Below are 277,825 nucleotides of genomic sequence, written 5' to 3'. Positions count from 1 at the left end.
TACCGGGGGTGTTGAGCCCACAACCCGGGCACGTGCCCTTGGCCAGAATTGAACCTGGGACCTTTTAGTCCGCAGGCCAATGCTCTATCCACTGAACCAAACCGGCTAAGGCCAAATATTCTTTATTCCACAGCTGAAGTTTGTATGAAAGTGATGTAGTGTATAAAGTGCTCAGCACAGGGGCTGAACATAGTCAACATTCAATACATTTTAGCTATTAGCTTTTTAAAGGAAAACATTCTTTTTTAAAAAAATATATGTATTTTTTTATTGATTTCAGAGAGGAAGGAAGAGGGAGAGAGAGATAGAAACATCCATGATGAGAGAGAATCATGGACTGGCCGCCTCCTGCCAGTCCCCCACTGGGGATCGAGCCCACAACCCGGGCACGTGCCCTTGACCGGAATCGAACCTGGGACCCCTCAGTTTGCTGGCCGATGCCCTATCCACTGAGCCAAACCGGCTAGGACAGGAAAACAATATCTTGATAGAAAAACTCGCTCAACAAGTTAAAGGGTGCAGTTACAATAGGTTTATTAGGCAATACATTGACCAGGCCATAAATCTAATCCCCAAAAGGGAGGAGAAAGAATCGCAACGAAAGGAAAATGGCAATGAAGAGGATCGAAGGCATCTGGGTAACAGACCCATATCCCGTTGCACCTGTTTAACCCAGTAAGGTCGTCCCAGGTTCGGAGTAAGATGCTGATCAGAGCGGGTCACGTCTCCTCGCTCACAGCGCCACCTGCAGGCGGGAGAGATGGCATCTTAGTGCAGCTCCTGGTGGAGGGCGCTGGGCCAAGCACCTGAAGATCAGGCATGATCTCCCTCATTTGTGGAATCTAATGAACAACATAGACTGATGGACAGGGACAGATCCAGAGGCAGAGAAGCATCCATCAGACTGCCAGACCTCAGAGGGAAGGTGGGGAGGGTGGGGAAAGGAGGAGAGATCAACCAAAGGACTTGTATGCATGCATATACGCCTAACCAATGGGCATGAACAGCAGGGGGGTGAGGGCATGAGTGGGGGGGGGAGGTTGGGGGGATTAATGGAGGGATGAGGACACATATGTAATATCTTAATCAATAAAGAAATTTAAAAAAAGATCAGGCATGTTCATGTAATTGGTTATCACCCCAATGTCTGCGCTGATTCTTGCCGCCCGCTGCGTTCCGTGCAGAAACCAACGTGTGAGCTTTGAAATTTTGATTAAAAATCAAATTAAAAACTGATTAGAAATGAGTGGTTTCGAACTGAGTTTCCTTTGGAACATCCTCCTTAGAGCCTCACATATAAATTATCCATTTTTATCTCCAAGAGATCGAACAGTCCCTCTTGGTCATTTGTGCCCCTTTAACCCGTCTCATGAGGAAACTTCCCGTTCTGTGGGGTGAAAAGTGGATCCAGCCATCACTTGTTTTTGGTACTTACAATGGTACCCACAGGATGCAGCCTTGGTTAAGGCACCAGCGCAGGTCAGGTGAGGTGACCCGAGGGCGGAGGGGGGCCTCCAGAACGCTAGGATGGGGGCTCCTTGTCCCAGTGGGCGTGCGGCTGGCCGTCGGGAGGGGGTGGGGGTGGCCGGCTGTGAAACCCGCAGCTCCCACCCCTTCTTCCCGCTGAGGCGCTCTGGCTGGCACGTCGCGGCCTGCAGGGTGCGGGTGGGAAGACGTGCTCAGTGCTTTGTCCGTGAGCAGCCGGGGGGGGGGGGGGGGGGGGGGGGAGGGGGGGAGGGGGCCGGCCGCAATCACACTGCCAGGTAAGGGCGGAGCAGGAGGGCCGGGCCTGGAGCGGAACCCACGGCTCGTCCTCCGTTCCGTTCCACTCCAGCTGGCTTCTCCGGGACTCCCCCCCGATTTCGGGGCACAACCTACCGAGCTCAGATCTGGCGCGGGAACCAGGATGCGCTTCGTTTACTTCCCAGACTTAAGCTCAAGTCACAGACAGAAGGTTGGTGGTGAGCACGGACTCTAAACGGGTGCCCTCCAGTGACACCCGTCAGAGGGAGCGGAGCCGCGTGCCCCTCCAGTGACACCCGTCAGAGGGAGCGGAGCCGCGTGCCCTCCAGTGACACCCGTCGGAGGGAGCGGAGCCGCGTGCCCTCCAGTGACACCCGTCAGAGGGAGCGGAGCCACAGCACCCTGCGGCTTGGTCACCTCTGTGGTGGAGGCTGGGTGCAGGCTACAATTCATCCACGCACCTAGTCGTCCACCACCTACTGTGTGTCAGACACCTACTGCGTGCGGGCCTTGGACCGACCCGAGGCTGCTGTCCTCCAGAAGAGCACTTCATAGAGACAGTCATTCAAGTACTTTCAACATCAGCCACGTGGGTGCCATCACTTTATGCCCAAGGAAAGGCTTTGCTTTCGGGGTTCGGGGTTGTATCCTCTCTCCTGGTCCTCATCGGAATGTACGTCCGCTCGGAGGTGCCAGTCATCACAGTTACAGGCCGGGAGCCTGCGCCTTAAAGGGGAGACGTGTTTCACCGCTGACCCGGCCTCGGCGACCAGGTCTCCCGCACCCCAGGGACCTGGCTTCACCACACCTTTCAGGTCACAATAAAAAAATGAGTTGACCACATTCTTTTTTTTAAATCCTCACCTGAGGATATTTTTTATTGAATTTTAGAGAGTGTGGGAGGGAGGGAGGGACGCAGGGAGGAAGAGGGGGAGAGAGAGAGAGAAACGTAGATATGAGAAGAGACACATCCATAGGTTGCCTTCCACACTCCCCAATGGGGCCTGGGAGGGAACCACAGCCCAGGTCTGTGCCCTTGACCATGACCAGGAATCGAACCCTCGGCCTTCAGTGAACAGGCGGGTGCCCCAATCACTGAGCAACACCGTCAGGGCGGTGCGGTCTGCCTTTGGGGCCCTGTGGTCCTGGCTCCATGACTGTGAAGGGTCCTCACCTCCCCCACAGGTCACCCCGCAGATGTTCACTGAAAACCACCGGTGTGTCAGGCCCCCCTCGCCCCTGTGGGGAGAGCACCTGCCCGGCTCCGATGGCTTCTGGGAGCGCTCTGGGAGGGAGCACCGGATGCTGTGGCCCCGGGAGAGGGAAGGTTCCAGGCAGGCAGGTTTGAGGAGCTGGTGGAAAGGGGAGCTGGCATTGCAGGGTCCGAATGCCGGGGAGGTGGGGCGTGGGGGGCCTGGAGGCAGGAAGGGGTGCTGGTGCAGGGCTTGCAGGTGAGCGGGAGACTCTGACCTTATTCTGGGGGTGAGGGAGAGCCTTGCGGGACTGGGGCAGCCGGGAGACACGTGGCGCTCACCACAGCCTGTGGCTGGGGCCGCCCTGCTTCCCCGGAGCCCCACCTGCTGAGCGAACGGACGGTCAGGGGATGGCCCAGGTTGCGCGTGCAGCTGGTCCAGGGGAGGCCGATGCCACCACCTCCGGGGCAGGGCGCCTGGGAGAGCTCGGGGCTGCGGGAGGGTGTCGGGGAACGGGGGAAGCAGGGGTGGCCGGGTTGGGGAGAAGGGGAACCAGACAGTTCTGTGAGGGCGATGCGGGGCGGGGTGGGGGGCGCTAGCGGAAAGGGTGTGGGGCCAGGCGCTCAGTGTCCGTCATTGACAGGTTTGTACTCATTTCAGCGGATGCTCTCACGTCCCCTAACGTGGCGGGAAGGGCCTCTGTTGGCAGCCGGGCAAGAGGGGGGCGGTGCGCCGGAGAAGGTGAGAGCTTGGGGTGCAGGGCCCATCTCACCCTCTAAGCCAGGCCAGCGGGGGGGAGGGGGAGGCACCATCAGGCCTGGCCCTCCCTCGGGGACCGGGCAGAGGGGGTGCGTGTCCGGGAACCCCTCTAACGGAGAAGTGAGCCCCGTGCTCGGAGCGGACGCGCCGCTTTCTCGCCGGCACCCCCACTTAAGGCGCGGCCCGGGGAGCCCGGTGTCTGAGCGAGAGGGACCCACCCCTTCCCTCCCGCGCTCCCACAGCCGTGGGTTCTGGGGAGCAGGCGGCTCCGAGGTCCGAGCCCAGGACGCGGCGGGCCCCCCGCCCCCCGCTCGTGCCTCCCGTGCGCCCCGCCCCGCACTCCGCGCCCAGCTCCCGTCCCCCCCGCGCTGGAGCCCGGCCATCCCGCCGCGCGGCGCCCCCACCGGCTCCTGGCGCCCCCACCGGCTCCTGGCGGGGCGCGTGCAGGGCGACGGTTGAGCCGCCAACGGTCCGTCCGGGCGGCGGGTAGGCGCGCGGGGCGGGCGGGCGGGACGGGGCGCGCGGACGACCGTTGGGGCTCCCGGGGCGCGGAGAGCGCGGGCGGGCGTTTCGGGGAAAGCAGCGGCCGCGCTGAGCAGAGACGGCAGGTCGCCAAGGAGAGCCCGTCAGGGCCGCTTCTGTGGGCGGTTCTGGGGTTCACAGCCAGCCGAGCCCTGTGCGCAGGTTGTAGATGCGGGGGGTGGGGGGAGAGGGGAGGGAGGGGCGGGGAGGCGAGGGCCGGGGCGAGCTCACCTGGAAGGGCGAGGGTCGCAGGGACAGTTACTATTGTATCAGTTCGGTCGTAGGCCCGGGATGGACAGAAAGCTTGCGCGGGGGAAGCCTGGGTGCCCCCTGCGCCCCGTCACTAGCGGGGACCTGCCCGACTCAGCGCCCCCAGGGGAGCCCAGGAGACCTGCCCGCAGCCGCCCTCGCCCTCCCTCCTCGCTGCCGCTCACCCTTCTCAAAATCCCGGGGCGTCACCCCGTCCTCATTCCCAGGCCACCCGCACCCCCTCCTCCAAGGGCAGCCAGTCACTCGCCGCACCCGGACGTGTGAACGCGACCTTGGTTGGTACAAATGAAGATAAAGGGGTTACTGTGTGTTTCCACGTTCTCTCCCACAGTTGTACCTAGTGTCTATGGGACCCCGATGTTAAACGTTTTTAATTGTATGTTTACACCTTGAAACAGTTGGACTTGGGAGAAGGTTACAAACCGGTTACAAAGAATTCCATTGTATACCCAGCTTCCGTCAACAGTAACAAACAGTAACCGCTCACATGCCCAGAGCCACTGACCCTCACTGGGAAATGAGCATCGCTGCTCACGAATCTGCAGGTGTCACTCAGGCGTCTGCGGTTCCCCCGGCAACGTCCCTTTTTCGGGCCCAGGATTCAGCCCAGGGTCCCCACCCAGCGTCTTAGTTTCTCCTGACCTGTGGCCAATATTCATGGCTGACACTTTGGAAGGGTACAGTTGGCCACTTTTTTTTTTAATTCCTTTAATTTGGGTTTGCTTAGTATTTTGTCAATTTTAAACTCAGGTCATGTATTTTTGGCAAAAAGTACCACAAAAATGATGCCTGCATCGTACCCAGGGGCACACAGCCTCAACGTGCCATTTGTGGCGACGGTGCTTGACGCCTTGGTTAAGGGGGCGTGTGCCACGCGTGTGCCGTGAAAAGCTGTGATTTTTCTCTTTGTGTTTAATAGAGGAGGCAAGTGTCCTCACCGCCGGCACACGAATTCCAGCACATTCCCGGTTTCCCACTCCAGCCGTGCTGCGGTGTTTGCCAAATGGCGATTTTTTTTTTCTGATTTCATCATTCTAGTGTTACATTTGATTCTGAATATTTAAACGCACAGTGACATTTTAAATGAAGATATTGGACATTTTTTTCTACTTTACCTTAGGGAAAAGGGCATTTGGAGGTTGTGTGATAGGCTGTGGAGTTAGTAGCTAAATTTGACGTTAGGCATATATTACTTGAATTCTAAATGAGCAATTCACTATTCTTAGTCCTTGTGAAAACTTGGACTCTAAAATAACCCCAATTGACCCGGACGTCTAAGCCCATTAATGGAAGTGGGCTTTATCGGTCCTTTGCTGGTACCTGTTCTTATAATGGGTGAATGTAAAAGGGCATTTAAAAATAGAACTAAGAAAAAAGTCTTCACTACTAGTTCCGATGTATTGCTATTTTTAGCTGTCATTTGCCAGACGGATCTTTGAAATGAACAATAGGGCTGACTCTCATCCAATGACATTTCACTTCATTTCGCCTGAGTGTTTGCTGGAAGGATTTACTGGAAGCTGGAAGGAGGCCTCCCTAGAGCAGCCGCACTGCAGGGAGGGTGGGTTCCTGCGGGTGAAGCAGGTCTTCCATCCGGGCACCTGCCTCGGGCGCTTGGATAAATGGCCTTTGCAGGTGAAGTCAGCCCGGGCCGCACCTTCCCTCCTGGGGTCGCTGAGCGGGAAACTGGTCTCAGACCCTGGAGCCCACGGTTCTCGCCTGCAGTGAGCAGGGCCGTAGTGGGTTTGGGTGGAAACACCCTCTTCTGAGCGTCTGGTCCCCAGGGACGCGCCCCCGGGTGAACGTGCACAGGCCCACGTGTTGCCTTAGAGCCAAAGCCACCCGCAGTCCGGGGGGGGGGGAGGCGCCGGGGAGGGAGGCGCCGCCAGCCCCTCGGGGCCCTCGTCCCTCCCTGCACCCCCCCCCCGCAGCCCCCAGCGTCGGCCTCTCCTGGCCCCTGAGCCCCGGTCGCCCGGCTTCCCCCTGGCTCCGCACTCCCGACCCCGCGCCCCAGCCCAGTGTTTCGGGGGGAGCGGCAGGGGCCGCCCGGGGCTGGGGGAAGGGCCGACGCAAACGTGTTTGCTTCCGGACGTGGAGGAGCGCGAACCCCCAGATCCCGCTTCTCCGCCCGCCAGGCCCGCGTCCCCGCGGCAAAGCTTGGCGCCCGCAGCGCGCCGCTGGGACCCGGTCGCGGGGTGGCGGGAGGGGCGGGCGCCCGCGGGGGAAGCCCTCCCGGCTCTGACGTCACCGCAGCGCCGGCCAATGAGACGCCGCCGAGGGGATTCCCGCGCCGGAGGCCGCCGGGCCGGCTTTTTAAAGGGCGCTGGCGGGCCGGGGCCGGAGCGGGGCGCCGGGCTGGGGGCGAGGCGTGCACACCGCAGACCTGGGGCTCCCGGATGGAGCGCCATCTGCCCGCCCCGCCCCGCCCCGCGGAGGGTCCCGCCGGGGAGAAGCTGTGGGTGAGCCATCCCCGTGATCCCCGCGATCCCCGCCCCCTCAGGGCCCCGGGTCGAAGGCGTCCTGTGATCCCGCGACCCCAGCCCCGCGGAGGGGACAGCCGTGTGCCGGGCGCCTGGCGGCTGGGAGCGGGTCAGAAACGGCCCGACGCCGGGACTTTCCGGAGCCGCTTCCCTGCCCACGTGCTGTCTGTGTTTCCAGGGAGAAGGTCCCGCCCCGGGCACCCGCGGGAGAGGCCGCGGCTCCCGGTGAGTGCGCGGCGTGGCTCTGTCTGCGTGTCCGTGTGTCCGGCTCAGATCGGACCTCGAGCAAACGAGTTCTGGCCGGGGAAGGGGTGGGGAGCACGGGCCGCCCTGCCGGAGGGTCTGAGGCTGCGGGAGCGGCTCTGTGCGAGGCCGCAGGCCCGGCGCACGCGGCACGGCCACCTTTGCAGCCGCGTGGCCCCGGTGTGCGGGCGCCAGGCGGGCAGGGCGTTGCTCGCTGGCTGGGTCCCGCGTCTGAGCGGCCGCGGGGTGCGCTCACCCTCCAAGGAGATGGGAGTGGTGCCACCTGGTGGGCGAGGCGGGCGCCACCCCGGCCTGGTGGGCCCCGCATTCGCTGAACCGCTGATCCAGGGCAGGACGGCCACTGCCTGGAAGTCCACCACCGGCCTGGAGCCCCCTGAGATCGGTGAGAAAACAGCCCGGGGGTTTCCTTGTTCCCCCATGAACAGTCCGCATGCGCTTCAGCCCCCTCGTCACCCTTCCCTGGGCGTCTGTCTGTCTGGGCCAGTGGTTCACACCCTTTAACCTCCACGCACAGGTTATCCTTCCAAACCCATCCCATCGCCTTTTCTTACACATTTTCCTGTGAGCGGTGACACTAAACACTGAACACATAACTGCACCCGCAGAGTGAACGGCCTCTATGATGGGAGTAAACAGCTGCCATGGAAGGTGTTAACCCCCAGTTCTTCACTGTCGCCCCTCCCCCACGAGCTGAGCTGGTCCTGTGTGACCAGGACTCCCGAGTATGACTTTAAATTCATCGGTACTCCAGGAACCCACTCCCATATCCAGGCTTTACTCTGGAAGACCCAAAGTGTAAGCATTTTGGACGCTTTCTAAGTTTTGATAAGATTAAATAAAACATTGGTTTTGTTTCTTGCAGGGGCTGTGGAGGAATACGTTTTCTTCAATGTGACTGCTAAGACGAAAGTTCTGCCCACGTTCCACACGACATTCAGCCTCAGGGACCTCACGGCCGTGAAAAGCAGCGGGACCGAGGCAGCAGGCCCGAGGCGGCGGGCAGTGGCTGGCTAGCGGCTGCGTGGGGCCCCCTCAGCAGCCGTGACGGCCCTGCCACCTGCTCCGGGCGCTGGCCTGCGTGTGATGGGCTGGCAGTGTATTGTTAGCTGGTTGATATGTGGATGACATCAGCTAACATGCAACTGCTATCTCACTGCATGCACACGAGCATCGAGCGTCACTGAGCCTGTAAGACGTGTGTGGGCTCTTGCTCGGCCAGCACATGAGCACAGCGATGGCATTGCTGCCCAGTCACCCTTTGTAACAGGCAGATCCGTGTGGCGGAGAGCGACTCCGGTTACTCACAAACTCGCCAGGTGATGCCGTGGAGGCTCTGATACTTGTAGGCCCCGTTTTGTCCTCATTTCCTGTAAAATCTCAGACTCGTATTTGGAAGTGAGCAGAGACGTGGCTGTGGAGGGCGCGCACGTGGGCAGCGGCTGGTGTTCATAGGACTGACTGGTGGTCTGGGCGATGGTCACCCCCCGGGTGAGAGCCGAGAGATCCATCACATTCTCTGCTGTGCTGGTTGTAAGTTACTGGTGAAATAACCTTTATTCTTATTTACAGTTAACATTCTAGAACCATGGGTTAATAGATAGATGCCTGTAATTTCATTCCTATGCATTCTGCTACTCTAAAATCTCACCCTCTTTTTGTGGCCCAATATCATTCCGTTTGCTGGATCTTTGTGTTTGACTAGCCCTTCCAAATGAGTATTGTTTTCATAAACGTGAAATTGCAGCATGTTATTTGCACAGAAAGTCACTGAGCTGCTGATAAAAAGAAAACCTACTCAATTTAGAAGGCGTGGTCTTTGTGTTTTAATTTTTGTAAAGTGCCAGACAAAATGCCAGCATTTATACTCACTGAAGAGCACGTGTGTTTACAGTTGTTCTTCAGTTCCATATGGAGGTGATGAGAAAGGAGGGAAAGTGGAATCAGATGAAGAGAAATTAGGGAGATGGTGAGTGAGGAGGAGAATGAGGACATGAGTTCCAAAATGAAATGTTTCCCTGTGAGGGAGAGAGAGAGGGAGAGGGAGAGGGAGAGGGAGAGGGAGAGGGAGGGAGAGGGAGAGGGAGGGAGAGGGAGAGGGAGGGAGGGAGGGAGGGGGAGAGGGAGGGAGGGAGAGGGAGAGGGAGGGAGGCCCGCTTGGGACCCTGAAGGAAAAGGAGGAGGTAGCTTAATGGAGGAGGAGGAGGGGGAGGGGGCGGGGGGAGAGGGGTGGGAGGGGGAGAAAGAGGAGGGGGGAGGAGGAGAGGGGGGAGGGTGGAGGGGGGAGGAGGAGGAGGAGGGGGAGGGGAAGGAGGAGGAGAGGGAAGAGGGAGGAGGGGGAGAGGGAGGAGGAGGGGGAGAGGAAGGAGGAGGGGGAGGGGGAGTAGGGGGGAGTAGGGGAAGGAGGAACATGGGGGGAAGGGGGAGAAAGAGAAGGGGGAAGGGGAGGGGTAGGGGGAGGGGAAGGGGGGAAGGAGAGGAGGAGAAGGGGGAGGAAGGGGAGGGGGAGGGGGAGGAGGAGGAGGAGGAGGGCCCTTTGGATGGGGATTGTTTGCTCCGGGGTGTTTTCTCTTTGGGCAGCCCCTGTGCTTTTCACCAGGACCCTCGGGAGGGCTCCCAATTCCTTGCTGCTCTATATTCTCCCCCCAGAGGAAAGCTTCCCTCTGAAGGCGTGGCCTTGCAAGGAGGGGAGGGAGGCGGGGGGAGAGTGGGGACTGTAATCCCAGGGCAAAGAGGAAATCCAGCTGAGGGATCCCCTCGCACAGAGCGTCCCCTGCCAGCCCCGCCCACAGGCGTCAGTTCTTTCGGGGAAACTGGGAGTGTGATCTTCCGTGCAGGGACCACTCGTGCCTTGAGCTTGCGGGGCGGCTTTCAGACGCAGTGAATGTCCTTAAAGAGGGACACACAGGGCAGAGCTTTGTTTATGGGGTCTGTGTCTGTAGCTGACAGGCCAGCCAGGTCCCTGGACCCCAGCGTGACCCAGGGGTGTTGTCAGCAGCTCTTCATAGCCCGGCGCCTGCGTATCTGTCCGTAAACACCCGGTGACTGAGAGTGAAGAGGTCTCTCGCTGTGGAGAGCCTTGTGAAACCCTGTGACGTGTGGTTTCTAGAACGTGGGTGTGCTGGAGCCTGCTGGGAGGCGTGTGAGAACCAGTGGTAAATTTTCAGGAATTTGCAGCCAGTCGGTAACGATTGGTAAACTGAGACTGGCCACGTGGGCGCACGGGCAGCAGGGGAACTGGCAAATGCTGCAAAGTGGGACTCCTCCCCTACAGAGCTGGCATCCAACCTTCGCCGGCCCCACTGGATGCATGTGATATGTGTCACAGTGAGGAAAGGTACACATGTATGTACACAGGCTACAGACACACTCACTCACTCACCAGCCCCCATTGGGTATATGCTGTATGTGCTGCAGTTAAGAAATGTAGCCCGGCCAGTGTGGCTCAGTGGTTGAGCACTGACCTATGAACCAGGAGGTCACGGTTTGATCCCACACTGGGGATCGAGCCCGCAACTCAGGCATGTGCCCTGACCTCCTGGTTCAAAGGTCAACACTCAACCACTGAGCCACGCTGGCTGGGCCTCCTGCTTATTTAATTCTTTCATGAAATGAGTGTTCCATGTGCAACCACGGGCCTTCAGCAACGTGGCAGCTTCCCAGTAACTGAGGCTCACAGAACGGAGGGGCGTGACTTGGGGAGCCCAGCTCCCTGTGACCCTGAGGAGGCAGGGTCGCTGGGACCCTGAGGAGGCCGGGTCGCTCGTGCTAGGACTTGGCGCCTGCAGCCGCTCCCTCTCTACGCAGCGTGCTGGCTCTTGGGGGTGATTCGCACGATGTCCCCCATCAGATGATGTCACATTGAATTCTTCCCAAGTGGCCAGTCTGACCAGATTAGCGACAACATTGACCGAAAAGGATTCAAGTTACATGACCATAAACTCACGGCTTTTTTCTTACACTTGGGGTTTTCAGAAGTCAAGACCGTCTCAAACTGTTAATCTTGTATTTATGGAATTTGAGTGTCTTCTGGAAAATAATAGTGAAATATTGAAAGTGATGAAGACCTTTTCAAACGTTATGATGATAATGTCATTTATGACTATTTGGCCAGATGCAATAAAACATACTCTGTGCTGAAGGCCTGGGGTGGGAGCGGGGCGGGCTGGAAGGGGTCAGTGGGGGAGAAGGGGAACATATGTAACGCTGTCAACAATAAAGAATTAAAAAAATAAAGCAAACTATGAACTGTACATAAAAAAATTCATTAAATGGAAAAGCCCCCAAATATAAGGATTTGAATCTATATGTGTATGACTTTATAATGTTTACTAGAGGCCTGGTGCATGAAATTTGTCCACTGCGGGGGGGGGGGGGTGTCCCTCAGCACAGCCTGCACCCGCTGTAATCTGGGACCCCTCGGACATCCCTCCCACAATCCGGGACTGCTGGCTCCCAACCACTCACCTGCCTGCCAGCCTGATCACCCCCTAACCACTCCCCTGCCAGCCTGATCACCCTCTAACCACTCCCCTGCCAACATGATCGATGCCTAACTGCTCCCCTGCTGGCCTGGTTGCCCCTAACTGCCCTCCCCTGATGGCCCGGTCACCCCTAACTGCCCTCTCCTGTATGCCTGGTCTCCCCCAACTGCCCTCCCCTGTATGCCTGGTCTCCCCCAACTGCCCTCCCCTGTATGCCTGGTCTCCCCCAACTGCCCTCCCCTGTATGCCTGGTCTCCTCCAACTGCCCTCCTCTGCTGGCCTGGTCGCCCACAACTGCCCTCCCCTGCCGGCCATCTTGTGTGAGGGCGTGATGGTCAATTTGCATATCACCTCTTTATTGGATAGGATTTTGTGTTTTATTACATCAAACAGTCATTTACAGTTCGCTGCTCCACACACTTCAGGCACGCGGTGGTCTAGTGTGTGGGCACGTCCAGGAGGGCCGAGGGAGTGTCGAGCTGAGCATCAGGACACGAACATGCGGGGACTGTCCTGTGCGGCTCGGTGTGGCCCCAGGGAGTCCTTGGACGCCCTGTGTTTGCTTTGGGTGCCATCCCTGCTGTGGGACGTCCACCATGGGCAAGGCCGCGTGAAGCCCCCGCAGCGCACGCCTTGCCCGGGTCTGCACACGGGCCGCACCGCTGGCGAGGAGACAGACACTGTCTGACCGTGCGTGGCGGTGACTCGCGGTCTTCTCAGAGGTCCTCCCTCTTTCGAATGATCATCTGCCGGATCAGGTCCGCCACCTCCAGCCGGATGGCGTCCACGGGCTCTTCGGGCCGCCAGGACCTCACCACGCGGCCCTCGGGGCTGACCAGGTACTTCCAGAAGTTCCACCTCGGCTCCTTGTTGGAAGAATCTGAAACGCCAGATGCATCTGCATGAGCGCGGCTTCGTTTCTGTCCAGATTGTCGGTTCTGGTGGGAGCTGCAGAATCAACGCCCGGGACTGCCATCGTCACAAACCAACAGCTGAGCCAGCGCGGGCCAGTGACCAGAGCGCCGCCCGCAGGCCCCCTGAGCTGGTGACCCGTTCGGACCTGCTGACCTGAACGAAACTGCGACCTCGTCACCCGCTCAGGCCTTTCAGTGTCTTAACATCTAAAAGAGAAATGGTGTTCTACAAGGCCTTTGTGAGGGGAACGTGTAGGGCGCTTTTCCTATTGAATATGTTCTTCATATTGTTACTTATTACATAGCTGAAAACGGAAAGACATGTAAAATAATCACATTTTGAGAAATTGTGATACCCTTCTGATGCATCTTAATTTACATGAGAAAGGTAGATTTTTCATTTATATCACCCTGGGTTTATGTGCATTATTATTGGCTGGCATGAGACAAAAATAGAGCTGGGATTTATCAAGTGCCAGCTGTGTGCCTGCTCTGTGCCAGCTGTGTGCCAGCTGTGTGCCTGCTGTGTGCCAGCTGTGTGCCTGCTGTGTGCCTGCTGTGTGCCTGCTGTGTGCCAGCTGTGTGCCTGCTGTGTGCCAGCTGTGTGCCAGCTGTGTGCCAGCTGTGTGCCTGCTGTGTGCCTGCTGTGTGCCAGCTGTGTGCCTGCTGTGTGCCAGCTGTGTGCCAGCTGTGTGCCTGCTGTGTGCCAGCTGTGTGCCTGCTGTGTGCCTGCTGTGTGCCTGCTGTGTGCCAGCTGTGTGCCTGCTGTGTGCCTGCTGTGTGCCAGCTCTGTGCCAGCTGTGTGCCTGCTGTGTGCCAGCTGTGTGCCAGCTGTGTGCCTGCTGTGCGCCTGCTGTGCGCCAGCTGTGTGCCTGCTGTGTGCCAGCTGTGTGCCTGCTGTGTGCCAGCTGTGTGCCAGCTGTGTGCCAGCTGTGTGCCAGCTGTGTGCCTGCTGTGTGCCAGCTGTGTGCCAGCTGTGTGCCAGCTGTGTGCCTGCTGTGTGCCAGCTGTGTGCCTGCTGTGTGCCAGCTGTGTGCCAGCTGTGTGCCTGCTGTGTGCCAGCTGTGTGCCAGCTGTGTGCCAGCTGTGTGCCTGCTGTGTGCCAGCTGTGTGCCTGCTGTGTGCCAGCTGTGTGCCAGCTGTGTGCCTGCTGTGTGCCAGCTGTGTGCCAGCTGTGTGCCAGCTGTGTGCCAGCTGTGTGCCTGCTGTGTGCCAGCTGTGTGCCAGCTGTGTGCCAGCTGTGTGCCTGCTGTGTGCCTGCTGTGTGCCAGCTGTGTGCCAGCTGTGTGCCTGCTGTGTGCCTGCTGTGCGCTTGGCGCTCTGATGGCCCGCGCTGTGTGCTCTCTCCAGCAGCCCTCTCTCCAGGGGGCGTCGTGATTCTCCCCATTTTGCAGACGAGAAAAGTGGGGGTCCACGCGAGGTGTCATGGCCAGGGAGTGGGCAGCCCGGAGCCACAGCTGCACCTCCCCCCGCCCCCCCCCCCCCACACTCAGGCCGGTGTCTGGGGGAGATGACCATTTCTTTCCTGTGTGTGTGGGACTCGGGCGATGGGAGGAGGAGCTGGATCTGAGGCTTCTGGGCTTAGGAGGCAGACCGCACCCAGGACCGGGGCGGAGTAGGAAGAGCCCACGTGATTTCAGGAGAAACCCCAGGATCAGCAGAGTGAGGGTGGGTGGGAAGGAGGACGCTGCAGGGCGGAAAGGGGGGAAAGGGGAGGCGGAGGGGAGCACAGGTACCAGGACCACCTGGTCAGGAGGGGCGTGACAGAGCCAGACGCAGCCAGCCAGGAGGGACTTGGAGAGCCGGAGGCAGAGAAAGGGAGGAGGAGGAGGCGGGAGGAGCAGTTTTCAGAGGCGGAGATGCTGGCTTCGTGTGTGCAGGAGGAGAGCCAGCGAGGGCACCCAGGGGACAGGCGACACAGCGCAGCCCACGGTCACTCCTGCGTGCTTTGCTCTGCACAGGGCCCAGTGACCTGCAGGGAGAATGGCCGGGACACCGGCTGCCTCGTTAGAGGCGGGGACGGCACCTGAAGTCCTGAGTGGGCCGGGCAGGCAGGGGACGCGTCCTTCCCGCTCAGCTCACCGTGAACCCATCTCCCAAACGACCTTAGGGGTGGACACAGGCAGAGAAGGCCAGCGACCTGAGGCCACACAGCAAAGGGCGGGGCCGGGAGACTGGGCCAAAGCCTGTGCCGTGGTCAGCACCCTCACTGCCTTTCTGCTCCCCGACCTGGCAGGTCTCCCCCAGATTCTGCAGCGAGCCCGACTGCAGCCCAGCCCAGCACCGCTTCCTCCAAAAAGCGTTACATTCTGCTGAAACGGGTTTGGCTCAGTGGATAGAGCGTCGGCCTGTGGACTGAAGGGTCCCAGGTTCGATTCCGGTCAAGGGCATGTACCTTAGTTGCGGGCACATCCCCAGTGGGAGGTGTGCAGGAGGCAGCTGATCGATGTTTCTCTCTCATCGATGTTTCTAGCTCTCTATCCCTCTCCCTTCCTCTCTGTAAAATATCAATAAAATATATTAAAAAAAAAAAAGCGTTACATTCTGCTTTGAATTTTAGCAAAAACCCGGTAAACTGAGTGTCATTCCTCCTCGAGGAACACGAAATCCAGCGCGGACGTAAGTGACCGCCAGGGCTCCGCTCTGCTCACGAGAGGAGAGAGCTTTGACCGTGGGAGGGGCCGGCCCCACTCGAAGACGAGGGGACTCCGTGGACTCAGCTGTGGCCACTTCGCAAGCAACGTTTTCAGTAAAACCATCATAAGTTGCCCTAGCTGATTTGGCTCAGTGGATAGAGCATTGGCCTGTGGACTGAAGGGTCCTGGGTTCTATTCCAGTCAAGGGCACGTGCCTGGGTTGCGGGCTCAATCCCCAGTGGGGGGCATGAAGGAGGCAGCCAATCAATGATTCTCTCTCATCACTGATGTTTCTATCTTTCTCTAGCTCTCCCTTCCTCTCTGAAATCAATAAAAATATGTAATTAAAAAAAAAAAGACCATCATAAGGAACACAACACAGTGGAGGGATCTGTTTTGTCATCCAAGACGTCAAAACAGTGATTTCAGGGAAGCATAACTTCCGGAAAGTGCGAAAGGATGGGAACTGGGCTCTCTGATGGTCTTACAAGACGTCCCCCCGAAAGCTTTTCAAAGGAGATAGCAGAGTGCGGTCCCGTTTCAGGAAGGAAAGCAGCGAGCACCTTTCCACGGGCGAGGAAGGGAGATAGTTACCGACGAGAAACCGGAACGCAGGCTCCGCCTCGGGCCCCAGGATCTTAATCTTGTGGAAGATGGGGAAGGTGACCCCGTAGGTGCTTCTCGCAAAGGACACGACCTCCTTGCTGGGGCGCGGCTCGGCCTCCCCGAACTGGTTGCAGGGGAAGGCCAGGACGCTGAAGTGGAAGGGGCCGAACTCGCGGTGCAGCGCCTGCAGCGCCAAGTAGTTGCTGTCGGTGAGCCGGCAGTCGCTGGCCACGTTGGCAACTAGCGTGACCTCCGGGAAGAAGAAAAGAGCCGAACAGAAGGTGAAGCAGGGCAGGGATCAGAAAAGGGCTCTGCCAGCCGCTGAAACCCTCACCCGGGAAGACCCTCCTCCTAACTGGATGGGGGCCATGGCCTGGGTGACCCTGAAGTCGCAGGCGGATCACCCCCGGCCCCCCGCCCCCCCGCTAAGGCATCGGCTGCTCAAGAGGGTGTTTTTAAGAAAGATGGTCATCGATAGATGCGTCTCCTGTTGACGTCTCCGTAGTCACATCACAGTTACAGGAATGTCCTAACAACATCATCGATGCAGCACACAGGGAGAGCGTTTTCAGGAAAACAGTTAAGATGGCGAGTTTATCAACCAGAAGCAAGCGAGCTACGAGGACGCCGATGGCTACGGACGTGCTGGTGACATCCCTTTGTTGTAAATGACAGCTTACGGCCGCCGGACTGAGCAAATGGACTCGGTGAGAGAACACAGAACACGTGGCAAAGCAGAACAGCCGTGGCCACCAGGAGAAGCACTTACTTTGCCTTTAAACTTTTCCAGGGAGACGGGCCTGCCGGTGGCATCCTTCACCTCGAACGCGTAGAAGCTGCCGGCCCGGGGCCTGCGGGCCCTCAGCTGCAGCAGCAGCAGCGTCCCCGCGCACAGCGCCAGCGCCAGCAGCACCGCCAGCACCTTGGCCCTGGGCCCCGAGCAGCGCAGGGGCTGCGCGGCCAGAGGCTCCATCTTGGAGGATCCGGAGGGAGGGCTCAGGGGGACGGCATTCGAGGAGGAGCTGAAACGCGAAACCCCCAAACCCAGTTCGACGGGAAACCCGGAAGGACAGACGCGCTCGTCCCGCCCACCCGAGGGGCAGGCGGCCCTTCTCTGCCCGGGAGGCGGGCGGGAGAGGGCGCCCAGGAACTTCAGGGGCTTTGGAATGCCGTTTGCAGTTTCTGCAGGAAGTCGGGAGCGTTTGGTAGCTCGCTCACACTCCCCCAACGAAGAAATTATTTCCCCAGCAGATGGCGCCCTTGTCACTGGGAAGCGGCGCCCAGCAATCTCTTAGCTCAGGGGCTGGGTACCCAGAGCGCACGTTGTGGGGGGACCCGAAGGGCGTGCGTATGATGTGATGGATGTCACACACGCTCTGGGAGTTCACGGAATTGATAATAAGACATCTGAAAGGCTCCCGACGCTGACCTCGCCCAGCTAAGGTGAATACAGGAGGAACAAATCAACGATAAACAACGATGGCTTAAAAAGCCCTCCTCTATCAGAAAGGACACCACAGTGCTTTTCATATGTCTGGTCATGACTGACAGCAGGACGTGAACATGCCGTCAGCAGATGACCGAGGGTTTCAGGGAGCACCACTTCCCTTTTGAGCATCCATGCCCCCAGGCCAGGTGCACCTACAACACTTAGTTCTGAAGGTGGTTCCCCGTTTCACCAGTGCGCTGCGAGCTATCGATGAAAGCATCGGGCTCTCTAAGGAAGCAGGAGGTAGCAGATGAGATTGCTCCCCGAGAAGGCCCCAGGCCCCAGCTCACGGCTGCGTGGCGCGTCCTTCAGCTGCTTGGTTCTGATCTTGGTTCTGATCTTGGTTCTGATCTTGGTTCTGATCTCCCCCCCTGGCTGCCCCCGCGAGAGGTCTCTCGCTGTGTTGAGCATCTAGCAGGGGTGGGCAAACTTTTTGACTCGAGGGCCACCATGGGTTCTTAAACTGGACCGGAGGGCCGGAACAAAAGCATGGATGGAGTGTTTGTGTGAACTAATATAAATTCAAAGGAAAGGAGCGGAGGGGAGAGCAAGAGAACCCTCCGCTCTTTCGGCTCCGCGGGCCGGATAGAACAGCCGAACGGGCCGGATCCGGCCCACGGGCCGGATCCGGCCCGCGGGCCGTAGTTTGCCCACGGCTGATCTAGGGGCAGCCACGGTGGTGGTGGTGGTGGTGGTGGGGGGGGGACCACATTGCTTGAGCCCCTGGCTCCTGCAGCCTCCAGGACTGGCCAAGGAAGGCCCACAGCACTGTCTCCAACGGAGGGGCTTTGTTCCTCCCTGCCCGGCCTGATGCTGCGTTTCCAGAAAGTGCTGGGAAGTGCAAGGGGTCCCCATTGGACCGCAGGGCGGCTCTGCCTCCGTGGGGGCGCGTGGAGGGTAAAGCCCACAGCACCTGCTTCCTGGCCTGGGAGGAGGGGCTACAACAGAAAAGCATTGTCTCGTGAACACCGTTTCTAGCAAAGAACAAGACTGTATCTGGCACGGATCACCCCGTAACTGGGACAGTTCCACTTGGGGTTCTGGCCGAGTCACTGAGCAAGCAGGGTTCCTGGACCCCTGCTGTGGGAGCCCCGCCTGTCCGGAGCTCGGAGACGTGCAGCCTGGCGGAAGCAAGGCCTTTACTGCACGGGAAGAGCCGGTGTCTGAGGGCGGGACGCGGAGCAGCGATCGATATAATCTGATCTGATCCATCCGCAGGCTGTCATCCTCCTCATCCCTCCCGCTGCCTCTGCCTCGGGGCTGAGACCCCTGCGGCTTACTCGCCCCCCACGCCCAGGTCTTGGCGCCTCCCGCTGGGCTGTTGTTTCAAATGGCCGAGGCCTTTCCTAGCCTCCCCACCCCCTTGTAGGGATCTTCCTGGAAAGTGTGCGGCTGCCCCGCACCCTCTGCCCGCCCCTCCCTGTACCCTCTGCCCCTGGCCACAGGCTGTTTCTTTTCTGTGAGGAAGGGCCCTCCCGGCCAGTCTCCCACGGCCATTCCCGCCTCGCTGCCCCCGGGGCCCTTGGGCCTGGGCACTGCGCGCCTGGCGCTGGGGAGGACCCAGCCCTCGGCCCGCCCCCCGCAACCCCCTGACCCCGACCCCCAGGCCTCACGGGCCCACAGGACAGGTGCACACTGACGCTGAGAAAGGTCAGGCGCGGCTTACTTTGGTTTCCAGAGCGACAGGCTCCTTGGGGTGTGCCCCTGCCTTAGGGGGTAGGTGTGTTCCGTGTCTGGTCCACACGCCGTGTGTCAAACAGCTCCTCACTGCCCACGCACGGGCTCCAGAACCAGATTCCGGTGAATTCACAGGCCCCTGTGGCCATGCTGAGGGAGGAGGAGAGGCTGAGGGAGGAGGAGAGGCTGAGGGAGGAGGAGCGGCTGACTCCCCCTCAGGCAGTGCGGGGGAGGGGGTGAATAAAATCTTTACAATGGATTCCAGGACCTCCCAGGAAGGGGCCCAGAGCCTGGCCTTGGAGGCCAAGATGATGGATGCCGCAGACACTGGCCCGAGGCTCACAGCCCCAGGCTCACAGTCCCAGGCTCACAGCCCCAGGCTCACAGCCCCAGGCTCACAGCCCCAGGCCCACAGCCCCAGGCCCACAGTCCCAGGCTCACATCCCAAGGCTCACAGCCCCAGGCTCACAGTCCCAGGCTCACAGCCCCAGGCTCACAGTCCCAGGCTCACAGCCCCAGGCTCACAGTCCCAGGCTCACAGCCCCAGGCTCACAGCCCCAGGCCCACAGCCCCAGGCCCACAGTCCCAGGCTCACATCCCAAGGCTCACAGTCCCAGGCTCACAGCCCCAGGCTCACATCCCAAGGCTCACAGTCCCAGGCTCACAGCCCCAGGCTCACAGCCCCAGGCTCACATCCCAAGGCTCACAGTCCCAGGCTCACAGCCCCAGGCTCACAGCCCCAGGCTCACAGCCCCAGGCTCACATCCCAAGGCTCACAGTCCCAGGCTCACAGCCCCAGGATCACAGACTGAGGCTCACAGCCCCAGGCTCACATCCCAAGGCTCACAGTCCCAGGCTCACAGTCCCAGGCTCACAGTCCCAGGCTCACAGTCCCAGGCTCACAGCCCCAGGCTCACATCCCAAGGCTCACAGTCCCAGGCTCACAGTCCCAGGCTCACAGTCCCAGGCTCACAGTCCCAGGCTCACAGACAGAGGCTCACAGCCCCAGGCTCACAGCTCCAGGCTCACAGCCCCAGGCTCACAGCTCCAGGCTCACAGCCCCAGGCTCACAGCCCCAGGCTCACATCCCAAGGCTCACAGTCCCAGGCTCACAGCCCCAGGATCACAGACTGAGGCTCACAGCCCCAGGCTCACATCCCAAGGCTCACAGTCCCAGGCTCACAGTCCCAGGCTCACAGCCCCAGGATCACAGACTGAGGCTCACAGCCCCAGGCTCACAGTCCCAGGCTCACAGTCCCAGGCTCACAGTCCCAGGCTCACAGACAGAGGCTCACAGTCCCAGGCTCACAGTCCCAGGCTCACAGCCCCAGGCTCACAGACAGAGGCTCACAGCCCCAGGCTCACATCCCAAGGCTCACAGTCCCAGGCTCACAGTCCCAGGCTCACAGTCCCAGGCTCACAGACAGAGGCTCACAGCCCCAGGCTCACAGCTCCAGGCTCACAGCCCCAGGCTCACAGCCCCAGGCTCACAGCCCCAGGCTCACAGCCCCAGGCTCACAGCCCCAGGCCCACAGCCCCAGGCTCACAGCCCCAGGCTCACAGCCCCAGGCTCACAGCCCCAGGCCCACAGCCCCAGGCTCACAGCCCCAGGCTCACAGACTGAGGCTCACAGCCCCAGGCTCACAGCTCCAGGCTCACAGCCCCAGGCTCACAGCTCCAGGCTCACAGTCCCAGGCTCACAGCCCCAGGCTCACAGCCCCAGGCTCACAGACTGAGGCTCACAGCCCCAGGCTCACAGCCCCAGGCTCACAGCCCCAGGCTCACAGCCCCAGGCTCACAGTCCCAGGCTCACAGCCCCAGGCTCACAGCCCCAGGCTCACAGCCCCAGGCTCACAGCCCCAGGCTCACAGCTCCAGGCTCACAGCCCCAGGCTCACAGTCCCAGGCTCACAGCCCCAGGCTCACAGCCCCAGGATCACAGACTGAGGCTCACAGCCCCAGGCTCACAGCCCCAGGCTCACAGCCCCAGGCTCACAGTCCCAGGCTCACAGACTGAGGCTCACAGCCCCAGGCTCACAGCCCCAGGCTCACAGCCCCAGGCTCACAGCCCCAGGCTCACAGCTCCAGGCTCACAGCCCCAGGCTCACAGCCCCAGGCTCACAGCCCCAGGCTCACAGCCCCAGGCTCACAGCCCCAGGCTCACAGCTCCAGGCTCACAGTCCCAGGCTCACAGCCCCAGGCTCACAGCCCCAGGCTCACAGACTGAGGCTCACAGCCCCAGGCTCACAGCCCCAGGCTCACAGCCCCAGGCTCACAGCCCCAGGCTCACAGTCCCAGGCTCACAGCCCCAGGCTCACAGCCCCAGGCTCACAGCCCCAGGCTCACAGCCCCAGGCTCACAGCTCCAGGCTCACAGCCCCAGGCTCACAGCCCCAGGCTCACAGCCCCAGGCTCACAGCTCCAGGCTCACAGCCCCAGGCTCACAGTCCCAGGCTCACAGCCCCAGGCTCACAGTCCCCAGGATCACAGACTGAGGCTCACAGCCCCAGGCTCACAGCCCCAGGCTCACAGCCCCAGGCTCACAGTCCCAGGCTCACAGACTGAGGCTCACAGCCCCAGGCTCACAGCCCCCAGGCTCACAGCCCCAGGCTCACAGCCCCAGGCTCACAGCCCCAGGCTCACAGTCCCAGGCTCACAGACTGAGGCTCACAGCCCCAGGCTCACAGCCCCAGGCTCACAGTCCCAGGCTCACAGCCCCAGGCTCACAGCCCCAGGCTCACAGCCCCAGGCTCACAGCTCCAGGCTCACAGCCCCAGGCTCACAGCCCCAGGCTCACAGCCCCAGGCTCACAGTCCCAGGCTCACAGCCCCAGGCTCACAGCCCCAGGCTCACAGCCCCAGGCTCACAGCCCCAGGCTCACAGCCCCAGGCTCACAGCCCCAGGCTCACAGCCCCCAGGCTCACAGTCCCAGGCTCACAGCCCCAGGCTCACAGACTGAGGCTCACAGCCCCAGGATCACAGACTGAGGCTCACAGCCCCAGGCTCACAGACTGAGGCTCACAGCCCCAGGCTCACAGACTGAGGCTCACAGCCCCAGGCTCACAGACTAAGGCTCACAGCCCCAGGCTCACAGCCCCAGGCTCACAGCCCCAGGCTCACAGCTCCAGGCTCACAGCCCCAGGCTCACAGTCCCAGGCTCACAGACTGAGGCTCACAGTCCCAGGCTCACAGCCCCAGGCTCACAGCCCCAGGCTCACAGCCCCAGGCTCACAGCCCCAGGCTCACAGCCCCAGGCTCACAGCCCCAGGCTCACAGTCCCAGGCTCACAGCCCCAGGCTCACAGCCCCAGGCTCACAGCCCCAGGCTCACAGCCCCAGGCTCACAGACTGAGGCTCACAGCCCCAGGCTCACAGTCCCAGGCTCACAGCCCCAGGCTCACAGCCCCAGGCTCACAGCCCCAGGCTCACAGCTCCAGGCTCACAGTCCCAGGCTCACAGACTGAGGCTCACAGTCCCAGGCTCACAGCCCCAGGCTCACAGCCCCAGGCTCACAGCCCCAGGCTCACAGCCCCAGGCTCACAGCCCCAGGCTCACAGTCCCAGGCTCACAGCCCCAGGCTCACAGTCCCAGGCTCACAGCCCCAGGCTCACAGCCCCAGGCTCACAGCCCCAGGCTCACAGCCCCAGGCTCACAGCCCCAGGCTCACAGACTGAGGCTCACAGCCCCAGGCTCACAGACTGAGGCTCACAGCCCCAGGCTCACAGACTAAGGCTCACAGCCCCAGGCTCACAGCCCCAGGCTCACAGCCCCAGGCTCACAGCTCCAGGCTCACAGCCCCAGGCTCACAGTCCCAGGCTCACAGACTGAGGCTCACAGTCCCAGGCTCACAGCCCCAGGCTCACAGCCCCAGGCTCACAGCCCCAGGCTCACAGCCCCAGGCTCACAGCCCCAGGCTCACAGCCCCAGGCTCACAGTCCCAGGCTCACAGACTGAGGCTCACAGCCCCAGGCTCACAGACTGAGGCTCACAGCCCCCAGGCTCACAGACTAAGGCTCACAGCCCCAGGCTCACAGCCCCAGGCTCACAGCCCCAGGCTCACAGCCCCAGGCTCACAGCTCCAGGCTCACAGCCCCAGGCTCACAGTCCCAGGCCTCACAGACTGAGGCTCACAGTCCCAGGCTCACAGCCCCAGGCTCACAGCCCCAGGCTCACAGCCCCAGGCTCACAGCCCCAGGCTCACAGTCCCAGGCTCACAGCCCCAGGCTCACAGCCCCAGGCTCACAGCCCCAGGCTCACAGCCCCAGGCTCACAGACTGAGGCTCACAGCCCCAGGCTCACAGACTGAGGCTCACAGCCCCAGGCTCACAGACTAAGGCTCACAGCCCCAGGCTCACAGCCCCAGGCTCACAGCCCCAGGCTCACAGCTCCAGGCTCACAGCCCCAGGCTCACAGTCCCAGGCTCACAGACTGAGGCTCACAGTCCCAGGCTCACAGCCCCAGGCTCACAGCCCCAGGCTCACAGCCCCAGGCTCACAGCCCCAGGCTCACAGCCCCAGGCTCACAGCCCCAGGCTCACAGCCCCAGGCTCACAGTCCCAGGCTCACAGACTGAGGCTCACAGCCCCAGGCTCACAGACTGAGGCTCACAGCCCCAGGCTCACAGACTAAGGCTCACAGCCCCAGGCTCACAGCCCCAGGCTCACAGCCCCAGGCTCACAGCCCCAGGCTCACAGCTCCAGGCTCACAGCCCCAGGCTCACAGTCCCCAGGCTCACAGACTGAGGCTCACAGTCCCAGGCTCACAGCCCCAGGCTCACAGCCCCAGGCTCACAGCCCCAGGCTCACAGCCCCAGGCTCACAGCCCCAGGCTCACAGTCCCAGGCTCACAGCCCCAGGCTCACAGCCCCAGGCTCACAGCCCCAGGCTCACAGCCCCAGGATCACAGACTGAGGCTCACAGCTCCAGGCTCACAGCCCCAGGCTCACAGCCCCAGGCTCACAGCCCCAGGATCACAGACTGAGGCTCACAGCCCCAGGCTCACAGTCCCAGGCTCACAGCCCCAGGCTCACAGACAGAGGCTCACAGCCCCAGGCTCACAGACAGAGGCTCACAGCCCCAGGCTCACAGACTGAGGCTCACAGCCCCAGGCTCACAGCCCCAGGCTCACAGCCTGAGGCAAGGCAGCTGAGCAGCCTGTGTTTCCTACAGGGCAGGTGGCGGGGGCGGGGTGGGGGCAGGCAGCGACTGGGAATTCCCTCCTCGATGTGAAAACTGCTTTGAAAGCTCAGGTAGCCCAGCCAGTGTGGCTCAGGGGTTGAGCGCTGACCTATGAACCATGAGGTCACGGTTCAATTCCCAGTCAGGGCACATGCCTGGGTTGTTGTCTTGATCCCCAGTGTGGGGTGTGTGAGAGGCAGCCGATCCATGATTCTCTCTCATCGTTGATGTTTCTCTCCTTCTCTGAAGTAAATAAAAAATTATATATATATCCTATCTAATAAAGACAGAATATGCAATTTGACCGTCACTCTGCCACAAAGATGGCAGTGCCCACAGCCAATAAGGAGGGAATATGCAAATTGATGCAACAAAGATGGCGGCAGCCAGGCTGGGACGCTTGTGTCGCTGCCATGGCAACGATGCAGGCGTTCTGCCCCACCCCGGCAACTCTGGGCCTCTGGGCAGTGCACGCGTGCAGGCATGGAGTGGCTGGGGCGGGGTGGGACACCTGCTACGGGGCGGGGGTGGGCAGTGGAGGGAGCTACAGGAGGGAGGCAGGGCCGGAGCGAAGGCGGAAGGCGGTGGCCAGAGCGAAGGCCCGGGTCCCGGGTGCCAGAGGGAAGGCCCGGGTCCCGGGTGCCAGAGGGAATCTGGTGCCGGCAGCCAAGGGAAGGAAGGCCTATTCTTGCACGAATCTTCGTGCGTCGGGCCTCTAGTGAATATATATATCACTGGAAGGGGCAGAGAGTGTGCCCTGAAGTGACCCGGAAGGGCCACCGGCCGGCTGCCGAGCCCGCCACGCTGAGAGACGCAGTCCTGTGAAGGCGGCCGTGGCCGTGGCCGTGGCCGTGGCCGTGGCCGTGGCCAGACGGGAGGGAGAGGGACACGGTGGTGGGCCACAGTCTCTGGACCACCTGTCTGAAGGGTCCGCACGCCCGGCAGGAAGAGGAAGCTCTGAGTGTCACACGAGAAGAGGGACTGTCCGTCACGGTCCGTCTGAGTGTTGAGACCTTGGAGTCGATGGCTGGTGACCGGCTGCCGCTGTGTGGGGCTGTGGCCGCGGGCGGGTGGGCAGGGGCTGGGGACACAGGCCTGGGAGCCAGTGGGTCGTTGTTGTTGTTAATCCTCACCTGAGGATCTTTTTCTTTCCTTTCAAATAATTCTTTATTGTTGAAAGTATTACAGATGCCCCCCTCCCCCCCCCATCGACCCCTCTCCAGCCCCTGCCCCTCCCCCCAGGCTCTCACCACCCCACTGTCTGTGCCCATGGGCCATGCAGATGTGCTTACAAGGTCTTTGCTTGGTTACCTCCCACCTGCCCTCCCCTGCCTTCCCGCTGGGATTCTGCTCTCTGTTCCGTGCTTCTAAGGATATTGATTTCAGAGAGAGTGGGAGGTAGAGGGGAAGACAGAGAGAAACATCGATGTGAGAGAAACACATCGACGGCTTGCCTCCTGCACGCGCCCCGACCAGGGCCTGGGCTGGGGAGGAGCCTGTAGCTGAGGTCCGTGCCCTTGACCGGAATCGAATCCAGGACCCTCAGTCCTCAGGCCGATGCTCTATTCACTGAGCCAAACCGGCGAGGGTGCTAATGGGTCATCTTTGCTATTTCTGTCTCCACCTCAAGGTGTCCCTAGGGTCCCTCCTGGGATGTGCAGGGTCCCAACACCGCCCCCCCCCCGAATATTTGCATCAGATTATTTGCTATTAGATATGTGTGTGTTCCTATTGCATTTTGTTACTTCCTGACCTTATTTTATTTATTTATTTTTATTTTTGAATTAAAAAAATATATATATTTTATTGATTTTTTACAGAGAGGAAGGAAGAGGGATAGAGAGTTAGAAACATCGATGAGAGAGAAACATCGATCAGCTGCCTCCTGCACACCCCCCACTGGGGATGTGCCCGCAACCAAGGTACATGCCCTTGACCAGAATCGAACCCGGGACCCTTCAGTCTGCAAGCCGACGCTCCATCCACTGAGCCAAACCGGCCAGGGCCTGGCCTTATTTTAAACTCCCTCAAGGTTCCCGTGCATTCTCTGTGCTCGGAATTCCTCCCGATTCAGTGCCAACACGACGTGCCTCTTGAGGTAAACAAGCCAGACCCATGTGTGTGGAGCGTCGAGTCATTCAATGCCTTTCCCTCCTTTGTCCTGCTTCTTATCTCCCTCTTCCTCTCCGTTAACAAGGGCTCGAGTCACGTAAAACTCTGTGACAGGCATTTCCTGGGCGGGAGGCAGGGCCTGGGACCGCACCGAGGATGAAGCAGCCCGTCCGCAGGGCGCTGCCTGCGCTGCCGCCACGCGCCCGCCACCTCTGGGGCCGCGGCCGTCTGCACCGTGAGCTGCCGGTTATCTGACACAGGAGAAAAAGCATCTGTGCTAACAGGGCGGGGAGAAGGTGCCCATAGTATGTGATACCCTAGGACAGCCGTGGGCAAACTACGGCCCGCGGGCCGGATCCGGCCCGTTCGGCTGTTCTATCCGGCCCGCGGAGCCGAAAGAGCGGAGGGTTCTCTTGCTCTCCCCTCCGCTCCTTCACCAGCAGCAGTGTTAACATGGCAACGTCGGGAAACACGGCCGCAGCTCCTCCTTCTGAGTGGGCGGATGTATATCCCCATTCAGTAGAAGGCACAACCTCTCCATCTTCCAGAGGCTCCTTGGAATGCCCGCGGACGTGTCCCCCGACATCACCCTGGGAATGCGCAGACACGTGATCGTGGTGATGTAGGGAGACACGCCCCTGGAGAGCACAGGATCAGAGCACAGTTTGAAATGAATAAAACTATTGAAATAAAAATAAAAAAAGACCGTACCCTTTTATGTAATGATGTTTACTTTGAATTTATATTAGTTCACACAAACACGCCATCCACGCTTTTGTTCCGGCCCTCCGGTCCAGTTTAAGAACCCATTGTGGCCCTCGAGTCAAAAAGTTTGCCCACCCCTGTCCTAGGAGATTTATCTACCTACCCTCCTACCTACCTGTCTCTCTCTCCGATTCTCAGAGGCGTTTGGGTTCACAGCAAATGAAGGGAAAGTACAGAGAGTTCTCCTACCTCCCCCCCCCCCCGCACCCCCCCCCCCGTCCCCCTTGCCGGCCCAGGGCTCGCTCCCGCGCTGTGCTAAGCACTGAAGTAATACCCCACTGGCCTGGCTGGGTCACGTCTGTGATCCACTCACCTGTTCAGGCACATCCTTGCTGCTTCCGAGTCTGGACGGCTGAGGAACTGGTCTCTTTGTCTATCCCACTGACCCGTTTGCCTCCTCTCTGCCAACCCCACCCCATTGATGCCTACAGTGGCTGGCAAGCCTTAGCGTCGGATGGTGCTGGTCCTTCAACTTGGCTCTTCTCCCTGGGGGCTGTGTTCACTGTCCGGGGACTTGTGCCCTCCAGATAAACTTCAGAGTCTGTTTGTCCATATTAAAAAAAAAGAACTTACTGGGATTGCACTGAATCTTTACACCAACTTGGAAAGAACTGACCTCTTAACAGTATTGAACCTTCTTGTCTCTGCACGTGGACTATCGATTCACTGAATTTTCTTGGATGAGAGCTTTGTAATTTTCCTCGTATAATCATGGCGCACGTTTGGTTAGGTTTCTACCGAAGTGTTTCATTTTGGGGGGCGGTATCAATGAGGACTTTTCAGACCGACTCTCTTTAACAACTTTCAAACGTGCGACACGGTATAGCACACCCTTAGGCCTTTCCATTTCATACCCGGAAGTTTTTTTTTTTAATATATTTTATTGAGTTTTTACAGAGAGGAAGGGAGAGGGATAGAGAGTTAGAAACATCGATGAGAGAGAAACATCCATCAGCTGCCTCCTGCACGCTCCCCACTGGGGATGTGCCCGCCACCAAGGTACATGCCCTTGACCGGAATTGAACCTGGGACCCTTCAGTCCGCAGGCTGACACTCTATCCACTGAGCCACACCCGTTTCGGCCATACCCGGAAGTTTTGTGGAACCGTTGCTGGCGGAGCCTCGCCTCTGCCACGCCCGCAGGTGCCCTGGTGCCGCCGAGGCCGCCCCAGCAGCCGCTCCCGGGGGCGCATGACGGGATGGCGCTTTGCTCAGCTGCGGTGGACGGGACCGCGGGGCGCCTGGGGGGCTCAGTTCCTGTTGATGGTGTCATTCTCAGCTCGAGCGATGAGAAGGCTGTGGCCTGTGGTCTGACTCCGGTGGGGCGTTTTGATGAGAATTGAAACTGAACACCCGATACAGTCCCAACCTCAGAGTCACGGGGGACAGCCGCCGGAGCAGCTGCGTGCTGGGCCAGGAGCAGCGGCCAAAGGGCCAAAGGCCACGAATCCGTGTTTACTGACCGAGTCGGGCTCAGGCCCACGGGTGGTGCTGATGTGACAGCCAGAATCGCACACATGTCTTTGGCTTTACAATCTCATGTGACAGGAGGAATGCTCAGCGCGTGAGGCGGCGTCTCCGTGTCTCCCCACAAGATCCGCCGCTCCCCTCGGCCTGGCACGCGTGTGCGCCGTGTGAGGCGGGCGCCGGCGTTCCTGTGGGCCGGGTGGGTGTGAGCTCACACGCGGGCTTTGCTTCTCCCTCTGCACCGGAACTGGCGTTTCAGCATGACGACTAGTCCCTTCACTTCACGGTTTCCCGTCACCTGTGAGGAGCAGCCGGGCCTCCAGGGCCCCGCAGGTGCGAGATCCCAGTGTCCCCGGCGGCCAGGCGCCAAGACCCCGCGTCCTGGTCTTCCGTGAGCCGGGAGTGACGGTTTAGGCCAGGAACTGGGACGCTGAAATGACACAACGTGTCCTGTGCTCTGGCCTACACGTGCAGCTTGGTGTTGGGAGAACCAGGGGGGCCGTGGCCTCCTGTCCGCACGGTGCTGCCCCCCCCACGGGGCCCATGCCGTCAGCAGCTCCCTGTGCAGTGTGCACGCGCAGGAGGTCTCGGGCTGTTGCTGGGGCAGGAGAAACCCACATCTGTTTTACGCCCAAGAATGCCTGCACGGCGGGCGGCCTGCTTGGATGCACTTACTGTAAACGTGGACAAGTCGAGTCCGTCAAACAAGTGTCCCTGCAGAGACGCGCGGAAGAGGTGTGGCTCCAGGGGCCGACCCGGAGCCTAAGGCCACAGGTCAAGGGCGGCCTGAGCTGCAGGAGCCCAAGGGGCGGGCGCAGGGCCTGGACCCCCGAGGGAGGCCCTGCTGGCCCCTCACACGGACTTCGGGTCCCCAGGACCCGGAGGGGGGACACGCCTGCTGCTGACGCCACGTGGTGTGCGCACGTCGGTGCGACAGCCACGGGACACGGTGTGAGGGGGACAAGCGCCCCCTTGGCGCCTGCCACGTGCCCGGGCCCCCGACGGCTCAGCACCGCGGAGGAGGCCGGCTCTGAAGGCGGCGGTTCCGCAGGGCCCTGGGCGGGACCCGGGGCCACACCCGGCGGCTTCCCAGCCTCAGCACCAGCGGGACAGCGGCCACCAGCTGCCTCCTCTCCCACCTGCCACCGCCACCGTGAGCCCAGACGCCTGCGGGCGCTGCTGCAGAGGACGCCCGGCCTGTGGGGGGCGCTGCTGCCACCCCAGCCCTCAGCGCCCGCGCCCTCGTCCTCGTCTAAGCGACGGTGCTGTGTGGCCTGCCTCCGGCCTGGGGTGCTGAGGGTCAGCTGGACCAGGGGCCTTCCTGAGGGGGTGCGGCTCTGAGCTTCTTGCTCAGGGGAGGCGCTTTGCTTCCTCCGCTGCGTGTGCCACACCCGTCTCTGACCCTCCATCTCCTCTCTCTGCTGCTCCCCCTCCTCCTTCTCCTCCTCCCCGCCTTGTCCTCCTCCCCTCTCCTTCCCCCTCCGTCTCCTCCCTCCCTCCTCCTCATCCTCCTCCCCTCTCCTTCCCCCTCCATCTCCTCCCCCTCCTCCTCATCCTCTTCCCCTCTCCTTCCCCCTCCATCTCCTCCCCCTCCTCCTCATCCTCCTCCCCTCTCCTTCCCCCTCCATCTCCTCCCCCTCCTCCTCATCCTCCTCCCCTCTCCTTCCCCCTCCATCTCCTCCCCCTCCTCCTCATCCTCTTCCCCTCTCCTTCCCCCTCCATCTCCTCCCCCTCCTCCTCATCCTCCTCCCCTCTCCTTCCCCCTCCATCTCCTCCCCCTCCTCCTCATCCTCCTCCCCTCTCCTTCCCCCTCCATATCCTCCCCCCTCCTCCTCATCCTCTTCCCCTCTCCTTCCCCCTCCATCTCCTCCCCCTCCTCCTCATCCTCTTCCCCTCTCCTTCCCCCTCCATCTCCTCCCCCTCCTCCTCATCCTCCTCCCCTCTCCTTCCCCCTCCATCTCCTCCCCCTCCTCCTCATCCCCTCTCCTTCCCCCTCCGTCTCCTCCCCCCTCCTCCTCATCCTCTTCCCCTCTCCTGCCCCCTCCGCCTCCTCCCCCCTTGTCCTCCTCCCCTCTCCTTCCCCCTCCGCCTCCTCTCCCCTTGTCCTCCTCCCCGCTCCCTCCTCATCCTCTTCCCCTGTCCTGCCCCCTCCGTCTCTCCCCCCCCCTCAGCACCCTTCTGAGATTCTAACCTCTGTCTCCGTGGGTTGGTTTTGCCTTGTGCCAACCTTCAGAGAAACGGGGTCCCTCAGGAACTACTCCCGTCCCCGTGCGGCTTCTTTCCCTCAGCAGCACGTTGGTGAGATGGGTTCCGCCGCTGCGGCAGCTACAGCGGGCTCTGCTCTGTCCTGGCACCGCACAGCCGCTCTAGTTTCCGGTGGAGGCCATTCGGGCCATTTGAGTCCTGGCTCTGTGCTTACCACCTGAGACATGGGTGACGCCAGTGATACCGGTCCCCGCCCCGCCCCGGCCCCTCCCCAGGCCACGCTGTGACCCGGCCTCGCCTCGCCTGCGGGGATCGGCCCACGGGAGTGACAAGTGAGACCCCGGGACGGTCGTGCAAGCTGGTTTTATTTACGGCGGGTTGAGGCGCCGCAGCACGTGGGACGCGAGTCCGTGACCTAGGCCGCCCTCCGCGTGGTCTTGGTGATCCAGTTGAGGTATTTCTGGGAGAGCAGCATGTAGACGCCTGGGCCCCGGGGGTCCCCGCACCTGCCTGGCTTCCCGAAGGACGTGATGCCCCTGAAGGTGCCCTCGCAGATCAGGGGGCTCCCGGAATCGCCCTGCGAGAGAAGAGGGGGGAGGGGCTGTGAGCGCCCAGCAAGCCCATTGAGAACATGCCATCGAGAACACGCCCATCGAGAACATGCCATCGAGAACACGCCCATCGAGAACACGCCATCGAGCAGAAGAAACTCCTTTTAATGTGGCGTTAAGACCAACCTTCAGCCGAAACCGGTTTGGCTCAGTGGATAGAGCGTCAGCCTGCAGACTGAAGGGTCCCGGGTTCGATTCCGGTCAAGGGCATGTATCTTGGTTGCAGGCACATCCCCAGTGGGAGGCGTGCAGGAGGCAGCTGATCGGTGTTTCTCTCTCATGGATGTTTCTAGCTCTCTATCCCTCTCCCTTCCTCTCTGTAAAATATCAATAAAATATATTTAAAAAAAATAGAAGACCAACCTTCACTTAATTGAAAGTTAGTGCTTAACAACCCAAACGTTGGGAATATTTTAATATTTTTAAATTGGCTTAACTCAGGAGCCAGTGAAAGTTAAGGGAAACGTGCATTACTGTTCGCTAGCCTGTGCCTTTGAGGTCGATCCTCTGCGTCAGGGAAGGAACTCTCCTGCTTGTCAGTTTCCAAAATGCTGACCAACTCGGGGCCACATCGTCAGACGCAGGTGGGATTTGAGGCAAACGAGAAGCCACGGTTTTCAGTTTCTCCGGCAGACGGTTGTCTTCCCAAAGAAACAAAACCAAAGCCGCTCTCCCGTCTCCCGCTCCTCCCGAGTGAGGGTGCGGACGGAGGCTCCGGCCCCAGGCATGGCACGTCCAGCTCACGCCAGCCCAGCGGGAGGCTCCTGGGGCCCGGAAGCCCCGCTCTCTGCTCCCCACGGGGCCTCCCGTGTGTGCCGTGTGTCCTCCCGGGGAGCCCTGGCGTCACCCCCGTGTACCCAGGAGGCCCGGCGTGTGGGCAGGTGGTGCCAGGAGGGCCAGGCCCGGGAGGCTAGGCTCCAAGGCCCAGCAGGTGCAGCCTGGGGCCTCCCTTTCCTGCCTCACCGGCCGGGAGCCACGTGAGAAGCGGCGTCCTCCCCACAGAGACATGGCGCCCGCCTAACACAGTGCCTGCCTGTTCCAGAAGGAGTCCTGTGGGTGGATTCACCTGCAGCACTGAGAGCGCAGACAAGGGTGGCTAAGCTTGGATGGCAGCGGGTGGCAGGTGACAGGTGCCTGGGGATACTGCATGCGGGTTCTGACAGCGGTGAGGGCAGGAGAGGGCGGGGCGAGGAGGGGGGTGGGGGGGTGGTGGAAGGCTCTGAAGGCAGGTGCCACCCTCCCCTGGGACTGGCCCCGCCTGGTCCTGAAGGCAAGGCTGCCAGCTTCCGCTGACGATCGGATAAGCAGCGGGAAGGGGGCAGACCTCGGGTCTTGGTGTCGATTCCCCAATCCCACACCCCGTTCTCCTCTCTGATGAGGCTCAGGGTCTTTGGAAAGGGTGGGAAGCGAGGAGCCAGCGCTCAGAGCTCAAACACGCAAATGCCTCTCCTCCTGCCTCCCTCCCGTGGGGCCCTGACCCGTCCCTTCTCTGACTCTGACAGGGAGCCGGCCCCTTCCGCGTGGGCCACGCTCAGAAGCTGCTTCCTGGGGACGGAGCTCGGATGCCGGAGGCTGTGGGGGGTCTCTGAGACCCTCAGTTCAGCTTGGGAATGACAGGCCTTTCGGACTCTCCAGGCTAAACAGCAGAGGCGTTTTGGGGGTGTGCTGAGATGTGGGGAGAAGGGCCCAGAAGGGCTCTTCTGAGTGTTACAATCTATAATAAAAGTGTAATATGCTAATTAGACCGGACGTCCTTCAGGATGTCCTTCCGATGACCTTCCGGACAAAGCCAGGGCTGCGAGGGAAGCCCGGGTCCCGGTGCCTGCCAGCGGCTGGAGGGAAGGAAGGCCTACTCCTGCACGGATTTCGTGCACTGGGCCTCTAGTCTATACAGATTTCAGAGAGGAAGGGAGAGGGAGAGATAGGAACACCAATGGTGAGAGACTCATTGATGGGCTCAGTCCCCAGGCTGATGCTCTATCCACTGAGCCAAACCGGCCAGGGCTCCGTTTAGGTGGACATACGTTAATATGAGGGAAAAACCATTGCTGCTCCAGTGGCTTTGACATAAAATCCATAAGATATCACAGTCCACCCAGGTGCTAGCAGCCCACCTGCCCTTTTTGCTGAACAACCCCCTTAGCGGCAGCCACGGCCGTGAGAGCATGGTGAGAGGGCTGAGTGTGATCAGAGGGCTGAGCGTGGTGAGAGGGCTGAGCGTGGTGAGAGGGCTGAGCGTGGTGAGAGGGCTGAGCGTGATCAGAGGGCTGAGCGTGGTGAGAGGGCTGAGCCTGATCAGAGGGCTGAGCGTGGTGAGAGGGCTGAGCGTGGTGAGAGGGCTGAGCGTGGTGAGAGGGCTGAGCGTAGTGAGAGGACAAAGTGTGATCAGAGGGCTGAGCGTGGTGAGAGGACTGAGCGTGATGAGAGGACAAAGTGTGATCAGAGGGCTGAGCGTGGTGAGAGGGCTGAGCGTGGTGAGAGGGCTGAGCGTGATCAGAGGGCTGAGCGTGGTGAGAGGACTGAGCGTGGTGAGAGGGCTGAGCGTGATCAGAGGGCTGAGTGTGGTGAGAGGACTGAGCGTGGTGAGAGGGCTGAGCGTGGTGAGAGGGCTGAGCGTGATCAGAGGGCTGAGCGTGGTGAGAGGGCTGAGCGTGGTGAGAGGGCTGAGCGTGGTGAGAGGGCTGAGCGTGGTGAGAGGGCTGAGCCTGATCAGAGGGCTGAGAGTGGTGAGAGGGCTGAGCGTGGTGAGAGGGCTGAGCGTGATCAGAGGGCTGAGTGTGATCAGAGGGCTGAGCGTGGTGAGAGGGCTGAGCGTGATCAGAGGGCTGAGTGTGATCAGAGGGCTGAGCGTGGTGAGAGGGCTGAGCGTGATCAGAGGGCTGAGCGTGGTGAGAGGGCTGAGCGTGGTGAGAGGGTTGAGTGTGATGAGAGGGCTGAGCCTGATCAGAGGGCTGAGCCTGATCAGAGGGCTGAGCGTGGTGAGAGGGCTGAGCATGATCAGAGGGCTGAGCGTGATCAGAGGGCTGAGCGTGATCAGAGGGCTGAGCGTGGTGAGAGGGCTGAGCGTGATCAGAGGGCTGAGCGTGGTGAGAGGGCTGAGCGTGGTGAGAGGGTTGAGTGTGATGAGAGGGCTGAGCCTGATCAGAGGGCTGAGCCTGATCAGAGGGCTGAGCGTGGTGAGAGGGCTGAGCATGATCAGAGGGCTGAGCGTGATCAGAGGGCTGAGTGTGGTGAGAGGGCTGAGCGTGATGAGAGGGCTGAGCGTGGTGAGAGGGCTGAGTGTGGTGAGAGGGCTGAGCATGGTGAGAGGGCTGAGCCTGATCAGAGGGCTGAGCGTGGTGAGAGGGCTGAGCGTGATGAGAGGGCTGAGCGTGGTGAGAGGGCTGAGCGTGATGAGAGGGCTGAGCATGGTGAGAGGGCTGAGCCTGATCAGAGGGCTGAGCGTGGTGAGAGGGCTGAGCCTGATCAGAGGGCTGAGCGTGGTGAGAGGGCTGAGCGTGATGAGAGGGCTGAGCGTGGTGAGAGGGCTGAGCGTGATGAGAGGGCTGAGCATGGTGAGAGGGCTGAGCCTGATCAGAGGGCTGAGCGTGGTGAGAGGGCTGAGCATGATCAGAGGGCTGAGCGTGATCAGAGGGCTGAGTGTGGTGAGAGGGCTGAGCGTGGTGAGAGGGCTGAGCGTGGTGAGAGGGCTGAGCGTGGTCAGAGGGCTGAGCGTGATCAGAGGGCTGAGTGTGGTGAGAGGGCTGAGCGTGGTGAGAGGGCTGAGAGTGATCAGAGGGCTGAGCGTGATCAGAGGGCTGAGTGTGGTGAGAGGGCTGAGCGTGGTGAGAGGACAGAGTGTGGTGAGAGGGCTGAGAGTGATCAGAGGGCTGAGTGTGATGAGAGGGCTGAGCGTGGTGAGAGGGCTGAGTGTGATCAGAGGGCTGAGTGTGATGAGAGGGCTGAGCGTGGTGAGAGGACAGAGCGTGGTGAGAGGGCTGAGAGTGATCAGAGGGCTGAGCGTGGTGAGAGGACAGAGCGTGGTGAGAGGGCTGAGCGTGGCGTTGCCTTTTCTATTTCTGCACAACTTAACCCAACAGCCCAAGTGTGGGGCCGCCTTTCACCTACGTCGCACGAGTCTTTTCCGCCCTTGGGGTCTCCGGCACAGATCATATCCGCTCCGATCACAGGGTGACGGCCATAGTACTTGGGGCCATTGCAGGTCTTCCGGTCCAGGACGGTGACATTGACTTCTCTCAGCGTATCGGGTTGGGATAGCTTGTTATTGCGAAACAACCCCCAGCCTGCCACTTGGCACCTGGTTCCTGGTTTTACGTCTTCCCCCCTTTTCGGGAGTCTCAGAATAGCCACGTTTTTATTAATTGTTGCTTTCCCCCTCAGCTGTGCGGAGAAAAGCATAAAGAGTTAACAGAATGAGATCATTAAAATATTGGCATGGTCTAACCCTGGGCGCCCCCTCCCGTAGCTACAGTCTGTAGCTACAGGGCACCGAGAAGGCTCACCACGCCGGTGGCCAGACGGTAGGAGGCTCTACGACGCTGAAGTCCATTGAAAGTACGATCAAAGGTACGTGCCTTTAGAAGTTTGAGGTCTCCCTCGTGCCTGTGCTTGTCGTAGTACGGGTAGGGGATCTGCTTCCTCACCGACAGGATCTGCTTCTCCGGCTCCTGCTTGGTCCTGGAGTGGGCCCCCAGGATGACCTGGGACGATCTGTTCCTGAAAAAGACGCAGCCCTGTGAACGGTTTCCGCCTTTTGAATCGTGTGCCGGTCACTTTCATGGCCCATTTCTAAAGGTGCTCGCCATGCAAACGCTTGTCTGCAGCTCAGAACAAAGGGGCACTTGAAAGACAACAAGATGTTTATGAAGTCATCGTCATCTGTAGAGAGCACCTGGGAAGGCACGTGAGCATTTCTTTAATTATTGTCGGCTGAATCCAGAGCCACGTCCTGGAAACACACCTTGCCAGAGGCAGGAGTGTTGTCAGCCTGACCTTCAGCCCAGGTGCCAGGGGGTGGGTTTCATTATCTAAATCCAGCCAAGCACCAGGAATGAATACCACTCGGGCCCACCCAAGAATGCACATAATCTCCTTTGTCTTGACCTTTAGTAAAACTTCCTGGTTTTTGCTGTATAAAATAAACACGCTGTATCGGCTCTGGGTCCCTGTCTCTCCATCAGAGGACAGTGGTCCCACCAGGCCCCCCGCTTTTTCCTTCCATCTCTGTGTCTGTCTCTTTCTTTCATTTTCTCAATCCCCAGCCGCTCCTACTCGGGAACCGGACCGCTCTCTAGCGGCACTGGACGCGGAAAAGAGAGAAATATTCACAATCATCATCGATACCATCGCCAGCGCATTCACAACAAGCCAAGTCTTGGGGTCCCTGTTGGGGTTCAGTGTGGCCCTCGCCCCCTTAGCTGTGAGAGGGCTTTGAGCTATGCTCCCTGGAGAACAAAGCTCCCGGTGGCTTAGAGACCAACCTACCCGAAGTGGGAAGACATTCAGAAACAGATGCCCCGTGCGAGGGGGACGCCATTGCACGACCTTGGGTGTGAACACATTGGGGGTGGCTTTCGGAAGGAGGGTCCACGCCAGTCCCTCACTCTAAGCTAACGGTCCGTTCTGTTCAATCAAATCAAAATGCACGCTGAGGTTTCAGTGGCTCAGGCCAGCGTCACTCACACGCTGGTGTCAACGCCGTGGCCTGACAGTCCCGCTGCCTGTCCCGCGGCACAGCTGAGCCAGTCTCGCCTGAGCTGTCAGGTCAGAGCGGGGCTCCCCGCAGAGCCCAGCGTGATGGACGGCTCCGTCCTCTGCCCTGTCCCACACGGGCTCAGGGCCACCCCGGCTGCTGGGGATGTGGGTGTGGTGGGTGTGACTGAGGAAATGGGTTTGTAGTTTTTTTTAAGTTTTGCTGATTTACATGTGTATAGTCATGTGTGATGCACATCGCCAGGACAGTAGCGGTCACCGACTGGACAGCCCAGGACTCGAGCCGGATCCAGGGAGTGGAGAGCAGCCCCCTCCACAGAGGCCCTGCGGGTGGGAGAGGGTCCCCAAAGGACATGGGCCTTTGAAACAAGCTTTCTCCACTCAGTGGTGCTCGGGCCCTAGGAACCAGGGACTCGGCTCCTTCCACCCAGTCCTGCGACCCAGGCCAGAGCCACACCTCCCTGTGAGGGCAGGGCTGGGCGGGGCTGGATGGGGGGCCAGGGGGCCTGCAGGAGGTGCGGGCAGGGCTGGATGGGGGGCCAGGGGGCGTGCAAGAGGTGCGAGCAGGGCTGGATGGGGGGTCAGGGGGCCTGCAGGAGGTGCGAGCAGGGCTGGATGGGAGGTCAGGGGGGCCATGGGGTGTGCAGGAGGTGCGGAGAGGGCTGTGGGGGGCAGGGGGCATGCAGGAGGTGCGGACAGGGCTGGGGGGGGGTCAGGGTGCCTGCAGGAGGTGCGGGCAGGGCTGGATGGAGGGCTGGGGGGGCCAGGGGGCCTGCAGGAGGTGCTGGCAGGGCTGGATGGAGGGCTGGGGGGGCCAGGGGGCCTGCAGGAGGTGCGGGCAGGGCTGGATGGGGGGCTGGGGGGGTCAGGGGGCCTGCAGGAGGAGCCGGGACGCTGCCTCCGGGGCTCGCTCTCTGAGGCCCCCTCTGACCTCAGCTCCTGGGTTCCCGATCTGCGAGTCACGTGAGTGTCCGTGGCTTTGGTGGCATTTACCTTTTAAGTTAATAGTCACCCTTTGGAGACCCCCCACACTCTCATCGGAAACAAGCACTCACAGGGGGCAGTGGGCGGCCGTCAGCACCCAGCCGTCGGCGATCAGCGCCCCCGCACACAGGCTGCCGTTGGTGCCGTGGATCAGCGCCATGTAGGGCCTCGAGTGAGCCGTCACTGCTCTTCCTCCAATTATTCTCGCGCAGAGGCCTGTGCAAAGGGAAGAGGCGAGTCACGCCGAGCCGCCCGGCGCTGGCCCCGAAGCCTCGCTTCTCAGACCAGAGGGGCTGGCCGCGTGGCGAGGAGGGCAGGGCGCGCCCGTCCGCCAGGGGTCCCCGCGGGTGTGTGAGTGCCAGGCCCCTCCCAGAGGTCCCACTTCTTCCCCCACAGAAGCCACACCCAGGGAACAGTTGCCACGGGAGATGCTGGTGACGCGGACGACGTTCAGTGCCTCCCTTGCCGGCTGAGTGACAGCTGGGGGTGGGGAGGCTGACAGCTGCCCCTGCACACCAGGCCTCTCAGCGGCGACCTTGCCCGGGAGGGAGTTCCCCGACCCGGTCCCCGGAGACATCCTTCCCTGACCTCTGCCCCCTCCTAACCTGGAGGAAGCACCCATGGCCCCTGAGGCCCCTCCGGCTCCGGCTGGACCCCGTGGCTGACCTCAGCGCTTTCCCAGGACGTCGGGGAGGGGGGAGAAGGTGCCGGGGAGAGACTGCCCTCATCAGGTTCCGGGATGATGGACAGGCGTGTGTCTGGACCAGCCGTGGGCAAACGACGGCCCGCGGGCCGGATCCGGCTGTTCTCTCCGGTTCTCTTGCTCTCCCCTCCGCTCCTTTACTTTGAATTTATATTCGTTCACACACACACTCCATCCATGCTTTTGTTCCGGCCCTCCGGTCCAGTTTAAGAACCCATTGTGGCCCTCGAGTCAAAACGTTTGCCCACCCCCGGTCTGGACTCATTCCCGGGAACAGGGAGACAGGACCGGAGGTGCGGGCTCCGTGAGGCCCTCTCTGCACCCCGTGTTCGGCTGGGGTGCCTCTCACAATATTGCTCCCGGCCGCCGGCTCAGACTCGTGGCTCCTCAGATAGGGGGGTGCCGGGACCGTTCTTAGAGCGAGTCCCCGCCAGGTCCCCAGTCAGGTGTGGCCAGCGGGAGTGAGGGGGGAGGGGGGCCACGCACGGGGCTCGGGCTGCCAGAGGGAGTGGGGAGGGGCCATCTGGGCTCTGAAAGTGAGAGGAGAGGGACCAGGGCGCCGGGAACTCCAGCCGCACCCATCCCCCCGGGGCTCCCGTGAGGGCAGGTCCGGTGCCTCGGGGCCTCCCGGGCGCAGAAAGCCACTCGCGGGGCAGGGCGCAGAGCCTGCGGGACAGGCACAGGCCTCAGAGGAAGGCCACGCGCCCCGCCCCCCACCCGTGGAGGTTTAAACGCTAGCTGCTCCTGGTCCCCACCCAGAGCCCAAACCGGTGGGAACCGCTGCGGGCCGGGGGTCAGGTGATTTAAAAGCCTCCGGAGTGTCCTGTTCTGTGGGGCGGAGCCTCGCCAGCCCTGCCTCGCTGGGCCCACATTGTCCTCTGATGGCAGGACACCGAGTGGAGCAGAGGGGCTGGGGGGATTGGGGGGCATGGGGGCTTGGGAGACTGGGGGGCTGAGGGGTTGGGGCGCTGGGGTGCCTGGGGGGCTGGGGTACTTGGGGTGCCTGGGGGACTGGGGGGCTAGGGTGCCTGGGGGCTGGGGTACCTGGGGTGCCTGGGGGACTGGGGGCTGGAGTACTTGGGGTGCCTGGGGGCCTGGGGTGCTTGGGGGACTGGGGGCTGGGTGCCTGGGGGCTGTTTCCTCTGAAGAACAGCTAGGCCGGAGCTCTGCCTGCTCTGGTTCACTGTGTGAGAACCTGACGCACCCCAACAGCCTCCTACAGGGCCAGCCGACGCTGCGCCCCCCCCCCCCCCACCTTGTCCCGAATGACCCGCAGCCGGGGTCTTACGAATTTCTTCTCAGTTTTGGGTGCAAGATGCACCAGGGACGTTCCTTGGGGATTTCCGGGGAGAAGGTGGTTGTGTCCTAAGCCGCTGCCCCACTCCCCCTCCACGGCGGGGACCCACGCTGCCCCTCACTCACCCAGGAGGCCAGCCCGGCCCGGAGCCCTCGCTCCCGAGAAGGTTTAGGAAAACCTAGCCGCCCCGGGCTGTGTGACCCCCCAGAGAGAGCGTGTTCCCTGGGTCCCACACGGACACACAAAACGGGCGCGTGCTGGCGCAGCACCAACTGGGTCCCCGTGTCCAGTGTCCCAGGACACACTAGCCCGGAGAGAGAATGAAAACATTTTTAATTCTGTTAATCCTCACCCGAGGATATTTCCCCATTGATTCTTAGAGAGAGGGGCGGGGGGCGGGGGGAGGAAGAGAAGGAAGGGCGGGGAGAGAGAGAGAGATCAAGTGGTTGCCTCCCGCCCGCACCCTGGGGCCGGGGATCAAACCAGCAACCCAGCCAGGTACCGGCCCTTGACCGGGAATCGAACCTGTGACCCTTCGGTGCTGGGCCGATGCTCTCCCCGCTGAGCACACCAGCCACGCAAACATAAGCCCGCTCACCCCGATTCCCCGCAGGTGTGTGGGCCCGGCTCCTGTAGCTCCTTAACCGCCCGCATTTCCCGCAGCGAGAAAAGCAGAGGCCCCGGCCCTTCCCGAGAGGCAGAGGCAGAGGCAGAGCCAGAGGCAGAGGCAGAGCCAGAGCCAGAGGCAGAGGCAGAGGCAGAGGCAGAGGCAGAGGCAGAGGCAGAGCCAGAGGCAGAGGCAGAGGCAGAGCCAGAGCCAGAGGCAGAGCCAGAGGCAGAGGCAGAGGCAGAGCCAGAGGCAGAGGCAGAGGCAGAGGCAGAGGCAGAGGCAGAGGCAGAGGCAGAGGCAGAGGCAGAGGCAGAGCCAGAGGCAGAGGCAGAGGCAGAGGCAGAGGCAGAGGCAGAGGCAGAGGCAGAGGCAGAGGCAGAGCCAGAGCCAGAGGCAGAGGCAGAGGCAGAGCCAGAGGCAGAGGCAGAGGCAGAGGCAGAGGCAGAGCCAGAGGCAGAGGCAGAGGCAGAGGCAGAGGCAGAGGCAGAGGCAGAGGCAGAGGCAGAGCCAGAGGCAGAGGCAGAGGCAGAGCCAGAGGCAGAGGCAGAGGCAGAGGCAGAGGCAGAGGCAGGTCCAGGGGCAGAGGCAGAGCCAGAGGCAGAGGCAGAGGCAGAGGCAGAGGCAGAGGCAGAGGCAGAGGCAGAGCCAGAGGCAGAGGCAGAGCCAGAGGCAGAGGCAGAGCCAGAGGCAGAGCCAGAGGCAGAGCCAGAGGCAGAGGCAGAGGCAGAGGCAGAGCCAGAGGCCGAGGCAGAGCCAGAGGCAGAGGCAGAGGCAGAGGCAGAGGCAGCGTGCGTGTCCCGCATCCTCGCAGGCAGTTTGCCGACGGGCAGCTCCAGGCCCTTTTGCGAAGAATTTTGCAGAGGAAAGAGGGGAGACAGAGGAAACAGGGGAGACAGGGGAGAGAGGGGTGACAGGGGAAAGAGGGGAGACAGGGGAGAGAGGGGTGACAGGGGAAAGAGGGGTGGCAGAGGAAAGAGGGGTGACAGGGGAAACAGGGGAGACAGGGAAAAGAGGGGAGACAGGGGAAAGAGGGGTGGCAGAGGAAAGAGGGGTGACAGGGGAAACAGGGGAGACAGGGGAGAGAGGGGTGACAGAGGAAAGAGGGATGACAGAGGAAAGAGGGGTGACAGGGGAAAGAGGGCGCTGCTCCTTCTGGCTCACAGACAGTCACGGCCCCGGCAGAATGTGGGGCTCAGGGGAGCCTCCCGCACCCACAGCCGACGGCCGAAGCCCAGGCAGGCCCGCTCCGCGCCGGGCGGCCGTGGACGTGGCAGGGACCCGCCTTACCTGCAGGCAGGAGCAGGAGAAGGGTGGCCGCGGAGAGAGCGGAGGCCAGCGCCGCCCCGGAGCCCCTCATGGCCGCCCCAGTGCCCAGGGGTGGGTCTGCGCTGGCTCTTTATACCGCGCTCAGAGGATGTGGCTTTCTCTCTCTCTCTCTCTCTCTCTCTCTCTCTCTCTCTCTCTCTCTCAGTGTCAAAGTTGAGCCCGAGGAAGTGACAGAGCAGAGGTGAGAACAGCTCTGTGGCAAAGGCTCAGGCCCGCGGGGCTGGGGTGTGGGGGCAATTCCTTGGTGGGCGCGGGGGGGGGGGGGACCTCGGGGTCCTCAGGAGGAGCACACCCCTAGGAGGGCCTGAGTGTCCGCTGACGGGAGGGGTCCAGCTTCCCGCATCAGCAGCACTGTCCTCCACGCCACGAGTGGAGCGGGAGCTCCGGCTCAGGCCACGGCGGCGCTGTGAACGCGGTCCTCCCACGTGGTCACCGAGCACTTCCTCCTCCTTCTCTGGGTTCTGGAAGGAGCCCCAGGGCCAGGCCATGCCCTGCCGTCCCCAAGCTGCTGCCTGGGGTCCCCTCCCCCTCCGTCCGGGACACGTGTGCTCCTGCCTGGGGTCCCCTCCCCCTCTGTCCGGGACACGTGTGCTCCTGCCTGGACTCCCCTCCCCCTCCGTCCGGGACACGTGTGCTCCTGCCTGGACTCCCCTCCCCCTCCATCCGGGACACGTGTGCTCCTGCCTGGGGTCCCCTCCCCCTCCGTCCGGGACACGTGTGCTCCTGCCTGGGGTCCCCTCCCCCTCGTCCGGGACACGTGTGCTCCTGCCTGGACTCCCCTCCCCCTCCGTCCGGGACACGTGTGCTGCTGCCTGGACTCCCCTCCCCCTCCGTCCGGGACACGTGTGCTCCTGCCTGGGGTCCCCTCCCCCTTCGTCCGGGACAGGTGTGCTGCTGCCTGGACTCCCCTCCCCCTCCGTCCGGGACATGTGTGCTGCTGCCTGGGGTCCGAGGCAGGTGTGGAGGGTGGGGTTTTTCTCCCCCGACGGACTTCACGGCTTTAGATGGGTGACCGGCAAGACGGCGAGAGCTCGGGGCTCGTCCTCTGGAGGGAAAGATTGCAGCGGCGCGAAGGCAGCGAGCACGTCCGATGGCAGGTGCTTCCCGTGAAGCAGGTTCCCCAGGAGTGCCGTCCGTTAAAGCCGGGACAGCGAGGCAGGGAGGGCCTGGGACAAGCCACAGAGAGCCCGGCCGGCTGCGGGCTCACTGGGAGGTCCGAGAACAGGGGGCCGGGGGGGGGGGCAGGTTCAGGGGTCAGCCGGGACGAGCTGCCGCTGCCCGTTGCTCCCCTGGCGGCTAGTCTCCTGGGGTCCCTTAGCGGTTAGCAGACACCGGCCTGCGGGGGAGGGGAGGGGGGGAATGGCCCTGAGTTCTCCCTGGAGGGAGTGTGGGCTGGTCCTCTGCCCTGAGGGCTTGAAAGGCTGAGAGTTTGTGGGGGGGTGGGTCTTAGGGGAGGATCTCAGCAGAGTGTCCATCAGCTCCCAGCAGCCCTGGTCTCCCCGAGTGGTCAGCGCTGAGTGGAGGGCAGGTGCCATCAGTCAGTGCGGCTGGTCCCGAGGCAGCCGTGGCGTCGCTGGTCTGGCGTTGCTGCTTTTTGGGGCCTGGAGCTGAGACACACTGAGGCCTGGATGCTGCCCCCAGGGAGGAGAGGGCAGGGGTCCGACCGCAGGGGGAGGAAGGCCACCCTGGGCAAGGTCCTTGCTTCCCAGCTTTGTCCCTGGCTGGGCAGCGGGTTGTCCGCCTGGTGACCTTGGTACCCGGCCCACCGCCCCCGCTCTGCTCATCTCTGTCCACCTGCCTAAGACAGAGCCACGGATGCACCTGTCTCCCCTCCCTCCCTCCTTCCCTTCCTCTCTCTCTCTCTCCTTTCCCTCCCTTCCTTTCCTCCCGTCCTCCTTCCTTCTGGACTTAGCTGAAGGAGAATAGGGGTGAGACACGGCTATTTTGTTCCAGCACTGGGTTCCCGCTGGGGTGGCTCAGCTTCAGACCCCAAGGAGCAGCACGCGGGCTTCCTATGAGCAAGGCCTCCGCTCTCCCCCTGAGCTGAGGAGTGACGTTCATGGTAACACCTGTGGTGCCGTGTCCCGTCAGGATGTGGGTGTGTGACCATCCCCGGAGTTAACACCCCGATGACTTCAGACTCGGGGTTACTTTCTCAGAAATCACACCCAGGGGGGGCGCCCCGACCCCCTGGGTTTCCTTTTCCCGGGGTTACGGTGCATCACAGTCACTCCCGTCAGCAACCCCAGGACCCCGGCTTCTGGTGCTGGCGAGTAATGGTAGTGCGGCCTGAACTCAGGCCATAGTTACCGACAATCTCTTAAAGGAACTGGCCGGTCTGTTTCGTTTCTGTGAATCCGGTTGGTCTTCCCCCATTCGTGTTGACGGTGAGCCGCTTTATGAGAGAGGATGTGGAGTCCATATCCTTCCCGGGTTGTGCAACCACCTCCATGATTAGTTCTAGAACATTCTCATCATTTCCCAAAGCAGCCCTGTCACTCCGTGACCGCCCTGCCCCGCGGCGCCCCTGCCCTGGACAGCCACTCACCCGCTCTGTCTCCATCGAGGCGTCTGTTCTGAGCATGTCCTTACGTGGAATTGCATAGACTGTGGTCTTCTCTCGCTTCTCTTCCATTTAGCACAGGCGTTTGAGGTGCATGGAGCGTGGATCAGTACTTTACTCCTCTTTATTTTTTATTTTATTTATTTTTTATTTTTATTTATTTATTTTTTAAATATATTTTATTGATATTTTACAGAGAGGAAGGGAGAGAGATAGAGAGCTAGAAACATCGATGAGAGAGAAACATCCATCAGCTGCCTCCTGCACACTCCCCACTGGGGATGTGCCCGCAACCAAGGTACATGCCCTTGACCGGAATTGAACCTGGGACCCTTCAGTCTGCAGGCCGACGCTCTATCCACTGAGCCAAACCGGTTTCGGCTATTTTTTATTTTTTTAAAAGATGTTTTTATTGATTTCAGAGAGAAAGGGAGAGGGAGAGAGAGACAGACACATTACTGATGAGACAGAATCATCGATCGCTGCCTCCTGCATGTCCCCCACTGGGGATGGAGCCCACAAACCAGGCATGTGCCCTTGACCGTGACCTCCTGGTTCCTAGTTCGACCCGGAACCGCTGAGCCACACCGGCCCGGCACTTTAGTCCTTTTTAATGTGAAATGTTTCATCATCTGGATGTACCACCGCCTTTATTTAGCCGTTCCTCAGGGGATGAACATTTGGGCTGTTTCTACTTCTTACCTGTTATAGATAACGCAGCTGTAACATTTATGTGCACGCTCTCTGGCCCTGACTGGTTTGGCTCGGTGGATAGAGCGTCGGCCTGCGGAGTGAAGGGTCCCAGGTTCAATTCTGGTCAAGGGCACATGCCTGGGTTTCGGGCTTGATCCCCAGTAGGGGCCGTGCAGGAAGTAGCCGATCAGTGAGTCTCTCTCCTCATTGATGTTTCTATCTCTCTCTCCCTCTCCCTTCCTCTCTGAAATCAATTAAAAAATATATCTTAAAAAAAAATAAAGGCGTGTACACGTTTTTGGGTGGAAATGTGTTTTCATTTTTGGCATATAACCTCGGAAGTCTGCGTTTGATGTTGTGAGGAACTTCTAAGCAGTTTTCCAGAGGGGCTGCCCCACGTCACACTCCCCTAAACACGCGCGAAGGCCCCGATGCTCTGCCTCGTTGCCACACTAGTGAATGATTATTGTTATTATTATTATTTTTAAAAATATATTTTATTGATTTTTTACAGAGAGGAAGGGAGAGGGATAGAGAGTTAGAAACATCGATGAGAGAGAAACATCGATCAGCTGCTTCCTGCACACCTCCTACTGGGGATGTGCCCGCAACCAAGGTACATGCCCTTGACCGGAATCGAACCCGGGACCCTTCAGTCCGCAGACTGACGCTCTGTCCACTGAGCCAAACCGGTGAGGGCTATTGATGATTATTTTTAAATCCCTGGGATACCGGTGGTGGGAAGTAGCCTCTTGTGGTGGCTTTGAATCGCATCGCTTTCTTTTCCCTTTTTCCAGGGCCTTCCAGTGAAGCTGGGAGACCCGCTAGAGCCAGACACACTGGAAGGGCCGGAAGCACCGAGCCGCCTTCCCTCAGGGCTGGGACCGGTGCTCCTTCTCGAGCATTTACCAGACGTTCACTTACCTTCTTTGAGAAACGTCTCTCCAACACGCTGCCTGCTTGTTAGCTGGGGCGTCTCTTCGTTGTCGAGTGGGGATGCGCCTCGTGTATGGGGTCCGAGCCCCTTGTCAGATACGGCGTTTGCAAATGGTGTCCCCGGGTCTGTGTCTTCCTTTTTCCTGAACGGCCGTCTGGAGGGGCCACCCGCTTCCTCCCGTCCTCCCTGTCCGCCCGGAGAGTCTGCTTCTCCCAACTTTTACACCAGAGGGTGAACGCGGGAAGGAGCAGGAGGCTGACGCTGACGAGGCCCCGCCAAGGCCTCTCACCTGCACAGCTGACCCACCGAGGTCCCACCGAGGTCCCACCGAGGTCCCACCGAGGGAGGCGGCCGGGCCCCAGAACCACAGCATCTGTGTGTCCTTCGCACCGACAGTGACTCAGCGCTTCCCTCCTCTCAGCAGCTGGTGGCCTCCCCACAGCGTCCTTTCTGAGGCCTGCGGGCCAGAGAGGGGCTCCGAGAGGGAGCGCTTCCCCGGTCCTTCCTTCCCGGACAGACGGACGCCCGGACGCCCTGGGAGACACTGGACAGACTCCGCCCTGTGGGCGCCCGTGTAAAGTGGTGCTAGTGTCAGTTTAGGGGAAAGATAGCTCTTTAAACACATGGGAGTGTAATCCTCACTTACCCTGGAATTCACCACTTTAAATATGTTTTATTGGTTTTTTACAGAGAGGGAGGGAGAGGGATAGACAGTTAGAAACATCGATGAGAGAGAAACATCCATCAGCTGCCTCCTGCACCCCCCCCCTCACTGGGGATGTGCCCGCAACCAAGGTCCATGCCCTTGACCGGAATCGAACCTGGGACCCTTGAGTCCGCAGGCCGACGCTCTGTCCACTGAGCCACACCGGTCAGGGCAGAATTCACCACTTTAAAGTGCAGTTGGGTGTCTTCAGTATGTTCACAAGGCGGTGCACCCACCACCACGTCTAACTCTTGAAGATCTCCCTCACTCCAAACAGACCCCCTGCCCACCACAGCCCCCCCTCACTCCAAACAGACCCCCTGCCCACCACAGCCCCCCCTCACTCCAAACAGACCCCCTGCCCACCACAGCCCCCCCTCACTCCAAACAGACCCCCTGCCCACCACAGCCCCCCCTCACTCCAAACAGACCCCCTGCCCACCACAGCCCCCCCTCACTCCAAACAGACCCCCTGCCCACCACAGCCCCCCCTCACTCCAAACAGACCCCCTGCCCACCACAGTCCCCCCTCCCCCGCCCACCCCTGCCCACCACAGCCCCCCCTCACTCCAAACAGACCCCCTGCCCACCACAGCCCCCCCTCACTCCAAACAGACCCCCTGCCCACCACAGCCCCCCCTCACTCCAAACAGACCCCCTGCCCACCACAGCCCCCCCTCACTCCAAACAGACCCCCTGCCCACCACAGCCCCCCCTCACTCCAAACAGACCCCCTGCCCACAACAGTGCCCCCTCCCTCCCCCCACCCCCGGCCACGGCAGCCCCCCTCCCCCCGCCCCCGGCCACCACTCCTGTGTTTCTGCCCTGGGTTTGCCCATTCTGGACGTTTCCCGCGGACTTCGGGGCTGGCTGCCTTTGCCGCTCGGGATGCTCAGGGCCCGCCGTGCACACGCTCCCGGATAGCCTCGCTCGCATGGCGCCTCTCTTTGTGGCCGAAGGCTATCGCGCTGACGGGCATGCTCTCCGTACGTACCCACCCACCGGCAGGCTCTGGTGGTTTCTCATCCCGGGTGCTGTCCACGACGCTGCTGTGACATGGATGTGCACGTTCACTGAGGACGTGTGATCCCACGGCTCTTGGGCGCCGCCTCGGAGCGGAGCTGCGGGGTCTGGTGGACACCCGGCCTGGAGCTGCGGGGTCTGGTGGACACCCGGCCTGGAGCTGCGGGGTCTGGTGGACACCCGGCCTGGAGCTGCGGGGTCTGGTGGACACCCGGCCTGGAGCTGCGGGGTCTGGTGGACACCCGGCCTGGAGCTGCGGGGTCTGGTGGACACCCGGCCTGGAGCTGCGGGGTCTGGTGGACACCCGGCCTGGAGCTGCGGGGTCTGGTGGACACCCGGCCTGGGCTGTGGAGGAGCTGCCCGCTGTCGTCCACGGTCTGTGCCGCCTCCGTTCCCACCCGTGAGTGAGGCTCCAGGCGCCACGCCCTCACCAACACGCGTTACTGCCTGTGTTTTGAGGAGAGCTGTCCTGGGGGTGAAGGACCACCCTGAACTTCAAGTTCTGGGGGCGCATCTTTTCAGACCCTTTTTATATTTAGACTAGAGGCCCGGGGCACGAAAATTCATGCACACGGGGGGGGGGGAGGGGGTCCCTCAGCCCGGCCTGCCCCCTCACAGTCTGGGACCTTGGGGGATGCCCACCTGCTGGCTTAGGCCGGCTCCCCGAGAACAGATGATCTAAAACAGTGGTCGGCAAACTCATTCGTCAACAAAGCCAAATATCAACAGGACAACGATGGAAATTTCTTTTGAGAGCCAAATTTTTCTAACGCCACTTCTTCACAATAGACTCGCCCAGGCCATTGTAATTTTGTGGAAGAGCCACACTCAAGGGGCTAAAGAGCCGCATGTGGCTCGTGAGCCACAGTTTGCCGACCACAGATCTAAAAGAAATAATCAGCCCTAACCGGTTTGGCTCAGTGGATAGAGCGTTGGCCTGCGGACTGAAGGGTCCCAGGTTCGATTCCGGTCAAGGGCATGTACCTTGGTTGTGGGCACATCCCCAGTAGGAGGTGTGCAAGGGGCAGCTGATCAATGTTTCTCTCTCATTGATGTTTCTAGCTCTCTATCCCTCTCCCTTCCTCTCTGTAAAAAATCAATAAAATACATATTTAAAAAAAGAAAAGAAAATAAGTAATCATATCCTTGGGTAAGGATTTTCAAAAAAGGTAATGGCTGCATGAAAATTCACTGCCAGCAGGGCTGAGGGGACTTGGCGCCGCCATCTTGTGAGGGCGTGATGGTCAATTAGCATATCCCCTCGTTATTAGATAGGATGTGACACCCAGTTCACAGATGTGAGCGTGGAGGCATGGGCTGACTCCCTGCTCACGGTCTGACACACTCAGGGCCGGAGCTGGTGTCTGCCTGGCAGCCCAGGGCCCCCCACAGGCGGCCGGGACGTCTGGGTCCTCCCAGCCGGGAACCTGAACTGGGACGGGCCCGGGGCCAACTCTAGTGCTGATTGTGATGGCTGGTGGGGGTGTGCGAAGGATTGCTCCCCGCCGCATCGCCTCCTGAGCCCCGTGGGCAGCCCTGTGGAGAGTCCACGGCCCTGAAGTCACGTCCTCGACTTGTGGCTTCTCCTGGTCTCGGCTAACTCGGCATGGGGAGGGCCGGGGCCGCGTCGTGGCATTGACGGTGCTGGGCGTAATGCCTGGCACGCAGCGGGCCCTCGGGAAACGTTTGGGGAGTGGAAGTGGGGACGTCGGTCAGGACGTTAGAGAACGAGTTTATCGGAAGTCAGCGTTTGGAGAAAAGATGAGCTGTGGACGGAGGTGGTGAACGAGGCCGGCCTCCTTGTGGCGATGGAGCGCGCTTCCGGCGTCTGCTGAGCCAAGCACACCTCGGGGTCGGGCGGGTGCGAGGCGAGCGGAGCACGGAGCTTTCGCAGACCGACCGACCGACCGACCGACTGTTACCAAAGGGAACAGCACTCTGAGCCTCCCCGCCCTCACGCTCTGGCATCCCCAACGTCGCAGCGCACACTGGGTGTTCCTCGCTGTCCTTTCCGTGTGAAATTCTGTAAAAACGGAAGAAGTGTACAGGAAGATGCGCCAATCCCCCTCGCCTCTCCTTATCCCCAGGTGAGTGGAGCATCAGGCTCCGGGCTTCAAAGGCCTCGGAAAGGCATCCCGGGAGGGATGAGGCGCATCTATCGTTTCCTGAGATCTGCCTCCTGTGAAAGAGGACCGTGGAAGGGGCCGTCCCAGATCCTGAGCGGAGGAGGTCGCAGCACAGGGGCTTTTCCTCTGGGGCGGCTCGGCTTCGATGGGGAACGCCGGTGCTGCGGGATCAGCTCACCTCCGAGGCAGGGGAAGCGGAGGCAGGGGAAGCGGGAGGCAGGGGAAGCGGAGGCAGGGGAAGCCGGGGGCCGTTTCTGCACCGGTGCCCTGTGCGCCGATGGGCGGTGGCGGTGGCGGTGCCAGGTTAGGGCTGCTTCAGCGCCGGAGGCGGCTCTCCCAGTGGTCCGCGCCATCCAGCTCCGGAGTGTTCTGTGCGGAGGACTAGACGCCAGGCTTCTGACAGCCGCCACGCTCCCCAAAGGAAGTGACGCCTCGGGAAGCGCCAGCACATACCCGGGGACTCCCTGAACCCCCCGGGACAGAAAGGCGCGTTTTCAATAAGACTGCTTCCCCGAGGCATGTGCTCATCTTTCCACTCATTCATTTATTTATTTTTTATTTTTATTTTTTTTAAAATATATTTTATTGATATTTCACAGAGAGGAAGGGAGAGAGATAGAGAGCTAGAAACATCGATGAGAGAGAAACATCGATCAGCTGCCTCCTGCACACCTCCTACTGGGGATGTGCCTGCAACCCAGGTACATGCCCTTGACCGGAATCGAACCCGGGACCTTTCAGTCCACAGGCCGACGCTCTATCCACTGAGCCAAACCAGTTTCGGCTTCACTCATTCATTTAAATAAATAAATCTTTATTGATGTCAGAGAGGAAGGGAGAGGGGGAGAGAGAGAGAAACATCAGTGATGAGAGAGAATCATGGACCGGCTGCCTCCTGCACGCCCCCCACTGGGGATGGAGCCTGCAACCCGGGCCTGTGCCCTGACCGGAATCGAACCCGGGACCCTTGAGTCCCCAGGCCGTGTCCGGAGGAAGGAATAACCGCTGTCCACCGCTCCTCCTCCTCCACGCACCTGTGTCCTAGCCCAAGCATGGCTCCCTCGTCACGGATGTACTTCGCGTGGAGCATCTTCCCCGCCCCTCCCGCCGCACAGGTCACGCCGCGGTGACGACGAGGAGTGATTATGGCGCTTGGCGCCGTTGCATGCTCCTCGGTCGGTCACGGTGACGTGGGCTTCTCGCAGGTTCTCGAAGGTTCGCGTGAGCCTCACTTGGTGCTCCCCATCGGCCACACGACCCTGGGTGTGGGGTTCGGGGCCACGTGACACTGGGTGTGGGGCTTGGGGCCACGCGGCCCTGGGTGTGGGGCTCGGGGCCACGTGACCCTGGGTGTGGGGTTCGGGGCCACGCGACCCTGGGTGTGGGGTTCTGGGCCATGTGACACTGGGTGTGGGGTTCGGGGCCACGTGACACTGGGTGTGGGGCTCAGGGCCACGTGACACTGGGTGTGGGGTTCAGGGCCACGTGACACTGGGTGTGGGGCTCAGGGCCACGTGACACTGGGTGTGGGGTTCGGGGCCACGCGACCCTGGGTGTGGGGCTCGGGGCCACGTGACACTGGGTGTGGGGCTCGGGGCCACATGACCCTGGGTGTGGGATTAGGGGCCATGTGACCCTGGGTGTGGGATTAGGGGCCACGTAACCCTGGGTGTGGGGTTTGGGGCCACGCGGCCCTGGGTGTGGGGTTCGGGGCCACGTGACACTGGGGTGTGGGGTTCGGGGCCACGCGCCCTGGGTGTGGGGTTCGACATCATCTCCATCACCGTCGCCGGTAGCGGGAGTTCACCCACAGCTTTGTTCTTAGCGGCTTTACCCGCTGCGGGAACGAGGCAGGAAGGCAAGGACGACAGTCACAAAACCCCCGGCGCCTCGGGCTGGGCTGTGTGTCGTGCTCAGTACCATGTTTCACACGAAGGGCGTGGCTCCCCCGGAATGCGAGGGCCTTGGGGCGGGACCTGGCTCCCTCTGCTCTTCTGAGGACGAGAGAGCAGACGCCCTCTCAGCATCGGACAAGGTGGCCCCGTGGAGCCAGCACACCACCCTCATTCTGCAGTCACGGCTGAGCGGAGGCCGCGGCCAGGCCCTTGGGCACGAAAATGACCAACGCCCACAGGGACCAGACCCAGACTTGGCCTCTCCACTCCTCCCGCCTGGTGGGCGAGCGGGATTTCCCCAATCACGGCCTCACCCCACTGCCTGACGGCCCCCAGCTCAGCCAACAAACACTCCTGCCTCCCAGACACCAGCCCCCATCCTGTGCCTCGCTCCATCTGATCCTGAGCCCCCCACTTCCTCGTGGCTCACGTCTCGCTGCTGAGCAAGCATCGACCGCGGCGCCCAGCGTTGGTGGACGGACGCAGGTTTGGTGCTGGTGGCATCACCGCGGGGCTGCCAGGCCTTGGCAGTAGGACTGTGTCAACGTCTGTTGAATGAAACTGAACTCCAAGCGGGGGGACCTCTGTGGCAATGGCCCCGGGCCCCAAGCACCTATGTGTCTCACCCCCACATCCTGGCATTAGCCAACCTTGGTTGTGAGGCCAAGAGTGTGAAAACGATTTTCAGGTTTAACTGACCAGATTTCAAAATCTTGGTGTTTCAGAAACAGTGATTGAACCGTATTTCCCTGAGGGAGCTGAAGATCCCCGTCATGTGACTGTGGGTCAAAGCTCATTGTCCCCTCCTCTCTGGGAGGTGGACGGCATCGGGAGTCACTCGAGTTGTGCCCGGATGAAAGGAACAACGATGCGGCCACCACATCGTTTGTGGAGAGAGTGAATGAGCTTAACTCGTTCAGATCCCATCTGTTCTCGCAAATGTCTTTCTACTTAATAACCAGAGGCCCGATGCACGAAACTCGTGCAGGAGTAGGCCTTCCTCCCCCCGGCTGCCGGCACCGGCTTCCCTCTGGCACCCGGGACCCAGGCTTCCCTTTCAGCCCCGGCTTCGTCCGGAAGGACGTCCGGAAGGACATCCGGTCTAATTAGCATATTACGCTTTTATTATTATAAACAAGCCGAGCAAGACGGGAGAAATTCAGGGGCTTTTTCCTTTGGTGCTTTAGTGACTTTGACCTGAAACGCCCAGGATGTGTGTTAGCACAGATCGCTTCCACCGATGACATCTTTCCCAGGCAGAAGCCGGGGACGGGACCCCCGCCGCTGGCAGAGGGAAGAGCGCTGAGCCGGGAGGGCCTGGCGGGAGCTGCCGGCTGCCCTGCGTGCCCGACCGGGTGCCCGGCTGGCCACGGCCGAGGGAAGAGGCTCGAAGAGCCGGAGAGGAGCAGCGGGCTTGCTTTCTGCGCTTCCGGGAAACAGCGTGCTGAAGTCTTCAAAGAGGACACAGGCCCACAGACCCCAGCGTTCATAGGCGGGACTGGAGGGCCGAAGCTCGGCTGGCTGGTGTGGCTCAGTGGACAGCGTCAGCCTGCAGACTGAAGGGCCCCGGGTTCGATTCCAGTGAAGGGCACATGTCCGGGTTGCGGGCTCGACCATACAGGAGGCAGCCGATCAATGACTCTCTCTCATCATGGATGCTTCTCCCTCTCCCTCTCCCTTCCTCTCTGAAATCAATAAAAATATATTTAAAAAAAAAAAGCCCTAGCTGGTTTGGCTCAATGGATAGAGCGTCAGCCTGCAGACTGAGGGGTCCCAGGTTCGATTCTGGCCAAGGGCACATGCCCGGGGTTGTGGGCTCGATCCCCAGTAGGGGGCGTGCAGGAGGCAGCCGATCCATGATTCTCTCTTATCGTCGATGTTTCTATGTCTCTCTCCCCCTCTCCTTTCCTCTCTAAAATCAATAAAATATATTTAAAAAATATATTAAATAAAAGAAATGAAGTTTAACTTTATAGTGAAATAAAGCTGACTCTAAACAGACACATGCACGCCCATAGCTGCACACACACATACACACACATATGCACACAGAAGCACACATACAAGGGCTGGCCCGAGCCCGCATGTGCACCTGGCGATGACGAGGCCGGGAAAGGGGGGGCGGAACCAGCCCTGCGTGACTTGCTGGCTGACTTTGCACCCAGAGGGCCGACCTATCGGGAAAAGCCTTCGTTTGCACCACGGAAAGCTGCTGTTTGTAAAAGCCCAGCCGTCAGACACAGCCATTTCCTCCGGTCCCGGCGAAGGGGCAGCACGTGGGGGCGCTGGTTGTGCAGAGCTCGGCCAGTCGCCCGCGGGCATGGCGGTCACTCTGCTCGGCCATGTCCCGTGGCTCCTGAGAAGGCCCGTGACGGCGTGTGGCGGCAGCGGCGTGTGGGGCCGAGACCGAGGGCCAGTGTTCTCTTGCGCTGTTTCCCCAAAGGCTGTGCTGTTCACGGTGACAACGCATTTGAACCGATCCGGGAAGCTCCTCAGGCGTTTCCACGTGTCCTGCGGGGCCTGTCCTGCGTGTGGGTACTGTGCTTCTAGGACATGGCATTGGACGTCCCCGCCCACTTCCTTGCCCTCCCGATGGGTTTGGGTTTTGGGGTTCAGAGTTATTCCCACCCCCCTCCTCCCCGATTGATCCATCACCCATCACCGGAGGCTGAGAGGAGCCCGCTGACTCACAGGGCGCAGTGAGCGGCCGTCAGCACCCAGTTCTCTGATCAGGGCCCCGCAGGGTCCTTTCCTCCTATGATCTCCTCGCGGATTCTGGAAAAACTGAGAAAGCAGCCGGAGTGACCTCGCACCTTACCAGCCGCTCTGGGCAGCGGACGGCTCCGCGGGGAAGGCGGGCGCCCTGTCAGGGAGGGAGGCCAGAGGCTCCTGTCACTGCGCCCCCGCAACCTGCACGGCCGATGCTGCTTTCTCCCGCATGATCGAGCCGCAACCCGGGCATGTGCCTGGGGGTGCCGAGTGCCTGGGGGTGCTGAGTGCCTGTGGGTGCGGGGTGCCTGGGGGTGCGGGGTGCCTGGGGGTGCCGGGTGCCTGGGGGTGCTGAGTGCCTTGGGGGTGCCGGGTGCCTGGGGGTGCCGGGTGCCTGGGCGTGCGGGGTGCCTGGGGGTGCCGAGTGCCTGGGGGTGCGGGGTGCCTGGGGGTGCTGAGTGTCTGTGGGTGCTGAGTGCCTGTGGGTGCGGGGTGCCTGGGGGTGCGGGGTGCCTGGGGGTGCTGAGTGCCTGGGGGTGCTGAGTGCCTTGGGGGTGCCGGGTGCCTGGGGGTGCGGGGTGCCTGGGGGTGCTGAGTGCCTGGGGGTGCCGGGTGCCTGGGGGTGCGGGGTGCCTGGGGGTGCCGAGTGCCTTGGGGGTGCCGGGTGCCTGGGGGTGTGGGGTGCCTGGGGGTGCCGGGTGCCTGGGGGTGCCAGGTGCCTGAGGCATGGGGTGCCTGGGGGTGCTGAGTGCCTGGGGGTGTGGGGTGCCTGGGGGTGCTGAGTGCCTGGGGGTGCTGGGTGCCTGGGGGTGCCGGGTGCCTGAGGGTGCTGAGTGCCTGGGGGTGCGGGGTGCCTGGGGGTGCGGGGTGCCTGGGGGTGCTGGGTGCCTGGGGGTGCGGGGTGCCTGGGGGTGCCGGGTGCCTGGGGAGTAGAGTGGAGGAGCAGAGGGGATTCAGACTCGGGAAAGCTGTGGGCAGGAAGGCTGGGGCGTCTACACAGAGAGGCACCTGTTTATTTACTTGTTTCCTAAGGAGATGAAGAAGCCCGAGATTTCAGTGGGGGACAGGTGGAGGCTCAGGCCCAAGCAGCGGTTGGGGCCCCAGGGGACGAGGTGGCCCCAGAGCGGTGCTGTCACGCGGTCTGCTCATCAGGCCTAAGCCTCCGCGTGCAGACTTGACACTCGCCTGGGCGGGTCCCTGGAAAGGTGACTGCACAGCGACTTCGCAAAGCCCCACGTGACAAGCCGTTACTCTTGGAATTGTGCGGGTTAAGGTTTTTTCTAGCGTCTCCAGCTTTCCGCGGTACAACTGTAGATTCTCCGGGTAACAGCGTCTTGAATTCTTTTTTTTAAAAAATATATTTTATTGATTTTTTACAGAGAGGAAGGGAGAAGGAGAGAAAGTTAGAAACATCGATGAGAGAGAAACATCGATCAGCTGCCTCCTGCACACCTCCTACTGGGGATGTGCCCGCAACCAAGGTACGTGCCCCTGACCGGAATCGAACCCGGGACCCTTCAGTCCGCAGGCCGACGCTCTATCCACTGAGCCACACCGGTTAGGGCTCAACGTACCTTTTTACAGCAGAGACAGAGGTAACGTGAAAGGCTGTTGGAATCAAGCTGGACTTCCTCCTCCTTCGTCATCATGTTAAACGGATGCAGTGCCCTGTTTCCCGGGAGCAAACCTGAGAAGCCCTGGGTGGGCGGCTCCCCCCAGGAACGGAGGAAGGCAGGGCCTCCCGGGGAGGGAGCAGCGGGGTTTCCTGGCGCCTGTGCCCGCGGGGCAGCCCCTGGCGCCGCGTTAGTGATGGAAACGGGAACCGGAGGATGTGGTCTCTCTCCGCGGCTGCGAGAGGCGCTGTTACTGGAACACGTCGTCTGAGCGAGACGTGTGGTCACCGGCTTCGCCGCTGAGGTCATTTCCGTGGGGTCGGGCCACTCCTCCCTCCGAGGGTGAATGGGAGGCCGTGGCGCCGTGATAAAGCGAGAAATTAAATAGGAAACTCTCTTCCTTTGACAGCTTTCCGCTTTTATTTATTTTTATTTTTTTTATATTTGAAATCAAGATATGCTTTAAGATAGTCTCGCTTATTTTACCATTTAACCTAAACCTAGAATACTTAACGTTTATACCAACTTAGTTCTTAAAATAGTCATTTGCTATTTTACATAAAAAAGATCCAAGAGGTTCAGGGGGACTTCCGACGGGCACCCCGCAGGGCGTGGCGGCTGTGACCGCAGGCGGCCCAGCGCCCCGTCCCGCAGCCCCACCCCGGGTCATTCCCTGAGGTTTGAGACTTCTTTCCATGTAATTGGTCCTGAAGTGGGGGTCCAAGGGCTGGAGACCCTAGGGCGGGGGGTGCTCACAGCAGAGAGGCGGCGGCTCTGCCCTCAGAACTCGAGGAGCGGCCCACGTCCTCCTTGTTGGGGCTCAGGGGGCCTCAGCTGCCCGCCCCCCCCCCCCGCCCGCGTTCTCCCTGAAAACCGGTTTCCGTGAAGCCGCTGGGACGTCACGCCTCCAGCAGAACCGCGTGGAAACGTCATCTCTAAACGCACCTGGTGGGGAAGTGGGACACCCGAGGCGGCCATGGCCGAGGCTCCGAGGGAGCACACGCACACGCACCTGCACCCGCACGCACACGCACGCACACACGCACACACGCACACACGGACGCACACATATGCACATGCACACGCACACGCACACACACGCACACGCCACCAGCAATGGAAGTGCAGCTGCGAGCACTCGCGCCGGCAGCCAGGCGGATCGCTCCAGGTTAAAACCAGACGGAGGCCCCTGTCGTCACAGATCCCCACGTGTGGGCGGCCTTCCCAGCCGCCACCGGCTCTCTGCCAGGCGGTGCGGAGAGATGGCCGTTCAATGCACACGACCTTTGACCCAGCAAGTCACGCCTACGATTTCTGAAAAGCTGTGGCGATGCATCAACATTTCGCTTTAAGGAGTTCCATCGCGCTCTTGTTCATAACGAGAAACAGCTGAGAAGAATCGAAATGCCCGACAGGGACTGGGCAGGCGTCGCCATGGCTGCGGGAGCAAGCGTCACGCTCGGGGCTTAAACCGCACAGTCAGCGTCTCAAGGCCCTGGGGCCGGAGGCCTGTGCGGGCCCCTCGGTGAGGGCGAGGGAAGAGCGAGGGAGCACACGGAGACCTTGGCCCCGCGCCCCGCGGACAAGGAGGTGCGTGGGCCCTGGGAGCCGGGGTGGACGCAGGCCATCGGTGGTGAGGGCCGGGACGGGGCGGGGCGGGGCAGGGAGAGGTCAGTGGGGGAGGAAGGGGACACTGGTCATACTTTCGACGACCAGGACTAAAACCAAATGAGTAAAAGCGGTCACTCTGCAGCCCGTGGAGGCCGGATGGACGCGGGTGAGGTGGGCGCCCCCTGGAAGGCGGGCTGGGGGTCCGTGGGGAGGGGCTTGCCCAGTGCGAGCGGGCTCGGGGTGCAGGGGTATTCACTGAGGAGGGCGCGTGCTGGGGGCGATCGGCAGGAAGTCATGTTTGGGGGTGAGGCGGGCTGCCTCCTGCCGAGGGGCAGGGAGAGGCGGCAGGCCGGTGGCCCCCCGTGTCTGGCCTCCCAGGGGCACCGATGCTCTGACCAGGAAGCACCTGTGTGTGTCTGGTGGGCAGGGACGAGCTGTGGGGGGAGATGGGGGGAACGGGACGGATCAGGGGCTTAAACCACTTTACCCAGCGACCGTGCGTTTCAGCAACAGACGGGGTCACGGAGGAGGGGTGGCCGGGAGGTGGGCATGGCCGGAGCTCCTGGCTTCCTCCTGCGAGGAAGAGGAAGGACACAGGGATGGGGGAGGGGGACTGCAGCCTCTGACCCTGGATCTTTAGGGTTTGGCCATGAGAAGAGGCTTTCCGGGCTTCCCACCCACCCAGGCTCTGGCTATGATGTGGCCCCGTGGGTGTGGGCCGGCCAGGGCTCCTCTGTGGTGGTTTCCAGGTAACGAAGCGGCCCTCCCCGCCCTCCCCCCCCCCCTCTGGGGCCAGGCCCCCCATCAGGCCGCTCCCAGCCACAGGGCTGCTGCGCCCACTGGGACCCCGGGCACCGCCCGCCCCCTCGGCTCGTTTCTGGTTTCTTAACCACGTCCGTGCACCGTGCCCGCGGTCCCCTCGGAAAGCGTACCATCGAGTGGTTTTGGCTACGTCCCTGGTGTTCGTTGTGAACATCGTGGGAAATACGTGTCACGTACAACCTGCCGTTTTGACCGTGTGACGTGTGCAACTCAGCGGCATCGGGTGCATTCACGGGGCCGGGCCGCCCTCACCACTCACCGTTTTCATAAGCTTTCTCGTCGCCGTAAACGAACCTCGAATTCCCGGCCTCTCCTCCAGCCCCGGGACCCTGCGGCCTCGCGCGGCCTCTGCGGACGCTGTGCTGGGCGCTGCACGCGGTGGAACCACCCTCGTCTGTCCCCGTCCGGCTTCTCCTCTCGCCCGTGTCCGCAGGGCGGGTCCGTGCACCGGAGCACTCTTCCTCCGACGCTGACGGCCTCCTGGGGCGGCCCGCAGCCGGCCGCTGTGACTGCCGCGGACGCGGGCCTGCAGAACCGGTCCGGGCCTGCTCTCCGGGTCCCTCCCTCGGAGACATTCCTGGGCCTTGGGGTGATCGTGGTTTCGCTTTAGGAGGAACCTCTGCGCCGACAATGCTCGCTGCTGCTGGAGTCACTGTCGCTGCCCCCTTTCTCTGGGGGGGGGGGGGGGGGACGTCGGGACAGGAGTCGGCCCCGCGGAGCCCTGGCTGCGGGCCTCTGCCGTCTGCTCAGGCGTCCGAGGTGGGAAAGAGGGTTCATTCTTTGCGACAGAAAACGTAGGTGACCTGCACACCCGTGATTCTTCCTCCGCTTCTCGGAGTGACGCTGCAGGCCCACCGAGCAGGCGGGGCGCTCAGGGAAGCAGGTGCCGGGAGAGCGGGCTCGCTCACTGGGAAAGCGCGGCGGGAAGAGAGGCTGAGGGCGGAGGGCGGGCAACAACAGGAGACGGTGCTCCTGGCAGCTCCTGGCACAGGCGAGGCCCGTGTGAGACCTCAGTGTGTGTGTGTGAGAGAGAGAGAGAGAGAGTGAGAGAGAGAGTGAGAGAGTAAGAGAGAGTAAGAGAGAGAGAGAGAGAGACAGAGAGATAGAGAGAGTGAGAGATAGAGAGAGAGAGTGAGAGAGTGAGAGAGAGAGATAGAGAGTGAGAGAGAGAGATAGAGAGTGAGAGATAGAGATAGAGAGTGAAAGAGAGAGAGAGTGAGAGAGAGTGAGAGATAGAGAGTGAGAGATAGAGAGAGTGTGAGAGAGTGAGAGATAGAAAGAGTGAAAGAGAGAGTGAGAGAGAGATAGTGTGAGAGAGTGAGAGAGAGAGAGAGTGAGAGAGTGAGAGAGAGAGAGAGAGAGAGAGTGAGAGAGAGAGAGAGTGAGTGAGAGAGAAAGAGAAAGAGAGAGTGAGAGAGCTCGGGGCGAGCAGGAGGTGCAGGGAACCCCCTTGAGGCAGGCCACAGTCCGCGTCAGGAGCAGCCCAAGGGAAGCCAGCATCTCCTTGGCGTCCCTGGGGCGGGCGATGGATGGGGTCCAGGAGGGTCAGCCTTTAGGGTCCCCCCTCCCCGCCTCCCTGCAGGCCAGGGACTCCCGCCCAGGGCAACGCACCCCTGCCCCTGCCCGGGCCACAGCACACGCGCCAGAGAACGATGCAGACATGTACGCATCTGCCTTCCACAGGCCTGACCTGGCAGAAGCTGATAACTAGCTGGTGATGGGGGCCGGGCGACGGGTGGCTAGGGGCTCCGCGTGCTGGCTATGCGTCTCGACGCTGAGAAACCGCGTCCCGGCGGCTCTCCCGCGTTGTCTGCGCCTTTGACAGCGGGTGACTTGTCTTACGTTCTGGCCATTTGCGGGGAGGGCTATGGATGAGCGTGGCTAGTCACCCACTCCCACATCATCCGGAGGGACTGTGCTAGTGACATGGGCCACACGGTAAACGACCTTCGGGGTCCCCTCGGCGTGTGTTAGGTGTGGATTCCGTTTGCACTTGGACTCTGGGCGTTGCTGGACCGAGTCTGTGACAGCTGACCGAGTTTCGGATTGGGTGACCTGGAGGAATGGACGGGGCACTGACCTGCGAGCGTTCATAGAGAGCGAAGCAGACCCCACTGAGCACGGGCGTGGCCATGGCCGTGGGCGTGACTGTGGCCGTGGGCATGGGCGTGGCCGTGGCTGTGGGTGTGGCCGTGGCTGTGGGCGTGGGCGTGGCCGTGAGCCGAGCCACTTGAAAGGCAGCTGTTGGGCTGGCGGGTGGCTCCGGCTCTGCGTTCACCACCACATCTAACTGAGTGGATGCTCGGCGTCTGGAACCCACATCTGAGGCTGTGGGAGCAGAGCTCACTGCCGGGGCCCCTGCGGGCGCAGGGGTGGGGTACGGCGCTTCCTTTATCCACCGCCCGCTTCATCGCAGGCCATCCCCCTCAGGGAGGTGTCTGCGGTCAAGTGGAGAACGAGGTCTCTTTATCTGCTCAACTGGCACCTGGGGAGGGTGCCGGGTGGGGGTCTCAGGTGCCCTGGGCAGTGGGGTCGGTGGGTGGAGTGAAAGCAAAGGCTCGATTATGATGTCTTCGTTACAACAAAGCATTCCAGCTCAGCTGGGAAACGCAGTGGGGAGGCCGTGGTGCTGAGACGCGGACCAGGCGGCCCCGGGCGGCACCGTGGTGAGGACCAGAGGGAGCAGCGGTCACAGGCGCATGCAGGACGGCACCACTGGCACATGGCAGCCGGTGGCGTGCAGAGCCCACCGCTGTGGCGTCTCCTGCAGTTTTCTCACCCGCCCGCGTTATGTCTGGGGAACCGACGACTGACAACACAGATGCAGAGTCGTGCACCTGGGGGCCAAATCCAGGCTGCTCCGGAGCCCACGCGCTTAACCACCGCGCCAGGGTGTCCGTGCCAGGGTGTCCGCGCCAGGGTGACGCCTGTGCAACAGGGAGTCTGTGCAGGAGAGGTGTTTGAAGTTGTGTTCCTAAAAGGAGGGAGCCTGTTTGCAGTGGGTGGGGAGCGGCAGGGAATCTGAGTCCAGCCCCCTCCCCGCCGCCCCGGCCCCCGCCCCGTGGGCTGCCCCTCTAGCCCATTGCCGTACTTTGCAGCTACAGCTGCTCCCTGAGGTCGGCGATCATCCGCGAAGGACCTGAGTGTCCTCGGAGGCTGGGAACGCCTTGTGAATGACCCGCAGAATGTCATCTTGGGCATGTGTATCCGACCTACACGTGTGTTGTGTTTTAGTCCTGGCCAAAGCGTGGGGATCCCCGAGAAGTGGGAGGGGACCCGGGGCCCGGGGATGGGGAGAACCACTGGAGTGACCGGCTGACCAGCTGCCCGGGGCCAGCATTTGGGGGTGCTCTGTACGCGGCGGATCCCTGGGCCTGCGCTGAGGGCCAGCTCATGGCGGGGCCCAGTCTATGTTGCTCTCTGGGTTCTGAGAATGTGTCTCGGGCGGTGGGGACACCTGCTGTTTGTTTGCAGGAAGACAGCTGACTTCAGGCCTTTGGCCCTGTGTGTGTGTGTGTGTGTGTGGCCTGTGGAAGGGCTATTAGAGAGTTCTAGAACATCAGAGCTGGACGGTCTTAGAGACCGTGTGCTGGAGCCGAGCTGGCTGACACGGTAGCCGCTAACCACACGGAGGACTTACACGGAAAGTAAATTAATTGACCTTTAAAGACAGCCGCTGGCCTCCACAGGCACCTGCGGTGCTCAGGCGTGTGGGTGGGTGGGTGGCCACACGCTGGGCACCGGATGGACTCGCCCTCCCAGAACGTCCCAGCAGCCGTGCTGTCCCAGGCCAGGCCCGGCTTAGAGAAGGAGAAATCGCAGCTCAGAGGAGGTGCTTGCCCGCGGGGCCCTACCGAGCCGGGAGGACTGGGTGGTGCCCTTCCCGCCTGCGCCTCCACCCGGTGGGAGGGAGGGCATGCGCCCTGTACCTCGTGGGTGGGTGGGAGGGAGGGTGTGCTCCTGGCCTGGCGCTCCCGGGCCGAGCCTTCTCCTGTGCTGAGAGGCCCGTTCGTGAAATCCACCCGCTCAGACGGGGGCCCTCTGATGGCAACGCATTCCATTCCCTCCCGACAGCCCAGCTTTGACTTCCCTCCCTGGTCACTTCGGTGATGTCATGAAGGAGGGCGCTGCAGGGAGCCCTGGCCGTGGTGTCGGCTGCGGGATGCTCTGTGCTGAGGGAGGATGGAGGGGGTGTGGGCAGGGGTTAGGGCTGCGACCCAGCCCAAAGGGGTCCTCTTAGAAGTGAACCATCCCAGGCGGGGCCAGTATCGCTGCTGGGCCGTGGCTCCGTGGGGCGCTAGGACCCTGTAGGATTCCTGGAGGCCTGGGGTGAGCTGCATGATTCAGAAGCCCCCACAACCTTCGGGTGGCACAGATACCCCCAAGCTCTTCCTCAGGATCGGGACTCATGGGCTGGGTTCCCCGTGGGGCTGACGAGGCGCTGAGAACACGGCAGCCATAGCAGGGGACACGTTCCAGCAGGGAACACAGAATTCTCGGGAACAAGTAAATTATATATTTTTCCAAATATATTTTTATTGATTTCAGAGAGGAAAGGAGAGGGAGGGAGGGATAGGAACATCAATGATGAGAATCACTGATCGGCTGCCTCCTGCACGCCCCCCCACTGGGGATCGAGCCCGAAACCCAGGCCTGTGCCCTTGACCAGAATCGAACCCGGGACCCTCCAGTCCCCACGCTGACGCTCTATCCACTGAGCCAAACCAGCCAGAGCTGAACGTATCTTTTAAAAAACACCCTCGTAATGTAACAGCTAGAGAAGTGTTTAGAGTCACGGTACGTTAACGTAGACGTGAATCTGTGAGTACATAACCTTCTCTAACCGGTAGGATTTGCACTGACATCACCAATACTTCCCACTTTCCATTCGTATAATTAACTCGTGTGTCTTTAGCCTTTTCACGCGATGGTTGGATTTTACCCAGCAAACATTTACCGAGCACCTGCTATGTACCAGACTCTGTGCGGGCCTCAGAGGCCGGAGGGCGAGGCAGCGAGAGGGCCAAGAAGAGAGGAAGGGAGCGTTCCTCCCTCAGCTCTCTCGGGGTGAAACTTACCACGACAGGAAGACAACCGGAAGGGGCTCCGTTTGGTCCGCGGTATTTGTTATCTGGAACCGTGAGGCAGAGAGACGCCCCACGTCCGCCAGCAGAGGGCCGGCTGAGTGAATGCCTGGAGCGTCCGTGCACGGGTGCGCCCTGCAGGCGTGACGGACAGGACCTCCCTCAGCTGCCACGGAGTTACCTAGAGGACGGTGTTCAGACCATGAGGTGGATAAAGGCGTGCCGTGAGGTAAGAGGAACAGAAGGGCGAGTTAGAACACATTTTAGTGAAAACATAGTTAGTGACCCATTGGAAAGAAAGGGGATAATACTGAGTCAAGATCTGACTTTGAAACCACATGAATGTTTCCCTTTGGGCCAGAAAAAGCAGGCGTTCATGCTGCCCGTCACGACCAGACCAATAGGTAGAGACGAGGATGGAATCCGATGGCGCTTTATTCAGATGTCCAGCGGGTCACCGCCCTAAAAGCCCACCTACCTCTCATCTCAAGCCGCCCTTGTCATAAGGAGAGGAAGGCGTAGGTGAGGGGGTGGGACCAGGAGAGGGAGGTGAGGGGGTGGGACCAGGAGGAGGAGGTGAGTGGGTGGGACCAGGAGGGGGAGGTGAGGGGGTGGGTCCAGGAGAGGGAGGTGAGGGGGTGGGGTCAGGAGAAGGAGGTGAGGGGTTGGGGTCAGGAGGAGGAGGTGAGGGGGTGGGGTCAGGAGAAGGAGGTGAGGGAGTGGGACCAGGAGAGGGAGGTGAGGGGGTGGGACCAGAAGAGGGAGGTGAGGGGGTGGGACCAGGAGAGGGAGGTGAGGGGGTGGGACCAGGAGAGGGAGGTGAGGGGGTGGGACCAGGAGGGGGAGGTGAGGGGGTGGGACCAGGAGCAGGAGGTGAGGGGGTGGGGTCAGGAGAAGGAGGTGAGGGGGTGGCACCAGGAGAGGGAGGTGAGGGGGTGGGACCAGGAGAGGGAGGTGAGGGGGTGGGACCAGGAGGAGGAGGTGAGGGGGTGGGACCAGGAGAGGGAGGTGAGGGGGTGGGACCAGGAGAGGGAGGTGAGGGGGTGGGACCAGGAGGAGGAGGTGAGGGGGTGGGACCAGGAGAGGGAGGTGAGGGGGTGGGACCAGGAGAAGGAGGTGAGGGGGTGGGACCAGGAGAGGGAGGTGAGGGGGTGGGATCAGGAGGAGGAGGTGAGGGGGTGGGACCAGGAGAGGGAGGTGAGGGGGTGGGACCAGGAGAGGGAGGTGAGGGGGTGGGACCAGGAGAAGGAGGTGAGGTGGTGGGACCAGGAGAGGGAGGTGAGGGGCTGGGACCAGGAGAGGGAGGTGAGGGGGTGGGACCAGGAGGAGGAGGTGAGGGGGTGGGTCCAGGAGAAGGAGGTGAGGGGGTGGGACCAGGAGAGGGAGGTGAGGGGGTGGGACCAGGAGAGGGAGGTGAGGGGGTGGGACCAGGAGAGGGAGGTGAGGGGGTGGGACCAGGAGAGGGAGGTGAGGGGGTGGGACCAGGAGAGGGAGGTGAGGGGGTGGGACCAGGAGGAGGAGGTTAATCAGATGAAAGCTGCAGTCGAGGACTTCCCGAGCATCCCTCGCCTGCTGACAGGTGATCCTTTACCTGCATCCCGGGCTCGGACAGTCCCTCCCTGGAGCTCAGTGGCTCAGACTCTGCCTTGGCCGCCAGCGGTCCTCCTGGGGCACACAAGTCCCATTGCTGGTGGGTCCCCTGGAGTCAGGGCAGGTCCAGTCATACCTTCCAGTTCCCGGAACAATAGCTTCTGCGCATCAGTCACCATGCCTCAGGTCAGTAACTGTAGGTCCAGAGCTAAAATTCTTAATTCCCGAGTCCCCCACCAACCTAACTGTTGTTAACATAAAAAACATTCAAACCTGTAAAGAATTTTTGTGAGTTTATTGGAGCCAAACTGTGGACAATTGCCGGGAAGCAGAACCTCAATGTCTTGACATAACGCTACGGAGAATGGTGGTTTCTCACCTTGCTTTACACATTACAAAGGAGGAGGCATAGTGGGGCACATGAACTCCACTGGTGAGAGATTAGGGAGGCGGGAGAGAGCAAAGGGGGGGAACCTCTGGGATTGGATAAAAAGTAAAACGATAGACACATCCTCTTACACCGGTGGGTTCAGGATAGTTAACAGCCAACAATTAACAAGATAGCGAACCACGTGGGAATCTGTGGTCTCAGCCCTGGTGCCCTGGCCCATGGGTTGGGCCCTGAGGGTCTGGACCAGGGGTCCTCAAACTATGGCCCGTGGGCCCCATACGGCCCGCCGAGGACATGGATCCGGCCCGCCGGGTGCCGCTGCCTGTCCTGCTTAGCAGCCGACGCGTCCCGGGCCTGCAGTGCGCATAGGAATTTGTTCATAGTTTTATTTTTAAACTATAGTCCGGCCCTCCAATGGTCTGAGGGACAGTGAACTGGCCCCCTGTTTAAAAAGTTTGAGGACCCCTGGTCTGGATAAAGGGAAGCTACAAGTTACCCTGACGTTCCTCAGGCAGGTTATCGTAGAGGCAGAAAGACGAGAGGCTCAGTGCAGATCGAAGCTGATCTTTGTCAGGGAAGATCCTGGCCTGGGACATGACTACCCACCATAAGCTGCTTTTTTTTAAAAAAAAATATATTTTATTGATTTTTTACAGAGAGGAGGGGAGAGGGATAGAGAGTTAGAAACATCGATGAGAGAGAAACATCGATCAGCTGCCTCCTGCACACCCCCTACTGGGGATGTGCCCACAACCAAGGTACATGCCCTTGACCGGAATCGAACCTGGGACCCCTCAGTCCGCAGGCCGACGCTCTATCCACCGAGCCAAACAGGGGCCATAAGCTGCTTTTTAATGAAAGGTTTTAATTTCAGACCATCCTCTGTGGCTACTTTACGTCTCCGAGTCTGCAAGGCCGCCACGCAGGCCTCCCCTGAGTTGGTCAGGTCAGCACGTGGCCCCTTTCGTCCACACTGTAAAACGAAGTCCAAGATAAAAAACAAATCCCTAGACATTGAGGCAATAAAAAAACCAGCCCTAATGGTGCCTGCAGCTGGCTGCAGAGCGCACAAGAATTCTTGTGACTGAAACACAGGCACTTGCCTCCAAATTTCTGGTGGAGAATACCCCAAAGGAAAACACCCCCAGACGGTAAGAAGCCGGCCTCGCACCCTCAGCCGGCGTCAGCCGTCACACTGCTGGCGGCAGTGCTGGCCCTGGCGCTGCGAGGCCGTGTCGCGTGTATCTGGTGAGAAGGAAAAGCAGTGCTTACGCCTTTGTCGTTGGAAATGGAATTCCAGCCTGAGAGAGGGGGTGCGGGGGCAGGAACGAGGTTAACACGTGTCCTGCCAGGAGCAAATCCCAGCACCAGCCAACCGACCGAGAAGCCAGCAATGAACTCCTCTCCTTGCTGTGCCCACGGGAAAGGCCTGGACGCGGTGGCTGGTCCTGCAGCGCGCCGTGGGCGAACGGGCCCAGCCGGACGGAGAGCCGCTGGCATCGCAGGAGCCGGGTCCCGTGCCCCTGACAGAGCACACCCCCCCAAGGCCCCCGGTGCACCCGAGCCCCACCGGGCCCCAGGTTCTCACCATGAACTCGAGGAGAGCGGTGAAGGGAGAAACATGCTCGACGGCGGGCGGCGATGCCGCGACCCGAACCCGCTCTGGGAAGCTGCAGGGGCCGGGCCGGGTTCCTCGCCGGCGGCCTTACCGCACAACCGTGGCCGAGAGCGATGCTCGGGAGACCTGAGAGGCAGGCCCATCAGTTTCAGTGCAGACCGTGTGCGGACACGGATTCGGAGAAGTTCTCGTTTAAAAACTGGGCAATTGGAGGACCCTGAGCGCTGACTAGATGTCGTTTGATATTAAACAGTGATGTTAGTGACTTTGGAATGTGCGGCTGACGTGGCTCAGTGGTTGAGCGTTGACCTATGACCCAGGAGGTCGAGGTTCAATCCCCGGGCGGGGCACATGCCCGGGTTACGGGATCCATTCCCAGTGTGGGGTGGGGTGTGCAGGAGGCAGCTGATCCATGATTCTCTCTCATCATGGACGTTTCTATCTCTCTCTCCCTCTCCCTTCCTCTCTGAGATCAATAAAAATATATCGTTTTTAAAAATGCACTAAACTGAAAAGATTTTAAAAAAACACACAAGAATGGTTATGCTTTTAAAAAGAGTCCGTGTCTTTCAGAGACACGAATGGAAACGTTAATGGGGACGGGACGCGATGGCGAGGGTCCGTTTCACCGTAGTCCAGAGCTGGGCGGGGGCGGGCCGGGCCGCGAGGAGATGGACTGGCCATGAAGGGAACATGGCTGGAGCCGGTGATGGGCTCGTGGAGACGCACTGTAGCATGTTCTCTGTGTCTGCAGACATTCGAACATTTCACGGCAGGAGTGTCGTTACGGAAGGCGGCGGTCTGTGTGACACACGGCTCCCTCGCGGAGCTCACCGACGCTCGGTCTGACCCGGTTCAGGAGCGGCCAGCGGCCTGTTTCCTCAGACACCAGCAGAGACCATCACACAGGAAAGGGGCTCCTCCCGTCAGCTCCGATCCTGTCAGCGAATGGGCTGCCAAACCCGAGACACCGAGCGGAGTGGGCGCTGGGTGAGGCTGTGAGCTGCCCGGGCTCTGCTGCTCCCATTGGTGGCCGACACTGATCCCCGACAGCCGTCTGTGGCTGCGGGCTGCTCCCGGGCTCTGCTGCTCCCATTGGTGGCCGACACTGATCCCCGACAGCCGTCTGTGGCTGCGGGCTGCTCCCGGGCTCTGCTGCTCCCATTGGTGGCCGACACTGATCCCCGACAGCCGTCTGTGGCTGTGGCGGGCATGACGCGGTGTTTGACCGGGAGGGCATGCCACACGGGCTGTGTTCGTGGCTCAGAAATGAGGGACAGAAGAGCTGCCTCCTGCAGGGTAGCGGACGCCTCTGGTCGGGGTCTCTCGGGCCGTCGGGAGCCATTGCTTGTCCGTCCAGATCCCTGTGGCAGATGAAGACACGGACGCCCAGAAGGCAGAGGCGCCCGGGCCCCTGGGAGCGCTGGGCTCGGAGCTGTTTCCACCAGTTTCCAGATTGAGAGCCCCTCCCCCACCCCCCAGCATCTGGTGGAAGGGACGTTGGCGTGTCTCTCTGGTCTCAGGCTAACCCCTGGCCGTGCAGTAGTGACCAGACACCCATGGGCTCATGTGTAGTGAGTGCTACAGCGCACATTCCAGTAAGATTTCTGCGAGCGCGCCATTTCTATCTAAAACGGTTTTTGAAATGTATTTTTCCTAATTAAGACTCAGTTCATCCGAGACCTAAGACTTTAAACAATCTGGATGTCAAGGTCAGAGAGCTGGAAAGAAAACGCAGGCCCGTGTAATAGAGCGTGGGCCCATGCAATAGAGCTCAGACCCGTGTAATAGAGCTCAGGTCCATGTAATAGAGCTCAGACCTGTATAATAGAGCCTGGACCCGTGTAATAGAGCTCAGACCCGTGTAATAGAGCTCAGGTCCGTGTAATAGAGCTCAGGTCCGTGTAATAGAGCTCAGACCCGTGTAATAGAGCTCAGGTCCGTGTAACAGAGCTCAGACCCGTGTAACAGAGCTCAGACCCGTGTAATAGAGACTGGGCCCATGTAATAGAGCCTGGGCCCGTGTAATAGAGCTCAGACCCATGTAATAGAGCTCAGACCCGTGTAATAGAGCTCAGAACCGTGTAATAGAGCCTGGGCCCATGTAATAGAGCTCAGACCCGTGTAATAGAGCGTGGGCCCATGCAATAGAGCTCAGACCCGTGTAATAGAGCTCAGACCCGAGTAATAGAGCTCAGGTCCGTGTAATAGAGCTCAGACCCGTGTAACAGAGCTCAGACCCGTGTAATAGAGACTGGGCCCATGTAATAGAGCCTGGGCCTGTGTAATAGAGCTCAGACCCATGTAATAGAGCTCAGGTCTGTGTAATAGAGCTCAGACCTGTGTAATAGAGCTCAGACCCGTGTAATAGAGCTCAGACCCGTGTAATAGAGCTCAGACCGTGTAATAGAGCTCAGACCCGTGTAATAGAGCTTGGGCCTGTGTAATAGAGCTCAGACCCGTTTAATAGAGCCTGGGCCTGTGTAATAGAGCTCAGACCCGTGTAATAGAGCTCAGACCCGTGTAATAGAGCTCAGACCCGTGTAATAGAGCTCAGGTCCATGTAATAGAGTTCAGACCCATGTGATAGAGCTCAGACCCGTGTAATAAAGTGAGGGCCCATGTAATAGAGCTCAGGTCTGTGTAATAGAGCTCAGAGCCATGTAATAAAGCGAGGGCCCGTGTAATAGAGCTCAGGTCCGTGTAATAGAGCTCAGACCTGTGTAATAGAGCGTGGGCCCGTGTAATAGAGCATGTGCAGCCCCTCAGCCTGAGCAGGTGGTGTGGGTAGGTCACACCCCGAGGGGTGCCCTCCCTGTTCGGCAAGGCAGGGCGGGGCCACTTCCATTTGAATGGTGTTTGCTGAGTTCTTTTTCTTTTTTTTAATGATTAAGAGAATGATAGCTGCAGGGAAGACCAGTTTTGGGGTGAGGATATCCTAGAACTCCCATATCAAGTTGGGGTTCCCAAATTCTTCTGGCCCCTGGTCCCAAAGCTGCTTATAGGGCAGATGAAGGCTCGCTCTCGAATCCTAGGTCGGGCCGTGCCATCTCTCTCTGGGAGAAACAGGCCATTTCCTCCGAGGATCGGCCGCCCACGTTGCCCGTCTCGGTGTCTCTGTGGAGGGGAGATCTGGTGACAGCCAAGTCCTCCCAGGGGGTGCACGTGGGCACCCCCATGGACACGCTGCACTCCAGCGACTGCTGTCCTTCTCCTCTATCTGTGGTGGCCCAGCGCTCTCTCCCTGGGGACATGCTGGCCCACCTGCAGGTGGAGCAGGTCCGTCGGACGGGCCAGGTGCTCCGCAAGCTGGAAGGAGCTTTCTGTCCTCATGTAACAGCTTTGGGTCATAGTGTCCTTGTTGTGTGCATGTCTGCATTCCGATTGCTCGACACACACCACCTTTATAACCATTTGGGGGCATAGTATATGTGTTTATTTGCCTGTCCGTGTTTGCTCCCTGGACTCTGAGTGCCTGCAGGGCCCGAACCGTGTCTTTTCTTGGTATCTCCCATGACCAGCGCAGAGCCCGGTGCTCGGTGGTGTTTGTTGACTGTCTGATGGACGGACCGACTGATGGACTGACCGACTGAATGAATGAGGGAATCTCTCTGAATGCTCTGGATGGCTGTTAACCCCGCCCCTCTTTGCACTGTTGGTGGTCGCGGGGGGGGGGGGGCCTGCTTTGCTTTCGACAACGCTGCTCATATCCAGGGCATTACCATGTCCAACTGCCTTCTGTGGAGCTGCGTTCGTCGTTTGGATGGGAAAAGTGCGATATTATTTTAAGCGATTGTGAAATAATAAAACAAATAATAGCCTCAAAATGCCAGAAAACATTATTGTTATGGAGCTCTGCACAAAACAGCTCCACAAGATCGACTTACAAAACACACACAGCAGGAGAGACTGGCGTCACCGACGACGGAGTGCCGAGGGGTGTTTTTGGAACAGGGACAGGAATGCTCGCCACCAGGGCGGTGTGTGGTGAAGACTAAAACCTCGCCTCGCGCGAGCCAGGCGTCTTCGCCACCGCAAGCAGAGCCGTGGGGGGGGGGCGGGATGGCTGACCGATGACAACACTTAGGCGTTCCTTTTCGGAACCAGCTCTTCGTTGGATGGGGTGAGGCGGAAGCTAAAGCCGTGGGGGGTGTGGAGGATTGGGGCCGAGGGCCATGAAGACAATGCTCGCCATAGTTGGGAACGTACGTTAGGGACAGGAAGTCAGGGTTCTGCTTGGGTGAGGACGTGTGCAACCAGAACTCCCGGTGACAGTGGATCACACGTGTGTGTGTGTGTGTGTGTGTGTTCTCTTTGGTGTAAGGAGTCCCCGGGAGCACAGGACGGCAGGGTTCCCTGCGGCTTCACCCTCAGTCCCACCTGGCCCTGCTCGCGTTTGCCTCGTGGCTCCAGGGGGGTTGCTGGAGTGCCAGCCGCTGTGTCTGCAGCCCAGGCAGCTGGAAGGAGGCAGGGGAAGGTCACGGCTTCCTGCTGGGTCAGTTCTCTTTAAAGGAACCCCCTGGAAGCTCCCATCGGGGATCCACGTCACCTCCTCGGCCACATCCGCGGGAGGGAACCCGAAAACACCATCGTGGAGCTGGCACGCCGGCGGCGCCCAGGAAAGGCGAGTTCTGCTCGCAGGGAAGAGCGGCGGTAGCTGCTGAGTAGTATACCCGAGTCTCCGCCACGGAGCGGACAGACAGCTCAGGCAAACCACCCTAACCCTTCCGAGTGACCGGCTCGTCGGCGCTGAGGGCAGTATGGCCGCACAGATGCTGCGAATGTGAGCGCGCTCCATGCGCGGGAGGGCAGGGCGCCAGGGTCGTCCCAGGGGACAGGCGGGCGGTCCTCCTGCCGGGAAGCCTCCCGGGGGTCAGCACTCAGTGGGCGGGTAACTGTCCAGGGTCCAGGGTTCGACCACCATCGATGCGGGGGGAGCCAGCAGTGCATTTCTGTCTCCCAGAGATGTTCAAATGGCCCCAGTGTCGAGTCTGAAAGTAACAGACGTAGAAAAGCCGATGCCTGTGATCAGAAGTGTGCTCGGTGAGCGGGAGCAGAACAAGATCAGCTGAGCCTCAGGGGAGCAGGACAAGATCAGCTGAGCCTCAGGGGGAGCAGAACAAGATCAGCTGAGCCTCAGGGGAGCAGGACAAGATCAGCTGAGCCTCAGGGGGAGCAGGACAAGATCAGCTGAGCCTCAGGGGGAGCAGGACAAGATCAGCTGAGCCTCAGGGGGAGCAGGACAAGATCAGCTGAGCCTCAGGGGGAGCAGGACAAGATCAGCTGAGCCTCAGGGGGAGCAGAGCAAGATCAGCTGAGCCTCAGGGGAGCAGGACAAGATCGGCTGAGCCTCAGGGGGAGCAGGACAAGATCGGCTGAGCCTCAGGGGGAGCAGAGCAAGATCGGCTGAGCCTCAGGGGGAGCAGAGCATGATCGGCTGAGCCTCAGGGGGAGCAGAGCAAGATCGGCTGAGCCTCAGGGGGAGCAGAGCAAGATCGGCTGAGCCTCAGGGGGAGCAGAGCAAGATCGGCTGAGCCTCAGGGGGAGCAGAGCAAGATCGGCTGAGCCTCAGGGGGAGCAGAGCAAGATCAGCTGAGCCTCAGGGGGAGCAGGACAAGATCGGCTGAGCCTCAGGGGGAGCAGGACAAGATCAGCTGAGCCTCAGGGGGAGCAGGACAAGATCAGCTGAGCCTCAGCGGGAGCAGGACAAGATCAGCTGAGCCTCAGGGGGAGCAGGACAAGATCGGCTGAGCCTCAGGGGGAGCAGAACAAGATCAGCTGAGCCTCAGTGCTCCCAGGCCCAGGCCCAGGCCCAGGCAAGGAGTGGGGGGTGGAGGGGAACCACAGGCAGGTGAGGGCTCGCCTCCCCCTCCCGCCGCTCCTGTTGGTTGCTGCCCGTGGCACCTCCTTTCCCCGCACCCACAGCTGAACCCCCACTCTGACCCGGACCTCAGAGCGGTTCGCAGCAGATGCAGCCAACCTCGTGGCCTGGGCCCTCCCTGTCCCCTCAGACGGATCCCAGGACTCTGCTCCGACTCTCAGAGGCGGTTTACCGCCCACTTCCCGGTTCTCAGGACCAGCTCCCTGTGCACCGCGTGCTGCCCCTCGCGGGCCCGGCCAGATGGCTCAGGCCAGGAAGAGAACAGCACCCGTTCGCGGGAGGGCGCAAGGCGACGGGGAGAGGTTGTCAGGCTCGAGGCAGCTGATATGACTCAGCACACGACCGAAGCAGCTCATGTTTGTCAACAGGAAGCAGCGTGTGGCCGCGTGAAATCAGTCAGGACTCGGGAGCCCTGTGCCGCGGCCTGCGTGTGGCCTGGACCTCACAGGACCCCATGCGATGGCTTCCCAGGTGGGAATCTTGAGAAACTGGAGGCCTCTGCAGGGGCTGAGCCTCCACCCTCTCCTCCCTCCTCCTCGTCACGCGTGTCGCGTCCCACACTGGGTGCTCAGGCAGAGGAGGCCTCCTGCACCGAGAGCCGGTCTCCTTGGAGGAGGCCCTTCCTGAGAAGGTCAGGCCCCGGCCCGGCGGGTGCTCAGCGGGTGAGCGTGGACCTATGACCCAGGAGGTCAGGGTTTGATTCCAGGTCAGGAATCAAAATATATATATATTTTATTGATTTTTTACAGAGAGGAAGGGAGAGGGATAGAGAGTTAGAAACATCGATGAGAGAGAAACATCGATCAGCTGCCTCCTGCACACCCCCTACTGAGGATGTGCCCGCAACCAAGGTACATGCCCTTGACCGGAATCGAACCTGGGACCCTTCAGTCCTCAGGCCGATGCTCTATCCACTGAGCCAACCCGGTTAGGGCACAAATATATTTTTTAAAAAAAGCCAGGTTCCGGGGTCTGCTCCTTACCCACCACCTCTGCCAACCACCATCCTGCTCTCTGTACCGATGAGCTGGTCTTCTCTGTTTCATTTATTTAAGATTCCACGTATGAGAGAGAGCGTGCGATAGTCACCTTCCCCGTCTGACTCATCTCACTCAGCATACTGCCCTCGACATCCACTCGTGTGGTTGCAAATGGCACGGTTTCATTCTGCTTTATGCCTGAATAATATTCCAGGGTGTGTGTGTGTGTGTGTGTGTGTGTGTGTGTGTGTGCGCGCGTGTGCGCGTGTGCGTGTGTGCGTGCGTGCGTGTGTGTGCGTGTGTGCATGCATGCGCGCGCATCGCACTTTCTTCACCCATGAATCCAGTGATGGACACGTATGCTGTTCCGAGTCTCGGCTGTTTGAACAACGCTGCAATGAACATGGGCCGCATAGACCTTCTGGAGGTTGTGCTTTCATAGTCTTTAGATAAATAAATACCCAGGAGCGGAATTGCTGGATCAGGCTTTGAGGAAAAAGTATTTTAAATGTCATGTTTCGTTTAATTGCAGATGTCTTTGTTCGTTGCGTTCAGTGCCGTTTGGAAGAGGGTCTGAGTAAGCACGCAGAGAGGCCTACCCTCAACACCCGTGTGGACTCTGATCGCCCTCCCTCCCGCGCCCGGCGTGTTGGAATTCACTCTTCCTTCTGGGAGCCCAGCTCAGGGTGGCCCTGCAAGGGAGCCTGATCGGCGGCGGAGCCTAACGGCTTCGTCACCTTTGCCCCGTGGGGTGGGGGCGGGGCACCTGTCATTGGCGGGCTTGTTCCCACGACAGACAAGCAGAGCGTCTTCCACACTTTATTCAGAACGAAACCAGCAGCTCAGGCACACGCCGGTGAGACCGGGGACAAAGAACGAGCTTCCGTAACAAAGGCAGTCCCAGGGGGCCGGGGACCCTCCCTGAGCCCCACGTTAACCCCATCCAGCGACGTCGGACGACAAAGTTGGCCTGTAGAACAGATTCTGGGGAAAAAAACACACAAAAACAAGCAGCAGGCAGATCGGAGAAACGACGCGCAGCCTCATTCTGCGGGCGGTGGGGGAAGCTTGCTTTGGATCCAGGCCTGGAACTTCCGGGTTATGAGGGTGTAGACCCCGGGTTTCGTGGCGTCGCCGCACTTACGGCCTCCAGAGACCAGGCCGGAGAAGGCGCCTCCGCAGACCAGGGGGCCCCCGGAGTCGCCCTGCGGGGGAAAGGGACAGACGCTGGGTGAGAGGCTCTCCGTCTTCCCCTGCCGCGGACTGGCTGACTCATCGGGGGTTCTCTGGGCCCCGAAGACACCCCCTCACCCACGCAGGGTGCATGTATCTGTGTCTCTGTCCAGGCCCATGGTCCTGTCTGTCTGTCCGTCCATGTCCCTGCCTACATCCGTTGGTAATCAGTGGCTGTTGAACCTTATTCATCAAGGAATGGGCGGACGTAGAGTTTGAAATACTCACGGACACGAAAGGGATTTTAAACTGCGAGTGTCCCTGGGTCTGAACCGAGGGGCCGGGAAGAGGGTGTCGTGCCTGTGCTGGCCAGGGCTCTGTCTCTGGCCTGGTTTCCCGCCTCCAACGGCTGAACAGAGGGCTCTGCGCACGCCCGGCACGCAGGGGGGACTTGCCCAGGGAGCTGATGCTCGAGACTCACTCTGACAACAAAACCTGTCACTCAGATCTGTCAAGTGACAGGCACAGCCTGCCTTGGCCATGCGGCCCCGCCCCCGCCCCCTGCGGTCCATGGCGCTCTGGTGGCTGTGAACACGTGCTGAGGACAGCCACCTTCAAGCCGTGTGCCGTGGGAGTGCCGTGAGGATGCTCACAACGTGCGACACCTGACTCCTGACCAGGGCACTGGCCTCCTCCCCTGAGGTCGCAAGTAAGAAACACAGCGGCCCACGCAGCGAGAGCCGTCGGTGTGAGTGCCTAAAGTTATGCCTGTGTGCGTGTCAGATCAGAAAGGAAATCTTGCCCTGACCGGTTTGGCTCAGTGGATAGAGCGTCGGCCTGCGGACTGAAGGGTCCCGGGTTCGATTCCAGTCAAGGGCATGTACCTTGGTTGCGGGCACATCCCCAGTAGGAGGTGTGCAGGAGGCAGCTGATGGATGTTTCTCTCTCATCGATGTTTCTAACTCTCTATCCCTCTCCCTTCCTCTCTGTAAAAAATCAATAAAATATATTAAAAAAAAAAAAAAGAAAGGAAATCTTTCTTCGGTGTGGGCCAGAAGTTCAGTCATTGGTCTGTGTGCCGTGGGGTGAAGGACGCTGAAAATTGCTGGGGTGGGGGAATGGTGGTCTTGGGGCGCCACCCACACACATGATCTTGGAATCAGCACAGCCTCCGCCCCATAACCACACGTATGTGAAGCATGATGTGGGTAGTGTGCCACCTACTTGTCACCTGCAGCCAGGCACGCCTGTTTCTTAACCCCCCCCCCCCCCGGGAAACCAGGTTTGGGAAAGTGTGACCGTGGTGCCTTTTGGCGAGTCGGTCCGATGATTCCAGAAACACACTCTGGTGTGGCTTCTGCACGTGAGCCGTGTGAGACCTTCCTCTGTTCTCCCGTGGGAGGGGCCTGTGCTGGGAGGTTACCTTCTAACCCGCTAGTGACCTCCGAGCGGGATGGAGGCCCCGAGGACGCCCCTGAGAGGCATCAGGCGTGGCCTCGTGTCCTGGTGCACACACCTGGGGGGAGCACGCATCCCGTGTGGGGGCGTCCTTAGGATCCGTACACGCGGAAGATGGAAGAGGCAGCGGGCGCTGTGCAGAGACGCAGAGCGGCTGCAGGATGCGGCCCCTGGGCTCGGTGCTGGCGAGCAAACCTCGCCTGGGGCCCAGCGCTGGCCTCGGTGCCTCCGGGGGCGGCTCTCACCTGGCAGGAGTCCTTCTGGCCCTTGGCGTCGCCGGCACACACCAGGCCTTTCGTGATGACGGGCTGGTGGTTGTAGTAACTCGGGCTGTTGCAGAGTTTTCGGCTGATGACGGTCACGGTGACTTCGCGCAGGGTGTCCGAGGGGCTCAGGCCTTCTGGATCGGTGGCACCCCAGCCGGCGACCCGGCATTTCGTTCCCGCTCTGAGGTCGTCCCGGGGGCGCGGCTGGAGCAGCTGGACGTACTTGCTGCGCTTCGCGGGCGCGTGAAGCTGCCAGATGGGAGGGAGAAGGAACCATGGCCGGCTGCACTGGGAGGCTGCTAGCGCCAGGCGGGCGGGGGTGGTCCCCCTGGGGCGCCCCTCCCGGATCTGGGATCTGCCTTGGTGGTCGCCTGCAGCTGCGCTCGGATGCTCGGGAGGGGCCCTGGAGCGGCCGGCCCAGGCTCAGCGAGCTGGCCTCCGCTCCACTGATGGTTCTCTGGGGTTCCACCCGGCCATGCCTGGGAGGGCTGGGCTGCTTCCCGCCGGCGGGAGCGGGGGGGGGGGCCTGGAGCACGGCCTAGCCTACGTGTGGGCCAGACGGAGGGTGGCCTAGGCCACGCGTGACTCGCTGCCGCTCCCTGAAGTCCCTGGCTGGCTCTGCGGGATGAGCGACTCGTGATTCTCACTCGCTCACGGTCAGGGCATCTGAGAGGAAGCTGTCAGTGAGGACCCGGCCTGCGGGCGGCTCCCTCCCCGCCTGTGGGCACCAGGCCCGCTCTTCCTCGTGGGGAGCGGGCCCGGATGCGCTGGTGAGATCCCCGTTCCGTTAAGGCCGTGTGCGCGGTTCCCGGGCTCCGACAGACCGCGTCGGTCCCTCAGATCCGCTCCTGCGTGGAGGCTGACCCACGGATCGCGTGCGTCAGGACCGGGACGAGGCAGGAGGCCCCCCACGTACCTTCACCAGCATGATGTCATGCGACTCGGGGTCCGAGGCGAATCTCGAGAACGGAATGAGCTTTGTGACCCCAAATGTTTGCTTGGAGGCCTCGTCCTTTGAGAGAGAGTGAGCGCCCAAAACCACGTGGGAAGCCCGGCCTCGGGCAAACCTGGCCGACACAGAGAACAGAAGCAACACGCTGACCCCAGGCCTCCAGGGGGCGCCGGTCACATACCACAGGGACCAGGACTGTCCCCACGGCCCGTGGCTGGGACTCGGGGGACAGAGGACCCCGGCCTGCATGAAAGCTGTCACGGGCGATGGAACCGCCGCCAGCCCCCCACCCCCCAGTCTCCAGCATTGCAGAGGCGGTCAGAACGTGTCCTCCCCCACCCCCACGGGGAAAAGGAGGGACATCCTAATCGACGAACACCAAGTTCACAACGTGCGAAAGCAACGTGATTTCTCGCGTTTGTGGGCTGACATGACTACCCACCATCGTTAAGTTTTATGAATCGAGGAAAAACACACATAACGGCACTCACAACTTGAACCATTTTAAACGCACGGCTGCGGCCTCAGGTTCACGTTGTTCACCCATCACCCCACCCAGCTCCTCGACCTGCATCCTCCCGGGGTCAAGGGCGCTGGTAACTGACATGGAGACCGGCTCTGCCATTGCCGACCGGCGTGGAGGCCTGTGCGGAAACCGGTCATTGTCTCACTAATAGAAAGATGTGGACAAGGAACCCGGAAGGCTGGTCAACCTTGAAGCTCGGAAAGGTCAGAGCCAGCCACTCCCGATCTAATTGGTACAATGGTCACTGAGGCAACTTCCTACCAAATAATCATGAATATCCTTACTGATAAGATAGTCTGCCTGCCGAAACCAGTGTGGCTCAGTGGATAGAGCATCGGCCTGCGGACTGAGGGGTCCCGGGTTCGATTCCGGTCAAGGGCATGTACCTTGGTTGCGGGCACATCCCCAGTAGGAGGTGTGCAGGAGGCAGCTGATGGATGTTTCTCTCTCATCGATGTTTCTCACTCTCTATCCCTCTCCCTTCCTCTCTGTAAAAAAATCAATAAAATATATTAAAAAAAAAAAAAAGATAGTCTGCCTGTTACTGGAATTGCCTGCCTACGGGCCATGGGTGTGTCCCAAACCTGAATAAAAGGGATGGCAAGGCCAGAGCAAAGCGTAGTCCTCCCCCTACAGGTGGGCTCCCGCCTGGCCCCCATCTCCCAGATTAATATTTTCCTAGTCTCTTTCATTTGTGTGCGGTCTTCTCCAGAACCCAAACCCTGAACCTGAACCCTGAACCACGCGGGACGTGAAAGGGGTTCCCACAGGCCTGGCTCAGGCTGGTGGGGAGGGGGCTCAGGCAGGTGGGGAGGGGTCAGGCAGGTGGGGAGGGGCTCAGGCAGGTGGGATGGGCTCAGGCAGGTGGGATGGGGTCAGGCAGGTGGGGAGGGGTCAGGCAGGTGGGGAGGGGTCAGGCTGGTGGGGAGGGGGCTCAGGCAGGTGGGGAGGGGTCAGGCAGGTGGGGAGGGGTCAGGCAGGTGGGGATGGGCTCAGGCAGGTGGGGAGGGGCTCAGGCAGGTGGGGAGGGGGCTCAGGCAGGTGGGGAGGGGTCAGGCAGGTGGGGAGGGGTCAGGCAGGTGGGGAGGGGTCAGGCCCAGGTGGGGAAGGGGCTCAGGCAGGTGGGGAGGGGTCAGGCAGGTGGGGAGGGGTCAGGCAGGTGGGGAGGGGTCAGGCAGGTGGGGATTGGTGCAAACTCCAGTGCAGCGTCCCCCCTAAGCCCCGAGGAGCGTCGGGGGCAGGGTACCTGAACCCCGGTGCCCGTGTGAGCAGCCTAGCCGGGGGCCGGCGGGCTGGGCCTGGGGGAGGGCGGATGACGTTCTGGTGTGCCTCCACCTCACAGTGCCCTTCATCAGTCCACACCTTTGACAGGTTTTGGTTACTTTCGAACCCCTGGGACCCAAGCAGCCCAGCCGGTGCCCCCGAACCCCCCGCCTCGGGCACTGCACCTGCTTCCTGAGCCGCAGGTCACCTCGCTCACGTGACACCGACACCGGCGGTACCTGGCTCCGGGCCCACCCCCAGCTGAGCCCAGGGAGTCACCCACAGGAGGGCCCACCCCCAGCTGAGCCCAGGGAGTCACCCACAGGGGACCCACCGCCAGCTGAGCCCAGGGAGCCACCCACAGGGGACCCACCGCCAGCTGAGCCCAGGGAGCCACCCACAGGGGACCCACCCCCAGCTGAGCCCAGGGAGCCACCCACAGGGGACCCACCCCCAGCTGAGCCCAGGGAGCCACCCACAGGGGACCCACCCCCAGCTGAGCCCAGGGAGCCACCCACAGGGGACCCACCCCCAGCTGAGCCCAGGGAGCCACCCACAGGGGACCCACCGCCAGCTGAGCCCAGGGAGTCACCGCAGGAGGGCCCACCCCCAGCTGAGCCCAGGGAGCCACCCACAGGGGACCCACCCCAGCTGAGCCCAGGGAGTCACCCACAGGGGACCCACCCCAGCTGAGCCCAGGGAGTCACCCACAGGGGACCCCCCCAGCTGAGCCCAGGGAGTCACCGCAGGAGGGCCCACCCCCAGCTGGGCCCAGGTTGTCACCCGCAGGAGGAGCGATGACAGCGGGGTCGCTGGCACCGTCCACGGCCCGCGCTTCTCCAGGGGTGGCCCTGCCTCAGAGCCACCGAGGGGTCAGGGGGCGGCGAAGACGCAGTCTCTGAGCCCCCGTGGACAGGGCCCCCTGTGGATGGAGCCCCCCACGGACAGAGCCTCACGTGGAGAGAGCCCCCCGTGGATGGAGCCCCCCACGGATGGAGCCCCCCACGGATGGAGCCCCCCGTGGACCAAGCCTCACGTGGAGGGGGCCCCCGTGGACAGAGTCCCCCACGGACAGAGCCCCCCGTGGAGGGAGCCCCACGCGGACAGAGTCCCCTGTGGACGGAGCCCCCCACGGACAGAGTCCCCCGCGGAGGGAGCTGTGCGTGGCCTCCAGCCCGGCCGAGCATCTGCTGACACGCCCACCGGCACCATCCAGCCGAGCTCACGGCGCCCCGGCGTTGTCGGAGCCACGGGCCATCCCTGACCCGGGGAAGGGCCCTGTGACCCCAGTGACACACCGGAGGGGAGCCGCACCCCGCCCAGCCCCGGACTCTGTCCAGGCTTTTCCCGGCCCCGGCCTGTCCCAGCGACGTGGCTCGGTGATCAGATCGTCCCTCATGATACACACGCGTCACCGTGACCGGGTTCCGGGGCGCCCAGGGGTGGCCCTGAGCCTCCTAGTATCCCCCTCATGTAACCCTCACAGCCGCCCCCTGCGGGGAGCCTGAGTGATGTGGGGGTGAGGGGACTGAGGGAGGGGCGGTGGGGGGACTGAGGGAGGGGTGGTGGGGGGACTGAGGGAGGGGCGGTGGGGGTCCCGCTGGCCACTTGCTGGCGGCGAGGAGGGGGAGGGAAGGCTTGGGGAGACCCCGGGAGGCCGTGGACGAGAGCTGGTGAACTTGGCGTCTGACACGTTACAGAGCGGAGAACACGTGTGTGCACGGAGACTGCTTTTGGTTTGGCTTGTTTTCCGCCAATTTCCCTGTGTAATCGGCCACGAATGGAGGCGCCGAGAGCCTCAGGGACGGCCTGTGGGCCTTTGGCTCGGGCGGAGCGAGGAGCCCGCGGGTGGGGGTGAGCAGGGCACCCAGGCGCCCCCTGCCCCTGGCCGGGAGGGCGGTTAGCGAGCTGTTCCCATGGGCACTGACCTAAATATCCGGGATTGCATAAAGCTCATCAGCATTTTTCCAAGCCCCAATCCGCCTCCACCTTTGCACCCCAGTGTCCAGCCACAGACACCTGACCCACACCGTCTGGAGTCCTCTGACTCCGGCCATTTAAAGGGCACTTGGCCGTTCTCTAGAACACTCCAGCACCTCTTTCCCGCGTTTGTCAACCTGGCCACCCACCCCGACCGCGTCAGGTCTCTCGACAGCATTGGAGATGGGACTTGATGCCGTTCAGCCAGGCAGGCGGCTGTGCGTCCATCCAGCGGAGCAGCAAAACCCTGCAGGTGCCCCTCCTCCCGCCCAGCGGCTCCGGGGCCCCTGCAGGAAGGAAGCGCTGTGTCCGGGAGCTTCGAGTCCATCTGTGTGAGCAGCTCTCGGGGCTGTGCCCGTCCCGCCCTGAATGGACATCTATCGATCGTCACCCTCTGCCTGGCGGTCCCGGGGGGCCAGGGCCTGAGGGGGCGGACGGGATGGGACACGGTGGTTTCCATGGCAGCGAGAGCCTCGGTGAAGTGCAGAAGCCACATTAACCGGAAGGGGGGCAGAGGTTCCCACAGCTCCCCGCTGCGCAGCGTCTAGGTCGCGGGCAGCCTCGCCGGCGGGCGGTGGAAGCACACCTCCAAGCCGGGAGGGGCCAGTCCGTGCCCGCGCTCATGTCGGTCGTGGTGCCACAGAGGCCCCGGTGAGCGGGCGCTGTGCCCCGGGGGGAAGAAGCCGCCTCCTCCTGGCTCATCGGGGCAAGACAGGCGGGAAGAGAAGGTGCAGCGAGCGAAAGCCCCCCAGCCGACAAGCAGACGCCTCCCTCTGCTCTCGGGGCCGGCGTGGGGGGCAGAGCCCCAGAAGGGGGGGGGTTTAAGCTGGGGTCAGAGAGCACAGGCTGAGGGGTCTGAGAGGCTGCAGTCTCTGTCTTCAGACCAGCCTGGTTCTCAGGGGGGCCGAGAGAGAGAGAGAGAGAGAGAGAGAGAGAGAGAGAGAGGAAGAATCTCTCTGTGTAGCATCTTTCTCCCCCCGGGAAGGTGTTGCTCTTACAGCTGTGATCCCGAAGTCGGGGCCTGGCCTCGGGGTGGGAGGGGGCCACGGGAGTTCTTGCGAAGGATCTAAAATTCGTTGCAAAGCGGCTCCTCGCCACCACTAAGTGCCCCTCGCTTGTGCTCAGACCTGCCAGGCCGACTGGGAAACGTCACAGATATCCTTCCAGACCCGGGAGGGAGCAGCGGTTCCCCCATCATCCCCACCGTCAGGGGGTCGGGGGGCGCCCACTCAGGCTGCAGCCGCAGGGGCTGCAGGACCTGCTGAGTCAGAACTCCGCGGGCCCCACCGTTTCTGGGGCCGCCTCCCCGGCGCCACACGCGGTGCGGGCCCATCCGGTGGCGGGCAAGGCCGGCCCACTGTCCTAGGGAAGGAGCCCCAGGCAGGAACCGTGGGCGCGAGGGTGAATCAACCCCGCCCGGTGGCCGGTGACCATGGAAGCCGTCCCCTTCCCCCGCCCCCCCCACCCCCCAGAGGCGGCTCTGTCCTCGGGACTCAGCGAACCTCACCCAACTGACGGTGGGGACTCACCGGTGGTGGCAGTGGGCCGCGGTCAGCACCCACTGCGGGTGGATCAGGACCCCCCCGCACACGTGCTCCCCGCGGTACTGCAGCGAGGCCATGAAGGGCCTGGAGTGAGGGGCCACCTCTCTGCCTCCGATGACCTCCCCGCCGAAGCCTGCAAGAGAGCCGCACGGTCGGCCACGGAAGACGGGCAGCTGGCTGGCGTAGCTCCGCCCTCAGGGCACTGGGCGTTTGCACAGACGGAGAACCCCGTCCCCTCAGAGCCGTGACTGCCCGCGGGACCCGCTGCACGGGATGGTGTGTGAGCAGAGGCACAGTACGTGCCAGTTCAGGGGCCCGGACATGTGAGGAGTCATGGTCACTTATAACGCAGCCGCAGTCGCTGGGGGTTCTCGTCCTGCTCCCGTGGGCGGGTTTGGGAGATACTTACACGCAGGGGTCAGGCAAGCGCCGGCCGCGAGGAGAAGCAGAGAGAGCGCCGTCATCTGACCGCTAAGGAGCCCGGGGAAGCTCTCTGCCCGCCGGGGAAGCTCTCTGCCCGTCGGGGAAGCTCTCTGCCCGCCGGGGAAGCTCTCTGCCCGCCGGGACAGCTCTCTGCCCACCGGGGAAGCTCTGCCCGCCGGGGAAGCTCTCTGCCCGCCGGGGAAGCTCTGCCCGCCGGGGAAGCTCTCTGCCCGCCGGGGAAGCTCTGCCCGCCGGGGAAGCTCTCTGCCCGCCGGGGAAGCTCTGCCCGCCGGGGAAGCTCTGCCCGCCGGGGAAGCTCTGCCCGCCGGGGAAGCTCTCTGCCCGCCGGGGAAGCTCTGCCCGCCGGGGAAGCTCTGCCCGCCGGGGAAGCTCTGCCCGCCGGGAAAGCTCTCTGCCCGCCAGGGAAGCTCTCTGCCCGCCGGGGAAGCTCTGCCCGCCGGGGAAGCTCTCTGCCCGCCGGGGAAGGAAGCCGGTCTGAAGACAAGCTTTGGTCCTTGCCAGTTTTAAGCGGCTCCCCGCAGCGTCTGGGGGCAGGGTTTTCACACCTACACGGCAGCCCGTGTCAGATCTCTGCTGGTCGCATGTGTGATAAACAACTCGCTCCCTTCACCTTCGGTGGGAGCCCCCGGGTTTTAAGTGGTGAGAGAATAAGAGGCAGCCACGCCACGGCACTTCGTGAAGACAGAGTCCAAAGGGCCTCCCTGCTCTCCCGCGATGCTTGCCGTCTGCCCCGCGGAGAACGGTGCCGTCACAGCTAGCGCCTCCCTAGCTCGCACCGGGACATGGACTGGTTACGGAGAGACTCGGACCCTTTACAGGTCGCGGCCGTTCCATCCAGGCCTCACTAAGGCCAGGCGTCGTCCGGAGACACCCACAGGCTCAGCAGCCAGCTCCCTCCGAGCCCTGCCACCTTCTCTGGATTTGACCGAACGTGGTGACATTGAGCTGCATTTCTGGAAGATTTCATCGTGTGACGAGAGGGGAACATTGCCAACACGCTCTGAAATCCCGAGTCTCTTACTCACGTTTAACTGGAAATGACCATGTGCTTATCCAGGGCCTTCATCATCGTACTTGTCAGAGCTCGAGGTCGAGCTTGGTGCCACGTTCTCCCCGGGGCCGGATGGGCACGCTCGCCAGGCTGTCTCTCGCCCTCACGGCGGAGGCGGCGGCTTCGGGGTCTGCGATCCTGCTTTTCCCGGGCGCCGGGCGATGGCGCAGACGCAGCCCAGGCGGCACCCGGACCCGAAGGGCTGTTCAGAAACGCTGACCAGTGACCTCGAATGAACAGATCCTGCTTTCTTCTTCTGACGTAGAAGCATCCTGCCCGCCAGTGTAACTCGGTGGACCAGCAGGTCACGGTTCAATCCCCGGTCAGGGCACATGCCCGGGGTGCGGGCTCCATCCCAGTGTGGGGCGTGCAGGAGGAGCGATCAGTGATTCTCTCTCATCATTGATGTTTCTCTCTCTCTCTCGCTCTCTCTTTCCTTTCCTCTCTGAAATCCATAAAAATACGTATTTTTAAAAATATATTTTATTGATTTTTTTACAGAGAGGAAGGGCGAGGGAGAGGGATAGAGAGTTAGAAACATGGATGAGAGAGAAACATCCATCAGCTGCCTCCTGCACACTCCCCACTGGGGATGTGCCTGCAACCAAGGTACATGCCTTTGACGGGAATTGAACCTGGGACCCTTCAGTCCGCAGGCCGACGCTCTATCCACTGGGCCAAACGGGTTAGGGCAAAAATACATATTTTTTAAAAAAGATATAAGCATCCTATTTTCTTCTTCTTCTTCTTCTTCTTCTTCTTCTTCTTCTTCTTCTTCTTCTTCTTCTTCTTCTTCTTCTTCTTCTTCTCCTTCTTCTTCTCCTTCTTCTTCTTCTTCTTTTTTGTGATGGAGAACTGAAATCCAGGAAATTCAAATGTTATACTTGCCAGATGGCAACAGACTCCACCCCAATCATTGTTTTCCCGCGTGAGACAGTGGGGGTCATCAATATGATAGGTCTATGTTGTACATCAAAATTTAATAATGTAAGTGCCTTGCATTATTTCCAAAATCCTTCTTACCTGATCATTCACATAGTATCACGTCTGACGTCTGTGAGGCCGGAAGGACACGATGGTGTTTATGCTACGAAGGGAGGAACAGGCTCAGGGAGGCCCAGCCATCGGCCCGCTGCCGCACAGCATGGCCCGGGCCGAGCCCTGTGCCCGACCTGGAATAACGTCTACGCCAGTGGTGGGCACACTCCTTCGTCCACAGAGCCAAATATCAACAGGACAACGACTGAAATTTCTTTGGAGAGCCACATTTTTTAAACTTAAACTTCTTCTAACGCCGCTTCTTCAACATAGACGCGCCCAGGCCGTGGTATTTTGTGGAAGAGCCACACTCAAGGGGCCAAAGAGCCGCATGTAGCTCGCGAGCCGCAGTTTGCCGACCACTGTTCCACGCTATTCAATAAAGACACGACCAGAGCCCAGAGTTTGCAAAAATGTCCTGTTTTCACGTTACAGGGCCGTGGCCACAGCGGAGCGTTCCTGCATGTTAAACAGCAGACTTAGCAAGACTTCCTGTCCCAGCGCCTGTGGGTGAGGCGCGGAGGGACCCGCGTGAGCAAAGCCACAGACTTCATGAGCCAGACTTGTCAGCTGCTGCCAGATGTCCCCGTCAGGGCCAGGGCGCCGCCCTCCGAGCTGGGAGCCGACAGGAAGCTGCCGTCCCTTAGCGCCCGTGATGCTGGGGACGCTAGGAAGGCGGCTGCGACCCGTGGAGGCGACGGGGCGGTGAGGAGGGAGGAGAGGGTGTGAAAGAAGCCTGCCTTCTGGTGGGGGTGGGGCGGGCGTGGCTGACAGCTGCTCGGCGCTCAGTTCGGAGTGACAAGGGCTGACACCCACATGGCTTTTCTCACGTCGCTGAGCACCTTCAGCGCTGGCTCCGGGCCGTGGCCGTGGCTCGTCTTGCTCTGCGGGTGGAGCTCGCTGGAGACTCCCAAGCTGGCAGGTGGCAGCCAGGGGTGGGGCCCTGTGTGGGGCTCCAGGCTCCTGTGCTCCAAGCCCCATGCCCGCCGCGCTCCGAGCCGCCCCAAGAGGCAGCTGGCGGTGCCCGGGGGAGGTGGTACCCGGGGGAGGCGGTGCCCGGGGGAGGTGGTACCCGGGGGAGGCGGTACCCGGGGGAGGCGGTGCCCGGGGGAGGCGGTGCCCAGGGGAGGTGGTACCCGGGGGAGGCGGTACCCGGGGGAGGTGGTACCCGGGGGAGGCGGTGCCCGGGGGAGGTGGTACCCGGGGGAGGTGGTGCCCGGGGGAGGTGGTGCCCGGGGGAGGTGGTACCCGGGGGAGGCGGTGCCCGGGGGAGGACATAGCCTTGTGCACTGCAGGCAGACACGGCGGGATGTGGCTCGCTGGGAAGGACATCTCCTGTCTCCCTTGCGGCTGGCCTGGAAAGTTCTAGAGCAGTGGTCGGCAAACTGCGGCTCGCGAGCCACATGCGGCTCTTTGGCCCCTGGAGTGTGGCTCTTCCACAAAATACCATGGCCTGGGCGAGTCTATTTTGAAGAAGTGGCGTTAGAAGAAGTTTAAGTTTAAAAAACTTGGCTCTCCAAAGAAATTTCGATCGTTGTCCTGTTGATATTTGGCTCTGTTGACGAATGAGTTTGCCGACCACTGGTCTAGAGAATCCCGCCGGTTTACGGCACCGAGCTCTCTGGTTTGGGCTGTGGGCGGGCGGCCGCCTCGTGTCCCAGCCCGCGCTCTTGGCCGCGAGGTGCTCTGTGTCCTCGTCAGCTGCTCTCGGAGATGCTGCCTTGCGGCTTGGCTGCCACCCCTCCTCCCGGGCCCTCCTGTGTGCCCGAGGCCCGAGGAGAGCAGTGGCCCGGGAGCCCGAGGGCCACGTGGCTCTCTCCCCGGGGCTGCCTCTCTCTCCGGCCCAGACTCCTGCCACGCCCGCCCAAGCCCTGTCCATCCCGTGGCCCCAGACCCGTGCCTGCCCGTGACCTGCTCATGACCGTCTGGGGCAAGTCGAGGGCTGGGAGTCGGAGCTTAGAAGAAGTTACACAGCTCTATGCGGATCACTTTTACTGCATGGAGTGCCATTTAGCGTCTGTTCAATCTGGTCACGAAATAGGGCCTGCCTGTTTTTAATGGCACGTTTCTCTTCGCTGTGTTGTATTGTATAACTGTACCAGCCCACGGGGACTGAGACTAGAACCAAACCGACTGACAAGCAAACAAACCCCCAGTCATGCCAGGCTCCCCCACAGCTCGTCTGCGTACCGCTCTGGGGGCTCGACGGCAAGGCAGCTGTCTTCCGAGCCCTCATCCCTCTCAGCCGCCTTCGAGAAAGTTTCCTGACCCCGAGGTTTCCCAGACCTCAGGGCTGCCCCAGCCTCCCCAGCCCGGGCCCGTGGGATCGGGATTTGGCAGAATTCCCCCAGGCCCCTCCTGTATGGCCACGACCTTCGCCTTGACTTGGTCCATTAAGGATTTAGCGAATTTGATAAACGAAACTGCTGACAATTATGGTGAGACTATGGTAGCTCTGAGCATTGGAGCGGGGAGGCTGCTGGGCTGCTGTGTGATGACGTTATGTCGGAAGGGGCCAGGAAAATGCAAGTCCTGCTTCAGATGGCAGCCATCCGCCCCCCTGGGGACTCCTCAAGGTGGTGACCGGAGAGCAGGTGGCAGGAAAGCGCTGCCCTTGACTCGGACCGTGGCTTTGAACTTGACCTCCATGCAGGACACTGGGTTGGGGCCTATGCCCATTGGCTACGTACATTTTTAAGGAATATATTTTTATTGATTTCAGAGAGGAAAGGAGAAGGAGGGGGAGATAGAAACATCAATGTTGAGAATCATCGATGGGCTGCCTCCTGCACACCCCACACTGGGGATTGAGCCTGCAACCTGGGCATGTGCCCTGACCGGGAATCAAACCATGACCTCCTGGTTCATAGGTCAATGCTCAGCCATGGAGCCATGCTGGCCGGGCTGGCTACGTACCGTTAAATACCTTAGAGAAGCTCTATGACAGGGGTCCTCAAACTACGGCCCGCGAGCCACATGCGGCCCGCCGAGGACATGGATCCGGCCCGCCGGGTGCCGCTGCCTGTCCTGCTTAGCAGCCGACGCGTCCCGGGCCCGAGTGCGCATAGGAATTTGTTCATAGTTTTTTTTTTAAAACTATAGTCCGGCCCTCCAACTGTCTGAGGGACAGTGAACTGGCCCCCTGTTTAAAAAGTTTGAGGACCCCTGCTCTGTGACCTCCCCTTGGTGGAAGGATGGTGGTGAGGATGGATGGAGAGAAATTTGTTTTATCTTCTTCCGCCTTAACTTTTTTTTTTTAAATATATTTTATTGATTTTTTACAGAAAGGAAGAGAGAGGGATAGAGAGTTAGAAACATCGATGAGAGAGAAACATCGATCAGCTGCCTCCTGCACACCTCCTACTGGGGATGTGCCCGCAACCAAGGTACATGCCCTTGACCGGAATCGAACCTGGGACCTTTCAGTCTGCAGGCTGACGCTCTATCCACTGAGCCAAACCGGTTTTGGCGTCCGCCTTAACTTTTAATCAGAACATGCTTTGCGTATTAATTGTCTTCCTTGGTGACATAGGATGTTTCCTCCCCATAGCACAGGAGTGAGTCCTTTACCCCTCCCCAAGCGGATGTGGACTGACTGCGGTGGGTGGGAGGGTAGCGGGTGAGCACAGGGTCTTGCCCAGGGGGTGGCCGCAGGAAAACACCCCGGGGAAGTCGGCAGAGCGGGGGGGGTGGGGGGATCTCCGGGCGCTCCTGGACCGGCCACTGCTCCGACCCGCTCCTCTCCAGCTGCCCTGTGGCCTCTGGTCTTCCATTTCTCCTTCAGGGTGGCTTTTGACGCTCACTTCTCTGCGTGGGATGTTGGGGGGATGGGGAAGTTCCGCACGGGGTGGTCCCGTGATGTCACCGGCCCCCAGGCGGATGACCACACTGTCTGCCTATCTGTCCTGAAAGATTTACGCGCGGGGAGATCCTTCCAGAGGGATGGCCGCCAACGGCGGGCTTGCAGCCCTGGCCTCCCTCGCAGGCCACGGGCCGTGGGGACAGCGGCCTCGCACAGAGGAAGCGAGGACGTGGATGAGCCGAGTGGGGTTTTAGGGAGAAAACTGGGGTGGCTCTGGAGGTCAAGGGAAAGGCGCCGGGGAAGGAACCCAGCGACAGGGCCCCGCGGAAAGGTGAAGTGGGGAGGGCGGGGGCCAGGGTGGGGGGGGGGATGAAATGCTGTAGAGGAACCGCCCACCGAGGCTGGAGGCCTGAGGATGGAAAGCTGCCATTTACATGTGAGCATCTGATGCCGGGACGTGTCCCAGGCCAAACACATCATCTTTTTTCACAACAGAACCAGATCTGTTAGATGGAATAATCTTGTCACACTGAAAGCAATTCCGTTGTTCACACTCATCAGAATGTCTTCATACGACCGAGTCCCAGAAGGCAAAACAGCAGGGATTTCAAAGGGGACAGGTAATCAGATTGTTCAGTGCAGGAGCCGTAAGTGCTATGGCTGAGCCGGAACTCAATAAATCAACGGGTTCGGCATTTCCTAGTGTTTCATTCACAGCGAGTTCACGCTGGAATGGTGACACAGCTCTAAGTAGGATAGAAACGATTTTTCCAAAGGCTGATGCTGATAACATATCTGTCTCCCTCTCTCTCACATCCCCCCACCCCACACCCACGGATTCCGGAATCCCTATCCTATTTTTTTTTATCACAAATAAATTCCAGGCGGATCAAAGATTTTCTATGAAAAAATGAAATCACTATAAACACTAAATGAAACCGTAAATTGAAAATAATGTTTGAGAGAGGAAGGCATAAACCTTCCAATACATTAGAGCAGGGGTCCTCAAACTTTTTAAACAGGGGGCCAGTTCACTGTCCCTCAGACCGCTGGAGGGCCGGACTATAGTTTAAAAAAAAAAAACTATGAACAAATTCCTATGCACACTGCGGGCCCCGGGACGCGTCGGCTGCTAAGCAGGACAGGCAGCGGCACCCGGCGGGCCGGATCCATGTCCTCGGTGGGCTGCATGGGGCCCGCGGGCTGTAGTTTGAGGACGCCTGCAGTTTAGAGTGTATAAAACTGTGACTTATGTAAGGCAGGAACACCGCAGGCAATAGCCAGAGATGAACGGCGAAATGCTTGTCATTTGCGCTAAAAAACACTTCCCCCAAAAGATGCCTTTAACACGTGAAGGGCTCTTACAGATCAACCACAGAGATCAGAAAAACAAATGGGCGTGATGGTGAACAGATCACTGTAAGTATACATGAAACAATAATTTGTTTACATTTCTTTATTAGGAAGCTAGCATCTAAATGAACAATCTTGGTGATGATAGCCTAAAAAATAAAGCACGTTTCACATTTTGTGAGTCTCGTCAAGTATAAGTTGACACACTAAGAGCACAGACCTAGCAAGTGCTGATAAAAAGCCCACACGCTCACGTCCCTTCCGGAGGCCGATGCCAGCGAGGATGCCCGGGGGCTGGCTCAGACACGCCTCCGCCCGCCGCGCCGGGTGTGTGTTTTCTACGAGGAATAGAGACCTCAGCACAACAGGGGCCCCGTCACAGGTGGGAAGGGGCGGGTGTGGGTTCATGAGGGACTCTCCCGCTCAGCTCCCCACAGGGCCCTGCACCCGAAGGACTTGCTAAGCGAGTAGGAGGATGGGTGGGGGTGAGGCCACGTAACGTGTTTGGTCAAGACGTCCTACCGTGCGGCCCGCTTCCTCCCTCTCCTGACACTCGAGGAGGAAGGTTCAAATGTCACTGTGTGAGGAAGGGTATTCGTGGGGGACCATTCACAGCGGCTAATTCTCCATTTGAAATATTACTGCCCCCCCCCCCCCGCCTTCCACCCCCTGTCCCCCGCTGTGCACCAGTAATAAGTGTCAGGGGCCAGAGCCATTCTGAGAAAATGCCTCCAAGGGGATTCATAGCGATACCATCAGAATAACATAAAATAGAGTCCAAATCAAGGTTTTCATTGTTTTCACACAAAATGCCAGTGTTGGGAAGCTCCTGTTCCTTTGCCCCCGCATTCAAGGCAGCAGCCCAGCTCAGCGTCGGTGACTGGGGCCGCTGGCCGAGTCAGTCCGCACTTTAATCTAGGGTTTCCTCCAGGTGTCCTCTGAACATGTGTCAGCAGGAAAGAACACGCTTCTACCCCTTCTCCCTTAATAAACCAAACACGGTTTCACGTTGTCTTTTCCTAGTCGTTCTCCCCAAGCCTCCTTGTTTGCCGGAACAAAACCACCCTGAACGATGAGGCGGTTTAAGACCAAATGCTGAAGCAGGTGAGACAGACTGTGGGCCCCTTTCCTGTCACCCTCACTCTTCCTGCCTCCTGACCGTCCTCCGGCAAAGCGCGCACCCCCCCGATGCTCACGCTCGGGGACATGTAAGGGGGTTGCTCTCTCCAGTGGACTCTCATTTGTATGTTTTATTCTCCTTTATGTTTCTTAAATGATAAAAAATAAAGAAATAATACCAATCCTAATATATAAAAAGCCAGGGGCCGTCACGACCGAAACAAACTGGACAGATGACCGAACACAGGTTGCGTGGGGTGACCAGGCTGGCAGGGCGGGCAGTTGGGGGCAACCAGGCTAGGGGGGGTAGTTGAGGGTGACCAGGCTGGCAGGGCGGGCAGTTGGGGGCAACCAGGCTAGGGGGAGTAGTTGAGGGTGACCAGGCCGGCAGGGAGGGCAGTGAGGGGCAACCAGGCTGGCAGTGGGGGGGGGGGGGGCAGTTAGGGGTGATCAGGCTGGCAGGCAGAGGCAGTTAGGGGTGATCAGACTGGCAGGGGGGCGGGCAGTTAGGGGCGTCCAGGCAGGCAGGCAGGTGAGCAGTTAGGAGCCAGCAGTCCTGGATTGTGAGAGGGATGTCCAACTGCCGGTTTAGGCCAGATCCCCGGGATTTGGCCTAAACCGGCAGTTGGACATCCCCTGAGGGGTCCTGGATTGGAGAGGGTGCAGGCTGGGCTGAAAAGACCCCCGTGCACCGGGCTTCTAGTTAGATAATAAGAAGCTAAGGTCCAGGGGGCAGGTATCTAAGCTGAGCTGGGCATGGGAGGGGCTGGTTTGGGTAGAGAATACTCCTTGTTCTGGGTAAGTCACACCTGAGAGCACCACCCCCTCCAAGTGGTAAGGTCTGGCTCTTTGATTGATGTTTTGTTTTGCATTTTGTTGGGTAATTGATGAGCCACAGTCCCCGATGGCTGCCAGGGGTGTGTAAGCTGCCACAACAGAGGTGCTGAGGCATAGGGATTTCTCCCTCATGTGTGTGCAGAGGTGGCCAGAGGAATAGTTTGAAGCTGGGGTCAGAGGCAGCGGAGAGGGTGGTGGAGGGGGGGCGGGAGGTGCAGGCAGAAAGGAAATCGATCTGTTGACTTCCTGCTGATGGCTTTGATGCAGTGCAGGCTGCTGCTGGCGTTGAATGTAGAAGGGGGAGGGGGGGTGAGAGAGCTCTTCCCTGACCAGGCCCCTGAGACCTGGGCCAGGAGACCCCATCGGAGCCCTTCTTGTGGGTGGGCAGGTGGGAGGGCTGGGGCAGCGAGGCTGCCGCTGAAGGAAGTTTGTGTATTTCTTCTGGGAGCACATACCACCTAGAGCTTCAGCTGTGCAGGCCGGAGCCGAGCCTCATGAGGGCCATGTCAGTGACCATGAGTGGTCCCTGCTCCGGGAGTCAGAGGCCCTGGCTACAGAACAGAGCCAGGGGTGTGCCATGCACGCTGGCCAGGGGTGATCCCGGCCTGGGGGACACCATGAGGGCATCACTCAGCCCCGGCACTCAGCCTTGAGGGTGAAGGAAGGAGGTGAAGCTGGTGGGCAGACGAGCAGACCCAGATCGAGGCCACAGCTGTGATCCATTGCAGACCCGTTGGCCTACAGTCTGGTCCATTTTTATTTTCTACTAGAGGCCCGGTGCATGAACATTCATGCACTGGAGCGGGGGTCCCTCAGCCTGGCCTGCCCCCTCTCATAGTCCAGGAGCCCTCAGGGGCGGGAGGCGACCCAGCGATCCGGGGAAGGCAACGCCCCATCACACCACTGCTGCTGCCACTGCCGGCAGTGCAAGCCTTGGCTGGCCCTGGTTACCTGAGCCTCGGGCGGCCCTGGGCGGCTGGGCAGCTGCCATCCAAGGCTTGCCTGTACCTTGGGCCAGCCCTGGGAGGCTGGGGGGGCTGAGGGTGGGTCCGGCCACACCGTGTGCCTGCCTTCCCCCTCCCCCACCCCACCCCGGAGGTATTTCTCTCTTTCCGCGTCCAGCGCGGCTAGAGAGTGGGTCCAGTTCCTGAGTAGGGGTGGCTGGGGATTGAGAAATAAAAGAAAGAGACAAGACACAGAGATAAAAGGAAAAAGCTGGGACCGGGTGGGACCACCATCCTCTTCTGATGGAGAGACAGGGACAGGGACCCAGAGCCAATCCAGCGAGTTTATTTTATATCCCAAATACCAGGAAGTTTCACCAAAAGGTCAAGACAAAAGGAGATGATTTGCATTCTTGAGTAGGCCCTGAGCATTCCTGGTGCTAGGCTGGATTTAGATATCAAAACCACTTCCCCACACCACGGGCTGAAATGAAGGTCAAGCTGACAACACCCTTGCCCTTTTGGCAAGGCGTGTTCCCAGGGCGTGGCTTTGCTGACACCACTGGGTTCAGCTGACAATAATTAAGGAATGCCCATGTGCCTTCCCAGGGGGCCCTCTACACCCCCTCATGGGGCTGAAAGGACTGGGGGACTCCGGCGGGACTGAGAGGACTGGGCGCCGCCATCTTTGTGACGGTGTGACAGTCAATTTGCATATTCCCTCTTTATTAGAGAGAATGAAGAGAAGTATTTAGTAAGTTACTAAACTGCCAATACTAATGTTGTATAACTACTCTAAAGCAAGCTTTAAAAAACAAAACCTTTTAAAAATATTAAATAATAAAATTCCAGCTCATCAAACATCTCTTCCCGCTGGTGTCTTTGGCTGTTGAATAAACAACATTGGCCATCGAATGAATAGCTTTCCCTGAGCCACTTCTTAAGTCCGACTTTTCCCAGCTCTACACTCAGGGCGCCTGTGTACCGGTGGTTTAGGGGGCTGTCTGGGGCGCATCCATTGCTTCCCCCTCCTCTCCCCTTTCCAGGTGCGAGGGTCCCTGGTGCCCTGCTCACTCTGACTGCCAGGAGGGGCTGTGCAAGAAGAAAGGCGCGCCAAGACCGGTTTGGCTCAGTGGATAGAGCGTCAGCCTGCAGACTGAAAGGTCCCGGGTTCGATTCCGGTAGGGGCATGTAACTTGGTTGCGGGCACATCCCCAGTAGGAGGTGTGCAGGAGGCAGCTGATCGATGTTTCTCTCTCATCGATGTTTCTAACTCTCTATCCCTCTTCCTTCCTCTCTGTAGAAAATCAATAAAATATATTAAAAAAAAAAAAGAAGAAGAAGAAAGGCTCGTCTTTGCGGGGAAAGCCTGGACTCCCGTGACTGGATGGGGAGGCTCTCACGGTGCACCTGCCTCTGAGGAGGCGTGTCTTCCTGCCACGGTGGGCGTGGCTTTGCAATGGCAGATGCATGGTTTTGAAGGCTCACTGTGCAGGCTTGGCGGGCAGAATGTAGCCCTCACAGCTTTGGGACGAGGTCATCCTGGCATGTCATCATTTGTCAAATAGCTTTACTCCGTGGTTCCTCTCGGTCCCTTCAGAGCAGCCCATGAGGCACCCCTGGTGGACCAGACGGCCTCCCTCCTCCTGGGCTCAGTGTGTCCCTTGTCCAGATGCGGGTGGGTCAAGGGCTCATTCACGGGCCTGCTTGAGTCCCAGTATTTTACGTCGGTAACATGAAGGCATCGATACTTAAGGAACAACCTGGGCCCATGTTCATCAGACGATCCACGTGTAATAACTGCTGATCCCTCATCGAGACCAGACCACGTGAAGGCCGACATTTTTATTTCCTGTGTTGAGGACACTCTGAATACAGAAAGCCAAAGCACGTTAGATGCCTTCCATTCCTGGGGGCATTGTTTGGTGTTTTATTCCGTGAGTACTTCCTAAATATATTTACACAGGAGACAGGCTCAGCGTGCTGTCTGGAGGGGTGGTGTGCACACAGCTCACGGTCCAGCGTCAGAACTGTAAGCTGGGGGGGGGGTGCGCACGTGTGCGTGCATATGTGTGCACGTGTGTGTGTGCGTGCGCGCACCTTGGAGCTGGCTGTGGATATTAAACTTGGTCTCTATAGCTCATGTACATCTCACCCTAAATACCTCTAGTCAGATGGGTTGGGATGGTCTCAGGCAGCCCGCAGAGGGAAGCCTTTGATTTCACCCTGTAAAATTCTAGTAGCAAACGAAGGATTGGTCAACAACCCCTGGTCCCGCGTAGCCAACTGTTGATGAGGAGTCAACACAAATAAAAGCAGGTCGGCCCTGGACAGTTGCTCAGTGGGTAGAGCATTGGCCCATGGACTGAAGGGTTGGGGTTTGATTCTGGTCAAGGGCACGCACCTCAGTTGTAGGCTTGATCCTGGCCCACGTCTGGGCATGTGCAGGAGGCAACCGATCCGTATGTCTCTCTCACATGGATATTTCTCTGTGTCTCTACCCCCTCCTTCCAACTATCTGTAAAAATCCACGGGGAAGAATATCCTTGGGTGAGGATTAACGGATAAACAAACAAAAAGCAGCTCTCTTTATTTAGGCAGCTTCTACGTTTCTTTGACTCTAACATGCTATCAGTGTAATTTGTGCCATTTTTCTATATATCATTAAGGGAGAAAAAGAATTCTTTTTAAAAAAATACGTTTTTATTAATTTCAGAGAGGAAGGGAGAGGGAGAGAGAGACAGACACATTACTGAAGAGAGAGAATCACTGATTGGCTGCCTCCTGCACGCCCTCTGCTGGGGATTGAGCCCACAACCCAGGCAAATGCCCTTGACTGGAATCGAACCTGGGACTCTTCAGTCCGCAGGCCGATGCTCTACCCACTGAGCCACACCAGCTAGGGCAGAAAAATAATTCTTATCATTAAACTCTGATGTAATACTTTTAAATCACTAGAGTCTTTACTTATCCTTATTGAAAGCTCTTTTAGGGTTATTGGGCTATGGATTTCTATAACTTAGAACTTCTGAGCATCGACAGGAAGGAGAACAGAAATTCAATGGGTTAGATAAAATGTTCCTAAATGACTCCACATTCGCCTCTGACCCGTCTGGGCCACATGCCGATGCCATGTCTTTGTCACGGAGCAGGGACCGGGGCCATCCAGGCTCTGAGCCAGGCAAGTTGCTCAGAGGCTCGCTCCCCTGTGGTCTCTGAGCCTCTCTCCCGAGCACCTGCCCGCGGCGACAAGCACATCGGCCGCGCCCCCCTCGGCGGTGGGACGCTGTGTCTCGGGGTCAGTGCGCAGGCCACAAAGTGCGAAGCGGCTCACGGCCAACAACCCCTCGGAGACAGGCTCTTCCTGCCAGAGCCTCCAGCTGCCTGACGGTCGGTGCTAACCTGCGAACAGGGCGCGATGTGACGGGGACCCTGGGTCTGGAGGGTTCTCCAAGCTTCGCGTTTGTCAGAGGAGTTGGCCCGCTCGTCCGACGTGCCCGTTCCCAGGCCCAGCCCGGGCCCGGCAGGCGGGGCGGCCGCTGTGGCGCTTTGCCAAGCCCCAGGACACTCGGACGCGGGTCTGAGCCGTCCAAGGCCCCCTGGCGTGCACGAAGCTCTCAGATCTGAGGCCCGGAGACCCCGGGAAGTGCATGGCCGCCCACAGAACGTGAGACGCTAAAACAAAGTCACTAGTGGCCCTTCTCTAGGCTCCTGGTTTCTCTTCTTTCAGCGCTTACCTTTAAAAAAAATATGTTTTATTGATTGTTTACAGAGAGGACGGGAGAGGGAGAGAGAGTTAGGAACATCGATGAGAGAGAAACATCGATCAGCTGCCTCCTGCACACCTCCTACTGGGGATGTGCCCGAAACCAAGGTACATGCCCTTGACCGGAATCGAACCTGGGACCCTTCAGTCCACGGGCCGACGCTCTATCCACTGAGCCACACCGGTTAGGGCTCAGTGCTTACCTTTAACTTAGAAAAACTCTCCCACCATCTGTTCGGCCCCCACATCTGGGAGGGCCAGGCTCTTGGTCACCGGACCCTGGGAGCCGGGCGAGGAGGCCCTGGCGCAGGTCCTGACATCACAGAGGGTCCGTTCAAGGTCGGGTGGAGGCCGTGCCCTATGGTCGAGAGGCCAAGTAACAGGAGCATTTCCGATCATGCTGGTTCGTCAGGAATTGCAGCCTCTCCAAACCTCCTGGTGAGGTTCCACTGTCCAAGCACTGGCTTCCAGCGCGGCTTCCGAAACCCGCATTCCCTCCCGGGGCCTCAGCTACCTGTGGTCACTGAGGGAACTGTGAGTTTTGTGGAAAAGCCTCTGTGGCTGTGGAAGCAGTTGGTGAGCTGCCCAGCCATCCTGTGATGGGTCGGGCGGTGTGGGGGCTGCGGTGCAGGGCGGGGCGGGGCAGTAAGACTGTGGGTGCTCAGCCATCTCTGCGAATGAAGCGAACGGAACGCGGTGCCATTGGCAGAGGCGAGGGCTGGAGGGATGGCGAGGCCTGAGATGGACGGACGGCCAGAGCCGTACTGTCTGATGGTGCACCTTGTCTTACAGGATAGGGGTCATGTGGTCCAGATGCCTGGGAATTTAGAGTTGACAACATGTTTTCACATCTGCATTCTCTCTCTCTCTCTCTCTCTCACACACACACACACACATTTAATTTTTTTAACTTTATCTTTATTTTTGGAAGTATCACAGATGTCCCCCGCTTAGCTGCCCCGCCCCACCCCAAGCCTTCACAGCACTATTGTCTGTGTCCATGGGGGATGCATATGTGCATGTGAGCTCTTTGGTGATCTCTTCCCACCCACCCCTATACTTGGCTGAAGAATGGATTCATGTTCATCGGGAAGGCGGGCGAGTGTCTCACCTCTGGGCTGAGGGGGCCGCTGGGACTCGAACTCGGGTCTTCAGGCCCCAGGCCCAGAGCTGCTTTTGGTGCTCACCCCGGCAAGAACCCATTAGAGCGGGTGCACGTCACTCGGTGCTGTGAGCAGAGGTAGTTTTCCATCAAAACCCCTTCACTCTTTTAAAAAGTATTTTTTTTATTGATTTAACAGAAGAAAGGGAAGGGAGAGAGAGAAACATCAATGATGAGAGAGAGTCATGGAGCATCTGCCTCCTGCACGCCCCCCACTGGGGAGCGAGCCCGCAACCCAGGCATGCGCCCTGACCGGGGATCGAACCGTGACCTCCTGGTTCATAGGCCAACACTCAACCACGGAGCCACACCGGCCGGGTGAAACCCCTTTACTTTTAAAATTGTCTTTATGACGCATTGGAAGCTTAGATAAAATAGTCAGAGGAAGACAAATGCCATATGATTTCACTTATATATGTAGGATCTAAAGAGCAAAATAAATGAACAAACAAAACTGAAACGGACTCGTAGACACAGAGAGTGAGCGGGGGGGGGGGGGGGAGGGGGGCTGGGTGAAAGGGGGAGGGGCTGAGGCGTGCACACTGGCAGTTACAGCACAGTCCCGGGGGCACAGTGCCGTGTGGGCAAAGCGTGGTAATCACCGGGTAAGGTGCCAGGAGGGGCGGGGCCTCCCGGGAGAACCACGTTGTCAGTGGTGGACATGTCCACCCACTGTGCGCGCACCTGAGACTAACAGCATCGCAGGTCAGGTGCCGTTGGAAACCAGTGAGCGTTAGAGAAGAGGGTTTCCCGTGGGAAACATCTGCTCCAAGACACAGGTCATCCACAGGAGTGAAGACACCCTAGCCCGCCTTCGCCTGGCGCACCACGGCACGCGCTGAGGGTCATGTCGCCTTGTTCCCCTCGTCCTCCTGGCTCCCCGTGGAGGCACGGAGCGGAAGGGCAGTCTGAGCCGCGTGTCACGCGAGGACACGCCTAAAAGCACGTGGCAGAGCTGTGTCTTCGGTCCTGTGAGCGGGTCCCGCCAGGAGGCTCCGGGGAGCGTGCCGCTGAGCCGGTGGGCAGGCGAGCTTCATCAGGCCCCTCCTGGGAGCGGCTTGCGTGGAGGATGCTGCCGGGCCCGAGGCTGGCGGTCCAGGGCCGAAGGCGGTCGGGTAGCGGTGCGGTTGCTGACGCGACGGGACCCCGTCTCGCTCAGACCCCGTCCCGGCGCAGGTACCACCCACGGCTCTTGCAGCGGCTGAGTCTCGTGGCGGATCGAGGGGTGCCGGTGCCTTTGGGTAGCCTGCCCCGGGCCTGGGAGTGTGGCAGGGGCCACGGTTCACAGCCTGGCGTCTCCCACGGCCATCCAGGTCCAGCACAGGCAGCCACCGGCCCTGGGTCAGTTGGTAGCTCCTAACAGGCAGCCCTGAGCCGGCCACGGGCAGCGTCTGGCCTAGAGTCTTCGGAACCAGCACCCCTGGTGGCCTGTTCCAGACCGCGGCAGAGCACCCCCAGTCAGCCCCACGGGCAGCACACCCAGAGGGCGGTCTCAGCGGGCACCAGGCCCCACTGGGGTCACCCTGCTCCGTGGGGTCAGCCCCTGCACAGCAGCTCGTAGGTTATGGTCACGGCCGATCCTCACAGCCACCGTCTGTGGGTCAGTCCCACCCCCTGACACGCCAACAGCAGCCAAGGTTCAATTATGACAGGAGGGAGCACACAGGCCACTCGCGGGCACTCCTGCCTGCCTGGCTCAGGGGACCAGGGAGATGCACCCCGGGCTGCACGGGAAACCGACCCCCTGCCCCCCGTCCCCCCGTTCCCCCTGTGCCCACGATCAGAAACGGCAAAGCAGTGTGCCATCTGCTAAGCACGTGTTTGCTTCTGGGGAGGGGAAGGCAGGCCATCTGGATTCGATGGTCACGGGCCGTTGGGGAAACCCGGAAGCTGAAACACGTGCCTGCTTGTGCCGGGCGGAGGAACTCGGCTCCCTGCGGCCCGATTCCGTCCCCCACCTCCCGAAACGGCGCCCGCAAAGGCTGCCTGACCACGAGGTCGCTGCCATGAGTCTCTGCTGCATCCGGGGGGCACGAGGACTCTGCTGAGCCACCAGACTAACAGCACGACTCTCCGAAGAGAGGCCGCGGCTGGGGACCCTGTGGCCACCCCCCACCCCCGGCCAGCGAGCCTGTGATGACCAGGTCACCAACGTATGGGGCTGCACAGTCAGTAACTGACAGGGAGGGTGCGTCTATGCGGACAGGTGTGTGTGTGGGGGGGCGGTTCTTGGAACCCCACATGGGCTGGGCTAACAGTCTCCTCTCCCCTTTTTTTAAAAAAATATGTTTTTATTGATTTTAGAGAGGAAGGGAGAGGGAGAGATGGAAACATCCATGATGAGAGAGAATCACGGATCGGCTGCCTCTTGCACGCCCCCTACGGGGGATCGAGCCCACAACCCAGGCATGTGCCCTTGACCGGAATCGAACCCGGGACCCTTCAGTCCGCAGGCCGACGCTCTATCCACGGAGCCACACCAGCCAGGGCTCCCAGCTCCTCTTTAACCTTTTCTGCCCCACAGACCTCGCTGAGCAGTGTTCTAAGAGGCTGCTCTCCCCGACCAGGCGCTGTGGCCCAGGCGGGCGGGGAGACCTGGCTTCCCGGGGGGGGTGGGGTGGGCAATGTTTTCCCTGCTCGCCTCTCGGCCGGGCCGGGTTCCCGCCGGCTCGGCTGTTTCCCTGGGCCGGCCGCCCCGTTTGGTGGTTTTCCTGCGGCTCGGAGGATGCCAGGAGGCGCGGGAAGGGCTCCGATGGGCTGCGCCACCGGCCAGGCAGGCGGTGATGGATGAGCCTTCGCTGCGGGGAGCTGCGGCCCCAGGCGTCCAGCTGATAAGCTCCCCCCCCCCCTGAGTGAACAGCGGGGACGGCGCCAGGGGGTCTTACCCCTCCCGCTCCCGTTCCGCTCGCTCCCTGCACTGACTTCAAGGGACATTCTCGGCTGCAGCGCCACCTCTTTCTAGAAACCCAGCTCCGTCCGTGACCAACCCAGACGTGTGCATCGTGAACTGCCCAAGAGAGGCATCAGCGGAGAGGGCGGGGGAAGGAGGGTCTTTAAAAACATCCCTTTCAGGATGTTCCCGCTCCGAGTACTGAGAAGGCACAGCGTAACCCTTTCCCTCCCCACGCGACCTGCTCGCCGTTCACTGTGGGGAAATGCCAGGCGTGCGCGGCCAGAACCATCCTGTGCTGAGGAGCCGGCCGGCCGGTCCCCCCTGCAGACGTCCTTGAGCCCCGGAGACGGAAGTGCGCGGGGTTTCACTCCTCATGCAAAACAACCGTCTAAACATAATAGATGACATCACCGTGGGCTTTTCAGTTCCTGGATGGCAGCGGCGACTGACCCGGGCTTCATCCTGGGTTTCCAAACCGAAGCGGCAGCCTGGCAGGGACCAGCGGCCGCTGCCTGAGGGGACCTGCCGGAGCCCGGAGGCCGGGGGCGACCAGCGCCCGTAAAACCCGCACGTGGGCACAGGCTCGGCTCAGCTCCCCTGGGCGCCACAGGGACCCCACGAGGAGGAGGAGGGAGCCCAGCCCCCCGGGAAGCATGCGGGCCTGCCTGCTGCTGCTGGCCGCGCTCCTGGTCCCCGCGCCCCTGGTCCCCGCGCCCCCGTACGCGGTGGACTGCCCGCAGCGCTGCGACGCCCGGTGCACCAGCGGCCTGCGCTGCCCGAGGACGGTGCTGGACGACTGTGGCTGCTGCCGCGTCTGCGCGGCCGAGCGCGGCCACACCTGCTACCGCACCGTCGTGGGCATGGACGGCGTGAAGTGCGGCCCGGGGCTGCGGTGCCAGTTCTACAGCGAGGAGGATGCTTTCGGGGACGAGTACGGGGTCTGCAAAGGTAAGGGGGGCCCTGGCTTCTCCCTGCCCCGGGGCGCACGGGGGTGGGAGCCAGCTGGGGTGGCAGGGGGCTCTCCGGGCAAGGACCAGAGGGGACAGGTGGGCGAGGGACAGGCCCAGGCAGGTGCGTCCCGGGAGAGGGAGGCTCGCTCTGCCAGCCGCCCGGCCCGGCCCGTGTGCGGGGAGCAGAGCCAGACGCGGCCTCTCACTCTGTCTGCGGGAGACCTTTAAAGCCGCGGCGGAAGACGGTGCTGCCTTCTTTGTGGGGACCCTCGGGAGCCGGCAGGTAACCTCGCTGGGTGCTGGGTGCTCGCTCTCCTGCCAGCAGGGACTGCCGGGTGGCACGGGTGACCTCCGGCAGGGCTGCCTGGCCCCGGGTTAGGGATTCTGTGATTCTGAAAGGTCGGAGGGTGTCTCTTAAGACCAGTGTTTCCGATGAACCCGATGCGCTCTGTGAGCGGGGGGGGGGGGGGGGGGGGGCTTCCTCCCCTGACAGCACGGCTCCCCTCCGGGGAAGGGGGCCCTGACGCGGGGAGCAGACCTCCTCCCCCTGGTTAGGGGTCTGGTCGTCTAGGAATAGCAGGTCGTGTGAAAGAAGCAGAAATAACGCCGAGAAAGGGAAGGGGGGCTTCTGAGGGATGAGGCTGAGTCTCACGGACGTACAGGAAGTGGGTTAGGTTACGGTGGAGCTAAGTGACGGGGCTGAGCATCTGCAGAATTCTCTTCAAACGTCGCGATTCTGGCTTCAAATGTCTGAGACACTGAGAATCGGAAGAATGACCTACGGGTCCCCGAGCTGTCATCGTTAAGAGCTATTACTAAGACCACCAGGTGCTCTAGCCTGGCTATCAGCGTTTTAACACAGGAAGCTGTTAAAATGACTAAGGGCACTGGGAAACGTCCGGGTGTCGCTGACATTTTATGTCTTTAGGACAATTGTGTGCTTTTATGACGGATAATCATGCAGCCAGAGCTCAGCCATTAATTCTCCTGCCTTGTAGACCAGCCGTGGGCAAACGACGGCCCGCGGGCCGGATCCGGCTGTTCTATCTGGTTCTCTTGCTCTCCCCTCCGTTCCTTTACTTTGAATTTATATGAGTTCACACAAACACTCCATCCAGGCTTTTGTTCCGGCCCTCCGGTCCAGTTTAAGAACCCATGGTGGCCCTCGAATCAAAAAGTTTGCCCACCCCTGTTGTAGACAAATCCTTGACAAATGAATCATCTTTTTTTTTTTTTAAATATATTTTATTGATTTTTTACAGAGAGGAAGGGAGAGGGATAGAAAGTTAGAAACATCGATGAGAGAGAGACATCGATCAGCTGCCTCCTGCACACCACCTACTGGGGATGTGCCCGCAACCCAGGTACATGCCCTTGACCGGAATTGAACCTGGGACCCTTCAGTCCGCAGGCCGACGCTCTATCCACTGAGCCAAACCGGTTAGGGCTGAATCATCTTTTAACCCATAGCACACACTACAGGTTAGGAGACATATGCTCGAACTATCTGGAGAGTTTTACTTGGGGGCTTCGTTTAGGTCGGTGGTCGGCAAACCGCGGCTCGCGAGCCACACGCGGCTGGCGAGCCGCGGTTTGCCGCTCTGTTGACTGATGAGCTTGCCGACCACTGGTTTAGGTAAAAGGCAGACTAGCGAGGACGTCTTTTCTTTGGGGACATCCGCACACATTTCTTCCAGCCGTACGGGGTCTGGATTCCCCGAAAATTACGGGGCCTCTCCGCCAGGGACACCGTCCTCGCCCAGGAAGCTCGGGAGGCAGCGGCTAGCGGCCCTGCTCGGGCGTCGGCGGGCAGACGGCGCCTGCTTTCGTCCCGCACAGTCGCCCGCCGGACGCCGTGTAAACGAGCCCTCGCAGGCGGCAGTGACTCAGGCCGTCGGGCACCGGGGTCTCCAGCACGCGCGTGTGTCCCCGCATGGCCGAGTCGCTGTGACCGAGGTGCCTTTTAAGAGACATTTGGGATGGTCTTGGGCATCACCCTTCCGACGCCAGCCTGTGCCGCCGGCGTCTTTCCCTCTGCTGGGAGCCGGGAGCCTGTGAGCCCCCCAAGTCTAGAGCGGTGCTCCGTGGCCGCCCCCCCCCCCCCCCCCCGCCTCAGCCTCGAGGACGCACGCGCCCACAGAAACTGCACACACAGCTGCATGTCAGGTGCTCTCTGAACATCCGTGTGCTTGGCGCTGTGCGGCCAGGTAACAGTCAGCCGGCCGACACGTGTCTGTTGAACACCCAGTACCTCTGCCCGGGACCCAGACGGGAACGGGGCTGTGGCTCCCGTTTCAGGTCCCGGCGTCACCGGAGCGCCCAGGGTGCTTCCCCGGGAGGTGTCTCCGCGGCCCCTGGAGGGCGCTCCGCTGCCGGGCTTGCAGCAGGTCCCCGCCACCCGACGGGCTGTGGAGCCCCTGCGTCTCCCCCAGATGATCCTCATGACACCTCCCGGACCGCCTGGGGACGCAGCCTGTCGAGGCGGGTGCCTCCGGCCTGTCTCTGCCGTGTGGATGTGCGCTGGCCAGGCCTTCCCACGCCCGGATGCATGCTCTGCCTGTCACGCGTGGCCGTGTCAGGGGCCGTTTGTCCCGCCAGAGCCACACGCCTTTCCCACGGGAACGGGCCCTCCTCTCCGCAGTCGGTAGCTTCCGGCGAAGGGTGAACCCCGGGGCTCTGAGCGCTCTCGGGGCTCGGCAGGCGACGAGGAGATCCGCACGTGCCCGGCGGCCGGGGAGTCGCTCTGAGCCCGCAGGGGCTTTCCTGGTGCCTCCGCCTGGCGCTGGGGGTCAGGTCCGCGGTCCTGCCGTGTGGACAGAGCAGCGTGACAGGACGCAGCTCCTCAGGGAGCGGGACGTCCCCTCGGGCCCCCGGCTGCTCAGAGGCCCTTCCCTGTACCTTGGAAACGTAGTCGTCTGTGCACACAGGTTCACGAGCACCCCCTCTCCAGCTGCCCAGGAGCGGGTGCCCATGCCGCTCAGCCGCCCCCACTGAGCTGTCACAGGGTAGCTGGGCCGACCTGCCCACTGCTCCGAGGGGGACAGAACCCGGGCTGGCCCCCGGCACTGGCTCCGCGCAGTGTCCCCAGCTCAGCTCCATGCAGGGCCAGTGCCCGAGGCGCCCCTCCCCGCTCTCAGTTTGTGGTTTCACATTTGTTTATGGGCATGTTTACTGGGGTGGCATCCTATAGAATAACGAGGTAATATGCAAATTGACCGGCACACCCTCACAAGATGGCTGCCTAAACCAGACCAGCAGGGGGGGTTAGTGAGGGATGACCAAATGACTGAACAAGCAGGTTGTGTGGGGCGACCAGGCTGGCGGGGCGGGGCTGTGAGGGGTGACCAGGCCAGAGGGGGGTCAGTTGGGGGCAACCAGGCCAGCAGGGGGGTCAGTTGGGGACGACCAGGCTGGCGGGGGGGCTGTGAGGGGTGACCAGGCCAGAGGGGGGTCAGTTGGGGGTGACCAGGCCAGCAGGGGGGTCAGTTGGGGGCAACCAGGCCGATAGTGGGGGGGTGGAGTTAGGGGTTACCAGGCAGGCAGGCAGGTGAGCAATGAGGAGCCAGCGGTCCCGGATTGTGAGAGGGATGTTGGACATCCCCCGAGGGGTCCCAGATTGGAGAGGGTGCAGGCTGGGCTGAGGGTACCCCCCTTCTCCCCCCCACCCCAGGCCTCTATTTGGTTAATAACAGTATATAGTTCTCAGGGGTACGGTTCTGTAACCCATCGTCTGCACATTGCAGTGTGTGCTCAGCACCTCACATCTGTCCCCTCCCATCACCACTGACCCCGTGCCCTGTCCCCCTCGGCCCTTTCCTCTGCCAGGTGTTGCTTTTTGCTGACCCCCTTCACTCTCTCACCGGGCGCAGCGCCTCCCCACAGCTGTCAGTCTGCTCTCTGCTGCTCTGAGCCTGGGTCCGCTCTGTTGGGTGGTTTATTTTGCTCATGAGCTCCCACACTGGTGACTTAACGTTTCAACCTTCCAAGTCTGCTTTTTGAGAACTGGGTGTCACCTTACAGCCCGATTCCCGCGGTTGGCTCAGCTCCCAGGCTGAGCTCACCGGCTTGGACGGGCGGTGCGGGAGCCCCTAACCCGCCCTCTGCCCACAGACTGCCCCTTCGGCACCTTCGGGATGGACTGCGGGGAGACGTGCCGCTGTCCGCTGGGCGTGTGCGACCGGGTGACCGGCAAGTGCCTGCAGTTCCCCTTCTTCCAGCGTGCAGCCGCCAGGGCCTCCGACAGAGGCGCTCCCCGAGCAGGTGAGCCGGGGCCGGCGGGCGCGGGTGGGCGGCATCCTCAGCGCGTGGGTGTGATCGGGTTTCCCTACTGCCCCGGGGTCCGGGTCACCGACGGGGAGGGGTGGTGTTCAGTCTGGTGGCTGCTGCTGTTTTTGGAAAAAGATCTTATTAATAACTTAGAACATTACATAATCTCATAAAGTTTACCCAGCTTTTATGGAGGATAAACAAGATCCATGACAAAAAAAAAACAACAAACCCCAAACACACACCCCCCCCCAAAACACACGTGTAATAGGAAGAAAAACCAACCAAGACTTGCAAAGTTCTTTCAATTCGTCAGTGTCTATTCATGGACGTGCTGGACAAAGCCGCTCCTCCAGCTTCTCCCAGGATGCTGAGGAATTTGCGGGAGCCGGGCTAAGAGCCGAGAGAGAGCGCAGGAATCGTTCTGTAGCCCAAGGGAAGCCTTTCGCGGAGTAACGCCAAGCGTGTGTTTCACGCGGACCTTGGAGAGGCGCCGAGGTGGCGTCTGTGGCTGGAACTAGGGAACCGTCTCTGATCCTTGGGGTGGGATCGAGGCGGCTCTCACGGGCCGTGGGAGGGGGCCCGGGACGTGCACCCGGCACAGCTTGGCTATCTTGTTGAGTAAATGTCCGGGCCAGTCCAGCTTCGATGGGAAGTAGCTCATGGAAGACGACAAATAGCCGCAGAACTTCTAGTACCGCCCCCTCCACCCCTTGTATCTAAATACTTGACAACCCAAATCCACTTCATTTAGGGTTTTTTTTCCTAGCCCTTTGCAACTCAAAGGAATTAAGATTAGAAATCGTTGGCAAATGGGCTTATTTCCCAGCTCTTAAGATAAAGGGAAAATAATGAGCTTTTACTCGAATTCCTATTTTTAAGTATGGCTGTGCCCTTAAATATTCATTTAAAAGAAAAACCCCTTTTAACCTATTTGCTGAGTAACTGTGTGACTAAGTGATGTGGAAATGTAGATCATTATTAGCGTTTTAACTACTGGTGAATGGCCCCCATAGTCCCTGAAAAGCCAAGAGGAAATAGGACCCAATGTTTTCGTGCTGAGGTGTGTTCACAGCACGTAAATCAGCCGTTTCAAGTGACGAGTTCCGTGGCATTTGGGGGATTCACCACGCTGAGCGGCCACCCCCTCTAAATGGTTCCAGAGCACTGTTCTCAGCCCCCCATAGTACCCCAGCCCCCAGCCCCCCGTTCCTCACGTCCTCCGCCTGCAGCCGCGGCTCCGCGTCCGCGTGGGCTTTGAAAGGCCTGGTGCGTTGACTGCGGGGCTCACCGCCGCTGGGTGCGGCGCACGGCCCAACGCTTGTGATGTGTATCTCATCCGCTTTCTGAAAACCGGAGGCCGCGGAGCGGGACCCGGCATCGCATCCCTCTGCACCGTGTAAGGCGGCGCCTAAGCTTTTCCCCCGAGAGAGAGACGAACCCCCGCCCCGTGAGCCTCCGTGGTTGGGGATGTGCGTGGGGCGATGCCGATGAGGGGTCCCTCCCGGCGCCCACCTGCGTCCGCCCCCACACAGCGCGGTCCCCTCCCACGGGACCCGTGCAGGCTCTTGCCCGCGGCCTCGTGCGTCTCTGGATATCGTGGCCGCTGTATAGACAGCACCCTGGGCAGGTCTAGCAGGGTGGCAGTGACATTACAGTCACACATCCTCTCCCCACGTCCGTCAGCTCCAAGGTTCTCCCAGACATTTACGCAGGAAGCGTTTCCGAGCCAAGGAGTTTCCTTGCTTCAATTAGCTACGGAGCAGCGGGAGCTGGCCAGCCGTGTAAGCTCGGGGCGCCGCAGGCAGTCCAGGGCAGAGAAGGGGTCCCCTAACCACCTGTGTGTGTCTGGGCGCCCCGGAGCCCGCAAGCAGCTGTGCGGTTCCACGTGGGGCTTTTGGGGGTTCACAGGAGGGGGCTTGGGGCCATGGTCCTGCCCGGGCTTCGGTCACCTCTGACAGACTGTGTGGGCTCCGGAGGGCCGGTCCCCCCTCATTCCACCAGGTCGTCGCCTCGACTTCCTACCTGTTGGGTATAACACTCTTGGCAAGCGAGCTTCCTGGCTTCCTCTCTCTCTCTCTCTCTCTCTCTCTCTTTCTCCCTCCGCCCACCCCCCCCTAGCTTTCCAGCTTTCCAAGACTGGAAATTCACAAGCAACTTTTTTGGGGTGGGGGAGGGGCGGGCGGCAGCCTCTGAGCGGGCCCATGGCTCACCCACGGCGCCTCCAGCTGCACGGACCCCCAGCCCTCCCCTTCGCACGTGCGCTGCTGAGGCCCACACCCGGCTCCTCTCTGAAGCAGGAAGCAGCCTAAGGGTGACACCTTTCCTCACCGGGAGCGAGACCTGTCTTCATAGACGTTTGTTTGCCCTTTGGTCTGCCTGGAGCTTCACCAAAGCCTGCTCCTCCTCCTCGCTCAGCGCCCTGTTCTCACAGCACCTGCTTGTCACGTGCGCATTTATTAAGCACCTGCTGTGTTCCAGGCACTGGTGTGGCAACAAGCAAAACACAGCCCTTGCCTCGGCGCCGAGAGTCTGGTGGTGGAGTGGGGGACACAGGAAAAAGGAGAAACGCCGCCGCGGGCCGTGCACGCGGGGGGATGATGTCTGGGGGGGACGGGTGGGAAGAGAAGCCGCTCAGGGTGCCCCCTCCAGGGGGAGGCGTGAATCACGGGGGGAGCGGGGAGCACCGATAGCGCCGCTCGGCACGTGCTCAGGGTGTCACATACATGGTTGCCTACAGAACGAGCCAGACTGCACTTGACCCTGGAGGCCTCACGCCGGGTCCTGGTGCGTTTCTCCCGTTTCAGAGCCTGACGCGGGGTCTGGCGACGGCAACGCTGTGACGCAGGACCTCCGGAGCCAGCACGCCGCCCGCTCTCCCGGCACCAAGCGGTTAGGGCCACGCTGACCCCGCGGGCTCTCCGGGCGAAGACTGTTGGAACGAGCGTCCGATCCCCAGCCAGCGCTTAGGAACCGCTCGCTTGTAGCATAGGGGCGCGTGACTTCTGGAGGCCGAGCACGACTCGGGGCGGGCCCAGAAGTCAAAGCAGGCTGCTAACAACCCGTGCGGCGCATACGACCGAACACTTAGGCTTCGTTACATATTCCGATGCATGTAGCTGTGTCACACACGCGTGTAGAGATTAGCGCTGAACCGTGAATGCAATCAGGCAACACACGCAGGACAGCCAGGGAGAAAGCCGAAGCTGAGGTCACAGCGAGTCCACGGTTCCCTGGCCCGGACGCCCGTGAACTCTGGGACGCACATGGACCTGGATGGGGGCGGAGGAAGGGCTCGGAGCGAGAGAGGATGGGGGTGGGGGTGGGGGGCTGTGATTGTACCCATAGGATGTAATTGAGCTTCTTTTCACTTTTGGAGAAACCGCAGCAGAACCGTCCCCGAGGGCAGGGGGGCGGCGTGCAGCGCGTGGGAGTGTGCTGCTCAGGTGGCTCCCGGCTCCGGCTCTGGCGGATGCGCCGGCGGAAAAGGCCGTCCGGCCGCACCCCAGACCGCGGGGGCTGGGAAGTGTTGCCCACTTGGGGGAGGTGTGATGGTAAGTATTTATATATTTTTGTACACGATCGTTAGGACGAGACATCCTCCGCGCCTATATTTATCACCCTCTTGGGAAAATGAACCTAATATTGTTTAAAATGGTTAGAAAAAAGGTGTAACGCTATAAGGTTTTCAAAGGTCCAAGGCACGGAAATTTTTTTATTAGTCATTATAGTAATAGTATCGTGAGGAAGCATAATAGAAACCTGGAAAATAGAGGCATTGGATTTATCAAATGTCAAAAAACGAGCAACAGAGAGAATTTATTTAAAAGCCAGGGCCGTGGCGTTGACAAGTTTCCAACGTAAAGTAGGAGGTGGCTTTCAGGGAGTTTGGGAAAGAGCCGTTGTCCGCGGGGAACGCCAGCTGTAGCGTGCGGTTCCCCTCGTACCGCTCAGCGGTAAGTGTGATTAACTCACGGCATTCTGAGCATCCCCGGGAGGGTCTTAGCGCAAACAGCACTGTTTGCTGGAGTTTGTTGGGAAGTATTTGCCGAAGTGTTTTATTTGGAGTAAAGACTTATTGAATAGCTATTTCAATATTTACCTGTGTCTTATTCTCCACGTTTGCCAACGGAGTCGTGAATGTGTGTGCCGAACGGTCTTTGAGTGTAAACGGAATAAGCCGTTAGACTTTGTGTTTGAGGGACACATGTATTGTTCAATAAAAAGGCGAGACAGCTGTTCCGAGTCCGTTTACGTTTTGTTCAGTCGTTAGAAGTTATTTCAATGGCTCGTTCAGTGAACCAGACTCTTCCAGACACACTGAAGGGCAAGGCCCCCCCCCCCCTGAATTTTCCGCTCCAGAGAAGCATTTTGGGTCAAAACCAGCGTATCTGGCTCTTTGCCTCCCACTTTTTGTCTCCTGTGCCTCTCAGCTTCCTGCCAATGGTGTCCCGACGTATCAGCCCCTTCCACAGAGGGAAACACAGGACTAAGGAGACTGCTGGTCTGGGCAGTGGGGGGCCCCGAGGCAGGCAGGAGGGCACTGAGCTCCAGGGCATCGCAGCGAGGAGCATGGATGTCGCCTCAGCCTGGGGGCCAGTGACCAACACGCTCCCGGGGAACTGAGACAGCACGGACACACTCGTTTCTGTATTGGGGGAAACATCCAGTTTGCCTGAATGAATCTTTTTCCTTTTTTTAAAAAAAAAAATCCTCACCCGAGGACACTTTTCCCATTGATGTTAAGAGAGAGTGGGAGGAAGAGGGAAAGACAGAGCGAAACATCCATGTGAGAGGAACATATCGACTGGTGGCCTCCTGCACGTGGCCGACCAGGGCCGGGCCGGGGAGGAGCCTGCAACCGAGGCGCCTGCCCTTGACCGGAATCAAACCCGGGACGGGTCTCTTCGGTCCGCAGGCCGACGCTCTGTCCACTGAGCCAAACGGGCCGGGCTCCCTCCTTTTTCTAAGGTGGAGGGACGATGTGCGTAGCGAGTTACACTCGGGCAGGCAGCAGGGTCGTTACTGATGGAAGCGGACGCTCTGGACGTCTGCCCTGCGCCGGGCAGGGACGTTGCAGGATGTGCTCCCAGGGAGTGAGGTCGCTGAGAGGTCTGCTGCCATGGGGAGGCCTGGCCTCAGCCCCGTGCCCTGGGGGGGTGGCGGGGACAGTGGGACAGGAGCTAGACGAGGAGGGATTTGCTTCTGCCCCCGCACGGCACCCACCACCTGGGAGACCTTGGGCAATAAAGTCAAACCAAGGCAGGCTCAGCTGCTCTCAGGGGCAGGCGAGGTGTCCAGCCACCCAGCTTCAGGCCCTGGGGCCGCTGTGCCCTTCCCTCCAAGTGCTGGTGTTTGTCCGTCCCGAACGGCTCTGCACGCTTCCGATTATTCTTCACAGCAGTGGTCTCCACAACGTTGGGATTCTGCTCGCTTTGATTGCAATATTTCTGAGCACGTGATTTTAAACTAGATACATAGCCTAGTTTTAATACAATATCTGTAACAATAAAAGCATGATATGCTAATTAGACCGGACAGCCGAATGACCTTCCGGATGTCCTTCCAGACAACCTTTCTGGATGAAGCTGGGGCTGCGAGGGCTGAGGCAGCCACCGTGGCTGCGAGCGCTGAGCCCTTTGCACGAATTTTGTGCACCGGGCCTCTAGTGTTCATCATAAAACACTCAAGCTAGAAACTTTTAAAAGCCATACAAAATAAATGTAAATAGTAGTTCTGAAATTTTTTGCCTGAACCTCATGGACCATTCTGGGAAACACCAGAGAAGCAAAAGAAAATGCCAAGGTCAGTGGTCTCCAATGAGGCCCAACCTCACTTGATACTGAAGAGAAAGCAAGTTGGCATATATTCCATGTAATAAATACTTCTGCAATGAAGGGATGAATGCATGAGTGGGAGGGTAAATGGGTAGATAGGTGGGTAAAGGGATGAATGAGAAGAGGGATGGATGGGTGGGAAGAGGATGGGCGGATGGATGGATGGGAAGAGGATGGATGGATGAGAAGAGGGATGGATGGATGGACGGATGGACGAACAGATGGATGGATGGATGGATGGATGGGAAGAGGGATGGATGAATGGATGGATGGATGAGAAGAGGGATGGAGGGATGGATGGATGGATGGACGGACAGACAGATGGATGGGAAGAGGATGGATGGGTAGACGGACGGATGGATGGGAAGAAGATGCATGGGTGGATGGATGGACTGACAGACGGAAGAGGGATGGATGGATGGATGAGAAGAAGAATGGATGGATGGATGGATGGATGGACGGACAGACGGAAGAGGGATGGATGGATGGATGGATGAGAAGAAGAATGGACGGATGGACAGATGGATGGGTGGGAAGAGGATGGATGGATGGGTGAATGGACAGATGGTCGGACGGACGGACAGATGGATGGGTGGGAAGAGGATGGATGGACGGAAGGATGAAACAGGTGACAGGCCTTCTGTCTCCCACAGAACAGCAGCACTGAGGGGCTTCCATCTGCAGCTCCCCACCCCCCTGGCGGCTGCCTGTCCTGCCTCCTGGGACAGGAGGTGACTGAACAACTGTGAGCGTACGAGCGAGTCAGCCAACTGGACAAGTGGGGTGTCCAGGGTAACAGAGAGGGGAGCTCTTCTCCCCAGGCACTGGGGACACCCTCCCTTCCCCTTCAGCAAGGTGCAGACACCTCGATTTACGTGACTCCCTTCCCCCCAGTGGAGAGCAGCTGTTTCCTAACGTGACACCTTAACTGGGTCCCCCCGACATTCCCCTTCGTGTCCATGGCAACAGCAATCGCCTCTTTCCTTGGCTGGCCCCTGAGCGGCTCAGTATTTAGGTCAGAGCAGTGGTGACGGGCACAGACGTGCAGCAGGCTGAGCTTCTACTCAACCGCTGGCCATGCAGGTGCACCCCAGGGGCCTCCTCCCGCATCTCCAGGGGCGTCGGAGGCAGCAGTGACCCGGGGGACGGAGATGCACCGTGATTTCAGCGGGACGGGCACGCGGAGGCTGCCTGAGCGTCTCCACTGTATCGTGAGTGGAAAAAGCCTGCTACAATGTCCTATAAATCATCTCCTTTTGGGGAAAAATACATAAATATAGAGATATTCATATTGGTGCGTATCTTGTTCTTTATATTTTTAGCTAGTTCCTGAAAACTTCAGTTAGTGTCATAACTGGGGGAAAGAACAAAGCTCTCTCCACTTTTGAGCATTACATTGCAGCGAGTTGAAACAGATGAAAACAAAAGTGGGGGTTTGCTACATACATAGTGACTTAGGGACAGGATCCTATATTTGAGTCGTTTTGAGATGTCCTTTGTCATCTTGGCACTTTGTTAGATATCAAAATAGGGCAGGGGTGGGCAAACTTTTTGACTCGAGGGCCACCATGGGTTCTTAAACTGGACTGGAGGGCTGGAACAAAAGCATGGATGGAGTGTTTGTGTGAACTAATATAAATTCAAAGTAAAGGAGCGGAGGGGAGAGCAAGAGAACCGGATAGAACAGCCGGATCTGGCCCGTGGGCCGTACTTTGCCCACGGCTGAAATAGGGTTTCAAACCAAGTAAACGTAGAGAATTGTGGTTTCCTAATAAAGCCCAGGAAGGCTGCCAGGCACGCTCGCACACACGGCGCCTCTCCCGGCACAAACGCTTGGTCCCACGGAAGCCAGGCCGGCGAGTCCTCGGAAAGGAGGGAGGACGGTCCCAGCGTCTAAGTGCGCCTTCCGTGGCAGTGCGCCTGCCACTCCTCACCGGGGTGGCTGCCTGAGCCGGTGGCCAGACCACCAGGGCGTGGGGTTTTTTAAAAATATATTTTTATTGATTTCAGAGAGGAAGGGAGAGGGAGAGAGAGAGAGAAACATCAATGATGAGAGAGAATCAGGGATCGGCTGCCCCCTGCATGCCCCAGACCGGGGATCGAGTCCGCAACCTGGGCATATGCCCTGACCGGGAATGGAACCGTGCCCTCCTGTCATGGGTGGTCGCTCAGCGGGCGGGCCACCAGGGTTGTTAAGGCATTTCCTGACACCTGTGGAGTGGGCAAATATATTTCCTGTTTTTGTTGTGTCTCGAGAAGACAGGCTCGCACAGCTTGGAAGTGATTATTGAACAGCGTCGGGAGTGACCTCCACGCCGGCAGCTCCCAGCATGAGGTTCATTCTTGAAAACTCCATCATCACCCGTTTCTCTGAAGGGAAAGGGTCGTCGGCATGAAGATCTGGCGACGGCTGAGCGGTGGGAGGGACCCTGCGGCCGGGGGCGCGGCGCCGTCAGGACGTCACCGTAAACCCAGCGGCTCTGACCCTGAGGAGCAGCGGCCCGGAGACAGGGGCCACGCGTGCCTGTGGACGGCTCCGTGCTCACCGCAGAGCTCCCTGGTGGGAAGACACTTTGCCGACCTCAGGTCCCGGGCAGGACCCTCGAGCCGGTGTCCGTGGAGCCGGGTGCGCTCCCAGGACGCTCGCTGGTGGCTGACTCCGTGCGTGTTGCTAACGCGCCGCCTCCGCGCCCCTCTGTGCCCGTGGGCAGTGGCTCCATGCAGAGCTGCGAGGGCCGTGGCCCATGTTCTGTCTTTGACATTTATGTTGTCACCGAGTCGGACGGACAGGTACGAAGCTTTCCAACGATGGCAGACAATGAGGTGTTACCCTAGGAGCCACCTCGTGTTCTTGGTATTTCACGTGTCCGTTACGTGCAGCCAGACTGACACGTGGAGGCATGTGCGTGTTCTCTAAAGGTGAATTGATAGAGCCCTGGCGAGCGCCGAGAGCTCCTGGACGAGGCTGAAGCTGCCGGGAGAGGGGACGCGTGGTGAGTGACAGTCAGTGAGCATCCTCTGAGACCTCCCCCGAGTCCCCCACAGGGATGACTGCTCTTAGGGACACACAGTGTCCATGTAAATCTGCAGCACGCATGAGCACGCGCCTGGAGGGGGGAGCCTCAGACGGGGCGCGCAGACGGGCACCTCCCCGCTATTTTTAGCGGCCGATTCCTGCCTTTTATTTTGGGACTTGGCCCGCTTCCTCTGCCGCTTCCCCTCGTGGGCGCATACCTTTCTTCCTTATATAGGGCCCGGCCGCCTTCCCCCTCCACAGGAAGCCCCGGGAATGCGGCTCAGGAAGCGCAGCCGGCCTTGGCACCGCCGAGCCCCGGGCTCGAAAACAACCTGAGAAACTCAGGGTCAGGACGGCTGTCTAGCATTTAGTGACTCGGAGCCTCGGCGGGTCCGGGCCAGGTCAGCCGATGGATGCTGACGCCGTCCCCACCAGCTGTCTCGTGCCCTGTGGCCGCGGAGGATTTAGAGATGGACGGCGTCGTCGGTGGGTTTAGGCAGGAGCAAAGCCCCGCGTGAAAAGCAGGCAGCAAGTCCAGCGGGTCCATTTGGGGCGAGTTCACCGTTGTCTCAAGGCCGTTAGGGGGTCCCCGGGGGCAGAGCGAGGGTGCGAGGGTGTGTGTCTTTACCGGCCGGCGTGGACTCAGGGGTTGAGCGTCGACCTATAAACCAGGAGGCCAGGGTTCGATTCCTGGTCAGGGCACAGGCCCGGGTTGTGGGCTCGATCTCCAGTGGGGGGCGTGCAGGAGGCAGCTGACCCATGATTCTCTCGCATCATTGATGTTTCTATCTCTCCCTCTCCCTTCCTCTCTGAAATCAATAAAAATATATTTAAAAAGAAAACACACACAAAGGGCCCAGAGAGACGGTGGGAGGGACACCAGCCAGAACCCACCGGTGCCGTGAACCGCAGACAGTGACACGCTTCCCGAGATGCAGTTTATTGGTAGACTATGGGGGGCAGGGGGGCTCACAAAATGGAAAGATGAAACCTGCAGGAGCCCTTGGTTGGAGGTGTGGGAGCTGGGAGGTGAGGGCGGGGAGGGGGGGGGCACCTTGCTGGGAGGTGAGGGCGGGGAGGGGGGGCACCTTGCTGGGAGGTGTGGGTGTTGGGTGAGGGGCACCTTGCTGGGAGGTGTGGGTGCTGGGGGAGGGGGCACCTTGCTGGGAGGTGTGGGTGCTGGGTGAGGGGGCACCTTGCTGGGAGGTGTGGGTGCTGGGTGAGGGGCACCTTGCTGGGAGGTGTGGGTGCTGGGGGAGGGGGCACCTTGCTGGGAGGTGAGGGCGGGGAGGGGGGGCACCTTGCTGGGAGGTGAGGGTGCTGGGGGAGGGGGTACCTTGCTGGGAGGTGTGGGTGCTGGGGGAGGGGGCACCTTGCTGGGAGGTGAGGGCGGGGAGGGGGGGCACCTTGCTGGGAGGTGTGGGTGTTGGGTGAGGGGCACCTTGCTGGGAGGTGTGGGTGCTGGGGAGGGAGCACCTTGCTGGGAGGTGTGGGTGCTGGGGAGGGAGCACCTTGCTGGGAGGTGTGGGTGCTGGGGGAGGGGGCACCTTGCTGGGAGGTGTGGGTGCTGGGTGAGGGGGCACCTTGCTGGGAGGTGTGGGTGCTGGGTGAGGGGCACCTTGCTGGGAGGTGTGGGTGCTGGGGGAGGGGGCACCTTGCTGGGAGGTGTGGGTGCTGGGGGAGGGGCACCTTGCTGGGAGGTGTGGGTGCTGGGGGAGGGGGTACCTTGCTGGGAGGTGTGGGTGCTGGGGGAGGGGGCACCTTGCTGGGAGGTGTGGGTGCTGGGGGAGGGGGCACCTTGCTGGGAGGTGTGGGTGCTGGGTGAGGAGGGCCACCTTGCTGGGAGGTGTGGGTGCTGGGTGAGGGGCATCGTGCTGGGAGGTGTGGGTGCTGGGTGAGGGGCACCTTGCTGGGAGGTGAGGGCAGGGAGGGGGGGGCACCTTGCTGGGAGGTGTGGGTGCTGGGTGAGGGGCACCTTGCTGGGAGGGGTGGGTGCTGGGTGAGGGGCACCTTGCTGGGAGGGGTGGGTGCTGGGTGAGGGGGCACCTTGCTGGGAGGTGTGGGTGCTGGGTGAGGGGCATCGTGCTGGGAGGTGTGGGTGCTGGGTGAGGGGCACCTTGCTGGGAGGTGAGGGCAGGGAGGGGGGGGCACCTTGCTGGGAGGTGTGGGTGCTGGGTGAGGGGCACCTTGCTGGGAGGGGTGGGTGCTGGGTGAGGGGGCACCTTGCTGGGAGGGGTGGCCAGGCGGAGGCTGTGGTGGTTTGCTCCCAGCTCCACGCCTCTGAACCCCTTCTCTGGGTGTTCCTCTCCTCCGGCTCTTCCTTGTGGAGGATTCACCTTGGGATGTAGCCAGAGCCACCAGAGCCCGTCTGGCCGCTGGGAGGCTGGCCTGCGGGCAGCGCCGCGTTGGGAAGAGCAGGCTGGGTGAGGTGACAGGCGAGACAACGGGGGCAGGGGCTGGGCCGGAAGGAGGGCCTTGGGGGAGCAAGAACCCCCAGGTTTGGTGAGGCAGGAAGTGGGGGTCCACGCTGTCACCTGTGTCCTTGGTGCTGTGAGAGAAGCAGGGGACAAGGGCCCGGTGTCTCCTGCGTTGGCCGGAGCCCCTCGATGAAGGATGAACGGAGCAGGGCCACGGGGGGGGGCGGGGCGGGGGGCCAGCACAGGGCCAGCAGTGGGCTCTTGGGGGAGGCCACCCTTTGGCTGCCTGCGGAGCTGTCTCATGGGCTGACCATTGATTTCTTTTTTCCTTAAATGACTTGATTTACCGTCGAAGACAAAACCATTGCTATGCCCATTCCTCCGCGGCCATAGAAAGGAGAGCTTGCCGTTGCGCCAGCACGGATGGGCCTAGCCCTAGAGGGCATTGTGCTGAGCGGGATGAGGCAGACAGAGACCGATGCCAATGACTTCACCCCCCGGTGGACTCCCAGAACCCTCCCGGAGCGGAGAGCGGAGCAGTCGCCCCCGGCGGGGCGGGCGTGGACAGAGGGAGGCGGCAAAGGCCCAGAGCCCGCTGTGAACCAAAAGCTCCCGGTGAGGCCGGTGCAGCGTGGTGACCCGTGAACTACACCGCGTCGCGTGTTTAAGTCGCCACGGTCTTCAATGTCGGGTCTTCAACGTTCTTAACTGTAAGAAAGGGTCTTGCCGAAACCGGTTTGGCTCAGTGGATAGAGCGTCGGCCTGCGGACTGAAGGGTCCCGGGTTCGATTCCGGTCAAGGGCATGTACCTGGGTTGCGGGCACATCCCCAGTGGGAGGTGTGCAGGAGGCAGCTGATGGATGTTTCTCTCTCATCGATGTTTCTAGCTCTCTATCCCTCGCCCTTCCTCTCTGTAAAAAATCAATAAAATATATTTTTTAAAAAAAGAAAGGGTCTTTTGAACTATGTTCAGTGACAGGTGTAGCCAGACTTACCGTGGTGGCTGCTTCTCACACACACACGTTGAATCATGATATTGTATGTCTGACACGGATACAATACGCCAATCATGCCCCCATAAGAAATAACGACCTACGTGTAGCTCTTCATTCCTGTTCACGCAGATTAACGTTCCGTCGTCAGAGAAATAATGGATAGGGCGCTGGCCAGGCTATTTGTGTGTTTCCGGCTCCGCAGACGGGTGGCAGCCACAGAGGCGGCCCGGCCTGCGGAGTGAGGATCAACGCGACTTGACTGCTGGGGGGTGGGAAGGCGCTGGGAAGAACGGCTGCTGCTGTCCGCCTTCCTGCGTCTGTTTGCTTCCCCCCCAGCGCGGCCTCGCTCATTGCTGGGGCAGGAGAGGCAGGAGGGCGACGTGGAGGGGGCGGCCTTCTCGGGCAGCCACGTGTGAGCACTCCGGGGCGGATCTTCTCAGACCCCTGTTGACCGGGCACAATGCCTGTGGCTTTGGGGTTCCTTCTGGGTGCTCTTTCTTTCTTTCTTTTTAAAAAAATATATTTTATTGATATTTTACAGAGAGGAAGGGAGAGGGATAGAGAGCTAGAAACATCGATGAGAGAGAAACATCCATCAGCTGCCTCCTGCACACCTCCCACTGGGGATGTGCCCGCAACCAAGGTACATGCCCTTGACCAGAATCGAACCCGGGACCCTTCAGTCCGCAGGCCGACACTCTATCCACTGAGCCAAACCGGTTTCGGCACATTCTTTCTATTTGTGCCTTTTGGAATGACCCTCCCTGGGTGTGAAGAGGTGAGCTCGCTCCTAGGTGGTGGGAAAAGTTCCCCCCCTAATGACTCGAAAACACGGGCTTGTTATTCTGAAAAAGCAGGGCACATCCTCATTCCACACAAACAATGTGACAGGCCTGGGGCCCGGCCAAGGTTTCCTAAGAATAGAACTCACTCGGCGGAGAGGAGAGCGTCGGAAGCCCCGGATTCACAGGGCAATCCTGCTGCTGCTCCCACAAGGGCAAGCACTGCCGCTCCGGGGGGGGGGGGGGGGGGGGCGGGGACCCCCTGTCCTGCACGTCCCTGGACCTGGGCGTCCCGGTGGCATGACTGGCTGTCCCACACCCGAAGGGGCCTTTGCTGTGCAGCTGACTTTGCAGAAATCAGACAGACAGCACTCGTGGCCGCCATGCCCGGGCCGTGCCTCCAGTCTGGCTGGCCCAGGGCTCTGCAGACTCCAGGCTCTCGCTAAGCTTGCGTGAGGACAAGGGACAGTGTGGAGAGCGGCTACCGCGTTCGGACAGGTTCAAGCCTGGGACTGATGAGAGGGCACGGTCCTCTCGTGGCAAAGCCACGTGCAGGTCCCAGCACAGTTACAGCCAAAGGCTGTGGTTGTGAGCTTGACCTTATGGTCCGAGCCTGTGGCCCCACGTGGCAGAGTGAAGTGGGCTGCGGGAGGTGCAGCCGGTAAACAAGGCCTGACCAGGTGCCTGTGACTGAGTGGATTCGAAGCCCGAGAGAACGCTGTGACCACGCCCTTCCTTTGCCTCCTGGGATCTGGCTATGAAAGGAAGATGCGGCTTGCAGGCCAGGGCGCTGTCTCTCCATCACAGAGGGCAGCGTCCCACCTAGCCCCAGCTTTATTCTCTCGTCTGTCTTTTCTAATCCTTCACCCCCCCTCAGGCTCACCCATGGCCGTGCCGGCGCGGCACAGGACAGAAGCCGATCAAAGGGGCTTAGGTTGAAAGGGAAGCGGCGGTGGCTGAGCTGAGGGTATAAAAATCTCGCCCAGTGGGCCTGGCCCTGGGGCGGTGGGAGGCATCTGGACAGAGACAGCGTTCCTCTTCCCGCCGTGGCCGGCTATCATGTGACTTTGCTTCTCATCTTGTTTGGCTCTTTTTAAAAAATATATTTTTATTGATGTCAGAGAGGAAGGGAGAGGGAGAGAGAGACACCAATGATGAGAGAGAATCATGGATCGGCTGCCTCCTGCACGCCCCACAGGGGGATGGAGCCTGCAACCCGGGCCTGTGCCCTGACTGGGACTCGAACCCTGACCTCCTGGTTCCTAGGTCGACGCTCAGCAATGAGCCACCCTGGCCGGGCTGGTTTGACTCTTCATGCCGGGGTCTCTCCCGCTGCAGCCGGCTTCTCTCGCAATGCCGATCCTCTGTGAATGATGAGAGCAGACTACCAAGAGCAGCGGGCACCGGGCCAGTGTTCATTCTGCGCCAGTGCGCGCCGAGACTTCACATGCGGTGGTTGGTTTGGGCCTCGCAGTCCCACCAGGCGCTCCTGATGCCCCCATTTCCCAGGTGAGCTCGCTGAGGACCACCCAGCCCGTGGGTGGCAGAGCCGGGCCCCACACTCCGGCAGTGGCTCTGGGCTCCTCCATCGCTTTGGCGGACACGAGGTATTGCCACATGTTGGCAGTCATTCCTTCCCCAGTTCCGCCGAACCTTTTCGTTTCTGGAGTTCCAACACAGGAGTTGACTACGAGACTGTCTCTGGAGGTCAGTATCAATGTTTGAGAGAAAAATCCAGGTCGGTCGCAGGCCAACCAGCTCCTCTTTTATAGAAAACTAGAGGCCCAGTGCACGAAATCGTGTGCGGGTCCCTAGGCCTAGCCTGCGATCAGAGCCATCTTCCGCCTGCTCGCTCGCCAGTCCCCAGTCCTGCCCCGCCGCTGATACCGACCCTGGTTCCCCATTGGCCATCTGGAGATCTATTGGAGCCTGTGGGCTGGGGGGAGGGACCGAGAGGTCTGCTTTCCACCCGCTCGCCAGTCCCCAGTCCCGCCCCGCCACCACCCACCCCGGTTCCCCGTGGCTCCCCATTGGCCATCCAGCGATGGGAGCCTGTGGGCTCGGGGGAGGGACTGAGAGGTGGTCAGTGCACCTCATAGCGACTGGTTGATGGGTCATGCTGGTCTTTATGCCGTTATGGTCGCTGGCCTTTCATTATATAGGAGGTGTCTGTCCCAGCTCGCTCGCCGTGCAGCCAGGTTCTCCCGCAGTGGCAAGTGACAGAGACCCAGGGGGACACCACGCAGGTAGGAAAGGGGGGCACTGGCTCTCCTATGGGGAGTCCAGAAAGTGGGTCTTGCTGGTCAGGTCTGGCTTAATCCAGGGGCTACACGTACATCACCAGGGTCTGTCTCCCTCCCTCCGTCTCGGGATAAGGGGTTGGGGCTGCCCATCTGGCCCTGGGACTGCACAACTTTCTCTACGGCGACGGCCGAAAAGCCCCAGGAAGTGACCTGGCCAAGGCGGGGAGACAGGACGGAGGAAGCTTCCGGAAGAAAGAGAGGTTTGGGCACCGAAGGAAGACGGAAAAGTGGTGGCATGCGGTCCCATTCCTTCTAACCGCACACTCCGGTTTCACAGGGAACCCCCAGACGCCTCTCTGCGGGGCTCTCCCAGCCCCGAGTTTCCCGCAGCCTCTGAGGCGCCGTTCCCATCTGCTGGGCGCCCAGCGGCCTTTCCACGGCCCCGAGCTCCCCCTATCCACCCTCCTCTCTCCTCCCCTCCCCCTATCTCCCTCCTCTCTCCTCCCCTCCCCCTATCTCCCTCCTCTCTCCTCCCCTCCCCCTATCTCCCTCCTCTCTCCTCCCCTCCCCCTATCCCCCCTCCCCTCTTCTCCCCTCCTCCCTCCCCCTCCTCTCTCCTCCCCTCCCCCTATCCCCCCTCCCCTCTTCTCCCCTCCTCCCTCCCCCTCCTCTCTCCTCCCCTCCCCCTATTTCCCTCCTCTCTCCTCCCCTCCCCCTATTTCCCTCCTCTCTCCTCCCCTCCCCCCTCTCCCTCCCCCTCCCCTCCTCTCTCCTCCCCTCCCCCTCCCCCCTCCTCTCTCCCCCATCCCCCCTCCTCTCCCCTCCCCTCCCCCATCCCCCTCCTCTCTCCTCCCCTCCCCCTCCCCTCCCTTCCTCAGGGGCTGCCCCAGTGAACCCCCTGCAGTTCATCTCCACCTCGAGCCGGCTTCCCAGGGAACTCCAGCGGGACAAGCACCAGCTAGGGGCTCACGGGGTTCCACAGCCCAGGTTTGCTCCCCAGACTGTAGCCAGAGGGGCTGCCACAGCGGCGGGTTCTGCTCATTGCCCCGAGTGGGTATTCTTTTGGGACCCCTCTGCCTGGAGGGGGAGCCTGTGGGCGGCTCAGCAGCTGGGAGGGCCGGCCTGGTCCCTCAGCTGCCTGTCACCGCAGGCTCCACGGGGCCGGGGTGCAGGCCTGTGACTTAATCTGGATAAACTATAAAAAAGACAAAAATATTTCTGGGAAAAAAATCAAGGAGGAAGTGAAATATGGAGTGTCTTGAATTTGAGGAAAAAAATAACCTCAAAGGAAATTCCAGAGGTGGTTCATCAGAGCCCGGGGCCGGGATCTCGTTAACCTGCAGGAAAAAAGCAAAACGGGAAGCCGCTGGATCGAGGGCAGCGCCGCGGGGCAGGAGGACGCGGGGCGGGGTGGGGGTGGGGGGGGTCCGTGGATAAATGCAACCCTCCCCACGGTGCGCACCTCCTGGCACTGCGACCGCTCACCCGTCCCCACGGCGCCGGCAGGCGGGCAGGAACCAGGGAAGAGGCAGCGCAGTTCTCCCAGGACCACGTGGATTTCAGCTTAGGCCAAGTCACAGGGACTCCAGCCCAGTGGTCGGCAAACTGCGGCTCGCGAGCCACATGCGGCTCTTTGGCCCCTTGAGTGTGGCTCTTCCACAAAATACCACGGCCTGGGCGAGTCTATTTTGAAGAAGTGGCGATAGAAGAAGTTTAAGTTTAAAAAATGTGGCTCTCAAGAGAAATGTCAATCATTGTCCTGTTGCTATTTGGCTCTGTGGACGAATGAGTTTGCCGACCCCTGCGTCTAGCGGGAGCGCCCACCGTCCACACAGGAAAAGAGAGCCTTTGTGGGAGCACAGCTCAAAGAGTCGCCCTGATAAGCCGGATCCAACCTTTCACAAATGTTAGAAGAGCAATAAGGGCTTTGTCGTGAATGAATGAACGAATGAATGAACCCAGCCCTACTGACCAACCCTGTCATTCTGTAACTGGACAGTCAGGGGGTCTGAGCTGCCTGTCACTACTAGAGCCGATGAAGCAGAGGCAGGGTTGCGTCCTATGTGAGCGTTTATTCCAGTCCTGCCTGCAGCAGGTCACCCACAAACATCTCTCTGCCCCCCCGGTCCACCCCCCCCCCATCAGCCAGCTGCTTATACTGGGCAGAAGGACAGAGATGCCAGGGAAAGCAGGCAAGGTATGCCAAGTGGGCAGCTGCTAGGCAATGCGGGCTGGAGGTTTGCAAACACCTGCAGGAATGCAAAGGCCGAAGCTCCTCAAAGGGCTGGCGGTTTGCAAAGAGCTGGCGGCTCTGGTGTCTGCCACAAGGTGGTCCCTCTCTCCACGATAAGAGCTCCCGCCCGGGAGGACGATGGGGAGGACGGGCGGCTCTTCCCGGTGAGCTCCCAGGTCCCACGTGCAACTCCCAGCCCGGGACGCGCCTTCTGTAATCAGAACGAAACAGTCGCGGCTCACAGAGCGTGATAACGTTTGTTACAACCCTAGCTGCTCCCCACTCTTCTCCTTCTGCCCCCATCGATGTCACAAAGGGCCTCATTCACCCCATTTCCCAGCTGCCTCCCAGACACCAGGCCCTGGATGCCCCACGCAAGCTCACGGGGGAAGGAGCAGCTGTGAGCAGAGAGGGCGGCGAGCGGGCCCAACTCTGACGTGAGGTGTGTCCACAGCGACGAGGGACTCGGGGAGGCGTCTCGGAGGAGGGCGAGGCGGGTCAGGGTGTCAGCAGGCACAACGGAGGCCCGGGGCGTTTGAGGCCACGGGAGAGCAAGAGGGTCTGCCAAGGCAGGAGGTTTGTGCGATCAGGCCCTGAGGTTTGTGCGATCAGGCCCCGCGGGGAGTTTCAATGAGTCCACATGACGCTCGGGCCGGGAGGGCGGATTGAAGAGAACAGCCCCAGGCAGGCTGTGCGAGGTCTTCGGGGCAGCGCCAGGGGCTGGCTTCCTCCCCCGCGGACACGCGGGAGCCACGCGTGGTTCTGTGCCCAAGGGCACGGGCATGGACTCCGCTCTGCTGTGAGCACTGGCGTGATGGACACGGCGTGCCGGGGAGGTGTCCTCCTAGCTTTCCAGGGACGCGGTGTGCCGGGGAAGTGTCCCCTTAGCTTTCCAGGGACGCGGTGTGCCGGGGAGGTGTCCCCTTAGCTTTCCAGGGACACGGTGTGCCGGGGAAGTGTCCCCTTAGCTTAGCTTTCCAGGGACGCGGTGTGCCAGGGAAGTGTCCCCTTAGCTTAGCTTTCCAGGGACACGGTGTGCGGGGAAGTGTCCCCTTAGCTTAGCTTTCCAGGGACACGGTGTGCAGGGAAGTGTCCCCTTAGCTTAGCTTTCCAGGGACACGGTGTGCGGGGAAGTGTCCCCTTAGCTTAGCTTTCCAGGGACACGGTGTGCGGGGAAGTGTCCCCTTAGCTTAGCTTTCCAGGGAGACAGTCCCGGAAGGAACCGAGGAGGAGGAGGAGGAGGAGTGCTCCCCGCAGGACAGGGGAGCGGCCAGGCTGCGTGTTAGGCCTGGACACACATCACGCCCCTACCTGTCCGTAGAGGCCTCTCAGCCCTCCAGGCTCTGACTGCCACACGTGCGGGGCCTCACCCAGGCCGAGATGGCCGGGGCAGAGATGTCCCCAACTTCTCAGTGGAGAGATCAAGGGCACCTCTAACTCTGAGAAATGACCGCCCCCCTCCCCCGGATGTGCAGGGCCTGGAGGAGGTGTGTGTCGGGGAGCTTGGTGACGGCAGACTGGCCCGCGCCTCACCCTCTGGCTGGTGCCCTGCAGCCCGTGTCATCGTTTACCCGATGTGGTCGGAGGGTACCCCGGCTCCTGCAGTAGGCCCAGGAGAGGGGGGGCGCTGCCTCCTGGCCGCAGGGGAGGAAGCAGGGGTCCTGCAAAGACACCTTCTCCCTGAGGCAGAAACCCGTGCCGGGGCTCCCGCCTCTGCCGGGGACTCGCGTCTGCTGTGTGGGCACGCTGGGCAGCGCGAGGGCAAGCAAAGCGGAAAGAAAGGGAACTTTAGGGTATTAGACTCTATAATAATAAAAGCGCAATATGCTAATTAGACGGGACAGCCGAACGACCTTCCGGACGTCCTTCTGGACGAAGCTGGGCTGCGAGGGCGGAACCCCTTGCATGAATTTCGTGCATCGGGCCTCTCGTGTTAGGATAGAGACTTTCACGTTACTTTGAGTACTTTTTTTTTTTTTAATTTTAAAGAAATGGAGCGTTTGCCCAAATGATTGCATTTGAAGATGTTTGGCCAGCAGACGTGTCAATAGACGGTGGATTTCCTCTCCCGCAGGGGAAGGCAGGGCTGCGGCAGGGACGTCTGCGGCTCTCCAACCGCCACTCACTTCCCGCTGAGCCCGCCCAGGTCAGCCCGTGCGCAGGGCTTCGCCGGGACACGGTTTTATCTTATTTTATGTTGGATGTTTGTTTGTTTTTGAAAATGAAACATATTTATAACTTAATATTCAAGAAGCAAAATTGTTGTAAAACCACATCGTCACCAACATTTTAAGTATGTCTCCAGCGATAAAAACTGTAACAAAAGGAAGAAAAACAAACTAGAAATTTAAACTTCCAAGTTATTGTTTACAAGGTAAAATGAGTTCCCATCTTTTTTAAACGGAGCTAAGACTTAAAAGGATGTCACTCTAAAAAGACAAATACATTTGTATTTCCATTCTTGAAAATAAAATAAAAGACTTCTGTCCAAACGGCTCAACCAGTTCATGTCGGAGGAAGCCCTCCTGGGCCAGACACCAACACCCAGGAGCCCAGGAAGGCGCGGCCAGACTGGAAACAGGACCAGTCCCCTCAAAACCCGCCGCATAAAACGGGGGCGCGTGCACGTGGGGAGCAGGGCTGGAGCCAGCAGCCGCTGAGCCGGAGCGGGAGCTGGGGCGGAGCCGGAGGGTCACCTTCTGCGAGGACCACAGAGCAGAAACGCGTTCTGAACCCCAGGGACAGGCATCCGCCCATTGAAACGAAGGGTAAGGTGGGGTGTGCAGACGGGAAAGGAGGCTGAACCCTCGGCCGGAGCCTCTGGTCTCAGGACTGTCTGCGGGGGGCGGCCTGCATGGGCCCCAGGGCCCCTCCGCCGGTGAGCAGTCTCTCCCAGCCCAGCCCTGCCTGGCGCAGGCTCTCGGACCCCCAGCGGCTGTGCAGGGCCAGCGGCACCTGCGGAGTCAAATTCAGAGGGATTTATAGGGAAGGGAGCCGGAGGAGGAAGACAGAGAGACCCCCCCTTTCCCCAAACAACCAACCAAAACCCTAAAATGTCCCCCTCAAACATGCGCCTGCAACCAGCATTCCAAAATGCATGTTACAAAATACATCCAATAAAATCCATGAGTGGGATATCAATTTTCTAAAAATGAAGTGGTTTTTATAAAACCTCAGGACATAAATAGACACTTAAATTTTTACACAGAGACACATCCATACATGCAAACAGAAAAGAAAGAAATGTGTTAAGAATAAAAGGTTAAGAGAACCAGTTAGGCATTTTGGAAATGTAGAATGTAATTACTAAGCAAAATATTCCGTAAGTGAAGTCGACCTGGACTGGATATGAAGACAGAGTTATGAGTTCATACAAGGTGCTGAGCAACCCGGCCGTAATGGACAGAGAGAGACACACAGAACCCTCCCTGAGCAGCGGCGAGCTCGCGTTGGAGGCTCTGGGCTTGTCCGCCTTTGCATTCTAGAAGGAGTGGTCGAGGAGAATGGTACAAAAGCAGTAAATAAAGAGGTAAATGCTGAATCTGAGGACAGGAGCTCTCCGGTTGAAAACGTACTTCCACGGGTCAAAATAAAAATAAGCAAGTCTACACTGAGATACGTCATCGTAAAAGTGTAGAACATTAGCAATAAAGAGAAGAAAATATTTAAAGTTTCCGGGTGAAAAGAAAGAATAGCGATTGGTATGGTCGTTGGTCTTTCAGCAGATCTCTTACTGCAACAATAGATGCCTCTAGAAACGGGACTAAGGTGATCCGTGTTGCAGGGAAAACGAGTGCCAACAAGAATGTTTATATTCAGATAAACTCTCATTCAAGGAGGAGGCCAAAACAATGGCAGTTAATGACAGACAGGACTAAAGACCTTTACCAGCCACAGGCCTTCAGTGATATTGTATTTACTTCAACTAAAAGAAAATGAAACCCCCCATACAATACATGGAATTAAAGACCAACGAGGAGCACAGAAATAGATTTTTTGAAAGTTGGTAAATTTGATTAAGAATAGACATGAAAATGATCAGTGAGTGTACGTGTGTTTTTAAAAAGTTAAAGTAAATGTTGGCGCTGTGACAATAGGCGATAACATTGAAAGAGTAGTTAAAACATGCTCAGATCTTTGGTTCAGAAGGGGGATAGAAATGCCAGACTTAGTAAGAAAATTCAATTAGTTTTAAAAACACGAATTCCTGAGAGTTACCATAGAAAATAAGAAATATAGCCAATAACTTCAAAACCCACTGAGAAAAAATAGAATGAGTAAAGGAAATGTAGCATTCTTTTTTAAGTTGTTTCTGACTTCTGTTGAATTTATGAGAACAAAAATTTCTTAAATAGTGGAAGAAATAAATTCAAATATATTAGTAAGATTAATAAATATAAATGGATTCCCTCCCCCACGATTAAAAAACTGGAGGCTATGACATTGGATGACAAAAAGCCAGAACCTATCTGCTTTTATGCTCTAAATCAAAAGGATGTAAAAAGATTGAAAGGAAAGGAATGAAAAAACACCTAAAGCAAACATGTTAAGGAATGCTTGCCTATTACCTACTTTAGGGCCGTTTAAAACTTTAAAGTGAGAACGAAAGTGCCTCTGTAGCTCTAACTGGTTTGGCTCAGTGGGTAGAGCATCAGCCTGCGGACGCGAGGGCCCTAGGAGGGTCCCAGGTTCGATTCCGGTCAAGGGCATGTACCTGGGTTGCAGGCACATCCCCAGTGGAAGGTGTGCAGGAGGCAGCTGATCCATGTTTCTAACTCTCTGTCCCTCTCCCTGTCTGTAAAAATCCGTAAAATACATTTTAAAAAATTAAAAAAAAAGAAAGACAATAACTTGTCCTCAAGTAAGAGAATTTTTTTTTTTTTAAAAGAAAGTGCCTCTGCAATCCTGTTTCACCAGCAGAAGGTTCATGCATCACCGAGACTTGTCTGCACATGCACAGAGCCCTGTGGCGAGGCCTGGGGTGCGGCGGGCTGCGAGGTGGGGGTGCGGGGAAATAGAGGGCATCTGTAATACTGTCAACAATAAGAAATACCCTTAAAAAAGAAGGAAATAGACTATAACAAATCCCATTTGTAGTCTTGTGTGTGTGTGTGTGTGTGCGTGCATACACAGTCATACCTTTTCGTACATAAACGTGTGCATGTACATGTGACACGCTCAGTGCGTGCAGCTGCTAAACGTTCCCTGACAGGCTTTCTGGGGGGGAAAGACTGCCGGGCAGGCTGATGCCGGCACCAAGACTCCCCGATTCAGGCTCCAAACCGGTGCCACCGGGCAGGGGCGGAGACACAGAGCCTTTCCGGAGCCCGCGGGCGCTGCCGGCTGCGCACGGTTACACACACACACACAGGCACCTGCGCACACATACGTGTGTGTGTCTTTGTATTTGCATCACTGCGTATTAAAGGGCTATTTTAAATAATGTGACAACTCATAGTGATGCTTTTCCCAGCACCTCCAGGGCACGGAACATGACCTTTGACCTTTATGATCGCATAATAACCGTGGAGGACCCACCCACTTCCGCTTGGACTTCCGACTTCCGCTCACGAGCCGAGGACCGTTCCTGGCGCATGTGCAGCAGTTGTCCTCTCCCGGAGGTGAGGGCGGGAGGTTCCGGGCGCATGCGCAGAGGCTGTCCTGTCCGGGTGGTGAGGGCAGCAGGTTCCCGGCGCATGCGCAGCAGCTCTGCCGTCCGGTAGTGAGGGCGGCAGGTCCGGTGAGGGCAACAGCGAGAGCGAGCGTGGCGGGTCCGCCGGACTGGCCTGGAGTCGAGGTGAGGACCCCGAGTGGGAGCCCCAAACCACCGGTCCTGTAACTGTACCAAAGGCGCCGCCGCCTGTCCTGTCTGTCCGTGGCCCACGCCTGCCCCTGCCCCGGAGGCCGCCCGCCCGCCATGCCTCGCGGTCGGAAGAGTAAGCTTCGCGCGCGGGAGAGGCGCCAACGCGCCCGCGCGGAGGCCCGAGCTCTGGGCGCCCAGGCCGCCATGGGGGCCGAGGGGGCGGCCGCGGGCTCCCTGTCCCTGTCTGGGGGCGCGCCCCCGGGGGCCCCGACCGGCGCCGCGGCGGGGCGAGCCAGAGGCCAGGCCCCGAAGAGCAAGACGTACCCGTGGGCCGCGGCCGCGGCGGCGGCGGCGGCCGAGAGCGCGGGGCAGGACCTGCTGACGCAGAAGGCCACGGTGCTGGTGGAGTACCTGCTGTACCAGTACAAGATGAAGGAGCCCATCCGCAGGGGCGACATGTTGAAGATCGTGCACAAGCGCTACCGCAAGGACTTCCCCGACATCCTGGCGCGCGCGCAGGAGCGCATGCAGCTCTTCTTCGGCCTGGAGCTGAAGGAGGTGAAGCCGCACGGCAACTCCTACCTCCTGGTGGACAAGCAGGACGACCCGGGCGACGGCAGCCCGCGCGGCGGCTGGCGCTTCCCCAAGAAGGGCATCCTGATGCCGCTGCTGAGCGTCATCTTCCTGAACGGCAACTGCGCCTCGGAGGAGGAGATCTGGGCCTTCCTCAACACCATGGGCATCTACGACGGCAAGAGCGACTTCATCTTCGGGGAGCCCCGCAAGCTCATCACGCAGGACCTGGTGCAGGAGAAGTACCTGGTGTACCGGCAGGTGCCGCACAGCGAGCCCCCGCGCTTCGAGTTCCTGTGGGGCCCGCGCGCCCAGGCCGAGACCAGCAAGATGAAGGTCCTGGAGTTCCTGGCCAAGCTCAACGACACCGTGCCGGCCGCCTTCGCCCCCCACTACGAAGAGGCCCTGAGAGAGGAGGAGGAGCGAGGCCGCGGCCCCGCCCGAGCCCGGGCCGCTCTCTCGGCGGCGGGCACCCCCTGCAAGGCCGGCGGGCGCCAGGGGGCCACACCCGGCCGGTACCCGCACCCCGAGTGACCGCCTGGCGGAGGCCGCGCTCTTCCCTCGGAAAGGCCTGTTTACACAGTTTGCTGACCGGCAGCGGCTCCCGTTAGCGTTAAGGAAAGAAAGATAGCATCACCCAAGTAGGACTGTAGCTCCCTTCCCTCCAGTGACAGACAGACTAGAGATGGAGATTTCATCATATGCGTTGTTTTATCTTTGTGTTAGAATAGTTTAATTTGGTTTTCATCACCTTTGTTAAAGAGACGGAAATAAAGTCTAACTGCCTGTTTAATTTGGGGGTCCAACTCTTGTTTTCCGTTTCTTACTCACTAGATCTAAGTATGTCGGGTCTGACCTAAAGGTAAGATGACTGGTATTCATAGGGATTCTGGGAAATCTTTGAACAGCCTAGCCAGACACAGTTTTTTTTTTTTTTTTTTTTTTTTTTTTTTAAAGAAAGAAAGCAAAGCTTGCATATTCTAGACTAGATCCAAAGCGTTTTCTTTCGTAGTTTTCAGTTGTGTGTACACATTTAAAGTTTCCTTAAAGGGACGTGTCAGGAAAATGGAGACTATCTCTTACAGCTGAAGAACCAACCTTAAGCAGTCAGATTTGAGTTGGGAAAAACAACGACCAACTTCTCTTTCTGTTAACAACCTATTCCGGAAGGCAGATGGGTGACTTAGGCCACGGAGACATGAACATGTTTTAATTTCATGTCTGCTTCCCATCAAGAAGCTGGATATAAATGGGACTTGTATGTATTACGTCAGGCACCCTTATTTAAACAACTATCTTTCCAACTATAAAAGCTAAACAGAAGTGCAGTGTATAATGATTTCTTTTCCCTGCAGACATTCACCACTTTTTGGACTTCAGGGACTTATGGCTTGGAATGGTGACCATTGAACAGGAAGTTGTGGTGCTGTAATATCCCTGTTCAGAAAGCCTCCCTCCGCCTCATTGCTTAGAGCAAAGGTCCCCACCCCCTTCCTGCCCATGCACCATGGGATCCAGCGGCGCCACGAATAAATTGTAGATGTGCTGAGCTATCGATCCCCGTGGCCTTTGGGGAGCTCCAGGCTATGTCTCCAGGCAAAGGCAACCCCACCCATCTACTGCAGTCTGCTTACAAACATGGCTATTCTCTATGTATGCCGTGACATGAGAGGCCCTGCCCTGATTACGGTCCAAACTCGGCATGGCATTCCAGTCCTTACAATCTCGCCCATGCTCTTTCAGTGTGACCTCTCACATCCCTTCACCCACAGCCCTTCTACCACCCACCTTTCCGAAAACCCTGCACTGTTGCCTCCCAAGCTTTGCCCCACTGAGAATGCCCTTCTCCCTCATCTGTACAGTGGACCTCCCGATCCTTTAAAAGCTAGAGCCAATGCCGCCTTCTTCATGAAAGCTCAGAAATCTCTGCAGCCTGCACCATTTCTCCTTCTTCCTGAGAAGGCTGCTCGTTACCCTCTCTCGCACTTAGCATGTTTTCCTTGTGTTGTAATCATTTGTGTGCTTGTTTTAGCTCCTCTTAGAGTGCAAACAGCTGAAGAACAGACCATTTGTTTCATTGCTTCCCACCCAGTGCTCGCTGGGTCTTGCAAATGCTTATTAAATGGAATTGACCGTGCAAATACACGAAAGAGGAGAAGATCAGCTTGTGTTTATTGCGTATCAGTCGTGTGCCAAGCACTGTGCTGGCATGCTAGATGGGACCATGTGTGTGGTCTTCCCAGTAGCCCCTGTCAGGTGGGCATTTGAGATGCAGACAGCGAGGAACAGCAAGGTTAATGGCTGCCTGTGATGCTTTTCCACTAGGAAATGGGAATTGGTGGACCTGCAGAGCAAGGCCCGCCCAGGTATTCCACAGGAACTTGGCCCAAGCGGGTTTCCGGGCTTTGCCCGCACCCTGACCGTGTGAACCCCCAGACGGTGGGGAGAAACAGCAGGGCCTTGCTGGACGCCGGGTCAGAGGTTTGTCCCAAGCACCGCCTCAGCTGGTCGAGTCCTGGCAAGAATTCCATTTCATTAACTTAAAAACCATTCTTTCATCAACAAGGTAATCCTTCCTAGTATCACATCTGAGGTGACTAGGGACAAAAGCCACAGAACAAAAGTTATTTTTCTCTTTGCTTGGAAAAGAACCTTCCAGTGACGCACCCGTGGAAAACAGGACCAGCAGTGTGTGAGTTACACACGCGGTTTGGATCGAGGGTCCCGTTGGTTCTCTCATTGCGCTCTGATTTTGCTTATTCTGTCACGCTTACATTTATATGACTTGTAAGAGTTTTGAAAGCCACACCCAGATTAGGTGAGCTAAATGGGTTCTATAGATAAGATTACATTTGCTTAGAATAGGAACGTCAGTGTACAATGTTCAGTGGCCCTGACTGGCCAAGACTTGTGCGGTCTTGGACCACATTTTATTTTATTTTTTTATAATAATAATTATTTTTAATATATTTTTATTGATTTCAGAGAGGAAGGGAGAGGGAGAGAGAGATAGAGACATCAATGATGTCAGGGAATCATTGATTGGCTGCTTCTTGCACGTCCCCCACTGGGGATCGAGCCCGCAACCCTGGGCATGTGCCCTTGACCGGAATCGAACCCAGGACCCTTCAGTCCACAGGCCGACGCTCTATCCACTGAGCCACACCGGCCAGGGCTTGGACTGCATTTTAATGTGGATTTTCCCGTCTCTAAAACAAGGTGAAAATGCTACCAGAGGGTCCTAGAGTTAACAATGAGGTGACGAGTCCGGTTTTCCTCGAGCTGTCTGTATGTGGAAAGAGGCGGCCATCCAGTGTCTCCTTCCTGTGGCTCCGGGTGCTGTGTCCTTCGGAGCCACACACAGGGCCATAATGTAAAACAGCTGGTGAGCACAGCCGCCCGCGGTCGTGTTGTGTTTCACGGCTCACACGGTGCTGTCATCTGTCCCCCGTGGCGACTGCACAGCGGCCTTGAGCAGGCATTCTCAGGAGCATCCCTGGCTTTGTTAGGAATGAGAAGTTCTGCTCAGAAGGAAGTGGCTTGTCCAAGGTCATGGGCTCAGGATAAGTGTGACAGATCCAGGACTCAAAGTCTGAGCTGGACACTTGTCCCCAGTTCTTCCCATATTCAAGGCATGGACAGGCTGGAGGAGAGTCTGGCGTGGGAGACAGGTAATACATTCTGAGACTAGCGAAGGGAGTAGCTTGGTCATAAAGGGGATTTTCAAACAGCCGACCTTCCTATGTTTACCGGCTTTGATGCCCACCTAGCCCCGCACTCCTTGTAAAGGAGGAGGACGAAGTGGCTGCGATGGGCACGGAGTCAGTCGGCCACAGTGAGCACTACTGCCCCGGACAGGATTGCTTCAGAATCTTTTTATATTCAGACTCATTTTCCAGGTTTACCACACCATGCGCCTCGTCACCTCGCTTCTGAACGGAACAACACCGGAGGGGCCAGGAAAATGTAGACGGGGGTGTCGGGGTTAAGAAGGTCACTTTGGTTGTAGGAAAAATAAAGCGGAAAGTTTTCAAACCAAAGGAAAATTGAGCTGCAGTTTATATTAGTAAATGTTCCTCTTGCAAGGTATTAACTTTCTATGGGATTTGAATGCAAGGTGAATCTCGTCTTAGATGATTGTCCAAGAGAACTTTAATGATGGAAATGTTCAGTATCTATGTTCACACGAGAGCCTCTAGCTACATGTGAGAACTCGAGATGTGGCTAGAGACAGAGAAACGGAATTTTTGCGGTTGTGAAATCCTAATGGATTTAAATTTAAACAGCCGCATGTGGCAATGACCATTGTGTTGGACAGTCCGGTCCCACTGGCTGATGGCAGTCTTCAGCCCATGATGTGCATATTGAGATAGGAAAGAGGATCTATGTTCCTGAATGCTTTGAGGATAAGGATTCTCCTATTTCAATGAAAATGGACACTGAAATTATATGTGTATTCAAGTAACTGTACAAGGGAAAAACTTGGGTATGTGTCATATCTTTCCAAGTTTTGTGAAGTCTCAAGTCAGTAATTAATACCGTTTTCTACTTTAATTGGTGTGAACACTTCTGCTCATGAGAGTTCTGATGTGTATTGATTAGGCTTTGTTATCCGGCAGATGAAAAATCAAACTTTGGATTCCCGTGTTTCAGAGCTCAGAGAGATCAATTATTTCTCATCGATAAATCTCGTTTTCTATTTTAGTACAGGCGCTTCCAAGACTGGAATTTCCTCTACACAATGTAACACACATCCCCCGGGATAGCTCTCTGAAGCACGTGGGAAAACGGAGACACAAATGAGTGATAACCAATTGTCCGCCTCCACAATCCCTGGCCGGAGTGCGGGCCGGAGAGAACACGTCTGCGAGGTCCCCAGATGACAGCCCGAGCCTGTGGTCATTGTCACGTGCCTGTTTATTTTTCCCCTGAGAAACTGAATGAGCAAAGAAAAAAACCCACAACCAAACAAAAGCCTATCAATAACAGGAAACGGTTGGTGAGAAATACCCTGATGTTCCTGTAAATTCACGTCACTGGCGTCCCCGGGGACAAAGGTGCATGAACTGCAGGGGTAAATAGTTATGATTTAACACAGAGACCTTGCACGGCTGTTTATAGTCAAACAACAAAAAAGAATTGTTCCTGGAGGCACAAATAAGCAAATAATAGAAACACATATCAATATAATCAGGAAGTGATGTTATGTCTAGGTCAGCCACGAAAACAATCTAATCCATCAGAGTATCTCCCTCGCAGCGCAGGCCGCGCTCGGCAGAACCGAGGCGGAAGGGGCTCTCCCACAGGGAGACTGGAAATAGCGAAGGAAATGGATGCTCACCCTGGGGAGCTGCTGGAAAGGTTTCGGCAGCAGGACACCTCTCTGCCCGCAGGGCCTCCTTCCCACAGGCGGTGAGAGAACAGCGGCAGCGCCTCCCTCTGCTCTTAACGATTGCCACTGCAGGGGATGCCAGACTGAACGTGCGCCCACGGTGCCTGCTTGTCCACGGGTGCCTGTGCGCCCACGGTGCCTGCTTGTCCATGGGTGCCTGTGCGCCCACGGTGCCTGCTTGTCCATGGGTGCCTGTGCGCCCACGGTGCCTGCTTGTCCATGGGTGCCTGTGCGCCCACGGTGCCTGCTTGTCCATGGGTGCCTGTGCGCCCACGGTGCCTGCTTGTCCATGGGTGCCTGTGCGCCCACGGTGCCTGCTTGTCCATGGGTGCCTGCGTGTCCACGGTGCCTGCGCGTCCCAGCCAAGAAAGGAAATGGGCGGCCAGGCTTCAGCTGCCCAGCCACACCCACGTGTCAGGGCCTTTTCCACTGTTTTTATCATAAATAACGTGTGTTTTTAATGAAATTGGGAAGCCGTGGTTTTTCATTCCCCCCCGAGTCTACTGCCTGTAAAGAGCAGTGAGTCCTTGGGCAGCCTGCAGAGAGAGCTGACGGCTACCAGGGGCCTTGCCAGTGTACACTTTCACGCGCGTGGCCATTGTGCTGTCTCCTTATTGGCTCGTGACAGACGAGGAAAACGAGACCGAGGACGGTGACTGACCTGACCTAGGTCGTCGGGCGGCACATGAGGCCGCACTGGGCTCCCTCTGGGGCTCCTTGCCAGGGAGACCCCCTCCCCAATGCGGGAGCTGCCGAGCGTGCGGAGTCCTGATGCCTCCCGGGTCTACGCCCGCTCCCTGGTGGGCTCACCCAGCCACGTGACTTCCGGGACCATCCTCGGGCGGCCAACGTGTGCGTCCAGCCCAGACTGTTTTCCGAAGACGAGGGCAGCCTCACCTGCAGAGCCCACACCGACTGCCTGCCTGGACCAACGGCTGGGTTTCCGGCAGATTTCCGAACTCCCCATCTCCCCGGCGAGCTCCGGGTGTCCCCAGGGTTAGCCAGGCCCCGGCGGGGAAACAGACGCCGCTACGCACGTTCTGCACAGGGGCGTTTCCTGGGAGCTGGAGTGGTCTGGAGGCGGTGAAGGAGAAGGGGTGGGTGCAGCCGCCAGGAGCTGCCTGCTCCCCGTTCCAGGGCATGTGAGCCTGCTCCGTCGAAGATGCTGCTGTGTTAGGGCCGCTGGGCCAGGGCTGGCCCTGCCAGCGATCTGCGCCCCCTCCCGGGCGCCAGCTCTGGGCCCACCCCACCCACTCTCGTTTCTCAGCCAGCAACTGGCACAGTCCTCCCGCCTCTGGCCCCAGCAGTGCCTCCCGACAGCCGGCGAGCCTGGGGGAAGTCCGTCTAGCCCAGGGGTGGGCAAACTTTTTGAGTCGAGGGCCACAATGGGTTCTTAAACTGGACCGGAGGGCCGGAACAAAAGCATGGATGGAGTGTTTGTGTGAACTAATATAAATTCAAAGTAAAGGAGCGGAGGGGAGAGCAAGAGAACCCTCCGCTCTTTCAGTTCCGCGGGCTGGATAGAACAGCCGAATGGGCTGGATCCGGCCCGTGGGCCGTAGTTTGCCCACGGCTGGTCTAGCCCCAAGGCCACAGGCAGCCAGCGTGGGGCTGAGCGACAAGTCAGTCACTGACACCCTTCAAATGCTCCAGGCCCGATGGGCCCCGTGTCAGGTGAGGGCCATTCCACGCTTCCACACCCCACGTGTTGGTAAAACCCTGACTTCTTTTTCTCAAACACTCTACACCCGATCCATCAGGAGCTTGTTGGTGTATTGGCAGCTGGTCGCTTCTCGCCTCCCTCCTGCCTTCTGTCTGGGTTGGGGCACCGGTCCCTCTGCTTCTCCTGACGCCACCGTCCCCTCACGCGCAGGACACATGCAGCCCTGCTCCACCCCAGACCTTCCAGGGCGTCCCCCCTTCTCCCAAGAGAAGCCCACGTTTTAGAAATGGCCCATCAGGTTCCACCACCCGCCGCTCCCCTTCACCTCGTCTCCCTCTCGTCACAGAGTACACACTTAGCTTCCACTTTCAGCCTGCTCCCCCCGCCACCCCTATTCCTCTTCTTCTACAGCATCATGAGTTTGTGACAGCCATGTAGGCCACTCACTCGTTGCGTTTATTGGTGGTTGTGTGCAGCCTCCTGGGAGAAGGTCAGATCCACAATGGAAGGGCTTTAGTCTGTTTCCCGGGAGCGGGCCGTGTTAGGGCCCCTGGGATGTATGACAAGCACCGGGAATGGCTCCTGGTGCACATGGGAGGCACGGCTCATGGCGGTGGGCCTGGCCGTGGGTCTGCCATGCGGTGCCTGCCCGGTGAGGACGTACAGCACACGCTGTTAGAGATCCCGCAGGGCCTAGGGCGCCCTGGAGGTGGAACCTGGGAGACCGGGTAGGGGTACAAGTTCACACAGAGAGGAGCCACACCCTGGCCCACACCCTGACCCTGCTGCGCCTTCATCCTCCTGCCCCGGGCGTCATGCGTTTTAAATGTCATTGTAGTTTATCTCCACATTCAACTCGCATTTTTTTTTATTGATTTTTTACAGAGAGGAAGGGAGAGGGATAGAGAGTTAGAAACATCGATGAGAGAGAGACATCGATCAGCTGCCTCCTGCACACCTCCCACTGGGGATGTGCCCACAACCAAGGTACATGCCCTTGACCGGAATCGAACCTGGGACCCTTCAGTCCGCAGGCCGACGCTCTAGCCACTGAGCCACACCGGTTTCAGCTCAACTCGCATTTCTTTACAGGAGTGCCAGGAAACGGCAAGACGGTTTGGGCTGTGAAAAGCTTTCCGTGGCATCTGAGTGACAGGGCTGTCTCAAATGCCGTCGGCCACTTGGGTCATCAAGGGCTGTGGTTAGTGGTGCCAGTTCTGACCCCATCAGCCTGGACCGCATTCCTCATCTGCAGGTCAAACTGACCTCATGGTGAAAACGTCATTTCTTTCTTTCTCACCGAACGGAGCAGCGGGGGCGGCCCTGCTTCATGGTGGCACTAGCTGTGAGCGGAGGAGGGCCCGTGTCCTCTTCATGTGGCCAAACCCGTGAGCACGGGGCCGGGGGCCGTGACCTTGGAACACGGGTAGGTGCCATGTACCTCAAAGTGTCTCCTCTGGGGTCTCCACCTGTGCCCCAGTCGCCATCTCTCCCACCACCCCTTCCTACTAAGGGACCCTTTTCTTCTTTCTCTAGAGATGGCGTCGTGCGTCATCTGAAAAGGGCGACCCGATCACACCGTGGCTTGCTGACAGATGGACTCGGTAACGTGTCTCCCGGGTTTCCGCCGAGGCAGAGCCGAGACAAGGACTCGGAGGCAGGCAGGCTGTCTGGGGAGTATTTCCGCGGAGGCGGGGCAGGTGGAGCAGCAAGTCGGACAGGCAGGGAGGAGAGCCGAGCCGGGAGGGTCAGCTTAGAGACAGGGTCACTGCTGTTGGCCACGGCCCTCCAGCTGAGGCCTCCAAGGGCATGTGAGAGCTGCACACAGCCCCCCGCGGCTGAGGGCTGCCCCTTGGGGTGTGTGATCCTGGGACCACGCAGGACACTGTGGGCTGACAACCCCTGAGGCACAGGAGGAAGTCCCGGGCAGAGGGCAGCGGGAGGGCGCCGCTGATGTGGGCCCAGGGCAGCCTTGGGCAAACTACGGCCCGCGGGCCGGATCCGGCTGTTCTATCCGGTTCTCTTGCTCTCCCCTCCGCTCCTTTACTTTGAATTTATATGAGTTCACACAAACACTCCATCCATGCTTTTGTTCCGGCCCTCCGGTCCAGTGTAAGAACCCACTGTGGGCCTCGAGTCAAAAAGTTTGCCCACCCCTGGCTAGGGTCAGGACCGCCCCCCGCGGCACAGGTGAACTCAGAGGGGGGGCGAGAGTACAGGGTGGGGCGCGGACGGCGTCTGCGTCAGGGGGTTATCCTGGCGTCTAGAACAAGCGCATGAAAGAACAGAGCAAAGATCAGATGTGAATGGGGGGGGGGAGAGGGCAGGATGAGGGAGAGAAAAGTGAACCAAGGCTGAGATGCCAGTTCTTGAAGACAGCGTTGAGGTGAGGTTCTGGTGTCGAAAGCTCTGGGTCTGAGAACCGCTGGAGCCAGAAAGAAGCGGGAGGACACGCCTCATGGCTGTCTGGACCCTGCCCCGACCCTCTCGGTCCTCCTGGATTTGGGAGGTTCTGTCGACACCATGAGCGAGGAGGGCTGTGCGCGAGGCAGAGGGTCACCCAGCCCTGTGCCTCCCAGCATGACGCCTTCTCACGTAGACGGGTCACCCTTGCAGTGTGCCCCGACTCACCATTCATCATCAGGCTTGGGGTACACGTGTGGGTGTAGGGTCACGTGCATGAGACCCACGTGTCCACACTGTGGCTGGGCAGGGGGCACAGCTCTAAGGCTGGTGGCATGCACACCTCACTTCTCCCCTCACTCAGCTCTTGAACTTTCAGGGTGACTTGGGCGCTATGGATGGTTTTTCCGTCGGGCTGTAGTGTTTCATGTGTACGGATTCACCTGCGTTGTATGGTGCCTCCATCCTACTGTGCCTGTTTTAAGGTTCTACCCAAATCTCCCCCAGGCCTTCACGAACTCCTACCTAAAACATAGCTTAGCCTCGCAAGTTACCGCTGCCTTCCTCTCCCCCAACTTCCCCATCCGTTCTCTACTCCATTGCCAGATCCATCTCTCTCCAGCAGAGCTCATGTTATTCCACTTTCCTGCTCAAAATTAGGCAGTGGTTTTCCAGTGGAAACCAAGTTAAGCACAAATTTCCAAGCCCAGAGGTCAGAACTTTGTTTATAACATGGCCCCAGCCCAACCTCTTTCAATGTTTCCCTCCACGTCCCACTGTTACACACAGTGGCTGAATGTGTAGACTCGTTCAGTTAGCAGATGCTTTTCTTAAACCTTTGACTAGTTGTTTACATTTAGACTAAATGAGAGCTTTGCCGGGTAGAGTAATCTTGGTTGTAGGTTCTTGCTATTGGTCACTTGGAATATTTCTTGCCACTCCCTTCTGGCCTGCAAAGTTTCTGATGAGAAATCAGCTGACAGTCGTATGGGTGCTCTCTTGTAGGTAACTAACTGCTTTTCTCTTGCTGCTTTTAAGATCCTCTCTTTGTCTTTAACCCTTGGCATTTTAATTATGATGAGTCTTGGTTTGGGCCTCTTTGGGTTCCTCTTGTTTGGGACTCTCTATGCTTCCTGGACTTGTAAGTCTATTTCTTTCACCAGGTGGGGGAAGTTCTCTGTCACTATTTCTTCAAATAGGTTTTAAATTTCTCCTCCCTCTCTTCTCCTTCTGGAACCCCCATAATGCAAGTGTTGGATATGCTTTAAGGTGTCCCAGAGGCTACTAACACTATCCTCATATTATTGGATTCTTTTTTTCTTTTTGCTCTTCTGATTGGGTATTTTTTGCTTCCTCATATTCTAAGTAATTGATTTGATTCTTGGAATCCTCTGCTCTACTGTTGAATCCTTGTAAATTATTCTTTATTTCAGTTAGTGAATGCTTAATTCCTGACTAGTCCTTTTTCATGTCGTTGATGTTCTCACTAATTTCCTTGAAATTCTCACTAAGATCCTTGAAAGTCTCACTAAGTCTCTTGAAGCTCTCATTAAGATCCTTGAGCAACCATATAATCATTGTTTTAAACCCTGTATCGTGTAGTCTGCTTGCTCCCATTTAATTGAGTGTGGGTTTTTTCTGGAGATTTCTTCTGCTCTTTCATTTGTGACATGTTTCTTTGTCTCTGCATTTTGGCTGCTTCCCCGTGTTTGTTTCTATGTATTAGGTAGAGCTGCTATGTCTCCTGGAATTGGGAGAATGGCCTTGTATAGTAGGTGTCCTGTAGGGCCCAGTGACTCAGCCTCCCAAGTCACCTGAGCTGGGCCCTCTAGGTGCACCCCTGTGTGGGCTGTGTGCACAGTCTTGTAGTTGAGCCTTGACTGCTGTTGTGTCACTGGGAGGAATTGACCTCCGGGCCAATTGGCTGTGAGGACCAGCTGGGACTACAGTGGAAGAACTGCTGTGCAGGGGGGCACCCTTATGGAGCAGGACTTGCTTCAGTGGGGCTTTGGTGCTCACTGAGTCGGCCCCTTGAGTGTGTTGCTCATGAGTGTGTAGAGTTGTAGTCTGATGTGGTCCGAAGCTGTCCACTGGGTGCACTGGCTCTGGGGCCTCCCGGGAGGTGCAAAGTCAGCCACTGCCCGGGGCCACCCATTAGGAGCCACAGAGTGAACTGCAGATGGCTGCTGCTAGAGCCAGGTCTTGCTGACACCAGCTGCTGATTGAGAGATTTTAGGAAAGTCGGAAGCCGGAGCCAGGACAGGCTGGTCCTATAGAAAAGCCACTGCAAACAACTTGCAAATTGGATGGGGCAAGGTCTCAGGGACTCACCAGGGTGAAGCAAACAGTGTAAGCCAAGCTGATGGGAACTCAGATATGGCTGACAGTCAGCTCTACAACAAGGGAGGTCTCAACCTAGGAACAGTGATCCCTGCGAGCATCCTTGTCTAGGAGAAAACCTCCCTTGAGTTCCTGCCCCATGCCAGACAGCCCAGTTCCTCCCAGTATGTCCCTCGATGACCCCCTTGCTGCTGCCCCAGCGCTGGAGCCCAGTCTGAGTAAGTCTGTGTGCCGGCCCTTTAAGAGGAGCTGCCTGAGTCTCCAGCAGGCTCCATGTCTCTCAGCTAAACTCCTGCTGGTTTTTACCGCCCGAAGTTACGGGAACTTCTCTTCCCAGCTCTGCACTCCTGGGCTGGGGGTCTGGGGTGGGGTTGGGACGCTTGCTCCTCACAGGAGGCCTCCACAGCCGAGATATCCCTCCTGATTAAAAAAAAAAAGAAGAAGAAGAAAGAAAGCCACACGTGGGCATTGGGCCTGCTGGTTCCATGTCTCCGGTCCTTCTACATACTAGGGTCCCCCCTGAGAGTGGGACCTGCTTGAGATAAACAAGCCCGGACACGGAAGCGAGGGTCCCGTACCAGATTTTCTTCCCCCTGGGAGTTTTTCAAACACCACGCAGAGCCAAGTTCTCCCCACGGAACCCAGGCAGCCCAGGCGTGAGGCCAGGCGGTTCCTGCGATGCGGTTTGTTCCCGCTAATTTTCTCCCTTCACATTGGGACGTTGATCTTAAGCAGGGGTCCTCACACTTTTTAAACAGGGGGCCAGTTCCCTGTCCCTCAGACCGTGGGCGGGCCGGACTATAGTTTAAAAAAACAAACTATGAACAAATTCCTGTGCGCACTGCGGGCCCGGGACGCGTCGGCTGCTAAGCAGGACAGGCAGCGGCACCCGGCGGGCCGGATCCATGTCCTCGGCGGGCCGCATGGGGCCCACGGGCCGTGGTTTGAGGACCCCTGGTCTTAAGCCACTGTCTCTCCTGCAGGCACGCACGGGGCACCTTTCAGCACAGGATCCCTTTCCGTTGCGTTGGGCTGGCCGCTTCGTGCCAGGGAACGCAGGGCTTGCCCGCTGAGTCTCGGTTGATCTCACCTGGGGGTTCCAGAGCCTGGATTACTGCTCCCCTCCTCCTCCTAGAAGGGGGGCCGAATTCTCCCTTATTTCCTGGAACGGGTTGGACAGGGTCTGGTGCCAAAGGGCCCTGGAAAGGGGCAGACAGGGCTTTTCTTAAAACCCGATGGCGCCCCCTAGCGGCACACCCCACCTCAAGATCCCGAATCTAACCGCAACCCGTTTAGAATGTTATTTATTTGAAATGGGTTATTTTTTTCAATACCTAAAGCTCTCCATTGGGCTTATTATCTGTTATGATCCAAAGGGCCCCTCGACAGCCTCTGGGCCCTGGAGAAGGCTCCTCGCTGCCAGGAAGGGGGCGCAGAGGCAGCCCTGCCATGGGGGGGGGGGTCCTCAGGGCGCTCTCCGGGAGGGGGTGCTGGCTCCTGGAACCCAAGATTCATGCTGTGTTGACGATGGAGCGAAGGAGGGGACTTGCGGACACAGGTCCGCGCCCTGACGCCGGGCACGGCGGGGCCTCTCTCCTCCTGCGCACGCCGCTTCGGAGAGGACGGGGCGCTCACGCCTTCCTTTCCTCTGAGATCTCAGCAGTCAGGTCCTGGGGGGTCATTATTTTCAGGGCTGGCTTTGAACATACAACCTTTGAAACAGGCTCAGTAGGCGGGTCCGGAGCTTCCCGCAAGGGCCGGCAGTGGGGGGCTGCTGGGGGCGCAGGAAGGCCAAGCGCGGTGGCTGGGCCGCTCGATGCCGGCTTCGTGGCCCCCGGAGTCAGCTCCCTCCGGGCTGGGAAGCACAGCGCCACCCCCCCCCGCCCCCCCTGACCCCACGGGCTGAGAGGCTCGGTCAGAGCCGGTGCCGGCCTCGCCTGTGCACGGGACCGCCTGCATCTGGGCGGGCAGCCTGCCTCCCGGCTCAGGGAAGGCCAGAGCGAGTCTCGGCGGACGCTTTCCCGACCCTACGGCACGCACCGGCCTCACGGAGCCAGCAATGCTCTGGGCCTCCAGGGACAGGGCGAGAGGAGGGGTGCCCTGAGGACGGGTGTCCTGGGCTCCGTGCCGCAGGGGGCCTGTGCGTTGTGTCCACACCCAGAGCAGGGGTGGCCGTGCAGGCTCCTGGGTGACCCGGCAGCGGTGGGGTGGGAGCGCCGCCCGCGAGTCACGGTGCCCACGCCGACCAGCAGGACGGGACGGAGTCACGGTGCCCACGCCGACCAGCAGGACGGGACGGAGTCACGGTGCCCACGCCGACCAGCAGGACGGGACGGAGTCACGGTGCCCACGCCGACCAGCAGGACGGGACGGAGTCACGGTGCCCACGCCGACCAGCAGGACGGGACGGAGTCACGGTGCCCACGCCGACCAGCAGGACGGGCGGGCAGGGGCAGAGAGGAAACGCGTCTCCGGCTGGTGGGGGGACAGAAGAAGAGGAGGCCCGGTCCTCGGTTCTCCCGGAAGGGCCGTGTGCTCGGCCACCGTGTGGCCCTGAAGTCCGCCGACGGGAGGGCCGCAGGGCTCACCGTGAAGGATGAAGGCCGTTCTCCACCTGTCACATGGTTTCCACAGAAGCCGAGCGGACGTGGGGGAAGGACTGAGACCTGGGCACCGTGGGGTTCAGGCCCACGGCGCCCCCGGCCCCGGGAGGGCGCGCCTGTGCAGAGCCGCAGCCCGGGCCTGCAGTCACAGGAGCGCAGAGCAGAGGTGGGGGGGGGGCCCGCTGTGTGGGCGCTCCTAGCGCATCTCTCACCTCCTCAGCCCCCGTGGCCCTGGCTCCCCCTCCCCCTCCCCCTGGTGCCCGGACCAGGATGCTCGTGTGTCACCTCCCCAGGGCCAGTGGACCCCCCCCCCCCCCGTGCGTGCGTCCCGGGGGCAGCGCCTGTGAGGACACAGACCCCCAGGGTCTCCACTCCCCTGTGGGTAGGTAACTGACTGCAGGGGGCGCCAGACTCAGGAGGAGCCGCGGGCGAAGCTGCCCCTACTTCCGCCTGAGGCCTTCCCAGCTCCGACCCAAGCTGGGTGGCAGTGGGTCTCCCGGCACGTGTGCCTGGGAGCCTCGGTGGTGGGGTGAAGGCAGAGCTGGGCCAGGGGTGTGCTTGCACGGGGGGGGGGTGGGCACGCAGCAGGCACGGCTCTGTGGGAAGCAGAGTCCACCGTCAGGCCAGGCCTCGGCTCTAAGCGAGAGCAGCTTCCTGTTCCTTCTGCTCCTGGACCAGCTCAGGTGCCCGGGGGCTCGGCCGGGGCCCGGTCCGCGCTGTGTCTGCCGCGGGGCTGCGGGGGGAGGATCTGGGGGCGGGCAACATCCTCCGTCACAGTGGCTGAGAAGCCCGCGGACACCCCGTGGACATAGGAGTGACCCCGAACTTCCCTGGAGACTCCGAGGGCCCGACTTCACCCCACCTGGTGGGTGGGCGTGAGGGGAGCAGCTGACCGCCCCCAAGGCCGCGCGGCCCCTCTCACTTGGTGGGGGCTACACGGGGCCTCCCTCGATTCTGGGTGCCGCTGAGCAGGAGACAGTGGGAGACGGGGTTCCAGCTGTGGGGAGGTCGTGAGAACCGCCTGTGGCTGCAGACACGACCACTCGGTGCGTGACGCTCGATTGCTGGGGCGCATGGACCGTGGGGGCAGCGGGAGCCCCTCCCCCTTTCACACAGGTTTCCCAGTGGACCGCCCGACTCACCTACCCTGGCCTGAATGCTTCACATTCCTGCAGCCCAAGCCATTCTCGCTGAACAGGAAAAACAGCCGGCAGAACGCAAGGTTCTGAGGCTAAATCCTCCCCCCGCCCCCCAGCAGGTGCCCCTCCGGCCCCAGCCTTCCCCCCCCCCCCACCCCCCGCGCCGACCCCAGGCCAGTGCGAACCAGAAAGGCTGTCCCTCCTGGTCACACCTGCGGCCTGTTCTCAGGCCCTGGCGGGGTCTGGCCTTCCAGGAGGCCGTGTGGCAGAGGACAATTTTTATTTATTTATTTATTTATTTATTTGTTTGTTTGTTTAAGTATTTTTATTGATTTCAGAGAGGAAGGGAGAGGGAGATAGAAACATCAATGATAGAGAGAGAGAGAGAGAGAGAGAGAGACATCAATGATGAGAGGATCACTGATCAGCTGCCTCCTGCACGCCCCCCACTGGGGATCGAGCCTGCAACCTGGGCCTGTGCCCTTGACCAAGAATCAACCTGGAACCCTTCAATCCGCAGGCGGACACTCTGTCCACTGAGCCACACCGGCCAGGGCTAGTCTTACTCTTAAGAGGCCTTTACCTTTTTAAGAGTTTATAGCAACAGTGCCAATAGTTCGTGGGATATGCGTTACGATGGTGATGGCGTGGAGACTTCGCTCACTCACCCAGCGTGAGAAGGGTTCCGGGCCCAGCAGGGGCCGCCCACGGCCATTTCCTCCGCGCGGGACGTGGCTGGTCCAGGTTCCTGAGCTGAGGGATGAAGTCGGCCTCACCCCGGGGCTCCTGCATGGAAACCTCAGCCGGCACGGCCCTGCCCATCAGAGTGGGGAGGGTAAGGCGCCCTTCTCAGGGTGACCCGTCCAGGGGACGTGAGCAGTGACTGACGGATCCTGGGCACAAGGGCAGGCTGTTCCGAATCCACCCGCAGGACTTGCCACACGGGTGCTCGCTGGCTGCCGGCGGCCGGGGCACCAGGCAGAAGGGCATGCAGATCAGAAGCAGCGTACTGAGCGGTGGAGTCCTGGAGAGTGTGTGCTCGTTTCCCCACGAGAGGGCGCGTGCCGCTCAGTGGCTGTAAATCACCGGCAAGGACCGTTGGGAGTGGATTTTGCTGAATCAGTGCATTAAGGACATTGAAAATGCTGAGCTGGTTAAAACGGGGGAGAAAAGCGAACTCTCCCCTAAAGTCTTACGGTTTTGGTGACTCAGCCGCTGCCTGGCCCACCGTCCTGCATTCTTTCTCTTTGTCCATGTTACTTCTTTCACCCCCGCGTTCTGCGTCCCGTGGGGGCGACGCCTCGGTGATGTGACAGCAGCTGTCAAAGGGGGTGACCGGTACTGTTCCTAGCCACCAGGGCTGAACGTCAGAATATCGGCGTGGTCCCCAGAGCCGCCCGAGGCTGGGCCGCCTCTCAAACCTGACTGACTGCCCCTAAGCCACGTGCAGGCACTCACGGAAAAGCCCTGGGCCCAGGGCCCGCCTCTGACATGCACCAACACGTTTTCTTCCCGTGTCCGTGCCGAACGTGGACCCCAGGCTGCGCATGACACTGACGTTGCTGCGGGGGCCACGCTCGCCGTCAGCACCCCGCCGAGGCTCGGCCGCCTCCAGAAGTCTGTGCCCGAGGAGGTGGCGAGGGCGCGGTGGATCATCCCTGGCGGATTCCCCTGAAGGCACAGAGCCTCACCGCCCGAGAAGGGGGCTCCGAGGCACGTCTGGGAGACGCCCTGAGAATTTCGAGCCCCTGTTTTGAGGGATTTGACTGCAAATTTGTTCTATACAAACCACCGCAGCACGGTCAGGTTGAAAATTCTCATCTTCCAGGAGTAAAGCTGATGAGATTCACCAGGAAGTGGACTAATGCTCAGTGAACGTGTCTGACTGTTTGGACAAGAGAGACACACTAATTGTTTATTCCGTGGACTCACTGGCTCCCGGCGACAGGGCCTTGGAGGGAGTCTGAGCCGACCCCACGGAGCGGCCTGTAGCCATGGCTCAGCCGCCGTCAGTGATGGGGGCTCATCGCCCCCTGAGGGGGGTCCCTCCAGCGTGAAACGGCTCCGCTGTGCCTGGCCGGTGTGCCCAGGGGTCAGAGTGCTGGCCTCCCAGGTGAGGTTCAGCTGAGGGCACGTACCTTGGTTGGAGGCTCGATGCCCGGGCCTGGTCGGGGCCTGAGTGGGAGCAGCCAGTCAATGTGTCTCCACATGGATGTTCTCTCTCTGTCTCCCCGTCTCTTCCACTCTCTCTGAAAATCCACGGAAAACCACCCTCAGGGGAGGATGGACAAAAGCAAACACACAGGACTCCAGCTGTTAGAGGCTCTGGATGCTGAGCTGAAATCTGCCGGGGACCCCTCCCCTAGGCGCAGCGCTGCAGCCCAGACGGACGGCCCCTCTTCTCACGCAAGCCCTTTAAATATTCCGTCACCGTCATCACGTTCTCTCGGACTTGATCTTCTTTGGGCTCAACATCTCTGGTTTCTCCGACTGGTGCGTCCGTGCCGTGGGTGTCCCGCCCCGGCGCCGCCCCGGCCGCCCCGTCCCAGGGGTCACTGTCCCTGCCCCTCTCGCAGGTAGAGCGTCCGGAGCTGGACACAGGCGTGCGGCAGCCGTGAGTGGCTCTGTCCCCCCCGTCCCCCGCCGTTAGCGAGCCCCGCCCGGCCCCGCCCGGCTGCCAGGGCCCACACAGCCCGGCCCCGTGGACAAGCAGCGGGCACCGTGCCGGTCGGTCCAGCCAGACAGAGTGGCCATCAAGTCTGGGCTGCTGACAGGCTTGCTTGGGGCTGGGATGACATCACTGTGGGTTTTGCTCGTTATCGGGAGTAAAGCAAGGATTTCCTTGAATTTATTTATAAGCATTGGGAGCAGCTGGAGGTGCCCTTCCTGTGGAAGCCCCAGGTGAGCGAGGGGGGTGGGGGTGGGGGTGGGCCCTTCGGAGCGAGCGGACGGGGCTGAGCAGGAGGTGAGGTGGGGAGGTCAGGGAGGTCGGGGGCAGAGGGCCTGGACTTCACCTGTGACCCTGTGGGAGGCGGGAGCCCCGGGGGAGGAGCACGTGGGGCCAGGAGTGACACCTGATTGGTGACGGGGGCCACACCTTTCAGTCTTTAAGATTTTCTACAAGTTTGTTATAGCCTCACGTTTCAGGTCCGCAGATGTGTGTCTGGTGTTAGAATCTAGAACTCGGTCCACGCCCCCAGGCCCTTGGGGGGAGCACCTGCTAAAAGGCGAGTGCCTTGGGGGTCTCTCCTGGCGGAATAACGGCTTCCCCCGGGGAAGTGCTGGGGGCGGGGGGGGGGGGTGACGTCTGTGAAATGCTGTGCTCCTAGAGAACATTAGGTTAACGTGCTCCCGCCAGCCCCGGGCCACGCTTGTTCTCCAGTCGCTTAAAACGGCGTGTCCGTGTCCGGGGCCACGGGCCAGCCGGTGACCTGGCGTCCCCGCCCACGGACAGCCGGTGACCTGGCATCCCCGCCCACGGGCCAGCCGGCGACCTGGCGTCCCCGCCCACGGACAGCCGGGCTGGCACCTGCGCGCCGTGGCCACAGCCTTCTGGAGGCTCGTCCTGAACGTCCAGCTCCCGCACAGCCCCTCCGAGATCAAACGCCGCTGCGGGAGGAAGGCCCCGGGAATGGGCGAGGTGAGCTAGTCACGCTTTGGGCTGCACTTCATCAAAGCCAGCAGCCCCGGAGCCTTCCGGAAGCTCAGCTGCTCCGGCGCTGCGCGCTCTGCGTGGTGGTTGAGGCGCCGGTCCTGGCTCTCGGGTCTCCTGGCCTCGCGTCGGCTCCGTGTCCCAGCCGCGCCCGAAAGGCGTTCTGGCGAAATCTGCGGTGGTGACAACCCGGGAGGAATGGCGGACTCATGGGTGCCTATGTCGGCGTGACATTTGGGAAGATGGGATCTATGGGGCTGAGAGGAAGTGCTTGCCTTCGGGTTCCACGGCGAGGGAGCCCCGCCTGCTGCGTTCACGTGGCTCCCACTGACTTCACTGCACGCCGCCCACGGGAGGAGGGCCGGGCCGTCGGTGAGAGATGCACCGGAAACCAGCTGTGTCCGCAGCGGGAGGAGCGGGTCAGGGCCGCAGGTGGAGCCCCTCCGACGAAGAACCACGCATCTTCGGCTCAGGGAGAGGTGCCCTGGCCCCCGCGTCTCCAGAGAGAAGTCCGTCGGGGGATAAGAGCCTCAGAGCCTAAAGCCGACGTCCTGATTTGCTCTGTTAAACAACTTCAAACAGCAGTCACTCGAACCCTGGCCGGTGTGGCTCAGTGGCTAGAGCGTCGGCCTGCAGACCGAAGGGTCCCGGGTTCGATTCCGGTCAAGGGCACGTACCTCGGTTGCAGGCTCCTCCCTGGCCCCGGCCCTGGTCGGGGCACATGCAGGAGGCAACCCATCGATGTGTGTGTCTCTCTCTCTTTTCCACGCTCCCTAAGAATCACTCGGAAAATATCCTTGGGTGAGGACTAAAAAAAAAAAAAAAATAGTCATTCAAAGCCAACCAGCAGAGCCTGAATTTTAGGGGTTCGTCCCAGGGGCAGAGGCCGGAGGAGGTCGTTTGCCCACAACGTCCGTCAGGGCTGGAGGTGGCCCCCGAACGCAGGCCTCTGACCGCCATTCTCCCTGCTGCCCCACGTGCCCATCGCTCCGAGCCCCTCAGCGCCCCCCCAGGACGCAGCCTCGCTTCATAGGCCGGCGCCGTCCGTGTCGGTGGCTTCTGATGGGCAGACCACCGGCTCCCGGGCGAACGGGCTCTCTGAGAGAGAGAACAAGTGGAGTTTCTTCTCCAGCAATTTCTGCAAATGTTTAAATCACGTCCGAGTGCGCGGCCATGTGTCTGCTGTCACGGGTGGAGGAGGGTGGGTTTCCTGTGTCCCCGGCGGGAGGAGGAGCTCCGTGAGATGCCACGTCGTGGTGAACAGCGCGGCCTGGGAAACGGGGTCCCCAACCCTGCGTGTGACGGGAGTCTGTCCCCGACGCGGTGCCGTCGTCAGCCCAGCGCCTCCTCCAGCGAGGGCCCGCGCTTTGGCTTCTGTGATGGCGCTGGACCCGCTGGCTGCCTGGCCCGTTCCTGACGCTGAATAACAGGCCCAGGACACGTGCGTGCAGCTGCCATGTTCCCGCCGGTGTCACACGAGCGCCAGCTGGCAGCAGGTGTTCTGCTGGGTGTGCCGAGAGGGGACGGTCCCGGGGGCTCCTGTCGGGCTGTGTCTGCGCCACGTGTGTCCTGAGGCCCTGCGGGTCCTGGTGAGGGCAGGAGGGGGTGCACCTGGGTGAAAGCGCGGCGATTGAGGGGGGGCCGAGCCGGAGCGGCAGCGGGTCCCTCCCAGTGACCGTCCATCCTGATCCCAGGCCCATCACACAGCGGGTCCCTCCCACTGACCGTTCATCCTGATTCCCAGGCCCATCCCACAGCGGGTCCCTCCCAGTGACCGTCCATCCTGATTCCCAGGCCCATCACACAGGGTCCCTCCCACTGACCGTTCATCCTGATTCCCAGGCCCATCACACAGCGGGTCCCTCCCACTGACCGTTCATCCTGATTCCCAGGCCCATCACACAGGGGTCCCTCCCAGTGACCGTTCCTCTCTGATTCCCAGGCCCATCACACAGGGGTCCCTCCCAGTGACCGTCCATCCTGATTCCCAGGCCCATCACACAGGGTCCCTCCCAGTGACCGTTCATCCTGATTCCCAGGCCCATCCCACAGCGGGTCCCTCCCAGTGACCGTTCATCCTGATTCCCAGGCCCATCACACAGGGGTCCCTCCCAGTGACCGTCCATCCTGATTCCCAGGCCCATCACACAGGGTCCCTCCCACTGACCGTTCCTCTCTGATTCCCAGGCCCATCACACAGGGGTCCCTCCCAGTGACCGTTCATCCTGATTCCCAGGCCCATCCCACAGGGGTCCCTCCCAGTGACCGTCCATCCTGATTCCCAGGCCCATCACACAGGGGTCCCTCCCAGTGACCGTCCATCCTGATTCCCAGGCCCATCACACAGGGGTCCCTCCCATTGACCGTCCATCCTGATTCCCAGGCCCATCACACAGGGGTCCCTCCCAGTGACCGTCCATCCTGATTCCCAGGCCCATCACACAGGGGTCCCTCCCAGTGACCGTCCATCCTGATTCCCAGGCCCATCACACAGGGGTCCCTCCCAGTGACCGTCCATCCTGATTCCCAGGCCCATCACACAGGGGTCCCTCCCAGTGACCGTCCATCCTGATTCCCAGGCCCATCACACAGGGGTCCCTCCCAGTGACCGTTCATCCTCATTCCCAGGCCCATCACACAGGGGTCCCTCCCACTGACCGTTCCTCTCTGATTCCCAGGCCCATCACACAGGGGTCCCTCCCAGTGACCGTTCCTCCTGATTCCCAGGCCCATCACACAGGGGTCCCTCCCAGTGACCGTTCATCCTGATTCCCAGGCCCATCACACAGGGGTCCCTCCCACTGACCGTTCATCCTGATTCCCAGGCCCATCACACAGGGGTCCCTCCCAGTGACCGTTCCTCTCTGATTCCCAGGCCCATCACACAGGGGTCCCTCCCAGTGACCGTCCATCCTGATTCCCAGGCCCATCACACAGGGGTCCCTCCCACTGACCGTTCATCCTGATTCCCAGGCCCATCATACAGCGGGTCCCTCCCAGTGACCGTTCATCCTGATTCCCAGGCCCATCCCACAGGGGTCCCTCCCAGTGACCGTTCATCCTGATTCCCAGGCCCATCACACAGGGGTCCCTCCCAGTGACCGTTCATCCTGATTCCCAGGCCCATCACACAGGGGTCCCTCCCACTGACCGTTCCTCTCTGATTCCCAGGCCCATCACACAGGGGTCCCTCCCAGTGACCATTCCCTCCTGATTCCCAGGCCCATCACACAGGGGTCCCTCCCAGTGACCGTTCCTCTCTGATTCCCAGGCCCATCACACAGGGGTCCCTCCCAGTGACCATTCCCTCCTGATTCCCAGGCCCATCACACAGGGGTCCCTCCCAGTGACCGTTCCTCTCTGATTCCCAGGCCCATCACACAGGGGTCCCTCCCAGTGACCGTTCATCCTGATTCCCAGGCACATCGAGCAGCGGCTGCGGCTCAGGCGGCTGCTGAGGGCTCCCCGGCACTGCGCGCGCCCGCACCCCTCCGAGGGCTTCACGTTCTTTTACTCCTTTAACCTCCGGCGACTCCGAGACATCACGTTACTGTGAGGCCGGGAACCTGGGCCCGAGAGGCCGGGACGCTTGCCCAGGTCAAGGCCGCAGGTGGGCAGTCGGAAAGTGACTGTTCCTTTCCAGGACACGCTGCCCCTCCCCCCACGGAGCCTTAAGGAAGCCCCGGACCTGGCGTGTGGATGGAGCGAGAGTCGCTCTTTTCTCATTTTATTTATTTTTATTTATTTAATATATCTTCCATTGATTTCAGAGAGGAAGGGAGAGGGAGAAGGGGAGGGAGAGGGAGAGGGGAAGAGAGAGAGAGAGAGACACACACATCAATGATGAGAGAGAATCATGGATCGGCTGCCCCCTGCACGCCCCCCACTGGGGATGGAGCCCACAACCCGGGCATGGGCCCTGCCTGGGCATCGAACCGTGTCCTCCTGAGTCACAGGCCGACGTTCAACCACGGAGCCACGCCGGCCAGGCTCTTGTTCTCATTTTAAAGGAGAATTAACGCTCCACAAGTCAACTTGCCCCAAACAGCCACGTTCTGCTGTGGCAGAGCCGGGGAGGGAGGGGGCGGTTCTAAACACACACCCATAGGCCTCTGTGTTCAGCGGTTCAGCCGGGGGTGGGGTGGGGTGGGAAGATGGGAGGGTGGGGGGTGGGGGTGGGCGGACAGACGCTGTCTCTGACTCTTCAAGCGGCACTTCCTCGAGGCCCTCAGGTTCCCCGCATGACCCCCCACCCTCCCGACCTGCCCTGGGAGCTGAGGAGGGCGGAGGATGGGAAGGGCCATCGTGGTTCAACTGGGAGGGGTGTGAGAGGGGGAGGGGCAGAGCTGGGAGCACCACAGGCCCCGGTGGGAGTTAGAGGCTGCGATCTGGGTGCTGACCGCCCTGGCCCAGCGGCACAGGAGGTGTGGGTGCTGACCGCCCTGGCCCAGTGTCACAGGAGGTGTGGGTGCTGACCGCCCTGGCCCAGCGGCACAGGAGGTGTGGGTGCTGACCGCCCTGGCCCAGCGGCACAGGAGATCTGGGTGCTGACCGCCCTGGCCCAGCGGCACAGGAGGTGTGGGTGCTGACTGCCCTGGCCCAGTATCACAGGAGGTGTGGGTGCTGACCGCCCTGTCCCAGTATCACAGGAGGTGTGGGTGCTGACCGCCCTGGCCCAGCGGCACAGGAGGTGTGGGTGCTGACCGCCCTGTCCCAGCGGCACAGGAGATGTGGGTGCGGACCGCCCTGGCCCAGTATCACAGGAGGTGTGGGTGCTGACCGCCCTGTCCCAGTGGCACAGGAGATGTGGGTGCTGACCGCCCTGGCCCAGCGGCACAGGAGGTGTGGGTGCTGACCGCCCTGTCCCAGTATCACAGGAGATGTGGGTGCTGACTGCCCTGTCCCAGTGGCACAGGAGATGTGGGTGCTGACCGCCCTGGCCCAGCGGCACAGGAGGTGTGGGTGCTGACCGCCCTGTCCCAGTATCACAGGAGATGTGGGTGCTGACCGCCCTGGCCCAGTATCACAGGAGGTGTGGGTGCTGACCGCCCTGGCCCAGCGGCACAGGAGATGTGGGTGCTGACCGCCCTGGCCCAGCGGCACAGGAGATGTGGGTGCTGACCGCCCTGGCCCAGCGGCACAGGAGGTGTGGGTGCTGACCGCCCTGTCCCAGTGTCACAGGAGATGTGGGTGCTGACCGCCCTGGCCCAGTATCACAGGAGGTGTGGGTGCTGACCGCCCTGGCCCAGTGTCACAGGAGGTGTGGGTGCTGACCGCCCTGGCCCAGCGGCACAGGAGGTGTGGGTGCTGACCGCCCTGGCCCAGCGGCACAGGAGATGTGGGTGCGGACCGCCCTGTCCCAGCGGCACAGGAGATGTGGGTGCTGACCGCCCTGGCCCAGCAGCACAGGAGGTGTGGGTGCTGACCGCCCTGTCCCAGCGGCACAGGAGATGTGGGTGCTGACCGCCCTGGCCCAGCAGCACAGGAGTTCCTTTCTCCGGACCCTTCCTCAGGCCGCGGACTGGGGGCTGGTCTCGGCTGCTGTTCCGTTCTGTGGTGCGGGATCCTCTCACCTGGAAACTGGAGTCGGGGGTTGGCGTCGGACCCCCTGGGTGAGCCCTTTGCCTTGGACCCGGAGCCCTGGAGTGTCACGCTGACCGGTGCCGGCCACCGCTGACCCGTGTGTCCACAAGGGGGCTTTGTTGTCCTGGTTTTCCACGTTCGCTTTGAAAATACTGTCCTTCTGTTTTGTTGTTTTTTGTACCAAAAATAGAACATTTGCTTGTTTCCGATAAGCGCTTGTCATCACTCAGGAGAGCTGGGGGAGGGATGGAGAGATTAGGGCAGCGAGACGGGCATGACCCGCCGCCTGGGCCTCAGGCTGGTCGTGAACATTCCACGTCCCTCGTGTGGAGGCAAACCAAGGTCTGGCTTTTACAGTCAGACCCTCAAGACGACGGGATCGACCCCAGGCCCCAGCGGCAGCCGCCGGAGACCCTGCCTTCCCAGGGGCCCCCTCCCCCCTCCCCCCCACATCGTTCCTCACCTCTGGCTTCCCTCCAGCACACCCCACAGCCGCCACCTCGGCTGCCACAGCTCCCGCTGTCTCTGCATCGCCCTCGGGAGGGTGCTGTCGCCTCCTGCTGTCTCCCTTGTCCTCTCCCCGCAGTCTGCTCCTGACACAGAAGCCCGCGGGTCTGTCCCCTCTGGTCAGCCCGGCGGGTCCTCACCTGCAGCCCCGGTGCCTCCCTCTGCGCTCAGGGGACCCAGGTTCTCACGGGCCCTCGATCCCTGCAGCACGTGCCCCCGACCCAGCCTCGACCCCCTCCCACTCGGCCTCCCGCTCACCCTGCTGCCCCTCCGGGGGCCGCCCCTCCGCCCGATGCCCTCCAGGCGTCCGCCTGCTCTCCTCCATCCGTCCACGCTCCCGCCCGGAGCCCCGTGTGGCTTCATGCCCGTGTCTTCAAGGTGCCCGTGCCCTCTAGCGGCGGCAGCTCACGTCTGGCCCAGGCTGTTTCCTCCCTCCCCGCAACCCATCCTCTCCTGGCGGCACCCCGTCCTCTCCTGGCGGAACGCACGCTCCTAGGACAGGGGCTGGCTCCCCGCTGGGACACGGTGGTGCTAGTGATGCGGGGAGGAGGGTGCTCAGGCTGCGGCGCGGCGTAGAGGCCGTGGGAGGGCAGACTCCCCGGGGGCCGGGGGCTGAGGGCCGGCACAGGCTCAGGCGGGCGTGGGGGCCAGGAGTTCGTTTCCGCGCAGGAGGGGTCGAAGAGGCGTGGGCCAGGAGCAGTGTCACCCCCTTCAAGCGGACGACCTCAGTCCCTTTTGGAAGCTCTGAGCCCACACCCTTAGCTCAACCCTGTGAGGCGGCGGCTCTGGGGTTATCGGCGGTTCCGGGGCGAGACGCAGCCTCAGCCCCACAAGGTCCGCCACCCGTCAGTGCTGTTACACGTCACATCGACGCGGACGTGCTTCAGAGAGTTAATGCTGAACCCATATTCGGAGTCCTATTCTTACCGAAACCGCAAAGCCTCAGATTAAACGAACACTACAACGTGTCCCGCATTTCGTCCGGCGTTTGGTTATATGTCTGTGTCGAATTACGAAACCTCATACTTCAGCCCTGGCCGGTGTGGCTCAGTGGACAGAGCGTCGGCCTGTGGACTGAAGGGTCCCGGGTTCGATTCCGGTCAAGAGCATGTACCTTGGTTGCAGGCACATCCCCAGACCAGGCCCTGGTCGGGGCCCATACAGGAGGCAACCAATCGATGTGTGTCTCTCACGTCGATGTTTCTCTCTGTCTTTCCCTCTCTCTCCCACTCTCCCTAAAATCAAGAGGAAAATACCCTTGGGTGAGAAAGAAAGGAGGGAGGGAGGGAGGGAGGGAGGGAGAAGGAAGGAAGGAAGGAAGGAAGGAAGGAAGGAGGAAGGAAGGAAGGAAAGAGGAAGGAAGGAAGGAGGAAGGAAGGAAGAAAGAAGGAAGGAAGGAAGAAGGAAGGAAGAAGGAAGGAAGGAAGGAGGAAGGAAGAAGGAAGGAGGGAAGAAAGGAAGGAAGGAAAGAAGGAAGGAAGGAAGAAGGAAGGAAGAAGGAAGTAAGGAAGGAGGAAGGAAGGAAGAAGGAAGAAAGGAAGGAAGGAGGAAGGAAGAAGGAAGGAGGAAGGAAGAAGGAAGGAGGAAGGAAGAAGGAAGGAAGGAAGGAAGGAAGGAGGAAGGAAGAAGGAAGGAAGGAAGAAGGAAGGAAGGAGGAAGGAAGGAGGAAGGAAGAAGGAAGGAGGAAGGAAGAAGGAAGGAGGAAGGAAGGAAGGAAGGAAGGAAGTAAGAAGGAAGGAGGAAAGGAAGGAAGGAAGGAGGGAGGGAGGAGGAAGGAAGAATGAAGGAAGGAAGGAAGGAAGGAAGGAAGGAAGGAAGAAGGAGGGAAGGAAGAAGGAAGAAGGAAGGAAGGAGGGAGGGAAAGAAGGAAGAAGGAGGGAAGGAAGGAGGAAGGAAGGAGGAGAAAGAAGGAAAGGAACCTCCTGCTTCAAAACCTCCGGTGAGGTTCTTCAGCTTGTGACCCTCGGCGGGCGGGCGGGCGGGCGGGGCCGGGGGGGGGGTGGGTGTGTCGCTCTGTGCGTGGCGGAGCCGGTCCTTGCAGGCATGGCTGCCTCTTTCTTTAAGGTCTGGGCGGGCTCCGTCCCCGGGGTCACCGGCGCCGACCTCTGCGCTGGGGACTCGCCTCCTGGGCCTCTCCGCCCAGCCACGGACACTTGGCTCTCAAGTCCTGTCCTGGGAGGCGTCCCCCCTCCCGCGGGTGCAGGCCCACACCGGCCGGCCGGGGCTCGTGCATGCGGAGAAGTCACAGAGCGAACAGGCGGGACCCCGGGGCGTTCCCGGGGAGTCGGCACCATAGGCACCCACAGCGGCGGCTGCACACTTGACGGACTCCACAGTTGCTTTAAAAGTGACACATGGCTGATGGCCGCTAACATCTCCTTCCCCCGCCCCCCTCACTCCCAGGCCACGCGAGCCTGCGCTCAGCCTCCTGCCCACCGCCGGCCCGCCTCTCCTCCACGCCCTCCACCCAGCACGCGGTGCACACGGTGCCGTGCCTGCTGTCCGTCTTCCCCGAGGGGGCGTCTGTGCCTCAAGAGCTGGCTTTGCTCCGTCTGCATTCCCAGCGCCAAGGCCGGGAACCGGACACAGTAGGTGCTTCATGGAAATGCACGGAGGCACGGATACATGCAGCACCTACATGTGGCGGGTAGTCCCCCAGAACAAACACGCACGGTTTCATGAACGAGCAGCGCGAGGCCTTGTGGTGCCGAGGGGGGAACCAGCCCCCGCTCAGCCCGCAGGAGGAGGCAGCGGGGAGGGTGAGCCGCGTGAGGATGGGCAAGGGAAACCCATCTCCTCAGACAGTCCCACGTCTCTTCCTTGAAAATGTAGCAAACAAAGATGGAACATCTCCTCCATTCCAAGGTAGGGTCCCTGGTTATCTTCCCAGCAGCGCAAAGAGGCAGTCGGAAAGGAGTTGGCACGGGGGGTGTCTCATCCAGAGCTTCCGGACCTGAGGCCTGAGGCCTGGGGGTGGGGGTGGGGGATTGGGGGGGTGGGGGGTAGCTTCCAGACCTTCAGCCTGAGGCCTGGGGGTGGGGGATTTGGGGGGGTGGGGGTGGGGGTGGGGGGTTGGGGGGGTGGGGGGTAGCTTCCAGACCTGCAGCCTGAGGCCTGAGGGTGGGGGTGGGGGGTAGGGGGTTGGGGGGGTGGGGGGTAGCTTCCAGACCTGCAGCCTGAGGCCTAGGGGTGGGAGGGTGGGGAGATGGGGGTGGGGGGTGAGGGGTGGGTGTATGGGGGCATGGGGGTAGCTTCCAGACCTGCGGCCTAGGGGTGGGAGGGTGGGGAGATGGGGGTGGGGGTGAGGGGTGGGTGTATGGGGGCATGGGGGTAGCTTCCAGACCTGCGGCCTGAGGCCTAGGGGTGGGGGTGGGGGGTTGGGGGGTGGGGGGTAGCTTCCAGACCTGCGGCCTGGGGGTGGGAGGGTGGGGAGATGGGGGTGGGGGGTGAGGGGGTGGGTGTATGGGGGGATGGGGTTAGCTTCCAGACCTGCGGCCTGGGGGTAGTGTGATTGCAACAAGATCGGAGTCCACCCACAGGTGTGCAAAGCATAGTTTCCAGATCGCATGACCGGTTGCACACACGTGTGCTGCAGACGTGCTGCTTAAGAAAATACAATTTGCTCACGGAAGCACGGACCTGGCGGGGGCCCTGCCTTGGTGCGTGGTTTTGGTGCGTGGATGCCAGAACCAGGGCCACGAGGTGAGGCCTAGCAGGTCTCCTGTCTGTGGGAGGACATCCACTCCAGATGCAGCCGCTCTCGGACTCGCGCAGGAGCGTGCGGGCTCCCTCACCCGGTGCCGCTTGCCTGCCGACTCCCTGGCCGTGCGGGGCCCCACAGAAGGTGCAGCCCACCGTCCACTTGCTCTGCTCTGCCGAGTCCTCTGAGCCCTGGGAGCAATGACCCCATTTTACAGGTGAAGACACTGAGGCTCAGAAAGGGGCCGGTGGTGGGAGCCAGCTGCTGGGCCTTCTCCGCGGACTGCCGCCTGCCGCGGGGCGGAGCGGGTCGAAGGGCACAGGTTACTGTTTGCGATGAAGGAGTCAAACGAAAACGAGGCCTTGGGGTCACATGATCTGTCAGCTCTCAGGTCAGTGCTTGCTCTTGGTGAGGAGAAAAGATCCTTTCTCCTGAAACAGCAGGAAGAGGAGTAACAGGCTCTTCGGGAGCCAATCCAGCACACTCACTGTGCGTGCTGGGGGCAGGGACAGCTCAGAGGGCTGAGCCCAGCTGGGGCCGAGGCTGCTCCTCCCGCACGGCATCGGCCCGTCAGCCCAGACCAAGGCCTGGGCTTCATCAGCCCCTTAGCGTGTCACATGTGCAAACCGCTCGGCCACCAATCCCATCCCGGCCACCTGACCTGAGCAGGTGGGTAAACCCACGTGGGTGTGGAGTGGCAAAGTGACGGGAGGTGGCCTCTGCAGGCGGCCAGGGGCGCAGACAGGGGCCGGGAGCGATGTGTGGGGGGAGCCAAAGCGATGGCAAGAACCCGTCGTGGGTGAACGTGCTTTAAGGTTAACGTGGCTTCCACGCCCGCCAATGTGGAAGTCACTCTGTCACCCGGTTCTTTCCTGGTGGAAGGACTGCCGTCTAAGTGAACGTGTTTGTGAACGAAGAATAAAGTGGACTCAGTGTGTATTTCCATCCTGTGATTGTGTGTTTATATAAACATAAGCACATACAGGGGCATATATGTGTATTTATCTATAATAATAAAAGCGTGATATGCTAATGAGACCGGACGTCCTTCCTTCCAGACAGAGCCGTGGTGGCGGGGCCACGGCCCTTGCACGGATTATATGGTGTCTATGTAAACGCGTGTCCTATTTCTGTCTGTGGAATTTGTTCCACAGAAAGGGGATTGGTAACAGGCTTCACCTTGAGGCGCCTCCGCCTGGGTGTTTATCCCGTGGGTGCGGGAACACGCTGGCCTCGGGCCCTCGCTTCCTGTGTACTTGGCTCATGTACAGAGAGCGCCAGGAGGGCCGACCTTGAGAGCTCGGTCAGACGGGGCCGGAGTACAAGCTCCGGAGTCCAGAGGACAGTAGCCCATCGGGGACGGGACTCAGCGCGCTGTGCCACCTCCACGCCTCGGGGAGCATTGGCCACGGAGAGGGAGCCACGTCTCACCGGCGGCGCCTGTCCTCCGCAGTGGGTCACGGTGAGGAGATAGGGAGGCCATGGCAGCGTGTGGCTAAGGGTTTGGAGCAGAGACTTGTAAAACCTTGTAGCCGCTGGCCTTGAAGCACTGGCCTGAAGGAGGGTTAGGAGTGGGTGGGCGATGCCCGAGTCGGCGAGGAGAGGGTGTCGGTCCGCGTGGAGTGGGAAAGGCCGCTGTGTGGGGAAACGGGAGATGCTCAGGGACACGGAGCCAGCAATGCCGCCCTTGCTCCCGGCGCAGCCGGGGAGGGTCACTCCAGGTCAGGGACAGAGAGTGCCCAGCGCAGTATCCAGGGAGGGCCTCAGGCCGGACAGGTCGGAGCTGCCCCGAGGATGAGGCACCCGTGGCGGCTGTGCGGTGGCCGTGGGGAGAGGACAGCGGGCCACAGGCGTGAGGACCAGCGTGGAAGGTGGAGAAGCGAGTGCTGGGTTTGTCGAGCGAGCTGTTTTAACTCCAACCATCTCAGCCCTGAGCCCCACGTGGCCCGGTGCAGGCACTGCCGTGTCTCTTCGAAGCACCTGGGAGGCCGCGGGACGTGCATGAGGCAGGGCTTGGCCTCGGCGCCTCCTCCGGGGCCTCTGGCTTCAGAGCAGATCACGCCCGCGGAGAGGCCTGAGCCCAGTTACCCGGAGCGAGCCGGCGCCCGGGGACCTCGCTTTCCAGTTTCCCGAGGTCCACACGGATCGCCTGGTTGACCAGCAGCCGTCACTGCTTTATAACATGCGTGTCCGACCCCCCTGCTTAGGTTTCCCCGCGGCCCGTCCCCTCTGGCCACCTGTGAGCCATGACCAACGACACGGATGACACAGGCAACAGGACCCTCACGCCCATGGCTCCGGCGGCTGGGCAAGCGCAGCCAGACAACAGCGCCGAGGGCATCTCCGTGTTCAGCCAGGAGCTGCTGATCCCCACTGTGTCCGTCTGTCCGTCTGTCTGTGAGGCTGGGCCGGGCCGAGCGTCCCTTCTTCCTGTTAAGCCGCGTGGACATGCCCCTTTGCCCGGGGAAGTTCCTCGTCTCTGCGTGTTGGCGTGAACCAGACACGGCGGTGAGCACAGGCGAGACACCGTTGCCAGAAAGCATCGGCGAATGCAAACTCTGTCTCCCAAACACGAAGGGCCTCTGTCACTGCGGACTCGCCTGCGGAGGGCCCGTGTGCCCGCACGCCCAGGCTAATGCCGCACGCTCCCCGTGACCAGCCTCATGTGCGTATGTAACGTGTGTGCTTCACCCGCAGCCGGGGGCCTCGGCCTCACCGTCGCTGGCGCCATAGCAATATCACTGCACACCTTTCGTCTAATGCAGCCGTGGGCAAACTACGGCCCGCGGGCCGGATCCGGCTGTTCTACCCGGTTCTCTTGCTCTCCCCTCCGCTCCTTTACTTTGAATTTATATTAGTTCACACCAACACTCCATCCATGCTTTTGTTCCGGCCCTCCAGTCCAGTTTAAGAACCCATGGTGGCCCTCGAGTCAAAAAGTTTGCCTACCCCTGGTCTAATGGCTGAGCCTGCACTCCTTCCGATTTTCTTTCCCTTTTGCATCCCAGGAATCGGACTGACTGGACCTGTTTGTTTGTAGGTGATTTCCTTTTCTAAAAGTTTACCAGGGGTCCTCAGACTTTTTAAACAGGGGGCCAGTTCACGTCCCTCAGACCGTGGGAGGGCCGGACTATAGTTTAAAAAAAAAAACTATGAACAAATTCCTATGTGCACTGCGGGCCCGGGACGCGTCGGCTGCTAAGCAGGACAGGCAGCGGCCCCCGGCGGGCCGGATCCATGTCCTCGGCGGGCCGCATGTGGCCCGCGGGCCGTCGTTTGAGGACGCCTGAACTGTTTACATTTCCAAACGGCCTCCTTACATCACCCTCTCTCATCTGTCCCCCAGCCGCTCCCCTTTCTGGGGCGGAGTGGACAAGCACCTGAGCGTGGAGGTGGCCGTAGGTTTGCATGACGAAGGGATGGAAATTCCCAAGTCGGTTTAGGGAAGGAACCCGCGTGGACCAACGTCTGCCGCACCCCGGAGCCGTCTCTCCAGCGCGGTGGCACCTGGACTCAGCCATCCCTTGGGACATTTCCCGCCAGCGTTTGGTTTGGGTGTTGCCGTTGCAGGTCCCTGAGTTCCGTGTGAGCGCCATTCCCGAGTGTGAAACGGCCCTGTCGTGTTGTCGCTCGGTCCTCACTCATTGTTCGAACAGATCCCTCTCGTGTCTCGTTGTCTAGAGCTGAGCAACGTGCTCCCATCCCGGCCGACCGCTGGCCCCACGGGGAGGGCCTTGCTCATGGCTGACATCTCCCCTGGGGCTGGGGGAGGGTCGGCCGCGTCACATGCCGTGGGGTCAGCCCCCATGTCATCGGGGAGGACGGGGCGGGCCGTTAGGTCGGCCATCAGGAGGAGCTCGTCAAACACTCCCCAGGTGTTGAAATACTCGGGCGCAGAGATTTTGGTCTTTCAGAGCGGTGTCTGCTGTAATGCCGGCTTTCCGCGTTTCAGGGGTTTCTTCAGGCCGTTTGGGGCGGCATGCATTGCCCCTCAGGGGCGTTGGGCCACGTCGGAGATGCTTTTGGCGGGTGCTGCTGGCACCTAGTGAATGCAGGCCAGGGTGCTGCTGGGTCCTCGGCAATGGGCATAGCAGAGAAGGGGCTGGCCAGTGCCAGCAGTGCCAGCCTGGGAAACCTGGCGTGAGCTGTATGCAGAGCGTCCGCGGGCGCCCAGGGCGGGGCTGCCAGGCCCGTCCCTGTCCCCGTCCCCATCCCTGTCCCCGTCCCCGTCCCTGTCCCCGTCCCCGTCCCCGTCCCCGTCCCCGTCCCCGTCCCCAGGTCTAGGCTGAGGCTGTGCTCCACCAGCAGAATGGGAGACTGAGAGGCCCACTGTGTGTGTGAAGCTCTGATTGGCTGAAGGGAAGGATGAACGGTATTTTTTAAAAATATATGTATTTTCATTGATTTTCGAGAGGAAGGAAGAGGGGAGAGAGATGGGAACAACCATGATGTGCCCTTGACCGGAATCGAACCCGGGGCCCTTCAGTCCGCAGGCCAATGCTCTACCCGCCGGGCCACAGCAGCCGGGGCAGGGTGAGGTTCACGGAAGAGGGCGTGTTAGAAACCAAGCCAGGCTTGAGGGCAGACTCACCTCTTCGCGCTCCTAAGGGGCCGGCTTCTGCCTGAGGCTGACCGTGGAGCTCATCAGGGGGTGAGAGCAGGCAGGCTAGCCACAGAGCCACGACGAGGCAGGGTGTCCCCAAGTCTCCACGTGGAGACGGCTGCTCCCCACCCTCGCCCTTTGCTGCTGCGCTGGTCGCTCTTCTCTCCCAACCCCGTCCGAACGGCTCTGTGCAGACAGACGTCACCTACCGAGAGAACGGCAGCACGGCGAGCCTGCCCAGGGCAGCGACCATCCCCGTCCAGCTCCAGGTCTCAGCCCGGGCTCCTGCTGCCGCCACCCCCGGCCACGGCCACGGGAGACTGAGTGGAAGGAAAGGTCCCACCCTCCTTCCGGCGGTGACGCTCCAGCAGCCTGCATTCCTGAGTGACACAGCCCCTTTCACGATCCCGTGCGTGGCCCCCGACAAAGGAGGCGGCGTGAGCGTCTGGAGCCGAAGTGGACTTGACCCCATGGCGGCGGCAGAGTTGTCCCCGGGCCTCGCCGAGCAGCTGGGAGCCCAGGAGGACAGAGGGCGGCGCACCCGGAGCCCACGCCCAGGACGGGCCGGAGGGGCACCTCGCACCCGGCCGTGGGCTGCTCTCCCGCGACGGGGCCAGGAGGCGCCAGTCTTCAAGGAACAGCCAGACGCGCTTGGCTGTGGGAGCAGAGGACACGCCACGGCCTCGTCCTCGCTTCAGCCGTGAGGTTTCCGGAGCTGCATCAGCGGCCTGGCCAGACCCAGAAGCCTGGTCCCTCCCTCTTTCCTGTGGCTGCATCGCCAGGCCAACAGGCAGCTGTCCAGGCGTGGCGTCTGCGTGGTGACGAGACCAGCGCTTCACAGGGACCCCTCATGCGTGTCCTGCTGGAGCCAGATGTTGGGGTGCGCCGGGCCGGGCCCCAAGACTGCCCCCGCGATGGGTGGAGAGGCTCTGGCATCGCCTGCCGACGCGCAGATGGTTCAGCTTACAGGGAGAATGCCGGCCACTTGGTGCCGGCTCAAGCAGACATGAACCAGAAAGTGCTGGCAAAGCCGTGTGGGCGATGAAAGAGAATTCTGGAAACTGAACGTCAGTCTGAATGGTCTCTCCCACATGCAGCTCCTCCACATCGGGCTCCTCAGGAGGTGGGGGCGGGAGTTCCCGGAACACGGGGTTTGTATGCATGTGTGTGCCAGTGTGCATGTGCGTGCACATGTGTATCTGTGTAGTGCACATGTGTGCACGTGTGTCTCTCGGTGTAAGTGTGCACATGTGTATATGTGTAGTGCACATGTGTGCACATGTGTCTCTGTGTGTAAGTGTGCATGTGTGCCTCTGTGTGTAAGTGTGCACATGTGTATATGTGTAGTGCACATGTGTCTCTCTGTGTAAGTGTGCGTGTGTGTCTCTGTGTGTAAGTGTGCGTGTGTGTCTCTGTGTGTAAGTGTGCATGCGTGTCTCTCTGTGTAAGCGTGCACATGTGTGCACGTGTGTGTTAGGGAGGGGTGGGCTGCTTCAGCCCGTGCCGTCACGGGTCACTCTCCCAGGCCCTGGGCGCGGCTTCGTGCTGCGCCGTCACCATCTGGAAGTCCTGACGGTTCTGGAACGTGGCTCCACGTTGGCGTGTCCGCTGGCCCCGCAGACACTGCCGCGGACTGGCTTCTCTGAACCCGTCCCTCCGACCTCAGCTCAGCCTCCGAGGGCAGAAGCCGCAGCAGCAGCAGATCAAGTGTTTCCTGTCGCGGGAGGCCGGGGGTTTCCAGGCCAACCCGAAGTGACCGTAGGCCCGTGTGCAGGACCCCAGAGTGACCAGAAGTGACAGGACTTCCCTGCCTGGCTGGGAACTCAGCTGCTCGGCCACACCGTTGGCCGAGGGTCAGAGGAGGACAAAAGTGAAGTTGCTTCCTGGCTTTCTGCTGACACGCCATGTGCTGCTCCTTCAGCAACAGCCTGTGTGACCATGATCCCCGCTGTTGATGGGCGCGTCCCCGTGCTGTGGGCCCAGGGCCATCCGCCATGCCCCTCCCTCCAGGGGCCGGGGCTGCCTCCCGTTGGATGGACTCCGTCACCACGATGGACATCGTCCTTCTCTCTGCCACGGAGCGGTGGACCCCGCCTTCCCCTGGGCGCCCGTGGGGGGAGTGGAGCTCACGGCACACGGGCTGAGATGCCCGGCTCACGGCTGACCTCGGGCTGCCCTGAGACATGCCAGCGATGGGACGGATGGGGCAGCAGCAGTGACATCGGTTCCCGGAGCCGCAGCGACAGAGGAGGGGCCGTGCTGTGGTGTTGGTGGCGAGCCCTGCGCCCCTGTGCCTGGGGGGACCGGGTGGTGGCGCGGCCCCGGTGTGCCTGTGGGGGTGGCCACAGCTCCAGGCACTGGGACCGCCCGGACGGGTCTGGTGCTCCAGGGCCTCAGGGAGCATCTCAGTAGCCTTCATTTTCCTGAAATAATTTTAGGGAATTAAAAAAAAAAAAAGGTGCAGGGACAGAACCAAGTCCTCGGGGACCTTCGTCTCGCTTCCCCTCACGTTAAGATCATCCATCAACAGCCAGGGACTCCCGCTGGGTGATGCTTTATTAAACTACAGGCTGTTTCACCGACATTTCCACTGTGGGAGGCAGTGAGCAGAGCAAGGGCGATGGCCAGGCACAGAAGGTCTCCTGGGTGGACGCCCCGGGTGCCTAGCAAAGGACAGCTGTAGGGTCTGACCTCGTCCCCAGGGTGACCTTTCCCCCCTGCATACCGCTGGCCATGCGGTTCGGACCCCTGACCTCTCTCCTCCCGGGAGGTAACATCCAGGCCTCAGTTGTATCTCAGCTCCAGGCCCAGAAAAGCAGCAAAGCCAGACCAGCAGCACCAGACGAGGCTGCCCGGGACCGGCCGCCCTGGACAAGGACCCCCTGCCCTGGCACCCACCAGCCCATCAGTGGAGGCCCCGCCCCTGCAGGACACACCTGGACAGCTGCTGACCTTCTACTGAGACCTCCCCCTGGGGCCTCCCCTGAATCTCCACCCATAACACCCTGAGGGGGACCCTGCACCTCTCCCTCCCGGGAGCCACCTGTGCCCCCCACCTGCAGGCACATCACCGGGACCTTCCTCATGCCCAAGCGCCAAGGGCCTTGCTTTGCCCCTGGAACTTGTTCCCCAAGCCTCCTTCTTCTATGAGCCACTTCTTCTCCCTCTGTGATTGAATAAGAAAGCTAGTGGCCTGGTGCACGAAATTCGTGCACATTAAAGGGAATTAATTAGAGGAAATATTTTAATATTGCTATTTGCCCTTTCTCTGTAATAGAAGTGTCAGAGATGAAAGAAAATTAGTAAAATGTATAAGAAAATCTCCCTCCTGTCAGAGTCTGGGGCTCACCATGGGACCCAGAGTCAAGTCCCCGCCCACCTGCGGTGCCTCAAAATTACACAAGACCCAGACCCGGCCGACCCCACCCCCATTGGGTGAGATCCAGACCTGGCCAGCCCCACCCCTGTCAAGCCCTGCCAGGCGGGGGGTGCAGCCTCAGGACCCCTGGCCCAGCGCCAGGCAGGGGGTGCAGCCTCACGTCCCCCATCAAGCCCCGCAGGGTGGGGGGCACAGCCTCAGGTCCCCCAGTGCACCCTCAGGTCCCCCGGCCCGACACTGGCGCAGGCGGCACAGCCTGAGGTCCCTCATCGAGCCCTGTTGGGCGGTGGTCACAGCCTCAGGCCCCCTGCCCCGGCCCAGTGCCATGCAGCCTCAGGTCTCTGCTGATTGCTTGCTAAGGCTCATTACAGGAACTCAGCCTCCACTGTGGGCGCAGCCATCTTGTGTCACGGAAACCCCGCCTCCACTGTGGGTGCTGCCATCTTTGTCACGGTGTGATGGTCAATTTGCATATTCCCTCTATTAGACAGGATGTTCTCCGACAGTTCGGGTCTTGGCTCTGAATTCTTTCCTCACCAGAACCGCTGTGCAGAGGCTGCTGAGCCCAGGTCTGGCCTGACCCCCAGGTTTCACACTGGGTCCCCCCCCCCCCCCCACACACACACACACTGTCCCTTTCTCTCCCAGGACCAGCTCAGGCTGCACTGCTCTCTGGGTCACGCCTCCTCTCGGACTCCTTCTTAGTCTTCCTGTTTTCTGAGAGACGGTCACCTTCTAGACCAGCCGTGGGCAAACTACGGCCCGCGGGCCGGATCCGGCCCGTTCGGCTGTTCTATCCGGCCCGCGGAGCCGAAAGAGCGGAGGGTTCTCTTGCTCTCCCCTCCGCTCCTTTACTTTGAATTTATATTAGTTCACACAAACACTCCATCCATGCTTTTGTTCCGGCCCTCCGGTCCAGTTTAAGAACCCATGGTGGCCCTCGAGTTAAAAAGTTTGCCCACCCCTGTTCTAGAAGGTCCCTCCAGGTGGACTCAGGTGATGTTTTCTCATTATTCGACTAGAGTTACAGATTTTGGAGAAAAATACGACAGAGGCGAAGTTCCTTTTCCCTCTGAGGGGTCAGTGTCCGGGGCACCCGGCACCCACGTGACTGGTCAGCAGTGACATCAGCCTCGTGGGTGGGTTCAGGCGCCATCTGCGAGGTCCGAGTTGTAAGTCACTGTCTTCCCCTTCCCCACTCTGTGAGGAGGAAGTCCCCGAGACACCCCCACGAAAAGGGACGGGGTGGGGCAAGGGGGCTCCCCTGTCGGAGGGGCTGTGTCTTCCTGTGTTGTTGGAATTTCTATAGGGTCTCCTGTGCGCATTTATTCAGTCAGTTCTCAGTCCAGCATGAGGACAGGGCATTTGTTCCTGAAGCTGCCGGAGGTCTCCTAAGGCCGATGGCAGGAAGGCAGCCGGTGCTCGGAGCAGAGGCGCGGACGCCGAGGTCAGAGGCCTCCAGGCAAAGGTGGGGTCGCTGTCTCCATGCACCGTTCTCCTCCTGGAGACCCCGGCCCCGGGCTCTCAGAGTCCCTGCCCTGACCCCACAGGATGGGTCTGCCCACCTGCCCTCAGGGCCCCTGAGATCCCCACGCTGGTCCATGGGAAGCATCCAGTGAGGACCCCGCAGGGAGCTGGGGGTCAGGAGAGAGTGTGTGGCCCTTCCCTCTGTCTCCCGGGCTTGCAAACATAGGGAGCCCACTGCTCTGGGCGGGAGGGGCAGTTCCTGCCTCAGAGGGCGGCTGCTGGCTGTGGCCTCAGGAGACAGAGGCCAGCCCTACAGAGGGGGGAGGGGCAGGGCCAGGCAGCAAATCCCATCCCTCCCCCCGTGTGATCTCCGGCCAGTGCCTGCCACAGCCAGACCCACCCGAAACCAGAGGCCAGGCCGCTGCTGACTCAGTCCTGGAGAGCACCTCCCCGCCAGCAGGGCAGACGGCAGGGCAGACAGCGGGGCAGACAGTGGGACAGACAGCAGGGCGGACAGCGGGGCAGACAGCGGGGGTGGGAGGTGGAAAGTGGGTCTGGACAAACGCAGGGAAGGCGTCCAGCCCATCACAGGCAGCAGGTGTGCACAGCCTGGCTGCAGCCCCTTCCGACTTGTAGCATCAGCTCCTTCGGCCCCTGACCCTGCCTCCCTCTCATTTTCTCCCTCCCATCCTCACTGTCTCCCATCCTCACTCTCTCCCATCCTCACCATCTCTCCCATCCTCACTCTCTCCCATCCTCACCATCTCTCCCATCCTCACCGTCTCTCCCAGCCTCACCGTCCCTCCCAGCCTCCCTGTCTCTCCCAGCCTCCCCATCTCTCCCAGCCTCCCTGTCTCTCCCAGCCTCACCGTCTCTCCCAGCCTCCCTGTCTCTCTCAGCCTCCCTGTCTCTCCCAGCCTCCCTGTCTCTCCCAGCCTCACCATCTCTCCCAGCCTCCCTGTCTCTCCCATCCTCACCATCTCTCCCATCCTCACCGTCTCTCCCAGCCTCACCATCTCTCCCAGCCTCCCTGTCTCTCCCAGCCTCACCATCTCTCCCAGCCTCTCTGTCTCTCCCAGCCTCACCATCTCTCCCAGCCTCCCTGTCTCTCCCAGCCTCACCATCTCTCCCAGCCTCCCTGTCTCTCCCAGCCTCTCTGTCTCTCCCAACCTCACCATCTCTCCCAGCCTCCCTGTCTCTCCCAGCCTCACCATCTCTCCCAGCCTCCCTGTCTCTCCCAGCCTCTCTGTCTCTCCCAACCTCACCATCTCTCCCAGCCTCCCTGTCTCTCCCAGCCTCACCATCTCTCCCAGCCTCCCTGTCTCTCCCAGCCTCACCATCTCTCCCAGCCTCCCTGTCTCTCCCAGCCTCCCCATCTCTCCCAGCCTCCCTGTCTCTCCCAGCCTCACCGTCTCTCCCAGCCTCCCTGTCTCTCTCAGCCTCCCTGTCTCTCCCAGCCTCCCTGTCTCTCCCAGCCTCACCATCTCTCCCAGCCTCCCTGTCTCTCCCATCCTCACCATCTCTCCCATCCTCACCGTCTCTCCCAGCCTCCCTGTCTCTCCCAGCCTCCCTGTCTCTCCCAGCCTCACCATCTCTCCCAGCCTCTCTGTCTCTCCCAGCCTCACCATCTCTCCCAGCCTCCCTGTCTCTCCCAGCCTCCCTGTCTCTCCCAGCCTCACCATCTCTCCCAGCCTCCCTGTCTCTCCCAGCCTCACCATCTCTCCCAGCCTCCCTGTCTCTCCCAGCCTCACCATCTCTCCCAGCCTCCCCGTCTCTCCCAGCCTCCCTGTCTCTCCCAGCCTCCCTGTCTCTCCCAGCCTCCCTGTCTCTCCCAGCCTCACCATCTCTCCCAGCCTCCCTGTCTCTCCCAGCCTCACCATCTCTCCCAGCCTCCCTGTCTCTCCCAGCCTCACCATCTCTCCCAGCCTCCCCGTCTCTCCCAGCCTCCCTGTCTCTCCCAGCCTCCCTGTCTCTCCCAGCCTCCCCGTCTCTCCCAGCCTCCCTGTCTCTCCCAGCCTCCCTGTCTCTCCCAGCCTCCCTGTCTCTCCCAGCCTCACCATCTCTCCCAGCCTCCCCGTCTCTCCCAGCCTCCCTGTCTCTCCCAGCCTCCCTGTCTCTCCCAGCCTCCCCGTCTCTCCCATCCTCACCGTCTCTCCCAGCCTCCCTGTCTCTCCCAGCCTCCCTGTCTCTCCCAGCCTCACCATCTCTCCCAGCCTCTCTGTCTCTCCCAGCCTCACCATCTCTCCCAGCCTCCCTGTCTCTCCCAGCCTCCCTGTCTCTCCCAGCCTCACCATCTCTCCCAGCCTCCCTGTCTCTCCCAGCCTCACCATCTCTCCCAGCCTCCCTGTCTCTCCCAGCCTCACCATCTCTCCCAGCCTCCCCGTCTCTCCCAGCCTCCCTGTCTCTCCCAGCCTCCCTGTCTCTCCCAGCCTCCCCGTCTCTCCCAGCCTCCCTGTCTCTCCCAGCCTCCCTGTCTCTCCCAGCCTCCCCGTCTCTCCCAGCCTCCCTGTCTCTCCCAGCCTCCCTGTCTCTCCCAGCCTCCCTGTCTCTCCCAGCCTCCCCGTCTCTCCCAGCCTCCCTGTCTCTCCCAGCCTCCCTGTCTCTCCCAGCCTCCCTGTCTCTCCCAGCCTCACCATCTCTCCCAGCCTCCCTGTCTCTCCCAGCCTCCCTGGGGCAGCCGCTCCAAGCTCTTTTCATGTTACAGAGGAAGGAGCCACTGAGTTTGGCCAACGGTGAGGGCCCCATGTTGGCCCCCACTTCACAGGCTCCGCAGGAGGGAAGGACCTGGCCGCCACCTGCTGTTCTCGGGGTCCTCCCGATGCTGGAAGCGGGGTTGCACCTGTGACCCTCCATCCTGGCCTCTCTGGACTTGCTTCTGGGCAGCTACCCTTCCTATGGGCACAGGAAGCCCCCCCATAATTGTGTGTGTGTGTGTGTGTGAGCATGAGTGTGTGCATGGGTGTATGTGTGTGAGTGTGTGTGAGTGAGTGTGAGTGAGTGTGTGAGTGTGAATCTGTGTGTGAGTATGAGTGTGTCTATGTGTGAGTCTTTGTGTGTGAATGTGAGTGTGAGTGAGTGTGAGTGTGAGAGTGTGTGTGAGTGTGAGGGTGAGTCTGTGAGTGTGAGTATGAGGGTGAGTCTGTGAGTGAGTGTGAGTGAGGGTGAGTCTGTGAGTGTGAGTATGAGGGTGAGTCTGTGAGTGTGAGTGTGAGTGAGGGTGAGTCTGTGAGTGTGAGGGTGAGTGTGTGAGTGAGTGTGAGTGAGTGTGAGTGAGTGTGAGTGTAAGTCTGTGAGTGAGTGTGAGTGGGTGTGAGTGTGTGAGTGAGTGTGAGTCTGTGAGTGTGACTATGAGGGTGAGTCTGTGATTGTGAGTGAGGGTGAGTCTATGAGTGTGAGTGTGAGTGTAAGTCTGTGAGTAAGTGTGAGTGGGTGTGAGTGTGTGAGTGAGTGTGAGTGTGTGAGTGTGTGAGTGTGTATGTGAGTGAGTGTGTGAGTGTGTATGTGAGTGAGTGTGAGTGAGTGTGAGTGAGTGTGAGTGTGTGAGTGAGTGTGAGTGTGTGAGTGAGTGTGAGTGAGTGTGAGTGTAAGTCTGTGAGTGAGTGTGAGTGAGTGTGTGTGAGTGAGTGTGAGTGAGTGTGAGTGAGTGTGAGTGAGTGTGTAACAGGAAAGGCTCCTGGAATTGCTCCGAGTGGGTCTGCCCTCCCCGGGACGTGCTCCCTGAGGCCCTGTTGCCTGGCCCTGGCAGACCAGGAAGCTGCTCTCAGAAGCGGGGCTGGAACGTCATTGGAAACAGCTGCTCCCTCCTCCCGGAACGTGGGGGGGGGGGGTGGACCCTGCGTTGGCCGCGGGCCAGCAGGGGCGGGGGGTGGCGTGGGGGCGGGGAAGGCAGAACCTAGTGGCTGGGTCAGGGCGGGGGAACAAGGCTTACCGCTGGAAGAAAATCGTTTGAGGTTCCATGTAGAGCTTCCGTCTGCCCTGCCCCGTGGCGGAATAGACTGCGGCCCAGAAACGCTGGTGCCTTCCCGCCGTGCGCTGCCTCAGGTCTGGCCGTGAGCGGGCTGGTCCAGAGCGGACCGAACCGGGTCTCTTCAGGCTTCCGACGGCATCAGACGAGCATCGCCACCCCCATGGGGGGGAGGCTCGCGGGGCTGGAGGACAGTCCACAGAAGACACGCACTCGGGGCTGCCAAAGGGCTTTCCATGAGCCTTGCGGGTGTCCGTCTCAGGCGGGCGGGGAAGACCGGGTGCACTCACCCCTGCCCTTTGCCTGGGTTCCCTGCAGACCCCGTCCTCGGCCTTGGACTTCACGCAGCGGCCGGGCCAGCGAGGCCACACCTGGAAGGGTCCCCCAGGAGCCCTGCGGGCAGGCTGGGTCCTCGGGGAGCCCCGACACACCTCCCAGCCCTGAGAAACGCAGAGAACCGGGGCTCGGTTCAGAGGCGGAGCGATGCCCCATGGCGTGCAGATCGAGTTGATCCCACACGGAAGCATGAGAAAGGGCCTTTGGGGACATGACAGGGTTTCTTCTCAGCGCCGCTCATGGCTGTCACACGGGTGAATGGGGCCAGGCCCTCGGGCCGGGAGTCCGGCCCCCGCTGCTTTCTGAGGGGCCTCTTCCCACAAGTCTCCGTGGTCCCGGTGCGTCCCATCCACTGTGAGAGGCCCCTCGTGACTCACATTCGGCGCAGAGCCCGCATGCAGTAAGCACTCAATAGATGCTCCACCGGGACCGACTCCTGCACCTGCCCCCCTCCAGGGAGCGGGTGCTGCTGCCCCCCGCCCCGCCCCGCCCCACCTGCCCCGCCCTGCCCCACAGGTTAGTCGTGTTAAATAAACATCAGGTGGGGAGGCTAAGTGAGCTGCTCAAGGTCACATACTAGTGAGAGCGTGGCCCCTCAGGCCGGAAGGACTTCCCTTCCAGCTGCTGAGGGCTTCTCCGAGCTTGGCATCGCGTGACCTCTGGCCCTGGACGGCAGACCAGTGGGGCACGTGGGAGAGCGAAGCAGCTGGACATCAGACAGTGGCTGCAGGTGCCTCCAGCCCAGGGCCGGCTTCCCAGGCAGCCCGCCCCGAGGACAGATGGACGCCGGATGGATGGACACCGGTACGGGCTCAGCCGGCTCCTTCCCAGGACGGTTCTGAAGGCCCCTTGCAGCTCCAGGAGCCTGGGGCTGGCCCCGGCCTTGGCCCAACGGCACTGCAGGTCAGCGTGTGCCCCGCCCAACCCCGCTGTTTCCGTTCCTTCATCGCTGCACGTCCCCGGAGCTCTCCCTCACGAGTGACTCTCCTTACTCGAACCCTGACCCGGAGTCTGCCTCCCGGGACCTGAGCCTCCACCTGCTGCAGCTGCCCCTTGAACCTGGGCCCCCTGGCTCCAGGTCCTGCTCTGAACCCAGCTCTGCTAATTCCCAGGAAAGGGGTCAGAGTTAGGGCCAGGAGGACCCTTAGAGGTCAAATTCAAAATTCCATTTGAAAATACAACGTCTTGCCTGGCCAGCATGGCTCAGTGGTTAAGCATCCACCTATGAACCAGGAGGTCAGGGTTCAATTCCCGGTCAAGGACACATGCCTGGGTTGCGGGCTCGATCCCCAGTAGGGGGCGTGCAGGAGGCAGCCTATGAATGATTCTCTCATCATTGATGTTTCTCCCTCTCCCTCTCCCTTCCTCTCTGAGATCAGTAAGTATGCATCTATATATATAAAAAGCCAGTGGCTGTGACGACCGTGACGACCGTGACAACCAAATGACCGGTCACCATGAGGGTGGGTGGGCAGAGCGGCAAACGCTGGGAGCAGTGGCAGGCGGGTGGGCGGGGCTGCGAGCACAGCGGACTACTGGGTGCGATTTTGCGTGCTGAGCCTCTAATCTTATCTAATAAAAGAGTAATATGCAAATTGACCATCACTCCAACATACAAGATGGCTGCCCCCAGGTGGTCAAAGATGGCTGCCCCCATGTGGACACAAGATGGCCACCACAAGATGTCCAGCAGGGGAGGGCAGTTGGGAGGGACCAAGCCTGCAAGAGAGGGCAGTTGGAGGTGATCAAGCCAGCAGGGAAGGGCAGTTGTGGGGGACCCAGGCCTGCAGGGGAGGGCAGTTAGGGGTGACCAGGCCTGTAGGGGAGGGCAGTTAGGGGAAAACAGGTTGGCAGGGGAGCAGTTAGGCATCAATCAGGCTGGCAGGGGAGTGGTTAGGGGGTGATCAGGCTGGCAGGCAGAAGCGGTTAGGGGCAATCAGGCAGAGGCAGGTGAGCAGTTGGGAGCCAGCAGTCCTGGATTATGAGAGGGACTGGGATCGGGCCTAAACGGGAAGCCGGACATCCCTCGATGGGTCCCAGATTGGAGAAGGTGCAGGCTGGGCTGAGAGACACACACCCCCGTGCATGAATTTCATGCACCGGGCCTCTAGTCTATAATAAAAATATGCTTTAAAAAATGCAGCGTCTGGCCCGAGCAGACCCGTGTGTTCAGTGAGAGGGACAGACGCAGGTGGATGGGCCAGGAACTCAGGAGGCCCCGGTGCCCACACGTGCTTTAATAACATAAGTAGACATGGCATCTCATCTCAGGAAGACTCCCCAGGGTACGTTCACAGACACACATCTGACGCCAGCGGGTCCAAGGCCAGGCTCCGTGCCCTCGGGTCAGGTAGCTCACACCAGCCACCGGTGCAAGGTCACGGGTGGCTTCCTCGCTGCAGAGCCCTCGGGGGACAGGATGTCCACAGCCACACGGCGCTTCTGTGGTTGGTGCTGGTGCAGAGGATGTGAGAAACCCCAGCAGCTTGCTGACATCGCCCACGCCCCCCACTAGCTGGGTTACGGTGTCGTAATTCGCAAGTCAGCAAATGGCCAGCGTCTCACGTACAAAAACCAAGGAGATGTTGTCATGCATGCTTGGTTACTCTCCTGACATTTCTCTTTTATTTTATTTTATTTTATTTTTTTAAAAATATTTTTATTGATTTTTTACAGAGAGGAAGGGAGAGGGATAGAGAGTTAGAAACATCGATGAGAGAGAAACATCAATCAGCTGCCTCCTGCACGCCCCCTACTGGGGATGTGCCAGCAACCAAGGTACATGCCCTTGACTGGAATGGAACCCGGGACCCTCCAGTCTGCAGGCCGACACTCTATCCACTGAGCCAAACCGGTTAGGGCGACATTTCTCTTTTTAAAAATCTAATGCTTTACCTGTAAAAATTAAAGCAACACAACAGGAAGTCACGTTCTAACCCTAAATCTCTTTAACAGATAAACGAAGAGTTTGGCATGTATCCTAACATATTTGAATGCTTCCATATATCACGTGTTCTCAAGAACACAAATGGGACCATACTACACATTGCTCTGTAGCCTTCCCTTTTATTTCATGTTAAGGTGTTGGGGCATGTTTCCATGTCAGTAGGACCTACCTCATCTGTTAAAACCCGCAGAGGGTTCCGGCGTGTGGATGGGCCGTAGTTCAGCCACTGAGTTCTCCACTGATGATGTTAGGGTGTTTCCATGACCAAACCACAGTAAGCCTCTCCCCCACCTGCCCTCTAATGTCTTCAGGATGAATTGCCAGCCGTGGGCAAACTACGGCTCGCGGGCCGGATCCGGCCCGTTCGGCTGTTCTATCCGGTTCTCTTGCTCTCCCCTCCGCTCCTTTACTTTGAATTTATATTAGTTCACACAAACACTCCATCCATGCTTTTGTTCCGGCCCTCCGGTCCAGTTTAAGAACCCATTTTGGCCCTCGAGTCAAAAAGTTTGCCCACCCCTGTAGACTTAGACATATTAGATCAAAGGCCTGGATAGTAAGATTTTCCCATTGTAACTAGATTATCTTCCAGAAATGTTGCAAGCATGTATTGTGTGTGTGTGTGTTTGTGTGTGACAGAAGAGAGAGAGAGAGAGAGAGAGCTTAGGGTGAGGGGAAAGTGTCATATTCTTTTAACTGAAGTTGGCATTTAGCCCCATCTCTTTCCCCTCTCCACTGAGACTATCCCAGCATTTTAAAAAGTCCTTTTTTAACAAGATGGCAGGCGTTGAGCTAGCCAGTCCCCCTCACATCTGTTCTAGCCGCAGACACCCTCTCTAACCTGTCCACATACGTCTCTGTGTCAGCTTATTTGCCTGAGCTGACTTACAGGTATTTTTAAAGAACTGAGTAAGCCGGCTTTCCTCATTCACTCCAAATGCTGCGGAGAACGCTTACCTCCCCCAGTGCTTAGACCAGTTACACTCCCCTCCCCCGCCCGCGCCCTGGCCACCTCCCGAAGGGCCTCTCGGGCTCCTCGAGGTGGGAAGGGCCTGTGCACCCTCTCGGCCTCCCCTGGGGGCCTTTCGTCTTTCGTGGCGTCTCATTTCTCTCCCAACTTGGCCTCCACATCCGCCTGTTCAACCTGCTCGACTATAGCTGAACGTCAGTCCGTGTTAAAAAATAGACTGAGGAAGATTTAAAACGTTGAGGTCGTTTGAGCAAATACTGGTTCCAGTTGGGCAAGACCAACCCGGAAGTGGCTGGGAGCTGGGCAGACGGGAGCCGGGGAGATGGGAGCCGGGGAGATGGGAGCTGGGGAGATGGGAGCCCAGCAGACGGGAGCCGGGGAGATGGGAGCCGGGGAGATGGGAGCCGGGGAGATGGGAGCCGGGGAGATGGGAGCTGGGGAGATGGGAGCTGGGGAGATGGGAGCCAGGGAGATGGGAGCCGGGGAGATGGGAGCCGGGTGCCCTGCACAGGAAAGGCCTGGGGCCAGGAAGGAAATGCATGTGATCGGCTGCAGCGCACAGCCGGGAGGCTGGCTGTGCCTGGTCGTCCTTGGCGTCTGATTTCGTAACCTTGAGGCACGAACAGGCTGGGACCTTGGTCTGTTACACAGTCCACAGCACGGAGCCACCTCAGTCCAACCGCCCCTGTTTGATTAATCTCGGGAGGGAAGGAAGGAGGAACATGAGTGAGAGGGGCTTCAAGGAAAAGCTCCGGGCAGGAGAACTGAGACGCAGGTGAAGTTTCCTAGTTTACGGAGTGTCTCCACTCACATCCAGCTGGATACGCTTTTAAAATAGTTTATTGATCTCAGAGAGGAAGGGAGAGGGAGAGAGAGAGAAACATCAATAATGAGAGAGAATCATGGATCGGCTGCCTCCTGCACGCCTCCCCCTGGGGATGGAGCCTGTAACCCAGGCCTGTGTCCTGACCAGGAATCGAACTCTGGCCTCCTGGCTCACAGGTCAATGCTCAATCACTGAGCCACTCGGGCCGAGCCTCGGGGGAGATCTCAGTAGAAGGTCGGCAGCTGTCCAGGTGTGTCCTGCAGGGGCGGGGCCTCCACTGATGGGCTGGTGGGCGCCAGGGCAGGGGGTCCTTGTCCAGGGCGGCTGGTCCCGGGCAGCCTCGTCTGGTGCTGCTGGTCTGGCTTTGCTGCTTTTCTGGGCCTGGAGCTGAGATACAACTAAGGCCTGGATGTTACCTCCCGGGAGGAGAGGTCAGGGGTCCGAACCGCATGGCTAGCGGTCTGCTGGGGGGAAAGGTCACCCTGGGGATGAGGTCAGACCCTACAGCTGTCCTTTGCTAGGCACCCGGGGCGTCCACCCAGGAGACCTCCTGTGCCTGGCCATCGCCCTTGCTCTGCTCACGCGTGTCTCACTGCTGACCGCACAACAGCTAGTGTCGGTGGCAGAACCGTAACCAATGAGCTGCTGGAACCCAGGATGGAACGCGGGGCTCGCGTCAAGGGCACGATTGTGCGGGCACGGCCGCCCTCTGCCCTGTGCCCCCGCGGCCGCCCTCTGCCCTGTGCCCCCGCGGCCGCCGGGTCGGAGCTCAGCACCCGCGGCTCACGGCCCTCCGGGAACGCCCCACCCGAGAGGAGGCGAACCGGACTCGCAGTGGCTGCTCCTCGGGACGGGGCTGGGGGAACGGCATTTGCAGGGCGCAGGGGTTGGCACGTGGAACCACGTGGGCTTTCGGGTCGTGGAAGGGCAGGCCCGGGAGCGTGGAGAGCAGGCCTCGCCCCACAGTGGTGCCTCAGGAGGGAGGACCCTCCACGTGAGCGCGAAGCCGAGAAGATGGAAATGCAGCTCTCGCGCCCACACTGCACCGCCTCCTCTCCCCGCTGGTGCCAGGGCTGCAGGTGGGCTCCTGGGGGGCCCCTCCCCAGCTCCTGTGCTGGTGCAGAGCCCGCGGAAGGTGGGGTGGGGGGGAGAGGGCAAGGCATCCGTCCCAGCTTCTTCCCTGTGGGTCCCTGTGGGCCATGTGGGTTCCTGTGGGCCATGTGGGTCCCTGTGGGCCATGTGGGTCCCTGTGGGCCATGTGGGGTCCCTGGGGGTCCCTGTGGGTCCCTGTGGGCCATGTGGCTGCTGGCCAGGAGGACCCTCCTCCCACAGCCTCCTCTTTGGGGCTCTGTGCAGGCCCCCCCTGCCTGCAGGTGTCAGGATGGTGAGCTCCCTGGGTACTGCCCCCGGGCCCTGAGGAACCCTGGCTCCCCGTGACCCGCCCACCCGTTGGACAGCAGCCGTTGAGCCAGGGCCTCTGCCTCTTCCGAGCACCGTCTCTCGTGCCCTCTCCCCTCCTCCGCCACCCCGGGAATCCTGAACGGGCATCCCGCCAGCCTCCGCGCCCCCCCCCACCCCATCTCCGTGGGCGGAGCCAGCTGCAGGGGTGCCACCGTGTCCGATCTTTCCAGACTGCGGAAGGACAGGTCTGGGCCGTGGCGTGGGGAGGGCGCTGCGTGCACTCGCTCGTGGTTAGGCTGAGGCAGGGCGGAGCGCGGGGCTGGAAGGAGCTGCAGACACGGAGGGCGGAGGGCGGAGGGCGGAGGGCGGAGGGCTAGCGGTCAGCGCGAGGCCGGCGAGGGCCCGGCGGGCAGTGGGAGAGGAGACAGCGGAGCAGGGGGGGGGGGGCGATCTCAGGGTAGGAGCCGAGTGGGTGGGGGTCGGGCGTGGGTGGAGCAGAGGGTTAGGAGGTCTGGGGGCTGAGCCAGGGCGGGGTGGCTGCCCACGGGTCACGGGCCTCGCCAAGGTGCAGCATGGGCTGGGTGGAGGCCCGTGACCCGGGACGAGGACGGGCGGCGGGGGTGGAGGGGGGGGAAGCACGACAGGCACCCTCTGGGGAGGGACGGCTTGCCCAGCTGGGGAGGCCTCCTCCCGTGTGGCCTCGGAGGTTGGGGCGGCGAAGCGGCACCCCTCCTGTGGCCCAAGCCGGAGAGATGACACACCCGCTCGGGCGGAATATTCCAGGGCCCGGGAACCAGATTGGAGGCCAAGGCCTAGCCTGGGAAGGGAGAGACCCGGGCAGGCAAACGGTGGTTTGAGTGCTGACCCACATCGCCAAGGCCCCCCCCACCTCCCCCGGGAGCGCTCCCCGGTCTGAGCGCTGGTGTAACGGCCCCTTCCCTCAGGGCCGCTGGCGTGTCGTAGATGGTCCTGGTCCCCATGGCGACGCCGCTCTCCAGCGGACAGAGGAGCCGCCAAGTGACGCGAGAAACCCGAGGACACGCAGCACAGGGACACGGAGGACAGCGGCTTCGCTTCCCCCACGCGACGGCGACACGGGCCTGCGTTTCATGCTGCTGCGCTCAGAGGCTGCCCCAGGGGCCACGGCTCGTCCCAGCCCCTCTCCTCGGCCACTGGCCTGATCCGCAACCCCCCCCCCCCCCACGCGGCCAGTGCTGGGCCCCGCCCTGCGCCCCTCGCCTCCCCCCCTCCCCCCCGCCAGTGCTAGGCCCCGCCCTGCAGCCCAGCACGACTTCCTTCTGGGCCAGCACCTCCCCTCTCCTGGGCCAGCACCCCCCTCCTGAGCCAGCACCTCCCCTCCTGAGCCAGCACCCCCCTTCTGGACCAGCACCTCCCCTTCTGAGCCAGCACCCCCCTCCTGAGCCAGCACCTCCCCCCTCCTGAGCCAGTACTCCCCTCTCCTGGGCCAGCACCTCCCCCCTCCTGTGCCAGCACCTCCCCTCCTGAGTCAGCACTCCCCTCTCCTGGGCCAGCACTCCCCTCTCCTGGGCCAACACCCCCCTCCTGAGCCAGCACCTCCCCTCCTGAGCCAGCACCTCCCCTCCTGAGCCAGCACCTCCCCCCTCCTGAGCCAGCACCTCCCCTCCTGAGTCAGCACTCCCCTCTCCTGGGCCAGCACCCCCCTCCTGAGCCAGCACTCCCCTCTCCTGAGCCAGCACCCCCCTCTCCTGAGCCAGCACCCCCCTCTCCTGAGCCAGCACCCCCACTCCTGGGCCAGCACCTCCCCTCCTGAGCCAGCACCTCCCCTCCTGAGCCAGCACCCCCCTCCTGAGCCAGCACCTCCCCTCCTGAGCCAGCACCCCCCTCCTGAGCCAGCACCCCCCTCCTGAGCCAGCACCCCCCTCTCCTGAGCCAGCATCCCCACTCCTGGGCCAGCACCCCCACTCCTGGGCCAGCACCCCCTCCTGAGCAGCCTACAGTTCGGGGTGTGATGGACTGCGGGGCCTGGGAGACACGCCTGGAGCTTGCCCTTGGGAGCTGGCTGGTCTATAAACAGAACAGGGACATTTTTAGGAACTTTGCACAGAACAGGAGCTGAGACAGACACGCTGGGACCATGCCAAGGGGCCTGTGTGGGAATTCGTACAAAAGGCCAGAAAGAAGAAGACGCGCAAGTCAGCTGACGGGATGGGGCCGAAACAGTGTCAGCAGGAACCAGAGACCGTGACGCGGAGAACACAGGAGATTGACATTGAGGAAAAAGGGCGCGCAGGAGGCAGGAGAGTGGTTTAGGGAGGGGTGAGAGGTCAGGGCGATGGCGCCACATCTCCCATCCTCACTGCTGAGGAGCGGGTCTGCTCTCCTGTGGGAGACACAGCAGGGACCGGGGCCCCCTCCCCATCGCCTCGCCGTCCCTGCTGTCCTCCAGGGCAGAGCGCGTGGGGCGCGGAGGCAGGTCCCGAGGGGAAGGCGCTCGGACGTCGGGCCTCAGCCTTCCTCTCAGGTCTGAGTCCAGCTGGTCTCTCCTCACCCCGACTCAGCTCTGCACACACGTATGTGTGCACATGCAAACACACACCAGTTAGAGGCGGTGGCGAGTACATGCGTGCTGACACTGCTCACACAGCGGGAGGAGGCGTGACTGGGAGGCGGGCACACGGGGCAATACGCAGACCTGTAACATAGACACCCCCCCCCCAAAACCTCTGTGATCCTGTGAACCAACGTCACCCCAATCGACTTAATTTAAAAATAAAACAATGTTCATAACACACGTTCTTAAATGCGGAGACGTAGCCTCATCCTCAGGTGCGGGCCGGGCCCGGGGGAGGAGGCTGCTCGCTCGTGAGGACTCCGCAGCTGGTCGGGGCAGGGTGGGACCCCCGGGGTCTCTTTCCTTTCCGGAATGTTCTTCCTCGCATTTCTCCCAGCTCTGAAATGAGGCTTCATCAAACGGATGAGTCGGGAGAGCCGCGGGGCCGGGAGTCACCCCTTAGGGCCGCAGGAAGGCTGTCCTCCTGGGCCCTCAGCCGGGACGGTGACAGCGGGGCCCGCGGCAGGACGGCGTCCTCGGGCCCCGGCCTCTGCGAAGGGGGCTTTGGCTTCTCCGCTTCTACCCTCTTCCCCGTTGTGTGCTCCCTGCGCAGCCATCCACGCCGAGGCAGCACCGGCTCTGCTCCTCCACAGCCAGGGTCCCCCCCCACCCCCCCCCCCGCCCTCCGCACGGAGCTCCCCCTCTCTGAGCTCCAGTTCCATCCCTGGCAAAACGGACACGTGATGTGTGGGGAGCAGAACAGTGTCCCCCAAAGATGCCTACACCCTCACCCCCAGAGCCCGGGCACGGGCCGCACACCCGGAACGTGGGCCTTTGCCCACAGATGCAGACAGACGTGACGGGGGCGTTACCCTCGGTCGCCAGGGGCTCTGTCTGTCCTGTGAGTTTCTAACATGAAACTCCTTTCCGAGGAGGAAGAGGAAGATGCGCGAGGAAGAAGGACTCGCTGGGCACCTGTGGGGAAGGACCGACTGTCCCGGGAACGGCGGCCTCGCTCAGACGAGGCGTGTAAACAGGTATCAGCAGGTGCCCCTCCTAAACCTGGAATATGCTAACAGCAGCATGTTTAAGTACAAAAGGAGAAAGGCACATATCATTTTAGTAATATATTTTATTTAACCCCGTGCATCCAAAATATTGCCGTTTGGACACATTATCAGCATGCAGTTACTAATGAGGTATTTTATGTTGTTTGTGCTAAGAGTCTTTGAACTTCATTAGTGTCTTACAGTCGCAGCTGATTTCAATTTGGACGTTTCACGTGCTCAATAGCCACACGTGACCAGGGGCCGCGGTACGAACAGTGCGGCTTACGGAGCGTGAAGCGTGAGTCCCCTAGACCAGCGGTCGGCAAACCGCGGCTTCAGAAAGACAATGTGAACAGAGAGATGGAAATGTTGAGACAGAATCAGGAAAGAAATGCCAGAGGTCAAAATGCCAGACATGAAGAGTGCCTTTGGCGGGTTGAGGAGCAGACTGTGTGTGGCCGAGGGAAGAATCTCTGCGTTTGAGGACAGAACAGCAGAAACTCTCGAAATGGAGAAGCCAAGACAAAAAATAAAAAACAAAAACAAACACAAAAAACTGGGGAAGAAAAAAGCTAAAACACAACATCCAAGAGCTGTGGGACACCCACAAAAGGTGTTACCGATACGTGGGAATGCCGGGAGGGGAACGCAGGAGAAATAATGACTAGGAAATTACCCTCAATGAATGTCAGACGCCAAGCCAGAGACCCGGGAAGCTCGGAGAACATCACTTTCTTGGTATTTAGGATAAATTCCAAACAACAACAACAACAACAACAAAAACCCACACAAAACTATGCTTAGGCATATCATATTCAAATATCAGAATATCAAAGATTCTTTTCAATCTTGAAAGAAGCCGGAGGAATCTACCACCTTCCCTATGGAAGACCGAAAGGAACAATTACATCCGACTTACCAGAAAGCGTACGAGCAAGAGAGGGGCGTGAAGTATGGAAAGGGTTGAGAGAGAAGAAACCACCGCCTAGAATTCCGCACCCTGCAGCATCACCCTTCAAAAGGGAAGGAGAAATAAAGACTTTGAATAAAGAAATAAAAGTGGAGGGAACTTTTGCCAGGAGTCCTGACTGGCGAGAACTGTTAAAGGCGTTCTTTAGAGAGGAAAGTAATCGAGGTCGGAAACTTGGGCCCCCTAAAGGAAGGAAGATCGAACCAAAGGCGCCCCGTGGTGCAGGATGTGGACAAGGGGGTGTGAGAACAGGGGTCCATGGAAACGCAGCTTTCTGCTCAGTGGTGCCGTGAACCGAAAACTGCTTTAAAAATAAAGTGCATTAATTTTTTTTTAAAAAAATGGGACTTAAATTGGCTTTATCAAACTCAAACAAGGGAGAGCTGGTGTGTGGGCCTTTGTCTGTATTCGTTCTGACGGGTGAAAGGAATGCTAACTTTTACAATGACCTGTCCTTAGGAATGGGGGGTGGGGAGCTGTGTAAGACTTGGCTATTCCTTCTTCTCCTCTCCTTCCCTCAGCAGCTCACTCAGAGCCGGCCGCCACGGCTGCTCCGAAGCCCACGGGCAGCTGGGACCCTCCGTCACCACGGGGCTTACCGCCAGCTCTTTCTAATGGAGCGTTCGCCCTGCCTGTCCTCAGCCAAACTAGGGCTTACATCCACGCCAAGCTCTGACACGTCCTGGCTATCGGATGCTTTAAAGGAATTTCCTGATGGTTCAAAGTTTGGAAGAAGCTGTTCCACATTGGAGATCGCCTCGTTTAAGTAAAAAGAAACCAACTGAGCTGCGTCCCCACCTGATTTCAGAAAAACATTTAAGTGAATAAAAAACGGGAGTGGCAGGAAGTCTGTGCGCTTGGCCCCAGGTTGAGACAATGGGCTACTGCCAGGTTATTACAGTCTTCACCAATCCCGAGCATCGACATTGTGAGCCACTTCGGGGGAGCATGTAAGAGGGGAAGGGTAAACGTCAGTCGAGGCAAAATAAAAAGCAACGAGTCAGAAAATGAGAAACGAGACTGGTTCCGATTCGTGTCTTCCCCAACGACTCCTCGCAGCTGAACACAGATGATTCCAAGAAAGCAGGAGATAATGCAAACCACTTGGCAGGGAACATTCCCCAAGCAACAAACATAGGCGGCGGCCCATAGTGGGAATGCTCGCACGGCTCAAGAATGCGCAGCGTTGGGGGGAGGCAGACCGGACGGCAGAGCTCGCCTCCAAAAACCTGACCCCTCACCCTGCCCCGCGTCAGGTGGCCGCGTGCTCACTGCCCGCCAGGGTTCCCGCATCCCTGGCCAGGCAGGCTTCCGGACAGGCCCTCTCTGTCAGGAGGGACACACTCACGCTGAGTCCAGCACTGATTTGGTCCTTGAAACCTAGGGGCCCCCCTCAAAGGTCAAGTTCCTTTCTCTCCGATTGTATTTGACCTAGCAATGAACTTTAAAAAAAATGTTTTTATTGATTTCAGAGAGGAAGGGAGAGGGGGAGAGAGGGGGAGAAACATCATGATGAGAGGGAATCATGGATCGGCTGCCTCCTGCACGCCCCACACTGGGGATCCAGCCGGCAACCCGGGCGTGTGCCCTGACCGGGAATCGAACCGTGACCTCCTGGTTCATAGGTCGATGCTCAGCCCCTGACCAGCACCGGCCGGGCTGGCAACTCACTTCTGAAGCTAAAAATGAACGTGGAGCACAGGTTGGAGCAGTAGGTGGCGCTCCTTCTCCGGGTGGGACGAGCTTACGCTTCCCCACCTGCCTCACCGCAGACCAGCCCGGGGTTGGCTCTGACCGATGATGTGCAGGTGGAGCGATGGGCATGCCCACCGGGGGGCCGTCTCTACGACCTGCCAGTGGTTGATCCCAGGGCAGGGTCAGCAGGGCTCCCGCAGGCGAGGCCCGGGGGCCATGGTGCACGGGGTGAGGCCCCACCAACGGAGCCACGCCGGCCCGGCCTGTATATTTTTATTTAAAATGGCTCAGCCTAAAGTGGACCACATTCCCTGAGAATGATAATTATTGTAGACTAGAGGCCCGATGCACGAAACTCATGCAAGAGCAGGCCTTCCTTCCCCCGGCTGCCGGCACCGGCTTCCCTCCGGCACCCGGGACCCGGGCTTCCCTTGCAGCCCTGGCTTCGTCCGGAAGGTTGTCCAGAAGGACGTCCGGTCTAATTAGCATATTACACTCTCATTATTATAGAGAGTAGAGTGTAAAGATATTAAAAAGGTGAATGGGATGATGGGACTACGTAGATTACTGCCGCCCACATTAAATGCCAGGTCTTATTACGTAGGCGCAATTTAGCGGTATATGTCATGTTCCCTAAAAGCTGTTTTCAACATGGAGTCAAGAATGGCTTTGAATATTGGGTTTGGTCTGACATCAAAGGGACCTTAATTCTGAGCGAATATTTGGCCAGCAGGAGTCTGAGGCTGGCGAGCTGTTGTATTGACCATTATGTTTATCACGCGACCAATTCAGGGAGACAGTCTGTGTTTTAAAATGTGCATTTGAGCCCTGGCCGGTTTTGCTCAGAGGACAGAGCGTCGGCCCGTGGACTAAAGGGTCATGGGTTCCATTCTGGTCAAGGGCATGTACCCTCGATTGCAATCTCGATCCCTGGTCCTGGTCAGGGTGTGGGCGGGAGGCAATCCGTCCATGTGTCTCTCACCTCGATGTTTCTCTCTCTCTCTTTCTCCCCCTCCCTTCCACTCTCTCTAAACATCAATGGAAACATATCTTCAGATGAGGATTAAAACCAACCAACAAAATAAACAAACAAAAACAGGCGTTTGAGATGAACGCTCAAATCTGCAAATGGATGCAGCCCCACCCTTCTGGGAGATGATGCAACCTGCCCCGTCAAGTCCAATGTCAGTGTCAGGTAACAGCGGTGCCTGGCTCTCACCTATGGCAGGAACCTTCTGGAAACCCGGGCATGAAACAAATGCTTGTTAAAGGCCTGGGATTCCCGTACACTATCTTCTGCTCCCGGAGCATTTGAGAGACAGAGCCAGCGATGACTCAGGCGTGTGTGATTGCTCGGGGCCAGGCCTCTCTGCGTGTCGCAGGCTTTGCCGAGGCAGCTGGGCCAGCTGACAGGAGTGCCGGGGCCTGGGCTGGGGCAGGACGTGTCCATGCGATGCCTCAGGCGTCCCCAAATGAACTGTCACCTTCCTTTCAAACCGCAGCCTCAGAGCGCCCTCCAACTGCCCTGCTCGCCTCCCACTCACCCTCCCCGCACTCAGCCTCCGCCATCGGCCCGCCCTCACCTCCCTGATGGACTCGCTGCCTCCCCGCCCCCCTCTCAGACCCGTTCCCATGGTCACCAGACATGTCTCTGGGAAGCACGAGTCATCTGGCGCTGCTTTCCACCTCTGAAACCTTCGGCCATTCTGGGCTGCGATTCTGTTTGCCCCGAGGCCCCCCCCGCCCCCCAGCCTCTTCCTGCCCCAGGGCCCAGCTCTGCGATTCTGTTTGCCCCGAGGGCCGCCCCACTCAGCCTCTCCCTGCCCCAGGGCCCAGCTCTGCGATTCTGTTTGCCCCGAGCCCCCCCCCCGCCCCCCAGCCTCTTCCTGCCCCAGGGCCCAGCTCTGCGATTCTGTTTGCCCCGAGGGCCCCCTCCCCAGCCTCTTACTGCCCCAGGGCCCAGCTCTGCGATTCTGTTTGCCCCGAGGCCCCCCCACTCAGCCTCTCCCTGCCCCAGGGCCCTGCTCTGCGATTCTGTTTGCCCTGAGGCCCCCCCTGCCCCCCAGCCTCTTCCTGCCCCAGGGCCCCGCTCTGCGCTTCTGTTTGCCCCAAGGCCCCCCCCCGCCCCCCAGCCTCTTCCTGCCCCAGCGCCCCGCTCTGCGCCTCAGAAGCCCTTTCCCTGGGGCTGCTGGTCCCTTGGCCAGTGTGGGGCCTCCCTCTCCCCCGCAGGAGGCCTGTGAGGCGGGGTGCCCCTCCTGCTCCCTGCTGGGTCCCCCAGGTGCACCTCCTGGGAGGGTTCATCACTCAGCCACCGCCTGGCCCGTCCTCAAAGCAGCACCCTGGCCCGCCCCGCCTCTGCCTGTCGCCTTTCATCCCGCAGCTTAGGGACAGGATCGCTTTCCCGAGGCATGTGCATCGAGCAGTCTCTTGCTCAGGGACCTAGGGGCGTCCCTGTACCTCTCAGCGAGCTTCCCCATCGCGCCCGTCCTCACGCAATCTCTGTGGCAACTCGCCCTGTCCTCTGGGGTCAGCCTCGCACAGGCTGTGCCTGCCTGGAGCACGCTCAGTGCCTCCCTCCCTCCTTCCTCCGAGATCCTTCAGACGCCAGAGGGGCGGGGCGGGGGGGGGGAGGAGGACACGGCCCCACTCTCCTCCACCCACACCTGCCCCTTCAAAGGGACTTAATGACAGCGTTGGTAGGGCCACCCCTTCATCCGCATCTCCTACCAAACAAGGAAGGAATGTGACCCCCTTGTTTACTCTGTACCCCCAAGTCCTGGCCCTGCAACTTGTGTTGGTGAGGGACTGCACGCAGCACCCATGTGGGTGAGTGAGTGAGCGATGGCTGTCGATGGAGCGATGGAAGGACGTGTGCATGGTCTTCGGTGGGCCCCGCCCCCCTAGGAGGCCTGTGAGGCGGGGTGCGCCTTCAGGTGGTCCTTCACGGTGACCCACGGCTTCGGGGTGCTTCTTAGCCGGTCCAGCCTGCAAACAGAACGGGGCGCCCGCAGCCTGGTGAGCTCAGTGCCGTGAGGAACCCCACGGCGTTCTGATCACAGCCTGTCTGCGCGGGTGGGGGTGGGAGTCACACCCTGAGGCCTCTACCAGCTGAGCCTGGCCCGGAGCAGCCTGGCCCTGTGTTCACACACGAGGACAACAGACGTTGTCAGGGCAACCTCCTCCTCCCGCTCCAGAGTGAACCCTAACGCAGGGCCAGCACAGCCGCAGGCGCGAGCCTTGGGCACAGACGCGGGGAGGACATGGCTGACACCTCCGGGGACGAGAGGGATCAGGAGACCCGCAGCTGTTGGTGTTGGTGGCCGGGGGGGTGGGGGGGGGCGGGGGGGGGGCCGTCTCGCCCAGCACTGCCCACTCTGCGGTGGAGGAAACGCAGGCCCGCGAGGAGCCCCCCGGCGGGTGGCAGGGCCCAGCCTGGAGCCGGCCTTGGAGCCACTCTCTGCGCATCACCTCCTCCTGCACCATCCCGGCCGCCGCCCTCGGCTTTGATCCGTAACTCGCTCTGCAAGCCTCGCTCCCGGCGGCCAGCCCTGACCTCGGAGGCCGGGGGACAGGAGGCCACAGCCAGGCCTTTCCTCGGCCACCACTTCCCGTGGGCCGAGCTGTGCCTCTGGGAGGGGCAGTGAGAGGGCAGGGGGGCAGAAGCAGGGGAAGCAAAACCAGGGGACAGCGAGATGCCTCCGCTCTGCGGTCTTCGCCTTCTGAGGTTCGGGGACCACTTCCCCTTTTCATGCTGAGACTCCACGGGGAGTGCTGTCCTGAACGGGGCGGGGGGCGGGGCGGGGGGCCCACGCAGCAGAGTCCTTAGAGCCGCGGCACTGCACAGACGGCCCGCCTGCTCCAGCCCTGGGCGCGACTTCACTGGGAGCGCGGCTCGAGCCTCCCCACACCTGCCCACGGCCCTGGGACGCCCACGGCCCACGAGCTCCGTGGCCACGAGCCTGAAGCAGGAAGGGGTGTGTTTCTTGCGTGAAAAGACGCAGGTTGGTCCTGACGGTTCCCTCTGGGCCGTGCCCGGCTCTGCAGAGACCTCGAAAGGTCTGGGGAGCCGGCCCCTTGCCCAGCGCAGCGCTGTTCACGCATGAACACAGCCCGGAGGTTCCCCGGCTCAGCCCTGAGCTGGCAGGCGTCTGCGAGGCAGGGAGAGCCAGGAAGAGCGAGTGAGATGATGGCCATGGCCTTACTCAACCCCCCCCACACCCCCCACGGCCCCCCCACGGCCCCCCCCACAGCCATGGCCTTACACAGCCCCCCACACGGCCCCCCCCACAGCCATGGCCTTTCTCAGCGCCCCCCACGCCCCCCCCACGGCCATGGCCTTACACAGCCCCCCACACAGCCATGGCCTTACTCAGCCCCCCCGCACAGCCCCCCACACACGCCAGCTCCCTCCTCATTTCTTTGCATTATTTCGTGTGTTCATTCTTCCGGCCACGCTCCCTCAGGGACCCAGGAGCTCAGTCCGGTGGGGGAGGCCGTAAAAGTGTGAGCCGTCATTGCACAGAGCCCCTAGATGCTGGCGATGAAGTAACAGACACTCTGGCTCAATCAGACCCACATGAGGAAGGAGGCCCTGGGCTCCCGAGAGGGTCTGCCTCCCCGCGGCCCTCGGCCCGTGCTGGCTGCTCTCCCTTCTCCACCTGCGGGCTGGGCCCGGCGCCTTCGGAGGCCAGCCCTCCCGTCCACCACGGCCGGAAGCAAGTCCCCGCCGCATGCTCCACCACGAGGGACACGCCGGCCACAGGCTTCTGGGAAAGATCCGTTCAGGGTGGCACGCGTGGCCAAGCTGAGCCCACCAATCCCAGGATCGGCAGGTGGTCACGTGCTCCGCGTGGAGGCGGCGTGGGCTGCGGGCGTCCCTAGTGGAACTGAGCGTGGGGGCGGGAAGAGACGGGCCCGGGAAGTGCCGATTCAGGGACAGGCCGGCTCGCCTGCAGGGATGGCCACCGGCGGGAAGGAACCAGCTCACCTGCCCCTGGAGCACGCTCTGTGGACTTGACCCGACGCTGCCCTCCGCCAGGGACGATGGAGGCATGAGGTCATGTCCAAGGACAAGCGGGCCAGTCACAGACTTCACACGGGCCCAGGAGGACGGGTGGGGAAAGCAGGTCTGTCTTCATCTCAGGAGGAAGATGGAAGTGTTTGCATGTGTTGTGGGGGCGAGAGCGGGTGAACTCGTTAAGGACCCTGCCACCCCCCCCCCCCACTTCCTCCACCTCCTGCAACGGCCCCACCTCTCCTCTCAGCTCCGTGCCGATGGAGCCACAGCCTCACTCTCGGGAGCTTCAAGGGCTCCCTTCCCAGCCTCTCGCGTCCGTTTGGCTCAAGTAAACGCATAAACGTTCTCTACTCTGATGGAGCCGTTCATAGGAAGGTTCCGGCTCCGAGGCCGTGCGATGGAGCTCTTTCATCAGGATAGGGCTCGGGCCCAGCCTGCGTGGTTCCGTGGTTGAGCCTCGACCTATGAACCAGGAGGTCAGGGTTCGACTCCTGGTCAGGGCACATGCCCAGGTTGCGGGCTCGATCCCCAGTGGGGGGCGTGCAGGAGGCAGCCGATCCATGGTTCTCTCTCATCATGGATGTTTCTCTCTCCCTTCCTCTCTGAAATCAATAAAAATATATTAAAAAAAAAAAAATACAGGGCTGGCTCAGTTCCCACCCATCAGGGCCGAGCCTCAGCTCTGCCACTTGACCCAACACTTTACCTCCTCGTTTGCAAAATTTGGATCATCAGGGTCCCTTGCACAGGGACCGGGAAAGGCGGAAATAAGAGGTCACAGTGTCCGGCAGTCGGAAGAGGCCTTAAGCAACCGTGACCGCTGTTGCTCAGCAGGAGTGCCCGCGGGGATGGCGCAAGGGCGGGAGGACGCCTGCTCTGGAGGAGCCGGGCGCACAGGTCCCCCGGCGGCACACCCACGGGGGAGGGGCACTGGGGACACCTGACAGGCGGGGTCTCTGCTCGGGCCCCAGCTGTGTTCCTCCTGGATCCCCGCGTCCCTGGGGGGCGCTCCCAGACAGTCCCCCTCCTGGTCCCAGGTTCCAGACTCGGCCGGGCAGCAGGCGTGTAACCCACGCTTTACTCCAAGCCTGAACGTTTCTGGTCTCGGCCCGGGCCGGGCCCTGCAGGAGGGGAGGCAGGAGGACGAGGAAACAGGACGTGTCGGGAGCCCCCTGGGAGCCTGGGATGGCCCGAGGGGGGCCAGGAGGGGACCCGGGGCCTCTGGTTGGGGGATGGGAGAGGGTGGGAACCCACAGGGGATGGCGGGGTCCCTGCCAGGGCTGCAGCACCCACCTGGCCGGGAGGAAAGCGGGAGGGGCACCACTCCGTGGGCACCGAGAGGGACCCGGTGCGTCGGCCGGGGACAGGGTCCCGGCTGGGCAGCTCGGTGAGGGGCCTCTGTGGACAGGACATGCCGTGCCCAACACGAGCATCCCACAGGGACCCGGAGGAGGGGCTGCGCGCCCCGGGGTGGCAGAGGGCCGAGAGGAGCGCCCACCCCGGAGCCCGGGCAGCGGGTCCCGCAGCGTGACGAGGGCGGGCCGCACGGGCAGGCGGGTGACTGCGCAGATGCCGTGGCCGGAAACCCAGGCCGCAGACATCACTGCATCCCCCCACCTCCCCCCCGGGCCCCACACAGTCCCTCCGACCCCAAGCGCCGCCACAGGAAGCACCCGCCACAGGGACCCTTCACGGAGCCGTGATGGACGCCGCGCCCTTCGCCGGGGGGAAGGAGGACGCTTCCATGGGCCCTGACAGCCAGCCACAGACACAGTCCCCAGCGCGTCCCCAGCGCGTCAACGCCTCCCGCCGCTTCTCCTCCGTGCCAGGGACACGGCCGCAGGCGGGACGAGCTCCTCCTGCCTGTTCCTTCCCGAGAGAGTTCAATGTGCCCTTCCGTCCCGTGCGTGGCCGTGGGGCAGCGAGCGCGACGCGTGGCGCACGCAGCTGGAGTGACTGGTGCGGACGGAGTTGTGGGGGGAGCTGCTCCCACGGGGGCTCGTGCCCGGGGGTTTCGGTTGCTTTTACCCATTTCCCAAGGGGATGAGTCCTCGGGGGGCGAGTCCTCTGGGGGCGAGTCCTTTGGGGAGCCCCGAGCGCTGTTGGAAGGGGCTGGTCGCCCAGGGCGGAGAAACGTCCTTTTCTCCGACACAGAACTCTGTCCGCGAACTCAGCCCCCGTTCCCTCAGGCGCTCCCTGGAGAACAAGGCCACCCCTTGCCCAGGTCTCCTCGGGGGCAGCTCTTGGTTGTGTCCCATAGATGCGTCTTCTCTGTCAGACAGAAACGCCGCAAAGGAGCACGAGCCCATGGCCTCCGACTCCCGATGCAGGACCAGGCTCCAGACGGGGACACACCTCGGTCTCTGGTCGCCGGTTCGGGGAGCCCTCCGAGGTGGTCCCCACGGCGACTCCTCAGCGCCACCTGCTCCTGGCCCCTCCCCCTGGCGCTGCGGGGTGCAGGGCGGTGCTCCAGTCCCACCGGCTTCTGTCTGCAGAGACGCAGGCGGTGTGAGTGACAGCTCGGCTGCCGGAGTCTGTGCTCCTCCTCTTTTCCTTAGTTAACGTTTTTATTGATTTGAGAGCGAGAGGGAGGGAGAGCGAGAGAGAGACAGAAGCATCGATGGTGAGGGAGAACCATGGATCGGCTGCCTCCTGCACGCCCCCCACTGGGGATGGATCCCACAACCCGGGCCTGTGCCCCGACCGGGAATGGCACCGTGACCTCCTGGTTCGCAGGTCGACGCTCAGCCACGGAGCCACGCCGGACGGGGCTGCGTTTTCTTTAGAGCTTCATCTGGTCGCTCTGTTCGGGTTCCACTCCCGGCAGCAGTCGTACGGAGCTGTGTGTGGGGACAGGTTAACATTTATCTTTTCCGTAAAAGCTGACGATGCGCCCAGGAGAGTGGGTTCAGTACACGCGTGCTCTTCACTCCCGCCCGGCAGCGCCGCCTTCGCCCCGACTCCCGTCCACGTGGATCTGCTTCCGGACCCTCACCCACGGCCTGGTCCTCCTGGGCCTTCCCCTCACCCGCCCACGGGGTTTCGGGGTGGGAATAGCGGATGCCCTGGGTGCCGGGGCCTCGGTGTGGAGCCCGAGGAAGGAGGGCCCTGACGGGAGAATGCAGCTGAGCCTCGCAGTCGGGCAGGGCGGTCGGCTGCTCCACGCAGCGGCTTCTTTGTAAGTGGTGCCTCCCTCGGGAGCGCTGCTCCTCCCGCTCCCCCGTCAGACCTCCCGCCCTCCGCACCTGCCCCCGCAGGCCCCCCTCGGGGCTCCCCGACCTGCTGCCTCTCCCTGTGGGCGGCGGGCTCTCTCCACGAAGGGCTCCCTGGACGGCCCGCCCTCTCCGCCCTCTGCCTCCACGCTCCCACGGCCACTCACTCGGGCCCAGCGAGGGGCTCACAGCCCCTGGTCACTCGCCCAGGGCACCGCGGGCTCTGACGCCGCAGGACCGGAGCAGGCAGACGGGAGGCAGGACCCGAAGCAGGGTGCCCTCTCTCGGGGGGGGGGGGCGGTGGGGGCGCCTGGAGCTGCCACGTGACGTGGTTGCTCAGAGCCCATTGGCGGAGTTTGGTGGCTGGGCCAGAGCCAGCTCTGCGGCGAGAAAGGGTCTGGAGGGCTCAGTGCCGGCTAAAGACCGCCCCCCTCCCCCCCCCCCCCCCCACTAAGAACAGACGTCTCCACCCCCTGCATTTCCTCCGAGCCCCGACATTAGCGTATGTGGTGCTGCTCCGTGGTGACCGAGGTCCGGTTTGGTCCGGCCAAAGCAGAACATAGATTCTTCCTCCAGCGAAAGGCCAGGCGGTCCCAGCGCTGGGCGTTCTGGCCGGTGTGGCTCAGTGGATAGAGCGCCGGCCTGCGGACTGACGCGTCCCGGGTTCGATTCTGGTCAAGGGCACGTACGTATCTCGGTTGCAGGCTCCTCCCCGGCCCGGGCCCTGGTCGGGGCGCGTGCAGGGGGGCAACCCATCGATGTTTCTCTCTCTTCCCCTCTCTCCCACTCCACCTAAGAATAATGGAAAAACATCCTCGGGCGAGGATTTAAAAAAAAGTGCTCCTGACGTCAAGGGGACGCCCACGAAGACGTCCCTCTGTTACAGCTCTTCGTCGGCCAGGCACACGCGGTGGGACGGGACCCGCTCTCTGAAGGCAGACGCGAGCTTCCCGTGTGGACGAGAAAGAGACAGGCCTTCCAGACGCCGGGGCGGGAGGGCCGGAGGGCACAGGCACGGCCTCTCGGGGGAGCGGCAGGGGTCCCGGAGCCTGAGACGTGCGCGAGGAGGGGAGGGAAACAGGCTGGGCCGGGGCACAGGAGCCGAGGAAGGCAGGCCCACATACGCCGACACAGCATCTGGCAAAGGCGCACTCCCCCCACAGCCAACCTCTGCTGCTGCGCACGTGCGGCGGCCGGTAGGTCACCGGCGGCCGGTGACATGGCCTCGGGAAGGACAGCGAGCTCAGGGGTGTCTCAGGACGCTTACAGAGGTCCGAATCCGGACACCCAGCCTCCCGCCTGTTTGGCCGAGCGGACGGCATTCTGGGAGAACTCCCCGCCTGCCTCGCTCCCGGGCTCGGAGGACAGGCCGGAGGAGAGGGGAAGGGTTGGGATGCTGACCGTGGCTCCGAATGGCCCTTCGGTAGTAAAAACAAACATCTAAAAGGAAAGTACCCCCTTCCCTCGCGCGGCTTCTGGAGAAGAAAGGGAGGAGGAAGAGTACCTGTAAGGAAGGAGCAGGACCCGCCTTCACGAGCACCTACTATGTGCCCGACATTGTTCCGGTGCTGGGGCCGCAGTGCCGAGCGGGTCAGGGCCCCTGCTGCGCCTCGGAGTTCATCTGCGAAGGGATGGGAACAAAACGGCAACGTGCTCCTTATCTAAAGCGTTCCAGGTCGTGACGCTATAAAGGGAACAGAGGCGGGTCACGCGGTGGAGTGACTGAGCCTAGGAGAGCGCGAAGTTCTTTCTCTGTGAAGGGCGGCTCCCGAGGTCAGACCTTGTCTTGGCTTCCTGCTGCTTCTGCAGCAAATTACCAGACACTCGGTGACTGAAAACAGCGACACCAACGTATCGCCTCCCCATCCTGGGTCCCCCTGGGCTGAAACCGAGGGGGCTGCAGGGAGAACCCGGCCCCGTCCCCTTCCCAGCTTGCAGAGGTCGCCTGCAGGCCTTGGTCTGAGCCTCTTCCTCGGACCCCAACGCCAGCGGGCGGCACCCTCCAATCTCTCTCTGATCTGACGCTCGCTCTCCTGTCTCCTTCCGACACCTGGAAGGACCCTTGGCTGACGCTGGACCCACCCGAACACCCAGGATGCTCTCCCATCTCAAGACCCTTCATCGAACCTGCAAAGACCCTTACGCCCTGAAGGCAGCGTTACGGGTTTGGGGGTTGGGATGTAGGCATCCGTGGGGGCCGGGATTCAGCCTATTCAATGGCGACACCGAGGCAGCCACCTGCAGAGCTCGGGAAAGAGAATTCTGAGCGGAAGGGAGGGCGATGCCAAGGTCCGGGGGTGGAATACACACAGACGTCCAGGACAGGAACGAGGGAGCAGGCCCAGACCTCGGGAGCCCAGTTTCCTCGGTTGCCCTGGGTTGGGAAGGAGGCGTGTCCCGCAGACCCGCCGCCTCTGAGGAGCCACCAGGGAACCGAGACCCGAGTCAGAGACCGAGGGTCTGCGTGCAGAGGCACTCGCGAGCAGCCTCTCCCTGACACGTCGTTGAATTTGTCAGTCTCGTAGGCTATTTCTAAAACCCACGGACCACCTTTTATTCCTAGTGCCTTTGAAAGCTTTCGCTGAAAATAACCACGGTTTGATTTGACACTGGGACCCTTGCACGCTGATTTTTTAAATGCGCCTCCACTTCTTCTTCTCCCCCAGAGGTAAACCCTCGGCGGAGGGAGGCGGCGCAGGAGTGACAGGCAGCGAAGGGGCTCGGTGTCTGGGAGCAGATGTTTCTCTCCATCCGGACGCGCAGCTTTCCCTGAAGTAAGAGCGCAGTTTGATAGGAAGGACTCAGGGGTGGGCAAACTTTCTGACTCGAGGGCCACAATGGGTTCTTAAACTGGACCGGAGGGCCAGAACAAAAGCATGGATGGAGTGTTTGTGTGAACTAATATAAATTCAAAGTAAAGGAGCGGAGGGGAGAGCAAGAGAACCGGATAGAACAGCCGGATCCGGCCCGCGGGCCGTAGTTTGCCCACGGCTGACATACAGCCACCTGCCGGCCACGTCTCAGCACCTGGGCGCCAGCGGTCCCGGGAGCAGGAGCTGGTACCGGAGGAGGTCATGCTGACGACCGCATGTGCTTCCCCTCCAAAGCCCCTGTTCCGTGTGCATCCCTCCAGGTTCAGTGAACCTAAAAGCTACCTAACCCGAGGATGTGCATGCAACCACAGCCACCTCCTCCATCATGGCCGCGTTCTGTGCGCTGCTACGGCGTCAGGAAGGCAGGAGGGACGCGCAGGGACCCCAGACGTCCCAGTCCAGCCCCGTCCCGAGGGCTCTGGCTCCGTGGATGCTGCCAAGGACCAAGGGGGGTGGGCAGGTCAGCAGGACATTCAGTGCAGAGCCATCAGCTAATTGCTGGCGGGTCAGCAGGTGATGGGCCGAGGGCCGTCCCCGGGGACAAGCCCACCCCGCTGGCCTGCTGTTCTTTATAAAGTGGCAGCTCGCTGTTTTTGCTCTCTTCTGATGTCCTTGACTGCTTAACTTTAATATTCCCAATCCCTGTAGCATAAACCCTTTAGTTTTTAAATCCTCCCCCGAGGATCTGTTCCCCTTGACTTTCAGAGAGTGGAAGGGAGAGGGGAAGACAGAGAGAAACATCGATGGGAGAGACACACATTGATGGGTTGCCTCCTGCACATGCCCCAACCGGGACCCGGGCCGGGGAGGAGCCTGTAACCGAGGAATGTGTCCTTGAGTGGAATGGAACCCGGGACCCTTCAGTCCGCAGACCGGCGCTCTGTCCACTGCGCCACGCCGGCCGGGGCCGGCAGAAAATCTTCGTACCGTCACACACACGACACTATCGTGTCCAGTTCATTTTCCCCAAAGGCAACGGCGACGACCGACTTCCTCGGGGTCTCTTCAGCGTCGCCTCCCGGGGTATAACCAAGTGTCGCCTGGAACCGTGATTTTGCGCGTCACCTCCGTGCTCCCTGGGGATGGCGGGCCCTGCACCCCGGGCGGGCGTCCTGCACGTGCCCGTTTCCGGGGCGGCCTCGCCTGGCAGCAGGTCGGCTTGTTCCGGCGGCCGGCAGATCGCAGCCCTCGGGCCCCGGGTTCACGCCGGAGCCGGTGAGAGTGCCCACGCGTGCGGCAGCCGGGTCACTCCTCTGGGAGAGCACGCCGCCAACGGGAGCCACCGGGGCCGTTCCCACGAGTCGCGAAGCGAGGGGCGGGCACGCGGGCGCCCCGACAAGAGGCTCCGGGGAACGCGAGCGCACACCCCCTTTCTGAGTCTCCTGAGGGGCGGCTTCCTTGGCGCCTGGGCCGGTGCACACAGAACAGGATGCGGTTTCCAGGGCGCTGCTGGCTCCTCTTCGCATGAGGGACTAAACGACGGTTTCGTCAAAATCACTCCACGCGCGGTTTCAAAAAGTGACGGTCCACGTTAACGCCCAAGGAGCTGGTGGCTGTTTCCGTCGTGAGCAAAGCAGCCTTCGGCCTGGCTGTGCCCTGCGGGACTCCCTCATCCCCACAGGGGACACGCCCCCCACGCAGGGCGGGACTCCCGCCGCCCGCGGCCCAGTCTGCGTGCGTGTCCCGCAGCCCGGGACCTCGTGCCGGGACGCGCTGTGCTGTCTGCCCGCCCAGCGGCCACTGTCCCAGGAACCCTCCCCACGGGCCGCCGCTACCTCGATGGACCACGCACCCCGCCCTGCTCAGGGCGCCCGGGAACCTGCATCGGAGGCCAGAGACCCGGCCTCAGGGCCTGAAGCTGAGAAAGAGAAACTCGGCAACGGCCCACACCTGCGTCTCCACGGCAACGGGAAGCCGGCCGGCCCCCAACCAGTGGCCGGAGCAGAGGGCGGCGGGAGGGGGTCTCCCCCGGGTCTCAGCCAGGCTCCATCGGCGCCGGCCTGGCATCCGTGCCCGCGCCCGGCCCACCAGACCGGCGGGGACCTGAGTCCCGGGACTGGACATCCTCTGCGGCTCGGGCTGGTTTGTAAGGTGCTGGCACGCTTCCGGTTACTACATTCTCCGCCATCGGCATCTCGTCGCTAACAGTAAGGGGAAGCTGGCTCGCTCTAAGTCAGTTCTTACCCGGCAGGCGTTCAGGACCCCCAAGAGAGCCCTAATGGGAATGACGCTTGGTGGAAAAATATCCACGTTACGTTGGAACGGTCTTTCTTTAGTGAAACGTTAAGCCGTCACGGAGAGCAAGACATACATGCCTTTACCTTTTAGTTTAAAACCAAAATGACTCAGTGACAGGCGGCGGTTGGCTTTCATGAACGGATCGGAACCTCCGCGGACCGGCAGACCCCGCTCGCCCCCGCTTTGATGTGAGCCCTGCGCGGGGCGGGTGAGGACGCCGGCAGAGCCGGTGGTGCCAGCCATTGGTCACTCCTCGTCGCTAGCTGTGCTTGCCAAGACTGATGAGCCCGCGGTGCGTTTCCAGACTGGCACGTGGCCCGGGGAAACATCCTTACTCCGTGTTAACAATAAGGCCTTTTCCCGGCTGCCCGCTGCCGCGTTCTTCAAAATCTCGGCAAGGAATCACTTAGCTTTCATTCTCGCTCCCACGCTTATCAGTGGCTCTAACACAGCCGTGGGCAAACTACGGCCCGCGGGCCGGATCCGGCTGTTCTATCCGGTGCTCTTGCTCTCCCCTCCGCTCCTTTACTTTGAATTTATATTAGTTCACACAAACACTCCATCCATGCTTTTGTTCCGGCCCTCCGGTCCAGTTTAAGAACCCATTGTGGCCCTCGAGTCAAAAAGTTTGCCCACCCCTGCTGACACGTCCAGGGGGAGCCCCGTGTCCTCCTGCACACGGCGTTTCTGAGGCCATCAGCTGCCCGCAGCCCTCCTCTGCCGCGACGGGTCAGCACATGAGCACGGCCCGTGGCTCAGGTCTGGACGAGCGCGACCATAGCACCGTCCGCGTCCCCGAGCGGGCCCACACGCCCCCCCTGCTCGTCGGAACGGCTGCTGCTTCCTAGCCAATCGCAGCCCTAGTCTCCCTGCTTTCTCGAGGCCGTTATTACTGGTAAGGTGCCCACCAAGCCCTGGCTGGCGCCACCAGCGGTGAGAGCCGGGGCCTGCACACCGAAGGGTTGCGGGTTCGATTCTCGGTCGAGGGCATGTACCTGGGTTGCCGGTTCGCTTGCGGGAGGCAACCAATCCGTGTGTCTCTCTCACATCAATGTTCCTCTCTCTCTCTCTCTCTCCCCCGGTGTCCCTCCCCCCCCACTCTACTCTCTCGGAAAAAGCGATGGAAGAGAACTATCCTCGGGTGAGGATTTCCAACAACAGAAAAGATGCCAACCACGGACTTCCCTCCTCCCGACAGCATCCGGCCCGGGCACAGCCCCCGCCCCTTCACACCAGCCCCGCCCCGCACGCCCCTCGAGCCCCCTCTTACTGGGCTGCCGCCTGCCTGCCCTGCACCCGGTCCCAAACGCAGCAGCTGCGCTCCCACCGGCCTTCGTCCGACAGCCTCCCGCTGTTCCAGAGGCGCGGGCTGCGATCCCGGTTCCTCTCCGGGAAAAGTCAGCTCTTCAGGGTGGACTCCATCCTCCTTTTCTGCCGTCTCGCACCCGCGCTTCTCTGTGAAAGCCCCAGGTGCCCCGGCAGCAGCTTGTTGCCATGGAAGCACGGCCCTCCTGCGGACCAAATGCTAGAGAGGAGGTGGCCGAGAGAGGCTGAGGACCGGAGGACGCCCCCGACGGCGGCTGGGTAACCACGCGGCTCTCCCAGGCCCGCCACGTGCCAGGCGCCGTGAGGGCCCGCTACACGCTCCCTGCCCATCGTCAGGGCTCTGTCGCAGAGCAGGCGTTTTCACGCCCATTCTGCGGATGAGGAAACCGAGGCTCGGAGCCCCGTGACCTTCCTGGCAGCCGCCCCTCACCAAGCTCCGGTGCTGGCATCCCCACGCCGCCGGTCGCCACGGAGCAGGTGTTTCCAGCGCAGACACAGAGAGAACGGGGCCGTTCATGAACGAAACGAACCCCGGCCGTTCCCGAAGCACCGGGTCTCGGCTTTCATCCTATTTGTCAGAATAAGGAAGCACTAACAGCAAGACGCCCATGAAAAACACATGTGGTGTCTACATAAGACCAAGGAAAATCGTTTGGGCAAAAATGAAAAGGATCCCAAATCCATTATATGGAAAAGATTCCTTTATTAACTTTCGGTCGAGAATACATTTGTATATTTTCAGAAAACAACTCCAAGACCATGTGGATTCCTGCAACAGAGAGGAATGGACAGGTCGGCTCCAACCACGAAGACAAGAGGAGAAACAGTCCAGAGATGGAAGACGCTGACCACGCCTTGCCACGCCAGCAATCAGCAGCTGTGCGTCACAGCAGGTTGCCCAGGACCAAACCAGAGAGGGTCGGACCTGCATGGCCACCATGGGCCCACCGTCCAGATATCATTGCTGACATGTACACATAAGGAACTGTTTGACATTGAAATGGGGACTCAGAGCTGTTGGACATTGAAATTGGGACTCAAACATTTTTTTTTTGTTATTATATGTTTATTTCTAGTCTGCAGGGGCAAGATTTTTTAAAGGAAAGAAAAGGGGAAAAAATAGATACAGAAGCAAAGAAGCATTGAACAGACTGTCAAACTACAGCGGGAAGGCAGAGGAGGTTTTAGAGGGCGGGAGGGGCTGTAAGAGATCAACCGAAGAACTTGTACACATGCATATAAGCATAACCAATGGATAAAAGACACTGGCGGGGGGGCAGGTAAAGGCATGTACTGGGGGGAAGGGGAGGCTGGGGGGAGGTCAATGGGGGAAAAAAAAGAGACATATGTACTACTATTTGTAATACTTCAAACAATTAAAAAAATAATAATAATAAAAGAAATAAAAATACAAGCTTGTTCAAAAAAAAAAAAAAAGAATAAGGAAGCACCTGTTCAGACTATTTAACGTGCGACCTGCTCTGAAGACACCCTGATGGAGTGCTGTTTCCGCTGCGGGGTCGAAGGCCACATCCTCGGGAAGCATGAAACCAACACCACGAGGAGAGAAGCGGTTTACACAGGAGAGTGCACGCGTCCTTCCTGACCGAGGGATCCACGTGGCACGGAAGCGGTCATGCGCCTCTTGGGACCGGACGGCGAGGCTGAGGGCAGAGAGCGAGTGGCGGGAGGCCGTTCCATCCACGCACACCCCGTGGCTCCCGAGGGGCGCCGTGCTCGGCTTTCCGCCGCCGGGGCGGTGAGGAAAGAGCTTAGGTGCTGGGGGCCCTTTGAAACAGCCCGTCACCTGGTTCCTAAGAAAACACCCTCAGACCTGAGGGAGGAGGAGAGGAGGGGGCAGCCGGATGCTCAGGGGACACACGGCTGTCACAGCAGCACGAGGAGATCGGAACGTCACGTGCTTTCCTCTGAGCAGCACGCGGCCCGGGACTGGCTCCTGTTTTCCCCGGAGCAGGCCTTGCTCGCCGAGCCGCCAGCCGCTGGGTGGGACCGGAGGGCGCGGGGGTTGCGATGTGCGGCTCTGGTGGCACGAGGCAGACACGCACCTGCTCTGGTTTCAGCAAGGACAGCGGTTTATTGACGATGAAGTCAACACAAGGGTCCACAACCGAGTTGCCAGGAAGCAGGGAAGTAAATGAACTTCGGGGACGACTGAATTGGTGCCTGGGAGAGTCACATCCCATAGAGAGTCACCGAGGCCCGGCCGCGTGGCTCAGGGGCTGAGCATCAACCTACCAACCAGGAGGTCAGGGTTCGATTCCCGATCAGGGCACAGGCCCGGGTTTCGGGCTCCGTCCCCAGCGTGGGGCGTGCAGGAGGCAGCCGATCCGTGATTCTCTCTCATCACGGATGTTTCCATCTCTCGCTCCCTCTCCCTTCCTCTCTGAAATCAATAAAAATACTATTTAAAAAAAATAAAAATAAATCGTCACTGAATGAAGGAAAGAATCCACTAGGAAGTGGGCTGATGCTAAGCCTCTCTCTGGCCTCTCTCCTTACAGACTCAGTTTCCACGGTCAAACTCGCGCCCGTGGCTGCATGCGGCCCACAACAGATATTTTTGTGGCCCAGCCGAGGTGATGGCATGTAAGAAACATTTTAATAAAAATGTTGTGACTTAATCTTTATAACATCCTGTTATACATAATCTATATTATAAAAGGCCAGTGGCCGTGATACTGTAACATCGGAATGACCAAACGACTGGTTACCAGGAGGTGCATGGAGCACGTCTCGGTCCCACCCCCCCACCCCCCCCCCCGTCCCCCGTGAGCCACTCGCGGCAGGGGGGCGGGGCTTGCGGTTCACACGGTGTGGCTCAGTTCCTCCCCCGCAGCCCACAGGCTCCGATCGCAGAAAGGCTGCAGGCCGGCGGGTGGGCGGGGTGGCAGGCGGGTGGGTGCGGTGAGGTGGGCGCGGTGAGCCGAGCGCAGCCAGCGTGGGTGGGCGGGGCCGTGCGATTTTGCGCGCCGGGCCTCTAGTTATTCATAACAAACTACAACGTTCGCTAGTGACTGATGACTCTCATCGTGTTGCATTCGTTTCCCTTACGCGCCTTACGCACAGGCGCACCATTTCTCCCCATTAATACCAGCAGCGGATATTCTAGCAGCCGATGCCACGTCATTGGTCTTGGACTGACTTGTTTGGTGTGCGCAACAGAAAACATTTCACTTTCGGAGAACAAGAAAAATACGTTTATTTGCGTTACGCTATGAATCTGTGCAGTTATTCAGTGTCTGGTAAGTTAATGTTCAAGAAAAAATATTCATTTTTATTAAAATGTTCTGTTATTTTATGTTAACGACGACTCAGCTATTTCAGCCTTTGTCTTCAGCATGTCTCTATCGCAATAAACCTACGTCTCGGCATCCCTGGAGTTGGGGTCCCTCCCTACGTCCCTATGAAAATGGAAGCTTTGTTTTTTGCGGCCACGTGCACGCAGACCTGGTTTCCCTGGCCCGTGGTGGCCTGTGAGTCCGACACGCCTGCCCTACAGCCTCTGCCTCCAGAGAGGACGGATGTCAGTCCCTCTCGGCTCCAGGTGGGAGCGTTCAGCAGGGACCTGACTGGGCCTGGCGGGCGGCTGCCTCCACTCCGCTGGGCCTGGCCCTGTGGCCAGCATCCATCACGTCAAGGCCCCCCAGCCGTCACGGAGCCCGGGGAGGGAGGGGCCTGCAGGGGGAGGGATGCCAGGAGCTGCGGAGGGTGGTGCCACTGGAGAGGCCCTGAGGACGCATGGACGTGTCCTCTGTGAGTTGCTGGGGCCGCCACAGCCCATAGCCCCGTGGTTTACGCGGGAGAAAGGGGTTTCCTCACAGCGCGGGGGCCTGGCGTCCATAAGGGGTCCTCGGCTGCTTTCTTCTGAGCCCGCGCTCTGTGGCTTCTGGGGTTCACACGTTTTCCCTCGGAGCCTGTCCCATCTCCTCTTCGCAGAAGGACACGCTTGCCCTGGGCCAGCGCCCACCGAATGATTTCGTGTTCGCTGAGTTGCCTCTTTAAAAGCCCCGTCTCCCAATGCAGCCACATGTTGAGGCTCTGGGCGAGGACCCCAACAGAGGAGTCTGAGGGCACGCAGTTCGGCCATCGTAGCCCCTGCTGAGGAGACTGAGGATGTCCACTGCACGATGCTTTCTTCGGGGTCTCCCCTAGCTGGTGCCAGGGAAAGGGTGTCGCTGTCCTCTGGATTATGTGACGGAGGTTTACTGAGGAGGCTGGCTCGCGGGGGGTCCCGGGGGGGGGGGTGTCTGTGGGGCCCCCTGGTGTGAGTTTCTGTGTCACCCTACCTTCCTCTTCCTTCCTTCCTGTGTGTGTCATCGTGTTACACGCTGCGAGTCTCCACAGGCGCTGCGTGTATCCTGTGTGGCATCGCGTGGCCCATCCGTGTTCGATCGGTAGGTAAGCGAGCTCTCGATCAGCACGTGTGTTCACGGAGTAGCGCTCCGCCCGGGGGGGGGGGAGGGGCCCGAGGGCGCCTCCTGCCGAGACACGCAGCCTCCGAACCTCACTCGTCTCTTCTGGAAAGCAGCCGAGCCCGTGGGAGAAGGTACGGACTGGGGACATGGGGGTGGGAGGGGCCAAGATGTGTCACCAGGCGTTTTTAAAGACCCACCAGTAGTGGAGCAAACCCACGCTTAAAACCCGCGCAGACTGGTGAGGAGAAGCCACCGCCACTGATGTTCCCGTCTTTGCCGGGAGGCAGACCAAGGGCGGGGGAGGCGGGTTGTCCCAGACCGAAAGCTTTTTCCTGAGCGCCATCCCCTCAGCGGGCAGCGATGTCACCTCGCCCCGGGCCAGCCGCCAGTGCTCGTGGATTTGCTGGGCAGGCGGGGTGGGGGGGCAGGCTGAGGGGCTGGCTGGGGGCAGGCTGGGGGGGCAGGTTGGGGGAGCCGGCTGGGGGGGCAGGTTGAGGGGGCAGGCAGGGGGGCAGGCTGAGGGGGCAGGCTGAGGGGCTGGCTGGGGGCAGGCTGGGGGGGCAGGTTGGGGGGGCAGGCTGGGGGGGCAGGCTGAGGGGGCAGGCTGGGGGGGCAGGCTGGGCGGGCAGGCTGGGGGGGCAGGCTGGGGGGGCAGGCTGAGGGGGCAGGCTGGGGGGGCAGGCAGGGGGGCAGGCTGGGGGGGCAGGTTGAGGGGGCAGGCTGGGGGGGCAGGCTGGGGGGGCAGGTTGAGGGGGCAGGCAGGGGGTCAGGCTGAGGGGTCAGGCTGAGGGGGCAGGCTGGGGGGGCAGGCTGGGGGGGCAGGCAGGGGGGCAGGCTGGGGGGCAGGTTGAGGGGGCAGGCAGGGGGTCAGGCAGGGGGGCAGGCTGGGGGGGCAGGTTGAGGGGGCAGGCAGGGGGTCAGGCTGAGGGGTCAGGCTGGGGGGTCAGGCTGGGGGGGCAGGCTGGGGGGGCAGGCAGGGGGGCAGGCTGGGGGGCAGGTTGAGGGGGCAGGCAGGGGGGCAGGCAGGGGGACAGGCTGGGGGGGCAGGTTGAGGGGGCAGGCTGGGGGGGCAGGCTGGGGGGCAGGCAGGGGCAGACTGGTGTGGGCAGGCAGGCGGGGCAGGCGTTGCTCCCGAGGGGCAGGCGTACGTGGCGCTGTGGAAGCTGAGCCCCTGTGAAGAGAGCTGGCTCCAGCGACGCCAGCAGAGAGCGGCGGCCTGTGCCCAGGCGGCCTCGTGGGAGAGGCCCGGGTCTGACCGACACTGCCCAGCGGCGCTGCCCAGGCCTCCCCCGCCTCCCGGCCCGGGACCCCAGGCTGAGCACAGCCACGTGGACATGAACCCAAACAGCCTGGGCCTTAGTTCCAGTTCGTCTACTTAACGTGTCACTGACGTGTGTGGAGACGCGCTCCTGTTTCTGAGTTCTCTGCTTCTCCACTGTCCCAGCGACACTCAGCGACTGGTCCCAGCATCAGTCCCACCGGCAGTGCGAGGTGCCCGAGGTGCTCCTGCGGGGGCAAAGGTGTGTGCTCCCGGGTGAGCCATCCGTGTCCCCGGGTGAGCCATGCGTGTTCCCGGGTGAGCCATCCGTGCTCCTGGGTGAGCCATCCGTGTTCCCGGGTGAGCCATCCGTGCTCCTGGGTGAGCCATCCGTGCTCCTGGGTGAGCCATGTGTGTCCACGGGTGAGCCATCCGTGCTCCCGGGTGAGCCATCCGTGCTCCTGGGTGAGCCATGTGTGTCCACGGGTGAGCCATCCGTGCTCCCAGGTGAGCCATCCGTGTCCCCGGGTGAGCCATGTGTGTTCCCGGGTGAGCCATCTTTGTTCCTGGGTGAGCCATGCGTGTTCCTGGGGTGACTCAGGGTGAGCTGCGGACTCTGCCATCCATCCCCCCAGTTGGAGGAAGAGAGAGCGGAGTGGGGGAGGGAGGAGGGCGTGAGTGACACCTGATGAGCTGAAGACTCATGGGTAACGGACGGAGAAGAGCCCAGAATTCAAATCCACGGCCCCATCAGGGCGATGCCGTCTCTCCACGCCTTTGCACGGCAGCCGCGGCACTGCGAGGTCTCCCATCGTGACAGCCGGTCAAGCGGCCTCCGCCTCGCCCGGCCCAGGGCACGCGCTGCGACCATCGCGGGTGCATTTAGGAAGGCACAGGTGCCAGCGAGCCCCATGGAGGACGTCAGCATCCGCATTGGACAGAGCTGGGGCTCGGGAGCCAGCCGCTCACCCTCCAGCTCCTGGCGGGCGGTCCCCGGGTCCTCGTCAGAGGCGCCCTGGGGAGAGGCAGGGCCATGGCCGGGAGCCACCGCCCGAGCCCCAAGCGGGGGCTGACGCCTCCCCGGGGCCGGGGTCTTCGTGTTGGGAAGGAAGACACTTCCTCTTGCAGGTGTCAGAGGCGACGAAACCTTCTGGGTGGGGGGCTGTGGCCGTGGGCCCGGCGTCGGACCCACACGAGGCGACCGTGCCCTGGAGGGAGCGAACACGCCAGGACGGAGCCTCTCGCTGCGCCCTTTCTGCTGGGGCTGCAGGGAGAGGGAGGCCTGCCGTGTGCTCTGTGTGCTTGGCAGTGCCCTCTGGTTAGTGCTGGTTAACTCCTTGCTGACCTGGAACCCTCCGCAGAGAGGCCACACAGAAGCACCCGCCTCTCCCCTCACCCCGTCCCTGCAGCGATTGGGGGGTGGGGGACAGGAGCCGCGAGCGAGCGAGGCCAGGCACCCTGGGAGAAGCGGACCGACGGCCCAGGCAGGCCGAGCCCCGTCTCCCTTCCCCGCCTGTTCCCCTGCGGGACGGTTTGTCCGTTTTAAGAAGAGAACCGGGCCTGGCAGACTACGACCGAGCAGCGGCGGGGAAAGGCGGAAGCCGGACCTCCTGGAGGAGAAAGAAGATTCGGGTTTGTTAGGAACAACGTCCTCACTCCAACACGGTCAAATCCATAAAAGCCGGGAGCAAGCGTCGTTCTGGGCTTTCGCTGCTCAGGGCAGGCGTTTGTCTTCTCTCGCTGCTTAACTTGGCGTTTCTTCCTTCCAGCACTTTAAGCCCGTGAGCGTCCTTCCCAGGAGAGAAATAGCATGCGGGATGCCAGAGAAGTTTCCCAGCCCGCCAGCCAAACCACAAATATCCAAACCGAGACTTCGCCTTTAATAATATAACGGGCGGGCGGGAGAGGCCCAGCGAGAAACAGAGCCGGGGGAGGGAAGGGCGTCCAACATCCCTCACAGGGCCCCCGCTTCAGGGCGCGGGGGAGACAGACGGAACTGCTGGTCGGCGATGGGGGTCGCTCAGAACCAGTGCTGACACAATGAAGACGCTATCAGCGACCAGGGACTCCACCTCTCATGTCGCCTAGTCGGTCCCCGACTCTGAGCCGCTTGAAGTCATTCCCCACGGTCTGCACCCTCCTCGCCTGTGCGATGGGGCCGGAGCCTCATCACATTAGGAGCCGAGGCAGGAACCTGTCCCTCCCTTCCTCCCTCCTTCCCTCCCTTTCTTCTTCCCTTCCTTTCTCCCTCCCTCCCTCCCCCCTCCCTCCCTCCCCCCTCCCTCCTTCTCTCCCTTTCTTCCTCCCTTCCTTTCTCCCTCCCTCCCTCTTCCCTCCCTTCCTTCCTTCCTTCTTTCCTTATTGATGGTATATTATATATGCTAGAGGCCCGGTGCACAAATTCGTGCATGGGTGGGGTCCCGTCTCGCCCAGTCCCAATCAGGGCCAGCCAGGGGGAGGGACAGTGGGAGGTTGGCTGTGGGAATGCACTGACCACCTGCGTTGAGCGTCTGTCCCCTGGTGGTCAGTGCGCATCCTAGCTACTGGCCGGTCGTCCGGTCGTCCGGTTGTCCAGTCGTAATGGTTGCTTAGGCTTTTATATATATGGATTTTTTATTTTTGTTTTCAATTACAGTTTCCATTCAGTCTTACTCTGTATTGGTTTCAGGTGCACAGCATAGAGGTTAGACCAGCCGTGGGCAAACTACAGCCCGCAAGCCGGATCTGGCCCGTTCGGCTCTTCTATCCGGCCCGTGGAGCCGAAAGAGCGGAGGGTTCTCTTGCTCTCCCCTCCGCTCCTTTACTTTGAATTTATATTAGTTCACACAAACACTCCATCCATGCTTTTGTTCCGGCCCTCCGGTCCAGTTTAAGAACCCATGGTGGCCCTCGAGTCAAAAAGTTTGCCCACCCCTGGGTTAGACCATCAGATACTTACAAAGCGTCCCCTGCTATTTCCAGTGCCCCCTGGCCCCATACACAGTGACTACACTATTACCGATGTCACACGCCCGGGACTATTCGGTAACCACGGTAACCACCAATCTGCACTTCCCAGTTTCCTGCTGATACATCGTGAGCTAATGACCCTGAAGACTGCCTCCTCGCCGGGAATCGTGGGGCTGAGAGGACACGGGTTCTGGTACAAACTGGACTCTTCAGGGTGGCAGACATCCTCCCAGCAGGGGAGCGGGTGCACGTGCTGACCGCAGCCCGAGCCTCGCCCGTTGCTGTGTGCCCAGCAGGTGGGGTCACGTGAAGCCGGAGACCCCGGTCCGGTTGGCCCAGGAGGGACTGGGTCCCAGCTTTTCTGATAAACTCCCCGGATGTCGCTGCTCCCGTCCACAGACACAGTGACACGTGGGCTCATGTTCTCTCCTGGTTGAAGGGCGGAGATGGGCAGCTCAGGGATGGTGTGGGGTTCGGCCAGGTCCCCAGGGCCCGGTCCCCGGCTTCCTGCTTGACTCTCACAGGTGTGGTTCCCAGCCTGGGGGTCTCCCCTGTCCCACGACTGCCCTCCGGGGCCGTGTCCGTGTTCGCTGGGTCAGGAGGAAGCACCGAGGCCCGACAGTCGCACCTCTCCGGAGGACACTGCTGTCGCTCTCCCTGCCGATGGAGATACGGAGGCATGGGACGGCTCGTGCACATCAGAGTCTGCCGTCAGCTGGGAGGGCTTGCACCAGAGCCAGTCCCCTCCTCTGCGCCTCGGAGGAACCAGAGCAGCTGCTGCCGCTGGTCCCGGGCGTGTCCCCTGTGGGCCTGTGCTCCACCCCCACAAAACCAAGCAAACCTCGTCCCCACCTCCACCCAACCAGCCAGCCCCAGGCTTGGCAACTGCAGAGACGGAGGCCCTGGCGCAGGGGTCCTCAAACTTTTTAAACAGGGGGCCAGGTCACTGTCCCTCAGACCATTGGAGGGCCGGACTATAGTTTAAAAAAACAACTATGAACAAATTCCTATGCGCACTGCGGGCCCGGGACGCGTCGGCTGCTAAGCAGGACAGGCAGCGGTACCCAGCGGGCTGGATATATGTCCTCGGCGGGCCGGATCAATGTTGTCGGCAGGCCGCATGGGGCCTGCGGGCCGTAGTTTGAGGATGCCTGCCCCGGTGCATAAAGCATCTCGTCCCGGGCGGGCCGACGGGAGGTGGGTGTGGCTCCATCACAGCCACTGGGCCATTCAGCACCTAGATCGCCCGCGCTCGGGTCAGGATCTAAATGTGTTTTGGGAAGTGAGAGAACGCTCTGCTTCTATTTCAGTCTCTGCACAGCCGCCACCCTGCCTCGCCAGGGCCTCAGGCAGGGCCGACCGGTTCCACCCTCAGATCCTCCCACAGGCCTGGGGGTGCAGCCTTTTGAGTTGCCAACCAGTGAGTCCAGGATGGGAAGACGCTGCCCTGGGCCTGGAAGGAAGGGATGCTGTGAAGCAGCCACAGCAATGCCCTCGCAGCTCCCTGTGAGCTCGGCCCTGGCCTCGCCCCCATGGTTGTGGGGAGGCCCCGGGAAAGGCACAGCACCCACTGGGCCTCCCGCACCCTCCGCGCAGCCCTGACGTGTGCAAGGAGGGGTGCGGGTCCCTGCGTCCAGGCCACAGATGCCAGCCCAACCCCGGGCTGAGCGCAAGGCCGTGCCCCTCCCCCCCTGGTGCCCACAGCGCGCTGCAGGCCGCAGCCCGGCTCCTTCCAAGGAAGCGGGTTATCAGCCAGACTTCCTGTTCCCCAGGCCCTGCCCTGGCATCGCCGCCAAGGACATGTTTTGGCTGGACCCACTCCAGGCCTGCGCATATCCCGGGACGCGGAGCTCAGAGAGGCCGGCGGAGGGGAGGGAGCGGGCTCGTGGACGGGGTGCTGCGGGCCCTCCAGGGACCAGGGCTGCGGGACTGGTGACCAGCACCTCCCGAGACCGAGACGGCCGTGGAGACAGGCTCGTCCGCACAGGGACACTGAGACAGGTCAACGCCACGCAGGTGGCCGCCGTCTCCTAAAGCGCAAAACCCTCCCTTCCCCACAAGCAGCTTCGGGGCGAAAGGCCTGCAGGTCTCCCCGCTTCCCACCCTGCCACCTGAGGGCCCGTACCTGACACCCCCCCCCCCCCCCGGGAGACAGACAGCAGGAGCCACGAGTGCCCTTTGCCAGCCACACCCCGGACGGCACGTTAAGGGAGTCACCCTCGTTCGGTGCATCTGCTGAAGCGATGGAGCGTCGATTGGCACCCCCCCTCCGACCGCCCCGGCCGCCCAGCGCAGGCTCCCCCTCCGGAGCCGCCGGCTCTCCTGCTTCCGTCCGGGGCCCCTCCTGGGTCACGGTCCCAGAGGAACAAACGTCCGCCCAAACCCCCTGGGCCCTGTGTGAGACCTCTCCTGCGTGAGGTCAGGGGCCCACCCCACGGGCCGGCCTGGGGCAGACGGCAGGGTGGGACCCCTGCTGGGGACATCCTCTGCCGGTGACACCACCAGCTCCCAACCTGTCCGGACCGCTGCCGGGCCAGGACACGCCGCCTCCTGGGCTCCCTGGCTCGCTCCGCGCTGAGCCACGGGAGAGAGGGCGGGGGGAGGGCTCCCCGTCCCCATCAGAGAGGCCGGCACACGCGCCGTCTGCAGGGGCCTCGCGTGGGCTTGTGGTGGGAGCTGAGATTCAGGCCACAGGTATCACTGACAGTGACGGCTATGGGGGAGGGCCGCCCCCAAATATTCCCAAATATTCACCCACCGCAGGCAACGCCGTGAGGTCACATCTGCTCCGGGGAGCCCTGCTGTCTGCTCTCCACCCCCCTCTGACCTGCACGCAGAGGGCCCTTCAGCTGATGCCCTTCACCTTGCGGCCGTCCGATGCTCGTGTGTGTGTGTGTGCGTGTGTGAGACACATCTCCCAGGCGCCGCTGAGAGGAGTGTGTCCTTTTCCTCTCCCCATTCACCCTGGCCCAGTGCTGAGCCTGGCGCACAGCAGGTGCTCAGGGACGTGACACTGGTGTCGGCCTGTCCAGGAGGATAAGTGGGCTGGATGGTCAGCATCGCTTCCTGGCGGGGGGCGGGGAGTGCTGGCCGGTGGTTTATTTGGGGCCCCTCCAGCACATCCTAAGCGGCACACCCGCCGAGACGGCGGCGAGCCCACGGGGTGAACTCCGACTCCGGCCGCTGAGTGTCCCCAAGACCATCCCGGACTTGTCCCTACGGCGGACGGGACGCTCAGCAGCTCCGCGATGCGCTCCCTGAGAGGGGTCCAGCAGGAACAGGGGTGGCCCCATGCTGCCAGGGCTGGGCTGTGTGTGGGCCTGGGCAGGCCGGAGTCGGCTCCAGGCGGCGATGGCGGGTGCGATAAGCAGGCTATGATGTCACCCCACAGCCCTATTCCCATAGATGCTCCGCTGGAACGCCCGCCCCGGGGAGATGGGCTGTTTTGTTTTGCTTTGAATGACCTCAGCTTTCTAAAATTCCCAGGTTTTCCCAGGACTCGGTTCCACGGAGAGGGGCTGGGGAGCCCTGCTCTTGCACCAGATGTGGGCGGGCCGTCTCCCAGGAGGCCACGGGGCCCTGGACTCAAGGCCACGGAGGCAGCGGCTGCCCTTGGCTCTCGTGGAGTCGATGGAGCAGACCAGAGCCCTCGGCACTTTTGTGACTAAAGAAATGGTGGGTCAACTTCCAAACAAAAAGCTCCGAGAACAGCAGTGAGGGTTTGAGGGGCAGAAACAGGAGTGGGGGGGGACCAGCTAGGATGGTAAGGAATGTTAACCAGCTCGGTTAACCAATCGCTCTGTTCTGATTAGAGAAGGCACGTTCTAACCTGGCTGGGAGGTCACGTGGGCCCTGGAAGTGCAGACTATCATGGAGAGACTAGCAACCTGTTGCAGAGACCAGAGCCGCCCGCCCTGTGAGGACCCCCAGCCTTTGCACACCCACAGGCCTTTGCAAGCCTCCAGCCCACGTTACCTATTGGCTGCCCACTCGGCACCCTTTGCCTACTTCCCACGTAACCTTCGTCCTCCTGCCCAATACAAGCAGCTGGTTTGTGGGGGGAGCCGAGCAGATGTTTGTGGGTGACCTGCTGCTCTCCCTGCTGCCGGCGGGACTGGAATAAACGCTCATATAGGATCCAACCCTGTCCCTGCTGATGGGCTCAGGGAGTGACAGGCAGCTGGACCCCCTGGTTGTCCGTTACAGGTTCAGAGTCTTCTAAGGTGTCTCCTTCCCCTCCCACTGCCCCCTCCCTACCCCCCCGCCCCAACACACACAGGTCTATTACACCTGCCCCAAACCCAGAGCCATCTGTGCAAGCAGTCGGGGGGTGCTCACTTTGGAGGGGGATCTAACCCAGACTCGTGCATCAATTCTCCATCTGTGTTGACAGACAGGGCCCGGGGCGGGGGCGGGGGCGGGGGCGGGGGGCTCCAGGCACCGCAGAGCTGTCAACTCTCTCACCCACAGAGGAGGGACCTGGGGCCTGGCTGTCACAGGAAGTGGGCAGACGGAGCGGAATCGGAACCAACCGTCTGGCCTTCAGCGCTGCTGGTGCCGCTCTGATTCTGCCTCCTGGTGCTTCAGCTCCTTCCCTCATAAACGCGATTGCAAACCCTGACCTCATGAGACCCCCTAAGGAGTCAAGAACACACTCCTTGTAAAGCCTTAACGTGGTAAGAGTTACCGCGGGCACGTTCTTGCTCCCCCTGGAGCACATCCACGCCCTCTCCTCCTCTCCCTCCCCCGAGGGTGTGTTCTCTGTGGCTGTCTTTTCCCCAAGCTCCAACGGCCCTGCCTTGGCCGCTGTAACTGTTTCCCGAGTCCACACAGCCCAGCTGGCTCATTTCTTCGACGGCTCACTTCTTCCAGCTCTGTGGCTGTCTCAATAGACTTGGGCTTGTATTTGAAAAGAGAAAGAGTTTAATAAACGTCAGCTATTATGATTTCCCACTTGGTCTGTGGAAACCCCTTTCACGTCCGGCGTGATTCAGGGTTCCGGTTCAGGGTTCGGGTTCTGGAGAAGGCCGCACACAAATGATAAAGAGACTAGAAAAATATTAATTTGGGAAATGGGGGGCCAGCTGGTAGTCCAACTCTAGTGGGAGAACTACTACCCACTCTGGCTTCGACATCCCTTTTGTTCAGATTACGGGATACACCCAGGAAACTCCAATAGAAGCCAATCATCGAATTTAGGGCTAACAGGTGGGGGCTTCAATTAAGGTTGACCAGCCCTCCGAATCCCCCGTCCACAGCTTTCTACAATGGTCGGCTTCCGGCATTGGTCTTAAAGGAAAGTCTACGTTTCCTCCGTCATGCAAGGATGGATGGATTTCTCAACTGAGAGTGATCCTGTCCTTCGGGGCCCCTCGCTGCCAGCTTTCTCTTTTAGTACTTTGGACCGGTACGTCACGTCGAGTCTATCTGAAGGATCAGATGTTCCCAGCCTCTTTCCGGCAGAGCCAAGCCTTCCGTAACTCAGATGGCGACGTTTGAACCAGCCACCGTGCCGGTCGCCGGGGAAAACACACAGCAAGCTCTCCGGCGTGTGTTCATCAAATTACTCGCCGGCTCCAGCAGCAAGGAGACTCGTCACAGGTAAATGCAGCACCTGAGTGCAACGGTCACAGCGCTCACACAGTGGGGGCTGGGCCTCCAGCACAGGGACCAGCATCCAGCTGTAATGAACTACACACCCGTGACATATTCTAAGGAACTCGAAATATTTTTTTTAAATATATTTTATTGATATTTTACAGAGAGGAAGGGAGAGGGTTAGAGAGCTAGAAACATCGATGAGAGAGAAACATCGATCAGCTGCCTCCTGCACACCTCCTACTGGGGGTGTGCCCGCAACCAAGGTACATGCCCTTGACCGGAATCGAACCCGGGACCCCTCAGTCCGCAGGCCGACGCTCTATCCACTGAGCCAAACCGGTTTCGACGGAACTCGAAATATTTTACAGCGGTTTCCATTCTACACAGACGTCTCTGGATCTGAGCGACTGGAACAGTGGAAGCGGACATGTGAATTTGGTTAATGGTGATGGGACGTTTTCAGACTTTCCAAACAGCCCTTGTCACAGGCCTAAACGAGCATCCTTCGCTCTCTGGCCCAGGCGGCTGCGAGGCAGGGGAAACACACACCTTCACCGCACACGGGTGTGACCGTGCGCTGACATACGGGACTCCGAGGCTCGGAGACAGCAAGGGGCTTGCCCAAGAGCCAGGATATGTCTCAGGAAAAAAAAGCAGAACAAGACACGATGCTTTTGAAAGTGCTCTGTGAGCAGCCGAGTATGCAAGGGCATTCTTGCAAGGCCAGGCGCTCGCTAAGCAGCTTCCCTGCCCCAGCGGCCGTGCTGGACGCGGGCGTTTGCAGCCATCGGGCCTTGACGGAGAGGCGGGGTGTGCTGAAGGAGTGGGTTCCGGACGCAGCAGGGCCCGGAGGAGGGGTGGCGCCCCTGGAAAGCCGGGGCAGAGGGCGTTCTCCAGGAGACACAGCCGCCTCATGTCGCCGAGGAGCTGCAGGCTCATCAGAAGGACAAGGAGCGGGGCCAGGGCAGGGGGGCGGCGCAGGCCCGGCGGCGACATGTTCATGACTCCAGACTCCCCGCTCCTGGGGCCGCTGCTGCAGAGGGGCCGGGAGCGGGGATGCGCCCCGTGGAGTGGACCAGGTTCCTGACGCTGACCGCTGGACGGAGGCAGTGCGGTCTCCCCACAGTGAGGTCTCCCCCTCAGCGTGGTCTCCCCCCCAGCACGGTCTCCCCCACAGTGAGGTCTCCCGCCCAGCGTGGTCTCCCCCACAGTAAGGTCTCCCCCCCAGCGCGGTCTCCCCCACAGTGAGGTCTCCCGCCCAGCGTGGTCTCCCCCGCAGCGTGGTCTCCCCCCGCCAGCGCGGTCTCCCCCCCAGCACGGTCTCCCCCAGCGCGGTCTCCCCCCAGCATGGTCTCCCCCCGCCAGTGCGGTCTCCCCGCAGCGCCGTCTCCCCCCCAGCGCCGTCTCCCCCCCAGCGCTGTCCCCCCCCGCCCCCAGCGCGGTCTCCCCCAGCGCGGTCTCCCCCAGCACGGTCTCCCCCCCAGCGCGGTCTCCCCCCCAGCACGGTCTCCCCCAGCACGGTCTCCCCCAGCGCGGTCTCCCCCAGCACGGTCTCCCCCCCAGCGCGGTCTCCCCCCCAGCACGGTCTCCCCCAGCGCGGTCTCCCCCAGCGCGGTCTCCCCCCCAGCGCGGTCTCCCCCAGCACGGTCTCCCCCAGCACGGTCTCCCCCAGCATGGTCTCCCCCAGCGCGGTCTCCCCCCAGCATGGTCTCCCCCAGCATGGTCTCCCCCCAGCACGGTCTCCCCCCAGCGCGGTCTCCCCCACAGTGAGGTCTCCCCCCCAGCGTGGTCTCCCCCCCAGCGCGGTCTCCCCCAGCATGGTCTCCCCCCAGCACGGTCTCCCCCCAGCGCGGTCTCCCCCAGCACAATCTCCCCCGCAGTGCGGTCTCCCCCCAGCGCGGTCTCCCCCCCAGTGAGGTCTCCCCCGCAGCGTGGTCTCCCCCCCAGCGCGGTCTCCCCGCCCCCCACATGCGGTCTCCAGGGCGCAGCCGAGGGGATGAGGTAAGAGGAGGGCTAACAAGGCAGTTTACAGAGCTGGGTCACGCTTCGAGCTTGGAGGGGAGGGGAAGATGGGGCTCGAGGACGACATCCAGGTTCCGACTTGGGAACTGGGGGAGACGGCGTCGTTCACCCCTTCTCGCAGGAGGTACCTCCACGGAGTGCGCTCTGGCCCGTGGCCACGCGAGGCGAGCACACAGCCCGGGAGGGGAGCGTGGGCCCCGCTGGTCGCTCGGCTCCCCCTCTGCTTAACACAGCTGCAGCCCCGGAGTGGAGCAAGGCAGCCCGGTGCGCGGAGAGCCATCCTCCGCCCCAGCCGCAGCCGCAGCCGCAGGAGGGCAGCGGGGGAGCCGGTGTGGGCCGAGAGGCTCCTGCCCAGCCTGGGTGAGGCGGGTCCGATGCTCACTGTGCGAGCCCGGGAGGTGCTGGCGTTAATGAGGGAAACGCAGAAACCAGCGAACGAGCAAATCCCATCGCGGCCGCACTAGACGGGGCCCACACACATCCCGGGGAGGGAGGAGCAGGGAACGTGGACGCCATCGCTCACGGCGCGGCCAGGAAGAGCCGGGCCAGCCTCCTGCGCCTGGTTGTCCATCAGCTCGTAATGTCACGGACTACAATACCGAGCGGCCTGCGTCCGGCCAGAAGAAAACCCTCCCATCTTACAGTCAGATCGCCGGCTGGATCGGGGGCCGTGTTTGTCAGCGGACGTACCGGTCCCACGGGAGACCCTGTGTCATGTTCTCCTCTCACCCGCATCCCGACTCCCACAACGGACATGGTCCGATGGGAACACGCAGAGGATGTGAGCAACGCCGGAGGAATCCCGTCTTCCACAGCTGCCGAGAGCATTAGGAACCGACCCTGGTGTCCTCCCCGAGCCTGGGACCCGCCCCGAGCCTGGGACCCGCCCCGACCCTGGGGTCCTCCCCGAGCCTGGGACCCTCCCCGAGCCTGGGGTCCTCCCCGAACCTGGGACCCTCCCCGAGCCTGGGGTCCTCCCCGACCCTGGGGTCCTCCCCGAGCCTGGGACCCGCCCCGAGCCTGGGACCCGCCCCGAGCCTGGGACCCGCCCCGGGAGGCAGGTGGGGGACGGCGCTCCTTTGCGTGGCCGGCCTGACAGGTTCAAGCTTGAACGGTGTGTTATCACTTAACCAGGGACAAGCTTGCAGCCTCGCCCGGTGGCCTGCTACGTCACCCACAGAGGGGGTGAGGCCGGATCACAGCCTCTGCCTCCGGGGGTGCGGGGCCAGCGATTCTGCGTCGCGGGGCGGGTCCTGCCTGCTGCAGAAAGCTCAGCATCTGGCCTCTACCCACTGCGTGGCGGTCACTTCCTGGCCTCGCCTGTTAGATGGCAGGAGCGCTTGTCCCCCTCCGTGAGGTCACCCCGAGCATCACCAGGCCTTGCCGGGTCACCCCTGGCTGAGAACCGCTGACTGGGAACACTCTCAGACCTGCGTTCAGCCATGTGGGTGTTTATGACATCATTCTCGGGCCACACAAAATGATCAACTTAAAAATTAGCCCGCTAGCCCTGACCTGTTTGGCTCAGTGGATAGAGCGTCAGCCTGCGGACTGAAGAGTCCCAGATTCGATTCCAGTCAAGGGCATGTACCTTGGTTGCGGGCACATCCCCAGTAGGAGGTGTGCAGGAGGCAGCTGATCAATGTTTCTCTCTCATCGATGTTTCTAACTCTCTATCCCTCCCCCTTCCTCTCTGTAAACAATCAATAAAATATATTTAAAAAAAAAATTAGCCCGCTACCGTTGGTCAAACATTTAATTGACTCACCCCTAATCCCTTGGCAGGGCCCGACCAAATGCTCTCTAGTGTAACACAGATGTTCAAATCGCTCCCGCAGCCCCGGAGACGTGGCCACAGCACTTAGCGGAAGACTGGCTGCTATTTTAGAAACCGGCCTCAAATCCTGATGCAGAGTGACAGGTCTAATTTTTCCTGCTACTCTGCAAATAGCACAGCGTTCTCACGAATAAATCACAGCGTTTTGTACACACAGAGCCCTCGCCTCCTCGGCAGCGGAGCGCAGCTCCTCCTGAGTTCATTTGAGAACAGCCCACGCCGAGGTTACGGTTCAGACCAGATTATTACCAGGCGGTCGGGGCGGCCGAATTCCCACAGCCAATTTCCTATAAAAATCCCAAGTGACTGAAGGGGAGGAAGGTGCCCAGGAAAAGTCAGTAGCTGTCGGCAGCCTCAGAGGCGACGTGTTCCGGGCCTTTCAGCTGGGGGTTGATGCGGCCGCTGCTGTCTCCAGAGCATCCTGGCTGTGACCATTCTCCCCCCATCCCCCCCCTGCCCCCCGTCTCGTCAGGAACAGGGAGTGTGGTGAGATGTGCGGCCAGCAGATCGAGGGGTGACCCTTCTCCGATACCTGTGACCCTGCGGATGCCGAGGGGGAACGGGGCCATTGTGCGTGACCTCTTTCTAACGGCAGCCTGGGAAACACCTGCCTGGCTGCGGTGGCCGTGACCCGCGCTGTGTCCCGTCCCTGGTCTGAGATCCCTCCCAGGGGTGGGCCCTCTCGCTAGCGACAGGAATAGGCTAGTGGCTGTTTTAGAACACTGGTCTCCACTCGCCATTCAGGGTGACATGACTAACTCTCTCCTCCCCTGTGTAACTAGGACCAAGTTCTCACAAATGAATGCCTCTCTCTGTCCCTCAGGACTGAGTCAGGAGTCGGGGACACCCAGCTCCAGTTCCCTTCCGTGGAAGGGGGATGTGGACTCCTGCTGCCGTGAGAATGCTGGGCCACTCACAGGGTCCAGTGATGCTCTGGACCAGCGTGGCGCTCGCTGGGTCGGATCCCCAGCCGGGCCACTCACAGGATCCAGTGATGCTCTGGACCAGCGTGACGCTCACTGGGTCGATCCCCAGCCGGGCCACTCACAGGGTCCAGTGATGCTCTGGACCAGCGTGACGCTCGCTGGGTCGATCCCCAGCCGGGCCACTCACAGGGTCCAGTGGTGCTCTGGACCAGCGTGATGCTCACTGGGTCGATCCCCAGCCGGGCCACTCACAGGATCCAGTGATGCTCTGGACCAGCGTGACGCTCACTGGGTCGGATCCCCAGCCATCGGTGACTCGGGTCATGTTCAAGGGCCCAGTGGTCAGAGGGGCAGAGGTGCAGGGACAATGCCAGAGAGAAACAACGTGATGGGCCCTCACACCAGAGTGAGAGGCTCTGGGAGTCCGTGAGCGACGCCAACCACCTGCAGGGTCACAGCCACCGTCCGCAGAGTTTCCTGGCAAAAACCCCACGGTCACCTGGGATGGGTTGGACAGTGTTCCACCCAAATTCATACGTTGAAGTCTTAACTCCCTCTAGTCTCTGAGTTCTCAGATGAGACACTGTCGTGGGAGACGGATTCAGAGAAAAAACACACAGAAGTGGATTGACATGTGCACATCAGGCATACATGGGCGACACCCAGTGAAAAATTAGTAACTCCGCAAGGTGGCTTAGAACTCCAGCTTAAATCTCATCTTCAGTTAAAGACAAACACACAAAGAAAGCAACAACACATGTGGTTGGAGGCTGATGATGGGGATGTTAGCAGGAAAGGCAAGGTCAAGAGCGTAAGGTTTGTCCTGCAGATTCGAGGACAAACCTCTCTTGTGGATTAGTCACCTCCGTCAGACGCAGAGGGGCGTCGCCTTACCATGGAGCCTTCCCACACAGACGCAGATGTCCCCAACGAGAGAGAAGCTCCTGTTTCAGAACATCTATGTCTGCGGCTTCCCCCCCCCCCCCCCCGCAAAATCAGTTCCACACAGCTCTTATGGCCAAGGGGCACCGCTTGGGGTGAGGGTGGGGGAGGGCATATTCTCCTTCAACATGTATCACCCCCTGGCTCTTTCCTCAAGGTCACCTTGGGCTGCCTGTGCCCTCAGCTGAAGACGCCACCTTCTCCGAAGGCTCTACTCTCTCTGCCCTTCCAAGCCCCAGGATGACAGCAGCTCTGTGGACACTGCCCTGGGCCACGGCACTACCTGTCTCCTCTGCCTCTCCCAGGCCACCCGCTGCACATGTGACTGAGCACACAGAGCCCTTCCAAGTGCCCTGCTGGGAGGGCGACACCTGTGTCCCGGGCTGATAGCCTGTCGGTACCGGAGGCGGGGACTGAAGGACACCCCCCTCCCCTGCTCCTGGAGAAAGGGTCCGTCCGGGTCGAGTGTCTGCATCCGGGTGAGCGACGACTGTATTGGGCCATCTGTGATGAGAAACCACTTGCTTAAACAAAAATGTAGACATTTTCATGCCGCTTGGGCATCTAATTTTATTTTCAGTACCTGTGTCTTTGAAGCCTTTATCCTCACCGCCCCGTGTTCGAGTTCTTGGGAGAAGGAGGCCCGGGTTGTAGAAGGTGCACTTCCCCTCACTGCGTCCCCACAGGCTAGCGATCACGGGCCTGCGCCCCGAGTCTCACGCTCAAGTCTGGGTCAGCCCCGAGCTCCCACTGAGAAGCCCTGGCGGGTCCTCTCTGCTCGCGGGGCTGGGGGGGGGGGGCGGCCCCTCTGTGTGCAGACCCAGCAGGGAGCCAGCTCCCGCTCCAAAGCTCCTCCCGCCCGCCCGCCCGCCCGTCCTGCTGGCTGAGAGTAAGTCACAGCCTGAGCTCTGGTAACCGGCGGCCGGAGGGCTGGCGGGCGGGCGGCCTCCACCGCCCCAGTCCGCTCGTTCAACCTCAGCGCCCTTGGCCACGGTTTTGCGGGAGAAGCCCCGGTTTCTGAGGGAACTAACTGCATGATTGCATCCAGGGGACAGCAGGCAGGCCTCCCCGCAGGCCCCCACGTGGCTTGAGAGCGCGAGGAAAGGGGGCTGGCCCGGCTTCACTGGGGTAGTGGGCGGGACACAGTGTGAACTCCTGGACGGGGCCCACGGAAGGAGCTGGTGGGCATCCTATCAGCTTGCCCGGGGGGGAGGGGGAAGGGGAGGGGAAGGGGGAGGGGGAGGGAAGGGGAGGAGGGAGGAGGAGGCTGAGAAGCCGTCAGCACACATCAAAAACCGGGGTCAGACTCTTACCCCATGTGCTGAGCAGGCGCCTGATCAGAGGGGTGCCTGCCCCACGACGGCACTCACAGGACATCTTGGAAATGACGCGGTTTGAGAAACGGGGGGCATATCTGTGAGTGTCGCCAGGGGTGGGGTGGGGGACGGGTGCGGGAGGCAGGGGGCCCCCATCGGCAGCACGGGGGACGCTCGCGTGTTGGGACTGTCGGTCGGGACCCTGACGGAGGCGGTGAACCCCCAAACCTGCACAGGCGGTAACATTATGTAGAACTTCACACGCACGTGTGAGCGCGAGCAAGCGGGGAACTCTGAAAACTGCATCCCTGTCAGCGTCCCCGTGTGGGAGGGCACTTCAGTTTGTACGGCGTCACTGCCAGGGCCCGGCCAGGCAGCTCAGGTGGCGAGAGCGTCGTCCCGATACGCCAAGGCTGTGGGTTCGAGCCCCGGTCAGGGCACAGACGAGCATCAACCCATGAGTGCATGAGTAAGGGAACAACAAATCTCCCTCTCTCCGCCCCCTTCTTCTCTCTCTGAAATCCGTACGTCCAATTTAAAAACTTTAAGAAGAAAATGTGACTGCCCGGGGAAGCTGGGGAGTGGGTGCATGGGGTCTCTCTATATTAGTTCTCAAAACTGCATGTGAATCTAGAACCATCTCGGTAAAAACTTCAACTTAAATGATTAACTTAAGGATGAGGACTGTCGGACCCTTCGGGGTGAGAGAGACCAGGCTGAGCGCCCCCGGATCGAGCCGACTGGCCCATCGCCGGCACGGGCCCTCCCAACGTCCCCGGCAGCAGCGGCGGCCAGCGTGGGGCACACGTTCCTTCTCTAGGAATGAACCTTCCTGACAACAGAGACGCGCCTGTCTCTTCCATCCTGCACCCCGGCCCCGAGAACAGCGCCCGGCACGCGTGGACACGCCAAGTCTGTGTACATGGCGTGTGAAGTGGGTCCCCAGTTCTTGTTCGTGTCCTTCCTCTGTCACACCTGGTCTCCCTGCGGGCTCCTGGAGGGCGCGCTCTGGCGCACGCATGGGGCAGCCCAGCTCCCGGCGCCCTGCGGGCGCTCCGTCACCCCCGCTGGCCTGAGGAGTCCGGGCCTTGCCTGTACGTGGTCCCGCAGCGGCAGTCTCTAGAGTGGGCCGATGGTTGTGGATGGGTAGAGATGGAGGACTTTTCTCTGGTTTTAAAACGAGCAAAGGAAAATGCCCAACGGGGCCCACTCGGCAGGTGCTTTCTGGGCGTCTCTGACTCCCCTTTTCTCTTACCCCTTTCCCTCTGGTTCCTGGATTCCAGAATTTTCCAGAACCAGGCCTGGAGGAAAAACGAACAGCTGAGAAGCCTGTTAAGCTACATCCTGGGCCTCTGGGAACTGAGGCACGCTGGCTGGGCCAGAACACACACACACAGAACTCTCGTCTTAGGTTCAGGTACAGTGTAAGTCCTGGCCTCCCAGGACGTCTTAAATGTCATTGGATTAAAAGCTGAGATGATTTCCATGCAGCTCTGAGCCTGGTAATTCTGATTATACCAGCCATACACAGGTAGGCATATACCGTACCACTCTATCTATGTATATAAAAGCCTAAGCCACCATCTGACCATTCGACCGGTAACTATGACGCGCACTGACCACCAGGGGGCAGACGGTCAACGCACAGGCATGGAAACATGGAACAGACTGCTGAATCTCAGAGGGGATGGGAGAAGGGCGGGAAGAAATTAACCAAAGATCTTACATGCATACTAGAGGCCTGGTGCATGGATTCGTGCACCCGTGGGGTCCCTCGGCCTGGCCTGCGCCTTCTCGCAATCCGGGACCCCTCGGGGGATGTCGGACTGCCGGTTTTGGCCCGATCCCTGCAGGCCAGGCCAAGGAACCCCACTGGTGCATGAATCTGTGCACGAATCCATGCACCAGGCCTCCAGTCATATATAATAAATTATACACACAGTACATATTGCATTTCATGTGTAATGATGGGTTATTAAGTGGGAATAGCAAAGCTCAAGGAAAAACACCCCTCTGGCACCTGGAACCTTCTCTATGGATTTTCTCCCCATATCAAGCCAGCCTCTCTGGCTGCTAGGAACCTGCTGATTTCAGCCATCGGTGTCTGAGGCATCGGAGCAGAGAAACCTCTAGAATCTTGACACTAGCAGATTCCCAAGGCCACCACACTGTGAGCACCTTCCTACCTTTACCCCGCCCACCCCACCCCACCCCACCCCCACCCCACCCCACCTCACCCCACCCCACCCCACCCCACCCTCCTCCCACCCCACCTCACCCCACCCCACCCCACCCCACCCCACCCCACCCCACCCTCCTCCCACCCCACCTCACCCCACCTCAGCCCCACCCCCACCCCACCTCAGCCCCACCCCCACTGCCACCCCAGCCTCACCCCCACTGCCACCCCAGCCTCACCCCACCCTCATCCCACCCCACCCCACCCCACCCCCATTGCCACCCCAGCCTCACCCCACCCTCATCCCACCCCACCCCACCCTCCTCCCACCCCACCCCCACCCCCACTGCCACTCCACCCCACCCCCACCCCCACCCCACCCCACCCCCACTGCCACTCCACCCCACCCCCACTGCCACCCCAGCCTCACCCCACCCCACCCCACCCCACCCCACCCCCACTGCCACTCCAGCCTCACCCCACCCCACCCCACCCCACCCCACCCCCACGGCCACCCCAGCCTCACCCCACTCCACCCCCACCCCACCCCACCCCACTGCCACCCCAGCCTCACCCCACCCCACCCCACCCCACCCCCACTGCCACCCCACCCCCACCCCACTGCCACTCCACCCCACCCTCACCCCACCCCAGCCCCACCCCCACCGGCTGCCTCCTCCCTGCTGCACTGGAGGCTCCCTGCCCAGGTCCCAGCTTGGAACCTTGGCTGGAGACTCAGTCACCTCCAATTCTGCACACCCCTCCCCCCGTCTAAACATCTCCCCGGCTTTCATGCTGCCAGGCTCTGCCCTGGGCGACGGGCACGTGGGCATGACCTGTGCTGGTGGGCGGGCACGCTGACGTTCCTAGGAAAGTAATAACTAATGAGCAGTAACAAGAATAAGCTCTGCGTCTCGCACGCTCACACCTGTGACCCCACGTTGGCCGCCCTGTCGTCGCGAAGGCGGGACTTGGCAGAGCTGCCCGGAAGCGCCGTGGGTCTTACGGACCCGGTTCATGTCTCCAGCGGACACGCCCCCTGGAACCGCCTGTGCTCCGGCCCGTGTAATCCGAGCCAGACCGTGTGGACGCATTAAATGATTAACCATGTCTGCGCGTGGACAGCAGAGGCAACACGGGCATGACTTCCGTGCCCCCTGGCAACGGCGAGAGCGCGCCTTGCCCCTCGGGGACCTGCTGCTTCTGCTCAGCCCTCGTCTAGAGACGACGGTGCGTCTCGTTGGTTCAGCTCCCCGACAGGGAGGAGAATTTACTCTGCAATCTTCCCGCAGCCAGCCACCCCCTCCCAGGCCTGGCTGTGCGCCCTGGGGGGCAGACGGGGGTGTTCCCCTCTTTGTTAACTCCCCTGCCCCTCACTAAGCTCTGGGGTTCTCCCCGGAGCCCACAGTGCACTTCCCTCGCCTCCTTCTGTGCCCCCTTCCTTTGCTATTTAACTTAAAGGTACATATACAGCGGCTGGCCCCGGCTCTGTGCCCCTTCCTTTGCTATTTAACTTAAAGGTACATGTACAGCGGCTGGCCCCGGCTCTGTGTCCCCTTCCTTTGCTATTTAACTTAAAGGTACATATACAGCGGCTGGCCCCGGCTCTGTGCCCCTTCCTTTGCTATTTAACTTAAAGGTACATGTACAGCGGCTGGCCCCGGCTCGGTGCCCCTTCCTTTGCTATTTAACTTAAAGGTACATATACAGCGGCCGGCCCCGGCTCGGTGCCCCTTCCTTTGCTATTTAACTTAAAGGTACATATACAGCGGCCGGCCCCGGCTCTGTACCCCTTCCTTTGCTATTTAACTTAAAGGTACATATACAGCGGCCGGCCCCGGCTCTGTGCCCCTTCCTTTGCTATTTAACTTAAAGGTACATATACAGCGGCCGGCCCCGGCTCTGTGTCCCTTCCTTTGCTATTTAACTTAAAGGTACATATACAGCGGCTGGCCCCGGCTCTGTGTCCCTTCCTTTGCTATTTAACTTAAAGGTACATATACAGCGGCTGGCCCCGGCTCTGTGCCCCTTCCTTTGCTATTTAACTTAAAGGTACATGTACAGCGGCTGGCCCCGGCTCTGTGTCCCCTTCCTTTGCTATTTAACTTAAAGGTACATATACAGCGGCTGGCCCCGGCTCTGTGCCCCTTCCTTTGCTATTTAACTTAAAGGTACATGTACAGCGGCTGGCCCCGGCTCGGTGCCCCTTCCTTTGCTATTTAACTTAAAGGTACATATACAGCGGCCGGCCCCGGCTCGGTGCCCCTTCCTTTGCTATTTAACTTAAAGGTACATATACAGCGGCCGGCCCCGGCTCTGTACCCCTTCCTTTGCTATTTAACTTAAAGGTACATATACAGCGGCCGGCCCCGGCTCTGTGCCCCTTCCTTTGCTATTTAACTTAAAGGTACATATACAGCGGCTGGCCCCGGCTCTGTGTCCCTTCCTTTGCTATTTAACTTAAAGGTACATATACAGCGGCTGGCCCCGGCTCTGTGTCCCTTCCTTTGCTATTTAACTTAAAGGTACATATACAGCGGCTGGCCCCGGCTCTGTGTCCCTTCCTTTGCTATTTAACTTAAAGGTACATATACAGCGGCTGGCCCCGGCTCTGTGTCCCTTCCTTTGCTATTTAACTTAAAGGTACATATACAGCGGCCGGCCCCGGCTCTGTGCCCCTTCCTTTGCTATTTAACTTAAAGGTACATGTACAGCGGCTGGCCCCGGCTCGGTGCCCCTTCCTTTGCTATTTAACTTAAAGGTACATATACAGCGGCCGGCCCCGGCTCGGTGCCCCTTCCTTTGCTATTTAACTTAAAGGTACATATACAGCGGCCGGCCCCGGCTCTGTACCCCTTCCTTTGCTGTTTAACTTAACAGTACATATACAGCGGCCGGCCCCGGCTCGGTGCCCCTTCCTTTGCTTTTTAACTTAAAGGTACATATACAGCGGCCGGCCCCGGCTCGGTGCCCCTTCCTTTGCTATTTAACTTAAAGGTACATATACAGCGGCCGGCCCCGGCTCGGTGCCCCTTCCTTTGCTATTTAACTTAAAGGTACATATACAGCGGCCGGCCCCGGCTCTGTGCCCCTTCCTTTGCTATTTAACTTAACAGTACATATACAGCGGCTGGCCCCGGCTCTGTGCCCCTTCCTTTGCTATTTAACTTAAAGGTACATATACAGTGGCTGGCCCCGGCTCTGTGCCCCTTCCTTTGCTATTTAACTTAAAGGTACATACACAGCGGCTGGCCCCGGCTCTGTGCCCCTTCCTTTGCTATTTAACTTAAAGGTACATGTACAGCGGCTGGCCCCGGCTCGGTGCCCCTTCCTTTGCTATTTAACTTAAAGGTACATATACAGCGGCTGGCCCCGGCTCTGTGCCCCTTCCTTTGCTATTTAACTTAAAGGTACATGTACAGCGGCTGGCCCCGGCTCGGTGCCCCTTCCTTTGCTATTTAACTTAAAGGTACATATACAGCGGCCGGCCCCGGCTCTGTGCCCCTTCCTTTGCTATTTAACTTAAAGGTACATATACAGCGGCCGGCCCCGGCTCTGTGCCCCTTCCTTTGCTATTTAACTTAAAGGTACATATACAGCGGCTGGCCCCGGCTCTGTGCCCCTTCCTTTGCTATTTAACTTAAAGGTACATATACAGCGGCTGGCCCAAACGCTGCCGTCAGGTGAGCCCGTGAGGCCGTCCGCGGACCCCGGCGCCCTGAGGGCGTGCGGAAAACCTAGGGCAGGGGCTCGACCTCGGGCATGCTCAGAGCGAAGGGAGCGAACTTCCACCGACAAATCCTCACCTGCTAACACACACGGGGCCCAGCCAGGGGGGCGCGGTGCTGAGGCCGGCCTGGGCACCAGGGGTCACGGTCCAGTTCCCAGTCCGGGCACATGCCTGGGTTGTGGGCTCAATCACCGTGTGGGGGGGCGTGCAGGAGGCAGCCAATCAGTGATTCTCTCTCATCAGTGATGTTTCTCTCTCTCCCTCTCCCTTCCTCTCTGAAGTCAATAAAAATATATTTAAAAAAAACAGAAACAAAAAACAAAGGGTGGTTCTTGGAAAGGACCAAGTAGCTCATGGTGCCAGCCCTCCTCCCCCCCCAGCTCCCGCCTCGCCCACGGAGGGGCCTTCGTAACGAGGAGCGTTCACCGTTCTCTTGGGAGAGATGGGAACCTCTGCAGTGGGAAGTGAGGACAAGAGTCCCAAGCGTCCAGGGACATGGCACGGGAGCAGAGCGGGGGGAGCAGCGGCCTCGCGGGACAGCAGGGTGCATCCGGGCCGGGGACCCACTTTGGTCCCCGCGGGCTCCCTCGGCCCTGGGCCTCTCCCTGCCGCTTCCCATTGGTGCATCCCGGGCCCTGAGACCAGGTCCACACCCCCGCCCCCCCCACCCCGCAGCAGCCTCAGGCCTGCCGCCCACCCGCCCGTGGCCCCGCCTCCAGGCAGCGGGAGGACTGGGTGGCTCCGGGGGCCTGAGCGGCTGCACAGGAGGCAGGCGGCTGGGACGGATGGCCTGGCCTCAGCCAAGGTGCAGGTCCCCCCTCCTGCACCAGCTACAGGAGGGAAACGCCCCCTCAGAGGAGGTAGGTCTCCTCCCCCCCTGGCCCGGGCCCTGGAGCTGGAGGCTTCGGCGTCACAGGCGGCTGACATGCTGTGTCACAGCTACGAAGCCTTCAGACTTGAGCTGCGGGCCTGGGCGACCCGGTGCAGTCACAGGCTCACCATCAGCAGCAGCTCCTGGATGTGCCCAGAACCTTCCGCAGCCACCGGCCCTCTCCGCCCAGAGCCGTCCTGGCAGCCGCGGGGAGCACGCGGGCACGTGGTGTGGCCCGAGCAGCCCAGCCTGCCAGTGCGTGGCTTCCCCTCCGCGCAGGCGGGCCCTGACCTGGCCGACGCCCGCCTTGGCTCCAAGTCCAGGCAGAGCCAGGACCGCGGGTGGCCTCAGCCACTTCCTCATTCCTGAGCCCACGACCCAGAACCGGCCTGAAGGAGCCAGGAACGCCATGTGACCCCCTTCCTCCTGGCCGGTCCCGGGCTTGGCCCCCCTTTCTCACGCGCCTGCAGGGAGGCCACGCCCCCAGCTCTCAGGGGTCCCCACTCCGTCCCAACACCTGCTGGGGTCTCTCGCCTTGACAGGTGACAACACGTACGGCTCGGGTCACCCGTGCTGGCGGCCCCTCAACCTCCAGCCGGTCCCCTGCAGGGGCACAGGTTCGGGAGCCCCTCTCCTGAGGGGCGGGGACCCTAAGGGCCATGCTTGCCGGTTCCACCTTCACACACATGGTTTGTCACTGGGGCCGCGGCCTCCCTGTAGGACAGGCAGCTCCGGGTTCTCTGGCCAAAATGACAAGGTGAGTCCACGCTCCTTCATCAGCCCTCTCGGCACACCACATCTTCAAGGAGCCACGTGGGCTCAGGGGTGAGCATCGGCCCATGAACCAGGAGGTCAGGGTTCCATTCCCGGTCAGGGCACAGGCCCGGGATGTGGGCTCCATCCCCAGTAGGGGGCGTGCAGGAGGCCGCCGATCCATGATTCTCTCTCATCTCTGATGTTTCTCCCTCTCCCTCTCCCTTCCTCTCTGAAATCAATAAAAAAATATATTAAAGAAACAACAACAGGAGCCGCAGGGGCAACTTCGCTAATTTCAACAGCCATCCTTCTCAACTAGTGTAACACCTCCCCGCCAGGACGGGTCAGGCTGGACTCCTTCCAGACCCTCGGCGAGTCCGCGGCCGGGAATACACGCCGGACCGTGGCCGCCAGCAACGCGTGGTGCCCGCCGGACGTCGCCGGCACCGTGCACAGCAGACAAGCCTGGGGCCTGGACGGACCCCGGGACAAACCCCAGGAGCAGGCGGTGCGGGTTTCAGTCCCGAATCCCGTCTCAACTACAGGAAGTGCCAGCGTCCACGGCGTCGGTGTGGAGATCGGGCCCAGGCCGGAAATGACTCTGCAGGTGACGTCACCGAGGCCGCGTCAGAGGAAGGGCGGGCACGTCCTTTGTCCTCACTGGCCTTTCCCAGGCCTCTCTGGGGGAGAGCTGGTGGGGGTGGGGGGCGAACTGAATCACAGCTCACCTCAGGCCTGCTGCTCCGTGCCACCCAGTGATGTGGAAAGCATGGGGAGGGAGGGAGGGACTTGAAACCCTCACCATTAATAAGATACACTCAGCTGCGGAGGCCAGTGCACGTCACCAGCATGGACAGACCAGTGAAGAAACGGTGTCCTGCCGAAACCGGTGTGGCTCAGTGGATAGAGCGTCGGCCTGCGGACTGAAGGGTCCCGGGTTCGATTCCGGTCAAGGGCATGTACCTTGGTTGCGGGCACATCCCCAGTAGGGGGTGTGCAGGAGGCAGCTGATCGATGTTTCTCTCTCATCGATGTTTCTAACTCTCTATCCCTCTCCCTTCCTCTCTGTAAAAAATCAATAAAATATATTAAAAAAAAAAAAAAAAGAAACGGTGTCCTTGCCCAGGTTACAGGCGGCACGGCCGCGTAATGGAGGCTGCAGGTGGAACGGAGGCTGCTGCTCAGCTGACCTCACCGGGAGATGCTCCCAGATTCTACCAGGTCGGCCCACGGTAACCCCAAGGTCGTTCGAGGTGGACGAGGCGGGCAGGAGGGTCACGTGGGGTGCCTCGGTGCAGGTGTGGGGACGAGGCCACCGCCGCCTGCTGGCCTTGAGGAGGGAGGGCCCTTGGGAGCCGGGAAAGGCAAGAGGAAGGACGCTCCCACCACCGCCGGGGGGAGCGCAGCCTGGCGCCCCCAGGAGTAGCTCAATGAACTCTATTCTGGTTCCACCTCCCCGAACTGAAGGCAAGAAATCGGTGCTGTTTCAAGCCGCCGAGTAACGGACACTTTGCGGCAACGATGACAGGAAAGCGTCACGGTGACTCGGAGGCTCCCCCGGCATCGCTGTGAGGCTGCCAGCGAAGCCCAGCAGTGCGCCGATGCCGCCCGTGTGGGTTCCACGGCGCCGACGCCAGGCTTTCACCAAGGAGAACCGGCAGGCCCCGCGCGGCCTGCTTCGGGCCAGCGCTTGCCTGTCGATGGAAACCAGGAGAGGAAAACAGAGCAGACGGTCCAGTTCACCAACCGTGCTGCCGGTATTTGCACAGCAATCACAACACCCAGCCGGCGGGACCTCTGGGTGACTGCTCTTACCTCGTCCGACCGTCAGCCTATCACCAGGCCTGGCGCTGCCTAAACCCCGGGAGACACAGAAAGGAGCCGACTGGCTGGAGGAGGAGAAACGAGAGCTGCACCCGTGCGAGCAATGCCAGGGCCCAGGGAAGCGGGCCCGGGAGCTCGGGGAACGGCCCCAGCGGAGGACACGCCCGAACCCGGGCCCAGGGGAGGAGTGGGGTTGGGCCAGCGGAGGAGAGTCGGGGGCCAGCCCCGGAAGGGCTCGCCCGGTTAGTTGGCACCATGTCCGATATGGTGGGCGGGCGGTGGCACACGAAGCGGCCAGTGACCTGCCAGGCGCTACACAGCCTGTGCACACTGAGCAGTTTCCCCGTCTGCCCAACGCGCCATAACACCGCCCGCCTTGCAGAAGAGGGGGAGGGATTTGCCCGGAGTCTCAGGGCCGGGTAAGCAGGACGGTCCCGGGAGTCCCTCTGGCTCTTTTAAGACCAAAGCCCTAAAGAACGAAATCCATGCTGCGGTTCATGTTAATCGTTTATGTGTAACAGGTCATTGTTACCGACTGACAGACAGACAGATAGATAGATAGATATAGACAGATAGATATAGACAGATATAGACAGATAGACAGACAGACAGACATAGATAGATATAGACAGATATAGACAGACAGACAGACATAGACAGATAAATATAGACACATATAGACAGACAGACAGACATAGACAGATAGATATAGACAGATATAGACAGACAGACAGACATAGACAGATAGACAGATACAGACAGATAATAGAAATGTATTTATATAAAGTTATTAAGTTCAGAGAGGAAGGGAGAGGGAGAGGGAGATGGAAACATCCATGATGACAGAGAATCATGGACCGGCTGCCTCCTGCATGCCCCACACTGGGGATCGAGCCTGCAACCCAGGCAGGTACCTGACCGGGAATCGAACCCTGACCTCCTGGTTCCTAGGTTGACCCTCAGCTACTGAGCCATGCCGGCTGGACAACCCTCCTGTTTTAAGTTTGTTTGTTTTTGTTGTTTTTTTTTGTCTCCCCGTCAATTTTAAAATTTATCTTTAAAATAGAAAATACATTCAATCATTGAAATGCAAAGACATAAGAAGGTATACAATGAAAACCTCCCTCCCACCCACCCACCGGCTCCCGGACCCCAACCCGTTACCGTGGTGCCGCCTGTCGGCCGACGTGCTCACAACCACACGCGTCTTCTGACCTTCCATGGGGAGGACGACAGTAACACTGCTCTGCCCTGTGCTTTCCTCCTGCACGTTTTCTTGGGGAAACTACTCCCTGGTGCACGTCAAGAGCTTCCTCGCCTGGCTGTTGTCACAGTGACTGGCGACGGTTTGTATGGCGCCAGGGAACTGAGCGCCTCATTCACCAGGAGACCGCCTGCCAGCGGGAGCGCCTCCAGATCAGCTCCTCCCCGGGGCCTGGAGCGGCCGTGGGACAGCCCGCGGGTCAAGGGCGGCCCTTCTCCGGGACCTCGTTTGCTCTCCCGGCAGGTGCCCTGGCTCAGTGAGGCCCACGGGCTCACGGACGGTGGCCTCATACAGTTGCTGCGGTCCTGGCCACGTCGCGGGCGCCCAGCCCTCCGGCGGCTCACAGGGCCGTGCGTTCACAGGCAGGGCCAGGGCACCAACCGTGACTGAGGCACAGGCTCCAAACACCCGCGGGTTCTCGGAATCACCGTCAGCGTCAAGCTGGGTGGAGCTCGCTAAACCCGAAACGCCTCCAGCCTCCCGAAGCCTTTGTCTCCGAGGGAACCGCGGAATCTAACACTGCATTTTTCAGGGGTCCTCACACTTTTTAAACAGGGGGCCAGTTCACTGTCCCTCAGACCGTGGGAGGGCCGGACTATAGTTTAAAAAAAAACTATGAACAAATTCCTATGTGCACTGCGGGCCCGGGACGCATCGGCTGCTAAGCAGGACAGGCAGTGGCACCCGGCGGGCCGGATCCATGTCCTCGGCGGGCCGCATGGGGCCCGCGGGCCGTAGTTTGAGGAAGCCTGTATCTAGACCACTCGGGGCACCCGAAGCGGGACCGACCGCCGAGCTGTCGGCGACTCGGTCCCCACGAGTGTTTCGGCTCGGGGATGGCTGCGCGGCCGGCCACCGGAGGCACTGAGCTCGGCTCTGCAGGGAGCGCGGCGTCACTGGGCAATGTCCGCGTGGCCGAGGTCAGGGCCGCGTGCTGCCCGCTCCGCCGTCCCGGCCTCAAGTGCCCATTTCACAGCTGGGAAAGCACAGGTGGCGATGAGCTCGTGATCGATCGTGAACCGAAACAATCTGAGCTTCCTCTCGGCCGCTTCTGGCAGCTGATGCGGAGCTTCCTAGCATCTGGTGGCTCTGCAAGGCCAAGTGGGGGCTCACTGAGGGGGCCCCGGAGAGCGGGGAGCAGGCAGCATGGGCGAGCCGGTGCTGGGGTTCCTGGAGCAGGGGCCCGGGAACGGGCCGGGCTGGGTCAGGGGACAGCTGGCCCGGCAGGGGGAACGGCAGAGGCAGCTGAGGGCAGGCGCTCCTGCCAACAGGGACCCCAACTCCACAGCGCGCCTGACGGGAAGTGGTGTCCCCCTCCCCCCAGCAGTCAGGTGGTCTTATTCCTACTCCGTCACGCCTGTCAGGGCTTGGCATTCGCCATTCAGTTCCTACGTTTCCGCGAAGAGGCTGCTATGACGCGCTACAGACAGAAAGCCGCTCAGAGCCACGAGTGACCGCCGGCCACACGCTTTGGGAACCTGCTGTCATGTGTTAAGGACCCACTTCTGGAACGTTCACCCCGCCATGCCTGTCACTTAGAGACCAAGTACTGCCAAATGGTCCAGCACTTCACATACTGACCCATCCCACACTCAGTCGTCAATATAACCTAAGTGGGCCTCTCCCACACGCAGGCTGTAGACGCGTGGCTGTAGCTGTGACCCAGGCTGTAGCCATGACCCTGGCTGTAGCCGTAACCTGTGGCTGTAGCAGTGACCCTGGCTGTAGCTGTGACCCTGGCTGTAGACGCATGGCTGTAGCCGTGACCCTGGCTGTAGCCGTGACCCTGGCTGTAGCCGTGACCTGTGGCTGTAGCCGTGACCTGTGGCTGTAGCAGTGACCCTGGCTGTAGCTGTGACCTGTGGCTGTAGCTGTGACCCTGGCTGTAGCCGTGACCTGTGGCTGCAGCCGTGACCTGTGGCTGTAGCCGTGACCCTGGCTGTGGCCGTGACCCTGTGGCTGTAGCTGTGACCCTGGCTGTAGCTGTGACCTGTGGCTGTAGCTGTGACCTGTGGCTGTAGCCGTGACCCTGGCTGTAGCCGTGACCTGTGGCTGTAGCCGTGACCTGTGGCTGTAGCTGTGACCTGTGGCTGTAGCCGTGACCCTGGCTGTAGCCGTGACCTGTGGCTGTAGCCGTGACCTGTGGCTGTAGCCGTGACCCTGGCTGTAGCTGTGACCTGTGGCTGTAGCCGTGACCTGTGGCTGTAGCCGTGACCTGTGCCTGTAGCTGTGACCCTGGCTGTAGCCGTGACCTGTGGCTGTAGCCGTGACCCTGGCTGTGGCCGTGACCCTGGCTGTAGCCGTGACCTGTGGCTGTGGCTGTGACCCTGGCTGTAGCCGTGACCCTGGCTGTAGCCGTGACCCTGGCTGTGGCCGTGACCTGTGGCTGTGGCTGTGACCCTGGCTGTAGCTGTGACCTGTGGCTGTAGCTGTGACCTGTGGCTGTAGCCGTGACCTGTGGCTGTAGCCGTGACCTGTGGCTGTAGCCGTGACCTGTGGCTGTAGCTGTGACCCTGGCTGTAGCTGTGACCTGTGGCTGTAGCCGTGACCTGTGCCTGTAGCTGTGACCCTGGCTGTAGCCGTGACCTGTGGCTGTAGCCGTGACCCTGGCTGTAGCTGTGACCTGTGGCTGTAGCCGTGACCTGTGCCTGTAGCTGTGACCCTGGCTGTAGCCGTGACCTGTGGCTGTAGCCGTGACCCTGGCTGTGGCCGTGACCCTGGCTGTAGCCGTGACCTGTGGCTGTGGCTGTGACCCTGGCTGTAGCCGTGACCCTGGCTGTAGCCGTGACCCTGGCTGTGGCCGTGACCTGTGGCTGTGGCTGTGACCCTGGCTGTAGCTGTGACCTGTGGCTGTAGCTGTGACCTGTGGCTGTAGCCGTGACCTGTGGCTGTAGCCGTGACCTGTGGCTGTAGCCGTGACCTGTGGCTGTAGCTGTGACCCTGGCTGTAGCTGTGACCTGTGGCTGTAGCCGTGACCCTGGCTGTAGCCGTGACCTGTGGCTGTAGCCGTGACCTGTGGCTGTAGCCGTGACCTGTGGCTGTAGCTGTGACCTGTGGCTGTAGCCGTGACCTGTGGCTGTAGCCGTGACCTGTGGCTGTAGCTGTGACCTGTGGCTGTAGCCGTGACCTGTGGCTGTAGCCGTGACCTGTGGCTGTAGCTGTGACCTGTGGCGGTAGCTGTGACCTGTGGCGGTAGCCGTGACCTGTGGCTGTAGCCGTGACCTGTGGCTATAGAACAGCCTCGTGGCACTAGAGTTGCCGCGTAGAAACCACTCCACCTGCAATTAAATAGAAACGCAGGCTGCAGCGGATGTCCTCATGTTGTAAACCCGTGTCAGAATCATTAAGCACAGAAATAAAGACACAGAGTGGCATGAAGGGCATGATAGTTTATTTTAAAAAGCGGTACCCACTGATCGTCGTGACCAGCGCACACATTATGATGGCTTTTCTCTTGGGTATTCACATCGCAGTATCTTTTATACCGAAATGTTTCAACAGGACCAAGAACGTTAGAGAAGTAAAGACTCAGCTGGAAACGAGCACGGGGACTCCGGGGCCCGCGCCCAGAGAGCTACCTGAACCCTCCCGACAACCAGCGGCACGGCACGGGGCCACGAGGCACCACGTCCTCCCGGTCGGCAGCGCGAGCGCGCACTCCTGCGCCTTCGTCTGAGTCCGTATCATCGCGGCCCTGGCCACTGTGGCCAAGCCCGAGCCTCTGAGACCCCTCAGGCCGTGTCCAGGCCGCAGAGCGTGAGCTCGGTGATTTAAAAAAGCAAACCAAACCACCGGCCACAGGAAGAGGCGGAGAGAGCGGGTTTCCACGCCATGTGAAAGCACGTGCTTATTTGTCCAGCACGGACCCCAGCTGAGTAAATGCTAGAAGCACAACCTCCAAACCTGCCACGAAATGAACGGTTATACACACGTGGGTCTTGCTTATCAAACTGTACGTTGCCACCAGCGAGAGGCAGGCACTCCGCAGAGAACCATGTGTGTGGTCACAGCCGCCTCCCGGGAGGGGACCTAAGGAATACAGTGTTGGTAACAGTTATGAGACCCTGATCTTAACAACCCTGCCCACAGGAGAGTCCTTTCAAGAGTAATTGTGCTGTGGAGTAATTATTCTGGTAACTGCCCTCTTCCGTAACCGATGTGACTCCCCAGTATTTCCAACTGGCCTCTTTGCTTCTGCGCTATCACGCCCGCCCACGGTTCTGCGGCGGCGGAGTACGTCTCACTTCCCAAACACGGCAGGCACCTAACCTGTCAGTGACGTTCGCATCTCTAAACGCAACCAGATGGTACTGAGCTCAGCAAGGATGAAAAACGTGGAGATCCAGCATGTCTAGCCAGAAATGTTGTGCTTTTTAAAACAAAGCTGCTTTGGAATCTTTTTGGTATGCGTCAGCCTTTGTGTTTTCGTTAAAAGAATATATTTAAGGTAATTTTTAATGTTAAATGTCCTGGGGGCTTCTCAGTACTTAAAAATAACAATTCTTCTTGCTCTCAGCCTCTGGAATAGAATTATTTCTGGTCCCTCCTCAGATCAGCGCTACTCGCATCCCGTGTAACACTGAAGTTACAGGCATCCCTGAAAAGTGGTCGATTAAGTAAACGAGTGAGTGAGTCACAGTGGAGTCTCGATCGTTAACAGTGCAGATCCGTGAGAAAACACTGAGCAGAAAGAGAACCTTCAAGCTAAAAGGAAAGAAAAGACCCTCCTAGCAGAGCCGAGCGTCCTCACTGAATCTGTGCTTGTCCCGCGGGCCGGCCCCTGCCTCCGCGGTGAGCGGGGTGCGCGTGCCCCGCACACAGGCCTCCGGGACGCGGGAGGGAGGCCACCCGGAGCACCGAAGGGAGCTGAGTGCCCCATCGCCTCCCCAACGGACCGCACGTCCCGGACGAGCACGGGCCCTCTGCCGCGCTCACCCGTCGGCCGGCGCCAGCTGCCCCTCCGCCCGCCCGGCGCCACGTGCCGTCACCAGCAGTCTGTCCCTGTACGCACCGGCCTTTCGCTCTCTCGATCAAAAAGTCGTGGTTGCTTTATAAAGGGGGCGGGGAAATGAAACCCGAGTCTAAAGGCACGAAGTCGCACAGCTGCTCTCGTCGGAGTTTGTAAACAGAGAACAGGCTGAAGAATTTCGGGGACCCCAGTCTGTGGGCGGGAAAGGCATGGGGCAGGCTGGCCCGGGGCTCCCCGAGACCCCGCCGGGCTCTGAGGTCTGCCAAGTCTGCGCTGAAGACCCATCCTCCGGAAAGCGGTAAGGCAAATAGTATAATCGTATCCCCAAGTTACATGGTAGTGTAGGCGTACATAGTGTAACTGAGCTACAATGCGGTACTGTCCGGTTACCGACCGTGTCACGGCCCCGCCCTGCGCCAGCGCACAGCCAGCCCAGCGGCGGGCACAGACGGCCTGGGCCGCGCGGGCGCCGGCAGCAGCTCTGAGCGGTCCGTGCTCTGCGGCAGAAGTCACCCTTGGACGGGAGGGCGCCGCGCGCCCGTCACTAGACGCTGTCGTACTTGTGAAGAGCCTCTTCCAGCTTCTGCGTCACCTTCTGGAAAAAGATGATCTGCTGCTGCAGGAAGTGCTGCATCTGGGCCTTGAAGTCGCGCACGCGGACCTGGTGGAAGTGGTGGATCTCGGCCAGCGTGGCGAAGGAGATGGTGTTGCAGCGGGCCTGGATGCCGTCGGCCTTCTGCGCCTCCATCTTCCCCTCCTCCACGTGCCGCCGGCTCTCCTTCACCTTGGTCAGGGCGCCTGCGGGGAGAGGGTTCATTAAAACACAGGCATGGGCCCCAGGAACAGATGGGCGGAGGTGGGTTACAGTTGCTCGTATATAAAATAATACAGTAATTAATACAAGAATAAACTGTGTCGCCGACTCACACCTGTAAACCCACCTTTGCCTGCTCTGTATATTGAGTTTTATCATAAAAACAACGCCCCAGAGGACGCACACCCACAGCCTCGGAAAGTCCCGGAAGGAACCCTGTGAGGCCCAGCACGGGACCTGGAAGCGCGCTGGCCCCACCGCAGGGCGCAGGCCGAAGCCAGGCCCGCATGACTGCTGCCTGCAGGGTGAGCGGCGCACCGCGGCTCCGACCGCAGTCCGCCCGGAGCCCGGAGCTGGGAGGAGCCCGCGGCCCGTGGAGCGAGACCCGCCGCCTTCCTTAGGGGCGGGGCGGACGATGACCTGGAAGGAAGCTGGAGGTGCCAGAGCCGCCTGTCAGGAAATGTCACCAAAAGGCATCTGCGAGGGGCAGGTGGGGACGGGGCCCGCAGGTGCCAAGCCCGGCCGGCCCTCCCAAGCACGGTCACATGGAGACAGGCGGACGGTTCGGCGTGGAAACAGGACACCGTGGCTCTCGGGAATGAGTGATGCCGGCGCTCGAATCTCTGGACACGCAGCTCCGGAATCCAGGCGCCTGGCCCTCATCCTACTAGCCCGGGCAAGGAGAGAAACGTCTAGAACACCTGTCAGCAGCCTGAGGGAAGCAGGAGGGAAGCTGTTGGGAAAGGCGGGTTTACCAGCGACAAAACGCACAGGGAAAGCCCCATTTCTAAATCTCTCCCATCGCCTACAGATGACGGAGCGAGGTGGCAGCAAATAAAGCCCGCGGAGGGCAACCAGTGTGTGTTCCAGACACAGCTCAGACCCAGAACTTGCAAGCCACTGACAGCATTAGGCACACGTGTGCATGTGTGTGCATTTTCATTTATTTTTTCTAAAGGCGATTTTTCAAAAAATCCTCACCCAATGACATGCTTAGAGAAAGGAAGAAGGAAACAGAGGAGAGGGAGGGAGGGAGGGAGGGAGGGAAGGAGGGAGGGAGGGAAGGAGGGAAACACGTCTGGGTTGCCTTCTGTACCGGCCCCGACAGGGATAGAAACGGTACGTGCCTGACCGGGAATGGAGCCGGCGAAGTCCTTTCTAAGTGGATCACATCCTTAAGGAGTCAGGAGAATCGGAGACACATTTTCCTCCCACATGTGAATTTATTTAGGAAATAAAACAAACGCTGCTCTCTTCAAAGTGCCCAGAGGTTCCGGGGCAAGAACGTGGCTTCATGGAACAGCCTTCAGGGAGGACCTCGTGTGTGCGGACAATGGCCCCGGCACCAGGGCCTCCGCAGCTCCGGAGGCAGCCGCCGCTCGGCTCACCGAGGCCAGGCCACCGCCACGACCCCACGTGCAACAGCCGTGAGTGAGCAGGTGCATGGAGTGGATCCGTGTCCAGGGAAATGCTCAGAGAGCCCTGGGCGGGCTGGGGTGCTGAGGACGGGGCGGGGGACAGGCAGCCGCACATCACAGTCCACAGGAGCTGCCAAAGCGCAGCGGTGCATGCTGGGTACAGTCCACGCGCGGCCTCTGCCCGCGGCACCTTCACCCCAGAACCCGAGAAGCTGCTTGACCTCTAAGCCTCTCAGCCTCCAGGGAGCCGAGGAAGAGGGGAGAGGGGCCTGAAGGGAACTGACTGCACAGCACACGCACCAGGTGTTGGAAGGGAGGCCGGAGTGGGAATGGAAGAACCGGGCGGGCCGAGGCGAGCAGGAGGCTGGGCGGGCTGGGAGGAGGGTCGGCCGCCCACCCTCCCTCACCTCCCTCACCTTCCTCACAGGCCCCCTCTGTTCGACGTGCGATGCAGAACCTGAGTGTGTGAAAGAAACTGTCGGCTTTGAAACCTCCCTCTGGAATCCCTACCAACCTCATTCAATCCACTGACTGCGCCGGGAAGTCCTTCGATACTCAGACGCTGTCTGGCTTTCCTCCCTCTGCACGAGCACAGTGGATGCCACAGACCAAAACACCGAAAAAGACGCGCATTTGGAAATCTAAGCCCTAACGCACCTGGAGGGAGGGCTGTGCGGCCCCCTCGCCACCCCACGGGAAGAGCACGTGGGGCAGAGCTACCGCTATGGTAGCAGCGATCCCTTAGGAATACGTGGGCAGCGCCTTGGTGCAGGTGGACTCCAGGCAAACAGTCATTTTGCCAACTAGGAATGAAGCACGGAACCCACTGGGAGGAGGAGAGCACCCAGGAGCCACTTCCGCGGGGATCGGGTGAACCGGCCAGGCAGTCCGTCAGAGCCACTGCATGGGGGGCGGGCGGCAGGGGGTTTGTTCCTGTTTCAGGGGCTCCAGGCATTTCTGAGGTGACCCTAACACGCCCGAAACAACAGCAGCCACACCGCTTGACCTGATGGTGCTCGTGCTGGAAATGGCCTGCACACATCTGTGCCCCGACGTATGTCCACCTGTGGGTGCTGAGCATCACAAGGAAGGCAGAGGCAGCCGACTCCGCCTCAAGGAGGGTGAGCTGGAGAAAGCTGCCCAGGTGACAGACCTACAGACCCGCCCTCCTCGGTGGGACCCGCCCTCTACTGGGGGATCCGCCCCTCTGCTGGGGGATCCGCCCCTCTGCTCCGGGACACGCCCCTCTGCTGGGGGACCCGCCCCTCTGCTGGGGGACCCGCCCACAAACCCATGTCCTAGCAGTGAGGCCTGGGCACCCCTCAGGCATTCTTTACCGAACCCAAGGGGAGTATAAATAAAAGCTGAAAACGTGGTCCAGAAACTGAAGCACAAAGGGAACACACACTTTTAAAAAACGTATCATAAAATCCAGAAGCAGGCAACGGTCTTCAAAACCTCACTGTTCACGTGGCTGGTGGAGCAGGAACCGGCCCCTCGGCCTCCCCTCAGACCCCCACGTGGCCTTCAGCACAGAGCAGGGCGAGGACGTGGGGAGACCTTACACAGCAAACGCCGGACAGTGGTCACTGTCGTCAAACCAAAGGCCCACGGCGCTCCGGAGGGCCACGGCCTTGCAGGGAAAGACAGACGAGGGAAAACGGGAGTGACAGGACGCGCTAGGGGAGGGAGTGCTGTGCGCACTCCAAGCGGCTCCTGGCTGGGACCCCGGAGCGGAGGCGGCTGGGGGGACACGTGGCACAGCAAGACCTCACCGGGGACCAACGCAGGCATCGCCTCGAGGGAAACAGGAAGGACTGACCCACGGGCCGGGGGAGGGTGGCTCACCAGTAACCGTTACAGTCCGTTACAGTCCCGGGAAGCACAACCTGCTGGAGGCCTCCCCCAGCTCCCGCTGAAACAGCCTCCAAGGGCCCGAGGCCAGGAAAAAGGCCTGACTGCGCGAGGGCCCTCCGTCAGCCCCGTCAGCCCCGCCTGGCTGGGCTCCTCCCAGCAGCAGCCTCCGAGGCCGAGGCCAGGCCCAGGCCACGGGTCCTCCGGGAAGGGCGGGGAAGCACAGCCTCCGGAAAGGTGCAGACTGGCGGGAGCTTCCAGCTGAGACTGGTGTCATTACCTAGCGAGCGGGCTGGGCGCATCGCTGGAATGTCTCCACGGGAGAGAGTTCGCTGCGAAACGGTGACCCTAAGACTCATTCCAAAAGGAGGAGCCAGAACCCCAGGCCTTTCTTCCCACCCCTGAGGCTTTGTTCCTTTTAGAGACCAAAGGGCCGCCGAACAGTGTGGGTGCAGCTCTCTCTGCCTTACAAACAAGGGGCTGCATGACTTGCCCCAAGTCCTGCCACTCATTAATTCATGCCAAAGCGCTGGCCACCGCTCCCCGCCGGCCGCTCCCACCTCCGATCCCACACAGGGCCCGTGCCAACGTGGCTGAGGGCCCGCCCTTCCCTCACTGGGCGAAGGGAAGCTGACAGTGGCTGGGCTGGCTGCTGGGCTATCACTACAAAACCACCTGAGTCTGTACACAAAACCCCAGCGGGCTCCTTTCACACTGATTGCAACTCCCAGGCTCTAAGAAAGGCCTCTGCCCCTCCCCCGTCCTCGACCCACCCACAGAAGCCATGGCTGGACCCCCGCCTCTCCCACCCCTTCCCTGGGTGAGGCCACCTGGTGAGCCACCTGGTGCAGGCTGGAAGGAGCCAAGGTGAGGTAGCCACCACCTGGTCTGACCCACGGGTACTGCGTTTCCAGAGGATTATGTTGTGCATGCTCGTAATAAACACAAACTAACCAAAGCTCGAACTTAATCCACGACAGTTCATTAATATCATGGCCTTAAAGGGCTCAGACTCCAAGAGGCTCACTTTATAGAGCCGGTACGTCGGCACCATTTTCGAAAGCATCACAGCCTGCCAGCAGGTTACCTCCCCCAGCAAACCTCTCCAGAAGCAGGCCCATGTCACTGTTTTTCTAAGATGAGTGGGCAGAGCTTGGTGTCATGGGGCCCATTGGCACATGTAAAACCCCACCGCCGCCCACAGCAAACACCGTCCTCTACGTTAACTGAACTGTGTCCCTCCTCCCGATGGGCAGAGAAATCAATTCCTGGGAACGTCTGACCCAGCAAAATGTACTGCCCCGGGCATCCAGGCACCGAGCCCCCGGGCACCCTGGCGCCGAGCCGCCCCGGGCACCCAGGCGCCGAGCCGCCCGGGCACCCAGGCGCCGAGCCGCCCCGGGCACCCAGGCGCCGAGCCGCCCCGGGCACCCAGGCGCCGAGCCCCCGGGCACCCAGGCGCCGAGCCGCCCCGGGCACCCAGGCGCCGAGCCGCCCCGGGCACCCAGGCGCCGAGCCGCCCCGGGCACCCAGGCGCCGAGCCGCCCCGGGCACCCAGGCGCCGAGCCGCCCCGGGCATCTAAAACGCGGCTGAAGAAGCTGACAGGCCTCCCCGCTCCAGGTCCCCTCGGTGCCCTCTTCCCCTTCTCAGGGCCCCATCGGCTGGCTGCTCCCAACGCTCCCAGCCCACCCAGGCCTGGTTTCTGCTCCTGAACGCGCCTTCCTCTCCTCAAGCAAACCTCGGGTTCCGGTAGGTTCTGTCCTCCTAGGACCAGTTACACAAAAGGCCCAGTCACTAGGCAACAGGGACCCAAAGCTCCATTCCCCTAAAGAAGACGTTTGAAGAAAAGCAAGCACTGACTGGGTTCTGAAACCATGAACGTGCCGACAGGGGGCCCTGGATGTTCTGTCTTCCCAGGGCCTTGCCCCGAAGCCCGGCCGGTGTGCCGGGGCGGGAGGCAGGCTGAGGGGGGCCGCCAAGACGGGCCAGCCACTTCTTCTCACTCCGGCACCCGGAAACGTCGAGAGAAAATGCTAATGTGGCCCAGTGGCCTACTTCGCTCTTGTCCTCCATCAGGGCACCCAACCCGATGCCGCTCACCCGCCTCTGCTCCCTCCCTCCCTCCCTCCCTCCCTCCCTCCCCCCCCCCCCTCAGTACTCTCCCTCTCTGCTCCAATAGTGTTTTTTTTTTAGAAAACATCTCAAAAACCTTAGTTTCTTTTTTCTAGGCAGAGAAAGGGCCACTGACGCTGGAGAAGGTCCCTGAGAAGCCCCCAAACGGCTCCTCCCTGAGGGGCAGGAGGCTCGGAGGGACCGGCTCGGAGGGACCGAGCTGAGACCGCCACGCCTGGGGGGCGGCCTGAGCAGTACCAGGGCACTTTCAAGGACACGTGGCCGGCCTTCGAGCACTCTGTCCAGAGGACGTCGCGTCTTGACCAGCAGAACTGTAGCTGCAGGCCCGTCAGCGACGCTGGCGCTACCTGCTGGGCAGCACGGCCTAACTGTTCACTTCCTGCGCCCACGGTGCCCGCTGCGCCTGGCATTCCCATCGCCTCACGATCCCTACGCGCTGGGGACAATCCCTACGTGAGCTGTTCCCCGTAGGGACACCCTGACCCTGGGCTGTCCCTGGGGTTCCAGGACCTTGGCCCTTCCCTTACCCACTGGAGACAAAAAGCACCCAGAAACACACGTCTTAGGACAGACCTGAGGCACCGCCGTCACACAGGCCCCGACGCTGACATGTCAGTGCTCAAGGGCGTCTCACTGCAGGCAGCCGGTGGCTTTGGGGAAGGTCGCCAGCCCAACGTAACCCAGTCCAGGAAGTGGGGTTCCTAAGCTCCCTCAGGCCCATGCCTGACCCTTCCCCGCCTCTTCTGAGCCGGCCTTCTCCACGCCCTCAGCCCTGCCTGCCCCCACCCCCCCCCCCCGCCCCAACCCCCCACACGTGTCCGCGTTCCCCGGCCCTTTCCGCGCCGCCTCGTGCCTGCTCACTCGGACAGCCCCTCGTGCCTGTGCTCGGCCAACAGAGCTTCGGGAGCCTGGGCCAGGCTGCCCGCGTGAGGGACTCAGGCAACTTCCTATGGTTCACCTCCTCTCTGCAAGGGGGGAAAATGAGGGGATTTACCTCCAAACCCACATCCATCCTCCCTCCCTCCCTCCCTCCCTTTCTCCCTCCCTCCAACTTCCTATGGTTCACCTCCTCTCTGCAAGTTGGGAAAATGAGGGGATTTACCTCCAAACCCACAACCTCCCTCCCTCCCTCCCTCCCCCCCCTCCCCCCCTCCCTCCAACTTCCTATGGTTCACCTCCTCTCTGCAAGTTGGGAAAATGAGGGGATTTACCTCCAAACCCACAACCTCCCTCCCTCCCTCCCTCCCTCCCTCCCCCCCTCCCTCCAACTTCCTATGGTTCACCTCCTCTCTGCAAGTTGGGAAAATGAGGGGATTTACCTCCAAACCCACATCCATCCTCCCTCCCTCCCTCCCTCCCTTTCTCCCTCCCTCCCTAAAAAAAATTTTAAGTGAAAACCATCCTTAGCTCAAGCGCTGTGGACAGACAGCCCTGCTCCCTCTCCAAGCGCCTCCACTGGTGGCTCCACAGCCCTGGTCTGCAGGTCCCTTTATGCCCCTCCCTGTCCTTACCCTCCTGTAGGCACACAGCCCTCTGTCTCCTCCTCCCACCCCATGGGCACCCGTCCGTTTAGGATTTCATCACATCTTGCCTCACCCCACCCGAGCCACCCTCTGCTCTGCCACCAGGACCTGTCCCTCAAAGGTGGGGCCTGCCCGGTCACTCCCTGTCTGACCTGTGAAGCTCCCTCCCTCCCCACCCCCTGCAGCCGACCTCAGATCACCTGAGGGCTTTTCTAAGCGCCCCAGGCTCCAGGCCCAGGCCGCAGGCCTGCACTGACTCAGCAGAGCCAGGTGGGTCAGCCTACGGCTGAGGCCACGCCCAGGCTGCTCCAGGAACCACATCTGGCCTGGTTTCCGTACCGGGGTTCAGAACGTCCCCCGCTGCTGGCTAGATGGCCTCCTATTCTCCACACCCCTCCCCGTCGGCCTCCCTCTGAGCCGCAGGTGCAGGTGCAGCTACCAGTGCTTAGCAAGCCCCCGAGGGGGTTTCCAAGATCCGCCTGCACCCACCACCCAGTTCCTCCCAGTCACGCCGTGACGGCCTTTCCAGGAAAAGCCCAAGGCTCCCCACAGCCCGAACAGCCGACACCCCTGCTCCCTCGGACCCTGGCCTCTCACTGCCAACACCACACACGTCCACGTCCACCTCCACCGTCCGCACACCCCCGCCTCCTGCAGGACCTGCGCCTCCCGCGAGGCAGGTACGACCCAGGCTCCAGCCCGAGGTGACCACCTGGGAGAGGGCGAGGCTGCACACGGGCTCCAGGGAGGGAACGAGGTCCCAGCCTGATGCTGTGCTGGGCGGGGAGGGAACCGACACAGCAGCCTGTCCACCTAACAGCGCGAGCCTCACCTGCTTCCATCCCCACCTGGTCACAGCCTCCCTCACGGCAGCCGAGGAAGCCCCACCCTCCCTGCCGGGCAGACCAGCAGCCCGCTCCCTCCTGCCCCCCTCCTCCCCGGCCACACCTGGCCGCTTAGGAAAGCCTGTTCACTCCACCTCTACCTGCATCCCCAGTGGGCCTCTCCCCTCTCCCCAGCCCCTTCCCGATCCTGGGCCAGCCCCGAGTCTCCCGCCTGGATTAGTGGGCCGTTTCCTGCTGGCTCCCTGCTCCTACCTGTGGCACCTGCCCCTCCCCACTCGGTCCTCACACAGCAACCGCAGGAAGCCCGAGTCAGGACCAGCTGTCCATCAGGCCGTGGCTCAAAACCCTGCTCCAGCCCCGTCTCACCAGACTTCCCTGCAGCTCGGCCTCCGGGCCCTCTCCCCGCCCAAATCCTCTCAGCTGGGTCACCTGGCCTTCCCAGGCCTCTCAGCCTGCCAGGCCCTCGCCCCCCGCCAGCGCCCTGGCTCCCGAGACTCCTGGGCGGCTAACTCCCTGGCGTCCTCAGGCCTCTGCTTAGATTTCAGCTCCCAAGGAGGCCGACTTGGAGCATCCTTTTAAAACTTCATGCTGCCTCCCAGGCTCACGGCCCGCTCCGATTGTACGTACCCCCCCTCCACACTCCAGCGCACATTGGCACGCATCACTGCCTTTGCTTTTCACGTTTCTCCATCTGCCAGCATGCCAACTCCACAAGGGCAGGCGTCCCTGCGTCCATCACTGATACAGCCCGAGCATCTTTTTCCAAACATGTTTTCACTGATTTTTACAGGGAGGGGAAGGAAGAGGGAGAGAGAAAGAAACACCAATATGAGAGCAACACACCAATGGGCTGCCTTCTGCACACACCCCACTGGGCATGTGCCCGGCCAGGAATCAAACCAGCAACCTCTCCGCACACAGGACGATGCCCACCCACTGACCCCCACCGGCAGGGCACAGCCTGGCACTAGCAGTGCCTGCCCCACGGTGGGCACTGAGACATCTGCTGGATAAAATCAGGTTTCTCCCTCAGAGGGCCCTACGAGCAAACCTAATGACTTATTAGTCCACCCCCCCCGACCCCGCCCCTGCCACCGTCTCCTACCTGCTAAGTAACATAACACATAAAACTTCTCTCAGGAGAGGGAAGGCAAGTCACGTGGGCGACCGAGAGCTCTAAGGAGCAGATCCCCTGTGGCTGACCTCACTCACTAGGGAACTCAGCCTGGGCCGAGGGCGGAGGCTGGGCTGCCTCCCACAGCGCGTGGGGTGGAAGTGGGGCGAAGCCAAACAGGTGAGTGACTCAGTTTCTACCCAGACCCTTCAAACTCGGCGGAGTCTTGAAGAGCCTCTTAGACCTTCTCCGGCCTCCCTGGCCCACCCCCAGGGCTAGCTTTAGCCCAGGAGACCAGATGCAGACCGCAGACCAGACCAGACCAGACCAGACCGCAGACCGAAGGGCGAGGGACCGGCTATCTTCAGTCCCTGTGGGAGGGACCGAGACCTCCCTGCGCTGGGGAGGGCACACAATGGGGACACTCTGCCCGGCGGGCGGGCGGGCAGGCGGGGCCAGGGCTGGTACCACTCCCCCGGCTGCTTCGGTGGGACAGAGGGCGTTCAGAGGACGGCGTTCAGAGGACGGCAAACTAGCCACTGACTGTGTCATTCAAGAGCACCGACCACGGACGCCTGCGTGTACTCGTCCACTTCCGTCCTGCATCACAGCCTCAGACTACAAGCCCCCTGGAGGTGCCTTCACACCGGTCCTCCGGAGAAAGAATTCCCCTGAAGGGCCTCCAGCTCTCTGGTCCACATTCACCAGCCGAGATAAAACCACATTTCTCATCACCAAATGTTGACAGTCCTTCCCCCGGCGATGTTCCCCACAGGTAAGCCTGCAGCTTTAAGCCGTGACTCACGGCCACGCACTGAGCTTTATCGTGTACTGGAGATTAGTCACAGCTTTGGAAACAGAATGAAATGAGCTAAGAAACGGACAGACAGATTCTCTGTTGTTCCTCACACTCACCAACGTCTGCGGCACTGCGGCAGGGACAGAGGAGAAATCGAGACGACGGGTACACGGCTGTGACGGACAAGCAGGGACTGCCTCGCGGGAATCAGCGAGCAGAGAATTAAAGAATTAAAAATAAACGTTTTTAGTGATTTTAGAGAGAGGAAGGAGTAGAGATAGAAACATCCATGATGAGAGAGAACCACTGATCAGCTGCCTCCTGCAGGCCCCACACTGGGGATCAAGCCCACAACCCGGGCACATGCCCTGACCAGGAACCGAACCGTGACCTCCTGGTTCATAGGTCAGTGCTCAACCCCTGAGCCACACCAGTGGGTGGGACTCCTCTTAAGACAAAGCAAACCATGAATAAAATTGCAGCGGAGTCTGAATTCCCATCCCCTGCACTGCTGACGAGGGACGCTGCTCCTTCCTTCACTCGAGCCCATTAACGAAGCAGTCTGTTGACCCGAGACTCCATTCGCTGATGGAAAAAATCACCGTTCTAGAATTCTCTTTCAGCTTAAGGAGCCACAGGGCGCTCTTCAGTCCTGCAGACAGCACGCACCAAGACACTGCTCCGTCTAAGCCGCGGCTGCAGCACTGAGCTCGGTCGGGAGCGCCAGCCCGCACACCCGGCGCCGCGTCCCAGCTCATGAGATGCCCGTCCCCAGGCCTGTGCTCCGAATGGCCCTCCAGGCGGCTGCCGTCCGGCCCACCTGGCGTCCCCACGCGGCAGACACCTTCCCCACGGGGACAGGGTCCGGCGGCCTGCTGCCCTGGAGTTACTCCTCAGCCCGCGGGCGGGAGGGGCGGCAGGAGGGCCGAGGGAACAGGAAGCTCGTGGGAAGACGAAGGCCTGACAGGGGAAAGCTGTCCAGCACAGGGCTGGCTCGGCCTTCAGCGGAGGGAAGGGCCAGCGACATCCTGCGCTCCCACGTGGTGGCCGCCTGCTGCCAAGCACTCAGGCGCACTGAGTGTGGCCGGGAAACTGAGTCACTCCGTTTCGTTGGCTCCGTTAAACGTGAGCGGCCGCACGCGGCACACGGAGCAGCACCGGTCAGACACGGAGCAGCACCGGTCAGACACGGAGCAGCACGGGTCAGACACGGAGCAGCACCGGTCAGACAGGGAGCAGCACCGGTCAGACACGGAGCAGCACCGGTCAGACAGGGAGCAGCACCGGTCAGACAGGGAGCAGCACCGGTCAGACACGGAGCAGCACCGGTCAGACACGGAGCAGCACGGGTCAGACACGGAGCAGCACCGGTCAGACACGGAGCAGCACCGGTCAGACACGGAGCAGCACCGGTCAGACAGGGAGCAGCACCGGTCAGACACGGAGCAGCACCGGTCAGACACGGAGCAGCACCGGTCAGACACGGAGCAGCACGGGTCAGACAGGGAGCAGCACCGGTCAGACACGGAGCAGCACCGGTCAGACACGGAGCAGCACCGGTCAGACAGGGAGCAGCACCGGTCAGACAGGGAGCAGCACCGGTCAGACAGGGAGCAGCACCGGTCAGACACGGAGCAGCACCGGTCAGACACGGAGCAGCACCGGTCAGACACGGAGCAGCACCGGTCAGACACGGAGCAGCAGTCTCCTGGGCTACAGACCCGTCCAGAGGAGCCACTGTCCCTTCCCTGTCCCCAGGAGTGGAGGGGGCCGAACCTCATTAACTCCCCTCTCAACCGCACTGGTCATTGGAAAGCACCTTCCCATCACCTCTCTCGCATCCTGTCAGAACCGTACAACGCAGGAGGGAACCGGTTTCCTCTTGCTGTTGGCAACAGGAACGTGAGAGATGAAATAATTCTTCCGAATTTTTAACACTCTCCCTGAGCCGAAATATAAACTGGGACCAAGTGCTTACAACCAACGTTGTTTAAATTGCTTAAAGGTTTTTTATCTTTTTGTTGTTCCTGTTCTCCTTGGATTATGCTTGGAGACCTCGGAGGAAAAGCCACCTGTGAACAGAATTCCAAGTGCTCCGACTCTAAACGGGTTCATTGCAATGGCAACTGTGCAATTAAGGTGGTGCTGGCGGGGGGGGGGGGGGCGGCTGAGCTGCTCCTTACAGCCACGAGTTGCCGATGCCCGGGGCACCCTCGCAGTGCGTCACCCGGTGTGACATTCTCTCACCGGCACGCAGCCTCCCTGACAACCACTCCCTGGGAGTCAGCGCTCTGGTCTGTGCGCTGTGCTTAAACGGCAGCACATTCTAACACACGTCATCCAGGGCACAGTCCCTGAGCGTCACACACCTAGGCTGCGACACAAACCGACTACTGAATACCAACGGTGTTCTTCCCCGGGTGCCTGGGCTATGTTCAGGGCCCCTGACTCTGTTTAAGCGACATAAAACGGCACTGTTTTTAAAAAAGGAAGTTTCTCAAATCCCAAGTCACAGGAGACAATTTTAGCTCTAGGATTGAAAAAATAAACAAGCCACGTGGTTTAGGAGACTCCACCAAGTACCGCTGTAAATGCCAAACAGATCTTAGAACAAACCCTGCATAGGGCCTTTCTAATAAATAATTTCCAGAGCAGGGCCCTTGGCTGAGTGCGGTCTGAGCGACAGCGAGACCAGGCCTGGCAGGACCAGTCACCTGAGTCAAGGCCACAGGTGTGTGCACTTGGCTCCACCCTCCCACCTACTCACCGGCCATTTGCATAAGTTACATAAATAAACAGAGAGGCGGCCAGCCTGGGTCCCCATGGGCGTAACACAAATGGAATTTAAATGTCAGGTCCTGCATTCAAGGCCCGAAGAGCGAGACCCATCAGTGCCAGCCGGGCTCACGGATTCATACCGATTTATGCAAAAAGCGGCTCAGGCGTGGAGAGGCAGCTCACCCGGCCGCAGAGCTGTGGCTGCCTTCAGTCTGCGTGGCTGCGTTCACACCGCCCTGCGGGAGCTACTGTCTCCACTGGAGCCAGCACCGTGGGGGCAACACACATCCAGGGTCTGAAGGCGCCCACCCCGGTGGGTGAGTCAGGACTCACACTGGAGGGGGAGGAACAGGGTCCGAGGGCTGACATGGGAGGAGGGACAGACAGGTTTTGTGTGGCTCTCGGAGCAGAAAGAGGATCGAGGGGCAGATTTCAGTTCAGTGCCCGTAAGACCATGTCAAAGGCCAGGCGTGTTCGTAACTGGGGCTGGCCCTGGGAAGGCAGCGACCCCTCACCACTGAAGGCCAGGCTGCTGACCCAGGAGGTCTCCCCGAGGGAGTCAGATGGGTGACCCCCTCCTCCCCTGCCCACCACCCTCTCAGAGGACACTCACAGGACAGGGAGACCCCTGCCCAGCCCTCCCCCAGGCACTGCCCGGGCAGCGCTCGGGGAGGGACGTCCCGAGGCCACACTGCTCTCATTGACGCCAGGAAGGAACAAAGGGCCCGTTTAGGCTTCACCAAGTGTCAGGGACGCTCTACCCCGCAAAGCCCTCGGCAGCTGGGCAGCTCCTGGTTCTCACTGAGAGGCCAGGGACAAGGCCCTCCGACCCGCCGTTCAGATTCTACATGTTCCGCGTCGCTCCCGCATCCTCTTCCTAAAGGCTGCTCTTAGCTTCAGTCTCACAGGCTCCAAAATCACGATGACTGGGCTTAAACAGATTTCTCAAAACTTCCTCAAATCTACAAGGCTGCAAGCGAGAGGCCCTGCAGGAAGCCGAGGGCTTCCGCTGCCCCGGCCAGTCCCTCCGAGAACGGACCCCAATTCCTCCACCCGAGCAGGGGGGGGGAGGGGGGCGGGGAGCGAGGGCAGGCACACCTGTGTTTGCAGGGAAGTCTCCCCATGATGTCCACGCTTCCCGACACCCAGCGCTAAGTGACCAGTGCTCACGCAGAGGCCTATGCTGGCTTGGGTCCCCTTCCAGCTGGGCCCTGGACACAGACCCCAGAAGGGCCCGGCCCAGCATTCAAATTCCGGAACGATGCCGCAGACACCCCCAGTCCCTAAGCCAGAGCAGCCTGTCTGTCCAGCCCACCCCGCCCCCCACGGCCCACGCCCCCCCCCCGCCCCGGGCTTTACCTTTCTGCACGTGGATGATGTCGGGGAAGTTGGCCAGGTGGCCCTGGTAGAGCGCCAACAGGTCCATGACGGGGTCCAGGTCCTGCCTGGGCTGCTCGGCGAAGAGCTCGCCGATGGCGTCGTAGGCGTCCCCGGTGAAGGCGATGGCCTGGTTGAGGCCGGCCGAGAAGGCCTGCTGGTCCAGCTCGAAGGCCTGGCTGAGGCCGCGCAGGGACTGGCCCACCTTCTGGTACTCCTTCTTGAAGCCCGTCACCTGCTTGCGCGCGAACTCGGTGGCCGTGTGGTTGAGCTGCAGCGCGCTGTCGTCCATCTTCTTGGTGAAGCTCTTGAAGCCGTCGATGCGGCTCTCCACCTCCTGCAGGTCCAGCGCGGCGGCGGGCGGCGTGCTCAGCGTCAGGAAGAAGTTGGCGCCCACCATCTCGTCCCGCTCGGCCTTCCGCTTGCCCTGCTTCCAGGCCTTCTCGTCCGTGCCGCTGGGGCAGGTCAGGAAGTGCTGGAAGACGTCGCACTGCGCCAGCACCGGGTGGCTGGCCATGTGGTTCATCCACCAGATGAGGCCCTTCCGGCGCTTGGAGATGAAGTCCTCCTCGAAGCGGCCCGTGGCCTGCTTCTCGGGCAGGTGGGGCACCGAGATGACCGGGAACTTCTCGGCCAGGCGCGCGTACAGCCAGTCGAAGTGCTTGTAGCGCCGGTACACGGGCGCCTGCGTGTGCGTGGGCACCAGCTTGTAGGAGATGTAGCTCTTCATGCCCTTGAACTTGGTCTGCTTGGTGGGGTCGTCGATGGTGCACTGGAAGGGGTAGGGGTTCTCCTGCCACTCGGGGCCGTAGGGCCCCAGCACCACGCACAGCTTGTCCCCGTCCTTGACGAAGCCGGACGCCTCGCCCAGCACGAAGGCCTCCCCGCCCGACTTGACGAAGGTGGAGAAGCGGTTCAGGTTGCGGCTCACCGTGGCCGAGCTCTTGGCCCCCGACGGCTGGTGCTGCGCGGGCACCGGGCCGCCCCGGGGGCCCAGCGACGGGTCGGCGCGCGTGGACAGGCGGTAGCGGCCGGGGGCCCCCGCCGACGAGCCGTCCAGGTCCGGGTACGCGCCGCCGCCCAGCGCGCCCGGCTCGTCCGCCACCGTGGAGCTGTCGTCCCACTCGTCGTCCCAGTCGTCGTCGCTGCCCTGGCTGGCCTGGTAGCCGCCGCCGTACAGCTGCTGGGGCGACGGCTGCAGGGCGCCCCCGGCGTACGGGAGGAAGGTGCTCGTCGGCTGGAAGGTGCTGGGCGGCTGGAAGGTGCTCGTCGGCTGGAAGGTGCTCGGCGGCTGGAAGGCGGCGGGCGGTGGGGCGGGCAGGGGCTCCAGGCCGCCGGGCGGCACGTTGGCGTAGCGGGCCGGGCCGCCGTCCGGCGCGGGGCCGGGCTCGGGGGCGCGGATCACCTGCACGTAGGAGGCCGGGAAGAGGCCGCGGTCGCCGCGGCTGTTGACGCCCTCCAGCCAGCCCTCGATGTCCTGCTCGCTGCACAGGCTCAGCACCTCGTGCTCGCGCAGCGAGATCTCGCCCGGGTTCTCCGACCTGAAGTCGTACAGCGCGCGGGCGCGCAGCGCCATGGTCCCGGCCGAGCCCGCGGCCGCCGAGGGCCGCGGAGGAGCCCACGCCGCGCGCCGCGCCGCGCCCCGCCCGCCGGTCGCGCCCTCCTCCCGCGCCGCGCGCCGCCGACTGAGCCGAGCCGCCGCCGGGGGGCGGGGCCGCGGCGCCCACGTCCCCAGCCGCGCGCGCCGAGCGCCGAGCGCCGAGGGCCAGGCCAGAGCAAGCGCCGCCCGAGCCGCCGATCGCCGAGCCCGCGCCGCCGCTGCCCCCTGGTGGCCGGCGCGTGCAACCGCCGCCGCAGCGACCTGCAGGTGGAGGTGGTTGTGCAGATGGGTCTTGAGGCTTCAGGTGAGAAAAGGTGTCCGAGAAAGTCCGTCCGCGCAGCGTGTGCGTCCCTGAGACGCGCTGTGCCCGCGCCCAGCTGCAGCCTGCGGGCCTCCAGGGGCGCGGAGGGCAGGAGCAAAGCCCGGGTGCTGTGTGCGACCGTGCGTGACAGCCGGACGGCGGAGCAGGGCTGGGCTTGACCCACCTTCTGACAACACCCTCTGTGTGCCCTGAGCGAGTCCCCCACGTCCCTGCCCCCTAGGGTGCAGTGTGACCCTGTTTTACAGGCGAGGGCCACGAAACAGGGGCGTCAACCTGTGGCCGTCTCCGCGGTGAGCCCGGTGCGGGTGTTTGCTGCCGCTGTGGCTGCGGTGACGGCTCTTGGGAAAGCAGACACGCTGTCGCCTCCTAAAGAAAAGCTGGGTCCCCCGGTCCCAGCCAGGCGCGTGCACCAGGCGGGTCGGAGCTCACCCTGCTCAGTGGCCGCCCAGCGGTCTCCTTTGTCTCCATCATGTTTAAGGGAGTGGATAGCAGGCCCTTCCTGAGATGCTGACCAGCTCCCATCGCTGCAGCGGTTCCACATCTCTCCCTTCAGTGCAGCCCTGGCCGGGGCCCTTCCTTCTCCTCTCTTCGATTGCTCAGTCGCCTCATTATCCCTGTGAAGGCACCTCTCATCGGGGTTCAGCCGGTCCCCTGACCCCTTTCCAGCCAGCCTGGGAAGCAGGCCAGAGAGCACAGCGTTGGTCATGGCCGTGGTATGCCAAGCATCCTGCACCAACCACAGCCCCCAGGCCAGAACTGCCCCGCCGTGTGCGTTTATATTGCGAAACCTTAATTCCACCCAGTGAGCAGATTCCAGAGGACAGCGTTTTCAGCTGAACCGTCTGGTTGGGACTCTCCTCAGAGCCCGCCACGGAGGTCACGAGCTTCAGGGCCAGAAACAAGCAGGCTTTCCCTGAACGTGGAGAAGACACGCGTGGTGCTTATGGACCCCCAGAGGCGACGGTGTTGAAGAGAAATGCACGTAGACTCGGCCGCTCCGGAGAAGCAGGAGCTGCGGTGCCAGGGGGTGGCCGGCCGGTGGTCAGCTCTGCCGTCTGGAGGGAGGCCCGGCGCCGGCTCCGTGAAGGGCAGGGGAGGGCGCTCGAAGGTGCCTGGCGCTGTGGCACCCACGTGGCAGGGAAACCTCACCCCGTAGGGTTTGCATATCTACACCATGGCTTCCAGTTAGAAACTGACCGCCGTCCACTCAGGGCGTAGATACAGTAACGCGCTGTTAAAGTTTCCTCTAGCAAATGGAGCATGTTATTCATCATTTAGGAGATGCCGCAGTCGCCATGATAAGCGCTCATTTAGTGCGCTTTTGTGAGAACAAGTCTGTAGGGGACCCTAAATGGCCCCACACATCGGCACCTTCCCACTTCGTCCCTTGGCCTTGGCCTGGAGGCGTCCGGCCTCGCCACCCCTCGCCTCCGCTCGGAGACACCCCCGGGTCTCCTGCTGTCCCGGAACAAGCCACGCATGTCTGCCGAGCCGTGGGTTCTTTGTTAAAGAGAAGTTTCGGGTTCTCAGCAAAACTGCGGCGAAGGTACCGAGATTTTCACCTACTCCTGCCCGTGAGCACAAAGCCCGCTCACCCTCAGCGTCCCACAGAGCGGGCCTTGGTGTAGCGCTGGGCCCCCGCGGACACGTCATCCCTCCCCGAAGCCCGGGGTGCCATTCGGTCCCCCTGTGGGTTCGGACAAATGTCTCATGACAAGGACCCATCGCGGCCGTGTCACGCAGCGTGTCGTCACGCCCCTAAAGCTCCTCGGGGTTCTGCCTGGTCACCCCTCCCCACCCCCACGCGCTGGCAGCCCCGGTCTTTTCACTTTTCCAGAAGGTCACAGAGTCGGGAACCCCCAGGACGTAGCCTCCTGGGGTTGGCTACCTTCGCTCAGTCGTATGCACATAAGGCCCCTCCGGGTGTTTTCATAGCTGTTCGCTCATTGCTTTTAGCATGGAGCAGTCTGCATTCCAGCCATGGGCAAACTACGGCCCGCGGGCCGGATCCGGCCCGTTCGGCTGTTCTATCCGGCCCGCGGAGCCCAAAGAGCGGAGGGTTCTCTTGCTCTCCCCTCCGCTCCTTCACCAGCAGCAGTGTTAACATGGCAACGTCGGGAAACACGGCCGCAGCTCCTTCTTCTGAGCGGGCAGATTTATATCCCCATTCAGTAGAAGGAACAACCTCTCCATCTTCCAGAGGCTCCTTGTAATGCCCGCGGACGCGGCCCCCGACCTCACCCTGGGAATGCGGAGACACGTTATCGTGGTGATGTAGGGAGACACGCCCCTGGAGAGCACAGGATCAGAGCCTTTCTGAGGTAAGATGAAGAGCTCTACTCAGACACATTTTTTTCCTGTTCCCACATTCTGTACATCACAATGACTTGTTAATAAAATAACAAAGACTTTCAGCTTTTAGGGCTTGTATCCACTGCAGTTTTTTTTCCCACTGCGGACGCGCGCAGCAGGGAAAAAGACACACAGAGGACATGTCACACGAGCCGTGCTGTGGCTGCATTTTTTTGCTGATACGGATGCGGTATCAGTAACGCTACCGTGGCCACTAACCGCATGTGTTAGCGGCAAAACAAATGCATTTTGCGCTGCGTTTGCTTCTCCCCCTCGCGCCTGTAAAAATGCGTGCTACAGGGCATTTGTGTTAACATGCACCACTGCACATTAGCATCAACGCTGGTGTTAGAATGTTTGAAATGAATAAAACTATTGAAATAAAAAAAAAAAGACCGTACCCTTTTATGTAATGATGTTTACTTTGAATTTATATTAGTTCACACAAACACTCCATCCATGCTTTTGTTCCGGCCCTCCGGTACAGTTTAAGAACCCATGGTAGCCCTCGAGTCAAAAAGTTTGCCCACCCCTGCTCCATTCGCTGGATAGACCATCATTCATGGACTGACCCTCTGAAGGACGCCTCGGTCGCTTCCGCGTTACGGTCGTTACGGATATCGGCATCCGCGCGCGGGCTTTTTAACGCTTTCGAGTAAATACCGAGGAGGCAGTTACTGGCGAGCGAGAGGGTGGTTCGTTGGGTAAGAAGCTGTCAGCCGCGTGCCAGCGTGACCGCACCGCCCTGCCTTCCCGCCAGCGATGAGCGGGAGTCCCTGTGGCTGCACATCCTCCCCAGCATGTGCTGGGCAGGGGGCCGGTGCTGGGCAGGTGTGCAGGGGCGCCCTGCTGTCGCTTTAGCTTGCATTTCCCTGGTGACAGGATGTGAGCACCTTTCCATGTGCTCACTTGCCGTCTGTCTATCTTCCGGGCTGAGGGAGCGGCCAAGGTCTCTGGCTCATTTTAAGTCGAGTTCTTTGTTTCCTTACTGACTTTTATGCTATTTTGTATATTTTGGACAACAGTCCTTTATCAGATGTGTCGTTTCAAATATTACTCCCAGTCCGGGGCCTGTCTTCGCATCCTCTTGACACTGTCTTTCCCAGAGCAGAAGTTTTGTTTGTTTAAATATATTTTTATTGATGTCAGAGAGGAAGGGAGAGAGAGAGAGAGAGAGAGAAACATCAGTGCTGAGAGAGAAACGTTGACTGGCTGCCTCCTGCCCGGCCTACACTGGGGATCGAGCCCACAACCTGGGCGTGTGCCCTTGACTGGAATCGAACCCAAGACCCCTCAGTCCGCAGGCCGGCGCTCAATCCACTGAGCCACACCGGCCAGGGCAAGAAGTTTTTAATTTTAACCAAGTCCAACTTACCAGTTAGTTCTTCCATGGACACTGCCTTTGGAGTTCTATCTGAAAAGTCATTGCCATACCCCAGCTCATGTAGGTTTTTTCCCATTACCTTTAGGGGTTTGTTACCGTTTTGCATTTTACATGTAGGTCTCTGGTCCATTTCAAGTTCGTTTCTGTGGCGCCTTAAGGTCTGTGTCTAGAACAGGGGTGGGCCAACTTTTTGACTCGAGGGCCACCATGGGTTCTTAAACTGGACCGGAGGGCCGGAACAAAAGCATGGATGGAGTGTTTGTGTGAACTAATATAAATTCAAAGTAAAGGATCGGAGGGGAGAGCAAGAGAACCGGATAGAACAGCCGGATCTGGCCCGCGGGCCATAGTTTGCCCACGGCTGGTCTAGAACCATTTTTTCCGATGTCCAGTGTTCCAGCACCACGGGTCAAGAGGAGTCCTTTGCCCAAGACCAGCCGACTATGTTTATGGAAATCTACTCGTGGGCTCTCTGCTCCTTCACCAACACCACCCGTCTTGATGGTTTTTGCTTGAGATCGAGGCTGGGCGTGGAGTATAGCGTCAGCCCTCGACCTTTGTTCTTCTCCTTCACAGCTGTGCCGGCGGACCGCGGTCTCTGGTCCTTACAATATCAACGGCGCACGCCACGGAGGGCATGAGCTTCAGGGGCCGCGATGGGTGTGGGCAGAAACATGCCGTCAGCTTTCACTACAAGGTACTCTGCCAACGTCAGAACTGTAAGGTCTGGGGCTGGGAAAGCAGGAACTTTACAAACTTTGCTTTCTAGCCTGCTTTAGCCTGCTTGAGTAATGAGGAAGATAAACTTAAGCTGTCTGACCTTGTAGGCCAGAGACTAGATATGCCCATAATTTCAATGCCATGCCAGGTGCATTTTTTAATTGGATAGAACTGTATTGTTTTCAAGGCCAGCAGCGAGATAACCACTAAGTGCACATAGGGCTGGCTCTTTAATAAAAAGGGAAGTTCTGCTTGTAGCCTTGCTTAGAATTTGATTTCATTTTCCCTAAGCCCACCGGTGAACCCACCGGTGAATAAAGTGTGACTCCCCCGGCCTGGGCTCTCGGACCGCGGGACCTCACCCAAGAGCTTTCAATAAACGCGATTTTTCGCTTTTAACCTGCTTGTCTTGGTCAACTTATTGGTTTCGGTCGGGTTAAGTCTTACATCTCTGATTAAACCTTACAAGAACCAGTTTGTTATCCCCTACACATCACACCTTCCTGGGGATTTTACTGGGATTGCGTGGAGTTACAGACCACGTGAAGGAGAACGGACATCTGGGCATAGCGAGCCTTCCTCTCCACGGACAGGAACCATCTTTCCACTGATCCAGTTGTCCGTTCATTCCTTTCACCCGAGTGTGGCGGATCTTGTCCAGGTTTTGGTAGCTCTAAGCTTCAGTATTGCGTTGGGCGGCCGTGCCCATCAGCGTAGGAGATGTTGTGCTCTGCACTCAGTTCCGTTCGCCCACTGCTCGTGAGCACGGGAGAGCGGGGCTTCGGTGCGCCGACCTGGCCTCCCCCGCCTTGCTCTCATCTCGAGTTCCAGCAAGACTGTGCTCGCTCGCTGGTCTGTTTTGTGTCCATTCTTTTGCATTCCCGACATGGACAACCCTGTCCGCTCCGAACCAAACAGTCTTCTTTCTTTCTCTCCCATCTGTGTGCCTCTGATCTCTTCTGTACTGTGCAGCGTCTGGTTTGGGGATTAGGATAATGCTCACCCGGCGGGATGAGGGAAGACGCGTTTCCTCTGCATCTGTCTTCTAGCCTCAGAAACTTAGGAACTGGCCTACCAGGTGACCCAGCCATTCCGTTCTGGCATTTACCCGAAGAGATCCACACGCTGTTTTGAAAACCAGCCTATGTCGGTGCAGCAGCACTTACGATAGCCAAGCTCTGGAAACACCCCAGGGTCCCTGGCGGACAGTGGACAGAGAAGAGGTGGTGCACGTGCACGATGGATGTTACGCAGCCGTAAGAAATGAAATCTTGTCGTTCATAACAACGTGGGAGGGCCGAGAGGGTGCTATGCCCCATGAGATAAGTCAGACCCAGAGAGAGAAATACTGTGTGATGCCACGTATATGAGGAATCTAAAAAAATAAACCCTCCCTTTCCTTAACGCCCCATCCAAACTGCTGGGCCTGGATTCTTTTTTTTTTTTTTTTAATTGATATTTTACAGAGAGGAAGGGAGAGGGATAGAGAGTTAGAAACATCGATGAGAGAGAAACATCGATCAGCTGCCTCCTGCACACCCCCCACCAGGGATGTGCCCGCAACCAAGGTACATGCCCTTGACCGGAATCGAACCTGGGATCCCTGAGTCCGCAGGCCGATGCTCTATCCACTGAGCCACACCGGTTTAGGCAGGGCCTGGATTCTTAAACCCTCCCTGGACCGGCCCACCTGCTCCCGGCCTCCTGGTGCCGCCTCCAAAGGCCACGCCATCGCGGGGGGCCAGGCCGGTCTCTCCACTGACCCTTCACCAGAAAGGATCCCTCGGCTCAGAAGTCACGGAGCAGAAGGACGTGCGAGGGTGGGGTCGCCTTGTCCCTTTTGCCGACGCTGGACGAACCCCCCCCCCCCCCTCCGTGCTCTGGGCCCTTGGGGTGCCACGTGGCAGCGGTAACATCCGTGTCTGGGGCTGCTGCCCAAGCCCGTGGCTGAGCATGTGGCTGAGCAAGGGTGTCGGCATGCCCGGCCGGCGGCACAGGTGTGGAGACGCGAGCGTGAGGACCCGCCACCTGGCTCTCCGCCTCGCTCGGCTGTCTCTCTGTAGTCACCCGACGGGACCATGACTTTCCCAGGTTAACCCAATAGCTGGTGCTGACTCTGACTGGGTGGTTGCTATGAGTCTGGGGGGGGCAGCGCTCTGCCCACAGAGGAACCTTCTTCTCTCCCTCCCACGGTGACGGTGACGGCAGGGGACCAGGCCCGCAGGGGTCTGCCTCGGGGCGGCTGGCAGGGTGTGAGGGTCTGACCTGGTGCAGGAAAGGGTTCACAGCGCGAGGCCAGGGGATTCTGAGAGCGCGTTGTTAAGGCTGGGACAGAGGGACAGGACGGGCTCAGGGCCGAACAAACACCCAGGAGTGGCAGGAAGTGTGACAGGAGAGCAGAGAGCCGGGGGCTGCGTGAATTCACGGAGACGTGGAAGCCACTGCAAAGTCAGAGGAAAGGGCCCTGGGGGACAGGTTTGGGGGCGACCCCAGGACGAGCCGCCGCCTGCTGCTCCCCTGGTTGCAGGTCTTGGGGGACCCTTGGCGTTTAGGAGGAAGCTCAGGCCTGAGGGGAGGTCGGGGTGGGGTCCAGAGAGAACCGAGGAGAGGCCTCAAGGCGGGTCTCCTTAGAACAGATCCTGCCCAGCTGTGCCCTTTTCTGTGCTGGTGGACACACAGTGAGTGCCTAGCAGGGGTCCTCAAACCACGGCCCGCGGGCCACATGCGGCCGGCCGAGGACATGTATCCGGCCCGCCGGGTGCCGCTGCCTGTCCTGCTTAGCAGCCGACGCGTCCCGGGCCCGCAGTGCGCATAGGAATTTGTTCATAGTTGTTGTTTTTTTTAAACTATAGTCCGGCCCTCCCACGGTCTGAGGGACAGCGAACTGGCCCCCTGTTTAAAAAGTGTGAGGACCCCTGGCCTAGAGGGGCCAGGGCCACTGGCTGGTCCGCTTTGGCTCTGTCTTGGATTTGTCCGGCTCTGACTGGGGTTTCCTGTAGTTTATTCCCTGACTTCCTCCATCCTGGGGTCCGGCGGGCACCAAGGCACTAACTGGGTCTCTGTTCTCTCTCTCCCGGACCAGGTGGTTTAAGCTGTTGACTCTCTGGTTGGGGGGCAGAGGGGTAACCGTTTGCTCTCGCGTGTCCTGGGTTAGAGAAGGGAAGGGCTTGTGATTTACCCGCTGGCTGTCAATTGCTTGACCTGTTCGGCCCTGTCTGTCTGTCTAGCCATCTGCCTCAGCTTCCCTTCTCGCCCTTGTCAGAAATTCTCCTAACATCCAACTGTCCTGCCTCCCACCTTCCAGGTTCCGTCCCATCTTCGGAGCCGGCGTGAGCCCCACTTCCAGGCACTGGATCCCGCTGCTTCGGCCGCACCCGCCCTCCTTCCTGGAAAAGCTCGTGTGGCAGGTTCACACCGACACGTCGGCCCCCAATGGTGTTTGTGGGCCAGTGTGTTCTGCTGGGGTCTGCGGGGTCCCCTCAATAAGTACTTCCTGCTCCTGCAGGCTGAGCTCTGAGCCGGGAGAACTCCCCCCCCCCGTGGCTGGCAGGCCGGAGCCCAGTTCCCAGGCTGAGTGCTGACCCGCTAACGGGTAGGACGTACTGCCGAGCGAGGGTCGCAGGAGCCTGGCCCTGCATCGGGAGGATCGTCCCAGCCACTCTGCTCCCAGCCGGCCTCCACTTCTCCCGGGGGAACGAGAATAGACCCAGAGCCAGGGGCTGGTTCAGGAAAAGCCTGCTCCTGCACACCAGCAGTGGGGTCCCGGCGAGATCTCCCCGTGTGGGCCTCTCCCGCGCGCTCGGTAATCCCGGGAAGGATGGGCACGTGCCAGCTGCTCATTAATAAATACCCTTTCCGGCACAACACGGACGGGGCGAAGCTGTGGGACATGAGGTGCCAGTGTCTTCATTCTGCTCACTGATACCGCGCAGAAATTACTCTCCATCGCCGCTCGGCGGAGTCACCTGCGCTCAACGCTCCGTCGCCCCTTGTACGCGTTCACTTCCCTTTTCCCAGTTCCCTTGTGTTATTGTAGCGTCTGCTGCTGGCTTTTAAGAGCTTGTTTATGGCTAACGATGTCAGCCGTTTCGCACGCATTGCAGCTGAACTACCATGTTTTCTGTTACTGTTTTGCTCTGGACTTTTGCCTGGGGTTGCATCCAACTTGCGTATGCGGTATAAACATGTGCTGTTTGCAAACAAACACGCTTCCCAGGCTCTGCCGCGATCACTGTCCGCGTATGAGCTTAACCCAGGGGTGGGCAAACTTTTTGACTCGAGGGCCACAATGGGTTCTTACACTGGACCGGAGGGCCGGAACAAAAGCATGGATGGAGTGTTTGTGTGAACTAATATAAATTCAAAGTAAACATCATTACATAAAAGGGTACGGTCTTTTTTTTTTATTTCAATAGTTTTATTCATTTCAAACATTTTAACAAGAAGTATGTAAACACTAATTATTATCATTTGAAACTTCAAAAAATGGAGGAATCATAGCACAAAACATACCTTCTATTGAAGATGGCAAAGGCAAAATAAAATTGCCTAACAAAGGAAAGGTACAAAAGCATTTCAAATTAAACTTAAATATAATAAAATAATTTAAAACTGAAACAAATAGAAAAGAACAAAATGTGTAAACAGTAAATTAAACATTTTCTTTAGTGCAACTTTCAAATGATGCCCGGGACGTAGATGTAGATGGCAATGTAGACTGGGTTGAAAGGTTTTTGGTCTTTAAAACATCACCTTCAGTGGGAACAGTGTTGTTGGTCTCCTTTTTAGCTAATGCTCTGATCCTGTGCTCTCCAGGGGCGTGTCTCCCTACATCACCACGATCACGTGTCTCCGCATTCCCAGGGTGATGTCGGGGGACGCGTCCGCGGGCATTACAAGGAGCCTCTGGAAGATTGAGAGGTTGTTCCTTCTACTGAATGGGGATATAAATCCGCCCACTCAGAAGAAGGAGCTGCGGCCGTGTTTCCCGACGTTGCCATGTTAACACTGCTGCTGATGAAGGAGCGGAGGGGAGAGCAAGAGAACCCTCCGCTCTTTGGGCTCCGCGGGCCGGATAGAACAGCCGAATGGGCCGGATCCGGCCCGCGGGCCGTAGTTTGCCCACGGCTGGCTTAACCCATCCTGGGCACACACCTACAAAGCAGCCGGTAGGGGCGCCGCTGCTTCGCGGACGAGGCATAACGCCCCCGTGGTCAGTGAGCGGGACGCTGAGGGTGAAACCCCTCTGGACCGCTGCCCTGGCTGAACTTGAAGGCGGTCAGACGGAGATTGCGAGAGAGTCCAGGAGCGAGAGGGAGCAGCCCGGTCCGTGTGAAGTTCATGGACGTTCTGTAGATGACAGCGCGTGCCTCCAGAACATCTGTGGGGAAGATGCTTTTTTCTAAAAACTTCCTTTTCTCTAAAAACAGAAATCCCGTCACATGGTCGGCCCTGGCTGCTCTGCGAACCCGGAGACAGGCCTGTCCGTTCGCCCCACGGGACTGCTGACGTCGCTTCCCGATTCAGGGCTGGTCACGAGGGGTCCAAGGGACTCACAGGCGATGGAAGAGGAAAGCGGTTTCTGGCTCGGATGGTTCTCTGGCTCAGAGGAGTGCACTGCAATTTGTGTTATAATAGATAAGGGTGTTTTCCTTTATTTTGTGGCTCTACAAGATGGCGTGAAAGTTGACATCCTGTCCAGTTGCTATTTAGTGTTCCACCTCTGTAGCTTTGCATTGTGTTGCTGTGATCAATTTTAGTCTGAATCCTAAATTTAAAAAAAAAAAAAAAAGGCCTCCAGGCGCTTTGCCTGTTTGCCACTAGAGGGCGCTGTCTGGTCTTGTATCTGGGCGAAGCCCTGTGCTGCTTTGCGTCCGGTTAGAGCAGTGATTTTTCAACCTTTTTCATCGTAAATTACCTAGTGGCCCCGGGACACGAAATTCGTGTACCTTAAAAGGGGATTAATTAGAGGGAATATTTTAATATTGCTATTTGCCCTTTCTCTATAATAGAAGTGTCAGAGATGAAAGAAAATCAGTAAAATGTATATGAAAACCTTCCTCCTGTCAGAGTCTGGGGCGCACCACGGGACCCAGAGTTAAGTCCCCACCCACCTGCAGCACCTCAAAATCACGCGAGACCCAGACCCGGCTGGCCCCACCCCCGTCAAGCCCCGCTGGGTGGGGAGTGCAGCCTCAGGTCCCCCGTCAAGCCCTGCTGGGTGGTTGGGGAAGGCACAGCCTCAGGTCCCCTGTCAAGCCCCAGTGAGTGGGGGGTGCAGCCTCAGGTCCCCCAGCGCACCCTCAGGTCCCCAGGCCCAGCGCCAAGGCGGGCGGCACGGCCTGAGGTCTCCTGGCCCGGCACCGGGGCAGGGAGTGCGCCTTGAGGTCCCCCGTCAAACCCCACTGGATGGGGGGCTCAGCCTCAGGTCCTTCAGTGCTGGGGTGGGGGGTGTGGCCTGAGGTCCCCCGGCCTGGGCCAGGGTGGGGAGTGCGCCTTGAGGTCCCCCATCAAGCCCTGCTGGGTGGGGGGTGCAGCCTGAGGTCCCCTGTCAAGCCCCACTGGGTGGGGGGGGCACAGCCTCAGGTCCCTGCTGATTGCTCGTTAAGGCTCGTTACGGGAACTCGGCCTCCGCTGTGGGTGCCGCCATCTTTGTGACACTGATGGTCAATTTGCATATTCCCTCTTTATGAGATAGGATTACTAACATTCTGCAACACACAGAAAATACGTTATATTTGTTGCCTGTCTGACAAAAGGTAGATCTAATCCACTCACACCGGACGGCCATTGCTGTGTTGGCTGCTGTCATTTTCCAATGTGACATTTAAGGGAAAGAAGTCCGCGCCCTGGACTGGTATCAGGTGTGTAGGTGCTTGGTTTTTGCTGCCACGTGGTCTAGTTTGCCGCGCCCTGTTCACCTGGATGCGGCCAGCGGGGTCGTGTGAGGGGCCTGGGGCCACAGGCTGTGTGTTTCATGCAGGAGTGTGCTTCGGCCTTTGACGGGCGGCCTTCATCTCTCCTGTCCTGGGAGACCGTGATGTAAGGGCACAGGCCCAGGAAAGCAGCCGCGGTTACCCGCAAGGCCTGTGGGTCTTGACCAGGGGTGGGCAAACTTTTTGACTCGAGGGCCACAATGGGTTCTTAAACTGGACCGGAGGGCTGGAACAAAAGCATGGATGGAGTGTTTGTGTGAACTAATATAAATTCAAAGTAAAGGAGCGGAGGGGAGAGCAAGAGAACCGGATAGAACAGCCGGATCCGGCCCGTGGGCCGTCGTTTGCCCACGGCTGGTCTTGACAGTATGTTTCTGGTGTGGAATCGGGCTATAAGAACGCCCCCTCTTTCCACAAGCGTGCCTGAGTGGGCAGCGATGAGCCCCGAGTTCATCGCCCGTGCTCAGTCACGCCGCCTTTGGAGCTGATCAGGCACGCGCTGGACGCGCGGTGTGGATGCGGGTCAGCCCAGCGCTGCCTGAAGCTGAGCCGTTCACTGAGGCGCGACGCGCTTACGACCGTTCACGATGACACCTCGTAGTTCCCCCCGGGGGCTGTGCGATCGCTGCTGACGCGCTGTTCAGACGGGAGATGGGAAACTGAATTTCAGGGCTGACGGTACCAACGATACGGAGAACAGGCTCCCGGATTCGCCCTGGGGACGCACACCCTGCCCCATGACGGACCTGCCGAACGTCGTCTCTGAGGGGTGACTAGGACCGCAGGCCATCGGCCACGACCGCAGGCTGCACGCGGGACGGCGGCTTCTCTGTTCTGTAACCGCCGCCTGCAAGGCGTTTCTTTGTCAGTCGGTGACGTACACAGTCACAGAGCTGGCCCGGCCGCATGGCACAGCGGTTGAGCGTCCACCTGTGAACCAGGAGGTCACAGTTCAATTCCCCGTCAGGGCACAGGCCCAGGTTGCTGGCTAGATCCCCAGAGTGGGGTGTGCGGGAGGCAGCAGATCCATGATTCTCATCATTGATGTTTCTATCTCTCCCTTCCCTTCCTCCCTGAGATCAATAACAAATATGTATATATATATATGTGTGTGTGTGTGTGTGTATTTTGTTGATTTTTTACAGAGAGGAAGGGAGAGGGATAGAGAGTTAGAAACATCAATGAGAGAGAAACATCGATCAGCTGCCTCCTGCACACTCCCCGCTGGGTATGTGCCCGCAACCAAGGTACATGCCCTTGACCGGAATCGAACCCGGGACCCTTCAGTCCGCAGGCCGACGCTCTATCCACTGAGCAACACCGGTTAGGGCAGTATATATTTTTAAAAAGTCACAGAGCTGAAAGGTCTGGGTGGGGGAAATACACGGAGACTTGGAAACATTATCTGTTCCCCACATTCTTCAAACACTCGTTTCCGGAGAGCTGTCATCAGGGACCGCCAAGCCAGGAGTGCCCTGGGCGGGGGCCAGGCCGTCGCCCCTCTCGGCTGGGATCGCACGGCAGCTGTTCCTCCGTTTAGACTCGTTTTTACATTACGACTCCATTCTGTTGGTCAATAATCGAGTTAATTCCATCAACTGGAAGCCCCTGGGAGCCGCAGCATCCGGTTTTCCATCGGCCGCTCAGACCAGTTCTACCGCGGCGGCTGTGCCGGCGGTCGGCCAGGCGGCCAGACAGACCTGTGGACAGAAAGGCCTCGGGCCTGGGCCCGGGCCTGAGGCTGCTGCTCCTCGCTCGGCAGCTGTGTCTGACGGGAGCCAGGGCCACCTCCGCGCCGTCAGGAGACCCAGGTCTCCGCTCCTGCCGAGACGCGAGTGCCGACCAGCTCAGGGGTCCGGGACCTGGACGGAGACGTTCAGAGCCGCAGAGCCACGGCCACAGGTGGGACATGGAGGCGCGTGTGTGATACTTGAGCACGTGCCTTCTCTCGAGATGAGCGAAGGTTCCAAGCAGCTTGGGGAATGGAAAGAAACCCACACCCTTTCCCCAAAATGTCTCAGGTGACCCCGGGGCAGATGAAGCCTCGGGCACAGGGAACTAGTTAAAAATGTCGGGCCACCCCCAGGAGAGCGAGATAAAGTCGGGGTGCCTGGCGCCTGCCTGTGGGCGAGCCGGGAGGAGGGAGGGAGGGAGGGACGGGCTGTTGAACGGACCTCCCTCCCCGGCTGCCAGACTGGGCCCCCGGAGGGAGGGGGCCCTCCTGTGAGTACATCAGACGGGGCGCTGTGTGACGCTGGGAGGAAATGAGCAGGAGCCAATCCGTTTAGAATAGCCACTTGCTGCAACGCTGTCCCGTCATCGGTGGCTGCTGGAACCCTCGCTGTGGCGGAGAGGACCCTGCGCGTCTAGAATGTTCTCTAAGTCTCATGCGGGAGTGAAGGAATTGGAGGAAACTGGGCCACAGGAAGCGAGAGGGTTACAGAGGCGGTGAGCGTGGGCTTCTCACTCTCAGCAGTGAGAGGCCAGACGAACAGGAGCGGGAACAGAGGCCGGGAGGGCACGGTGGTGGGACTGAGAGTCTAGTCATCCTCCGAGCGTGAGGAAACGGTGAATAATTTTAAATGTCTACGTTTTTATAGTTTTACTAGAGACCTGGTGCACGAAATTCATGCAGAGGGTGGAGGGGGTCTCCTCGGCCCAGCCTGCACCCTCTCCAAGCCAGGACCCCTCGGGGGATGTCCGACTGCCAGCTTAGGCCTGATCCTGGGCCTAAACCGGCAGTCGGACATCCCTCTCACAATCCTGGACTGCTGGCTCCTAATCGTTCACCTGCCTGCCTGCCTGCCTGGTCGCCCCTCACTGCCTCTGCGTGCTGGCCTGATCACCCCTAATTGCCCCCCATGCCAGTCTGGTCGCCCCTAACTGCCCCCCTGCTGACCTGGTCGCCCCTCACGGCCTCCCCCGCCGGCCTGGTCACCCCACGCAGCCTGCTTGTTCAGTCGTTTGGTCATCCCTCACTAACCCCCTTGCTGTCCTGGTTGTAGGCAGCCATCTTGTGAGGGTGTGAGGGTTAATTTGCATATTACCTCTTTTTTATATAGGATTGGTTTCTTTAAAACGTGCTTTTAACCTACACATTTTCTAACAATGTTTAAATTTTAACGCCTTAAAGACCAGCAGGAAAGAACGAGGAGGTGAGCATAGAAAGCGTGATACTCCAGCCCTAGCAGGTGTGGCTAAGTGGATAGAGCATGGGCCTGCAGACTGAAGGGTCCCGGGTTCGATTCCCAGTGTGGGGTGTGCAGGAGGCAGCCCATCAGTGATCCTCTCTCATCACCGATGTTTCTCACCCTCCCTTCCGCTCTGAAATGTATACTTAAAAGAAAGGAAGGGAAACGTGGAACTCCGAGACAGAGAAGGAAGAACCCGACGACTGGTGGTGACGTCGGTGGCTGGCAGGCAGTGCGGGCGCTGGGGGGGCCGTGAGACTGTGGCCTCACCCCTCCCTGTGGCTCTGGGGCCGGCGCTGCGTTGGTCACATCCCGTGGACCTTCTCGTCCCCCTCCCTTGTTCTCCACGCGGCCCCGCCTCCCAGAGCGCTGCGGACGTGGCCAGAGCCTTCACTCCGTCTCCCCGCGGCTGGCGTCCCAGTGGGAGCCCGAGCCCCCCCTCACCCCAGTGAGCCCGCCCGCCTGGCGCCCTACCCCCAGCTCCCCCGCACCCCCCCCCGCCCCGCCCCACGGGGAGGCCTGGATGAAATGTCACACCCCGGCACCTGGTTTGCTGGGCAGCTGCTTGGGTTGGATGACACATCACAGACAGGAGAGTCCGTCCCTCGAGCTGGAGCTGGGGTGGGAAGGGCACACAGCAGCGGCTGGCAGGCCAGTTCCCCTCCCCGCCCCCTCCCCGCCCCCGCTCTGAGATCTGCTTTCTTCCCAAGGCACCAGCAGCACCCCCAGCACCGTGGGCGGTGGCCACGCGGGGTGGGGTCGTAGGAATGTCACTGACCAGCTGTCCAGGCCAACATCCCGGAAGCCGATCCCTAACCCCACCTCCGTGTGGCGCGGCCGGGGCCGTGTGCCCAGCACCTGGTGCCCTCGCCCCCCCCACCTGTCAAAGTCCTGTGTGCAGGGCGGTACCCACGGCTTGTCCTTCTGGGACCGGACTGCTCAGGGGCAGCTGGAGGCCTGTGCTGTGACTGGTTCCCGATGTGAATGTGCACTCACAGCGGGTGACTCAGCACCTCTCCCCCCAGCTCCTAGGTGCCCACAGAATGTGCCCCGCTTAACCGACAGGTACGCTCCCGTGTAGGAAAAGAACAGGCACATCTGTGGGACATTTGGAAGAAAGATTTATATCTCAGATGCCACACGAGGGTAAGGAGTGACAGCGCAGAGTCAGACACACATTCCCCACCGATTCCAAGCCGCGTCTTCACCGGCAGACTGCGCGCCGCCGCTGGACCTAACGCGCCCGAGAGGAAGGCTGGCCAGGCGCGGGGCAAACCTCCCGATGCACAGTGTCCACGTAGGGCGCTCCCGCCTCCCTCCGGTGGCTCGCGGCCCCACGGTGCCGGCTGCGGGAGATGAAGGCAGTCCGAGTCCCCGGCGCTACCCACTCGCTCCAAAGCCGCCAGCTCTCCGTGTCGGCCGAGCATCGCCTGGAGCCCTGCGAACACGTGTGATGGCGCCGCTGCGTGAGAACAGACACGCGCAACCTACCAGCGCCACGTCCACACGGTGACTCTTCACCCAAACCGCTGCACACGGAGTCCCGCGTGGGCTGCGCCGGGACCCCCCGCGTGGCTGCACCCACGCCGCGGGTCTCACTGGGCCCCGGCCCCACGCCGGGCTTCCACCACGAGGATGCCGTCGTGGCCCAGCGCGGCCGACAGGTCCCCGGCGCCCAGGCCGTGGGGCAGGCGGTACTGGCGGGTGAAGCCCCTGGAGACGAAGCCGTGCTCGTCCATGCGGACGCCGTGCTGCGCCCTGACCAGCAGCCAGCCCTCGCACGTCTGGATGAGGATGTCCTCCGGCAGGAACTGCACCACGTCCAGCAGCACCTGGAAGCGCGCCGGGCCTTCGGGGGGCGGTGTCTCCGCCGCGGGGTCCTCGGGAGGCGCGCGGGCCGCCCCGGCTCGGCCCAGGTCCACGGTGGTCGGCCCGGGCAGCGCGTACAAAGCGTGGTCCAGCCGGCAGTCCTCCAGGCCCCTCGCCTCGAACTGCTCCTGGTAGCGCACCGGCGTGTGGATGGGGTGCCTCAGGATGACCTGTGCCATCGTGGGCGGGGACGGCTGGGCAGTGTCCCCTCTGGCCTCTCGCTGCCCAGGCCCCTCGCTGCCCAGGCCCCTCGCTGCCCAGGCCCTCACTGCCCAGGCCCTCACTGCCCAGGCCCTCACTGCCCAGGCCCTTGCTGCCCAGGCCCTCACTGCCCAGGCCCTTGCTGCCCAGGCCCCTCGCTGCCCAGCCACTCGCTGCCCAGGCCCCTCGCTGCCCAGGCCCCTCACTGCCCAGCCACTCGCTGCCCAGGCCTCTCACTGCCCAGGCCTCTCACTGCCCAGGCCCCTCACTGCCCAGCCCCTCGCTGCCCAGCCCCCTCACTGCCCAGGCCCCTCGCTGCCCAGGCCCCTCACTGCCCAGGCCCCTCGCTGCCCAGGCCCCTCACTGCCCAGGGCCCTCACTGCCCAGGCCCCTCGCTGCCCAGGCCCCTCGCTGCCCAGGCCCTCACTGCCCAGGCCCTCACTGCCCCGCCTGCAGCCGCCTCTGCTGCGATGAGCAGGGGCAGCTCTCTGCTATGACCCACCCCGATGCAAGCGCTCCGCCAGGCTGAGCGCGCCCCACCTCCCGCCTGCCTGTCACGGCTGACAGCGGACGCTATTTATAGGGCTGCGGGGCCTGCAGTGAGCAGGCAGCTGCCCCTCCTCGGCGGTCCGGCTGCCGTGTCTGCCTGGCTTATCTCGGGACAAAAAGGGACTTCGTGTCAGAAGCAGCATCTGAGAAATGTCAGGTCACGGCCCCTGGTGAAGGACAGGGGCCTGGGCCACTGGGACTCCTCGGCGCAGCCGGAGAGGCGGGCTCAGCTTCTGTGAGCGAAGGCCAGGCAGCCGGGTCTGCGGAGCTGCAGGGCCGCAGCTGACAGTGATGAGGATGAAGATACACACGCAGCCCAGCCGCCTGGCTCTGCTGGGGGCATCGACCTGTGAACCAGGAGGTTACGGTTTGATTCCTGGTCAGGGCACAGGCCCGGGTTGTGGGCTCCATCCGCAGTGAGGAGGCAGCTGATCAGTGATTTCCTCTAATCATTCATGTTTCTATCTCTCCCTCTCCCTTCCTCTCTGAAATCAATACAAAAATATTTTAACACACACACACACACACACACACACACACACACACACACACACACATTCAAATCCCAGACACGGCGAACCCCAGCCCTGTCCTCCACCTTTTCTTTTATGTCATCGTTGACCGTGTCCCTACGAGACATCTGAGCCACCTTGTCAGAAACAGGGTCAGGGGACTGGGTTTGGGAAGAGTCGAACCTCAGGGCTGGAGGGCACCGAGCGGGGAACCTTGGTTACGGAAGTAGAGCCACCGGGGACAGGAAATGTGGGCGCTTACAACTGTTTGCATCCAAAGCCCAGAGACCCCGGGGCCCCCGCTCGCTCACAGGGACGGTAAATGCCCCTCGTTTCTCAGCGGCAGCACCCTCAGAAGGAGGAGGCCAGTCGGCTTCGGGCTGCAGGAGGGTCTCCCGGACACGGTCAGTCCAATGGAGCCCAGTCACCGGGCGGTGCTGTCTGTCCTCTGGGACAAGGAGGTCTGTGCTGTCTAAATAGAATTTCCCGGAAAGCGTTGCCTGGGAATGCAGTGCCTGGGGGGTTGCGGGGTTGGGGGCGGGCACAGGTGATGGGGCGGGGGCTGCAGGGAGACGGTACGTGTGCTGTCCATGCTACACAGGAGGCTCACGGGAGGAAGCTTCCTGGTCCTGGGTGGGCATTGTCCGGAACGAGGGGAGGCAGGAACACGGTCCCTTTGCGAACACGCGCATTTTCTTAGAACGGGAAACGTGCCTGTCAAACACTCAGAATCAGAAACCCGGGCCGAGCTCCCTGAGCGCCTCCTCCTGCCCTAAGGCCTCCCGGACACTTTGGTCTGTGACTCAGACACGTGGCTCACGCACCGCTCGCGACCTGCACTTGGCAGGGCGGTGGCCTGCGGGGGACGCTCATGTCCTCATGCTTCCGTGTCCCCTGGCCCAGGGAACATTGCGAGGGCCTCCCCGGTGCCCTCGGAGTGGGAAGTCAGTAGAGCTCGCTGCCCGCAGTACAGAAGGAATTTGATTTTAAAACTAGAGGGCAATGCACGAAATTCACGCCAGGGCTCAGCCCTCACAGCCGCTGCGGCTCCGTCCGGAAGGTCGTCCGGTCTAATTAGCATATTACGCTTTTATTATTATGGATGGCAGAAAAGGTCACAGCAAAACTGAGGGAGGATACGGGGATTTCCCATTTCCTCCTGTCCCCACGCATGCATGGCCCCCCCCCCCATCAATACTCCCTCAGGGTGCACCTGTCACAACTGAGACCCTCCACGGACACGTCCTCACCCCCACAGGCCAGAGCGGACACCAGGCTCACTCTGTGCTGACCATTCTGTGGGTTTGACAAACATGGAAGGACGCGTATCCACCACTATAGCGTCCCACAGAGCAGTTCCACTGCCGAGCACCCTGCATGCCTGTTCAACCCTCCCTCTGCCCTGAGCACCCTCCATGCCTGCTCACCCCTCCCCTCTGCCCTGAGCACCCTCCATGCCTGTTCCACCCTCCCTCTGCCCTGAGCACCCTCCATGCCTGCTCACCCCTCCCCTCTGCCCTGAGCACCCTCCATGCCTGCTCACCCCTCCCTCTGCCCTGAGCACCCTCCATGCCTGCTCACCCCTCCCACTGCCCTGAGCACCCTCCATGCCTGCTCACCCCTCCCACTGCCCTGAGCACCCTCCATGCCTGCTCACCCCTCCCTCTGCCCTGAGCACCCCCAGGTCCCACCCTTCCCCCTCCTGCCTCCCAGCCCTGTTCTAAGGCTGCTCTAGAGAACTCCAACCAAACTGCTGTACAAGGTAAACTGTGATTAAAATGAGCGACACTGTGGGGGGCAGAGGAGAGGAGAGGGCAGGCGAGTCCTGTGGCTCCTCCTCCGGGGCCCGCCGAGGAGGGCACAGCGATGGTCTGCGTTGTGGGGGTTAAACACGAGCCTCCACGTCTGCGGTGTGAAACCTGGATCATCCACTCCTGCCGATCTCCCTGGGACACGGACCCTCCGCCTGCCCTGCCCCCCCGCCCTGCCCTTGTGGGGACACCACCTGGCTTCCAGTGGCCTCCTGCCCCCACCCCGCCCTGCTGCCCACCCCCCACCTCACCCAGCGGCTGTGTGGGGTGCGGTAGAGGCCTGGGCCCCTTGCTTTCACATCCCAACCAGAAGGCAACCCCAGACCCCGCTCCTGGCCTTTGCAGCCGATCGTGGGGCCTGCCTGGCTGCTCCCTGCCTCCCTCTGTCCCGGAACATTCCGGCTTCTTCCCGGGCCCTCTGCCCCCGGGCCCTTTGTTTGAAACTCCTCTCTCAGGATGCCTCAGGCCGCCTCCTTCTTCCCATCGGGGCTCAGGTCAGACTCACCGCCTCGGGCAGGTTTCCCTGCTCAGAGCTCCCCCCCACCTCCACCCCCCTCCTCCACCCCCACCCCCCCACCCCCCCACCCCCCGCCTTCCCCCGTCCCAGGCCATCCTCTCCGTCAGAGCTGCCGGCCCTGAAACCGTCTCACTGTGGGCTCGGGCCCAGCTGGGGAGACAGAGCATGGCTTCTGAGGTCAGAACTTGAGGGTCCTGCATTCCCCAGCCCCTCACTCAGCGCTGGGAAACCTGCAATTGTTGGAGGGAAGCAGGTCAGACTGCTCGGATGGTGTCCAGTCCCCTGCGGCCGCCCGCGATGCCCGAGGCCTTCCTGCTGGGGGCGCCTCAGCCTCCCTGCCCCTCCAAAGCGGAGGTCGCGGCCCCCCCAGGCCGCCCCTGGCCTCCTGGTCACCCTCCTCTCTCCCTGAGGTCAGACTCTTCCCTCTGCTGAGGTCACCCTGCTCTCTCCTGTAAGGCGCGCCCTGCAGGCCCCTCCCTCCAACTGGAGGCCAGTCTCCTGGGCCTCGGGGTCTGAGCTCGCCTTGCACCTTATCCCAGGGCATGTTGTGCAGGGCGGTCGCTGGGCGCTGGGCATCGCGGGCCACGGAGTGGGCGCTGAGAGCCAGCGACAGGCAGCTCTGCCGGTGACTGCCCTGAGCGGGTCCCTCTGTGCTCAGGATCCTCAAGGCCACGCCCCAGGTGACACCCCCCAGGCGTTTCCTGGTGCGGTTACCACACAGCCAGGTGACCCGGCCTGCTCAGGGACGGCGTGCTGGGCAGGGGTCCGCTCCACCTGCTCGCCCCGTGCCTCCTGCTGCTCCCCACACTCAGGGCCCCGCCCCGCCCCCAAGCCCCTCGCAACCAGGCCCATGAGTCGCCCACAGCCTCGGCTCTATCCCCGGGACCTGCAGCCACCAGCCTTCCCAGACCCGGCACAGCCACACAGCTGGTACCTGCCCGCCCCCCAGGCTCAAACGAGATTCCCAGTCGAAGCCCGTCCCACCCTGGGCCTGGGTCCATTTGTGAGGCTGCCCACCGGCCAGCACTTCCTCCTCTGCTTCCTTCCCGCCGAGTTCCATGGTCCCGCCCAGAGCCTGGACTTTGTCTGGAACCTTAGCTGGTGCTGCGGCTGGAGGGCACCTGTTCTTCCTGGGACACCTGCCCTAGTCCCTGTGCCCTCCACCTGCCCCTCCACCTGTGAGCCAGACCCTGCCAGTCTGTCTTCTGGGTTAAAGGGCTAGGGCTAGGGCTAGGGCTAGGGCTAGGGCTAGGGTTAGGGCTAGGGTTAAGGCTAGGGCTAGGGCTAGGGCTAGGGTTAGGGCTAGGGCTAGGGCTAGGGCTAGGGCTAGGGCTAGGGCTAGGGCTAGTTTTAAGGCTAGGTCATTTTAGGTGTAGGGCTGGGTTCGGATTAGGAGTTGCGGTTAGGGTTAGGGTTAAGTTCATGGTTATGGTTATGTTTAGCTTAGGTTTTGGGCTAGGTTTAGGATAGGGTCATGTTAGGTGTAGGGCTGGGTTAGAATTAGGAGTTGCGGTTAGGGTTAGGGTTAAGTTTATGGTTATGGTTATGGTTATGGTTATGGTTATGGTTTGGGGCTAGGGTTAGGATAGGGTCATGTTAGGTCTAGGGCTGGGTCAGGGTTGGCAGTAAGGTTAAGGTACTAGGTTTTCAGCCTCGCGTTGGATGAGCTCAGAGAGTGCTTGGCTTTGTGGGTGCTGGTAAAGTGGGTGAAGGCTGTTACTGTTCTGAGGTGGCACAGGACCGGGGGCAGCTGATCCTGGCCTGGGGATCTGGTTCCCACCTGGTGGGTGGGCTCCAGGCTGACCTCTGGGCGATCGGGTTGGTGCCCTGGACAGTGCGTTTTAAACAGCTCCCAGGTGCTTTTGGGGTCGGTGAGGAGCAGGTGTTGGGGATCATTGAAAACACCAGGGCCCGGGAAGGCTGGAGCGGGTGCGGGAGGCTCAAGGTCGCCTCCACCCGGCACTGGGATGTGGGTGAATGTTGGCTCAGGTCAAGGGCGGATGGGTTAGGGTTAGGGTTAGGGTTAGGGTTAGGGTGTAGGTTAGGGCTAGTATTTAAGGTAAGGGTTAGAGTAGCATTAGGGTTAGGGTTAGGGTTAGGTTTATGGTAAGGATTAGGGTTAGGTTTATGGTAAGGGTTAGGGTTAGGTTTATGGTAAAGGTTAGGTTTATGGTAAGGGTTAGGGTTAGGGTTAGGTTTATGGTAAGGGTTAGGGTTAGGTTTATGGTAAGGGTTAGGTTTATGGTAAGGGTTGGGGTTAGGGTTAGGTTTATGGTAAGGGTTAGGGTTAGGATTAGGGTTAGGTTTATGGTAAGGGTTAGGGTTAGGATTAGGGTTAGGTTTATGGTAAGGGTTAGGGTTAGGATTTAGGGTTAGGTTTATGGTAAGGGTTAGGGTTAGGGTTAGGTTTATGGTAAGGGTTAGGGTTAGGGTTAGGGTTAGGTTTATGGTAAGGGTTAGGGTTAGGGTTAGGGTTAGGTTTATGGTAAGGGTTAGGGTTAGGGTTAGGTTTATGGTAAGGGTTAGGGTTAGGGTTAGGGTTAGGTTTATGGTAAGGGTTAGGGTTAGGGTTAGGGTTAGGTTTATGGTAAGGGTTAGGGTTAGGGTTAGGTTTATGGTAAGGGTTAGGGTTAGGGTTAGGGTTAGGTTTATGGTAAGGGTTAGGGTTAGGGTTAGGGTTAGGTTTATGGTAAGGGTTAGGGTTAGGGTTAGGTTTATGGTAAGGGTTAGGGTTAGGGTTAGGTTTATGGTAAGCGTTAGGGTTAGGGTTATGGTTATGCTAAGGGTTAGGGTGAGTGACCGTTGGTCACCCCTGCTCACCAGTGATGCTCTTTGCCGTTTGGAGCCTGCAGTGCCATCGGGGTGGGCAGCCAGGTACCTTCTACCTGCCCCACCTCATCCTCCTTCCCCTACACTGAGTGTCTGACCTCCAGGAGACCTCCCTCCTGAACCTGCCACGTGCGTGTACTTGGGGACCGCTCATCGCCAAGAGACCCACCACCGCCTGTGAAGGCCGTGGGCAAGGGTGTGACCTTTTCTGGCTTCTCGCCCGAGTGCGTTTCCATCTCTCCATCCGTACAACGGGCATAAGAACAGAGCCGCCCTCCGGGCACGCTGGGAAGAGGGCTTGGTTCTGGATGGAAATGCTTTCGATCGCGACGCGATCGACACATAGAAGTGCGCCTTCTGGGCTCTGCAGCCACATCGGGCTGGACACCGGGAAAGTCGCTTGCTGTCCATCAGCATCTACAACCCTTTCCCTCAGCTAACCGTTCGACTCCTCACGAGGAAGGAATAGCCCCATTTCCCGGGCCATCGGGCGCTGCAGCCAGGTGGCATGTAAATGGAGTGAATCATACAAAGCTGGACACGGTGTCTGCGCCCAGACCAGCACCGGTACACATCTCTGTCTCTGGCCACGTGAACCCTCCCTCCACAGAGATGGTGTGCAAACGTCACAGGTCCTTCCGCTACCAGGCGGCAAAGCCAAGCCTGACGTGTTCGGTTGGGGCTTAGAAGAAGCCGAGGGCCTGGGGTCTGCCCTGAGCTGTGAAACTAACTCCAGGTGTGACCCGCTGTGGGGTCTGAAAGCCACCCCAGGAGGCCGTTCA

The 277,825-nt window shown here is 60.6% G+C and overlaps 6 protein-coding genes across 9 annotated transcripts; 2 read left to right on the top strand and 4 right to left on the bottom strand.

The window, feature by feature from the left end:
* Positions 1-12,046: 12,046 nt before the first annotated feature.
* GPX8 (glutathione peroxidase 8 (putative)) lies at positions 12,047-17,254 on the bottom strand. 3 transcript variants are annotated; one of them, XM_080680047.1, is made up of 3 exons: positions 16,638-17,254; positions 15,857-16,118; positions 12,047-12,592 (listed from the first exon to the last, which is right to left on the bottom strand). In XM_080680047.1, the coding sequence occupies exons 1-3, from the start codon at positions 16,839-16,841 to the stop codon at positions 12,429-12,431; spliced, it is 630 nt and encodes a 209-aa protein (XP_080536173.1). In that variant the 5' UTR covers positions 16,842-17,254; the 3' UTR covers positions 12,047-12,428. The 3 variants fall into 3 exon arrangements, with proteins under 3 accessions (XP_080536173.1, XP_080536174.1, XP_080536175.1); XM_080680048.1 differs by having other exon boundaries at positions 12,049-12,592; positions 15,857-16,052; positions 16,638-16,954; XM_080680049.1 differs by lacking the exon at positions 15,857-16,118 and having other exon boundaries at positions 12,073-12,592; positions 16,638-16,957.
* Positions 17,255-31,100: 13,846 nt separating this feature from the next.
* Positions 31,101-42,039, bottom strand: LOC308253678 (granzyme A-like). Its single transcript, XM_080679338.1, has 5 exons — positions 41,961-42,039; positions 38,135-38,279; positions 35,942-36,083; positions 35,475-35,747; positions 31,101-31,333 (listed from the first exon to the last, which is right to left on the bottom strand). The coding sequence occupies exons 1-5, from the start codon at positions 42,028-42,030 to the stop codon at positions 31,172-31,174; spliced, it is 792 nt and encodes a 263-aa protein (XP_080535464.1). The 5' UTR covers positions 42,031-42,039; the 3' UTR covers positions 31,101-31,171.
* A 33,327-nt stretch (positions 42,040-75,366) lies between these two features.
* SNX18 (sorting nexin 18) lies at positions 75,367-253,921 on the bottom strand. 2 transcript variants are annotated; one of them, XM_080678576.1, is made up of 2 exons: positions 252,234-253,921; positions 75,367-75,446 (listed from the first exon to the last, which is right to left on the bottom strand). In XM_080678576.1, the coding sequence occupies exons 1-2, from the start codon at positions 253,825-253,827 to the stop codon at positions 75,382-75,384; spliced, it is 1,659 nt and encodes a 552-aa protein (XP_080534702.1). In that variant the 5' UTR covers positions 253,828-253,921; the 3' UTR covers positions 75,367-75,381. The 2 variants fall into 2 exon arrangements, with proteins under 2 accessions (XP_080534702.1, XP_080534701.1); XM_080678575.1 differs by lacking the exon at positions 75,367-75,446 and adding an exon at positions 236,001-238,393.
* On the top strand, positions 102,006-111,266 carry ESM1 (endothelial cell specific molecule 1). The gene is made up of 3 exons (XM_080678178.1): positions 102,006-102,760; positions 106,873-107,022; positions 109,836-111,266. Exons 1-3 carry the CDS (start codon positions 102,466-102,468, stop codon positions 109,934-109,936), a joined length of 546 nt encoding a protein of 181 aa, XP_080534304.1. The 5' UTR covers positions 102,006-102,465; the 3' UTR covers positions 109,937-111,266.
* LOC308254610 (melanoma-associated antigen B1-like) lies at positions 130,469-131,461 on the top strand (the record flags this gene model as incomplete). Its single annotated transcript, XM_080680854.1, has 1 exon — positions 130,469-131,461. One exon carries the CDS (start codon positions 130,469-130,471, stop codon positions 131,459-131,461), a length of 993 nt encoding a protein of 330 aa, XP_080536980.1.
* A 15,944-nt stretch (positions 253,922-269,865) lies between the features above and the next one.
* Positions 269,866-271,119, bottom strand: HSPB3 (heat shock protein family B (small) member 3). The gene has a single exon (XM_080678749.1). The coding sequence runs from the start codon at positions 270,801-270,803 to the stop codon at positions 270,351-270,353; it is 453 nt and encodes a 150-aa protein (XP_080534875.1). The 5' UTR covers positions 270,804-271,119; the 3' UTR covers positions 269,866-270,350.
* Between the last annotated feature and the right edge of the window lie 6,706 nt (positions 271,120-277,825).

The sequence above is a fragment of the Plecotus auritus genome (assembly GCF_963455305.1).
Source record: "Plecotus auritus genome assembly, chromosome: 7".
NCBI classification, from domain to species: Eukaryota; Metazoa; Chordata; class Mammalia; order Chiroptera; family Vespertilionidae; genus Plecotus; species Plecotus auritus.
This window is presented reverse-complemented; position numbering and strand designations above follow the sequence as displayed.

Coding starts and splice junctions, on each gene's coding strand:
- GPX8 (XM_080680047.1), bottom strand. CDS start 16,841: ATGGAGCCTCTGGCCGCGCAGCCCCTGCGCTGCTCGGGGCCCAGGGCC. Junction 16,119..16,637: donor TGGAAAAGTTTAAAGGCAAA/GTAAGTGCTTCT, acceptor TTCTTCCCGGAG/GTCACGCTAGTTGCCAACGT. Junction 12,593..15,856: donor TGCGTTCCGGTTTCTCGTCG/GTAACTATCTCC, acceptor CTGGCGTTTCAG/ATTCTTCCAACAAGGAGCCG.
- LOC308253678 (XM_080679338.1), bottom strand. CDS start 42,030: ATGAGGGGCTCCGGGGCGGCGCTGGCCTCCGCTCTCTCCGCGGCCACC. Junction 38,280..41,960: donor TCTCCTGCTCCTGCCTGCAG/GTAAGGCGGGTC, acceptor CCCTTTGCACAG/GCCTCTGCGCGAGAATAATT. Junction 31,334..35,474: donor GCGGAAAAGACTCGTGCGAC/GTAGGTGAAAGG, acceptor CTTCTCTCGCAG/GGCGATTCCGGGAGCCCCCT.
- ESM1 (XM_080678178.1), top strand. CDS start 102,466: ATGCGGGCCTGCCTGCTGCTGCTGGCCGCGCTCCTGGTCCCCGCGCCC. Junction 102,761..106,872: donor CGAGTACGGGGTCTGCAAAG/GTAAGGGGGGCC, acceptor CTCTGCCCACAG/ACTGCCCCTTCGGCACCTTC. Junction 107,023..109,835: donor CAGAGGCGCTCCCCGAGCAG/GTGAGCCGGGGC, acceptor CTCCCGTTTCAG/AGCCTGACGCGGGGTCTGGC.
- SNX18 (XM_080678575.1), bottom strand. CDS start 253,827: ATGGCGCTGCGCGCCCGCGCGCTGTACGACTTCAGGTCGGAGAACCCG. Junction 238,394..252,233: donor CATCATCCACGTGCAGAAAG/GTAAAGCCCGGG, acceptor CTCTCCCCGCAG/GCGCCCTGACCAAGGTGAAG.
- HSPB3 (XM_080678749.1), bottom strand. CDS start 270,803: ATGGCACAGGTCATCCTGAGGCACCCCATCCACACGCCGGTGCGCTAC.